Here is a 288,358-nt window from a genome sequence, read left to right as displayed (position 1 = left end):
TGCAATCTGGTCCAGCATTCACCATGTTCACGGCATTGTCTGTTGTAATACAGACTAGACGACTCTCATCTAGGCCCCAATCAGCTAGAGCTTATCTCATCCCTGTTGATGTACTCACTTGTATGATCCTCTGGGAAAATGCAATTTGCGAACAGGAACTTTTCAGGTGGAAGTCCTCATTTATAAAGTGTACGGTCAGAGTTATGTAGGGCTCCGTTGTCCGGCTGCACCACAAGTCTGTTGTTGCTGTATAATATTCCACTTGTGACAGCTCTGTTTCAACTTGTGACTTGCATTTCTCATACAGCTCTGGGATGGCAACTTGAGAAAAATAGTTGCATGACGGCATTACATACAGCGACTGGATAATGTTTTTAAAACCCTCTTTGGTAACCTTGTTAATTGATACCATGTCTTTGGCGACATTAAATGTTATTGAATCTGTGATTTCTCTCTACCTTTTGGAACCTTTCTCATATGGTGCAATACTGGCAAATGCATCTGAAATCGATTTTTGCTTTGGACAGGCATTGAGATGCTTTACACTCATCATAGGAAGATTTGTGGTGCGGCCTTAAATGATCGAACAAATTGGTTGTGTTGTGGCAACAAATGTAAGGCACTCTCGACAAAGTACCTGTTTTTGGTCAACATCATCCTGTCTGTAGCCGAAATATTTCCATTTAATTGACGATGCATTTCTTTTTGCAACCAACTTCTTAATTTCGAGTTTTTGCCCTGTTCCTCGTTCATCATTTCATCATGTGCAAGCAGAGCCTACATGTCAACTAAGTGCAGCAACGAACCGTGTTTAAAATAATAATAAACTGTGTATCCAATAACCCTTAAATCAGAGTAAATATCAGACAGATATAATGCTGGTTTTCCATTTGAAATAAAAAATATATTGTAGACTGATAAATGTTTACCTTACTAAATCGCACGTTCAGCGATATGACTATTGCGGATGCGTACATCACAATGTCATGCTGAAACGATATATCGTGCAGCCCTAACAGTAACTAGTATTTTGTTGTGAATGGATAGTTGGAAATTAGAAGAGGCACAGCATTTCTTATTTGCCATTGTTGTGTTGTCCTTTTTTGTTGCCACACTAACCTTTCCAGTCAAAGTATTGTGCCATGGAATCAGAGACCAGCCGGGCGTTTTATTGTGTCATTCTCTCTAATTCCCTGCGCTATATCTATGAAAAATAAATAATAAATACATCTAATTAATATTAGAATGAGGCACATTTCTACGTTAATCCTAATTCATTTGCCTTAATTGAGCCTGCATTTGCTCTGCCAATGACTGGCTGGCAGAAGTGTTAAGGAATAATCCATTGTGTAAATGCCATGAACCATTTAACAGAGTAAATCCTGATGTACTGTTGGTGTTACTTCACCTGCCTCGTCAACATGGACAAATCTCTTCAATCAATAAGTCATTGTATTTTGTGAATACTTTGTTACATCAGGAATGTTCACAAAGAATCTATTAGGACACCCAGCCTGAATCGAGATCCCCTGCAGCTCACTATGTAAACCATGTAGCTTGCAATGCCAGATGTGTTGGTTTGTTTTCCACTGGGGCAATAGGAAAACGTATACACATACTACTGATATTCTCTCTAGAAAATCAGCTAAATCACTAAAATGTAAAATCCCGTAGAGAAAGCAATGCAGATTTTGAAGCACAGTACCTAGGAAAAACTCCCTAGAAATGCAAGATAATCGAAGGAAACTTAAAGAGTCGCGGGGTGGCCATTGTTCTGAAGGCTTTGCCGGGTGAAGATTGTATGAGTTCAAACATTCAAAAAAAGTCACTGTAGTTATAAAGGGTGCAAAAAATCTGCTCATCTGGAGTAAAAGTCAGCTGACATAGGCGAGTGTTCAGAGGTTCAAACAAAAATATCAAGTTCTTGCTGTTCTTCATACAGATACATACACCAACTGTACAGACAGCTTATTTCAATATTTTTCACTATAAAGAACCCGCTACAACATTAATTAAAACTGTACCATGTAATCATACGAAAACTGTGCTGTTTATAATATGTTTTGATAATATTTCTTCACTTGTTTCATCTTTTTTTTTACACACCAAGCATGCTGTTGGCCTATTTGTCTGTGTTTTCCTCTTTTCTCTACCATTGCTCATTAGTGTCATGTGGTAAAAGGATCTCTCTCTGATGGGTCCTTTTAAACCCCCCTCCCTCCTTCCCCCTCATTCTTCTTAAATAGATTAAAAAAAATAGAAAATATATTCTTCACTAATGGCCGCTCTGCAAGGCTCTATGTTGGGGGATTTTAATTGCACGTTTTAAATAATTTTTTCAACCTTTTATTCCACTGTGCTCCAGCCTCACCCAATTGTCTACAAAAGAATATGGATCCATCCAGGCCTGAGATCTAATATTCACTCCATTTGGTCTTTATTTCATACATTTTCTCTTCATAACTCATGTCTCTGTTTGTCCTTCAAACGATGCCTTATCATATTTTCTATATGAATACAATTGGGCATTTTGTAGTGTACATGATAGTGGGCCATGTAATCTTTATGGCAGGTATGAGAGACAGTATTTTGGTTCTTGATTTGCCTCCTTCCACCTCCGTCCAGTTGGGAAATGAAGATTCTGTTTGGTATCATAGGGGATTTAGAGTGTGAAAGAGAGTGGAACAAGGGCTACACATACATTATACCTCAGTTTTTTATTTTCTGCCACCCAACTGCCACCACCACCCCCACACCCCCCACAGCAATATTCAAACCAGCGCAAGCAAGGTACATGGCCAACTGCAGTGTACTAGCAGGACATCAACACGTAACATATTATCCGCTTGTTGTCAAAAACCCGACGGCCACAACTTATCCATTATGACCGCTGTGGTAGATCTTATTGCGAGTGTCGTCTTTTTCCGTCTTCATACCTGTTGACGGCATGCATGTTTTCCCCCCCAGCTGATGTAGGCAGTCAATATTTAGTGGTGCATAATGTCTCTGGCGTTGTCGTCCTACTCGGCCTGAGGCGATGCATCTGTCCACATCTGCAGTGGTGCAGTATCCCCCATCGCCTCATTATCCGAGCTGGAGCTTCTTAGTGATTTATTTACCTGCTCACTGTATTGCGCTCAGACAGATCGGACAAAGAGAGAGAGAGAAATAATTAATTGAGAGAGAGAAGGAGAAAGAGGGGGGGATTGGACGAGTGAGGTGAGAATGACGGAGGGACAGAAAAAAGGGAGAATGAGGTGAGAAGGGGGTGATGAGAGAAAGAGAGGTGTTCAAGCGTTGATAATGCGCCGACAACGAGTCTAACAGATGGGAACATTATGTCTAGATTTACAGATCAAATTGAGTCAAATAGGGGAAAGGGATGGGAAATTGTCAACAGAGATTCCATGTGCTCATTTATATTTACATATTTTTTAGGTCTGGAACATTTAAGTGTACTGTACAGAGTTGGTGTCGTCTCCCGATATGATGGTGTCTAATTAATTTGTCCATAATGGTATGTGCCTTAATTCTACAGTAAACAGGGCAGCTCTTCCCCAAACGCTTGTAGAAAACAATAGCAAAAAAACGGTTTAATAGTAAATGTAATCTGAATGTAATTGTTTGTTGAAAAGACTGGTTCCAAATGATCAGTGATAGAGGCATTGTTTGGGATATAAATAAGGTGTATTATAAAACAGGTAAAAATGCAGGATAAATTGACGAGCGGCAGATTATGACAAAATTATTTGGGCAATTGGGATTTGTTAATGTCAGGAAAGGAGAAAGAGAGAGGAGTTGACTTTGATTAATAGGGAAATTGACCAACAATTGCTTTTGTGATAGTTGTTAACAAGGCAAAGCAGGAAATCCACCACATCTTACACAGGAAGAGGGACAAAACAAAAGCTGATATAGGCCTAGACAGCCATCTAATGTGAAGTTTTAACTGTTGGAGACCATTTTTAAGCTAATCTTTTATAGTTAAATTGAAAATGAAATGTCCCCTTCCTTGAAATGAAATGTAATATTGTTTTTATTACATTATTGATTGACCAGTTCTTTGAACAGCCATGAAAGTTGGGTCATTGTTCAGCTTCTAATTTGTACACAATATCACATTCTCATTTAATGAGATAGAAGTTATTCATAACTTGTTTGAATATGCAAGCTCATCTGTAGTTTCTACAGCACACAATGAGTATAACATATCAATATACTTCTTTCCTTTCAGCCTAGATCCTTATGTAATGATTACCCCAAAAAGCAGTGTCATTGATTTTTAAAGAGGTATATTCTGCAAGTTCTTTCTGATGCCTGGATTCTGTTCTTTGTAGAAACAAGCCCAAAAATTTGGCAGGCCCTGCTGTCATGGTGCCATCCTGTTCCTGATAGTACTTTTGAAGTGTATGTTTGGCCGTTTAGTAGCCTTCTGGAGTTTTATCCAGTAATCCAGGGTGAGCTGAGAAAGTGGCAAGGAATGGCTGGTTGGTGTCAGGTCTTTTCAACACTAATGCTATCATGCCGATGGGCCGGGTAGATGTGTATTAGGTATGATAGGCAAACTGCCAGGCATTTGGGCTTGGCCTGATGATCAGACGGTTCGACATTGGGAAAATCCATCTGGAGCCAAAAGGATGTCAACCCACATTACCCTGACTGACTTTTTCATATTATTTACCATTTAGCAGATGCTTTTATCCAAAGAGACTTATAGTCACGGTTGGATCCCTTTTATATTTAGAGGTGGTTCCAGCTGGAATCAAACTCGCTGCCTTTATCAATACAAGCACAATGCTCTACCTACTGAGCACCACAGCACCGCTTCAATACACAACAAAGCTCAGTGAACACTTCCTGGTAAACCAGAAAATGTAAATATTCCCGACTTATAACGTCTTCATAACAAGTTGACGGGGTGACAGCCTTCAGTACCTTGCCAAGGTCAACCCAGGGGGTATTTGGAGTTATCAGGGCCTTTGCGCCATTGCTTTTATACTCAGCCGGTGCCATGCGGATCCCAGAAGCACTCCCTATTTCCCCCAACCACTCTCTGGTTCCCCTCTGGATCTCTGGGCTTAGCTAAGTCATCCGTGTAAGCACATCTCTCCCGACTGTTGGAACCAGCCTCCGTGGGCACCCCGAGCTGGCTTTGCCACACCGCATATGACAAGGGGGTGGCACGCACCACCGATTTCGCTGGAAAGGAGACAGCCGCTTAAAGGAAATCCCCCAAGCGCCAGCAGCGCCATCACCCGCCTGTCTCTCTCTCTCTATCCTAGAGGTTTGGTGCCAGTCAGTTGGGTCGCAGCCAAGTCCTGCTGCAGTATGGAGGATTATGATCTCTCTAGATATCATCCCAAATGGCAGCGCACTTCCTACATACTGTCCTATTTTGACCAGAACCCTATGGGCGATGAGACCTAAAGTAAAAAAAGTGCACTATAGGAAATTGATGAACATTTAGGACACAGAATCTCTATCCAACACATTTTGACTGTGGTCTGTGTGGGAGTCCATATGGTTTTGGTCTGAAGGCCCTTGTTGAGAGCGATCAGGGTTGGAGTGCTAAATGACCCTCTTAATGTCACTGGAGAGAACAGCGAGCCATCTCTCAATTTGGCAGGAACCCGTCTGTGGCAGCCAAGCGTCATTTGATAGAGTGTGGCGATTCGAAATCGTCAGGAAACCCGCTGACCTTTCCCTGTTTGTGACGTACTGACTCGATTGCCCTTTAGAAAATGCTAATACTGAATGGTTTGCCATAAAGCAAGCCCTACAAAAGGCCCTTCCACAACTTAAAAAAGGTGCATAGGTACAGAAAGCGTTGAGTCAAGTTTAGGGTCATGGCTCTTACTGATCCAGGACAAATTCCAAATGTGTCCCAATTGTACCCTGTTCCCTTAAAATCGACCTACTTTTGACCAGGGCCCATAGGGCAACAACAATAAATGAAATGACTGCAATTCAACACCAATTCTTAAATGGCTGCCTGTCCCAGGCAATAGCTGGTCATCTACATAGATTTTAGCTAATGAACTGCTCTTTGAAATAAATGCTTGTTTAGTGAGTACATTCAAATCTGCACAAAGACAAGATAAAGGAGAGTAAGATTATTGTCATGGATCAACTACAGGGATCTGAGGGTCAACAAGCGAAATCTGAGGTTTTAAGATTGGTGTACAGAGATGCAATGTTGTATCTGTCGCATTATTGTGCTTGAGCACACGGGCAGTGCCAGTGAGGCAGATAAGGCTACACGGTTGTCTTCTCAACTACTCTCTAGGCTACAAAGGCGACAAAGATTAAGGAAGTGTATATAATATTCATTCTTATTTATTAATAACAACATACATTTTATAAATATTGATTACAGCTTCAAGACTATAAATCACCAACTACCCAGTTTAATTGGTAAAAGGTCTAGTTTCCAATTTTTGAAAAGCTGGCAAATGGACTGGCTTTTTCATCAATTGCGCTAGCTAAACTATCATATGCTTATGCTTACTTTTGTAATATCCAAACAGCACTCCATGAGTTCATCTGAATGTAAGGAGAAAAAACTTACATTTCTAGTTCAGCATTATCAGTTCAAAAAAAGGGGAACATGTCTGTTTCTAAGTGTTGTTTGTGTTTAGTAAAGCAAATAAACACCCTAGCTGTTAATTAATGATTTATGGAATATGACACAAGTATAACTTTTTTTCGTGTCAAGGCACGACAGGCCTGTCTTCCTCACTTGAAGCACGGACACCGGTTTATCATCATCCTCACCTATTTAACTTCCTTCTGCCCTCCTGTCGGTTGTTGGTCATTGTTTTGGATTTAGTTACCACTGTAATGTTTGTTGCAGTTTCATGTTTTTCAAATTTTTGTTATTTCAGTAAAATAACTGCTTGCCTCCCCCTTTAAATGTTACAAATTAAAATCAATAAGACTATGGCCAATATTTCACAATTTTACAACATAATGTCAAATGCTTCTTCACCCTGAAAGTAATCTATATCCCAGGAGAAACTGTAATCCGTGGTTACATTTTGACAGAATTTGCTAAACTATTTAATGGCTATGGCATGATGTCATCATGTTCCATTATAAATTGCTCTGTGTGTTTGTGCTAGACACTTCCTGTTTTGTTTCCTGCTGCTAGGGCACAGATATACCTGCCAAAGCCACCCGCCAAGCTCCCATTCTTTTCAAATGGAAATGTAGCATCAGCAAGCGATATATGCAGCGGGTGGCTACTATTTACACGCTTCAGATGAACGATTGAGAGTTAGGTTCAAAGCATCGAACTCAACCGAAGCTGGCAAATGAACATGCTCCTATACAATTTTCCCCTGCTATGCACTTTCTACATTTAAAAAAATATATATATATATATTACTTATATAACTTTTTTTTAAAGAGTAATTTTTTTTTATGTATTTTTTGTGTAACTGTAATTTATTTTTATTCTTGGTCCCATATTGATTATTAGTAAATATCAGCCATTGGCCCACAAAATTCTCTCCAATCGGTATCAGGATCAGCTCTAAAAAATCTGTATCAGTCAAGCCCTACCAATTATTTCTACAAAAAAACAACAACATTGGGACCAAAGTTTGGAGCTGCTATGTTAAAACCCCAAAGTCAGAAATACGCCAGCGTTCTTGGTTTTCTTCAATATGCTTGCCAAAGACATAGCCGGATGAAATTAACCTTGTAGTCTGATTGTTAGTAGTTTTATTCTTGTTTGATTAATAATATTTGATTAAAGCTATTAACACAATAGAAACTTTCAAATGGACAGATTGCTTGAAAATGGTTTGATACCATTCATAACTTTTTTATCATGGAAATATTCAACAGAGCTTGTAATGCATTTCAATGGGACAAAAGTTATCATAGAATTGAGTAGGGACAGAACCAAAAATTATAGTCAGACTTTATCTCCATCTATGCTGTTCAAGCAATCAACCACCTAACCAACTTTGAAATGTTCTGATGTGCCCAATTTAAGTTGGTTCCATTCAGAATTTAGATGTTTAATTTGAAGTTATCATGGGTTTAAATATGGATTCTATTAAAATGGTCATGCTTCTTGGCTAATCAGGTGATCATAAAAAGGTAAAGCTTTTTGCTAAATTGGAAATATAATGAACCTTATACACTGTGTAACAATTTTTTTTTGTTCATGGGTAGTAAGTGTTATTTCCTCATTGCTAATGCCTCAAAAGTATAGAAAATGGCTATTTTTCCACACAAACTTTGCTTTTGTGACCAGGAAATTGATATTTTGAACTTTACTTACTTTCAAGGGCCGGTCTCCCAATAGCGAAGCACTCACGATGGTTTAACAATGTAGCCTTAAGTTGGACTTAGTTACGACAGACCTACGCCTGTTTCCCAAACCACCACGTAGGTCGCTCTTTATAAAGTGCATCGTAAGTGCCATGTAACGGCCATTAGGAATGGAATTAGGCAATCTTTGGGGCTTGGAATAGAATTACGAATATGTTTTGAAATATAGCCTATTGGATTTCGATAGAGCTTACTTATCAGAAGCATTTAATATCGCTGGCAATGTATTCAACTTAAACTTTGGCATCAATAAGAAAATGTAAAACTCAAAGAAGTATGGACATTTATGGTGGAAACCATTATTTGCTGTTATTTTCATGGGGTGGACTTAAGCCAATCAAAATCATAGCTCCAGAAATCGATCACGTGACATCCAATTATCAATTTCTCCGGTAGCTAGCCTGAATATAATATAAGTCACATAGCAATCAACAAGTTTGGTTAACTGGGACTATGAAACATTCTAATTGTTTGGAATACAAATGGAACGTAAGGGAAAACCTGCATTCTGGTATGTTCTTCTTGCACCAGCACCTATCCATCAAATAATAGTTGAAGTGCGATGCAGGGTTTCAGACTTGTGAACAATAAAAATTGAACACTTTTTCTTAACTAGCCTATTTCTTGACTTACATACGTTTTTCTTTATCCTCATTTGACCAATTGCATTCAGTTACATTTACATGTAGTCATGCACTTACTATCAAATTTGTCTAAATAAATGTGTCTAAATCAAAACTGTTTTGATACGTTTTATTTGTTCTATTACTTTGATATTAACTGTTTGCGATCTCTTCTCATGTTGAGGGAGGCGCTATTTCACAAAAACAGTGGTCCCTGATAAGATCGGTTAAGATGGACTAACAAGTGGTCCCGAGCCCTCGTTAATTAACAAGCAATGTTACGTGCCACTTAAGTAACAATGCTTTCGGAAAACGCACTGATAAAATAACATGGCACTTATATGCATCTTACGGTCATCTTAGTGCTTTGTGAAACCGGGCCCAGATAGATTCAGTGTAGTAAACATGGAGTAACTTCTAGAACTTTCCAGTAATATAAATAGTAGCATAAATACAGGGGCCTTAAGCCAACCAATTCAGCTTAGTTCCAGCTACCAAAGCAAGCAAGCAAGTTTATTTATATAGCACAATTCTAGCACATACATGGAAGCAATGTGCTTTACAAAGAATAGAAAAATATACTAGCTACTAGCTGACCTCTGTTTGTGAATCAGTTTATATTCTTCAAACATATCAGAAATGAATTCAGGACCAAAACCATTCAGTGATTTATAAACTAAAAGCACCACTTTAAAATCTATTTTAAAGGAAGCCAGTGCAAAGATTTAAGAACCGTAGTGATGTGCCCTGTTCTCTTGGGTAGTGATGTGCCCTGTTCTCTTGGTCCTGGTTAACATTCTAGCAGCAGTATTCTGAATGAGCTGCAGCTGTTTTACAATCTTTTTGGGGAGTCCAGTTAAGAGGCCATTACAGTAGTCAACCCTACTACAGATAAAAGCATGGATGAGCTTCTCTTGTTCTTTTTGGGACCAAGCACATGATTCTGGCTATATTTTTAAGATGATAAAATGCTGTTTTGGTGACAGCTTTGATATAACCGTTAAATGTGAGGTCTATCAGAGCACCAAGATAATGCACTTGGTCCCTGTTTTTTAGGGCCTGGGAATCCAACTCTTTACAAATACTAGTTATTTTATTTTTGTTGCCAAACACAATAATCTCTGTTTTATCTTGGTTTAATTGTAGACAATTCTGGTTCATCCAGGTATTTATGTGGTCTATACAGTGACACGGTGCGTATATTGAGCTGTTGTCATACGGTTCGAGAGCCATATATATTTGAGTATCATCTGCATACATGAGGGAAAAAATTATTTGATCCCCTGCTGATTTTGTACGTTTGCCCACTGACAAAGAAATGATAAGTCTATTATTTTAATGGTAGGTTTATTTGAACAATGAGAGACAGAATAATAACAAATTTGAATTATAAATTGATTTGCATTTTAATGAGTGAAATAAGTATTTGATCCCCTCTCAATCAGAAGGATTTCTGGCTCCCAGGTGTCTTATATACAGGTAACGATCTTAGATTAGGAGCACTTTAGATTAGTAGCACACTCTTAAAGGAAGTGCTCCTAATCTCAGCTTGTTACCTGTATAAAAGACACCTGTCCACAGAAGCAATCAATCAGATTCCAAACTTGCCACCACAGCCAAGACCAAAGAGCTGTCCAAGGTTGTCAGGGACAAGATTGTAGACCTGCACAAGGCTGGAATGGGCTACAAGACCATCACAAAACAGCTTGGTGAGAAGGTGAGTCGGTCGAATATTCACAAATGGAAGAAACACAAAAGAACTGTCAATCTCCCTCGATCTGGGGCTCCATGCAAGATCTCACCTTGTGGAGTTGCGATGATCATGAGAACGGTGAGGAATCAGCCCAGAACTACAAAGGAGGATCTTGTCAATGACTGACCAGAGACGTCCATCGGCATCCATTTAAGGGCCAGTCTGGCATTACCTTATTTTGCCCAAAAAAAGTTGTTGTGTTTGGTACATATTTGGTATGTCCTGAACAACCTTGGTCTGGCCCAGAAATGGATGTCTGTAATTGGTCCATATTCGGTCTTTCCAGACCGGCCTTGATTTGATCCAAATATTGACGTCAATGATTGGTCCATTTTTAGTTAATCCGGACCGGTCTTGATCTGGCCCAAGAAATAGACGTCCATCATTGGTTCATATTAAGTTCGTCCAGACCAGCCTTGATCCGGCCCAAACTGTAGACGTCCATGATTGGTCCGTATTTAGTCCGTCCGGACCGGTCTTGATCTGACTCAAGATATAGATGGTGTATGCAACTGTATTATTGCCCCCTTTAGCATCAATGACAGCGTGCAGTCTTTTGGAATAGTTGTCTATGAAACCCTGAATTCTTGCAGGTGGTATAACTGCCCATTCGTCTTGGTAAAATGCCTCCATGTCATGCAAAGTCTTTGGTCGTCTTGCATTAACTGAAAGATACGTTGAGATCTCCCCAGAGTGGCTCGATGATTTTAAGGTCAGGATCGAGGCTGTGATGACCACTACAGAACCTTCACCTTTTTCTGCTGTAACCACTGGATGGTCAACCTGGCCTTTTGCTTAGGGTCATTGTTGTGCTGGAAGGTCCAAGAGTGTCCCATGCGCAGCTTTCATGCAGAAGAAAGCAAATTGTCTGCCAGTATTTTCTGATAACATGCTGCATTGATCTTGCCTTCAATTTTCACAAGATTCCCCGTGCCTTTAGAGCTCACACACCCAAAACATCAGTAAGTCACCACCATGCTTCTCAGTGGGGATGGTGTTCTGTTCACTATAGGCCTTGTTGACCCCTTTCCAAACATAGCGCTTATGGTTGTGACCATAAAGTAATTTTTTGGTCTAGTCACTCCAAATTACAGTGTGCCAGAGGCTGTGAGACGTGTCAAGGTGTTGTCGGGCATATTGTACCCGGGCTTTTTGTGGCATTGGCGCAGTAAAGGCTTCTTTCTGCCAACTCGACCATGCAGCTCATTTTTGTTCATGTATCGTCATATTGTGCTCCTTGAAACAACCACGCTGTTGTTTTCCAGAGCAGCCTGTATTTCTCCTGAGGTTACCTGTGGGTTTTTCTTTGTATCCCGAAAAATTCTTCTGGCAATTTTGGCTGAAATCTTTGTGGGCCAACTTGATCAGTCTTGGAATCAAGAGATCCCTGACTTTTACACTTAAGTGATTGAACAGTATACGGACTTGCATATACTAGGTTCTAGAATGTCTTTTTATATCCTTATCTTTATAAAGTTCCGTTACCTTGTTTTGCAGCTAGGTCTTTTGATGTTCTATTATGCTCCCCATGGCTCAGTATCTAGCCTGGTAAGACAGTTTTTTGCATGATCAGTCATTTTTTCTAAATCAAAGCCAAAATTCCACTATTTCTGCCAGTGTATGCAAACTTATTAGCACAATAGTCCATATTCAAGTCAGGTTTCAACAATACAAGTGTATGGTTGTATTTTTTACAGATACACTAATAAGGCAGTGACAATAATAGGCTGTGATAGACCATGACTGGATATCTAAACTCCAGCTGTAGAATATGCAGACACCATAGCTCGGACCAAGGGCCTTTTAAATGAAGCTCGTTGCAAACTACTACACATTTATTTAATATACTGCAACTAAATCTTGTTCAGTCTAAATTGGTTTAAATATTTTAACCAAGTCAAAGATCAAATACTACCAAATGAACCAAAGGTAACATATTACTGTATACATACACAAAAAAATCTAAATTCTAATTTAGAAACAATGTATGCAAGTTTTTTTATCCTTAGCAAAGAAAACAACATAGTTCCAGACATTTTTACCAAATTTGCTTAATTGTGGTGAAATGGATGCCTGATAGTCATACTTTCAAACATGATTTGCCACAGCATGACTGGTTTGCATCTTGGCCCCAATTGCTCCTTGCTGTGGGAGATTCACTGGTATATTTTCATGTATCATCATATCTAGAATTTTAACCGTTATAGTAGGTATAACTTGAGATTAAACTGTATTTTACCTGATGTAAAGTAAGATCAATTTGGCCAAGCATTGAATTACAATAAGCCCCATTTATAGAAATGCTTAACAAAATTATTTAAAAAATCAAATCTTTCCTGCCCTGGTGTGGAATCTTTCCTGCTCTGCTTATGAATGCCATACTTCCATATACTTTAGCTAAATCAAATGGCACTTCCCCATCACTCTGGAGTTTCTGGTACATTTGAACCTAATCATATTATTATTTTCTTAGATTCAGTTCCAATAATTATATTTATATCAGATTGGCAAAGATAGCATTGAAAAGTAGCATTGAAAAGTGGATAGACAGTACAGTACAATACCGAAAATCACTCACGTCTGCTCGATCAGCTTATTTCTCCAACCTGATTGAGGCGAACAAAAACAATCCAAAATTTCTCTTTGATACAGTTGCAAAGTTAACAAAAAAGCAAAGCTTAGCATGTGAAGTGGGTCTTCACTTTAGTTGTAATGAATACATGAACTACTTTGATGAAAAGATCGTCACCATTAGAAAACAAATAACTGAATCCTTAAATAGTTATGGTCCTAAAAATCTCAGTTGTCCAAAAAATTTCCGGAACCTCCCTGATCAGGTGTCAATGGGGACACTTGAGTTTTTTGATACCGTATCGCTCGACACATTTACAAAATTTGTAATGAGTTCTAAACCCATCAACTCTCAGCTAGACCCGATTCCTACAAAATTACTTAAGGAGTTATTTCCTGTGCTAGGTCAGCCAATGCTGAACATAATAAATTGCTCCCTTTCCTCCGGATGCGTACCAAACTCACTAAAAATTGCGGAAATTAAGCCTCTTCTAAAAAAATCTAATCTAGATCCCGACATATTAAACAATTATAGGCCAATATCGAACCTCCCGTTCCTCTCAAAAATCTTAGAAAAATGTGTTTCCCAACAACTGAATGCCTTCCTAAAGACAAAAAACATTTATGAAATATTCCAGTCTGGTTTTAGATGCCATCATAGTACTGAGACTGCACTCGTGAAGGTAACAAATGACCTTCTAATGGCCTCAGACAAAGGTTCCGCATCCGTCCTGTTGCTTCTTGATCTTAGTGCTGCTTTTGACACTATTGATCACTCCCTTCTCTTAGAGAGACTGGAAACCAATATTGGGCTACGTGGACATGTTCTAGCCTGGTTTAAATCTTATTTATCTGAAAGATATCAGTTTGTTAGTGTGGATGGCATATCCTCTGACAAGTCAAAGGTATGCTTTGGAGTTCCTCAAGGCTCGGTTCTGGGCCCATTACTTTTCTCACTATACATGCTCCCTCTGGGCGATGTAATCCGAAATCCCAATATTAACTTTCACTGTTATGCTGATGACACACAGTTATATATTTCAATGAAGCATGGAGAAGCCCCTAAATTAGCTATTTTGGAAGCATGCGTTTCAGATATTAGGAAGTGGATGACAGAGAATTTCTTGCTCTTAAACTCAAATAAAACAGAAATGCTCCTTTTAGGACCCAAAAAACAAAGAGCGTTGTTAGCAGATCTCACTGTGAACCTCGACGGCTTCATGGTCGTATCCCAAAAAACTGTAAAAAACCTTGGCGTTACCCTTGACCCTGACCTCTCCTTTGAAGAACATATAAAATATGTCTCAAGAGTTGCTTATTTTCATCTTCGAAACATCGCAAAAATTAGAAACTTTCTATCAAAAACTGATGCAGAAAAATTAATTCATGCTTTCGTTACTTCTAGATTAGATTACTGCAATGCTCTTCTCTCTGGTTATCCAGACAAATTAATAAATAAACTTCAATTAGTGCTGCACACAGCTGCTAGAATCCTAACTAGAACAAAAAAATTTGAACACATTACTCCTGTCCTGGCATCCTTACATTGGCTGCCTGTTAGGGTTAGGGCTGATTTTAAGGTTTTACTCTTAACCTATATATCAATACATGGACTTGCTCCTACTTACCTTGCTGAAATGATCCAGCCATACATACCTACACGTAACCTTAGATCGCAAGATGCAGGCCTTTTAATTGTACCTAGAATTTCTAAACAAACAGTTGGCGGCAGGGCCTTTTCTCATAGAGCTCCACTCCTGTGGAATGATCTGCCAATTAAGGTTAGAAATGCAAACTCAGTGCAAACTTTCAAGTGTCTACTAAAAACTCATCTCTACAGCACGGTTTATAATTAGGTGTAGCCTGGCCCGGGGGCGTGAAGGTGACCAGTAGGCTTGATACTGTCCACCAGGTGGGCTCTCGTCGCCACTGGGATACCCTCCCTCCAATGCCCTTCGGGGGAAGAGTCACTGGCTTGTTGTTGACTCTCTATTGCGCACTTGTGCAGTTGGGCTGTACGCTGCTAGCAATACTCGGCCCTCATTCAGGGGGGTTGCGGTTGGTGGGTGTCCCTTTGGTTGATGCCTGGCAATGTGGTTGGATTGATTTCCTGCCTGTTGGGCCCTGTCCGGGGCCTCCCCCGGGTAGGGCCACAGTGTCACCGGACCCCCCCGTCTCAGTTTCCAAGGTGTTACGCTGCTATATTATTGTGCTGGGGTACATGAGGGATGTACTACTAACTTTTCTCAGTTTCCTCCAATTTTAAATTTTAGAAGCAGATGAGGTCCTGGTCCACACCTGCGGATTACCTGGTTTGGGGGGACCGTTGCTGTTCCTGTCCTTGTCCACCTGGTCATACTTCTGACCTAGTCTAAAATCGAATATACTCTGGATTTAGCCAAGAGAAATGTATTTATTATTCCAATTGGACTTTTAATATCTCACCCGGCACAGCCAGAAGAGGACTGGTCACCCTTCTGAGCCTGGGTCCTCTCTAGGTTTCTTCCTAAAATTCGACCTTCTTAGGGAGTTTTTCCTAGCCACTGAAATTCAACACTACTGTTGTTTGCTCCTTGGGGTTTAAGGCCGGGTGTCTCTGTAAAGCACTTTGTGACAACTGCTGTTGTAAAAAGCGCTTTATAAATAAATTTTGATTGATTGATTGATTGAAAAGTGAGTTTAAAAAAAACTAGCATGTTATTGTGCTAATGGTCATGGTAAAGTCATGCATGCATACATGTTTTTAAAGTGTTAAATAAAATCCTGGAGGGCCAAATGTGTTCTGAAAGTTTGAAAAGATATAGCCATAATAAACGTTCTTTGTCATATATGTAAAGAAATGAATAACACTGTTAATAAATCATTTGCTGTTAATTTTGTTCTTAGGTTAGCCGTTATATAATCACATTTAGAAATTGGCACGGTTAGATAAGAGTTTCTAATTTTGCTGCAAAGACCCGGAACCTTTTTTGCAACCAAGATCCAGCCAAGCCAAATATTAGATAACACAAGGTCTCATATTGGCGCTCTTTTCTCTCAACGTGTCTTTCGGCTCAGCACATAATTTCTTACGGAGATAGATTGACGAGATAGAGCCAGAAAACCCACAGAACCCATCAAAGTTAAGTATTGACCCTTTTCTATTAGCTACGTAGAATATGATTACACATTTGTGTATGATATTTGTTTTACCTTGGCAACAGTAATAGGTAGATGTAGCTATCGGTGTTAGCTAGCTAGGTAGTTAGCTATTGCCCCATCGAAAATTATTTTAGTAATTATATCATGGGGATAAATGTGTAGAATACATTTTTCCTAGCATTTTCGGCAGTATTCCAGGTAGCATTTACATATAAATGAAATTTCATTTAAATTGAATACCTGAATCATTCAGCACTTGAATAAAACAGAATTGTGAATAAACTCAATGGAATAAAAAATCCAATTGCACTTATGCCAAATTATTAAGTGTCAACTAAAAACTTAAGCAAATACAGAAAAATTACTCCCTCTGTTGTGTTGTTTGTCTCAATAATCAGGTTAATCAGGTTAAAGTTATATCAACTTTTAACAACCCTCTCAACTACATGATCGCTCTCCCTTCACTCTCGCGATCCTCTCCTTTCCCAACCCCGTTCGATAGCACTACACTACAACCTCAAAAGAATACCTTAAACACTGGAGGAAGTGCAATAGCAAATAAAAAAACCTAGTTGAGTCTGACAGTGAAGATACGTCTGTTGTTATCAGTCATCAACAGACAACCAGAGAAAACACTCTTGAGCACGGTCAGTATGCAAGCAGCGCTAACACTGACTTTGAAGAGGATGTAAGCGCAGTGTCTTCTGACAATGAACCAGAAGTAATTGGTGCACGTAAATTAAGCCCTGAAGAGGAAGTAAACCCTACAGACCTAGCAGTTTACTTGGCTAGTTGGGCAACAACCACCAAACAAACTCATGCGTCAGTTAACAAGCTTCTTAGAGTACTTCGGAGACATGGAAATCAATTACCAAATAATGCACGGACACTGCTCTCAACACCAAGAGTAGTGGAATGCCAAACTAAATGCAATGGACAGTAAAGTATTATGGCTTGGAAGCTGGAATTTGCAGTATATTATCGCAGAACTCTGCGTTCACACATTCTGTTGAATTGTGCATTAACATTGACAAAGTTCCTGTTTTTAAGTCCAACAACACTCAATTATGGCCCATTTTGGCACAAATCCAGGGTTTTCCCCCATTCTTAGTTGGTCTGTTTTGTGGAAAGACAAAACCACATCCTCTTGAGGATTACATTGAAGAGTTGATGGAAGAGATCCAGAAGCTAATGGACAATGGCCTGGCATTTGAAGGTAAAATCTTCAGTGTTCATGTAAAAGCTTTCATATGTGATGCACCAGCCAGAGCATTCTTGAAGAACATTAAGGGTCACAATAGTTACTCGGGTTGTGAGAGATGTGAGCACCAGGCACATGGAATGGATGAGTGGTCTATAATGCCAAAGACACCTTTTCAACCAGAACCGACCAGGACTTCAGCCAAGTCTTCTACCACAGCCACCAGAATGGAGAGACACCACTCACCAAAGCAGGAGTGCTCTGTGTTAGTGCATTTGTTTTAGATTATATGCACCTTGTGTGTTTAGGAGTTGTCAAACGTTTGCTTTCTTTTTGATTCGTGGACCAAGTGTTTGTCGACTCGCACCAAGGCAGAGAAAATAAATCTCAGACTGGTTACAGATGCTGAATGGTGCTATGCCTAGTGAATTTGCAAGGCAACCAAGATCATTGCAAGAACTGGACAAGTGGATGGCCACAGAGTTCAGGCAGTTTCTGCTGTACACAGGACCAGTGGTTTTACGTGGGGTGGTGTCTGAGGATGTCTACAACCATTTCCTGTCACTGTCTGTTAGCATTGCAATCCTGTTGGACTCCAGCGATGACAGAAGAAGAGCATACCTAGGGTATGCAAGAGACCTGCTGAACCACTTTGCAGGACACAGCCTTGAGGAGAAAAGCTGTCTGTCTCCCCCATGCTGATGGGTTTGCCATTTTCCCCCTTCTCCATGGAATGGAAAACTTGTTTCCACTTTTTCTTTATTAGACATATTTAATATAAAGGGTCTAATGTATGCAGATTCTCACACCTCCATTGATCAAATGCCCAGTCCTGTCTCTGCGTCTCAACAAGACTGCAGGGAGGATGCCAGAGAGGGTAAGGAAGGTTGACAACATTTTTACATGGACCTAAATTGTTAGGTTAACTTTCAATAAAAACTCTACGTCTTTATAATGACGTATCAGATGTATCAGATGTTGCTTGCTTATTGGTGTTCTGTGAAGGTGAAGTGACAATGTATATACTTCCTTTGATTTGATCTACAAACTCGATTCCTAAAAAGTTGGGATACTGTACAATTGTGAATAAAAACAGAATGCAATGATATGGATGTTTCAAATTTCAATATTTTATTCAGAATACAACACAGATGACATATCAAATGTTTAAACTGAGAAAGTGTATCACTTTAAGGGAAAAATACGTTGATTTTAAATTTCATGGCATCAACACATCTCAAAAAAGTTGGTACAAGGCCATGTTTACCACTGTGTGGCATCCCCTCTTCTTTTTATAACAGACTGCAAATATCTGGGGACTGAGGAGACAAGTTGCTCAAGTTTATGAATAGGAATGTTGTCCCATTCTTGTCTAATACAGGCTTCTAGTTGCTCAACTGTCTTAGGTCTTCTTTGTCGCACCTTCCTCTTTATGATGCGCCAAATGTTTTCTATGGGTGAAAGATCTGGACTGCAGGCTGGCCATTTCAGTACCCGGATCCTTCTTCTATGCAGCCATGACATTGTGATTGATCGAGTATGTGGTCTGGCATTGTCATGTTGGAAAATGCAAGGTCTTCCCTGAAAGAGACGACGTCTGGATGGGAGCATATGTTGTTCTAGAACTTGGATATAACTGTCAGCATTGATGGTGCCTTTCCAGATGTGTAGGCTGCCCATGCCACACGCACTCAAGCAACCCCATACCATCAGAGATGCAGGCTTCTGAACTGAGCGCTGATAACAACTTGGGCTGTCCTTGTCCTCTTTAGTCCAAATGACATGGCTTCCCAGTTTTCCAAAATGAACTTCAAATTTTGATTAGTCTGACCACAGAACACTTTTCCACTTTGCCACAGTCCATTTTAAATTATCCTTGGCCCAGAGAAAACGCCTGCGCTTCTGGATCCTGTTTAGATGCGGCTTCTTTTTTGACCTATAGAGTTTTAGCCGGCAACGGCGAATGACACAGTGGATTGTGTTCACCGACAATGTTTTCTGGAAGTTTTCCTGAGCCCATGTTGTGATTTCCATTACAGTATCATTCCTGTATGTGATGCAGTGCCGTCTGAGGGCCCGAAGATCACGGGCATCCAGTATGGTTTTCTGGCCTTGACCCTTGCGCACAGAGATTGTTCCAGATTCTCTGAATCTTTGGATTATATTATGCACTGTATATGATGATTCTTTGCAATTTTTCTCTGAGAAACTCTTTTCTGATATTGCTCCACTATTTTTCGCCGCAGCATTGGGGGAATTGGTGATCCTCTGCCCATCTTGACTTCTGAGAGACACTGCCACTCTGAGAGGCTGTTTTTATACCCAATCATGTTGCCAATTGACATAATAAGTTGCAAATTGGTCCTCCAGCTGTTCCTTATCTGTACATTTAACTTTTCCGGCCTCTTATTTCTACATGTCCCAACTATTTTGGAATGTGTAGCTCTCATGAAATCCAAAATGAGCCAATATTTGGCATGACATCACAAAATGTCTCACTTTCAACATTCAATATGTTATCTATATTCTATTGTGAATTAAATATAAGTTTGAGATTTGTAAATTATTCCATTCCTTTTTTACTCACAATTTGTACAGTGTCCCAACTTTTTTGGAATCGGGTTTGTACACTGTCCTTACATATATTTCAGAAATATCCTGTCAATGTCCAGTCAAGGGGCATTGACGCTCGCCTGTCTCGTCACAGGGCGTCCCTGGCCAGGAGGATGCCACAGGTGGTAAGAGATTTATTTAGTGACCCAAAACACATGGCCAAGGCAACAAAGGAGTGGCTCAAGAAGAAGCACATTAAGGTCCTGGAGTGGCCTAGCCAAGTCTCCAGACTTTAATCACACAGAAAATCTGTGGAGGGAGCTGAAGGTTCGAGTTGCCAAACATCAGCCTCGAAATACTTGAAAGATCTGCAAAGAGGAGTGGGACAAAATCCCTCCGGAGATGTGTGCAAAACTGGTGGGCAACTACAAAAAACGTCTGACCTCTGTGATTGCCAACAAGGTTTTTGCCGGTATTAAATACTAGGTCATGTTTTGTAGAGGGGTCAAATACTTAAATCACTAATTAAAATGCAAATCAATTTATAACATTTTTGACATGAGTTTTACTGTTTATTTTTGTTATTATTCTGTCTCTAACTGTTCAAATAAACATAACATAAAAATTATACACTGATCATTTCTTTGTCAGTGGGAAAACGTACAAAATCAGCAGGGGATCAAATATATTTTTCCCTCACTGTAGCGAATCTATGGTAGTTAATGTTTTTGTTCTGTAGAATTTGGCCCAGAGGTAGCATATAGAGATTGAACGGAAGTGGTCCGAGAACTGATCCCTGGGGAACGCCGCATGTCATTGCCACCCTATCAGATTCATCATTACCATTGGTGACAAAGTAACTCCGGCCATCTAGATAAGATCTGAACCAATTAAGGACTGTCCCAGAGAGTCCTACCCAATATTCCATCTAGAAGTGTTCTGTAATCTACAGTGTCAAATGTTGCACTGAGATCTAATATAACCAGAACTGTTATTTTATCTGAATCAGTATTCAGCCATATATAAAAACTTTAATCAGGGCCGTTTCAGTACTGTGGTGAGGTCGGTGAGGTCTCTCATATATTGTTCACAAATCTGTTTAAATCTGTTTTAGTGAGCACTTCTCCTTTGCCGAGATAATCCATCCACCTCACAGGTGTGGCATATCAAGATGCTTATCAGACAGCATGATTATTGCACAGGTGTGCCTTAGGCTGGTCACAATAAAAGGCAGTTCCATCACACAGCACAATGCCACAGATGTCGCAAGTTTTGAGGGAGTGTGCAATTGGCATGCTGACTGCAGGAATGTCCACCAGAACTGTTGCCCGTGAATTGAATGTTAATTTCTCTACCATAAGCCCTCTCCAAAGGCGTTTCAGAGAATTTGGCAGTACATCCAACCGGCCTCACAACCGCAGACCACATGTAACCACACCAGCCCAGGATCTCCACATCCAGCATCTTCACCTCCAAGGTTGTCTGAGACCAGCCACCCGGGCAGCTGCTGCAACAATCGGTTTGCAGAACCAAAGCATTTGTGCACTAACTGTCAGAAACCGTCTCAAGGAAGCTAATCTGCATTCTCGTCTTCATCGCGGTCTCAACCTGACTGCAGTTCGTCATCGTAACCGACTTTAGTGGGCAAATGCTCACATTCGAAGGCGTCTGGCACTTTGGAGAGGTGTTCTCTTCACGGACGAATCCCAGTTTTCACTGTACAGGGCAGATGGCAGACAGTGTGTATGGCGTCGTGTGGGTGAGCCGTTTGCTGATGTCAACGTTGTGGATTGAGTGGCCACACCTGTGCAATAATCATGCTGTCTAATCAGCATCTTGATATGCCACACCTGTGAAGTGGATGGATTATCTCGGCAAAGGAGAAGTGCTCACTAACACAGATTTAGACAAATTTGTGAACAATATTTGAGAGAAATTTTGTGTACATACTTTGAGTTCAGCTCATGATAAATGGGGGCAAAAACAAAAGTGTTGCGTTTATAGGTGTGGTTGTATCCAGTGTTCTCTTTTTTAATAGGGGCTTAATGGCAGCTGTTTTTAGAGATGTTGGGAAAATGCCTGATTGCAGAGAGCTATTAACTATTTGCGGTAGATCCATTGTTATAGAGTTAAACATTGTTTTAAAAAAGTCTGATGGCAGTGTGTCGAGACATGTGGAAGCTCTAAGATGTCAAGATTTTTAATCAATTGTATTAAATTCGTTTAATACTTTACATTTTTTCACAAATGAAACACAAATCGAGTGGATACATATGATGAGTATGGCTGGGAGTTCATATGAGTCTTCAAAATGATGGGTCTCCAAGGTGGTTTTACCAAGTTTCCCTGCTATATTTCCCTTTTGGACAGCAGGGACACCAAGGCCCACTACCACAAGCGGGACTGGCCACAGCGGACTGAGTTCTCTGTGGGGAGGAACAACGTAAAGTGGGTGCCACTGGTGGATCTAATAGCCTACACAGAAATAAATTATATTTATTTATAGCATCTAATGGCAATTCACTAATTGACTTTAAAACAGTCATTAGGCAATAGGCTACTGTATACTCTCCTAATTGGTCAGACTACCTTTCAATTTCACATCCTTTTTTTTTCGTCCAACAAGGCTGAATAAAGCTTAGAAATGGTAGTTAGTTTGTTACAAAATGTGAAACAAAATGATTATAACCTTATTAGGACTGGCTATTCTCTGTTGACTTGGGCAAACTATAAAACCAAGCACAAACTATAAAACCAAAATATGATACTGTATTTTCTGCTTCAGCACCTAAACTATATTTTACTAAAAATGATTTCATCATAATACCAAATACAGGATTTACACTAGTCTAGAACCACCAGGCATGTCAGAACCCCAGTATCCATGTGGTTGTGGTTTAGCCTCATTGCATTCAATAGTCTAAAAAATAATGAAATACAGGATTTGTTTGTTTTAAATGTCAAATAAAGTTGAGGAATACAATGATGTGTTTGTCTTTCATGTTTTACGATAGAAATGTGAATAATCAATAACTCCAAAGAACGCACACTATAGCATATTTATTAGGCTCTAAAAACAAAACATTTTAAATACACCACACTTATATTCTTAAGAATAATTCCAATAGTTTTGTTTTTATTTTGGACTGATTTTGATGATGTTCAAGAGGCGCTAAGGGGGTGATATCATGATGCATGAAGCTGCTGACATGAATGGCTTTAACAAGCGCTGACACAACTGTTGCTACTACTATAGGAGAAAAAACTAAAGATTTTACAATCTCAAACATCTAGGCCTAATACTCAAGGACTCATGGACAAAATCAGCACCATTGACAGAAAATGCGGTTAAACGGCTTATCCGCACTTAATTGCACTCCAGTTGACCCCTATATACAGTTGTGCTCATAAGTTTACATACCCTGGCAGAAATGGTGACATTTTCTAATTGATTTTGAAAATATGACTGATCATGCAAAAAAAAGTATTTTATTTAAGGATAGTGATCATATGAAGCCATTTATTATCACATAGTTTTTTGGCTCCTTATTAAATCATAATGATTACAGAAATCACCCAAATAGCCCTCATCAAAAGTTTATCAAAATGTTTGGCCTTGTTACAGACACACAAGGTGACACACACAGGTGAAAATGGCAATTAACGGTAAATTTCAAACACCTGTGGCATTTTAAATTGCTATTAGTGCCTGTGTTTAAACAGTTGTTAGCCCACACGTGGATGCACTGAGGCTAGATACTGAGCCATGGGTGCAGAAAAGAACACTCAAAAGACCTGCGTAACAAGGTAATGGAACTTGATTATGATGGAAAAGGATATAAAAAGATATTCAAAGCCTTGGAAAAGCCAGTCAGTTCTGTTCAATCACTTATTAAGAAGTGGAATATTCGGGGATCTCTTGATACCAAGCCAAGGTCAGGTAGACCAAGAAAGATTTCAGCCAAAACTGCCAGATGAATTGTTCAGGATACAAAGAAAAATCCACAGGTAACCTCAGGAGAAATACAGGCTGCTCTGGAAAAAGATGGTGTGATTGTTTTAAGGAGCACACTATGACAATACTTGGACGATAATAAGCTGCATGGTCGAGTTGTCAGAAAGAAGCCTTTACTGCGCCAATGCCACATAAAACCTGATAACACCTTGACACCAGTGGGGATTTCTTTAAATCTGCAAGGGAAGCTCGGCTTCCCCTATAATGTCAAAAATAAATTATGGTCAAATATGTACTATTGTGTAAGCATTATTGACTAAAAATGCGTTAGAATACGTTCATCTCTAAAACTACTTAGTTCAGAATCAGCTACAGGTCGGCTGACTTGATTTTCTTCTCGTACAATCCCACAGCGTCACAGTGCATTTCCATGTTAAAGCCGAGCGTCCATTGACTTCAATGGGGCTGCTTAGAACAGTTTTTTTCAGTGCTCCGAAAGTAGATAGTGATTGGATAAATGCTGCGATTATGTCCCGCCCACGGACGCTCAGTGTCTCTGGGGGTGAATGAGGAGTGGGCTGGCCCGGACTCCGGGCTTCCGCGTGATGTTTGCAGGATCTGACGATCTGTCAAACTGCATCTCCTTTTGACTGAGAGCGGTCTGTACTATAAGAAGTCACTGAAGCTATTTTGCACTCAGTCCCATCGCGGATTTCTCAATTGTATTCGAAAGACAAACTGCTGCAATATTTCTTGATATTTGTTTGGCGAAATTGCTAGTCGATTTGCATCATACATTTCACACAATTATAGGCTACACCACAATCTTTGTTTCGGTTTTACAAAGTTTAATATATATTTTTTAGATAGTTCTTTCATTCATTCATTCATTCATATACAGTAGTAGGCTAGGCTAGCGTCGTACACCGGTGAAACTGCGCACGATAGCAGACAGTGCAAATATTGTCAACCTGATTTTAGCGAAGCCATTATTAAACTGAGTAAAATTATATTTGTAAAAAAATTAATAAATGTGTGTGTGTGTGTGTATGTGTGTATATATATATATATATATATATATATATATATATATATATATATATATATATATATAGTTATATATATATATATATATAGTTCTGTTACAAAATTAAATGTTATTGTCTGGGGTCCAAAAGACCCCGAGTGTCACTACAAATGAAGACCATCAGAGGGTTCTAATGTAGGCTGAAAATGAGCTTCCCCTCTTTGAAAGACCAGCAGCCGCCACTGATTGACACGTCTCACAGCTTCTGGCACACTGTAATTTGGAGTGACGAGACCAAAATAGAGCTTTATGGTCACAACCACAGAAAATACTGGCAGACAATTTGCATTCTTCTGCACGAACGCTGCTCATGGGACACTCTTGGAATTTCCAGCACGACAATGTCCCTAAACACAAGGCCAAGTTGACCCTCCTGTGGTTACAGCAGAAAAAGGTGAAGGTTTTGGAGTGGCCATCACAGTCTCCTGACCTTAATATCATCGAGCCACTTTGGGTAGATCTCAAATGTGCGGTTCATGCAAGACGACCAAAGACTTTGCATGACTTGGAGGCATTTTGCAAAGATGAAAGCGCAGCTATATCACCTGTAAGAATTCGGGCCTCATAGACAATTATTACAAAAGACTGCATGTTGTCGTTGATGCTAAAAGGGGCAATATACAGTATTAAGAACTACGGGTATGCAGATTTTTTTTTTGCCATGTTCTGTGATTGTGCCATTCTGTTATAACCTACAGTTTAATGTGAATTCCATAAGAAATAAAATGTTTTACCTGCTCATGTTTTATTTATAAATGGTACGTATATTACCAGTTCTCAAAGGGAATGCAGATTTTTGAGGCCAACTGTAATCTATTTCATTAAGAGAATTATGAATGAAAGTTTTATATCTCAGGAATTTTGCAATACGTCATGTAGAGTTTTTTTTAGGCTTTAGGTCAAATTGGCCAATACATTTCTTTGAATAAAGGTCTGATAGTCATAAATCACTGCCTTTTGTTTTTGGTACTCTGTTTTTGTACAACACTCGAATGGTTAAACAACATAGTAGTATATGGAGTCCAGATTGTAGGCCTATATAAAGTAGAGAGATTTTCAACAACAACAAATAGTCTAGGCCTATAACTTTTTATTTGTAATTAGGCTACTTTCCAAAATATCCGACATCTAATTAATGATTGAGTAATGTCAGAGGTTGTGTGACAGTTTGGTATTTATGGAATCAAACACAGCAACATAGCAATACATGAATAGGATTATAGTAGACAATATTCCGCCAATTTGAATGTTTTATTTCAGCCTTTTAAAAACAAACACAGGCTTAATTTAAAAGCAGTAAACATTTTAATAACCACAGTTTCAGCCAGGTGTCGACTCTCTCACAGATGCCCCCTGGTGGCCATACTTTTTTTTACATTTTATGTTTTTGTCCATGGCACATGGCACCATAACGTGCCGCAGTATACCGCAGAATAAAGAGGTATGCCCCGTCATGGACTGCTCCCTTGGTGCTGGAATGAGCGACATCTGTACATCAAATTGGGCCTTATGAAACAATTTGTCAGAGTTCTAGATAAGAAGTCGGCAGCCTTCAAGTACCTTCAAGACTTCTTCCCTAAGCTGTCTGAGGCAAAGGTCAAAGCCGGTGTCTTTATCAGTCCACAGATTAAAAAAAAGATCCTGGTGTGCAATGAATTCCCCCAAAAAGCTCACAATTAAGGAGAAAACGGCTTGGAACAGCTTTGTCGCAGTGGTTCAGGGCTTCCTTGACATTCACAAGGCCGAAAACTATGTGGTGCTGGTTAAGACTCTGGTGAAAAACAACGGCACTATGTGCTGTAGGATGTCCCTGAAAGTCCATATCCTTCATGTTCATCTTAATAAATACAAGAAAAACAAGTGAATGTACGCGGAGGAGCAAGGCAAGTCCATTCACCAGGATATACTGGACTTTGAACGCCACTACCAAGATAAGTATAATGAGTACTTGATGGGAGACTATATTTGGGGGCAGATTCATGAGTGATTTACAGTATAATTGTAAATCTCAAAAAACTACTCACTTCTAAATCTTTTGTAGTCAATGTAGTATTACTTTAGTATAAATACATGTTAATTTGAAATCATATATTTTTTTTCTGACTTCATGTGAATGAAAAGACACAAATTCACCCATTTTCTAATTGGAAATACGTCTGACGTAACAAAGTCCCACTTAAGGCTACATGTATCGTTAAACCATGGTGAGTGCTACACTATCGGGAGACCGGGCCCTAGACTGTTCTAGAAAGTAGGTAAAGTTCAAAATATCATTGTCTTGGTCACAAAAGCAAAGTTTGTGGGGAATAATAGCCATTTTCTATACTTTTTAGGCATAAGCAATTACGAAATTACACTTACTATCCTATAACAAAAATGGTGTTACAATGTTATTTTAACTAGCCTTATTTGCATTGTGTTCATTCCTAAATCTGTATGTCTTAAAATTTTAAAGCTAGAAAGACCAAATCAAATAGATTTTACATGTTTTTACCATACCAACCTAAAATATATTAAATAACAATTTGCATAATTACCATTAATTAAACCTTTAATAGTATCTCTTGAATCGTTCAAGCTAGACAAGCAAACAATTTTTGCTTAACATGTTTTGGCTTTCCTAACTTAAGAAAACCATAAGATAAATGTCATCTGTGACCAACTTCAAATAATTCCACATTTTGACTGTGTATATATTTCAGATTAAGGGCAACAAATGTAGTTTTTGAAGGAAACTGCAACAGGGTTTACAGATTATCTTGGTCAATAGACTACTTTTAGTTATATGCAACCATCTAACATCAAGTGTTAAAGGTAGTTAAATTCTCCTTTAAGACTGTGTTCTTTCTACAGGCTGAGAAATTATTTATTTCTCCATTACCATCTTGAAGGCCCTGAGCACATACAATAGTTGCTTAACAGCTTTTCCAGCTGTCTCAGCATAAAAAACAACATAAAAGCTACTTAATTATCAGCAATTTTACTAATTCAAGCGACCACATGGGTGTTTAGAATGCGATATAGCGTAATTATCCTAATGGAAGACTGCAATGTGGCCTTTGTAACACAAAGTCCTTTCAACAGGCAAATCAGTAGTACATGCCACGCTGTATAGTGTTCAGAAGTGGATCACCTCCATCTCAACTATTAAGTGCTGATGATGGTAATAAGCTGCTTTGGTTGGATTCACAACACCTTGAATAATGAGAAAATGAATTCAACTATTTATCTTTTAGAATACTAAAACCAGTATATTGTATTTCCTATACAATAACTCCTAGAAATAGCTATTTCGTCCTACATCTTCCAATATTTTTGTTTCTGTATCATTTTCCCTTTGTCTCTGACTCTTTCACCATCCCTTCTTTCAAAACCTTAATTAGCATTAGCAAACTCATCACATTATAAGCAACTCAATTTGGCACAATGATAAAGCGAAAAAGAACAATGCAGTCTGAAGAGCTTTACTGTATTAAGTGCTGCTCTTGCAGATATTAGTTCTTACAGACGAGGTCATGCTCACCCAAGATGGCTGTCATCGCTTTAAGTTTATGGGCATGTCCCAAATGGCACCCTATTTCCTTCATATTGCTCACTTTGGTACACAAAGCTACAGGGTGCAATTTGGGACGATTCCTTTTTTCCATCTCTGCAGATGTTTCAGCTCTTCAGAGGAATTGTCTTAAATGTTGTGCCTGATAATGCTTAATAGCCATGTCAGTGGCGCAGCCCCACATACCGAGTAACCCAATTTCAATACACCATTGGACTACAGCCTAATGATGCTTCACTGAGGCCCTACACTTGTCCCTTTAGGAGTACTTACAGTTTAGAGGTCCCTGCCCCTTGCCTAAAATCACTCAGTCTGTCCTCACTGCTGCTCACCTTGACCAGCACAATGGATGAGCACGGGAAAAGTGGTTCTGGAGGTGGGAGATGAAAGGAGTTTAAATAGAGGTTGATAATGTACTGATTCTTCCAGCCGGTGGGTTGGCCACCCAGACAGTCAATAGTGTCAATATCTCTGTCCGTTGGGAAAGGCTGGGGGAGTCATCTACTCACTAGACTGGGAGCATACTGACCAGTAAGCAGCATAAACATGAGACCTAATTACAGTGGACCAGTTTTGGCACATCTGTCTGTCTGTGTCCGCTCATCGACCAGTTGTCTGGCCAACGAGCAAGACTGAGAGGGTCTGGGCTGTTGAACTCCTCATATCCGTCAGGCCATCGACCACCTTATCTTCGACTGCCAAGCGTCCCTCTCCCACCCAGTCAGACTTCACACTGGCCTGTAAGCAATTATTCAGACAGTTAATTAGGTCACCCAGCTCCTTCAGCCCCACAGGAGGAACAATGTGTAAGACTACCGAGACTGACCTACTGACTCTCCTCCAGTGGTGTCTGGACATCACCGGCTGTGATTGGTCCAACGCCAAGGGGCGGTTGACCTTACCATCAGTTGAATTCATGATTAAACTCCAGAGCCCGCACTGTTTTCTAGGCCTCGCTAGCCTCCCTTGTCAGCCGCTCTGTGATGTTTCCATGCATATGAGGAGCTGTGTAACCAAGGGTGAAGTGAAGGATTGGGCTACTGTCTTCTCTGATAGCATGCACTCAACCTATTGAGTGAAATGGATGGGTCTGGGATGGGTTTTAATAAATGCTACAGATTCCACAGGTGTGCTGGAATTTGAAAACATACCTAATCACCAACATATATCTACTAACTTATTTTAAGTTACATCTTACATACCAGTGATAACTGTATCATATCTTGAATATGAAATCTGATTAACAGCTCTGATAAGGTTAATGTGCTAAGTTGAGATGAAAGTGAACTACCGCCCTACCAGACATGCCTAGTCAAACCGTGACTCAGTGGTTGGACCTAAAACCTGCTGTGTCATGTTCTCCTGTAATCAGGCCCTATTTTCTCTCTCACAGCATGGGTACGTAGTCTGGAAGTGGGAGATGAAAGGGGTTTAAATAGAGGTAGACATTGCACTGTGGCTTTCAGCCCACAAGCTGTTTCTTTTCCTAATGTGAGGCCACAATTCCGGCAGCTCTCTCCATCCTAAAGCACACAAGGAAAGGTTGATGTCCATGCCAAGCCCCTCGTCTGATAGTGATTGTGACATTTACTCTCCTCCCTGAGGGCCTCACCGTGCCTCACCCCCTCCAACATCCAAAATGCTCCAATTCCTAAGGAGCAATATCTCCTCACAGAGAAAAAGGTCACATGTTCCATTACTTCAAACATAACTTTTGACCTAACATTTACAGAAAGGAAACCAAAAAAAATGTGTTCTCGAAGTGACACCCTGGTGTTTAGTCAGCATATTGCTGTTTGATCGAGTGCTACAGGAATGTCATTATTTGATGGTGGACTGAGGATGAATACAAGTTGAGAATGGATGACGAAATGATGTCGGACTATTTAGAGACAGTGATCAACATTTTGGAGTCCTCTGCTTTTCTGTCTTATTGGTTTTGTGCTGATGTCGTATCCTTTTTGATCAACGTCAGTGTGCTAGGGAACAGACCAGGTTTCAGATGCGCCCTGAAGTTGTGATGGTATGGACTTAGACTAGCATTGCCTTTGACTCTGATTCACTCTGCCAGCTTAGTTTTTATGTCAGAGATCTTGAATTCATAAATTGTACTGTACAGTACCATTGAAAAACTTAATGCTGGTACTGATAGATAGGTGTCAGAACACACAGTGCATTGCGGTTTGTTGCATATGGGGCTGCGTAGCCGCAGACCAGTCAGGTTGCCCACGCTGACCCCTGTCCACTGCCGAAACGTGTACCACCTACCTGAGCATTGTTGCAGACCACGTGTTCTCTGTGATGGCAACGGTATTCCCTGATGACATTGGCCTCTTTCAGCAGGATAATGCACCCTCCCACAAAGCAAAAATGGTTCATGAATGGTTTGAGGAACACAACAACTAGTTCAAGGTGTTGACTTGGCTTCCAAATTCCCCAGATCTCGATCCAATCACGCATCTGTGGGATGTGCTGGACAAACAGATCCGATCCATGGAGGCCCCACCTCGCAACTTACAGGACTTAAACGATCTGCTGCTAACATCTTGGTGCCAGATACCACAGCATAATTTCAGAGGCCTGTTGGAGTCCATGCCTCGACAGGTCAGGGCTGTTTTGGTGGCAAAAGGGCGACCTACACAATATTAGGCAGGTGGTCATAAAGTTATGGCTGATCGGTGTATAGTATAGTGAATAGAATCGCAATTATTCAGGTATACATACACATTATATGAAAAATGCAGTACATTCAGAACTTAATATTATGCCTTATGCTGAAACGATTGCCAAGCAAGTAAACATGGACGTGGGTAGTTATACAAAGTAACAATTTAAAGCAGGAACTTCATTATTATTCTTCAGTTATTTGAAAACTTTAGTTGTCATTGAAAATGGAGAAAGTCGTGGATATTTAAATATTGGCTGCCTTGTGCCACAAAGGCTTGCTCTGTGTTCTTTGCCTCAGGCTGCATGCTGTTTTTTTAATTTATAATATTGTCACCCATGAATCTATTTCAATTTAATCTGGTCTTTACCAATATCTGTATGTCAGATTTGTCTAGATTTAGAACAGGATATTATCAGTTAGGCAGGAACAGAGAGATGGGGAAAAGGATGTAATCATTATACATTTCAATAGCACTTTTACAATATCGTCTGTTAGGTGACAGGTGTTTATACAGAGGATGTCAGCACTGGTAGGAACCCAAACGCAGACCGGACCAGTGAGGTGCAACAAAACGTATTTGTTGAGAGCAGGGAAGGCTTGGAAAGTAGTGGGGTTGATTTGACTAGGCGTTAACTGAGCAGAGTTTAGCAGTAGACTGGGGCAAACGTAACATGTACGACTGTGGATCAACGATCCGGCAGGGACAGGCCGTCAGGGCTCCTCAGATACAGCTGGTGATGAGCCAAGCGGGAACAGGTGAGTGATAGCCGATTGGGGATAGCTGGTGCCGGCTCTACTCCAAGGAGTGACGCCACGCCCCCTAAGTCGTTGCCCCGACAACAGGGAGAAGCACAACAAGGCACCTCAAGGGCGTGAGGACGTGATAGATGAGGAATGTGACTAATATTAACATTAATAAAATAGGCTTGTAGCAGCAGCATCAATTAAAATGCTGCCTTTCCACTGGAATGTGTAAAGAAATGTCTGGGTTTATAAATACACTTACTTCCCCAGACAAATCCATCAAATGTTTGTTCAAATTCTGTATGCTTCATTTGAAGATGGACAATAGCCAAAACTTCAAAAACCAACAGAAAATGTCAATAAAATCAATATTAACAATAGTTAACAAATAGTTTCATGAAATTTAATTGAGCATCACTCTCCTGCGTGCTCCATAAAGGGATGAAAGACATAGGAGATCAAAATGCACAGCTGTGAGACAATGTGTTCTTAACCACACAAGTCTATCATCACAAGGGAGTGATTGAATTTGGTTGTAAAATTATGTGCTGCCTGATTCTGTTATGTTTGCGCTACTGGGTTTACAGAATCTTGCAAACCAGATAAATAACATAACAAAAAGGGCTTTTTTCTGGGAACTAGTCATTTACAGCTGTTCTGCAGTAATGGACGTAAATGAAGCCTTGAAAGTTATGGCTAATAATTCCAGCAGATGTCAACTTTTGTTGATTACCTAAAAATCTTCTATCTTTATAAAAGCAGTGCTGTGCAAAAAAAAGCAATTAACAAAGGAAGGCAGACAGACCATTATAACCCTTAAAAGTTTAAGGGTTAAGAAAAGAGAAATTGCAAAGAAAGCCAAAGTGTCAGTGAGTACACTTTCCTATACCACTGAAAGGCACTGGGAATCTGGAGGAAACTTTCATACGAAGAGGTCTGGCAGCCCCAAAGCCATCAGAAGACACGTTGCATGCATGACAGACGATTTACAGTTTCAACCACAGCTTAACACTGGTCGAATAAAAATCTCAGTTTCAACTGTGAAAAGAAGACTTCAAGCTGCAGATTTGACCGGTTGAGTGGCAATAAGAAAGTACTGAAGACTGGACTACTGAAGACTGGAAGAAGCTTTTATGGACCAATTAATAAAATGTTGAAATCTTCAGTTCATCCCGCAAGGCTTTTGTCCACTGTTGAGTATGCAAAATGATGGTTTCTCACTGTGTGACAACAACTGTCAAACATGAAGGAGGAAGCTTGATGGTCTGGGACACTTTTGCTGGATCCAGAGTCGTCAACTTGCATAAAGTGAGCGGCAACCTGAACCAAACCATTTTATTTGAAATCCATCTGTAAAAGCAAGTCAATTCAGTGACTGTTAGCACTACTGTAGCTAGCTAGCCGCATATGTCTGGGTGCTACTTTGAGTACAGATTAATTATGGCAGGCCACATGTTCCATTCAAAACCATTAGTAACATTACAGTGGAATCAAAAAACACTCTTGTAGTAGTAGCAACGACTGTGGAATGAACTGTGGGAACCGCACATCTAACCTAAGTTGTCCTGAAACACAACATTTCTATAACCTCAATGCCAACATGACACAGAGTTAAACACAGACTACCTGCTCGCACATCAGCCAAAATATACAATATGTTTTGCCATGACTGTTTCAATTTAGTAGATTTAGTACCAGTACATTCTTAAAGGAACTTTGTGTTTTAGTGAAAAAGTTTGTATCCTTGTAAGTTGCAGAATTGTAGCTCACTAAACTAATGTTTAGTGAGGAAAACTGTTTTCTTTGGATGTTTATGTTTTTTGACATCTTTTGAGATTACTTGTCCACCACGTCTGGGTAGCTAAGGAAATCTTGAAGAAGTAAAAGACTAATTCAGACAGGGCAGCATTCATAAAGAAAACACACAAAGAATTTGGAATAATTGTATGTCTGATTCTGGGAAAACTGTGGCCCTAGTGGAAGACAATATTGTTTCAAAGCTAATTGTAACTTTTACTCCACATCAATCTCTATCCTTTTTAGGAAAGTTAAACCATAGCTCATTGGAAAGTCCATTTCAAGACCAGACAAAGACTACGGATGAGAAATGGATTATTTTTTATTTTATTAAGTTTACCGTTCCTGAACCAATTCTTATTTACATGAATGCCCATTGGAGGAATGTTATGGGGGGGTGCAATTATGATTAATTTCTATATTTTTCTTCTTAATTCTCCAAATCCTTCTTTCAGCAGCAACCTCAGGGGTAATGTTACAGGGGGAGGAGGAGCAATTAGAGTTAAGTGTGTTGCTCAGGGACAGAACAACATAGCTTTCACCTTTTGATCACTAGTCAGGTACTCTAGTTAGAATGCTCAAAAGTTTTTACTAATGCATTTTGGCAACAAGTCATTTGACCTGAGCATATGCTCCGATAATAATGAGGTGAAATGACTGAAAGCACAAAATACATTTTAAATTTTATTGATCCTGAGTATGAGATGAAAATAAGCATATAATTGAATAATGGGTTGATTTGAGCTTCTGTACATAATTGCATTTCCTGACACATCCCAGTAATATATATCCTGTCTAAATATAGGATTAGATCAAAATGGGCACGAACCTTGCCTGCTGGACATTCTATGGCTAGTTTGATTTGTAATGTATTTGGATAAAAACGGACTACTATTCCCAGGGCCAGTAAGCGTTGCATTGCATAACGGTGCAATTAAAGCAACATCACCAGCCCTAATTTACATGAATGTTTAAATTATTCTGAAATTAGGCTAGACATTAGCAATAAAGAAACATTCATGTTTGAAAGCTATGTTTGGAAAGCTGGTCAATCTGTCCACAATATACTTTAATGCCACTAGCCTGCAAATGTTGGCAACAGACTTCATAATTTGTCTTTCATCATTTGTCATAGACTTTGTTTATGTTTTTTTGTTTCAACTTGTGTTTATCTGTTCTGTTGGAATCCTGCTAAAAAAAGCCTTGACATCTTTTTAGAGAGAGATGCACCTGTCAGACTCTGACTTTGTCTTCACATTACAACACCTCTTTTGAAGGTGGGCTTCAAAGATTTGGCATACGCCACTTAAGAAGGTAGCAGGACTACCAAGTGATTGCTACAGGTTTACATTACAAAATATTGTAGCAGCTAGATAATTTTTCAACGATCACCTTTCTTAAAGTATATTGTAATCTAAACAAAATGTTGCCTCTCAGGGGTGACTAGGCTGGTCAAGGGCATGTTCAGTGTGATGACATTGTAGGACAAGAGTGTCGGTTCCCCAGGGCACTGGCCAGTACATTTATTCAAGGTTATAGTAAACTTGAAACAAAAGCAGTAGAGCACAACGAGGGAGATTACTGTGATTCCATCAACACGTCACGCAAAATGTGGTTATGGTTTGTGGTGAGCCTTCTTATTAGTCTCTCATACCTGGATGAAGGGAGTGCAGCACTAGTTAATGTTCAGGACACTGGAGAGCGCTCACTGGTATGAATGTTCTGGAACAGGGAGACTGTGCTTTAAGGGAATGCGAAAGGGTTCTGGAACATTCTAGGGGCAGCTAGTAGAGCCAGTGCCACCCCACCACACCTGCCTTTCGTGAAGGCTTAACAGGGTGATAATAAAAAGAGGCACAGGAAACCTGCTGGGGTAAGCAGGATATCCAAATAACTAACAGATTGTTCTTTTTGCATATGACTCCACCTAGCAAACCTATGAAGCATCCCAAGTTTATATCTGTTCCTTTACAATGTTTTTCTGTTTTTTGTTCATTAAATCACTCAGGGCATCACCCACACTACTTGTCTCCATGTCCTTGCTCTGCGTCCCAACCTGAGAACATCAGCAACGCAGGAACGGCCATGTTCTTAGTTTTCCCCTATATCCCAGTGTTCTGGGCTTAACTACTATTTAGTGCTCCATGATGCTAGCAACCTGCATGTCAAAGAGCCAACACCCAGCTAGGAAACACCTGTGATGTGGCAGTGCAGAGGTTGGAGATCCAGTGAGATGTCCGAAGCCTCGTTAGGGATACGGATGATCCAAATTGAAAATCACTGATTTTAATATAATTGAGTCTGTCTGGGATTACATGAAAAGAGAGAAGCAACTGAAGCTGCCTAAATCCACTGAAGAACTGTGCTTAGTGCTCGAAGATGTTTGGGGCAACCTACCTGCCGAGTTCCTTCAAAAACTGTGTGAACATGTACATAGAAGAATTGTTGCTGTTTTGAAAGCAAATGGTGGTCACACCAAATATTTATTTGATTTCGATTTTTCTTCTGCTCACTCACTTGCACAATACTGTATGTTGAGATAAACACCAAACATGAGCAGTTTCACTTTTGCATCAATTGTCCAGACTTTCGCAAATGAAAATAGGTGACCTAATTTAAACTTTTTAAATGAAATGAACTTGAGCTGCATAATCATATCTTATTAAATACATATAAACTGCATATTTGCATAGAATTGAAAGACCCCAGCTGATGATGGTAGACCATGCATAATTTCTGAGGACCAAGAACTAGCCATTTTGACCATAATTATATTGAGTCCAAGAAGAATAATTCAAGACAATGGCGTCTTATTAGGTATAGAGAAAATATAGTCTGAGATGTAGGAGAAAATCTCTGTCCCAGGTCAAACAGGATGCTGAGGCAGAATAAACATTTATTTGACTATAACTATAGATCTGTGTTAAAACACTTCATTATTGACTTACTTTTCCCCTTAATGACTAATTTTCAAATGTTGGTAAGTTACAGTGCAAAACCCATGACAAAAATGAACAATTATGGTGTTATTGTTAAATAGCTTAGTGGTTAGAGAAGCAGCAGTGTTCGTATCTCCTCGCCAGCGAAGCGGAATTGAATTATGAATTATTCTGTATAGACGAGAACTTCACTGGCTAAAGCCTTCAGTATCTACATAATCGTAAACCTGAAATAAAAAAGTTTACGGTTATATTGCGACTGTTTCTGGTGGATTTTCGAAGTATGCATCTGGGCATGCGTTTTGGGTTAGGATAGACAAACTCATTTGCTGGCTACAACATACAGTAGTTACGTTATAACTTAAACTCTATGCGGTTATAATGCGACTGTTTCTGGCACGGAAAAGTTCGTTTTCAGTCTCGTTAGCAATTGCTCAATTCTTAAGATTATTCCTAGGAAGTTAGTAGATATTTGTAAGCCTATTACCCAGAGGTGGGGGACTCGAGTCACATGACTTGACTCGAGTCTGACTCGAGTGACAATTTTCAGGACTTGTGACTTGCTTGATTAAAGTATGAAAATGACTTGACTTGACTTTGACTTGAGAACAAGTTACTTGAGACTTGACTTGAAGTGGAAGACTCGACAATGACTTGAACTTGTAATAAACGAACAGCAATAAAATTATTTTATATGTTGTGACATCAGCACCACTAATCAGCGTATGTGCGTTTAACGCTGCACAATTCAAACCGCGCCAAACATGGCAGACAGTAACGTTAGTTGAGCTCCACAAAGTCTCGTTTGGATACAAGGACTTTGAACTGGACCGTGTGAATAAAAAAAGATTTGCCAGATGCAAAATATGCAACAACGTCAAATTCCATTCGTTATTTTAAGAACCACAAGGAAAGGTAAGAAAGTAATCTCTTTATATTCAGTTTCACTAAGATCTACAACGATTAAGTTACTAATGTAATGAATTAATGTTTTGTTTGTCATAATTTGGCCTTGGTTGCATATTATATATATATTTTTTTCTTGTTAGAAATGTGACCATTATCATTACTAAATACGTCTGGTAAATAGATGTAAGGGAATTTGACTATAACAGTCTCAGATATCACACTGTTAGCGGTCCGCTGGCTATTGAAGAGCGGCACGCCTCCAGTCGTTTTGTTACGAGCGGTCCTCCAGCGGGACACGGGCGGCAAAACAACTCTCATGATACAGCTATCGGTCCAGCTGCGGACTGCGAGCTGAAAGCTCTTAAACAGCTTGGTATAACCTGAATTTTAATGTTGATGGGCATCTTAAAATGAGCGGGCATGTATATTATTACACGTAGGCTATAATGTCTGTATTAAATGTGGGCATTTTCAAGTGTTTGTGGACTGCATGTGGAAACTAAAAAGCATTGTGCTTACACCATAACAGTTATTTACTGCATGAAAGGCTAACATGGAGGCGCCGATGTGATTACTAGCATCTAAACATTTCGAAGAGTTTTTTTTTTTTTACTCATACAGACAAGAATAATTTTTTTCAGTCACAATAATTAGTTTATAAGGTTGTTATTATTAGCCCTTATTACATGGATTGGCTGAATTCCAGTGCAGAATGCGTGTTATTTCTTGATAACTATTTTCTTTAGAGGAAGCAATACAATCGTTTTTAAATCAATAAATTAATTTTGAAATCAATATTTTGTGTCAAATTATACATTTATTTGGTAGGTAGCATATAATAACCGGGATAAGATATAGCGAGGCGGTTGTTATAGCGAATACAACCCCTTCAGGCTGATTCAAGATCCCCCCGCTTCGTCCCCCCCAAAAATTGTACAGCGGAGGAGAAAAATATTTGATTTTGAAATCGAGCTTTGCACCGAGCGCACGTCAGAAACAGAGGACAGTGTGTGTGTGTGTTCATCTCTTTAGTACTGTGACTTGACTTGAAACTTATAATGACTCGACTTGACTTGCTTAGGATGAACCCTTGACTTGACTTGCTTGATTTATCTGAACTGTGACTTGAGACTTGACTCGAGACCTGATGGTTAAGACTTGAGACTTGCTTGGACTTGACCATGTGTGACTTGTCCCCATCTCTGCTAGCACCTAAACATTTCGAATAGTTTTTTTTTTTTACTCATACAGACAAGAATAATTACAGCGTAATTACATATTAGGCAGTTTTTCAGTCACAATAATTAGTTTATAAGGTTGTTATTATTAGCCCTTATTACATGGATTGGCTGAATTCCAGTGCAGAATGCGTGTTATTTCTTGATAACAGACCGTTGCCATGAAAAACAGCGCGTTGCTATGGACGCAGCAGGATTCTAACCAGAGACGGAACGGACTATTTTCTTTAGAGGAAGCAATACAATAATTTTTATATCAATAAATTCCTTTTGAAATCAATATTTTGTGTCAAATTATAGATTTATTTGGTAGGTAGCCATGTAATAAGCGGGATAAGGTATAGCGAGGCGGTTGTTATAGCGAATACAACCCCTTCAGGCTGATTAAAGATCCCTCCGCTTCGTCCCCCCAAAAAATTGTACCGCAGAGGAGAAAAATATTTGATTTTGAAATCGAGCTTTGCACCAAGCGCACGTCAGAAACAGAGGACAGTGTGTGTGTGTGTGTTCATCTCTTTAGTACTGTGACTTGACTTGACTTGAAACTTATAAGGACTCGACTTGACTTGCTTAGGGTGAACCCTTGACTTGACTTGAGCTGTGACTTGAGACTTGACTCGAGACTTGATGGTTAAGACTTGAGGCTTGCTTGGACTTGACCATGTGTGACTTGTCCCCATCTCTGCTATTACCAGCTAATAAGCTGTTAAAACGGCCCGAGGCAAAAGCAATACAGACACGCGATGGTGGAGATTTAACTTAATAAGAAACATTAGTCAGTGTAACACAATCTAGCGACTAGCGAGTCTAGCGACTGCTGAAACATGTAATGCCATGGCGTAGTGGTTAAATACAGTGCCTCTCATGTGGAAGACCTAAGTTTGAATCTATTGAGAGCAAAAACATTTATTAATTATTTCTGGTAGATTCCACAATTCTCTTGTCTTTTCACTTGATGAAAAAGTTAGTTATCGTCGCCTGTGTTGATAGTTATGGTATAAATGTCATTCACGAATGAAAGGAAAAAGTATGTTGTTTTGCCATGAAAGAAAAAAATACTTTCTTAATCTTATGCCATGACATGATATAGCTTTTGCAGACTCACTAGCAATTGCTCAATTCTTATGACTTTTCCAGTATTACCGTTAAAGCTTATTTTTGGGTAATAGGCTGTTAAAACGGCCAGAGGGAAATGCCATACATAGCCGCTATTTGTGGTGGAAGTACACTTAGTAAGAAACGTTAACCAGTTTAACTGTATCAATGTCATTCACGAATGGCCAATTCACTATTAAAACGGCCAGTGGCACAAGAGGATTTGTTCAGGATATACAGATGCCGGGTGTCAGTATAGACATGAGGCTATACTGACACCCAGCAAATGCACAGCTCCGTGATGTAGTGGTTAATTACACAGCCTTTCCGGGTTCAAATCGCGAGATGGCAACTCTTTCTATTGCGGGCCGGCTGAACTAGGCTTCTCTGGTTTTTGTTTTCTGTGCATTTCAGCATACTTTCTACATATAATGTACTGTAATGTTTTGCAAAGTTACATTCTGGGACACTGTGGTTATTGATTCAATAATACCTTTTAATAATAGAGATTTAAATTCCTCCCAGCATTGTTCTTTGATATTTAGTAGTGTCATTCTATTTGATGCTTTTTTGTGGCGTCTGAGGACAACGTTTAATTTCTATTTTTCTTTTATAATACATATATGGTTTTCAGGGTAATGTTTAATTTTATGTAAGACGTCAGGGTTTTAATTAATCGATTGTGTATTTTAGTTCATTTCAAAGTTTCATGTAACTACAGAAAACATTCACAAAATGTGTTAGCCACTGTGAAAAACTGTAACAGGGGAATCCCTTTGAGCCTACGGTCTTACCATTCTTTATGATTCCTCTTGATTAAGAAAAGGGAGATTACTTTACACCAGAATGATCTGCATGTTTAAAGGATTAGCATTGAGTTGAGACTGAATCTGTCATTAATTTCTCTGAAAGATAATAGTACTTCCCTTGTTATAGACATAACACTCTTAATTTTAAGCAGTGGTCTTGGCAATCATGTGTGTGGTTAGTTGCAAAAGTATGTTTTATTTGTGTAGCGAAAGGATTTCCTTTTATAGCTGAAAGAATCAGATTATGTATTTTTTACTTTTTACTTCATAGTTGGATTCTCTCTATCCAGTAAGTTAATTTATCTTTTTAGTTCAGCGATTTCTGTCCTGATCCATTTCTTTCACAAGCCCCTCAGATAAGTCAAACAAGTTTTTTGCAATAAAGATGTGGAAAGTATCAGCTTTTTCTTTAATTAAGACTTTCAAATATTCACAGAACGGCAGGTCTGTGAGGAGCTTAGGCATGAATCTCCATGCCTTCTCACATTATATTATTTGTATAAGGTAGTAATTTGGCATTAATCAGGAAGTGGTTGAGACATTGCTAATCTTTAAGTGAAAGGAATGCTCCCTCACTTTGGAGTTAGAGATCATTCCTACATTAAATACATTTAATTAGTGCTACGTAAATATTCAATAACCCCCTTGAATTAAAGATAGGGGCTTGGCTGATAATAGATCTATTGAAGTACTGGTTCAGCACACAATAAACATCCCATCAAATGATTAGATTTCTCCAAGATATCTGGCATCAGGGCTGTGCTGAAAAGGTAGGTTTATTGATGTTTGTTCCATAGTAATAGTTTGACGGGATCTCATTGTCTATAATCTGATAGAAACTATTTCTATCAGCAAAAATGCACACAAAAGCTAAAATGTTTTCTCTCTGGTTTTCTTTCCTTCCAGAGAGAGTAATGAAATTGTCACTTCTATCTAGACTTACGTATACTTGGTAGTTATTCTTCAGACAACAATATTTTACAGGATAGTGATATAAAGTGGGCTAATGCCTCAAACATTCACATTCCAGGAATGGAAAATAAGTGCCACCCTCCTCTCCTTAGAACATTTAGATTTTTATTCATAACTGAGTATTAATAAGAATCATATCATCAAGAGTTATCTGAGCAGTCAAAAGACCCAAGCAATACCGATGCTCTACAACAAAGTATATGGTGGATGAAGTCATGATTTCAGCACTGACTTGGAAGAGTCCTGAATTTCCAACATAGCCATGAATGCATCAACATAAAAAACCTAATAACAGACTTTCAACCCATCTGGAAAATGTCAGTATCGGTTTTAGTGATTTGGGGGCCATAGGCAGAGACTGGTTGAGGCCCCAACTTCATCTATGTTTTATTTTACCTTATTGTGCTTATCAAAGCCATACTGGCAACATTAAAAACATACCTTCTTTTTTCATTGTAGAATGGAAATGCCACTTGCAAAGACACTTGCATTGCTCCCTCTTTCAGTAGAGTAAATCAATTAGTTTAAAAATAATTATCTGAAGGGAACATACTGTCTTATAAGCTATGACTACAGTGAAGCATGAAGCACTTTGTTCAAGTGTACAGTTTCTTAATCATGATCAATCAAGTGCATTCATATAGGCCTACCTTCCTTTTCTCACTATGCTGCACATTTCCTGGTCTGTCACCTAGGTGGGCCACAGGTATCTGGATGGGACATATTTCTGTGTCACTACACAGTCAGAGTTTCCTTGGGGAGGCAGGGTAGGGTGAACATCAACATCGCTTTTTTGTGATCAGCAGCAATGTCGCTCTGAGAAACGATATGGGGCAGACCATTTGAGTAATAGAGGTGGGTTCGGTCTCAAACATAAATAATGTATTAGAAGGCATGATTTAATTTGAGAATCATTTTAAGTAACACAATCAAGACAAAAAATAAATATAAAACAATGCACTAATACATTTTTTCATTTAAATGTTCACAGGGCCCTAGACCTTCTGGGGCCATAGGTGGCTGCCTACCATGTAGTGTAATTAGAAATGTCTGTTGAGGAAGAGTGGAAGTATATTCGACAAAGAAACGTGTCTGGCCCCACCAAGTCTCCAACACACCCTTGGTGATGTTAATCAGGGGTCCTGCATAACATTTGCTTCTCTAAAGATCTGGAACACCAGGTGTGGGCCATCAGCCCCACCCTCCTGAGCTCACCTGAAGAGGTGTGAAACTGAGCAAACTGGAATCAACATTGGTAGTTTAGAAATAAAATAGACTTTGACTATTGCACTATTGCTTGTGTAAAGGACCTTTGTGTTATGTTTTGGTAATGGCGGACTCAAAAACAGGCTCAGGCAACGGAAGTAGAAATACGAAAATAAGGATTTAATGATAAAGGCAATCCCAGTTCTGGGAGGATGATGACGAGGAAGTAGTGGTCTTCGGCTGTGGTGTGGCATGCAGGTGAGTAGGCAGTGCAGAGTCTGATGTATCCAATTGGGAACACGAGAGTAATATCAAGGTAAGTAACAAACATGGATCTCAGAGCATTACAACCCAACGCTGTCGCACACGAGGTTTACCACGGGAGGACGAAGAACAATCTGGCGCAGGCAGGCTGGATCAGGAAGTTCTTATACAGCAGCTGCGCCGAACAAAGGAAAAAACCCTGCACAGCCACGCCCACCTGCACCTACCAAGCACACACACACAAGCACAGAGGAAAACAGCCAGAACTCTCCAACCAAATAGTATTGTTTCCAAAACTCACAGGAACATGACACTTTGTGTAGACATGTACAGTAAACACATCTCACCATTGCTTACCATAATATATTCCCAAACCAATGGCCATTTTCCACTGCATGGTACCGGCTCAACTACTCGTCTATAGCCTCAGCATTAATGCTTCATGGGGGAGAGTTCTTTACTGTGTTTAAACACAGCCGTGTCCGTAGATGGCACTATAGCGAATTGCACATCGCCACATCGCAAGACAATCACCATTTGGATCCCACGCTGTAGTACCGTGAAAACTAGAAGGAACATTCATTTTAGCGACTTGGTTCTCTCGTCAACTCTTGTTCAAAGGGTGTAAGGTATAAGCTATATGCTCTGAATTGGACAATACAACATGTGGATTATCACATTGTTTTACTACAATTTGATGAACTCCCGAAACAGTCGAAGATCAAGGATCAGACCGAAAATTGTTGAACTCCGAGTCACCTACATAGCTGGTGAGTTCTGTTCTGCGCTATTATAAATGTGTTGTTAGGTTACTGAGTAAGAATGTAATGACTGTTTTGTATTAAACAATGACTGTTTGCAATATTATATTAACATTCAAATTCTTTAGTCAAGTTACTGGTAGCTGAACACATGTTCTAAACCATTGGTGGGAAAAAAAGTTATAGAAACTGAGCTTGAAAAAAACAGCGTTGGCCTGAGATGAAATACCTACAGTAACCCTTGTTTCTTTGTGTGCCCACAAGTTTGGTTGCTTACTATTTTTTGTTTCTTTGTTTATCCTCAAGTTCTGATGTTTTGTGCTTTGTCGCATATCAACAGTTGAACATGTATGGTAACATTGTTAGCTAACTTGTCTAAATTGTGTCTCTTAGGGTATCAACAAGTTAGAATTTTGTAATATGTGCTTCTCCTTGTAACTTTTATCAACTGATACGTAACGTTGGCAAAATTGTGTTTCTTTGTGTAACGTTACCCACATCATGTGAACTACGTTACTCTTGGTAGTAAATTTAGATAGACTAGCTAAACCTGGACTGAGGTGTCTTTGTGCATCCACATTGTTCTTAGCTAGCCTGTGTGTGTCTTATGCTGCCGGTTTTTAAACCTCTTTTCTAAACATTGCTTTCAGGTGATTACATTATCTGTAGTTCTGTTCCCGGAGGAGGATGACTGTGAGGCAGTAGTTCCACGCCTGTGGCTCAAAGGAGGACTTTGCTACTGGCCACCAAACAGCATCACCAGCAGGAAGTCCTTCAGCCACGTTTGCCAGAACTTGTTCACCACCTGAAGACACCTGGGAGGCTGTCCATTATAAGCTCATCAAGCATGCAGGTGAATTTGAAAACATAACAATTTGAAACTTGGAATGAAAATATGTTTTGCAGGGTAAATGCTTAAAAAACATTTACTTTTCCTGGACACGTGAGAGACCGGACATGTATATCGCCAGAGGAGTGAAAATCGTTCCAGCGCGGGCCCCTACTACCCCAAGGTCGCACATCTACACCACAACACCCTGTGGATTGCAGCCCTGGAGGTATGTGAATTACATGTTGATCTCATAATTGCTGCAATATTTACTTGGTTTCACCATATTTACCTGTTCACCAACTTTTATGTTTATTTTTAGGATGGAGCAAGCACAGTACTCCAAGGCACCAGAGAGGTACTCCACGCCACCATGTAGAGGATGGCTACATAGGTAAGTGTGGGTTAATTCACTTAACCCAGATGCTTAACTTGTTATTAAAGCATGTTGCTTCCAATTTTATTGGTCAATTTCAATTTATTTTTAAGGGCAAGAAGGCAGAGGTAGGGGGAAGTTTTAGCTCAGCATATGAAGGTAAGAATTAACATTTTGGTGGACACTGCGATTTGAGTTCTGATTGTAAAATAACCAGATATTTAGGACTGAATAATTAACTGTTTGTCTTTACTCTCAGAACATTTGGAGAAGATCAAGTGGCTGACTGAAGAGAAGGTCGAGCTGAGGGCACAGCTGGCTCTACAATCAGGTAAAAACAAGACTATAGTTACGCTAGCATCTTGTCTTAATGAAACTGCATTTGTCAGAACGTGTGCCCTTTACTAAAATGCAATACTGTACAGCCTTTCTGAAATTACATGTATATGGCAGTTTTGTTTATTACACTATTAAGCTATTGACGTTTCATTGTGCTTTTTAAGTTCTGATAAACGTCTGATAAACGTCTGACTGAAAAGAATGTCAAGCCGAGGGCACAGCTGGCTCTACAATCAGTTGCGCTAGCATGTTGTCTTCATGAAACATGTCATTTGTCTTGAATGTCATGCAATTCTCAAAATCATGTTAGACCATTCAAGTAAAATATCTGATTACTGTATTACAGGAGCCATAAGGAAGAATCCTTCCAACCGGGATGCCACTGATGAGGCTGTCCAGAACCAGGTACCAGAAAGGGGCAGCTGACCGTGCAGGTGGGAGATGTCGCGGCGGTACAAGGGACTATGAATGACCAGCACAACCAATATTGCTACTAAGCTGCAGTACTGTATTTCTTTATTTCTTTCTTTACTGCTGCTATGTACAGTGTTATATATATGATTGCATTATCCTCTTAATATATTTATAGCTCTGTGTGAATGTTCTTAATTCTGACTGTAGTTGTAGTGTTATGCCACCATTCATAAGCTTATTGCACTGATGTATCTATGATATTCAATAACTATTGATTGCTGCTAGGTCATACTTATGTACACTCATAAGAAAATGCCTTGTTGATGCTAGAGGTCAGAGGAGAATGGGCCGACTGATTCAAGCTGATACAAGAGCAACTTTGACTGAAATAACCACTCATTACAACCGAGGTATGCAGCAAAGCATTTGTGAAGCCACAACACGCACAACCTTGAGGCGGATGGGCTACAACAGCAGAAGACCCCATCGGGTACCACTCATCTCCACTACAAACAGGAAAAAGAGGCTACAATTTGCACGAGCTGACCAAAATTGGACAGTTGAAGACTGGAATAATGTTGCCTGGTCTGATGAGTCTCGATTTCTGTTGAGACATTCAGATGGTAGAGTCAGAATTTGGCGTAAACAGAATGAGAACATGTATCCATCATGCCTTGTTACCACTGTGCAGGCTGCTGGTGGTGGTGTAATGGTGTGGGGGATGTTTTCTTGGCACACTTTAGGCCCCTTAGTGCCAATTGGGCATCGTTTAAATGCCACGGCCTACCTGAGCATTGTTTCTGACCATGTCCATCCCTTTATGACCACCATGTACCCATCCTCTGATGGCTACTTCTAGCAGGATAATGCACCATGTCACAAAGCTCGAATCATTTCAAATTGGTTTCTTGAACATGACAATGAGTTCACTGTACTGAAATGGCCCCCACAGTCACCAGATCTCAACCCAATAGAGCTTCGTGCCCTGGATGTGCATCCCACAAATCTCCATCAACTGCAAGATGCTATCCTATCAATATGGGCCAACATTTCTAAAGAATGCTTTCAGCACCTTGTTGAATCAATGCCACGTAGAATTAAGGCAGTTCTGAAGGCGAAAGGGGGTCAAACACAGTATTAGTATGGTGTTCCTAATAATCTTTTAGGTGAGTGTATATTACTGCCATTCTAGCCTTTGTTTATTTTGTATTGTACTATGTTTATTTTGTATTTTCACATTCAAATACTGTAATCTTACTATATCTGTTGCTGGACATGTTTTCTTGCACTATTTGATTTTGTAAATGTTTTATTTCAAATAATTTGTACATGTTTATTTTGTATGCTTGCTGTATAATGCATGTTTTTGTGTATGCATCTTGCACAATTTGAAATACATTTTTAGATGTTATTCAGTTCATTGTCATTTGTGATATGACCAAAATTATTATAAGGGATTATTATAAATAAAACCTAATATTGGGGCGTGAGGCATCCCGCTGGGTTTAGTGCATAAAAGCTGGTGAGCCACTGATCAGGGTATTGTTAGAAGGCATTGTCATGAAAGTGGCCCACCGGCGGCATTACTGCGTTATAAAAAAAAGTGGCTGCTGCATGTGGCTTGCCGGCGGACGCTTTGCAGAAACGATCGGCGGCCGCAGCGGCAAAAAGCTAGTGGGCCTTCAGTCTTCCAAGTAGTAAGTAGATTCTAGTAGGCTAATATTATTATTACTGGCTAATAAGCTGTTAAAACGGATAGTGGCAGAAACCATACAGATAGATGCTATTTGTGGTGGAATTAAACTTAATAAGAAACGTTGGTCAGTTTAACACAATGCTTAATTTTGTCTAGCGAAATATTCAAACTTGGTGTGACAAAATCTAATGTCGAGATGCTGTAATGACACATGGAGCACATATAGCTTAGTGGCGTAGTCATTAAGGACACAACCAGTCACATAGCAGAACCCGGTTCCAATACAGCGAGGGCAACAACGATCATTCCTTCTAATCAAGGGCTGGCTGAACTAGCCTTGCCAGGTTCCTTTTCTTGTTATTTGGCATCGCATCAACGGCTTTCATACTGCCACTCCTGTTAAACCTGCAGCTTTAAATCTTCTCTTCACAGTTGAAACTGAGACTTGCTTACTTTGACAGCTGTTAAAAGTATTTTACAATTGCTAACAAGTGTTTACCTACACTTAAGATACTTTTTCTGAACTCCTAACCAGGCTTGGAATTTCGTCATTTTAGGGGCAAGGCCATTCGGCCGTTGGTTTCACAAAAATGTTTAGGGCACAAAGGCCACATGCCAGGGCACAAAGGCCATTGAGTGAAATAAGAGGATTTGGAGCTTACAAATTAACAACTTGAATTGCTGATAAGAAATAAAACATGGTTGACAAAAAAACATACATTATTAACTTTTTTAATATCATATATTTAATAATAACATTCTCAAAGCTTTAGGTGCATTTGTCAAAACAGCTTATATGGTACAGCACCACACCTGTAAAAGGTCATAACTCACCCAAAACAGTTATTGTCTCACAAAAAGTAAATGCCCTAAAAATGAAAAGTTCCTTTGTCTTTGTGTGGTGGTCAAAATGTTTAGATGTTTTGTCAGTATGGCAGTGGGCCTTGGAAATGTTCCTTATATCCATTTTGCAGTCTTGTCCTATTTTTTCATTGACAGTGAATGTTTTCTGTACTAGAATGTTCTTTTTGTCTAACTAACTGAATGCTATTGTGTATCAAACTGAATTCAGATGTTTTACCACCCTGTTTCCATAAAAGTTGGGACGCTGTGTAAAATGTAAATAAAAACTGGAGGAACTGGATTCTGACCCATTTTAGATTAATTAATTGACTATTTGGAATTAATGTAACAAATTAATTTCTTATATATAAAAAGAGTATTACAATTACAGTACAAATATCAAAGATACAAGTTGTCAGGAAATTCAAGATGTTTGCAAGAGCAAAGATGCAGGCAGAAGGGAGGAAAATGCAATAGAGTGCTTTCCCAATCTGCACTCTTATTTATGCAGTTTTGCTCAAAATTGTGCATTCCCTCGGAGAATTGATATTATACAGCTCCGTAAAAAATTAAGAGACCACTGCACCTTTTTCTTTCCTTTCTAAAAAAGTTGAAAAGCAAAGTGTCTGTTCCCACATAGTTACACTGTAGTTACAAGGAATGAGGGCTGTAATTTGAAGCTGTGTCTGTTCCCACATAAATACACTGTAGTTACAAGGAAAGAGGGCTGTAATTCGAAGCAGTGTCCGTTCCCACATAAATACATTGTAGTTACAAGGAAAGAGGGCTGTGATTTGAAGCAGTGTCTGTTCCCACATAGTTACACTGTAGTTACAAGGAATGAGGGCTGTAATTTGAAGCTGTGTCTGTTCCCACATAAATACACTGTAGTTACAAGGAAAGAGAGCTGTAATTCGAAGCAGTGTCTGTTCCCACATAGTTACAGTGTAGTTACATGGAAAGAGGGCTGTAATTTGAAGCGGTGTCCGTTCCCACATACATACATTGTAGTTACAAGGAAAGAGGGCTGTAATTTGAAGCGGTGTATGTTCCCACGTAGTTACAGTGTAGTTACAAGGAAAGAGGGCTGTAATTTGAAGCAGTGTCTGTTCCCACATATTTACAGTGTAGTTACAAGGAAAGAGGGCTGTAATTTAAAGCAGTGTCTGTTCCCACATAGTTACTTTGTAGTTACAAGGAGAGAGGGCTGTAATTTGGAGCAGTGTTCCCCAGACCTGAATCAAATTGTGAACCTCTGGGATGTTATGTATCGGTGCATCTGACGCCGCCAAGTAGCACCACAGATTGTCCAGAAGCTCACTAATGCCCTGATTCAGGTCTGGGAAGAGATCCCCCAGGACAACTTCCGCTGTCTCATCAGGAGCATGCCCAGACGTTGCCAGGAGCGCATACCGGCACCTGGGGGCCATACACACTCTTGAGTCAGAGTGTTCTTTAAAACATTTGTACACACTGGTGACATCATAATGGGATGTGTAAAATGTAATTTCAGTAAAATTTGAGCAGACAATGGTAAATTATAAAAAATGTAATGCTCACAGTTGTTTTGTTATTGTCAGTGACAAGTCCAGTAATTGTATGGGAAACAATTATTTTTTACTGAACTTCTCTATATAGGGCGAGATCTCTTCTAAGAGGGAAGACTTTGGGACTTTCTATTGGGTTCAGGTCTGGAGACTGGCTAGGCCACTCCAAGACCTTGAGATGCTTCTTATGGAGCCACTCCTTAGTTGCCCTGGCTATGTGTTTTCGTTGTCATGCTGGAAGACCCAGCCACGACCCATCTTCAGTGCTCTTACTGAGGGAAGATCTCGCGATACATGGCCCCATCCATCCTCCCCTCAATACGGTGCAGTCGTCCTGTCCCCTTTGCAGAAAAGCATCCCCAAAGAATGATGTTTCCATCTCCATGCTTTACGGTTGGGATGGTGTTCTTGGGGTTGTACTCATCCTTCTTCTTCCTCCAAAAACGTAGAGTGGAGTTTAGACCAAAAAGCTCTATTTTTGTCTCATCAGAACACATGACCTTCTGCAATTCCTCCTCTGGATCATCCAGATGGTCATTGGCAAACTTCAGACGGGCCTGGACATGCGCTGGCTTGGAGAACAGGAGGGCTTCTTAAAGAAAAACTAACAGGTCTGTGAGAGCCGGAATTCTTACTGGTTGGTAGGTGATCAAATACTTATGTCATGTAATAAAATGCAAATGAATTATTTAAAAATCATACAATGTGATTTTCTGGATTTTTGTTTTAGATTCTGTCTCTCACAGTTGAAGCGTACATATGATAAAAATTACAGACCTCTACATGCTTTGTAAGTAGGAAAACCTGCAAAATCTGCAGTGTATTGAATACTTGTTCTCCTCATTGTATCACTGTCCAAATGGTGCAGATCTAGATTTAGTTTTTGATCAATTTCCATCTCTCCAGCTATTGTGACTCTGCTTCATTTGACTACACCAAAATGTACTTTCTTAGTATGTGTAACTACTGTGTATGTAGGAACATATACCGCTTCAAATTACAGTCCTCTTTCCTTGTAACTACACTGTAACTATGTGGGAAGTGACACTGCTTCAAATTACAGCCCTCTTTCCTTGTAACTACACTGTAACTATGTGGGAACATACACCATTTCAAATTACAGCGCTCTTTCCTTATAACTACACTGTAACTACGTGGGAACATACACCATTTCAAATTACAGCCCTCTTTCCTTGTAACTATACTGTAACTACGTGGGAACATACACCATTTCAAATTACAGCCCTCTTTCCTTGTAACTATACTGTAACTATGTGGGAAGTGACACTGCTTCAAATGACAGCCCTCTTTCCTTGTAACTACACCGTAACTATATGGGAAATGACACTGCTTCAAATTAAAGCCCTCTTTCCTAGTACTTACACTGTAAGTGTTTTGGTACTGTACAAGAACTAGTTAAAGATGAACTAACTAGGAACTTACATGGTAAGTAAGGGTGAAGTTCACAAGGTATAGGAAAGAAGGTATGTTATGGAGTATTAACTGAAAACAAATGATAATTTACCACATTTATTTTCTTTTTATCAGGTTTTATTACAAAATAGACTAGTTTTAATGTGTATTTCCACCACAAGCTAATAGATCTTATTTGTATCTACATTTGGAAACAACACAACATTTAGGAGATTTGCATAGTGAGCCAGGCACCTTTGATTATCCATTAAAATATGCCTTCTAATGTTAGAGTTTAATAGTCCTCAACAACAATAAAATCGGACAAACTCTTAGTTGTTAAGCCTAGCCGTTTCATTCGTCAGCTTCTTGCTTTCAATGCGACAAAATAACAGTCTACATTGGAGTGCTTTCGATCTGACATTTTGGAGAATACAAATTTAATGTGGCCACCTATTATGAGGAGAAGCAGTGGGGGCTGTAGGACACCAAACAGATAAGTGCTTTCTGTGTCTTGATTCGTAACACGCATCTAAAATCAATTTGTGAATGATGTCATTACAGCTTTTGGTTTGGCCAGAACCGATTGCCCAAAGCGTGTGTTGGCAGTAAAATGTTGCGCAAAGTGGAGAAATGCGCATCATCATTCTTTTCTCTTAAATCCTTAATTCTGCGAGCGACCTTACAATAAAATAATTTAATGTGAATTAAAAGTCACATTTAAATGGTAAATTCATAAGCACGAATAAGAATGACAATTACATACTTTCAAAATTGCATTTTTATCACCTGTCTGTTTACTAAGTAGTTTTGGAGTAGTATCGTTCTTCGTTCATATAAGTACACGTAACACCTACATTGTTCCTACATAACTTCCCATTCTTACCACGTACTTATATTCTTGTTACTACGTAGTTACGTGGGAACTACCCTGTAAGTATTGGGCTGTAATTTGAAGGGTTACCATAATATCATTAAAAGAATCCAGAGAAACATCTATAAGTTATAACTCTACCATACAAAGAAGAAACCAGATATAAGCAAGATCCAGAACCACTGCCGACTTCTCTGGGCCTGAACTCATTTAAGATGGACAGAGGTGAAGTGGAAAACTGTCCTGTGGTCTGATTAATGAAAATGTGAAATTATGTTTGGGAATCATGGATGCTGCGTCCTCTAGACTAAAGGAGAGGGACCATCTGGCTTGTTATCAGAGCACATTTCAAAAGCCAACATCCGTGATGGTGTGGGGGTGCATTAGTGAACATAGCATGGGTGACTTGCACATCTGTGATGGCACCATTCATGTTTAACAAAATATACAGCTTTTGGACATCCAGCTGTCTTTTTCAGGTTGGGCCGTGCTTATTTCAGCAAACCACATTATGCACGTATTACAACAGCATGTCTCTGTAGTCAAAGACTCTGGGGGCTAAACTGGCCTGCATGCAGTCCAGACCTGTCCCCTATTGAAAACATTTGGCGCATTATGAAACAGAAAATGTGACAAAGGAGATGCCGAACTGTTGGAAGAGGTGATCCAACACAGTGGTAAACATGCCCCTGTCCCAACTTTTTTTACATGTGTTACTGGCATCAAATTCAAAATGGGCATGTATTTTTTTTAAAACAAAACAATTTCTCAGTTTCAACTTTTCACATGTTGACTTTGTACTATTTTCAATTAAATATAGGGATAAATGGTTTGCACATCATTGCATTCTGTTTTTTTTGTGATTGGAAAAAAAAAAATAAGCGGTGCTTGAAGCTGTCGTGCCTGCCACACAAGCTGTGGACTCTCAGAAACTTTTGTTCCCATTCTGTTGTGGCTTTGGGTCTGTCCGATCTCTTCCTGTCAATTTCCTCCAGTTTCCAAGTGCCTTTTGAAACTGTACTGGATTACACCTTGGCTTTCTTTGCAACTCCTCTGAGGGAAAGATCTGTACCTGGCTCAGTGTTCTACATTACCTAAAACATGGTTGTCTGTTTGAATACCACTAAGGTCACATAAAAATATGGGGCATTTTGGTGTTGATTATTTACTTGTCAATCTGAAAACAGTACGCAAACAATGTGAAATATATATACAAGGAAAGGAAAGAAAAAAGTGCAGTGGTCTCTTCATTTTTTCAGGAGTATATATGTACAGTAAAGGCCAAAAGTTTGGACACACCTTCTCATTCAATGCATTTTCTTTATTTTCATGACTATTTACATTGTAAATTCTCACTGAATGCATCAAAACTATGAATGAACACATGGAATTATGTACTTAACAAATAAGTGTGAAATAACTGAAAACATGTCTTATATTTTAGATTCCTCAAAGTAGCCACCCTTTGCTTTTTTGATAGCGCTGCAAACCCTTGGTGTTCTCTCAATGAGCTTCATGAGGTAGTCACCTGAAATGGTTTTCACTTCAAAAGGTGTGCCTTGTCAGGGTTAATTAGTGGATTTTTTTCCTTTATTAATGGGTTTTTTTCCTTTATTTAATTAATCAGTTGTGTTGATACACAGCCGACAGCCCTATTGGACAACTGTTAGAATTCATATTATGGCAAGAACCAATCAGCTAAGTAAAGAGAAACGAGTGGCCATCATTACTTTAACAAATGAAGGTCAGTCTGGAAAATTGCGAAAACTTTGAATGTGTCCCCAAGTGCAGTAGCAAAAACCATCAAGCGCTACAACGAAACTGGCTCACATGAGGACCTCCCCAGGAAAAGAGGAGTCACCAGCCTCAGAAATCACAGGTTAACAGCAGCTCAGATTAGAGACCAGCTGAATGCCACACAGAGTTCTAGCAGCAGACATCTCTAGAACAACTGTTAAGAGGAGACTTTCATAACAATATTTGATTTCCAACTGCAAAAGGCAGCTACTTTGAAGAAGACATTTCAACAAAAGCTATACAAATTTAGGTGTTCTAAAACGTTTTACTGGTAGTGTATATCATGTGTTTTTCTGTATGTCTTTATTACAAATTTTGTGTTTAGATAAGGATTTTATAAAAAATATATTGAGCACCAGTATGGTTCACAAATGTTGAAGCAGCTCTGTAGACACTAACAGGGATAAACACAGGGAACAGATCCAGAGGGTGTATTCAGTGCCCTGGAGGGTGTTTTATTAAGAAAAAGAGGAGGGTGAGGAGGAGAGGGGTGGTGAGGGAGAAATCAAAACCAAATGTCAAACCCTGTTTTTGGGGCGTCAGCGTTGATTCTGGAGCGGCCTTGGAGAAATGGTTGCTGGCAGTCATATCTTTGGTAGCCCCTGCACCCACCATCTCCTGGCCATCTTCCTCTACCTCTATTTTGCAACCTTCTCTGATACATTGTCCTTGCTTCTGTCCTCCACCCGAGCTGCTCCCTGTGAGCCCTTAAATGCCTCTCCTGATGAGGTTCCAGGGGGAGGCAGGTGTGTAGGGGCGGGGCTGACCCAGCTTGAAGCTTCCGGCCAGGCTCTGGGCTGCTCAGTTGGTGCTGCTGTGGCTCTGGGATGCTAATTTCATGCTGCCTGGGCTCTGGGTGGCTCTTTGGCTGCTTCCAGGGCTGTGGAAGGCTCCTTGGGTGCAGATGGGGCTCTGAAGGTAACCTTGAGCTTCTCCAGCCTTGACAATCTGCCCAGTCCTCGCTGTTGCACTTAAGTTGGGCATTGAGCTCCAATATTCGGGCACTGTCTTCCCGCAGTCCCTAGACCCCATCGGTGGGAGAGAAGAGACCACCAGAAAAGTTTATTCCGTGGGTCTTCAGCCCAGGGCTATCTTTTACCAGTGTAACGAGGAGAGACACAGGGAATGGACACAGAGGGTGTCTTCAGGGTCCTGGTTGGCATTTTATTAACAAAAAGAGAAGGGTGAGGGAGAAATGTCAAACCCTGTTTTTGGGGAGGCAGCGTTGACTCTGGGGCAGCCTCCTGGTGGGTATTTTGCAGGAAATGTTGCTGGCGGTCGTATCTTTGGAGGCCCCTGCCCCCTCATTCTCCTTGGTTATTTACCTCCACCTTTTCTTATCCATCTTTCATGTTTCTAGCCTCCGTCCCCAACTGCTCCATGGGAGCCCTTAAATGACTCCTCTGACAATGTCCCAAACAATGTATAGCTGTATAGGAATGCTAATAAACCCTGTCTTTTGTATTTGACCACAAGTTCTCATCCACATTAAATCCTCTCTTGCATAACATCTGGGAAATAATTTATTTGCATGCCTGATCATTCACTGGCAATATTTTGCAGATATTTCCATGCATCAAGCATTCATTTGATCCAGGAAGTGGATATGCCTTTTATGTTTATTTTTATATGTTCACGTAAATAAAACATTTAAAAAAATCTGCCTTTTGTATAGATGCTAATCCAATTCAAAATAATAAATGGGAACCAGCTGTGCTTGGTCAAATACATTTTATTTAGAATATATTTTAACATGTTATTACTCTAAAAAAGCTAATTACTATCAAATTTTTTCGTGTTGTGTTTTGAACATAAATTGAGCAGTTTAGAAAATAATATGTAAACGTGCAACATTTTAGAGTTTTTAATGTTTTGCTTGTCATTGCGTTTTAGTTATTTTCAAGAGAAAATAATTTACAGTAAAACATTTGAATTTTGTTTCTTTTTCCTTTTTGCCTCTCTTTTATGCACTCATCACACCTTGTCAATTACTAAATTTCCTATTAATTTCTTTGTACTTCTTATTCAAACTAATTTCATTTATATCCACAGAAAACAAGGAATTTTCCAAGTTACCCCAAACCAGGGCCGGCGCCAGGATGACATGACTGAGGATGCATATTGTAATAACATACAGTTTGGGGCATTTTGTATAAATCGGACTGGTTTATATGGGGAAACATAACCTAGGGGGCACTACTTGCAACCTGAGGGGGCAATGTCCCCTTTCGTCCCCCCATGGAACCAGACCTGCCTCAAACTGTATGTTACTGTATGTTTTTTTCCATACAGTGTGGTATTGCATTGTATGACTAATAGATTTCTTGAATATTCTTACTATTGTTGTCATAGTTGAGCAAAGGAAATTGGGCAGGACCATCTGTCCAGCTTTTCTCATGGAAAGGCCATGATTGACAACATGGCTACTCCACCACCAATCATTTGAATCCTCTTCCCTTGCCTTTGCTTGGTCCATTCTTGCAAATATCAACTCGCAGGTGGGCTCTTTTATGCATGAATACAAACTGATTGCTAATTTAATTCAAGGAAGTAGGTTCTGTAAGCGGTGACCACATTTTTGTAATTTTCCTTAACATGACCTACTGAACTGAGTTTAACATTTTCTGAAGATATTTGTGTTTACTCTTTCACAAAAATGTATTTTATACTGACATTGTGTCTGAAACCAGTGAGAAATGACTAATTGTTTAGCAAACAATGAACACTTCTGTGCTCATTAGGTTAAAACGTTGATTAACCTGAGGCCATTTTCTATAAAAGTATTTTAGTAATTGAGTAAAAATGTATCACAACATAGCCAGTATTCTTCATCCCTAAAATGATTTGTCCAAAGATGACCAATGCAGAAATAATGTCAAAAGCCTAAAGAATTCACTGCCTTAAATGAGGCCTCTTCTCCTGGCTATACTAGTGATCATATCCCTCGTGCATCCCGAAAAGGAGGGGGTGTCGCTAATATTTATGACAGTAAATATAAACTTACTCTCAAACATATCACAGAGTAGTGTTGTCAAAAATATCGATATTTCGATAAATATCGATACTGAAATTTCTGAACGGTACCAATACTAATTTCCCGAAGTATCGATACTAGCCGCGCTTTCACTTTCACTTTTCTCCAAAGGCGCGTTGACAACCACCACACGCGCACGCGCACTCCCACTCGTCTCATTCGCTCTGGTTAGCAAAGGTGAAGTGAATGGAAAGATGGCGAGTGAAGCGCCCGTGCGACCGGCTTTGGTTGATAAGGAACACAGCAGGAGTGCTATCTGGAAATATTTTGCATATGAGGCAAATGAACATGGAAAGCCGAAGGACACAAGCAAGCCAATATGCAAGAGATGCTACAGAACAGTGCTAACAAAAGGCGCTAACACCACTAATATAGCAAAGCACTTGAGAGACCGACACCCGGATCTGTATAAAGAATTTCTCAAGGTTGGTATTATTATTATACATTACTGACACTCTATCCTCCAATTTGATACTGTTAAGAGCTTTGACACAATCTGTATTGTTAAAAGCACTATATAAATAAAGGTGACTTGACGACTTCATGTCGATCCAGTGAGCACTGTTTTCGCGTGTGATGCACGCACGTTTGCGTTTAAATCTGTTAATCAAATAACGTTAATGTGTTAACCAGCTTTTATGACCGATGAGCAATGCATTTGTTACAGTATATTTTAATCTTTGATAACAGTAGGTATTAGGTAATAAAAATATAACGGATCATGTTAGCTCTGGTCCAATGAAAAAATATTAACAAATAGAACTTTGGATTTTAATCAGTACATGTATTAGTGAATGTTAGTTTAAATCAACTTTTAACTTTGATTAACAAATGTTTGGTAAGTATTTTTCATTGCTTATTCATGTTAACAAATATCTATTACCATTAACCTAAGTTCTTAGATTAGTTCATTCAGTTCATTTTAAAAGTGTATGAAGCAAACTCAAATGAAGCCAAGAAGTTGAACAGGGCTGTAGCAGTGTACATCTGCATGGATCAGGTTCCTGTGTATATTGTTGAGAAACCTGGCTTCAAACAACTTCTTGAACATTTGAACAACAGGTATGCCCTTCCTTCACGCAACTTTTTCATGCACACTGAAATCCCAGCCCTATATAACGAAACAAAATAAATAGTCATGAACCATCTTGGAAGGAAAACCTTTTTTTCATGCACCACTGATCTGTGGACAAGCAGAGCCACTTCCACGTTCATGGCAGTAACTCTGCTATTTGTCACTGAAACCTGGGACATGCAGAGCTGGTGTTTGGGCTGTGTTGGGCTCAACACTGAGCACACTTCTTGGCATACTTTATTGGTTTTTGAATGTAATGCAATCTGAGAGGCTTTTGAACAAGTGCACTACCTCAGGACATTTTTGTTAATGTAAAATATATGTTCTAGACTTGTTATATTTAGCTTTAAATAAAAAAATAACCCCTTAATATTGTGGCAGTTTTTTTCTCTGTGGTATCGAAAATGGTATCGAATATCGATATTTTTCAAGGTATCGTATCGAAGCTAGAAATTCTAGTATCGTGACAACACTATCACAGAGTTTCATTCTTTCGAAGTTTTACTCATGAAAGTTAACCAGGCCGATAAATCATTTTACATAGCTACTATTTATAGGCCCCCCGAGCCATACACATTGTTCCTCAATGAGTTTCCAGAATTCTTGTCTAACCTTGTAGTCATGGCAGATAGTATTCTAATTTTTGGCGATTTCAATATCCATATGGAAAACCCCCATGATCCTCTTCAAAAAGCCTTTCAAGCCATAATCGACTCAATGGGTTTCATCCAACATGTCTCAGGTCCAACACATTGCCACAATCATACCTTAGATTTAGTCCTGTCACGAGAAATAGATATTGTAGATCTAATAATTTACCCCCAAAATCCTGGATTATCGGATCACTGTCTAATTACATTTACCGTTAAAACAAGAAATTCACTTGCCCCCCAAACAATGAGTTTCAAAAGCCGTACTATAAATTCTCGGATTACAAATAAATTCCTTGATATTCTTACTAGTTCGCTCTTAAATGACAGAGTAAATAAATCTGTAAACGATCAAATCGAGGATCTAAACTCAATACTGCGAAATACATTAGACATAGTTTCACCACTAAAAACTAAAGAAATACGCAACAAGAAACTTGCTCCTTGGTACACCGACAATACTAGAGCACTTAAGCAAGCCTCCAGAAAATTGGAGCGAAAGTGGCGCTCCACCAAGTTGGAAGTATTTAGACTAGCCTGGATAGACAGTACAGTACAATACCGAAAATCACTCACGTCTGCTCGATCAGCTTATTTCTCCAACCTGATTGAGGCGAACAAAAACAATCCAAAATTTCTCTTTGATACAGTTGCAAAGTTAACAAAAAAGCAAAGCTTAGCATGTGAAGTGGGTCTTCACTTTAGTTGTAATGAATACATGAACTACTTTGATGAAAAGATCGTCACCATTAGAAAACAAATAACTGAATCCCTAAATAGTTATGGTCCTAAAAATCTCGGTTGTCCGGAAAATTTCCGGAGCCTCCCTGATCAGGTGTCAATGGGGACACTTGAGTTTTTTGATACCGTATCGCTCGACACATTTACAAAATTTGTAATGAGTTCTAAACCCACAAACTCTCAGCTAGACCCGATTCCTACAAAATTACTTAAGGAGTTATTTCCTGTGCTAGGTCAGCCAATGCTGAACATAATAAATTGCTCCCTTTCCTCCGGATGCGTACCAAACTCACTAAAAATTGCGGAAATTAAGCCTCTTCTAAAAAAATCTAATCTAGATCCCGACATATTAAACAATTATAGGCCAATATCGAACCTCCCGTTCCTCTCAAAAATCTTAGAAAAATGTGTTTCCCAACAACTGAATGCCTTCCTAAAGACAAAAAACATTTATGAAATATTCCAGTCTGGTTTTAGATCCCATCATAGTACTGAGACTGCACTCGTGAAGGTAACATATGACCTTCTAATGGCCTCAGACAAAGGTTCCGCATCCGTCCTGTTGCTTCTTGATCTTAGTGCTGCTTTTGACACTATTGATCACTCCCTTCTCTTAGAGAGACTGGAAACCAATATTGGGCTACGTGGACATGTTCTAGCCTGGTTTAAATCTTATTTATCTGAAAGATATCAGTTCGTTAGTGTGGATGGCATATCCTCTGACAAGTCAAAGGTATGCTTTGGAGTTCCTCAAGGCTCGGTTCTGGGCCCATTACTTTTCTCACTATACATGCTCCCTCTGGGCGATGTAATCCGAAATCACAATATTAACTTTCACTGTTATGCTGATGACACACAGTTATATATTTCAATGAAGCATGGAGAAGCCCCTAAATTAGCTATTTTGGAAGCATGCGTTTCAGATATTAGGAAGTGGATGACAGAGAATTTCTTGCTCTTAAACTCTTAAATAAAACAGAAATGCTCCTTTTAGGACCCAAAAAACAAATAGCGTTGTTAGCAGATCTCACTGTGAACCTCGACGGCTGCATGGTCGTATCCCAAAAAACTGTAAAAAACCTTGGCGTTACCCTTGACCCTGACCTCTCCTTTGAAGAACATATAAAATATGTCTCAAGAGTTGCTTATTTTCATCTTCGAAACATCGCAAAAATTAGAAACTTCCTATCAAAAACTGATGCAGAAAAATTAATCCATGCTTTCGTTACTTCTAGATTAGATTACTGCAATGCTCTTATCTCTGGTTATCCAGACAAATTAATAAATAAACTTCAATTAGTGCTGCACACAGCTGCTAGAATCCTAACTAGAACAAAAAAATTTGAACACATTACTCCTGTCCTGGCATCCTTACATTGGCTGCCTGTTAGGGTTAGGGCTGATTTTAAGGTTTTACTCTTAACCTATAAATCAATACATGGACTTGCTCCTACTTACCTTGCTGAAATGATCCAGCCATACATACCTACACGTAACCTTAGATCGCAAGACGCAGGCCTTGTAATTGTACCTAGAATTTCTAAACAAACATTTGGCGGCAGGGCCTTTTCTCATAGAGCTCCACTCCTGTGGAATGATCTGCCAATTAAGGTTAGAAATGCAACCTCAGTGCAAACTTTCAAGTGTCTACTAAAAACTCATCTCTACAGCACGGTTTATAATTAGGTGTAGCCTGGCCCGGGGGCGTGAAGGTGACCAGTAGGCTTGATACTGTCCACCCTTGCTGTCTTGCCAGGTGGGCTCTCGTCGCCACTGGGATGCCCTCCCTCCAATGCCCTTCGGGGGAAGAGTCACTGGCTTGTTGTTGACTCTCTATTGCGCACTTGTGCAGTTGGGCTGTACGCTACTAGCAATACTCGGCCCTCATTCAGGGGGGTTGCGGTTGGTGGGTGTCCCTTTGGTTGATGCCTGGCAATGTGGTTGGATTGATTTCCTGCCTGTTGGGCCCTGTCCGGGGCCTCCCCCGGGTAGGGCCACAGTGTCACCGGACCCCCCCGTCTCAGTTTCCAAGGTGTTACGCTGCTATATTATTGTGCTGGGGGACATGAGGGATGTACTACTAACTTTTCTCAGTTTCCTCCAATTTTAAATTTTAGAAGGAGATGAGGTCCTGGTCCACACCTGCGGATTACCTGGTTTGGGGGGACCGTTGCTGTTCCTGTCCTTGTCCACCTGGTCATACTTCTGACCTAGTCTAAAATCAAATATACTCTGGATTTAGCCAAGAGAAATTTATTTATTATTCCAATTGGACTCTTAATATCTCACCCGGCACAGCCAGAAGAGGACTGGTCACCCCTCTGAGCCTGGGTCCTCTCTAGGTTTCTTCCTAAAATTCGACCTTCTTAGGGTGTTTTTCCTAGCCACTGAAATTCAACACTACTGTTGTTTGCTCCTTGGGGTTTAAGGCCGGGTGTCTCTGTAAAGCACTTTGTGACAACTGCTGTTGTAAAAAGCGCTTTATAAATAAATTTTGATTGATTGATTGAAAAGTTAGATTTTATCTTTTATTTAAAAAATGTTTTTATCTTATATTCTGTCTTTTACACATTCACATTCAATAGAATAAATAAAATATACACCAGGCTAACAAATCACTGCAAAAACAAAGTATGTATTTTACACCTAATGGATTGCATACAGTAGAGTAATACTGAAATACAGTGTGGTATGAGCTTTCTCCGCAGGGTGGCTGGGCGATCCCTTAGAGATAGGGTGAGAAGCTCGGTCACCCGGGAGGAGCTCAGAGTAGAGCCGCTGCTCCTCCACATCGAGAGGGGTCAGCTGAGGTGGCTTGGGCATCTGTTTCGGATGCCTCCGCAACGCCTTCCTGGGAAGGTGTTCCGGTCCCGTCCCACCGGGAAGAGACCCCGGGGAAGACCTAGGACACGCTGGAGGGACTATGTCTCCCGGCTGGCCTGGGAACGCCTCGGTGTCCCCCCGGAAGAGCTGCTTAGACTGCTGCCCCCGCGACCCGGCCCCGGATAAGCGGAAGATGATGCGATGCGATGCAGTGTGGTATATCATTATAACTTACCTATTGTCACTTTTGAATATTCTTACTATTGATGCTACAATTGATCAACAGACTTTGGGGAGGATCTCTTGCCGAGCCTCTCTCATGGAGAGGGCATGATTGACAACATTGGCAATAATTGTGAGCTGAATTTAATCTAAAACTATAGTTCTTTGTAGTCCCTTTTGAGCTACTCCACAACCATGCATCTTAACCCCTCTGATTCTTTGGAGCCATTCTACCTCTCCTTTGTCCTTGCACTTTACCTAACTTGTTCCTTTTTTACAACTCAAAGTTGACCTCTGTCATGGATGAATAAGGACTAATTGCTGATTGAACAATTGTGCAAAGTTGTTCCCACACGCAGAACAGGTTAACAACAAATGTTTTCATTTTTGTTTTACATGATTTACTCAACTGAGTTTTGCCTGTTTTGTACAGACTTTTGTTTACGGTTCTGCAAATGTGCAAATGTGCATTTGCATTGTGTGAAAGCCATGAGAAATTACTTTCTGTTTTGCAAAAATAATACGCTGGTGCACGTTAGGTTATGATGGAGATCAACTGGGCTGCAGTTTCATTAGAAATGTCTTAGCAATGGAGAAAAACGTAACAATAAATAAATGGCCATGCAGAAATGCAATATAATGTATGCATATACTGTAAAACATTCACCTATTTCATTAAATAGAGAATTACAAAAGAGAGAGAGAGAGAAATTGTGAAGAGAAAGACAGAGAAAGAGAAAGCAAGAGGTTAGAAGAGAAACATCTATGGATTCATTGAGCATCCTACTTAATTGCTTCCGTAATCGATTGCCGTCCTGTGGCTTAGGTTGTATTCCAAATGCTACCCTTACACTTAATAGTGCAAAATAACAAGGATTTAGAGCTATTTGGGATGCAGCCTCAGTCAGTTGAGACTGCTGATTTGGGACTGCTGGATATTGACACTGTGGTTTATAGTGCAATTGCTTTGTTGTACAAAACCAATCCTCAGAGGCTCAATAAGAGAGGTGCACTGTAAAAAAAATGCATGCTCGGCTCCACCGTGTACTTGATGTACAATGTCGTCAACTATCATCTGTTGTCGTTAGTTGTTTTGCTTACCCCACTGTTTTCTGAAGCAGAAGTTATAGCTTCCAGGCTATGCCCTGTCGTCAGGAGTGTCAATACTTCTTCCTGTACCTGTCAAGGGTTTTTGTACATAGCTTATGTAGGCAATAATGTCCATGTCAGCTTAACACTAATGTCAAGCCTCATTGAATTTTCAAAGTACTGCTCCAATACACATTCCATGTAACAATGAGATGTATTATTTCTATTGATTTCTAGTCAGTGGTAAGGGAACACTACATGTTCCACAATATACATCCCTCTACTAACGCTTCCCTGCTTTCTTCTCCTGTAATACCACATGCGTCACTCATGCTAATAACTGCACTTCTCTTTTTGTCTTCTCATCAGACACTTGCTGCTCTGGCATCCCTTGTTTTCTCCTGTCCTCTCTTCAATATTTCATGCTGTTGAAAGTGCATCTATTCTCGGCATTTCCCCATGCCCTGCCACCTCCTGACTGTCAAAACATAATTTGCTATCGTTTGACATCCCTGACTCTTTACCCCCTACTCGCTTCTCAATCATTTCCATTGAGACCATCTTATATTGGTAAGACCCTTGCTACACTTTTTTGCTTTCCTTTATTTCTGATTGTCCTTTAGTTTGTAGACTATTTCTCCATTATTGTTGCTGTTCCAATTCTTCACACACTCACACATACACATAGACATGCAAGCATTCAAACATCTGCACGCAAACCCAGGGAAGCACACACATATACTACAGTTCATAAGTTTGGAGTCACTTAGAAATGTACTTGTTTTTTAAAGAAAAACAACATTTTTGTCCATTAAAATCACATAAAACGTATCCAAAATACGGTGTAGACATTGTTAATGTTGTAAATGACTGATGTAAATGCCTTCTTGGCAGAGTTGCAAAGAAAAAGTCATATCTCTGAGATGCCAATGAAAAGAAAGGATTGAGTTGGACAAGAGAACACTGGGCAGATGAAGAACTTTCTAAGTGAGCCAAAACTTTTGAGCGGTAGTGTATACCCGCACAAACATCAGCACGCACATACACAAAAACACACAAATATACCCACACGTATGCATAAACACACACACGCACGCACCCAACCTGATCACTTACTGAACACATGTCCTGAGTCTGTGCAATGCATAGTCTCTTCACTCCTAATACCTGTATTCCCTTTCTCCACTCTTTTTGAAACCTCTAAGTGTCATTTGGCACAATCGTTTACCAATACACATTTGCAAGTTCACCCCTCATCCACTCATTCACAGTCCCTCACTTTTCATCATGCCCTGACGTTGTGTAACATTGTTCTTGATTGCTTGGCAGATGCCATTATCCCAGGCCTGTATCTTTACAATTACATTAGCCATTGGCACAACAGGGTACTTGCTGAAGCGAATCAGGTTAAGCACCACGCTCAAGGGTACAAACAGTGGTAAGGCCCACCTGGAGTTCAGACTTGCTGTCCTCCTGATCATCAATAACCATAACGGCCATGCTTTATAGTCCTTTATCTTTCTCCCTCCCCCTACCTTAAATGTATCTTCTCTCATGGTTTCTCCCTTGAACTCTCTTTCTTTCTCTGTCGCCATAGTCTCCCAGGCTCTCACTTGGTTGCTCTTGCCATCTCACTTGTTTTTGGCACAGTGAGGTTAGGTAAACAGAGGAATTGAAAATTCATGTCAGACAGTAAGGGTGAGAAACTGAGAGGACGGGGTTGGACTAGGGCGGGTATGGTGGTCATGTAAGCGCGGTTTAGTAACACAACACTGAACATGGGATATGAGACTAGACAACATTTTGTCACTGTACAAATATTTGTCAAACACTTCTTGGTGACCAAATATTCTTATTGTAAAATTTTTTTTATGCATTTATTTGGGTTCACACTGATTCATAGAATTCCTAGTGGTTTGTTCTTCAAGCTAGGTCTTTGGTGTTTGGTTTTTGTTTTGTTTAGACTTTATCATAGGAATCTGCTTGAAGCAATTCTGCCTGTTTCCATACTGCACATCCAACAAGGAAGTCAGATCAGCAAGTGTGAGGACATGCTCACTCGACTGTCGACCTTCTTCAGCTTTTGTATTTGCCCAAACAGCTTGAAGGAGATGCAAGAGCAGGACGAGAGTAGGAAATTCCTCCTGTTGATGTCGCACCCACCTTGGGGACTTCATAGCCAATAGGCATCACACCTTGAGCTACCAGCCTCACATCAGGCTTGGACCTAGACTATGTGAATGTTATTAAATGAAATAAGAAATGAAAGAAACAATAACAGAAAATAAAGTTGTTGCCAAATTCCCCTGTCTATAAGACATATTACTTTTCAGATTTTAATCTGCGAATCCCCCAGTGGTGCGGGAAAGACACTGGATCTTTAACTGGCTCCCCAAAATGACAATGACCTCTGCTTTCAGGCCATTGATAGGTTGTTAGGGAGATTGCTGAGCAGGTTTCTAGGGGGCTAGACATCTAGCAATCCTCTGGACTTTGCAGGTCACAAGTTAATTCTTGATTCTGCAAAACTGGATGCATTTTTTTGGAGTTGTGGGGCAGTGTGCATGCTCAAAGTAAGTTGTGTCCCATGCCTATATTGTTTTTTTTACTTCGTTCTTTTTTACTAGCTGTTGTGTAATATATGCATGTCAAGACATTTTATTGCCATTACCATTACTGCTCTCATTGTACTATCAGCTTTTTATTGTAGGCTATATTACGTTAATTGCCTATAATTTCTTCCATTACCAATTCACTACATCCTATTTCCATTGTGTGTGTGCTTGTGATTGTCGATAACGTATTGTTGTGTGTAACTGTGAAGTTGCCTCATTCCTCTCTGGGGGCGGTGCTAAGGGGTCACAGATCAGCCATACACATAGAGCCAGATCTATACCTCTCTTTCAAGAATGCTAAAATACAGATGGGACTGGAAGGATAATGAATAAGAGGTAACAAAAGACATAAATAAATCTCACTTTGTCTTTAAATGAATTCTGTTAGGAAATCAATAATAAGCCAACAAGGATATATGAACATGAAGAGGTAGATTGATGATAATATGGTCTAATAAACAATGTGTCCATACCGGTAACATTAATCAATGCATCAAGAGTAAATAAGGTTTATAACATACTCTGGTGTAAGGCAACAAATGTCAGCCACACAGTGCCTAGCAATGCTAAAACAAGATCTACAACACGTCCCAGCACATCAAATTCAAACACATTTGATTATTGATGACATCGACAATCCTCTGGAGATCAGGATCCTCTAACATACAGTACGTACAAAGCTTGTGTTGAAGTCTCATAGCATTGCTTCTAAGCCCAGATCATTTTCTCAAATAGGAATATATTTATATTTAATATTCGAATACATTCAAATCTTCATTGACAGTGAATATGATATACAAAAGAAAGAAGTTTTGGAAAGATTGAAAGAAACATGTGTACAATGGAGATGTAGTCCTCATGAGTGAGGGGTGACAAATGGATGACAAATGCTGGTAGCAAGTGATCTGGCATAGTAAGAACCGAAAGGCAAGGGCAGAGGAGAGGGAGAGTCGGGGAAAAGTGTAGGTAGCCTACTCTCTTTTTTGCTTTCATCCCCCTTTCCCAGTCACCACGGCAACATGCCTGGAGGGCACTCAAGAGAGGCGTCATCATCACTGACAAAAACAACACAGAGGAAGAGAGTGAGTGAAGGGAAACTAAAGCAAAATAGACAGTGTGTGCGTGTATGTGTTTGTGTGAGAATGGTTGAGAGGAGGGAAGAATAGGGCTGTAGACCTAATGTGCTTTTGGCAGGATGTACTATTTGTTGCAATGAAGTATTCTGAACTTCAACTTCAAATTATAACTAATAATAAGATCCCTGGAAAATGTGTTTAGAACAGATTATAGACACTTTGAGATTTCTTCATCATGTGGCTACATGACTAAAACCCACTTTTAGGAAAATTACACAGATAATAATAACAGTTATAACAAGCCTATCTAATTAGCATAATTAATCAAACACAGTAATGCCTGAAACACTGAATTTAATAGTGTCATTACTTCACTGGCCGAAAGCATGGTTTAAAACCCGCCATCGAAATTAAACAGGTTAATTAAAATATTCTTGATTTTGGGAAATTAAACCTACGCGCACATCACACACGCGCCTATCGCTCACAAAAACCCTCTCTCTCTCTCTCACACACACACACACACACACACACACACACACGCAGTAGTGACGGGGCGGGGCTACTAGATGGACAAGGCGAGCATCATCTTGTCTATCAGAAGGCGGGATTGTAGAGGCAACGGGTGCGCATCGCGTGGCAGGTCTGGAAGACGCGGCAGGTGAAAACGTCAAAGTCTCAGCGGACTGTCAGAGGTGATGCAAATTTTAAATGGCTAAGTAGACTAATACATGTACCGTCGAGACAAAACAGAGATCCACTAGTCTACCAAAAGGATGATGATGGAAAACATTTTTGAGAAACTTTGATATCATTTCAATGCCAGCTGTGTGAGATGAGTTAGCTAGACAACGAGAGGTGACTTGCAGCATCTTCTCTACCCGGGACATCAGTTGGTAGTAACATATTTAATTGTCTAATGTCGTAGCATGATTTGCTAATATTCCTTCTGAACAAACGATTGTTATCGGGCTGCGGAGAGGATTAGGGAAAAGAAACAATACGGTGACTTGAGTGCGCTAAATTAAAGTATAAATATAGCGTTGGGGAGGATGCCGAAATGTGGTTATTCGACGCAATGGAATTAGAGTTGAAGAACACGTAAACGAAGCCAAGTACTAGTAATCTTCCTTCTCCAAGGTTGCTGGAAAGTATTCAACTGCATCGTGTTGACCGCTGGGATGTTGTGAGCGACCCGCTATTTGGGACGGATGGACTGAGTGCAAAGAAGGTAGAGAGAACGAAGGGGGAGAACGAGGAACAGTGGGATTATGGCTTTTGCAACGGTTACTCTTTGTGTAATAGTGCTCGCCTTTACAAACTTGCACCTCACGAGAGCCAACGACCGACATGCAGTCTATTGGAACAGCTCAAATTTACAGTAAGTAGTCTACAAATGTAATTCCGTATCTTTCCTTTTTTCCCCTTTCATCATTCCTTTTTGTTGCTGTGCACCTAACCTGACGACAGATGTCAGTGTGATGAATTGATCATCCTAACCCAGTATAGAAAATTATGATACTGCAATATAATAAAAGTTGAACTCACACGAGGTCACTATGTTATGGGTAAAGGCTCATACTATCCTTAATCAGAATGTCCAGTCAAATTTGTGATGACTGCATGCTATGCCTTATTAACCTATGCATGTATATATTCCATTGAAACTTTATTACCTCACCAACCAAACATGATCAATATTCCCCCAGTGTATTACAGAATGTGCATATTGCCAATAACACACCACACACACACACACACACACACACACACACACACACACACACACACACACACACACACAAACATGCACACTAGCCAAATTCAGTCAGCTGTGTTGCTGTAATGTTCCTTTCCATCCTGTAAGTAGGTACCTAGTGTTCTATATGAATATTTAATATGACCAACTCAGTTTTGTCCATCTCTTCCCTCACCATGACTCATATCTGTCATCTATGACCCCCCACACTTAATACTTATCATCTGACTGCAATCCATTCTGAAATTGTCTGCCATCTGTGTCCCTCCCCACTCTCATTGAAACCTGCCCCCCCTTCTCCTCGTATTCCATCTTTCCCTATAGTCGTGGTACTATGGTAAGTTAGTCTACTGTAAGTAAGCATCTCCATACCTCTTTAACTCAATAGCCTACCTCTGCGGAAGAGATTGATGGGGTACCTGGCGCCTATTGTCCTCTCATTAGTTTACAGCAAATGCATCATTCTAACCTTTTTATCTTCCCTCACATCCTCTTTTTTCGCTTTCTTGAGAACTCTCTCTTTACATTCTTTTGCCTATTTGCATTAATCTCAGGCACTGGCCTCTCTCCTGTTTCATGTCTATATGCCCAGCCTGCCCCCTCTCAATTCCTCTTTTTGTGTGCATCTCATTACACCCCTTCCTTCTCACTCACCTCCAAATCTCAGGTTGTGTACCTAATGGCAACCTATTATCTTTATGGTGTGCTAGTGTAAACCATGGCCCATAGGGCAGCCTTGGAAAGCTGTGCACTTAATAGGGCAGAGGGTGCCATTTGGGACAAGTTGAAAGGTACACAAAGATAACTACGTAGGATAAAGTTGTTTGAATGTGTCTCTATGAGAATTCGGAAATATTTATCACCTCCTGTGTACACAACAAACAGTGCAATCGAACGCCAAGTCAAATTCCAACCAGCTCTGGTCGCAATAGCAATTATGCATGTCAGTGTGAATCTCAAAAGAGGACAGGCATATTAGAGGAGACCTATTAGCATTGCTAGAGCAAAGTGCTCTGAGGATTTTGCAGGTTTGTGCTTGTCACATTCTGTATTAGTATTATCTATCATTGTTAATTATTCATTTGGTGTATGTTCTATGCAGAATGACTTGCACAGTGTGAGGAGTATGCCCAGGCATTATACGGTGTAATCATTCATAAAGTGTTGGCACATCGGCACCTCAATATACATTTATATGAACAGGGTGTGTGCGCGTGTGTGTGAGAAATATTCCCCTCTTCCATACTGAGATAAGGAATCTGTCAAATAATGCAAAAATTGACCCAGTTTGCAGGTAGCAGACAACTCCATAGAGGATAGGGCAGGAATACTGATAAGCGATCAAGCCTTGTAGGCCATTGGCTTTAGGCCTCTCCAGCATTGTTTGTCCATCCCAAAGAGCACCCTGTTCTCTATATAGGGCACATCTTTTGAATTGCCTGTGAATTCTGGTCAGCAGTAGTACACCAAATAGGGAGTCAGGAGCCAGTTAAGAAGTAGACTGTCCACAGCGCTGAAGGCCCACCACCCAGCTTTAAATACAACCTCAGGGGACGAGCAATGAGCCAATGCCAGGGCAGAGGACTGGGGACCAGGGGATTTCACAGCTGAACCCTGGGTGAGCCCTTGCTGTTCGCCTTACCCTTGAGCTAAGCATTTAGTCCAAATGGCTAAAGACAATGTCCAGCTGTGAAAAATGGGCTCACATGAAAACCAATATGTTTACACTAAGGTATTGAAGACTTCTTCTTAAGGGTTTTAACCCATGGAAAAGTTAAAAAATAATGACAAGGATGATAGATCTTTCTATGCACGGCCCAATAAAAGTCAAAGAGAGATTCACGACTATAAGATCGTTTACACACTTTTTTTTTCATGGGGATTTGTTTCAAAAGAGAACTTGGAAACGTAAATCAAAGTTGGAGATACTCTGTACACCTCGACGACTGCTATTTGGGGTACTTCTTTAGAGTCGCCGCACCATTACCTACCTCCATCTCCATTAAAGTGTTGCCCCCACCTTCAGCCCGTAACTGCATGCCCAAGCCAACTTGTTACAGATGTCCCTGCTAATGGCTGACTGAAGCAGGAAAAAACACACATGCAGGCCATTAAATCATCCCGCATCTGAGGCCATCTGCCAATTAGAGAGGGGCGATGTGGAACATCTTGAGGAGTGCTTGGGAGCGGTGGGAGCACAGACTGAAAAGAAGTCGCCTCTCTTCTGCTTCCTCTCATCAGGTGTTGGCCTTGCCAGGGACACAGCCTGAGTTCCAAATGGCAACTATTTCCTATTTTTTGCCCTGCTGATACTGCGCTGCGTGCTAAAAAATAGTGCAATATGTGACTACCATTTGGGACCAATGCACATACCATAGTCTTTTAATTGGACATTCTGTGTCAACATGATCAAAACAATAGTATGACTTTTACTCAGTCAATGTCGCTGCTAAGGATCATAGCTAAGGCTTTCGGTCCTTTGCACAGACACGGAGGGGAATAGCAAGGTACCTGCAGTGTGATAATGTCCCCCACCTTACTCAAAATCCATCTACCATTGGATGGAAGCTCCGAGTTATTGCTTTATGTGTGTTCATACCACCCTGTGACCCTGATTTGAAGCCTGAAATTGAGTCTGTCAGGCCCAAACCAAATGAAGAAATAAAGCACTGCTCCATACATCCCTGCCCGGTTGGCTCACAATATCCGGTGTTACAAAATAAATTATCACCTTGACAAATGGGTTCCCTGAGAGTAAGAGGCAAGGGGGATGGGTGGGGGGTCGGGGAACTGTCTTACTCAACCGCCTCATTAACCACTGAGTTTGTGTGGGTGGAGGATGACCAGCAACTTGGAAATGGCACTGTGTGGCGGTGAAGAGGTGAGGCCTAAAACCCCTGGGGTAGAGAGGTTTTCTGAGTTTCACTGTGATATGCAGTCATGTGAAAACGTATACACTCTTTCAGCTTAATTCCAACCACATTCATTGATGAAAGGCAACCCATTTGAACTAATTACACAAAACCAACTTAGAAAGCATTTACAATATGCTATTTAAATAAACAGAAATGCAATCTCCTCATGCAGAAAACATTTTAAACCCCTAGCTTTATCCTCACAGAATCAATGAGTCCAGTGTTATTTTTTTTTTTACATCAGCAGTCACATAACCGGCCTGATAAGCCCAATGAGCCAGCAAAACATCGAGTTGATTCATATTGTCTAGGAAAAACTATATTATTTAGTAACCAAACAAGAAAAGGAACCAGGCAAGCCTAGTTCAGATGCAATTAGAAGGGATGAGTTGTTGCCCTAACTGGATTCAAACCTTGGTCTTCCATGTGACGGCTGTGTCTTTAACCACTACACCACAAAGATATACATATGCCAAGTGTTGGTATAGTGACTCAACATTAGATCATTTTGTCACGCATTAACATCATGCCAAGTTTAAATATTTTGCTAGACACTATTAAGCATTGTGTTAAACTGACTAACCTTTCTTACAAAGTTTACTTCCACCACAAATAACATCTATGAATTGTATGCCTTTTGCCACTGGCCGTTTTAACAACTTATTAGCCGATAATAGGCTTACTAGTATCTACTAACTTAGTACTTGGTATAGTCATAAGAATTCAGCAATTTCTAGCAAGACTGAAGGTGAACTTTACACTGCCAAAGCCATTTCATTTCATGGCACAACAACGCTTGTTTTTCTTTCATTCATGAATGACATAATGACATTGATACAATTACTGTCAATATAGGTGATGATAACTGACTTTTTCGTTGAATGAAAAGATGAGAGAATTGTGGAAACTCCTTCTCATTTACCGCCCAAGGGGTTGTGATTTACTGTATATTAGGCTACCCCAAAAAGCATGCACGGATGGGTACTTCGAAAATCCACCAGAAATTGTCGGAATACAATTTTATTTTAGGCTTACTATAACGTGGCTTCTGAAGGTTGTGGACAGTTTCTGTCTATCCTGAACAATTCCTAATGCATAATTTGCTTTGACTGTGGAAAGGCTCGAACACTGGTCCACTGCATCCACTACGCTATTTTACAAGGGTTACGGTGGTCAGTCAGTCAGTCAGTAAGAGACATTCGCACTTCTTGCCTGGCTCCGCTTACGCAGTCCGGCAAAATGTGTTAACAAATAAAAATATATTTGTGTTTTAGATTCTTCAAGTAGCGTTGATGACAGCTCTGCACACTCTTGGCATTCTTTCCAGTAGTCAGCTGGAATGCATGTCCAACTGTCTTGATGGAGACAGTTGGACATGCCACATATACTGAGCGCTTGTTGTCTGCTTTTCCTTTACTCTGTGGCCTTTACTCATCCCAAACCATCTCAATTGGGTTGAGGTTGGGTGATTGTGGAGTCCAGATCATTTGATCCAAAAACATCAGAACCTCTTGTAGCTGCTTTTTTAATCATTGTCCTGTTGAAAAACAAATGATAGTCCCACTAAGCACAAACAAAATGGAATGGTGTATCGCTGCTGAATGCTGTGGTAGCCATGCTCGTTGAATGTGACTTGAATTCCACATAAATTACAGACAGTGCCACCAGCAACCACACCATTGTACCTCCTCCATGCTGCACAATGGGAACTACACTTGCAGAGATCATCTATTCATCCACTCTGTGTCTCACAAAGACATGGCAGTTAGAATGAAAAATCGCACATTTGGACTCATCAAACTAAAGGACAGATTTTCACCGGTCTATTGTCCATTTCTGATGTTTCTTGGCCCAAGCAAGTCTCTTCTTATTGATGTCCTTCATTGTTTTTTTTTGCGCAATTTAACCATAAAGGCCTGATTCACAGTCTGCTCTGTATATCTGGCCTTATCTCAACAGTTTATGTTGAGATATCTGTTACTTGCATTGGAATCTGAGCTTTAGTTAATTGGTGATTTCTGAGGCCGGTAACTCCACTGAACTGATCCTCTGCATCAGAGGTAACTCTGTGTCTTCCCTACCTGTGGAGGTCCTCACGACAGACAGTTTCATCATAATGCTTGATGGGTTTTGTGACTGCACTTGAAGTGTTCCAGATTGACTGACCTTCATGCCTTTAAGTTATGATGGACTGTCGTTTTTTTTTATTATTTAAGCTGTTCTTGCCATAATATGGGCTACTACAGTACAGTATGTATATGTAATGATGGTGTTCTGTTTATCAACTATACCTTGTCGACCCAACTGATTGGCTGAAACACATTAAGAAAATGTACTTTTATCAAGGCACACCTGTTAATAGTTCAAAAGCCAGCACCCGTGATGGTATGGGGGTGAATTAGTACACATGGCATGAGTGAAGGCACCATTAACGCTGAACAGGTTTTGCTGCCATCCAGATTATGTATTTTTCAGGAAAGGCCTTGCTTATTTCAGCAAGATGCCAAAACACATTCTGCACGTATTACAACAGCATGACTCCATAATAAAATTCTGGGTGCTAATCTGGCCTGCCTGCAGTCCAGATCTGTCTCCCACTGAAAACATTTGGTGCATTATCAAACGAAAACTATGACAAAGGAGACCCAGAACTGTTGAGCAGGTGATATTCTATATCAAGCAAGAATGGGAAAACATTCCACTTTCAAAACTACAGCAATTGGTCTCCTCAGTTCCCAAATGCTTACAGAGTTTTGTTAAAAGAAGGGGTGATGCAATCCAGTGGTAAATATGACACTGTCCTAACTTTTTAAAAACATGTTGCTGGCATCAGATTCAACATGGGCATGTATTTTTCCAAAAACAATAACATTTCTCAGTTTCAACATTCAACATGTTGTCTTAGTACTATTTTCAGTGAAATAGAGGGATACAGAATTTGCACATCATTGCATTTTACGCGGCATCCCAACTTTTTTTTAAACAGTGTTGTATTTATTCTTTAAATATTTTTTAAATATGAACTGCTTGGCTGTTTTACTAAGCCCCAAATCACGTTGTGGAGCCATTGCTTTTAGCATCCAGAACATATCATTCCCTCTTCATTATGTCTGAGCCACCAAAAAACATTTAGCCTTTGAGCATCAAAACCAATGTTTATTTGAAAATCACTTATCAGCTTTATAATTAATCATAGTCGAAACAGTGCTGTATATTTTACTCCTTGTAGTGTTGTTTTTTCTCCATCCTTGCCTTGCCGCCCCATCATTCATCTTCCTCTCTCACTCCCTTCAGCTTTACTTGGCTTTGCTGGTGGGGTTCATCCAGCATCTTCACTTTCGTATATTTGTATTCAGTGACTTAAATATGTTAATTGTATATTTTTTACACTGCATATTGTATATATAATGGGAATTATATATTTCCAATGGGAATATTGTTTTGGGAATACTACGTATCCTAATCAGATCTTCTATTCTCTGATGTTCTTTGTTTGTCTCGCAAGCTCTCTTTAAAAATAAATCACTAATTCTACAAGATGTCATTGGGAATGTTAAAACAATGCGGATAGGTTGTAATTTCGACATTATTACGTTTTATTGAAATATTTTTACTTGCTTTGGTGTAAAAGAAAACTAGGATCCACCTGTGTGCAGGGTTACAAGATTTCATTGACAGCGAATCCCCCGCGGACTCCGGGTAAAAAAAACAAAACACCCAAACGACCATTTTTTCAATACAACAATCTGTAAATCAACCCAAGTCGCTTTTTGCCTGCTCACTGTCAATAGCATAATTTTGCAGGAAACCTTCCCATCTAGCAACACTGCCAATATAGAAAATTGAGCTCTACCTGTCACTGTCAGATTTGCTGGGCAAAACAATGTTTTATCATGCCGACACACAGAGGTGGTTCAAGATTTTGGGAAGGTGGTCAAGATTTTGTGGAGATGGTTCAAGATTTTTGGAAGGCAGTTTGAGATTTTGGGAATGCAGTCGCTTTTGAGTTTTATATGCAGACCAAACCCTGTAATGCAGTGTTTCTCAACGGGGCGGTACCGCCCCCCCAGGGGGCTTTCGGAGGACGACAGGTGGCGTTGGAAGCAATATTTTGTGTGAGGTGCCCTGTGTTGAGGTGCCCTTGGGGGTCGTTTGTTTTAAGGCAAGTTTACACCGAAGGTTCATAACATTACAAGTTTAGAGTTTTGACTACTACTTGCAAAAAACTGTGGTCTGCAACATTAAAACCTGCCAGTTTATGCCACTGCGACTGGACAAGACGGTTTATCGTAAATCTTCCGGGAACGGGACTTCAGAGTGTCATCTATAACTTTTCACCCACATGGCGTTTACGGTGTAAACTCTGGAAAAGGGACACTCTCTTTCTTGGTATTACCTATGGAAGAATTTCTTTCTCTTTGAAGTGTTAATTTCTCTGTTGGCCTTGTTATCGCAGGGGTTACACATTTACAAGAGGGATATTCCACTCTCAGACTTCCCCTGAAAGCAACTTAGTGTCCAGCATCCAGATGCACATTCAAACACCTTTCAATACCAAGTTGCTTTGTTGACATGACTGCAATACAACCAGGCGCAGGGCTCGTACTAACTTTCAATGGTTTTTAACTTATTTCCTTTGAAAGTTAATTAATCTGCTTGTATCCCTTGATAAGTGCCAGCTTGTTTTCCGTTGGAACAATTCATAAGAATGATTATTGTTTAGCATTTCTGACTGGCTGTTGTTTAATTAAGATTTGAATGTTAAACTGATAGCTGTTTCTGACTGGCTGCTGTTTGTTTCCCTGGGAAACTAATAAATCTGTTGTTTGTCATTCAATTATGTGCTTTTTTGATGATTTTCAATGATAACAATAGTAACAGCAATAATAATAACAACAATAATAATAATCATAACAATCATAACAATAATAATAATATAGGGGACCTGGATAATGGATGGGGGCCTGACTCAAAAAAGGTTGAGAACCACTGCAGTGTAATGCAGATTTTATTTTGCAAATGAGTATGAGCAACCTTTATTCCATCTGTCTAACATATCATTTACAAATAGAGAAATGTCCAGACCACTGACACAATCTATGGCCCAAGAGCTGACCAAAAGCTGTTGATAAAACCCAAGGTGTCTACAAACCTCTCTTGCCACTATTAATGTTGAAGTGTAATAGTGAGAAAGAGACTGCACAAACTTGGCCTACATGGGAAGTCAGGATGTATATCAACACATGACTGATGTTTGCCAAACAACACTTGAGTAAAGATCAAAACTACTGGAAAACTGTGCTTTGGAGTAGTAAGGCCTGAATGCCAGGCGCCTTGTTTGGCAAAAACAAAACGCTGCCTTTAAACAGGAGAATCTCCTTTAAAAGGCAGAACCAACCGTACAGTATGGCAGTGAGTGCATTTTGGTTTGGGGCTACTTTGCTGCCTCAGGACCTGGCCAACTTGCCTTAATTGAGTCACCAATGAATTACGTATTGCACCAGAGAATTATTGAGGAGATTGTGAGCTCATCTATCAGAAAGCTGAACTGTACCGAACATCGATCTTGCAACAGAACAATGATCCAAAACATACAAGAAAAGCTACAAGAAATGGAGCATTACAGACTGGCAGAGTCGAAGCCCAGATGTCAATCCTATTGAAATGCTGTGGATGACTTGAAGCTGGCTGCGCATGCAAGAAAGCTCTCAAACATGACACATTTTGAAGCAACACTGTATAGAGGGGGCAGAAATGTAAGAGACTAATAGACAGTTAAAAGAAATGGTTACATTGAGTTATTTTAGCCAAAGGGGAACACCAGCTAGTGGTGTATTTATTTTTCCACACCATGAAAATGCATTTCTGGTGATTTTTCATTAAATAGGTTAAGATTGTGAAGATTACATATCTATATGTCCAATTGTTTCCTGGGGATGGACCTTTCTATATGACTATATTTACTGAAGATAGAGAGGTATAGATACATAGAAACCCAAATAAAAATGAAATAAGATTGAGGAGAGTAAATGTATGGAGACCAGTATTGCGAAAAAGGGGTGGGGTAAAGTGATGGAGATTACAGAGTGCCGGTGAAATGATGGAAAGTGTGCCTAGAAGGTTGAGGAAGAGGCTTTTATTTAGATATAGGGAATGATTGAGAGACCCCTTAAAGACAGAGAGGATAAAAGAGGGAGTGAACTATTGAAATAAACTGTTGAATGCGCTACGGATACTTTTTCTGTTGAGCGAATGCTTATGGGAGACAACCCCGTACAAATGTGGACACAGGCAGTGATACCCATGGAACAGTGCAGAGACAATAGCTGCTGTCTGGGCCTACGCATCACAGTGCAGTGGGGTGGGCGTGCGAGACAAAAGCGGATTTGCTAGCTGATTACATGCAAGGCTGTCTGCCTGGCTCGATCTCCCAGCAGTCTCGCCAATTTCGCATACAAATGCATCTTACTCACTGGCATTGAATTTGTTGTTTTCCACATTTGTTGCACCACGTGCCACGCAACCAACTTAAACCGCATTAGATACATTTCAAGCTTTTCATTATTATCTGGCTTGCAGACAATGGTTGTAGTACTCAATGGAAATCTGTGAGAAATGCTGACTGGAGAGTGTGCAGAATGTCCTTCAATGCTGAAAGAGGTTCTGTGGAAGTAGTTGTGAATTAATGTAGCATGACTATGCAAATTGAAAACATCTATATTTTCACATTCAGTTGACTTTCTAAAGTCAGTTTATACCCACAGAACTGTTACTTAAGTGTTTCTTATTTATTCCTATTCTTTGTGCAATAAGTTGGCATAAGTGACAAAACACAAATGTGACCACAGGAGTAGCACCCTGGGATTGCAAGGCTATTTTCTATGGTATGGTGTGCTGGCATAAGTCATGCAGGATGTCTGGAGTAAAGCAATCTGAAAATATATTTAGGCTTTGCCACAAATTTCATCTTATTGTTGAGTGCATCTCATTTGACCACAAGGTTCTGGTCAAAAGTAGTGCTCTACAGTATAAAGGGTATAGTTCCATTTAGAACATAACCATGCACTCAGGAACTGTGTGTGGTAGTTGAGGCTAAACAATCAATTCGTAAGCACGATTTTGAAAGTCAATACCTGATCTGAAGCTTTCCACGTACACATCAGAATACTTTATGGCAATTTACTGACACCCTCAAATAAAATTAAAAATGCATTTGAACATTGATTATCTTATGGTCTGGGCATTGATTGTTTTACAGAGTGCATCCTTTCTGTGCTTTCAGACGAGGGCCAGCAGTACAGCTTTTCTGACCTATAGAATTGGATTGATTCACACATCTAACCCTCACAATCCATATGGATCATTCCAAATTGCAGCCTAATACCTACATAGAGTACTGCTTTTGACCAGAGCCCTATGGGAACCTGATCAAACATTGTGTACTAAGTAGGGAATAGGGTGTCTAGGAAGGCCTTTGTTGAAGTACATGCTTTGTTTAACAAGGCTTTGACAAACTATTGTGGCTGGAGGGAAGTGAAAGCAAAATATTGTGGGATACTGATAAAAAGTATAGCAAGAATTCTGAAGGCGATGCACAACAATGAGATTTTTAATGCTTGTTATTGAACGTCTCTCCAGCACTGTAAAACATGTCCATTATTTGTAAGCAAAATAAGACCATTAAAAAAAGATACAAACGCACAAGAAATCTGTCAATATTGTAGTCAAGCACTCTAAACATATAACTATAAAGAAATTACTGTATTATAATGATGAAACTTCATGCACCATGATCCACCTACAAATTCATGAGAAGACTAGGCATATCGTAAGATATAAAGAGCCAAATCATTTCATAACACCGCAACAGCCTCCCGGCACAAGGACAGCGCACTCAAGCTCATATTATTGACTAGAATCTGTATGGCAGGGATTGTGTGCGTTCAAAATGGCACCTATTTTCAATACAGTTAACTACAAGCATTGGTCAAAAGTGGTGCACTACATTATATTGTATTGGGAATAGGGTGCCATTTGGGATGCAGGAATAGTGTAGTTACTCTCTCTTCATATCTAGAGCCCTACTGGGTAGGTGTCATGGGACTAATCCCAGAGTTAGGTCATGCCTTCTTCAGATGAACACAGAGAGAAAACACAAGGCCCCTTCACATGCCATCAAGAGCCATTAGTATTCCAGGCGCTCCAAGGTTATAGAGACTGCACTTAGCCTGCTCTGTAAACCCACAGGAGATAGCCCTGATCCAGACAGGTAGAACCAATTTCAGACTCAATGATTTGAATGCAAATGCTCCTAGAGAGCAAGCCTTACAACTCGCCTGAGCTTCCTCTTCTGAGTTTGACTAGTTTGCTGTATATAGTGCATTAGTATAGCGTTGTAAGCAGGGACAGATTAGGACCAGAAATTGGCCCTGACACTTGTAACATATTAGCCCAAGTTTTTCTTCAAGGCCCCCAAACAGGCCCATTATTCAGGGTCCTGAATATAACCATTTTACATCCAAATAATTATAGTTCTGTGCTAAATCCTCAATTTAAACTTGCACAAATGGGCTTAAGATGGACCAGCCCCGGCATTTTTCCTAATTGCCCTGTGGCCATTCTGTCTCTGCAGTACAATTAGGCTAGCATTGTTGTGACTTAGCAGCCAGGAATTTGAATTGCTGTTGTGATGCGAAATGTTCCCATGTAGAAAAAGTTCAAAGCCACTGAAACAAGGATGGTCAGAAACCATAGCGCCTTGAAAGGGACCTTGCTTCATGGCCTGGAAAACATGTTATAGTATTTCAATAAGAAATGCTCTCAGGTGTGAAGATTGAGTTTGTAGTTATTGTTGGCCAGTACCTCTTCAATAGATCACTGTACTTGTCATTGAGCATTTTCAGTGGGAAAAAGCACATACTCACATGGCTGTGCTCTGTCATATCTTGTCGTCTTAACATCCCTCTCCAGGTCGTAATCCCTGCCATGTCTTGCTGTAATACTCTTGAGTATTTTACAACAATACTGTCACATGAAAAGGCAGTAAAACGCAAGCCCTCCTCTGAGTTCTGTGTATGGGATTGCTTTTTCTGTCTGTCTATCAGGAGGGCCAATTTTGAATCTGGATGTAATAATTAAGTATTCTGTTATAATTGAGAATTTGCCTATTGAAGCTGTAATTATAGGAAGGTCTGAGACCCTTTGGCTGCCTACGTCTCTGTAATGAGAACATCTAAAGAAAATTGAAATATCTCTCCAGTGCCTTGCACATTCAAAATTACCAAATGTAATTTGACCCCCTTCAATGGCAGCAGGCAGCCAATGCTGTCTCCAGAATTTAATGGGTCCAGTTATAATGTTGAGAGGGGACGTTTAAATCAGGAGAACTTCAAGCGAAACAGTTCTATTACAAATATGATAGTGGCTGTCTTTAGCGCTTGAAAGTCAGAAATAAGTGAAATGGGCAGAAGGCCACTACCTGAAAGCATGGTTGGAAGGAGAATTCATAATAGGGGTGGGAAGCCATAATGGAAGTGGTGCTGCTCTTCAAAGCAAATAGAATAGCCTAACTGTCAAAAAAGGTAGAATAGCCTAACTGTCAAAAAAGGTAGAATAGCCTAACTGTCAAAAAAGGTAGAATAGCCTAACTGTCAAAAACATTAATAAGTAAAATCATATGTGGTTAGTTGGTTTTGTCTAGAACCTTTTATGTAGGGTTCTTCTTAGAAACTTTTTGTATTTGAAGGAACCTTCTTCCCAGAACCTTCTTTAAACAGGTATATCAGCCTTATTATCCTTCGAGGTCCTGCAGCAGGATGCTTACTAGTTTGAACCAAGGGTCCGAAAATGTGGGTAGATTTTACGTTTGCGTATATTAAATCTGAGAAAGCTATCCACCACACTGTCGGATATCACACAACTAATTAGGTCAATTCATGAACAGTTTTAGAGAATGTTTAATTGAGGGGAAGGTTATTAGGGAATTATGTTATTTAAGTATTGTCAAATAATGTTGAGAAAGGTAACAAGGAAGAGAGACTAGTGTAAAGGGATGACGTTATTGCAATACATAAAAAACATGTTTGTAGCATCACATAAAATAAGAACATTGCAATGTAATGTACTGAAATTAATGTATACCTGACACAAAAAGGCAATTTATTATTTTGGCTGGTAAAAAATATGCATGGCTGGTGGATTTTTTTATCTACCAGTCGCCTTGGCAGGTGAGGCCAAAAAAATATTTCAGACACTGTGTGAACCATTCACAAACTTTCACAGCCTAGCTTCTTGGTTAAATAAAATAATCTCTTAACATTTTAGCTTTGGGGTCAGGCTGTTTACCAGCTGTACTAATTTCTCCTCTTGCTTCCTTCAGAAAATAATGGTTATCACCGTATTTTCTAGTAACACATGCTTCATTTAAGCCCAGAAGTATTTTATAGATACTTAAACAGATGTTTCATAGACTGAAATATCCAATGTGTCATAATCCACATAAAACCTAGTGGCAAAATGTGATATTTATTTCACCATTCATGTTTCCCATAAGGAATTTTAGAAATCACTACAAATAAGATTTGTTTTGTTCAGGATTATCCGCAGGCTTGGTTTTTCAACATTTTTACTACTCTATTTTCCTTATTTTTAGTGAATATTTATAAATGTTATCTTGTCCTATAGATATTTCCAGATCGAAGCAGTGAGGTGGTGTAAGCTTAACAAAGAGCTGTTTATGAGTTTTGATGCAAGGTTTTATGGGGATTATGTCTCATACTATTTCAGTCAATACCAATGAGTTTATTTAGACTTTTATTCCTAACAAGATCTAGCCGTCCTCATGTAGATTTTTTTACAGGTTTTGATGTATGGCCTGCAGACAGCTGGTAATGTATGACTTTGTGGCTGATGTCAGAGAGACTGATAAATATCTGAAATGGTGATTTGGCTTGCTGAGGAACAGTAAAAATATTTATATTTTCATCTTTGTTATGTTGAATTAATGTTTCATAATGATACATTTAAAGAAATAAAGTTTGGTATAGGATTACTGCATTTTGGGGGTATGTTGGGGAATACTGGGGAATCACTAGTAAAACCCTACAGTCATGTATCATAATATTATTTTTGGCAATATTAAAATTGATTCTCAAATTTAGAAATATATTTTTTGCATTTAAGGTAGGTGATCCAGATTGCTAAATCAGCAAGTAGCTGGTATGGACAAACATGTCTATAACATATCCCACCATTATAGTTTTGTTTACATTTATAATTTACCAGTAGACACTGCATCGTGTGCTGTCAGAATAATATATTTCCAAGTAGTTTTCACTGTCTACTTGCTTCAGACAGATACTTTTGGGGAGATGGGACACCTCATTAACACATTCATTGTTGTTAACATTTGCTTAGCAACCGCTTGATACGGCACAACATCTTGAATGTGATTGATTGGGCTGCAGGAGCATTCATCGTTCATTCGTTGCCCAAGACTTTCAAATCTCTTTTTTTTTTATATCTGTTTCAGACTTCAAACTAGAAAACACTCTATACCAAGTTGAACATGGTACATTTTTAACTCTTAAATTGATTGCAGTTTAAGGGATTTTACAATTATATAAGTATTTTGCATGCTAATATTGGCTTTGTTTTATTACGTTTGCTATTTAAGGTAAAATATGTTTAGCCAGCCATAGTTAAAGTGTGGGTTTTTTAGGAAACATTGAGTCACAACAAATTTCTTTAAACAATTTGATGTTTGTTGCTAACTTATTGTTACGCATGCAGGTACCCTGCCAGGTGTCCTTTATGTTCCTGATTGCGCTCATTAGTGTTTCCCACCTGGCAGTCATGAGTGCATCGCCTGACTGCTGAGGTGGACCAATCAGTGGACACCCCTCCTAATTGCACCACCTGTTCCTTTTTCCATTACCCAACCAAATCACACATCCCTGGTATAAAAACACAGTCAGTTGGTTCTCCCGGAGAGACTCTTTTGCTTTGGACATAGACACTCTGGAGAGGCATAGTCTTTTTGATAGATAGACACTTTGTTCATTCATTCATTCATTCATACATACATCACTTAGTTTAGCTGTTTAGTCCTTGTTCAACCTGGTTTGTCCCTGGGAAAATATTTTTTTAGCAAGTCGCCCTTGGACATACACAACCCGTAGCAAAACTTTGTATAAAAACACTAGTTAGAACTGAGTGGACCACCCACTGTACTTTTGTATTGGTTAGTAGTTCGCTAAGCAGTTCTTGAGGTAGGCAAGTTCAGTTTAGGGGTGTTTGACCATATAATTTAATTTCTTGGCTCCAGCTCAGCCCATTCTCCCTACCCCCTTTACTGTGTGTTTACAATAAACGTTTTATGTTTGACGGTAGCTTTGGTTGTCTGTGTCGTTTGTTCCCACTGTTCATGTACACTACTACACCACTTTGCATGAGTTTTATGTTACAGGTCTCTTTACCATCCAAACAGAATTCAATGATGTGCAAATCATTTTAACCCTATATTCAATAGCACATAGTACAAAGACAACATATTAAATGTTGAAACTGAGACATTTGATGGTTTCTTGAAAAATATATGCCCAATTTGAAGCCAGCAACACATTTCTAAAAAGTTGGGACAGAGGCAACAAAAGACTGGAAGAGTTGTGTAATGCTAAAAAAACTAAACCTGGTGGAATATCACACAACTAATTAGGTCAATTGGCAACAGGTCAGTAAACATGACTGGGTATTAAAAGATCATTCCAGAGAAATGGCATCTGGATGGCATCAAATTCAAAATAAGCATGTATTTTTTCAAAAACAATAACATTTCTCAGTTACAACATTTCATGAATTGTCTTTGTACTATTTTCAATTAAATGTAGGGATAAAGGATTTGCACATCATTGCATTCTGTTTTTATTTGCATTTTACACAGTGTCCCAACTTTTTTGGAAACAGGGAATTCAATGATTATTCAGAATATTGTCTTTTAGTATAAATGACAGAATTCAGGAATGGGGTGTTATGCATGTCACTACTTTTCAGGAGAGCTATTTGTAAGATGATAAACATGGTCTGGGCCATATTGTCTTTTCTGCCAAGTCACCGGCTTCCGTCATAACACTCATACTTGTTCAGTAGAATTGCAACCCCAGGTTTTTCAAAAACGGACAACTGTGATTGTGTTGCCAAAGATGTGAACCACATTGCTGCCAAATCTCAAGTTGTGAGATACTGCTTTTTGGAGTACACTGTTGCCATGACTCAGAAGATTAATCAGATGTTGATGAGGAAATCTCAGACTTTGATACTGTTCAAAATGTTCAGGCAAAATTGAGGCATTTCATTGCAATGCCAGTGGTCGATAAGAAAATGCTGGCTCGCCTTGTATAAAACAACTGTTTACAGATTACATTGCCAAGCAAAGGACAACTATGGCAGTTTTGATAGAATGAAAGATGCACAGATTCATGGAGTATTGAACACCTTGAGTGTGAATGGTGGCGAAAAGACACAACATTGTAAACAAAGTCAACAGACTAAATGCAAACAACAAAGAACTTTGTATGTAATCAGAGAAAATTCAGTCTGCCGCAAAACAGTCCAACATGTATACCGGTAAGTCCAACGTTTGCTAACTAGCTACAGATAATACCTTTTCAGAAAGTTGTCAAAGTAATTTGCATCGCTAGTTATCTAGCAATAGCTACTGACATTACTGTTAATGTTAGCTAGATAGGTAACAACGTTAACTTACCAGCTAACAAACTTTTTCTGGTTTCTGGCTTATGTGTTGGGTAGCTAGCGTTGCCTGATGATTAGCTCTATTTTAGTTAATAACACTGTAACATTTCTTGTATTTTGGCTTTTTAGCTGAACCATCAATGCAGACAGTTAAATAAGTTTCAGGGGAGGGGTGATTATGCCAAACTATTGTAATGTTTACATTGTCTTCACAAAAGTCACTTATTTCGGTAAAAAAAGTTTTATTTCATTTATTTTAGCAACTAGCTAACTCATAGACCAGTCATTCATCCAAGTGTGTGTTTGATTATGACCAGCTATTATGGGTAGACCAGAAAAAGTGATGTGGACAACCCAGTCCATCAGTACAGTAAGACTGCTAAATGGCTCAGTGGCTGGCAAAGATCAGATAGTTTGGCTGGCAAACTATCTGATCTTACCATGGCTGCAACTTTTTATTATGAATCCTCCTGCCAAACCACTTTACCTTTCACTGTACTGTTTATACCTGATGTATCAAGTGCATGTGGGGAAAAAAATTGTTTTATGTAGGGGTGGGCGATTAGTTGAAAAGTAACCAAAACCGAAATTCAGAACCACTAACCAATGACATTTTTTTGTTTTTTCAATCCTGTTAATACTTTCCCCTTAAAAACATACTATGGCATGTGTAATCAAGTGACTCCACCCCATCCGGTCAGCGGCATGGAGGAGAACTCAAATGCCAACATGGAGGAGAACTCAAAGTCAACTGAGCAACAGGAGGAGCTTGTACCAAAACAAAACACAGTGTCCGTCGCTTGGACACATTTTGGCTTCAGTAAAGACGACACCGGAAAAAATGAAGTCAAATGTAATCTAACACTGCTGACAAACAGTTTCAGCAACCAAACGTAATACCACTAATCTGTTTTGGAGCACAAACATGTTACCGAATATGAACAGTGCATGGCTCAAACAAAAGAACAGCAACAAGTGCCTCCACAAAGCAGGTGTTGATAACACAAGCATTTTGCAATGCTTTTTATATTGCTACACGTTATAAAAAGGATTCACAATGATGGAAAGACATAACTGATGCCATTTGTTACTACATCACAAAGGATATGACCCCAATAGCTAAAGAAGCAAAAGTGGACCGCAGTGGGTTTAAACCTCGCTAAAACTCTTGACAGAAGATACACTGTGCCATTGCGATCATATTTTTCCCAAACTGCTCTGGCCAACATGTACAAAATATGTTTTAAAAAGGTAGCTGCTGAACTGAATTATCTTATTGGGGATGTCTGGGTGGTGTCTGGCTGCTATATTCATTCAAGAGATACATGTGACACATGACAGTATTTAAAATGTATTTTGTTTGCAAGAGATGCTGGTTATTTTCTACCTTGGCAATATTTAAAATAATTCATTTTGTTTTATTTATTTTTTAACTTTTTTAGGAAACTTGCTTTTTACATTAAAACTAAAATGTGACTTTGTTCCTAAGGGATTTTCATTTCAAGCAATGTGTGCTTTGATTTCAATTGTTCTGAATATTCAATAAATAACCGTAAATAGTTCATTGGTGTGTGTTTCCTTCAATTCTTTTAAAATAACAAAGATAAGATATGCACTCCTTCATTAGAAAGAAATATCCAGAATTTAATAGTTGAGCATATTTACAGTACAAACTTTATCAATCAACTATAAGGTCAAAAAATCTAAGCAAAAATAAAACAAAATCTCTCTCATCTTCATCCGCTTATCCGGTATCGGGTCGCGGGGGCAGCAGCTCCAGCAGGGGACCCCAAACTTCCCTTTCCCGAGCCACAGTTGCCAGCTCTGACTGGGGGATCCCGAGGCGTTCCCAGGCCAGTGTCGAAATATAATCTCTCCACCTAGTCCTGGGCCTACCCCGAGGTCTCCTCCCAGCTGGACGTGCCTGGAACACCTCCCTAGGGAGACGTCCTGGGGGCATCCTTACCAGATGCCCGAACCACCTCAACTGGCTCCTTTCGACGCAAAGAAGCAGCGGCTCTACTCCGAGTTCCTCATGGATGGCTGAGCTTCTCACCCTATCCCTAAGGGAGAAGCCAGCCACCCTTCTGAGAAAACCCATTTCAGCCACTTGTACTCGCGATCTTGTTCTTTCGGTCATGACCCAACCTTCATGACCATAGGTGAGGTTAGGAACGAAAATTGACCGGTATATCGAGAGCTTTGTCTTCCGGCTCAGCTCTCTTTTCGTCACAACGGTGCGGTTAAACGAATGCAATACCGCCCCCGCTGCTCCGATTCTCCGGCCAATCTCCCGCTCCATTGTCCCCTCACTCGCGAACAAGACGCAGAGATACTTGAACTCCTTTACTTGGGGTAACGCCTCATTCCCTACCCGGAGGAGGCACTCCATCGGTTTCCTGCTGAGAACCATGACCTCAGATTTAGAGGTGCTAATCCTCATCCCAACCGCTTCGCACTCGGCTGCGAACCAGTCCAGTGAGTGCTGAAGGTCACAGACCAATGATGCCATCAGGACCACATCATCCCCAAAAAGCAGCTATGAGATCCCCAGCCCACCGAAATGCAACCCCTCCCCACCCCGACTACGCCTCGATATCCTGTCTATAAAAGTTACAAACAGGATTGATGACAAAGCGCAGCCCTGGCGGAGGCCAACCCCCACCTGGAACGAGTCCGACTTACTACAGAGGACCCGAACACAGCTCTCAAAATAATTAATCATAATTGAGGGAAAATGTTCAATGAATCTTGATTTTAGGTCATATCATCCAGCCTTAGTTTGATATAGTATGTGTTTATTAGAGACCAACCAGACCAGAGGCCTATTATACGAAGATGGATTTGGGGTTAGCGACCTAACTTCAGGTTGAACCCTGGGTTGTCAGTGTCACAACAGTGATGTACTTGTTACTGGGTTACATGGGTTCATGGTAACTTATGCTCCAGAGCAGGTTATATTTGAGATAACAGATTAACACATGTAAAAGCACCGTCTACCGACCAATCAATTCTTGACTGAAAATGGCAACACCATTCTAAGAAGATCCCGTGGAGTTCAGTGTGTGGATAGTGGGAGGGTCTCTTAGAAAAGCAAGAATATTTAGAGACCAACAATATCGGTTGACTTTCTCTAATGAGTATCTTTATGAAAGATACATTGAAGTCATGCACTTACAGTTCCACAGACTGTATGCATAGCGTTGTGTTTTTTTGCTACAGGTAATTTTATGTATTCTGTGGGTGATGCATAGAACATAAGCAAAAACACGATCTGCCGTGCAATTTGCAAAGTGGTTCTTGCTCTTACAGAGCTACTTGATACATTTGTTGTGTTCCCAGGCAGGGGTGTAGAATTGGGGTGGCGGGGGGTCATATCCCTCCCAATATTACAGACAGGTCAATGTGACCTCCCTGGAAAAGAGTGAAAATCCTGGGATCCATTCACCCTGACCTTCCCAATAAACAATACAAACTTACACCGTTGTTCCCAGGCCACTTTCCCACACTGTCTATTAAAGAGTGCTTTCATGAAATAGCAGGTAGACAGTAACTTACGTTGACTACTTCATCTATAAATAATGTTGACCCTATGACGTTTACGGTTGTATATTAAATGCAGCATGCTCCTTTCATAGGGTTTTACAGAGTGATCAGTGAATAAATTGCATCCATATTCTGTTAACAGCATTGCTGGGTGAGAGTGAAAGCGATTTTGTTAATCGCAAGTCATTCCAAAAGCATTAACATTCTCCCCACCATGGAGTCCTTTCAAATGCACATTGATGTTTCAGTTATTCACTTGTTATCTTTATATATATATTCTTCATATTTCTCTAAAATGATCGTTTGCTTCTTTTGAATGAAATATGCGGCTCTGCGATTGGTCATATGTGTCAGGTCCTGGCAGGGGTGCCTCTAGGCATCACTGTGCCTGGAGGCTACAGTCAGGGCCTGACTGCAGAGGTGCCTCTTGGGATCTCTATGTGCACTGTTTCATTATCCCCAATCAGAGCCAGCTGTTCCCTATTGCCTCCGATTGGGGATCCTATTTAAGTTGCCCTGTTTTTGTCGGACCGCGAAAGCGGAGAGAGCGACTGACTGACTGACTGGGCATAACTTACCAACTGTAAGATGCAGTCTATGGCCAAAGCACTGCAATCTGGTCCACTTGTTCAGGTGCAGCCTTCACCATGTTCATGACATTGTCTGTTGTAATACAGACTAGACGACTCACATCTAGGCCCCAATCAGCTAGAGCGTCTCTCATCCCTGTTGCGATGTTCTCAATTGCATGATCCTCTGGGGAAAATGTAGTTTTCAAACAGTGAATTTTCAGGTGGAAGTCCTCATTTATAAAGTGTACGGTCAGACTTATGTAGGGCTCTGTTCTCTGGCTGGACCACAAGTCTGTTGTTGCTGTATGATATTCCACTTGTGACAGCTCTGTTTCAACTTGTGTCTTGCCTTTCTCGTAAAGCTCTGGAATAGCAACTTGAGAAAAATAGTTGCGTGATCAAGCAAACGGATGATGTTTTTAAAACCCGCTTTGGTAACACTGTTAATTGGTACCATGTGTTTGGCGACATTAAATGTTATTGAGTCTGTGATTTCTCTCTGCCGTTTGAAACCTTTCTTGTATGGTGTTTTTGCTTTGGACGGCATTGAGATGCTTTGCACTCATCATAGGAGGATTTGTGGTGCGGCCTTAAATGATCAAACAAATTGGTCGTGTTGCCTCGTGTTGTGGCAACAATTGCACTCTCAACAAAGTACCCGTTTTTGGTCAACATCATCCTGCGTGTAGCTGAAATATTTCCATATAATTGACGATGCATTTATTTTTGCAAACAAATTCTCAATTTCTGCCTTTTTTGCCTGTTCCTTGCTCATCATTTAGTCACGCGCAAGCAGAGCCTGCATGTCAACCACGTGCAGCCACGAACTCCGTGTTTAAAATAATAATTATTATTATTATAATTAACTGTGTATCCAATAACCCATAAATCGGAGTAAATAGCATTATATCAGGCAGATATAATGCGCGTTTTCCATTTGAATTATTTTATATTGTAGACTGATAAATATTTAACTTAATAAATTGCACGTTCTGCAATGTGACTATAGGGGATGCGTACATTGCAATGTCGATGCTGAAACGATATATTGTGCAGCCCTAACGAAAACTTCACTGGCTAAAACAGTAACTACAATATTGTAAATCTGAAAGAAAAGTTTACGGTTATATTGCGACTGTTTCTTATGGACTTTCGAAGTATGCATCCGTGCATGCATTTTGGGTCAGGATAGACAAACACTTTTGCTGGTTACAACATACAGTAGTTACATGGTACGCATCCGCAATAGGATGCCTTAACTGAAACTGTGTACCATTATATTGCGACTGTTTCTGGCATGGAAAAGTTAATCTTCAGTCTCACTAGCAATTGCTCAATTCTTATGATTATTCCTAGTTGCAATATCGAATCGAAAAGCATATAGAATCGCAACAATTGACAAATTTGAATTTTCATACATGTTGTATCGGATAGTAAGTATTGTTATAATATTGTGTTGCATGGTCCCTTGCAATTCCCAGCACTAATCACTAGAGGGGAATATTAACCAACTGATCATTTCTAAATAGTTAACTCAGGGTCCAAAATGTTTTTTAAATTATGTTTATGGAGGATTCAAACTTAAAATAATGAACTTCATCTCTAAGTGGCACTGTTGAGCAGAAAACTGGTCTTGGAAAAATGTGTATTATATAATGTATGTGCGGTTATGTGCCCCATGTCATCAAAGCAATGTGCTTTCAATCTTGGAATTTCATGGCTAAATCAGGTATGATAGTTATGGTATGTCTAGTATATTTACATTCATCAAAGGTCCCCATCCAACTTGACAGAGCTTGAGCAAATTTGCAAAGAAGAACTGGTTGTGTCCAGATGTGCAATGCTGGTAGAGACTTATCCAAATAGACTCTTGGCTGTAATTGCTTGCAAAGGTGCCTCTACCAATTTGTTGGGCTATACTTACACAATCAACTGTTTTTGGTTTTGTATTTGTTTTTAATTTAAAACCATTTGTAGATCTTGTGTTATCACTTTGACATTATTGACTTTTTGTGTTCAGAGGGACAAAAACCCCTGATTAAACCCATTTTGATTTAACAATGTAAAACATCACAATTTGGAAAGGTCCAAGGGGGTCAAAACGTTTGAGTGACACAAATTATTTGGTGCAGCAAAGAATTAAGCAGAGGAGGAGTAGCTCAAACAGGCTACAAGCCGTTCATTTTAGGTCTATGTTTTGAGCAGGTAACGGGCGGGGGGGGGGGGCGGACATGTGACGCACAAAGGTTCTGCTTGTTATTTATTAGCTGTTTGAACCAAAGAACAGCCGATATTGGATTGCCAATATATTGGCTATTAGCACTGTTCTGTCTGGCTCTTCAGTAGTATCTCTACACACTAAAGAGCCAAAACATTATGACCACCTGCCTAATATTCTGTTGGTCCTCCACGTGAAGCACAAACAGCGGCGACCCACCGTGGCACCTTCGACAGTGGACAAGGGTCATCATGGCCAGTCTGTGGCTGTGCAGCAGGGTGCGATGCACTGTGCGTTGACACATTCCCCCGTAACCATCATTAACATTTTCTGTAACTTGTGTCAGGGATAGCCTTCAATGCCCTCTCGTATTGATGATTCTTGTGCGCCCAACATCCTGTCACCGGTTTGGGGTTTTTCCTTCCTCGGACCTCTGTTGGCAGGTACTCACCACTACTAACTGGGAGCACCCCACAAGCCTTTAGGTTTCAGAGATGCTCTGACCCAGTCATCTGGCCGTAGCAATTTGGCCCTTGTCAATGTCGCTCAGGACTTAATTCCTGCCCATTTCTCTTGCATTCAACGCATTGTCTATGAAAACTGATTGTTCGTTACCATCTAATCTAACTAGACCTTGAGATCTTCCCTTGTTAGATGAACAACATTATACTTCACCTGTGAGTGGCCATAATGTTTTGGCTGTGTATATCAAATCACAGTACACCCTCTATTGTTGACTCAGAAAACTGATGTGCTTTTGCAAGTAAAAGCAATCAGGTCGCGTCTATGCTAGCTGTGAAAACAAGCAGCCACCAAGCTCGTTCTCTACTCCCCCACAGTAAGTTAACATTACTGTATTGAGAAATGGATGTTACCTCTGTGACCAAAACAAATGTTTTAACTTTTGTTTTATTGTATTTATTAATAACGTGACCGGACATTCAGGCAATAAGTACACTATATTGTAGCTAAGTAGGTAGATAGTTTGTGGTTATTTGACCACATTAGTTGATTGGGAACCAATTCTCATTACCTGATAGGAAATATAAGTTACAATAACTAACCCACCTCTGAATATTTGTTTTTAACTTGCTGGCTTAGCTAGTTGAAGAATGGACCTTTGTGAAGTTGGCCCCCCACCCAATGCAAAACTTCTGCAAAATAGGCTCAATCGTTTGTGCTCCATTTCTGCTGGTATCATTTTATACATATTAAAGAGTATTTCATAGGTCATTTTGAAGTCAATCAGCCCCCAACATGCTCCAAAGTCACCCAAAATAGTGTAATTTGTTTGTGCTTCATTTGTTCCAGTTTGTGCCGTTAAACATTTTGTTTGTGCTGCATCTGTAATTTTAATATTAGACATTTGATTATAGGTGAAGATGTCACCAGCCACCCAACATGCTCCAAATTGAAAATATGCTCAATTGCTTGTGCTCAATTTGTGCAGATTTTTCCTGTTAAAATTTTTTTTTTTGCTGCTATCATTTTTAAGATACAGAAAATTTAATTGGTCATTCTGAGGTCACTCAGCCACCCCAGCATACTCCAAATTCACCCAAAATAGTCTATTTTGTTTGTGCTTCTTTGTGCCGTTAAAAGTTTTGTTTGTGCTGCTGCAGTGTTTTATCTATTAGACATTTTATTATCGTTGATGGCGTCAGCAGCCCCCCAACCTGCTCCAAATTGAGTCAAAATAGGCTCAGTCATTTGTGCTCCATTTGTGCTGGTTTTTGCCGGTAAAAGTTTTGTTTGAGTTGCTACAGTTTTTGGTGCATAACCTACTTTTCTACTTGATAGCGCTTTGGCTTTACTCTATCCACTATAGCTCTGACATTACTTCAACTGTATCGGTAAGAAAGACAGTTGCAAAAACAAAACATTAACCAGCACAAACGGAACACAAATTGAACCTATTTTGAGTGAATTTGGAGCATGTTGGGGGGCTGAGTGACATCATCGCCTATAATTAAATGTCTAAAATTAAAAACACTGATGCAGCACAAATAAAACTTTTAACGGCACAAACTGGCACAAACGAAGCACAAACCATACATTTTGGTTGAATTTGGAGCATGTTGGGGAACTGAGTGACCTCCGAAATAGTTATACAATTTTAATGGGGGACCCAGTAATGGGGCATCACATTTCCTGCCACATTTTCCTCTCATACATTGTGTCAAGCTATATTAAATTACTTTTCATGCCCAATATCTATTAGCCCTGATCAAAAGTATACATACCCTTGAATGGTTGGCCTTGTTTTAGACACACAAGGTGACCCACACAGGTGAAAATGGCAATTAAAGGTGAATTTCCCACACCTATGGCATTTTAAATTGCAATTAGTGTCAGTGTATAAATAGTCAATGTGTTTGTTAGCGCTCACATTGATGCACTGAGCAGGCTAGATATTGAACCATGGGGAGCAGAAAAGAACTGTCAAAAGAGCTGCGTAACATGGAAATGCACCTTGATAAAGATGGAAAAGGACATAAAAAGATACCAAAGCCTTGCAAATTCCCGTCAGTACTGTTCAATCACTTATTAAGAAGTAGAAAATTCAGGGATCTCTTGATACCAAGCCAAGATCAGATAGACCAAGAAAGATTTCTGCTAAAACTAATTGTTCGGGATACAAAGAAAACCTCAAAGGTAACCTCAGGAGAAATACAGGCTGCTCTGGAAAAAGACGGTGTGGTTGTTTCAAGGAGCACAATACAATGATAGTTGAACAAAAATGAGCTACATGGTCGAGTTGCCTGAAAGAAGCCTTTACTGCTCCAATGCCACAAAAAAGCCTGGTTACAATATGCCCGACAACACCTTGACACGCCTCACAGCTTCTGGCACACTGTAATTTGGAGTGACGAGACCAAAATGGTGACAACCATAAGTGCTATTGTGCAGCATGGTGGTGGCTCACTGATGTTTTGGGGTGTGAGCTCTAAAGGCACTGGGAATCTTGTGAAAACTGATGGCAAGATGAATGCAGTATGTTATCAGAAAATACTGGCAGACAATTTGCATTCTTCTGCACAAAAGCTGCGCATGGGACGCTCTTGGACTTTCCAGCACGACAATGACCATAAGCACAAGGCCACATTGACCCTCCAGTGGTTACAGCAGAAAAAGGTGAAGGTTCTGGAGTGGCCATCACAGTCTCCTGACCTTAATATCATTGAGCCACACTGGGTAGATCTCAAACGTGCGGTTCATGCAAGACGACCAAAGACTTTGCTTGACCTGGAGGCATTTTGCCAAGACGAATGGGCATCTATACCACTTGCAAGAATTTAGGGCCTTGATGCTGAATGGGGCAATACACAGTATTACGAACTAAGGGTATGCACCCATGTTTTGTTTTATGATAGTGCCATTCTTTTATGACCTACAGTTGAATGTGAATCCCATAGGAAATAAAAAACGTGTTTTGCCTGCTCACTCATGTTTTCTTTACAAATGGTACATATCTTACCAATTCTCCAAAAGTATGCAAACTTTTCAGCACAACTGTATCTATAAAGTGATAGCAGCACAAATCAGCATAAACGGAGCGCAAAACAATGTAAGTTTTTTCGTTTGGTGGGGGGCCAACTTCACGCTGGTGAAGAAAGGTTGTGCTATATCAGAGAGCTTAATAGCCAGGTGTCTGAATATCATTTTGCATGGTCATTATTTAGGCAACAAGCCATTAGATTTGCGGCGTGCTTAACATCTGCTGATCTGACCAGTCAAAGTTTGACTGGACTTGTGTGCATGTTCCAATTCTCACTATTTAGTCAGTTGGACAGAACAAGTGCTGCTGTTACCTATTTAGCTGTGTAAAGGTGGTACTAAGATATTAGAGATCTAAACAGCCATCTATCATCTTTTCATCATAATTTTGTTCACAAGCCATTTCATTTGCAGAGCATCTACGGGTGTCTGTTGATCTGACCAGCTGCAATTGTGTATGTGAATTTACATTTGATAAGATGATTGTTGTAATATGGAAAATAAGCCAGTATTGTTAAATGCCTGAAGTGTGGACTAGCTGGTTTACTTTGTAATTAGCAAACTGAAAGACTCCTGGCTATCCAGCAAAAAAATCTATACAAATTCACAACTAGTTCCTTGACTTTTCGACAGACAGACCTTTAAGGTATTTAAGGTAGACAACATCACCTCCACTGCACTGACTCTCAACAAGCGTCCCCCTAAAGGTCCCGGCTCAGTCCCTGCATATACTCCTGTTTAATCTGTAAGTAAATGCCTACATAACATGTTCTTCAGGAGATGGAACAAAGGAGATCATGCTCCTATACATGCCATGGGTTCGCTGTAGAAAGGCTAAAGAGCTTCCAAATTCCTAGGCCTGTACATCACAGACATCACAGAGGAACTGCAATGGTCCCATCAGCCCAACACTGTGAGGTAAAAAGCAAAACAGTGCCTTTTCAACCCTAGGCGGCTGAATAAATTCTGTATGTCCGTAAGTACCCCTATCACAAACTTCTGCAAATGTGCATTCTCTCCAGCTATATCAATGCCTGGTATTGTCCATGATCATATACAGAAGGTGTCAAGGTCAGTTTACTACTCCCAGTTATCTGCCTTGCGCTTCAATTTGCACTGTTACTTTTGCACTTGCGCGCACACACAACAGCTCATTCTTGTCCACTTGGATACATAATCTCAATAAATGTACCGTACACATACACGGATCTAATTCATGCTGATGTACCAAGTACAAAATGAAAAGTGCTGATGAAACCGGTCACTTTCCTTTTATATTCGTATCTTGTTACTTGATTACTGTATTTGCATAGTCCTAATGACATTATTGACAGTTATTGCCACAGTTATTATCAATTCCTAATTAATCGATTGGATGGGTTTACAAAATGTAAGTCATTTATCTTTGTAGGATAACATTAATGAACCAATCAAATTATTGCAAAAATCTATTTACAGAAACAACCATTCCTAAAACAAACTTACAATAGAGCCTGCTGGGAAATATGGTAGTGCTGGGAGTGGGTATCTGTATAAGGACTTGGTGACTGTAAAAAATGATTAAAACTAAATCTTTATTGACTTAATTGTAAAACTGGACAAAATCATTCCTCACACCTATCTTCTTACTATTTCCTCTAATTAAATCACAGAAAATACTAATTTAAAAGACATTGTAGCAAATATATAAACTATCAGGACATCAGTACTAATTATTTATGATTGAATTCAGACCACACACAGCCATGTGGAACAATTCTCCCATTCAAAATACGCAAAGCAGACAATATCGACAATGATCACATTTGTATTACATTATTTCATGATAAATAGGTTATTAGATGTTACTTACCAGACTGTTCTTGCGTTAGCATTCGTCCTTTGTTGTCCGGTAACTCAGCTATCCAGCATTTGATAACCGGACTATGGCTACATTTAATAAAACTGTTTTTACGTTTTGCCATTTTATACTAATAATAATACTTATAAAACTGTTGAAAACACATATCCTTTCTTTGTCTTTTCGACATGTTAGCGTTATGCAAGTACACAATGCTAAAACGTTCGCTAATGCTAAGTTAGCATGCTAGCTAAGCTGACATACTGCTACAACCTCTTCTACAGTCAGATTGAGCAAATGAAGAAAACAAAACTTATGTCCCACCCAGCAATCTTTTGATTTGATCAAATACATAACAGATACCTTCCCCTGATTGGGTAAAATAAACTATAAACTGCCTAGCAACAGCCGAATTCCATTAGATGCTGTCACCCAACAGCCCATCCATTGGTCAGGTGCACAAGGGTTTGGTTGCATTTAGATAGGATGACGACAACAAGCGCGTCTGCTTTTTCAGTGGAATATCTCGGAAACAGCAAAGAAAACAGAATCTCTCTATCACAAACCGTTTTGAAAATATGTAATACTATGTTTATGCAAATACGCCCCAGGCGTGGCCGGTATCGCCTAGTCCGTCCTCAGGGTGTTAAAATCATTGTTTAAATAATACCAGAAACATGAGCAAGTAGTGCCATATAGAGTTTTAAACATTCTCATCAGTTTACTGTACTAAATTCCTGGATGTTAAGATTTAAATATAACAAATCACATTCAATCATACAAGTTATCTCTCTAAATTAGTTTTTTGTGTTTTATTATTAAAATATGACAATAATTCTGATAATTGAAAATGTATAAATTATATAATAAATATAAATAAATATACTTGCTCAATTGTGCACCCACTTCTTTTTCCTTTCTGGTTAGAGCCAGTTTGTGCTGTTCTTTGGAGGGATTAGTTCACTGCGTTGTACAAGATCTTCAGTTTATTGGGCATTTCTCACATGGAATTGCCTTCATTTCTCAGGATATGTATAGCAGGGTGTCCGCAAGTTTTTCATTCATCTAAATAAGTCCTTGAAAATTCTTAAATTGGCGTATTTTGTCTTTTTAATTGTCTTTAAAAAGTATTAAGTTCTGTTAGCATTATGAGGTGATTCAAAAAGTAATGTGAGGTTTGTGAATGCATTTTAGCTCTGGTCGCATGCAGAGAGGAACCGTGATTTCAGTCAGAATGTTAGATGTCAAAAAGACACTGGTGAAAATTGGGTGCTTTTCTTTAAACAAGATTTGTCCGTGTTGGTTTTTCATTGCTCAATTTCTTTGGGTTGTATCACAGAAGACATTCTCACAGTTTACAACTAGTAACATTATTTTTAGCAACAGGCTTACTGCTCCAACAACGGTGGGTACTTTTTGGTTTCCTTATTTTGCGTGGGGTGTTGTTGTGAATGTGTTCTTAAATTGAATTCGAAGTGGCATTAAAAAAGCCTAAAAAAGTCTTATATTTTGCTTGCTGAACGCTGCAGATACCCTGTATAGACTGACGAATTTCAGAAGAACGTTCATTGTTTTTGCCCATTTTTGAAATGGTTTTTGGACAGGACGTAACACGCATAGAGCTATAGGACAAGGATGGATTTAATAACGAAACTTGGACAGGCATAAAACAACAAAACAGGAACACAAGAACAAAGCAGGCAGGCAGGCAGAAACACACACAATGGCAGGGAAGACATACAATAACTCAACAAGAGCTGAACAGAACTCTGCAGACTAAATAGGCAGCTAACGATTGCAAATTACAAACAGGAGAAAGCAATCAGAACAAAAAGGGCAGGCTACATTCAGAAACAAAAGGCACAAACAAAACAGAACAAAACAGAACCACCCATTTTCAGCCTGTAATAAACCCACAATTGCTGATGCTCCAGATACTCAACTAGTTCAAAGAAGGACAGTTTTATTGCTTCTATTATCAGCACAAAAGCTTTCTATGCAAACATTATTGCAAAATGGTTTTCTAATGATCAATTACCATTTTAAAATGATGAACTTGGATTAGCAAACACAACGTGCCATTGGAACATTAGAGTGATGGTTGCTGATAATAGGCCTCTGTATGCCTATGTAGATATTCCATAAAAAATCTGCCGTTTCCAGCTACAATAGTAATTTTCAACATGATCAATGGCTACACTGTATTTCTGATCAATTTGATGTTATTTTAATTTATCTTTTTTTACCTTTTCAAAAACAAGGACATTTCTAAGTGTCCCCAAAGTTTTTAACAGTAATGCAAATGTATTTAGTAATGTATTAGAATTAATCAGCAAAGCTGCAACAGAGAAGAACTATTACGATAAAAATGATTGGAGCATATTTGACAAAACAATCAGTCTGAAATAATCAGAGAAAATTCAGGCAATCTGCCTATAATTGCTGGCCGATATATCCCTACTTTGAACTTTTTGACTTTCTGCAATAATGAGCATTTTAATAAAGAAAAATGTACAGAACAGGTACAGATAGTTATCTCACTGATTACAAAATTACTTGAGGAAATGATACTTTGTTTTGGTAAGAAACAGAGAATTTCCTAGATGTGTGTTTTAAATAGATTTCAAAACCACTTTCCTAATTCCTCTCTACACTGAGATTCAAAGACAAATACAAATCGGTATGAAACCCTGACATTGACACAAGCCTATTCCTGCTATCAGTGTTTCCATCTCTTCAAGCTCATCCTTTAATCCTGTCTCGTGTTGGCCTGCATCAAAAATCTATTTGGAATTCATTTGCCGCCTTGATGTGTAAATTTGGTTATGGTTAATGTATGAGCTACGGCACATGCATAATCATGCCTTTTCTATTCACACACGTGCACATGTTTTAATCTGTGTTATTTTCATTGATCTAGACAGGAATATGTGACTCAACTTTCACTCAGTCTCCTGTATCAATGAATGTGCTCTATCTGGGTCCCTAGTGTGTGTAATAGTAATATATAACAGGGTAATGTTTGTGTATTTGATAACGAGTGCAGGTACGTTGGAAATGGTACAGTAGTGATATGTGTAAAAGTATCTGTTAAGTCCTTTACCATCTAATAGTTTTGCGGTTTGCTAGGGTTTTGCAGATAAGTATTGAGAAAAGGGAGTTACAAGGTTTGCAAGTTCAGTCCCTATGCTCTTTTTTATATTTGTGGGATTGTAACCTTATCCAAAAGCTTAACTCTTACCATAACCAATCAGAATATATGCCTTAACATAACCTCACCCCCCTGAGAGGAATGTAAAAGGTTGAAGTGAGATTGTGAGATCTTGTTGGTCTAGTGATGGTGCTGAACAGAACAGTGCAGTATGTAAACTGGTAGACGCACAGAAAGATGAGCCCACATCCCAGATCCTCACCACGCTGTGTGTGGGTGTGATGAATATCAATGTCCTGCTGTGCTCTTGCTCTCTCTCACACACTGTTTTAATGTGTTTGTGCATTTGTGTGTGTTTGGGTGTGTGTAACTTTACATGAAAGAGACAATGTCTATGATTGGGTGGCAGTATGTCAAGGTTTGTGTGTATGTAAGTGTGGGTGGATATCTGGCCTATCCGTGTGTCTGAGATTGATTGTCTGGAAGTGCAGAATACTGATTCTGCTGGATTTCTCTGTCTGTCTGTCTGTCTCTCTCTCTCATTCTCTTACCTTCTAATGTGTGTGATTCTCTCTGACTGAGTACACAGCAGATTGTTTTTCTCCTGTGTGGGAATGTTCCTGCATGGAGAACAGCCCTTGTCCGTCTACTCGTCTGTGACGTGTTTGAAGTAACCCAATGCAACAGGCGTAAAAAGACACGTCTGATCAGGGTCCCCACATCCGGGTCACAGAAAAGGAAGCTAGGTTTGAAGATACTGTATCCCTGACAACCCAATGTTTCCAGTTTCAGCCAATGCGGCTAAGGGTGGGTTGAAGTGGTTCTGCCCAGCCGTCTGTTTCTGCTCTGTTCTCACCTTGTGTCGAGTCAATGGGAAGTCCCAGAAGACCACACTCAACCGCATTGCCGTGCGTGGGAGGAGCGCGGACACTGCCGCACATTGCCTCGCTTTCATTTACTGTGCTACGTTAATGTGCATATGTGTGTGTGCACAAGGCTCCATGTGTGTGTTGGTTTGGCAGTCTTTTTGCTGGCTGCAGGCTGCAGGCTGTGTGTCATTTTTTGTGTGCATTTCTGTTAGCACAGGTAGGCGAATACATGGCTATGATAAATAGATTTGCTTTTACAGCAGTTAAAGGATTCTGTGCCACTTCCCAAGAGAGAGGGAGCAACAAAAAAAGGTACGGCAGAAATAACCAAAAACGAGCTAATGAAAGTTCTACTGTAAGAAGGTGAGAATGGGAGGAAGAGAGGCAGAGGAGGTAGATAAGAGCCAAGGCAGAGATGTATAAAGAGATAGGAAACAGGCAGAGGAGAGGGAGCTGGGAGAGAGTGCTGGCAGAGAGAGTTGGCATAGAGAATATTAATGTTGTTTCAGGTAGTGGAGTTTCTACACATACCAGCACCTTCTTTCCCTTTCTCTTCTCTCTGTCTCTCACTCACACACACACACACCATAATCCATGGAGTCTTTGTTCATACAAACAAAAACCTGCACATTTCGGCAGACAATTCTTGTGTACTTGGATCAAACTAATTCATCCCAAACAATACACAATTATTTCAGAAAGACCATGAATAGGTAGCAACTTGTTAAAACCCAAATCTAGCATTAAACAATATTTTTAACTTGCTACTTTTCCAGGATTCCCCACTGCACTCGACAAAGCTAGCATGCAAACAGCCACTAATTCTACAAATGAATGATCAAATTAAATGGTGACCCGTTCCTAACTCTCCAACTTTCATTGATCCACCCGGAAACAGCTGTGGCCTTGAAAATCTGCTCAGTTGGCCAGCATCAAGACAGCAAACATTAACTCACTCCTACACACACACACAAACAACACTGTTTGAGTTACCGTTGTGTCAGGACTCGGAAATCCCTGCCGGCACCTGTCACTGGCTGTATCTACAATAAGTCTCTGGAAGAGAGGGAGCTGCAGGTGTAGAGAGTTGTGTGTGTGTGTGTGTGGCGGGGGGGGGGGGGGAGATGATGCTCATTTAGGATGTGAACGGGGAGAGAGATACACCCTCTTTCAAGGCAGAAGGTGTCACAGATGACAGCCAAATGACAGGGCCAAGCACACCGCTGTCTACAAAGGGAGGGAAAGAAAGAATGTGAAAATAGAATGTATATGGTTAGAGAATGTACGGTAAACTCCAAAACCATACCATACCATACCCATACCATCTTCTTCCGCTTATCCGGGGCCGGGTCGCGGGGGCAGCAGTCTAAGCAGGGATGCCCAGACTTCCCTCTCCCCAGACACTTCCTCCAGCTCTTCCGGGGGGACACCGAGGCGTTCCCAGGCCAGCCGGGAGACATAGTCCCTCCAGCGTGTCCTAGGTCTTCCCCGGGGTCTCCTCCCGGTGGGACGGGACCGGAACACCTTCCCAGGAAGGCGTTCCGGAGGCATCCGAAACAGATGCCCAAGCCACCTCAGCTGACCCCTCTCGATGTGGAGGAGCAGCGGCTCTACTCTGAGCTCCTCCCGGGTGACCGAGCTTCTCACCCTATCTCTAAGGGATCGCCCAGCCACCCTGCGGAGAAAGCTCATTTCGGCCGCCTGTATCCGGGATCTTGTCCTTTCAGTCATGACCCAAAGCTCATGACCATAGGTGAGAGTAGGAACGTAGATTGACCGGTAAATCGAGAGCTTCGCCTTGCGGCTCAGCTCTTTCTTCACCACGACAGACCGATACATCAACCGCATTACTGCAGAAGCTGCACCGAAAACACTCCAAAACACTTCTGGTTTTCATCATCTCCTTATCAGGGACTGATTCCAATTTGGGGCACCAGGTGAGTGCAATTAACTACTAGCTTGAAACACAAAACAACTGTTTTGGCCCTCCAGAGTTTAATAGCTCTGCTGTTTGTTTGCTGTTGATGTTAAGAATATGTGAGGATATATTCTGTTAAATGATGGGGGGGCATGTCTAAGGTGGTTGTTGGTGATGGGAAAGCAAGTGTAGCATACTAAACAATTCGTTCTTTTCCTGAGAAAATTGGTCAAGCATGATGTCAAAAATTAAGAGACCACCGCAACTTGTTCTTTTCTTTCCAAAAAAGTTGAAAAGGAAAGTTTGAGTGAGGAACAGAAGCATTACATTTGCAGTGGGCCCTTAATTTTTACCCTTCAGTTCTTCACTCAAAACCTTCCTTTTCAACTTTTTTGGAAAGGAAAGAATAAGCTGCAGTGGTCTCTTAATTTTTCCAGAGCTGTATATACAGTGGGGAGAACAAGTATTTGATACACTGCCGGTTTTCCTACTTACAAAGCATGTAAAGGTCTGTCATTTCTATCATAGGTACACTTCAACTGTGAGAGACGGAATCAAAAAATAATACAGAAAATCACATTGTATGATTTTAAAATAATTAATTTGCATTATATTGCATGACATAAGTATTTGATCACCTACCAACCAGTAAGAATTTCCGGCTCTCACATACCTGTTAGTTTTTCTTTAAGAAGCCCTCCTGTTCTCAACTCATTGCCTGTATTAACTGCACCTGTTTGAACTCGTTACCTGTATAAAAGACACCTGTCCACACACTCAATCAAACAGTCTCCAACCTCTCCACAATGGCCAAGACCAGAGAGCTGTGTAAGGACATCAGGGATAAAAGTGTAGACCTGCACAAGGCTGGGATGGGCTACAGGACAATAGGCAAGCAGCTTGGTGAGAAGGCAACAACTTTTGGCGCAATTGTTAGAAAATGGAAGAAGTTAAAGATGACGGTCAATCTCCCTCAGTCTGGGGCTCCATGCAAGATCTCACCTCGTGGGGCATCAATGATCATGAGGAAGGTGAGGGATCAGCCCAGAACTACATGGCAGGACCTGGTCAATGACCTGAAGAGAGTCACAGTCTCAAAGAAAACCATTAGTAACACACTACACCGTCATGGATTAAAATCCTGCAGTGCACGCAAGGTCCCCCTACTCAAGCCAGCGCATGTCCAGGCCCGTCTGAAATTTGCCAATGACCATCTGGATGATCCAGAGGGGGAATGGGAGAAGGTCATGTGGTCCGATGAGACAGAAATATAACTTTTTCTAAAACTCTACTCGCCATGTTTGGAGGAAGAAGAAGGATGAGTACAACCCCAAGAACCCCATCCCAACCGTGAAGCATGGAGGTGGAAACATAATTCTTTGGGGATGCTTTTCTGCAAAGGGGACGACTGCACCGTATTGAGGGGAGGATGGATGGGGCCATGTATCACGAGATCTTGGCCAACAACCTCCTTCCCTCATTAAGAGCATTGAAGATTTGTCGTGGCTGAGTCTTCCAGCATGACAACGACCCGAAACACACAGCCAGGGCAAATAAGGAGTGGCTCCGTAAGAAGCATCTCAAGGTCCTGGAGTGGCCTAGCCAGTCTCCAGACCTGAACCCAATAGAACATTTTTGGAGGGAGATGAAAGTCTGTATTGCCCAGCGACAGCCCTGAAACCTGAAGGATCTGGAGAAGGTCTGTATGGAGGAGTGGGCCAAAATCCCTGCTGCAGTGTGTGCAAAACTGGTCAAGAACTACAGGAAACATATGATCTCTGTAATTGCAAACAAAGGTTTCTGTACCAAATTTTAAGTTCTGCTTTTCTGATGTATCAAATACTCAAATAAAATGCAAATTAATTACTTAAAAATCATACAATGTGATTTTCTGGATTTTTGAAAATTTCACACTTCTACATGCTTTGTAAGTGGGAAAACCTGCAATATCTGCAGTGTATCAAATCCTTGTTCTCCCCACTGTACCACCAGGCCCTTTGTACCCAGGAGGGCAATGTAGTATTTGCCCCAAAAGCCATCAATGAGCATTGAGGAGAAACTGCTTGAAACAAATGATAATTTGATTGTCGTTGTTAGATATTGAATCTAGTGGACTGGAAAACAAGCCCCGCTTCCAAATCAAGTACCTTTTAAAAATATTGCTGGATTTGCAAAAGCAAAAAACTGGAAAGATCGTTAAGAGTTGCCAATATCCATAAATCAGTGCTTGAACTGTATCTTCCCACCTGACGCTCGTGATGTGGGGTATCATACACTAAGGAAAGGTACACGCAACAAGCATCAATTTCAAAGATTTTATTGGGTTACACGTAAATTAAATAAATCAGTCAAACTCAAAAAGACTCATTACACCCTAATCTATGGATTTCACATGACTGGAAATACAGATATGCATCTGTTGGTCACAGATACCTTGAAATAAAGTAGAGGCATGGGTCACAAACCCGTCAGTATTTGGCTTGACTGCCATTACCATCATTCAGTGCAACACTGAATGAGGCCAATAGCCATTGTTAAAATGTAATTATGTTTGTTTTTCACATCTTATGCCTCCCAATACCATAACCATACTGCCACTGTGGGGCTCTCTGATCACAACGTTAACATCAACAAACAACTCTCCCACCCAATGCCATACACGCTGTCTGCCATCTGTCCAGGATAGTTCAAACCAGGATTAATCAGTGTAGAGCACTCATTTGCAGTGTGCCAGTAGCCATCAAAGGTGAGCATTTTCCCACTGTAGTCAGTTACAAAGACTACACAATGAGATGAGGTTTGACAGTATGTATACATTCTTTGGTTGTGCAAACCCACAACTTCTTCAGCTGTCTGGATATCTGGTCTCAGACAGGGAGGTCTTGGGCTGGCATTGTAACGCATGGTCGGAAGTTTTGAGGTCGATTGAACATACTGCTTGATTCTCAAAAACCACATTGGAGACAGTTTATGGTAGAGAAATAACATTCAGTTCTCTGGCAACAACTGCACTGGACTCTGCAGTCAGCATGATGTTTGCAGGCTCCCTCATAACCTTCATCTGTGGCGTTGTGTTCTGTGGCAAAACTGTACAGTAGATTGTCCTTTTATTGTCCTCAGCACAAGGTGCACCTGTGTAATAATAATACTTTTTAATAATTAGTAACCTTCTTGATATGCCACATATGTCAGGTGAATTTATTATTTTGGCAAAGGAGAAATTTTCAGGATGTATGCAAACATTTAGGGAAATACAATTTGTAGGGAACATTTCTGTGAATCAACACATTGTATTTACACCAATACTTTGCATCTAGGAAACAAATGTTTCATTTATATTTTAGTTTGGAGTAAAAATGTTAACATAGAGTACGGTTTGCATTTGCTATATTTATTGTGTTGTCTTTATTTGGTATTCATTCAGACAATAGAAATGTATCTTTTGATGTGTTCCATACGATGTGGCACAAGGAATTATTGGCTTTGGAGAAATAGCTGATATGAAAAAGAATGAAAGCATGATGCAACTAAAAGGTACCAAAACTGATGCTTGGGAGGGAAAACATGTTTCAGCAGGACAATGATCCCAACCACAATGCCAAAGCTACATTGGAGTGGCTCAAAGCTACATTGGAGTGATCTCATGCATCATCCAACCAACCTGAAAAACCTGGAGAAAATCTTATAAGAATTATTAGCTGAAATCACTCTGACAATGTAAAAAGTTACACAATTAGCAAAAGACTTCAAGCTGTTATTACAGAAAAGGTGGGTTAACTAAATAATAATGTGTAGGTGTTGAATGTTTATGCCACTTTCCTACTTACATGGCTAAAATGAAGTCTTTAATCCTATATTGCATGGAGAAATAAATGCAACATGGTTTTGGAATTAATATTTATGTTTATGGATGCATAGGTTGGCCATTGTATTGACTCTCACAGTTATATGTTGACTCCCAAGTCATTTCTCTGCATGCCATAAAGTATGATGCTGTATGTGTGCTTCTAGTTCTCAGGAAATAAAATGTATCCACGATGGCACTAGGAAGATAACAGCCTCATTATAAAATGCCAACACCATTAGCATCCCTGCTTTGTGCTGCGCGTGCAAGGTTTCCGTTTTCAAATCTATAAAAAAAGATGAAATTGGAGTTTGTCAGCAACGAGCCACCACCCCCAACTCATTAGACAGCTCATCAGCAAGTTATTAGCATATATTATTTATGAGCAGAAACCTGTTCATTTAATCCACCCTGCAGCTTCCTTATTTTGTTTTTAATATGTGAGTCTTGGTGTCACATTATTGTTTAAAGGAGTGCTCAGAGCCTAAGGAAAAAAAATATTTTACCAACCTATTATGTAAGGGACTCATTCAAACAGTACTGCTGTCAGGCGCTCAATAGCCTTTTATGCAAATGTCAATTTTTTTCAATCAACCTTGTGTTCATTCACATTCACTCGATAACTTCAGCCTGCTGATTTGTAATTGACCCAGGTTCCTTTGACCTCCAAGGTAGAATCACACCTTTAATCACTCAACTCTAGGTTCATGTGTGGACTCGGTGGCATGATAGAGGAACATGTTAGCTCATTGTTATAATATAGCAAAATGCACTATTTAATAACTTTTTGCAGTGTGTTTACTTTTATCCAAAACATTTTTCAGTTAACCACTTGGATTTAGAGAAACTGACCTTGATTTATCTGGTCTATATAAAAACTGAAAATGGTAGCATAAAGAAAGAAGCATGCAGCATTGCAACAGGACTTATCTTTCTGCTTCCCTTTGCTGATTGCTTGAATTAGATGTGTCTGTAGGAGGTACTAGTCTGTAGCTGATCGCCTCCCAGACCTAGCACCTAGTAATCACATCCGAGTCCCTCTTTCCACACAGCATCCAGCCACAATCACTGAAGCAATTTAGTGGGAGTCAGTCCAATAAATATTAAGCTGTTTACCCCAAGACTCCACACCACACTCTACGGTGCCAGCTATGTCTGATTTTATATATTTATATATATATATATATATATATATATCTAATCCTCCTATTCAATAGTAATGCACTATAAAGGGTATAGTGTGTAATGTGGGACACAACTGTAAATGCCTGTTTCCTCTGATTCTAATAATCCAGACCCTATAATTCCCAGCACCTACCTGCAAGTGTGGTCCTCACCTCAAGTACAGCTGAGTATTAGCATCCGCTATCATTGGTATTCATTTCTTGCTCTTAATTCCCCTATAGCATTTTTCCCCTTTTGCTTGACAGAGAGGACTGTGGGTTAAATGCCTGGGGGAACGCTCCATCACGACTAGATTTGATCCAATTAAATACAGATTTAATCAGACCGGCAGTCGGGCCGTGAATGCAGAATACAATCCGCTTGGTAACTGAAGGCTCATCGTGTTTGGGTTTGGTAGCTGGATTGCTGTGCCTTTCCAGCTTGTTACCAGAGGATAGGCCTTGTGGGCGAACCAGAGCTGCGTCAAATGGGCTGGGGTCATTCAGAATTTTCCTGGACCCCATGCTCTTTCATTTATCTGTTTTAAATGAGCTATTAAACTTCAGTCTTGTTTTTTCTACATTTTCTGTTTTCTTCCCCCATGCTAAGACACTATATCCCCTTCAAACATCCCCTGACCCCCTAATTTAGTGTGTTAAGTGCTGAGGAGGCCTGAGACACAAATGGTCCTTTGGGTGAGTGGCGTGATTTACTGTTGATGTAAACACTTGATTAATTAATGATTTAGTGATTGGATTATTTGTGCAGCAGGGCTGAAACGATCTTGATGAGTTTCATCTTTCATTTACTGGCATGCAACTCGAGCCTCTCTGCTTTAGGATGTGGAATAGACAGAAAACACCCGTTCTTGGCCCGAAAGAGACCCGTCCGTAAAGGTTGTGGGTTGTGGCTGATTGTGAAAGCATCCTCCACTGTGGAGAAGCACTTATGTGATATGAAATACAGCTCCCCAGTGGCCGATCAAAGTCTGCTGAAAGTGCTGTGTCACCTCTAGAGTTTCTGGGAAGAATTGCTCCAGCTAGATGCTGCCAGGCCTATTAATGAGTGGTTGTTGGAGTCACTGTATTTCAACATTCACCAGGGATGTTTAAATTATGAGCATTAGCATTGATTACAAATGTTGCAATTTAATATGGTGAAGTAAGCTATGTGTCATTGCAGTGAAAATGCCAATATGCCAGTGTCTCAACTTTGGTTATTTTAAAATCCCATGAATGACCCACATAGGTGATGTTTGTGTGCTTGATATTTTTGATAATGGCAATATGGCCATTTACTGACTGTTCTGTGCTCTAAATACCACCTTGATTACCTACATCTCATACAATGTAAACATTTGGCAGCATTTCGTCTTAACTGGCTGCCGCTTGCTGCCTGTAATTTTTCAACAAGCTGTTGATCTGTTTCTCATCCAAAATGTCAGTCATTTCATGTAAACACGTTTTGCCTCAACAGTCTCTTTCATGTTGACTGTGATGAATTTGGTTTTGCTATTAGATTGGTCTTTTGAATAATTTCTCCATATTTTACCATTGTGATTCAGGGCATAGCCATGGCTTCGAAATAAAGCTACAGAAACTAACAGCATTTGATGTAGTATAAAGATAATTCAGCTCCGCAAATATGAAATATATCCCACAGACATACTGTATTACTGTATCTAACCCTGTAAGAAGCGAATACTTGATGAAACCAGCGCTTCCATCTTCTTCACTTGGGATAGTCCCGAGCATTTTTTTCAACTCATTTTGGTTGTCATATAATTTCATTCTGTTTGGATTTTGTCTTTGGAGGATTGTTTGAAAAGTCACCTCACCTGTTATTTCCAGGTGTTAATAAGTTGAGCAGAGAAAGGTTACTCCGAACCCCACAGGTCTCTGTGGTCTTCCAGGATGAGTGCTGCTCACCCCCTGCCCCAGCCTGATATCTCAAATAGGGCTGTGTTTGAAGTGCTCGGTTGGGTGCCTGCGTTCTGCACTCTGCGAGTCGTGGCATCGGCTGGCAGCCCCCTGTAAGTTTCTTCTTGTTTGGCATTTGCATACCGAACAAACAGGAAATTGTGTTCATTTGTATGCAAATGTGTTTGTCCCCAAGGCTGGGATTTTGAATTAAAAGTTTTACCGTCCCATTAATTCCAAATTACACACAGGCACTGACATGGGCCTCTTTTTCTGGTGGGTGGGGGGGGGGGGTTCTTACTGCCACCCGAAAGAAGCCCTCAGTTTAGTCTGTTTAGTTTGCCATCTGTGAAACAGTCAGAATTTGGATTTAATCTGGTCTGCTGATTCGCAGATTGATTGTGCCACGTCGCAATCTTCTCTTAATTATCAAGCAAAAATATGCAAAGATTTGGGCTGATTGATATTCTGGGATACTATGCGAGACAGATGCGCAAAGGCCTTGGAGTTGTTGACTGACAGGTTGTGAGGAAAATGGTAAATGAGAGGGGGAGTGTTGAAGGCCGTCCTCTGTGCTTTGGCACTACTACCTCATCCGCCTCTCTCATTAAAATACACATATTACTTGTGAAAAATGCATGACCTGTCAATGATGGGTTACATGCATAGACTGATACTGACAATCAGAAAATGCCTGTCTTGTTAATGTTTTGGACTAGTGTCTTCTGTTTAACTACTAGAAAGTATACACTTTGCTCTGAAAAAGTTTCAGTCTTTATTACATTTTGGAGTGTCAGTACCTCAGTTTCATGCATTTAAATAAGGATTTTTTTCTTCTCTTTCTATGCAGTATACTGAACTTTTTAGGGGATCTGTATTTTTTTTGTAAAATAATTTATTTTAATTACAAAGTCATCACCTCCCAGGATGTAATACTTCAGCTGTTAGAGTTGGGAGTGTTGATGAACAGCAATTTTCAAGACATCCTACAAAGTTGCTACACATTTAAATTGGATTTAGGACTTGGTTCTAATGGGCCGCTCAAAGAATTGCCCTTTTTTATTTCTTAGCAACTACAAGGTGGCTTTGTCTGTGTGTTTCAGTTACCAGTTATCGTGCTGAAACATGAACTTCTGACCAAGTTTCAGCATTCATTTCCAGAGAACCAAAGGTTTTCCTTAAGGACGGATTAGGCGGTAGTGCCCACGCCTGGGGCGTAATTGCATAACAATTACATAGTATTACATATTTTCAAAACAGTTTGTGATAGAGCGATTCTGTTTTCTTTGCTGTTTCCACGAGATTCCGATGAAAACGCAGATGCGCTTTGTGTTTACATGGCACATTTCCTTGTTGTCGTCATCGTGTCTAAATGCAACCAAAGTCTTGTGCACCTGACCAATGGATGGGCTGCTGGGTGACAGCATCCAATGGAAGGCTGTTGCTATGCAGAATAGTTTATTCTACCCAATCAGAGGAAGGTATCTGTTGTTTATTTGATCCAATCATAAGTTTTGTTTTCTTCATTTGCTCAATCTGACTGTAGAAGAGGTTTTAGCAGTATGTCAGCTTAGCTAGCATGCTAACTTAGCATTAGCGAAAGTTTTAGCATTGTGTCCTTGCGTAACGCTAACTTGTCGAAAAGACAAAGAAAGGATATGTGTTTTCAGCAGTTTTAGAAGCATTATTATTACTTTAAAATGGCAAAACGTAAAAAAACATTTACTAAATGTAGCCATAGTCCATTACGGTAATCAAATGCTGGATAGCTGAGTTACGGAAAACAAAGGACGAATGCTAACAACAGGCTAATGCTAACGCAAGAACAGTATGGTAAGTAACATCTAATAACCTGTTTATCATGAAATAATGTAATATAAATGTGATCATTATATATATTGTCTGCTTTGTGTATTTGGAATGGGAGAAGAGTTCCACAAGGCTGTTTGTGGTCTGATTTCAAGGATAAATAGTGACATAATTATGGCTGTCGTAAACATATTGGACGGCTTGCACAAAAGGTGACTCATTTCATTGTTCTGTTCACATTATTGTGATACAATGCATTTTTGTGCAAGAAAAAAGTGTTGGTGTAATGGCAGAACAGTTCCAAAAGGGTTTTTGGGCTGATGTAAATGAAAAATGGTGTCAAAAACGTATTGGACAAAAGGCTAATTATTTCATTTTTCTGTTTACATTCATTGTGAAGCCTTTTCTTACACAAATGTGCATTGTGTTTGCACATAACATTTATATTGGGAGTATCACTCCATATGGGTGTGTTATGGTCAGAGTTCAATGATATATAGAAAAAATCTGATTTTGCTTATGAAATAATTTACTTTATTGTGCATTTTTCCCTAAAACACTACCTTATAAGAACATTAACATGCATGTTTATATTAGCTGAGATACTTTGGAATAATTTGATGCAAAATACACAATGATTGATTTACATTACATATTGCTTATAAGCCCAAATATAAAAGTAGTGACACCCAAACATTTTAAGCTTAATACTCAAGAGAGTACTTTTGGAGAGACAGCATTATCTAGACAGCTTATTGGTGGTTCTAGATACCTTCCAATTCTTAATTATCATTGGTGATCTTAATCTTGAATTGATTTTGAAGGGATATTCAAGGCCTTTAAAACCCCCTGATCTGTCTTTTCACAACATTGTTCCTTAGTTATTTTTGAAGATTTGCTTGGCAATGTACTACCCAACTATGGGAATCTACCGAAACTGGTGAATTTATTCTGAAACCTAGTCAGTTATTACAATTTAACACTGATGAATTCCAGTTTTCTTTTTGAAGGGTGCAAAGGGGTGAAAAAAGTGTTTTTGTCACTAACATCTCAAAACAAGTTAACCAAGTCAAATGCATAGCTTGGGAGGGGCATATATTGATGCTCACGAGAATAATGTGATCAGTGCAGCAGTAGCTAGTTAAGTGATGATGGCAGCAAAATCGCTAAATAAAACCCCATCAAAATCTCTGGATGTATGTTGCGTTTGTGGTGAACCATATCAGTCTTTGAGAAACAAACATGACCTTTTCCTAGATAAATCATCGTTACTGTGACCGGACTACACACTTGCGTTAGAAGATAGTCACTGGAATTTCAACATGGCACCTCATGGCAAAAAACTCTCTGAGGATCTGAAAAAAAGAATTGTTGCTTTACATAAAGATGGCCTAGGCTATTAGAAGATTGCCAAGTCCCTGAAACTGAGCTGCAGCACGGTGGCCTAGACCAAACAGCGGTTTAAAAGGACTGGTTCCACTCAGAACAGACCACGCCATGGTCGACCAAAGACGTTGAGTGCATGTGCTCAGCGTCATATCCAGAGGTTGTCTTTGGGAAATAGATGTATGAGTTCTGCCAGCATTGCTGCAGAGGTTGAATGGGTGGGGGGTCAGCCTGTCAGTGCTCGGATCATACGCAGCACACTGCATCAAATTGGTCTGCATGGCTGTCATCCCAGAAGGAAGCCTCTTCTAAAGATGATGCACAAGAAAGCCCGCAAACAGTTTGCTGAAGACAAGCAGACTAAGGACATGGATTACTGGAACCATAAATGTATTTGGTTCAGATGGTGTCAAGCGTGTGTGGCGGCAACCTGGTGAGGAGTACAAATACAAGTGTGTCTTGCCTATAGTCCAGCATGGTGGTGGGAGTGTCATGGTCTGGGGCTGCATGATTTCTGTCAGCACTTCATTGAGGCAACCATGAATACTGAAGAAGAGAATGATCCCCTCCTTTCAGAGACTGGGCCGCAGGCAGTATTCCAACATGATAAGGACCCCAAACACACCTCCAAGATTACCACTGCCTTGCTAAAGAAGCTGAGGGTAAAGGTGATGGAATGGCCAAGCATGTCTCCAGATCTAAACCCTATTGAGCATCTGTGGGGCATCCTCAAATGGTAGGCAACATCCACCAGCTCTGTGATTTTGTCATGGAGGAGTGGAAGAGGACTCAAGTGGCAACCTGTGAAGCTCTGGTGAACTCCATGCCCAAGAGGGTTAAGGCAGTGCTGGAAAATGATGTTGGCCACAGAAGATATTGACACTTAGGGCCCAATTTGGACATTTTAACTTAGGGGTGTATTCACTTTTGTTGCCAGTGGTTTAGACATTAATGACTGTGTGTTGTGTTATTTTGAGGGGACAGCAAATGTACACTGTTATACAAGCTGTACACTCACTACTTTACATTGTAGCAAAGTGTCATTTCTTCAGTGTTGTCACATGAAAAGATATACTCAAATATTTACAAAAATGTGTGGCGTGTACTCACTTTTGTGAGATACTGTAAATACAGCTTCCATAATAAAATGGCAAATGGAGACAGCTGTAATTTGTAGAAGATCAGGAGATTTCCTTGACCAGGACCCCACCCCTAAAAGCATTGAAGCAACTGCCATGTGATTGGTTGATTAGATAAATGCATTAATGAGAAATTGAACAGGTGTTCCTAATAATCCTTTAGGTGAGTGTATTTCACCATGGGTGTTGGAGGTAATTGATCATGCCAATGTGGTATTCTGTGCCTGTTTCTATTAATTACAAGTCAACACAGAAAAATTCTGTTTTGCGCTTTGTTTTCTTGGTGCCACTGCCAGTCAAGCACCCATAAGTGACTACAGATCTAACTGGTAAACACAACGTTCTGTTTTGCCTCACTTACAAAACATACCAAGGAACAATAACATGAACATATATTCACCAAGAAATATTAATGTTTCCACTGATAATTTGCTTTTGACAAGCTAATTCTGTACCTTTGCGGTTACTTGGCAAAAATGCAAACATACATAAACACAGGTTTACCAGTCGAAATAGCTAAGAATTAATGCTTTTTAAATTCTCTACAAAATCTTGTCATTCTGTGAAGGACGTCACCGTTTGTTGTACTAAGTGTTCAGACAGTAGCTTGAATATAACCTAAGTAATTCCATTCTTGTTTATTAATACAGTATACTGCTGGTTGCAGATCTCAATAGTTAATTCCAAGGGCATGGTTTTATAATAAGCAAGGCTCAAAAAATCTGCTTTTATAACGACAGTAACTCACCATATGCAAAAATAGCAGGTGTTACATTTTACTGTTGGCCAGCCACAGTTTTCAATAGTTTTCTTATTAATCTAGGTAAAATAAGCATTAATTTTCCAATGTTTGTTTAGCTAGAAAGGAGGCACAAATCAGTAGAAATAAGTTATTTGACGTGTTGATCTTGTAAAACTGCTGTAGTCCAAATGCAATTAGTAAATACATTCTTCGATACGTATTGAATGCATTTTAACTGGCAGGAAACAAATCCCATTATATCCAGTTACCACTGTCTTTCAAACCCGTTGTACAGATGCCTACTCCGATCTTACATGATGTAAGATCACTTTCAAAAATGTATCTTTCAAATAATGACAACAAGCTATTGTGCTGTGTTTTGTAAAGTTAACTAGCTAGCAGTATACAGTTACTGCAGATTTAAAGAACCCACTGAGTGGAGAGGATGGGGGTGCTATGGCAGAGTGGGAAGTTACTACTTTAAAGTTGTAGTCATTTAGAAAGAGGAAAAATTTTGACGCCTTGTGCATTTAACAGTACATCTGCTGATAGGAACATCTCTGAAAGACATCCTATGGCTCAAATAATGAAGGACAACCACGACTACATAGAAAATTGGCTTGTAGTGCAATCGGTACATGTCTTGAGTCTTAGCAAAATGAAACAAAGCATGACTACATTCATTTTCAGATCTCGCTCATCCTTCAATACTCCCAGTGTTGTAAAAGTATGTGCTTTTTGGTCCGCAATAAAGAAACCTCGCTCCTCCTTGCCAGTTATGTGTGAAATAGATATCATTGTTTTAGAAATTTCACAAACATGAAACACACCACCTAAGGTCCCCCAGGGTAAAGTGCCCTTTTAAGTCTGACTCAGGAACAGAAAGTGTCCAATTCATAATGGAGCACTCATAAATGTACATGTTACTCATTTAGCAGATGCTTTTATCCAGAGGAATGTATAGTGGTGATTTCATCCCTTTTTCATACTGGCCACCAGTGGGAATCAAACCAATTACCCTGGCGTTGCAAACACCATACTGTACCAACTAAGATACAGGGGACCATAGCAACCTAAAAGTAGCACATGCTACAGTACAAACCAGCCTGGAATTAATCCAGCAAGTGTCAAAACTCAAGAAACAAGAGAATGTGAGAAAAGATTCATTAAAAAGCGAAAAAGTCAGATCAATAGATATTTTCATCCACAATACAGTCCTGCCATCCTTCCAAGCTGCACAGATGTCAAGATGCTGAAAAAGTGATTCATGTCAGTGGAATTGAGGCTGTAACCATCACTCCTACAGCATCCTGTAATGATGGGGCACTGAAACAGGGACGCCACAATAGAGGCCTAATGGAAATCGCATTAAGCTGCTATCATAGAATTTGTCCTAAAAGGCACCCTATTCCCTATTGCTGAAGTAAATTGCTCTATGTTTGACCAGAGCCCTATGGACCTTGGTCAGTAGTAGTAAACTAAGTAGGGAATTGGGTGCTGTTTAAGCCTCAGATATCCAATATGGAGGGCTAATACCGCTGTCACTGTGCCTTACTGTGCCTGAGGCCAGTCACTCTCTCTCTCTAATAACGGAGCTGAACAGCACTATGAAATATGAAGCATGGCACCGGCCAGCAGCCAGGTCTACAGGAGAGTAATCACAGATATCACTCACGTGTGACTGGGCTCTAGTCCATCACAACTGAGGAGGATATAGAGATCTGTATAGAAGACTGTTAGGGGTGAATTGAATGAGGGATGGATTAAGGGTGGTTTACTGAGGATGAAGGGAATAGTGGGGGATGAGAAGAGATGCTGAAGGATAGACAAGGTAAGTTTGGGATGACATAAAGCTGTTATTCCAAGAAAATAAATTGGTAAGAACATACTGTGGGTAGATAACAGGTTGAAAAGAGAGCAGGGTTATGAAATAATATTATTAGTAATATTATTGGGTTTATCCTACTTTTGTGTAAATTCAGATTAACATTACCACTCATACATACCAGTTTCATCATAAGGATGACATTTCCTAATGTATATACTGTGTGGACCAGACAAGATGGTTTGAGACAAACCATGACTTGTCTAACTCTGTGGTCAGAGCCAAAGTTAGGTAGAGAGAACTTTTTAATCACACATACCTTTTGAATTTTAAAAAGGAGTTCAACCGAACCATTCCTGGACTGCTGTTGCACTTTCATTTGGCTGACTCTGGCATAACAACATCCTCCCCTTATTACCTAATGAAACATGTCTGATAGCACAGGCGATATAAATGATGTAATGGCACAGCAGATTTTGCAGAGGTTCCTAAATATTTCCTTTCCATTCCATGTCTGGGTGACTGGGCCAATTGTGACTGTTCAGAAAGTCTGTGAGGAAAAGGCTCTGCGTGGGAGGCCAGAGGACTGAGAGGAGGTTAAGAGGACGAAAAGGTTGTGGGTGGCAAAATAAATGTGCCACAGTTTCTGCCAAGGCCATTATCACATACCTTAAGCGCCCTGTCCCCTTGGCCATGCTGCCCCCTGCTTATTAGCAGTGAATATAACGTAATTGAATTCGGCAGGTCTGACATATCTTATAAGCACCTGGACCTAGGATGCCGCTGCCATGCTAATAAAGACCATTCTGTGAGGCGAACTGATGTGACCGGTGGGGCAGCAGCGTTCTAACGGGAGTGAGCAGGAACTCTGCCACCATTCAAAAGTGCACAGGAGGGCGAGAGTAGAGTGGGATGCCTCAACACAACAGCAGAGTGGAGACCTCGCCCTGCAGACACCATTGGAGGCTGGTAAGGCCGTAATGGCGGGGGTCATTATTATTCACCCTGCCCACCCCCTCCCCCCATGGGTGTTGGAGGTAATTTCTTGGGCCAGGGCAAATTCTCTATATACAAGTAATTGCATTTCTCTACCCCTCTCAAAATGCTGTGCGATAGGAAGTAGAAAGTAGAAAAAACACAGAAGTGTTTCAGACTTCCCATGTGGTTCTGCCAATTATTTAGCTGGAAACCTTAATAGGAATATAGATTTGTCCTGGTCGGTAATTACTGTAAACCTGGGTTGTCGGCCTATTCCATCTTTACGTGGTTCTGGAATGTACTTATATAGTCAACCACAGAGGTGGAAATAATACTGAAATATTCTACGGAAGTAGAAGGACTGCTGAAGGGTGCTGCCATCTGCTCCAGCCAGCGGTTAGTACACCGGCAAGGTGAAACGCCAGAGAGGGAGAGAACACACAGCGCCACGTGGAGCAGCCATCACATAAATGGGTAATCTTCCCCCAGAAACACAAAATATGAAATTCCTATGTGGTTTTTTCACCATGATTTAAGTTGTGGTTTGTTTGAAATCAGAATTTAGGCGATAAAGCAATGTACTGTAGCTATATATTGTTAGAAATCTGTATGGGGGATACAACTCAAACTGAATAATGCTTTTAAAACAGCACACCGTATTACCAAATCAGTCAGTAGAATGTATGTGTTTGTCTGACAATGTATATATTTTTTTATTAATATACTTAAAACAAATATAAACTCAATATTTAAATTCTCATGTTAAATACATATTAAGAGACCACTGTACCTTTTTCTTTCCTTTCCAAAAAAGGTTGCAAAGGAAAGTTTTGAGAGAGGAACAGAAGGGTTAAAATGAGACCACTGCAAATTGAATGCTTCTGTTCCTGACTCAAAACTTTCCTCTTCAACTTTTTTGGAAAGGAAATAAAAAAGTGCAGTGGTCTCTTAATTTTTTCCGGCGCTGTATGTGAAATTTAAGATCCCTGATATTTTCAATATGGACAAATTGCATTGTTCTTCACAAATGTTTTTACAACATGTTAGGGATCATTACCGATTTCCATATATGCTTTTATATTTTAGTCCACACTATGCTGTCACATGAATACACTTTCTTCCTTCAACTACCATGATACAAAACAGTTAAGATGCTTTCCTTTCTTTTTCCTGCTTCCAAACAGAGATACCTTTGTTGGGATGGGAAACCTAACTGGAATTTTCTAACATGTATTGGTCTCATCACCTGGATGTTTTCAATAGTCCATGCAATGCATTATGGATAATATTAGCATAGCAAATAAAAATTGCAACCTGAATTTAATCAACAATCTGCTGGGTGGGGGCATTAAACATCCCTCCATTCACTGACCACCACATTTAAAATATCCTTACTTAAATATCTCTGTTTCAGAATTGCGGGGGAAAAAAACTAGTAATTTAAGCCAGAAATGCAATCTTTACTAAGTTGAATCGCCAAGTTATAGTGTCACAAAATGAGATTCAAACCCGAATTAGATGTTCTGATAAAAAAATATTTCATGGTGAACACACAAAATCAAAAATTTCACAAGGGTTTGTGTCCTCGGAATGTGGAATGTCTATTGCAAATTTCATGCAGTCAGACATAATTCCCATTACATAAGTCAAGCATAATTTTTTGTGTATCCTATAAAATACGAAGTTATAGCAATCTTACCTAAGACTGACCTTTAGTCCTCTTATTACTGTACTGCTCGCACATGGCCTGAAATAGTGGTTAGTGAGACTCAAATCCCTGAGCATATATGCCCAGTTTATATCCATCTGAGTCAAACATCTTATTTGCTTGTTATACCACACCCATCAAGCCAATCAACATCATTTTTAAAATGCTGGGAAATGTTTCATTGAAAGACATATCATTCCTATGTTTTGTCAAAGTCGGGCCAGAGTTGTCTGGGATAATGCATATGACTTTATCAATTGGTAGAAAATCAGCATTAACTACCATTTTGGAATTCACCCAAATGATGATGAAGTGTCATAAAAAATAACTAAGTTGTCATGGATGAGGGAGTGAAAAAAGTGCATGTCTCCCTGAATCCTCAAGAGAATAGGCCCAAAACAAAACATTACTCAAAAAGACAATAGATTCAGAGAAAGAAAGTGCGCCAACTGTGAAATATATCCTATTGAGTGCCTCTTGACTGATCAAAGAGATGTTAGTTAAATCGTTGGGGGAGCTGATCATCTAGATGCACGCTCACGCAGGGAGAAAAGGCAACCAGCTGGCAAGAAGGGGGATCAGTGGAGTACTAGCATAAAGGAGTTCCTCACTTAATCCACACACGACTGCAGACACACAGCGCAACACCACATGTGCAAAAAAAAAAGACAAATCAATTGACCAAAGCAATTCCTTTAATGAAACAACCACATCCAAACTCTGCCTGACAAATGCCAAGGCAATTGGCTACAACTGTACTTTTTTGCCTGTTTGCTTTTTTCTTCCTTTTCCTACAGTAAGCTTATATAGAGATATATGCCTTGTTAGCAGCGAGTGACTAGTTGACGATGTTGTTCGGGTGAGTCTATTACTAGCCTGTGAAACAGCTTGCAAAATTGCATATGACTCAAAATGCCCATCTGGTATCGTCTTTGTGTCTGTGTTTGTTGCTTGTTTCAGCATTATGCTCACATCATCGTCCCTTTATGTGACAGTTGTAGTTTCTTATTCCACAGTATCCACAGAGACTGTGTGTGTATGTGTGCATGTTTGTCTGTGGATTTGTGTTTATAGAAGTCATGTGGAGGTGGGGTTGCATTGACTTCATGGACTCATGGATTTATTTGTCCCTATCTATCAGGGTCACAAAGAGGATGATTTGCTCTATGCCAGAGAACACTGACTGTGCATAAACTGTGTTTAAATGGAACACGCACTTAGCGATAATTCCAGAAAACTCAGGAGAAGAGGCACAGAGGTGTGCTGGGATGGCAGCTGAGCCTGCCACCACCTGTCACGACCTGAGAAAAAAAACAGCAGGTACCTTGAAAACAACCGACCGGGACGTTTTTCCATTCTAATTATCCAATACCTCATTCATTGGATTAGAGTTTTAATTGGGCCTCATAATTACCCATTATTGTTTCCAAGCTCAATTTGTTTGTTTCTGTTCACGCTTTGGAAATGCAAAATGTTCCTTTGTCATGCCAATGAACCACTTTGTGTTCAGTGCAATTTAATTTAATTGAATTTAAGGAAAGCACATGAAGACAAATCAGGAGAGTAAGACGAAAATAGGAAGCGAGCTTTGAAGAGGCACCTGCAGACACGGGGGAGGATTTTTGGAATTAAATTGAACTTTTAATCAATCTCTCTCTGTTTGAAAGGGCCACTAGTTCTAACCAGTGGACATATACCTGCAAAGAGAATAATGGATTATTAATTGAAAATAGTGTATTGTTTCTGAACTAGATACATTTTAATGAGCTATTTCATCAGGTCATTTGTAAGAGTCTTATCTACAGCAGATGTGTATAATCTATCTGTATGTGATGATCTATCTGAATAGTGCATAGAATAAATAAACTGTAAGCATAAACAATAACTATTCTCCTGTGTGCCATTAAGTAAAGAGATTATCTTCAGTTCTCTAGGTCACCCCCTCCCTGTTATTATATTTAGATTAAATGTTGTCCACAATCCAGTAATCCTAGATAGGATCTGTGATTCATTACAATTGCATTAACCTCGGATTATCTATCAAACTTTTTTTTCAACAGTGATTGAGAGAACACAGTGTGTGTACACCAACAATGCTGTGATGTAACAGAGATTGATTGAATTAATTTACAGGCATGAAACTAATTGTTCCATGTTTATCTCAGGTATCCATAGGTAAAATGACTTCACAAAATATAGTTCCTATTTCACTTCTTTAGGGTAATGTTTGAGAGAATCAAAAGTTATGCTGGTGTCTATTGGTTGACTGATCTGTAAATCACCTTGCATCATAAAAAACAACATTGTTATTTGTAGATCAGTTAGTCAGTCAAATTCTACTAATGATTCATTTGGGTTTTTATCCTCTTAAACATGGCCATTAACCTTTGTGATTACAAATGTGCAAAGAAAGTATGCAAGTCTTCTCCCTTCCCCAAAAAAAATCAGCTATTTTCACCTGTGTTTATAATGATCAAAAAGCACAATCTTTATATTTTTTATTTAACCAATTTTTACTTTGTGACTGAGACATTAATAGAATCTGTCTCACGCACACACAGGTTAAAGCATTGCCTTCTCCCATATGATGACCACCCAAAACCAGGAATTACTGCTGTTTGTTAATCACATCATTCACAGTACATGACATATTTTAAACTTTGATATGTGTAAGAGATTAGTTTTCAGTTATTCTTATAATGTTAACCTACTTGTATTTCAGTATTATATTTCACTACAATACATAGATCCCAAGTGACGTCACACAGCATTATGTAGCCATCTTTAGGACCATTAAGTTCCGTTCCAAATAATATGTCTGTAAATGAGAAAAAAATTATCTTTCTTCAATAAGCAAGTCTTAGTGATGACATTGTAAAACAAGTTATGGTGTTTTGTGCATCCGTGATCAGTGTTTAGGTGAGTATTTAGATTTGACAATGTCACAAAGGACTGCATGATTTGGTTAGTTTGATACTAATGAATAGTGAGTCTTAGCTATTTCATATGAAATGGAGGGGATGATGATACCCAGTGAAGCACAAACCAAGTAAAATATCTTCCAGCAAAGCTAGCTAGCTCTGTTGATAAGTTGCTGATATTATGACATTAAAGGAAGCCGGCTGTCCTGTTGTAATGCTACAGTAGACTCCTGTGTCAGCTTCTGCTGTGCAAAGCTGATTAAAAGTTGTCAAAGCATTATGCTAAATTAAGCAAGGTGTTTGTGTCAGTGTAGATTAAACAAGCTTTTTTACCTTAGTAACTTGCCTAGCTCAGTAGCTAACATATGCTGAAAACTAGCTAGCTAGGGAGGGTTTGTTTACTAATTTACTTGCAATGAAAAGCTTGCAAGGAGCAAGAACTGCATACTACATGCTGTAGTGTTTGCTGTAGTGTTTGCTTTCTTGTTTATTAGGAAGCATGTATTACTTATTACTTTGCCTTTTGGATAGTATTCAGACTCTTTCACCGCCTCCAAATTTTCTCCACAATCTCCAAGACTTAATAAAGAATGTATTAAATATATTTATTGTCATCAATCTACTGTATCCACACAATGCCTGATAATTTATTTGTAATTTTTATCTGTACCAATGTAATGAAAATGAAAAACTTAAATGTCATGTACATAAGTATATAGACCCTTTGCTATGACACTCAAATTGAATTCAGATGCAATCTGTGTTCTTTGATCATCCTCAACATCTGGATTTAATCCTCTAAAACAGTGGTTATCAAATTTTTTACACTGCATACCACTTAAGAACATATTTCACTGAATATACTGTATATCCACTAAAGGGAACACCACGTACCACCAGTGATTTCCTTACCATTGTTTGAGAATCAGTGCTCTAGAACTTGATTTGCGTCCACCTGTGGCAAATCCAATGGATTGATTTGGAAAGGCACAAACCTATCTATAGGCTCCACATGCCACAGAACATGTCAGAGTAAAAACCAAGCCTTGAAGTCAAAGGAAATGTCCATAGACCTCTGAGATTTTATCGAAAAAAAGAGCTGGGGAAGGTTAAACAAACTGCAAATGCATTGAAAGTTCTCAGAACTATAGCAGGCTTTATCATTGTGAAATGGAAGGCATTTTAAACCACCAAGACTCATAGTAGATCTGGCCATCCGGCCAAATTAAGTAACCAGGCAAGAAGGGACTTGGTCAGGGAGGTGACCAAGAACCCAGTGGAAACTCAAAAAGAACATGAAACTTTCTCTGCAGAGATGAGAGCATCTGCCAGAAGTACAACCATCTCTGTAGCACTTCATAAATCAGGCATATGTGGTAGAGTGGCTAGATGGATGCCACAACTGAGTAAAACCCAAGTGGCTTGACATGCCACTTGAAGGACTATGAGAGCACTAGGAAAAAGATCCTGGGCAGGATTTTGGGCAGGATGAACAGATCGAAATACAGAAAGGTCTTTGAAGAAAACATGATTCCGAGTGCACTAGAAGTTTTTATTTAGAAAAACAAACAAATCTAACATATTTGCACTTTGTCATTATGGGCAAAAAATATAATTTAATGTAATTTAATTAAAGTTAATGTATCACAACAAAATGTAGAGAAAGTGAATTGGTCTGAATACTTGCCGAAGGTACAGTACATCACTGATCTTGATGAGACTTTAAGTGAACCCTGTTGAGCCCTATAAAGCTTAATTGCTGCACAAGAATGCTGTGTTAGCTTTCAAGGTCTGCATTTTCAATATATAGATACTCAAATTTTTTTTTGCTTTTTGTCAACTCTGAAACTTTAGCAGATGAACTGTTGTGAAATCGGCCACACAACTGACATTATAAACATAATTTGGACACTTAGCCTATCTTACTTCATCATCTCTCACCCTCTGTGGTTCTCTGTTTTCCTCTTCTATAGACACACATTTGATTAACTATTCAAGAATTTAGTTGTTTCTGTTTTAATCGCACTACTGCTGCTTGTACCAGTTTGGTTTCGGGTTTATGCTTAATAACATCTATGTAATACTTTAGCCGTAGACTTTTGCATACAAAATAAACATTTTGCCACACTGATATTTTTTTGGGAATCGTCTGCTACACACAAACAGTCTCATCCTACACTGCCCTAGATGAGCAGAGAGAGTGTTGGCTTTGGTGAATGGATGCCATGAAATTACATGCCATAGTTAATACACCCACACAAATTTTGTATTATTATTGGTGTAAAACACAGCATTCTCAGGAAACGCCTGAGCAAATAAATTGCTCTAATTTGAGCTTAATATATGCTATTCCTTAAATCCCAAAATCTAAATTTAGATGTTCTGAACCTCATTACCCTATTTTATTTTAGTAATTGTTCTGTCTTCAGATATCTTGGAATTAGGTTTGATTAGATCTTTTTTTTTTAACAAACATCGCTGAGTTGGTGAAGAAGCTGAAGATTAGAATGGTCTTTTATAGAAACATTGTGTCTGTCTTCTCAGAATAGAAATGTAATTGTGCACTCCACCGTTTTGTTAGTACTATAGTATGGTGATGTGCTATATATGCTATCTTCTGTGTCTGTACTGAAACCTCTAGATATTTAGGTCCATCATTCAGCTTTGTATTTTATTACTGGTGCAAACTTTTGCACACATCACTGTCTTTTATACACTTTAGTTGGTTGGGACTCCCTTATTTCCATAAGGGTAAGAGAGTGGTTGCTTTTTACATACAGGTGCTGGTCATATAATTAGAATATCATCAAAAAGTTGATTTATTTCAGTAATTCCATTCAAAAGGTGAAACTTGTATATTATATTCATTCATTACACACAGACTGATATATTTCAAATGTTTATTTCTTTTAATTGTGATGATTATAACTGACAACTAATGAAAATCCCAAATTCAGTATCTCCGAAGACCAATACCAAAAAAAATATTTTTAGAAATGTTGGCCAACTGAAAAGTATGAACATGAAAAGTATGAGCATGTACAGGACTCAATACTTAGTTGGGGCTCCTTTTTCCTGAATTACTGCAGCAATGCGGCATGGCATGGAGTCGATCAGTCTGTGGCACTGCTCAGGTGTTATGGGAGCCCAGGTTGCTCTGGTAGTGGCCTTCAGCTCTTCTGCATTGTTTGGTCTGGCGTATCGCATCTTCCTCTTCACAATACCCCATAGATTTTCTATAGGGTTAAGGTCAGGCGAGTTTGCTGGCCAATTAAGAACAGGGATACCATGGTCCTTAAACCCAGTACTGGTAGCTTTGGTATTGTGTGCAGGTGCCAAGTCCTGTTGGAAAATGAAATCTGCATCTCCATAAAGTTGGTCAGCAGCAGGAAGCATGAAGTGCTCTAAAACTTCCTGGTAGACGGTTGCGTTGACCTTGGACCTCAGAAAACACAGTGGACCAACACCCGCAGATGACATGGTACCCCAAACCATCACTGACTGTGGAAACTTTACACTGGACTTCAAGCAACGTGGATTCTGTGCCTCTCCTCTCTTCCTCCAGACTCTGGGACCTTGATTTCCAAAGGAAATGCAAAATGTACTTTCATCAGAGAACATAACTTTGGACCACTCAGCAGCAGTCCATTCCTTTTTGTCTTTAGCCCAGACAAGACGCTTCTGACGCTGTGTCTAGTTCAAGAGTGGCTTGACACAAGGAATGCGACAGCTGAAATCCATGTCTTGCATATGTCTGTGCGTGGTGGTTCTTGAAGCACTGACTCCAGCTGCAGTCTCCCTCACATTTTTGAATGGGTTTTGTTTCACAATCCTCTCCAGGGTGCGGTTATCCCTATTGCTTGTACACTTTTATCTACCACATCTTTTCCTTCCCTTCGCCTCTCTATTAATGTGCTTGGACACAGAGCTCTGTGAACAGCCAGCCTCTTTAGCTATGACCTTTTGTGTCTTGCCCTCCTTGTGCAAGGTGTCAATGGTCGTCTTTTGGACAGCTGTCAAGTCAGCAGTCTTCCCTATGATTGTGTTGCCTACAGAACTAAACTGAGAGACAATTTAAAGGCCTTTGCAGGTGTTTTGAGTTAATTAGCTGATTACAGTGTGGCATCAGGTGTCTTCAATATTGAACCTATTCACAATATTCTAATTTTCTGAGATACTGAATTTGGGGTTTTCATTCGTTTTCCGTTATAATAATCAAAATCTAAAGAAATAAACACTCAAAATACATCAGTCTGTGTGGAATGAATGTATACATTATACAAGTTTAACTTTTTGAATGGAATTACTGAAATAAATCAACTTTTTGATGATATTCTAATTATATGACCAACACCTGTATATGGCTATATTGCAGAAACATTTGTATATGCTTTTTTATTTTTGCTGTGACAAAAGGTTGAGCTGTAAATTCTAGATCAGGCTGAATTGTGTAAATACAATTTAAAAATAAATACGGCAGCTGTACATCCGTATCTCATTCAAAATACATCACACTGAGCAAGACCAACTCCTGTTCATGCTTGAGATTCATGGTTCCTCTTTTATAGTCACTAAGCTTTGTCTAACATATACCTTTAGATACCAAGCTGCTGCCCAGAGGCAGCTGGAGCCTGATAGAACTGGTTTTACGCTGAGGGCTCTAAACTTTAACAGAAATCAATACTGGTCTGAACTGTGTCCAACCATCTGAAACTGGCTGCAATTTCCCCTACCGAATCAAACAGAGCCCCTAGTCATCATAATGACTGGTCAGTAAACACTACAATCCACACCCAGACCAACAAATCCTTGTCAAGTCCCTCCCATCTGTTGACCAGCCAGACCTGAGTTGGTGTATATCCTACAAAATGCTACATTTTGACCATCTAGTGCACTATTCTCTATAGGCCCTGGTCAAAAATAGTACACTACATAGTAAATAATGTGCTTTTTGAGATGGAATACAAACAAACCTGCTGGACCCGTTCAGGCCTGATTTGGACACTTCCCATGTATTCATCTTTTAATCAGTGGGTCTTGTCAAAAGCAATTCACGGTATACATAGTAGGGTGCGATTTGTGACTCAGACGACAGATGACTCATGTTGTTTGTGATCATTAAACACATTAATAATGCATTATTACAGGTTGCACCTTGTAATTAACTCGGACGACCATGTGTTACGAACTACAATATGGCAGTGTGCAAACTGCCGAAAAGATGTCGTCACCTGTCGTCACAAAAAATGACTGGCTTCTAACGAGTAGTAATCAGCTAACACTTTATCTGTTGTGTGGCGCAACACTCCGTGATTTTTCTCCCCTGCTGGATACATTCATGCGTGCATTCAGCCTGTCAATCAGAATCAAAGTGCACTTCACAACGTTTGGTGAGTAGCTTGTGGAAGTTAATCAGAACTGGAGAAAACAAGTCAGAGCTACCGCACTACAATGTATCCATTTCCTATTTGTTTGTCCAGGAAACACTCTTGAAATATCTTATATTTGAGAAACAAAATGAAAAGAAAAGAAAAAAATGTTGGAGCTAGACAGCATCCATTTCAATGACATCCATTTGTTTTCTCCAGTCTAATTTCCACTCTCTTCTGGCCACTTTGTCGTTCTGGTCTGCTGCCCTCTCCCCTGCCTCTATCTTCCTGGTTCCTTATTGATGGTGGAGTGTAAGGCGCTGTTAAACCAGCATCGATGTAATAGTGGGCATTAGCCCTATGAACTGCCCTTAATCTGACTTTAATAAACTCACCCATGTTCTTCTGATGAGGTGGCTGCACACACGCATGCACTAACACAGAAACACAACTGGGTTTTGGAGACGCGTATTTGTGGAAGGAGTGTGTAGGTCTATGTGTGCACGTGCATACCGCTGTGTGTGTGTGTCTGTGTGTGTGTGTGTGGTATGTGCATTCGTGGGTTTCTGTTTGTCTTTGCACAGTGGTGTGTATTTATGAGTGCACAGCAGCATATCCACATGAAGACTGTCAAAAGCCCTTCTGCCGAAGCGTTATACTAGAGCAGCGCTCAAGAGAGAGAGAGACGCGACTTTAATTGGAATGTAATTGGAGAAGCACCATTGATCATAAATCACATTCAGCTCCCTCTCCTCCCTCATGGCAGTCAGCCCTCTTCTGTTTCCAACGATATGGCTCTCTCCCTCCTCTCCCACGTCTCCATCCTTCCTTTTCCCCTTCCTGCTCCTCGTCTCCCTCCTTCATTGCCTCCTCCCTCCATCCTGTTCCTTCCTCTGTCCCTCCCTTACAGAGTACGTCAGTCATGTGCAGTGGGGCGACGCAAAGGAACAAGGCCCCCCTACCGAGCTCCCAGATCCAGGGTCAATGTGTGTCTGGGGTGCACCACTGGAAACGGGAGAGGGAGGGGCGAGAAGGGGACTGGAACGGAAAGGGAGAACAAGAAATCATTTGTAATAAAGCCCCGGGCCCCATTGTGTGATTCCTTCCAGCACTTAGTTAAGAGAGAATTGTTTAGGGCTGTTTTGTCGTTTTACAAACGCTTCGAAGAAGTCAATTTGTCGCCTCATTTGTCAGCCACTGAAATGAGTCAGCGGCACGACGGCTGCAAGAACCGCTTTCTTACTTAGTCACGAGTTGCCAATCCAGACCAGAGGTTTGCGACATTTTGGAATGCTGATCGTGCTGCGACTAGGGAAAGGCCAGAGAGGTTGAGTCTCAAAGTGATCCTGAAGTAGGAAACACGAGAGGAGGAGGTGGGGGTTAGTGGCAAACGGCTGACACAGGGTCCACAGGCTACAGGGTCTGTTTTCTGAGATCGGAAATACATTTCTCAGAATAATCAACTAACAGCAACATAATTCAGGGACACGTGCGAGGAAGGATTGGATACGAGGGAGAATGACGGCATCATTTCGGGGTATGGAACAGGGGCTTGGAGAGAAAACATGGGAGGCCTGTAAACAGGGGAAATAGCAGGGCAGCAGTCGAACTGACAAAGGAGAGGGACAAAAAGGAGAGAAGGAAAGGAGGATTAAGTGAAGGATGATGGAGACAGAGAGAGAGTGAAAGAGCCATGTAGAAAGAGAGAGGGAGATTGGTTGTGAGTCCGGGACAAGAGAGGTAAAGAGATGAGGAAGGGAGAGAGGGGGGAGGAGAGAGTGAGTTTAAGGGAGAGAGTGAGACAGAGGGAAGGCTGTTGTTTTAAGATCAGTACGGTTGAGTGCATTTCCCCTCTCTAGGGAGGGGGCCCGTTGGCTCTCTCTGTCTGTCATTTCACTCGTTTATGCTTCGCTCCGAGGGAGAGGTAAAGGGCACTGTGTTTGTCTGGGGGCTGGGCGAAGGAGGAGGGGTGTGCGGTAATGCTCTTTTCGTCATTGATTGCACCTTTTCTAGTTTTCTAGTTCTCCATCTTCTGCGCATTATAGCTGGGTGCTTGGTTTTCACTTAAACAAGCTTGTGGTTGCAGTTTCGTAAAACTCAGAAAAAGCTTTTTCAAGGCAGAGCGTTGTGTGGAGAAAAAACATTCGGGTTCTGTTATCTGCCACTTCAATAGAACGTAAACATTTGGATGGCCACCAATGTTTACACTACCATTCATTCACTAGGCTTATTTAGCCTGTAAAGGTTACAGGTAGTAGATGGCATTATTTGATACAGGCAGTTTTTTGGTTTTTAAACGGTTTAAACAACAAATCTTTTATGCAATCAGAACCACAGACTAAATAGGCACTTTAAGCTAAAATAATATTATTTAAGACAGTAGGCTACAATATTAGAAATAATATTACTACAAATCTTTATGCAGCTCAGTTCGAAGAGCTTTGATTCCCACTAGGGGCATGTGCAAAAACCACATGCCCCCAAACCTTTTAACACCCTAGAATTGAATCCACTGTCCTGCCATTCTAAGTTCCATGCTTTACCGAGCCACACAGTACCTTAAATCACCACTATAAGTATGTTTATTAAAAGGCATAGACCCTACTTCTAGTTCAGTTGTGTTTATTTACCCATGTAACTCCACTCCACTGCAGTCACAGTTTTTGGGACCCATGTACTAGTCTTGAGAAGCCGCCTGATCCTGCAAGCTTCCATTAAACAGCGTTTAATTTTAAATGTAAGCTCAAGGGATCAGGCAGCCTTCCAGGGCTTGGTATATACTGCACAAGGTCAGGTAGTTAAACAACCCAATATGCGGTAGTTAATCTACTATATGGCTGATTGGGACAAAGGCACCAGGAATAGCTGAAGTGTGCTGTCTGCAAACATGTGCTTTAATTAATAGTGTGCATGTGCACATCCATGTGTGAATGTGTGCTGGCACACATGTTTGTGCTCTCTCACAGCGGGCGCAGCCAAAGCGTTGCACTGATGTTGTCCTGTGGCTGTCCTCCAGAATGCCAGGAGCAGTCTCCTCTACACGTCCCTCAATGTCACCTACACTTTTATTTCCTCTTCTCGTGTCTGTCTCTCTTCTCCCTGTCACTGTGTGTGTCTCTCTGTCTCTCTCTCTCTCTCTCAGTTTGTCATTTTTCATCATCTGTCTGTGTTTCCTAATCTCCCCTTTCTCCTGTCTCCGTCTCAATTCATCATCTCAACTCTGGTCTTGTGCTGAAGGTTACTGAGCTACTGATAGAGGGAACTGGAGGAATAGATGATCACAGACACTGACAGAGGAGGTGTGGGGGGGGTCACTCCCTCCCTCCATGCCTCCTCCGTCCCTCTCTTTACCCTCCTCCACGTTTCCTCTCGGCTTATCTTTGTCCTTCCATCGGGCTCCCCCCCAGTTCCTTTCATCAGCTCTGACACCTCTCCCCCAGTCCTTCCCTTCTCCTCCTCCTCTTCTTCCGTGTTTTCTGTGGTTTGACAGCTGTCAATCACACGCTGGCCGATACGCATGTGCACACATGGCCGTTGGTAGTGGTGGTAGGGTTTCGCTGTAACCCGTGTCTGTGATCCTAGTTTTACTACACCTGTGGTGTCCAGAGTCACCACAAAGATAAACCCGTTAGCTCATTCCACTCAAGAATAAATCTGCTTCCGACTTAGATGTTAGGGTAAATCTTACTTTTTGGGTTAGCGTTAGAATTAGGGTAAACATTAAGTTTATGCAATAAGGATTGGCTTCAGGAGTTAAGTTTAGGCGTAAAGGTTAGGTTGTTTAGGTTATGGTTATTGAGGTTAGTGTTGGGGGTTAGGAAAGTGTGTATTTTTATTAGTATTTCATTGCAGGTTGTCATCTTTATAGTAAAACTTACATTAGTGTGTATATGTGTGTGTGGGATACCTATTATGCTTTATCCCAGGGTCCTTCACAAAACTAAAAAGACACTAGAAACGATTACAGTTTACATGAAAACATTACAAATAAACCCACAGACATTACAGACAATTAAACTACCTAATAGGTAATACATTTAATATTCAGTGCACTCTCTGGGATTAGTATCTGTATCGGCAAACGGTAGATCTCATTTGCCTCAAATATCTGTGAGGGTACATAATGATAATTGGATGGTTGATAATTTTACGTTTTTTAAACACCTGAAACAGCATTTTCCTGCAATCAAGAGCCATAGTCATTATGCTTAATTTCTATGTCAAATTTCTTCAGTTTTTCTGCATTTAAGCATGCCTCTTGAGCTGTCATTATCCTCTTGACTGATGATAATTTTTTAAAGGAAAGAAAATATTCTTGTCTTCGTCTCACATCTTGGTAAAAGATTGTAAGGAATGTTTTTTTCTTAGCACATTTAGTAATTGCTTGCTTTTCTGAAGTCTACCAAAATTGACTGCATGCAAGCTAGCTAAGATAAAGTAGTTAGACAAGTGAAATGCTCAAACATGATTGATAGTCAGAAATGGCTTCTTTGTTATCAAATTCATGTTCAAACATGTGTGCTGTTCTGTTCTGCCCATCACCAGCAGCTACTGTACGCTCTGTGTCACTTTGCACTAAACTTGGTGGATACTCTGGGAAGATAGTTGACTCAGGCTGTTTACCATTGATAAAAATGGTCAGCTCCCTACTGGTTACCCCCATATAGTGCGATAGCAGCTGGGTCTGGTCTACTTAGCTCGTTGACTTCCACTGAAGCATAAAACATGAAAAATGAGGGAGCCAGAGGTCCCAGTTCCTCAGCTTTACACTCTCCTCTACTGATAGGATCCATGCTCCTTGGAAGGAACCGTTTATTACCTGGGGGGATATTTGCAACCCACACATATTTATATGAACAGTTATGATGAAATGCTGTTTAGTCTTTTATTTAACCCATTTAATATATAATTTTGAATTATTGTTATTATTTTATTTCTGTGGGCACCTCATCTGGTCTCTTAAGATGATGTTGTCTTAAAGGTAGATTCAATATATTGGACTTTGCAATGTGGGTTGGTAAGATATTCCATTCAATATTGACTTATAAAACTATAAAAGCTGCATAAAACTGTAGAATTAAGGAGATTGGTTCTTAGCTTGTGGTACGTTGCCCTGAATTGCAATAAACACAACTTTGGTTTATTGAAGATATTACATTCTAGATGAAAAACAACACTGGATTTCTTTTCAACAGGGAGCCATAAGGGATTATAATGCAATTATAAAGAGCTGATCTGTTTTGAGCGACAGGACCATACACCTACATTAAGATTGAATCACCTTAATCAAAGTGCTCGCAAAATCGTATCAGCTGATTCAGAGTGCTCCCAAGATTGTGTTACCTAATTCAGAGTGCAACATGCTACTTGTTGAGAAATATTTTCTTGTTACGTATGTAACCTGCACTTCTGTGGATAACTAATTCTGGTCGCTACAGCCTAAAGGCTACTTAATTCTGTCAACGCTCATTTCACTTTGTTGCTGCCAATGACTAACAAATTGCAAAATACCCTTAAGCTTGAAACTTTCATTATTACCTCACTCTTTCAAAAATCAACTAAATAAGCTGTCGTCTGATCAAGGCTGCTGCTGAATCTGTCAAACCTATCTGTATATGTTAGCGGTGAAACGATACGTGTATTCGGATTGAACCATTCTGTACATGGTCCACGGTGCACAGTTCGGTAGGCACTCCGAAACGAACAATAAATGAATCATATACTAAATTATATTATATTGTAAAAAATATATATATATTATTGCATAAACCAATTGCATAGAAATTCACGTGGGGAAAATATCCACATGATAATGAAGTTGTTTCGTCTCGTAGCTGTGTGCAGCTCCGCTCATTAGATATTTCAGTCCAGCAAGAACGGAGCGATTGCGGTAACAGCAATTTTCTTATGAAGGAATAAGCAGTTAGCTAATGCAAAGGAGCAACATGGCAAGCATTGACACGCCAGAACTAGAAAACGCCCCAGTATTATTTAGGTTTGCCATCTGGGAACATTTCGGTTTCCCTGTAAACTACACGTATAACAGCGATTGTCAACAGGTGGTGGATAAAGCTTTTACAGTAGGTTCTGTTCATTGACGATAGCCTATTCGAGTGGCATAAGGAGTAACATGAATACTCATTTACAGTAATTCCCCATTTATATTCTGCACCGTAAACCGTACCACTTATTTTATATCTTTGTGTTTACAAACCCAAGTATTAACTGCACCCATATATATTAACCGCATTTGCCCGGAGAATTATGACTCATACATACATTCTACATTAATATTAAACATCTGTCATAGGGTGTTACCAAAATGTATTTGTTAAAGAATAAAATATGTTTTTGAAAACCCTGTAACACCAATTGTATTCTTATTTGCTACATGAGTTTCTGAGACCTCTATGTCGTCATAGCGGTTTTAAAAATTCTAACCTGTGTATTAGCCGCATTCATGTATTTACTGCTGTGGTTGAAAATATTTTCAAAATCTGTGTATAAGCCGCGGTTTATAAACGGTTAATGACGGTATTTATTGTTATACATAGAAAATTTGCAGTTCTCAAATTATAATAATTTTTGTTTAGAAGTAACATGTTTCAAGTGGTCCTGTTTTGTGGCGCTGCTATGTAACTTAATTTTGATATGTGCTGCTGGACTATGCACTCTTGTTGAAGTTCTGATTTAAATTACGATTTTTTTCATGTTGTAAGGCAGACACTGCTGTTTTTTGTTTTCTCAACAGGGCTTCGGGGACATGTAGCAATGTTATATTGTTATAATTGTTATATTCAAAAATGTTCTTGGCACTCGCTAAGGTGCCTTTGATGTGCAAATGTTTGTGACAAAGAGCAATAGTCGTTTTCAGACTATTAATCAGCTATGCTTACTGATCTGCTAGTTTGTTTGCTGTTGCTCGATGTGCAGTTCGGTTTGTTGTTAAGCAGCTCTTCGACAAGATGATAGCCCTCTTATCGTCCAGCAGATTTGACATGAGGCAATGGGCCAGTAACGACCCAACGGTTATCTCCCACCTGCCCAAGGAAGCAAGGTCAGAAGGATGTGAGCTATGGTTAACTATGAACAGAGAAGACACAAATGAATCAACACTAGGCCTCAGCTGGCACTGCTCTTCTGACACACTGAGCTACAAACACCAAACAGTTTCTCATGCTGAACATACCATGCAAAATGTCTACAGGATCAGTATGATCCACTGGGATACATCAACCCCTTCACAACAAGAGGTAAAATCCCTGGTCCAAGCTCTGTGGCGGAAGGAGAGGGGATGGGACGAGATGATATCTGATGAGCTCCTACCAGTGTGGCAGTCCTGGGAGCGTGAACTCCCTAACCTAAACATTTTTTTCCCTTTCCAGATGCTATCTGCCTGACCATGTAGCATTCGTCAGTACCAAGGTTGACTTATACATCTTTTGCGATGCTTCTGAGAAGGCTTGATTGGCCTATCTGCAAGCTGAAGATTCAGATGGGCAGGCTCAGGTGGCATTCGTCATGGCTCGATCCCGCGTTGGACCAAAGAAACAGCTGTCCATGCCTCGTCTACAGCTGAGTGCTGAACTAACTGGAGCTCAACTGTCCGATGTGCTACATTCTGAGCTCACTTTGCTCATCAGACAGACCACTATGTGGACAGACTCTACTACTGTGTTGGCTTAGATCCTGTCCGAATCCTGTCAATAAAAAGTATTTGTTAGAACTCGGACGCCCGAGGTACAGGAGCTGACTGGTGTAGAGAATTGGAGGTTTATAGATTTTGAAAATAACCCTGCAGATGACATCATCCACAGGAAGACACTTTGTGAGTTGTCACAACCTAATAGATGGAGTCAGGGTACTCAGTCACCATCTCACTGGCCAGTGAAACCTGCTTGTCATACTGACACATCAGAAGAGCTATGGAAACCTATAGTCTGTGGGAATATCACTGTTACTCCTACCCCAAACCATGCCCAGTACAAGACATGGAATTAACTCATCTTGGCTACCTACCAGTCCATCCCCGGTCGGCAGCTGCACCCGTGTCAGACGCAGATCACCTTGATACTGAAGTTACACTCTTGAAGGGCGCACAGCAAGACAGTTTCAAGGATGAGGTCAGTTTAAAACAAGTCAGTAAACATGTGGGTCCCAGTAGCCGACTCAGCCCACTCTCTCCAGAATACGATCAGCACATAGGTCAGAGTAGGAGGAAGCCTCCGCAAAGGCTCAAGATCTGGATCAAGATATACGACATCCCATCGTACTAGCCCCTGACCATCCTATCACAATGCTATTGGTGCAGGATTATGACAACCAGCTACTACATCCTCATCCTGAAAGAGCTTTTGCTAAAATTAGAAGAACAAACTGGATACTTTGTGAGCGGAAAGTCATTACAAAAACAACGCCAGTGCCTGGACTGTCACAGGTGGGTCAGCAAGCCTATAATCCCCAAACTGGCAGACCTGCATGCAGCAAGACTACTATTCAATCAACCACCATTCTGCTCAGCAGGGGTGGGCTGCTTCAGACCTTACCAAGTCAAGATCGGAAGACAGCAAGAGAAGAGATGGGGCATTATATTTACATGTCTCACCAACAGCTATGTACATCTTGACCTACTCTGCAGTATGGATACAGATTTTCATCGTCGGTTTTTGCCTAGAAGAGGAAAACAAAAACAAACTAATATCCGAGGAGGAGCTAAAAGATGCTTTCGCTACCCTTAAACCAACTCTTAAAGAACTGTTGGCAGAACAAAGGATCCACTTCAGATCCACTTCAATCCCCTGCTTTCTCCTCACTTCGGTGGAACATGGGAGAGAGAGATAAAGTCTGTGAAGACCTTGCTGCAAGTTGTCCTCAACGTCCAACCACTCCAAGAGGATGTCCTGATGACAGTACTCCTCAAGGTGGAGGTAATCATTCATTCCAAACCTCTGGGCTACATATAGTCTGACATCGTACCCCATAACTCTAAATCTTCTGTCGATGGGTCGGCGGGACCAAGCGGTTTATGGCTCCCATGACCAGCTAGGGCATTGTCGGTGGAGACACAGTCAGGTTATTGTTGACCATTTCTGGAGTCAGTTTACCAAACAAAACTTACCAAATACACAGCTCCGAAAGAAGTGGCGGAATTCTAACCCAGTTCTTGCCATAGGAAAGGAGGTGATGATCATTGATTCACAGCTACCCTGAGCTCTGTGGCCAGTCGGCAGAATCATCATCCCTAGTGATGATGGCAGGATCCGAGCTGCTGATATCAACATTAAGGGTAACATCCACACTAGCTCCTGATCATGCAGCAGGTGCATTTTGTATGTTTAACGAATACGTGGGGCAGCTGTGAAAAATCCTACTGAATAGGTGTCACGTCATCACTTTAGGACATGCACGTATCATTTAGATTATGCAGTACTATTGTCATTATCAGTGAATCGGTTGATGTTCACGCATATGATTTAGCTAGTAAATTGTACACAGAACCAGCGTGCATCAAGAAAAGTAAGCTATTTGTTGCGGTTAAGCATTATTGATGTTTACTAAAGTTAAGTGAATTACTTTTAGAATGTGACTGAGTTTGCTAGCCTCACGTATGCACGGGTTAGTCCAAGGAAAGCGTTTAGGCTACCATCAGCTCGGTCTAAAGAAGATTGTTATTGTTTACAATTGTTATTGTTGTTATACTCCGATATTACACATCCGTTGTAATAGTTATGTGGGGGAAATAGTGTCATATGCACGTCTCCTTTCTCTGTAAACTCTATAGTTGTTTATGCAAATGTTATAATGCCATTTCAAAATATACATGTATGGTAAAATCTGAACATTGGTCGGACTATAATAACATTATATTTCTTTATTCCTTTAATCATTTTTAATGGTAAATATTGTGTACCAATTGAAACCTTTTAAATATTTTAAATTGGAACCTGGAGTGCATTCTTTTTAAGGAGGATTGAGACCAGCATTGTACAGCCAGCAATACCAATGTTACTTCACAAGACCTACTGGATATGCCGCATGTCCAAACAGTTTGAATCCCAGCTTGAACAGACTGATATCCGTGTAGCGTTTAAATTTAAGCTGGGATCAGGCGGCTGTGCTAGGCTAGCAAACGGTAGCAGTGGTTGTCAAATCTCTTGTAGGGACATTTCAAAATGTTAGTGTCGCCGTCAACAAGCACAGTGGAGTCACTAAAAATGGGCTTGATGATTATTGGCTGACTTATGGAAGGTCTGCTTTCTCTGAGATAGATGGAGTTCCATGAGGAGAAGTTTGAGAACCACTCTGGAAGACAAATACCTAACTCTGCAGCCTATTCTGCATGAACGCGTCAGGTACTACCTCACAACAGTGTCCTGCATAAACACTGCTGTGTAAAAGCATAGCGCAGATCAAACCAATCTTAAACCAATCTTAAACACTTGACTCTCTAGGCGTTCGGTGCTGCCAGGCAAATCACTAGCTGCGTACGGAGTATTCGGTAGATAACCCTACCTTGTACAAACTCCCCTTTCCCGATCATGCTCCAACTGCACATGCTGTAAATACACCTGCCCACACCTGCCATGCTCACAAGAGAAACACATTAGTTTACGGTGTTTGCTATCTTTTAAGAACATAAAGTCACATTCAGAGTTGCTGCATGCTCCACTACACAAACTAGTTGCATTACAGCATAGCATTACAGCCAGAGCCGCGCAGACAGACTCTATCTGAAATTCTAATCGCCAAACACAAGCATTACCATTCCAACTGAGCGACCCGGTATACCTGCCAAGCAGGGAGCTAAGCTGCCTACCAAGTTTTGGTTCAGCGGCGAAGGCCAAAGCCATTTCTTTCACCAGAACAGTATTACATTAGGATAAACACTCTGTACTTATTGACTTTCTCCCCTCACTTCTCCCTGTCTCTCTCCGGCTGCCTTTCTCCATTTCGCTCCGAGTTCAACTTTAACAGTTTTTGCTAACCCTCACGCAATCCTTTTTGCACTCCGTTGCCTTTGTCGTGATTTTCCCTATCTTTTATATATATATATATATATATATATATATATATATATATATATATATATATATATATATATATATATATATATATTTAATCTCCCTCTCTAATCTTTCAATTTTCCTCCCTTTGCCTCCCTCCGTCTCGGCCTCCCTTTCTTCTCTTCCTAGTAAAGCACGTAACCTCTCCTCCAGCTCCGATTTTGGTGCGCCGTTCGCCCCCCCACCCTTCCCCCTTATTTCTATCCCTTCATCTTTCTCCCTCCTCTCTATCTCTCCGCCTGGCTCTATCTGCATTCCATACCCCCTTGCTCCCCTCTCCTGCTGTCCGCTCTCACCCCTCACTGAAATTCAAACCTGACGGCGTTGGCTTGGCCTGTCCACCTCTCTCCCGCCACTGCCTGGCCATATGGGCCCAAGAAACAGAACCTTGGAAAAAGCAGATAAAGTACATCAAAACTGCCACAGGCTTCACAGCTCTGTGGGCACTGTATATTTTTAGATACCATTTTCCATTTTTACTAGCTGTTTCTGTGCCTCTATTCTCCTCTCTGTCTGTATCTATCTCTCATTCTCTCTCTGTCTCTCTCCATCTCTTTGTTATTGTCAGACAGACTGGTCTCAGTTTGACAGTGAGGCAGGAGTCTGCAGTGATTAACACTGATTAAAGTAGTTAACAAGGCTCTCTCATTCACTGTGTTTTAATGTGTGCATGATTGTGAGTGTGTGTGTGTGTGTGTTTGTGTGTGTATGTGTGCGTGTTTGTGTGTGTGAGAGAGAGAGTAGCTGGGTGTTTGTTTGACTTTAAACTATCAGTCATTTGTCCAGGGTGTCAGAGTAGGAAGAGGCACAGCTGTGAGATCCTGGGAGTTTAGCACATTCCTGTGTGCATTCGTGCATTCGTAACGCATGCATGCTCAGTCACACACTTGAACTTGCATGTCCATTTTCCCCTCATTCTCACCCACCTAATTCCCTAGTTTCCCCCATATTTCCAATATCAACCATCTGCATTCTGAAAACATTCTTCATAATTTTTCTCTCCAATGCTATTTGTCTCCCAAAATACGAATGCTCCCATATATGTTTGCAATGGTGTTTGTTCTGTCCACTGAAGGTGTTGATGTAGTCCCACTGCTTGTGTTCTAATGGCACCCTATTCCCATTCACAGTGCTTGTCTCCTGTGACCAGAGCCCTAGGGAATAGGATGCCATTTAGGACACATACACTGTATGGTGGATTGAGCACAATGCCCCCAGCCACAGCAAGCCACCGACTTGGGTGCTTTTGGCTGAGTGAGTCTTTCAGTTGCACTGATTCAGATCTGACATGGCTGCCTAAGCCATAAGAACAACTCAATGAATTATAAAAGGGCACAAGCACATCGAGCATTACCCACCGTTCTGAGGGAGGGACGGTGTGTGTGTGGGTGGGTGAAGCCATATATGAAGAATTTTAAGATCAGAAAGTGTAGTTGTGATGTTTGGCAGTCTTGGAAGAGCTTTTGGAAACATTACATGATTTAGACGAGGAAGTATGGTGCAGGTTGTCTCTGTGCCACCTCCCAATTCATTAAGTATCTCCTGTTGAAACCAACTGTTCTGCAGGCTATTAGCTGCTTAATCATGCTTATAACTTTGTCTGTTTGTGACTTTATAGCAGTATCAGCTCCAGGACATAAGTTTGAGGCCAATTAGACATGTTCAAAAGAAAAGACAATTTCTTGTCCATTAAAATAACATAAAATTAATCAGAAATACAGTGTAGATATTGTTAATGTTGACTATAGTAGCTGGAAACAGCTGACTTTTAATGGAATATCTACATTGGCGTATAGGGGCCCATTATCAGCAACCATCAGTCCTGTGTTTCAGTGGCTCTTTGTGTTTGCTAATCCAAGTTCATAATTTTAAAAGGCTATGCAATCTTTAGAAAACCTTTTTGCAATAATGTTAGCACAGCTGAATACTGTTTTGCTGATTAAAGAAGCAATAAAACTGGCCTTTTTAGACTAGTTGAATATCTGGACCATCTGCAATTGTCAGTTGGATTTCAGGATCAGAGAGGCCAAAAAATATGAACTTTCTAGTCTATTTTTCTGAGAATTGAAGGCTATTCCATGCAAGAAATTAAAAAGAAACTGAAGATCCCGTACAACACTGTATACTACTCCCTTCACAGAACAGTCTCAACATCAACATTAATGAGGGGACTCTGGGATGTTGGCCTTCTAGGGAGAGTTGCAAAGAAAAAGCCATATCTCAAACTTGCCAATGAAAAGAAAAGATTAAGATTGGCAAAAGCACACAGACACGGGACAGAGGAAGGTTGGAAAAAAGTGTTATGGACAGACAAAAAACTTTGAGGATTAAAAGAAGAACATTTGTGAGACGCAGACCACATGAAAAGACGTTGGAGGAGTGAAAAGATGCTGGAGGAGTGGTGATAAAGTGGAGAATTTGTACAGGGAAAAGGGATCTTGAAGGAGGGCTATCACTCAATTTTGCAATGCCATGCTATACTCTGTGGTATATTGAATGGAGCCAATGCCTTCCTACAACAGGGCAATGACCCAAAACACAGCCCTAAACTATGCAAAACTATTTAGGGAAGAAGCAGTCAGCTGGTATTCTGTCTAATGGAGTGGTCAGTACAGTCACCAGATCTCAACCCTATTGAATTGTTGTGGTAGCAGCTTGACTGTATGGTACATAAGAAGTGCCCATCAAGCCAATCCAACTTGTGGGAGGAGCTCACATAGTGACAACTGGAATGCCAAAGTTCTGCAAGGCTGTAATTGCTGCACATTGAGGATTCTTTGACAAATGGAAAGTTTGAAGGGAACAATTATTATTTCAATAAAAAAACATTATTTTTAACCTTGTCTATGACAGTGGGCCGGTTTTGCAGACACAGATTAGTTCAACTTTCAACTAAAATGATCTTGCAGCTCTTGACGTGCGCTGTTGGTCAGTCAAGAGTTGATCAGTGATGTGACACATGAGTCACTCAAGTGAAGAAGGCAGCAAATGATAACTACAAGTTCAAACGAAAGCAAACATTTTTACATAATTTACCTGTTTCGTCTTCGATAGAAATCAGATGCACTGTGTTGTCTGTCGTAAGTTCCCAAACAGAGCGTGGGTCGTAAGTTCCCAACAAATATGTTTTTTTTTTTACAAAGGCATTGACAAACAGTTCCCTGACTAGCCGTGCCAATAGCAGCAGCACCTGGTCATGACAGCCCTTCACCGTGCTAGTAAGGATTTTAAATGCAGGTTTCCATTGGGTGATTGCACTACTTATAACAACCACATACCTAGTAACTAAGACGGACCAGCGACTCACCTTGTTGAGTTAGTGTTTTTTGAGTTAATGAGTAAGTGTTTTGTTTTGAAGTCAAATGTTTTGTTGACTTATCTTTTTATTCATTTTTATAATTACAAATGTAATGAAAGAACTATAAAATATGTTTTATATTTTATATATCCAGAATGCATTTCATATAGGATTAAACATGTTAAGTGACAAAACTAATTGGTTATATGTTGTAATGCTGATAAATTCCAACTTTTGGAAGGAGGGACAGTAAAATAGTTTTCGGGGCCAGTAAGTTTCAAACCCACTGGCCCCACTAAAATGTTAACATTAAGCCCTGTATAGTACAGTACCAAGCAAAAATAACCAATTTAGTGTTAAACCAATTTTTCATTCTCTCAACCAACTTCATGATGTAGTCACCTGGAAGGCTTTTCCAACTGAATTGAACATGTTCCAGCATATGCTGTACGCCTCTTGGCTGCTTCGGGTGATTGTGAAGGCCAGGTCATTTGATGTAGCACCCTATCACTTTCCTTCTTGGTCAAATAGCTCTTACACAGCCTGTAGGTGTGTTTTGGGTCATTGTGCTGTTAAATTCCCGGGCATAGTCCCGCTAAGCGCAAACCAGATCTGATGGTGTATCGCTGCAGAATGCTGTGGTAGCCATGCTGGTTAAGTATGCCTTGAGTTTTAAATAAGTCACAGACACCATTGCCAGGAAAGCATCCCCAAACCATTTGCACCTCCTCCTCCATGCTTCACGGTGGAAATCATGCATTCGGTGATCATCTGTTCACCCAGGAAGGTGGAACCAAATATCTCAAATTCGGACTCATCAGACCAAAGGACAGATTCCACAAGTCTACTGTGGCAGCAGTTGAGCGTGAATGCGTGATTCATGCAGTCACCTCCATGCAGTTGAGATGTGTCTGTTATTTGAACTCTGTTTAGCATTTATTTGGGCTTCAATCTGAGGTGTAGTTAATTTCTGATTTCTGAGGCTGGTAACTATAATGAACTTATCTTCTGCAGCATATGTTACACACAGTCACCAACAATATCCAAGTAAGAATAAAATTCTAAAAAAGTTTCCAAATTAATTCAAATTAAAAGAGTAAAATACCTTATTTGAATAAGTGAATACCACCCTGAGTTAATACCAGGTTGAATTACAGCCATGAGTCTCTTTGACAATGTCTCTAATACATTTGCACGCATACTGTAGACTGATCAATATTTGCCCATGCCTCCTTGCAGAATTGTTCAAGTACAGTCAAATTGCATGGTGACTGCTAAGGACTGAACTCTTCAAGTCATTCCACAGATTCTAGATGGGATTTAGGTCGAGGCTCTGACTAGGCCAATCAAGGACATTCACCTTTTTGTACTTCAGCCACCTACATTTGCTTTGGCTGTGTGCTTTGGGTCATGGTCTTGTTGAAACGTGAACTATCTTCCCAGTTTAACTTCCTGGTCGATGTATACAGGTTCTCCTCAAGAATCTGTCAGTATTTTGCACTGTCCATTTTCCCTTCTATTCTGGTGCTCCCAGTCCCTGCTGATGAGAAACACCCCCACACCAGGATGCTGCCACAATAATGCTTTACTTTAGGGCTGGTGTTCTTTGGGTGAAAAGATGTATTGGGTTTTCACCTGACATATCATTTTGCGTAAAATGTTGGTCTCATCTGATCACAGCATTTTTTGCCACTTGGCCTGAAAAAATGTTATGTGCTTTTTGGTGAAGCTAAACCTAAACAGGATGTTGCTTTCTTTGAAGAATGTTTTTCTTCTTGCCACCCTCGCATAGAGGCAATATTTATGGAGCACTTGTGATATTATGGTCCCCTGTACACATTGACATTGTTTTGGCATGAAGGCCTGAAGTTACCATTTGCTTCTTGGTATACTCTCTGATCAGTCCCCTCCTTGCATAGTCATCCATTTTGGAGGGAAGGCCTGATCTTTGCAAGGTCTGGGTAGGGTCATACGCCTTCCACTTCTTATTAATGGTCTTCACTGTGCTCCAAGAGATATACAAAACCTTTGAAATCTTTTTATATACATCCCTGTCTTTTCCACAAGTTTATTTCACAAGTTTACCTTTCTGCCCATAGTGGATTCTTTGCCTTGAAAAGCTCTACTAAGTAGTGGAGTCCTACTGTACATGAACAACTGCTTTTATTCTGAACTAATCAAAATCACTACAATAGACCACAGATAGAAGCCAATTTTTTATCTGAAAGGTGGTTGGTATTACCTCAGCAAGTTTGCAATTGCAATTCTACTTATCCAACTAGGATATTTTACTGTTTAAGTAATACAAAATGTAAAGAAATTCACAAGGAAATGCTGGATCTAAGGATGGTAATGATAAGGAATTATAATGAAGTGAGGTTCTTAAAATGAAAATGGGGTATACTATTCTTATGTACAATAAGTTTCTAGTCACACCATATTGACACATTGAAGGATGGAGGCAGGACACAAGCGCAGGGAGAACGGAGGACATTTAATGAAGTAACTAAGACAAGACGAAACCAAACTAAATTACAAGACAGAAACAATCAAAACACTGTAACATATGGGTGGAACCAAAACAAAGACAGACAGAATACAATAGGGAAGCAGGAACTGAAATAGGGTCCGTGATGAGGGAAAACAGGTGCGTGAAATAATCAACAAAAACAGGTGTCCGTGATGAAGTGAGGGAGAGAGGGCGTTGGATTCACTGCCGTGCCAGAACGTGACACATATGGCATTTTTAGGCACTAATACAACTAATTGGTGAATAAATTCAGATTCCAATACATAATCTTAATGACCACATATATTTTTGGAAATCTAAGTGTATAACAGTATAACATAAGTCAATAGTTTTCAAGCCTAATATTTGAAGAAAAAAAATGTATATGTAATTAATAATACATAGTATACTGTGTAAGCAAGCACTTCAGTAACACCAATGTTCTATGTTATTTTTGAAAAATTAGCCGGCGCAATGGGACAAGGCAGTTTTCCATGGTAATGTACAGAACGGAGGCGTTTATCCCACTTATAACATAGTATATAAAACACAAAATAAGCAGCCTTTACCAGTAGAAATGACTGGTTTTCATTTATGTTCAAGTTTAATTAAGCACTTACCGTACATGTTGTATCACTGAGGAACATCACTGTGCATCCTCTATGTAAGATCATAGAGGATGAAAATGACACTTCAATATTGCAGGTCTTGTTTATTCCAAGCCAGTGGTAGAGCTTTACTGAAATCATCACTCGGTTGGTTGCCAAAACAATTCTGCTATGCAATCTGTAAAACGTTTCAGATTGAAGTTAAGTTGCTGGTGACTGACAGACATTTTTTAATATTATTATTCCTGTAGTAAAAAGTTGAAATGTATCTAGCTCTTTTTTTTGGGTGCCAGATGAGTAAAATGTAAGTAAATCTTAATGCTCCCTGATAGGTAGTTTTGAGTTATTTTAGTTACTATTTCATAGTTTAGGTTTTTTGGGTCCTGTTTTGGGGTGTTATTTGGCTAATGTTTTATGGTTGTATGTTTTTGTACGGTTAATTACAGTAGTACAATTGTGCACAAACTTCCCACCACCATTTTGAGCTATTCAGAGTCCCTCTTCAAAACAATAAGACAGAGAGAGAGGCCGGGTGAAAAAGAGGAAGAGAGGGTTTTTACACCAATTGTCTAATGTGTGATCTTGGGGGCAGATCTCCCAACTGGCTCGCTGGGCTTTTGTCGTGTTCATAATTTTTAATCTTATCTGTAATCTGCTGGACTCAGCTGTCATTGTTCAATCCATATATATGGGAACCATGCAAATGGTATATAATGCACAGTAAAACGATAAACATTAGATACACAAGCATTAGAACTATACAGATCAGAACAATAAACTTTAGAACAATGCATTAGAAACCCAACACAGTACAAACAAACATTAGAAACCCTACACAAAAGAACCATTAACACTAGAAACTATACACATTATAGGAATGCAGATTACAACCATACACATTAGAACCATACACAACAAAACCATACACATTTGAAACATGCACATTAGAACCATATACAATAGAAAATGAAAGAATAGAATGATGCACATTAGAACCGTACAAAATAGAGCCATACACGTGAGCACAAATATCAGAAACCATTCGCATAAGAATTATCGACATCAGAACAATAGAACCATGTACATATTAGAAACCATGCACATGACCCATACGCAAAAGTAATATATTTTTACCAAATGTATGTGCATGTATTTACAACTATTTAAATGACAGATATCAAAATATATATGACTTAAATGTCCATTTATTTAAATAGATATGTAAATCTATTTAGATTTACGTTTGGCCACATTCATATATTTCCAAATATATGTTTAAATATTTAAATGTATGGGAAGGAAATGCATTTTAATAAGATGATTTACCCTATGTGCCCTGTTCAGACTTTCTATAGCCTACAGGGCTTACACTGCATGCACAATTATTAGGCAAGTGAGTATTCTGATAGTATTTTCAGGTAATATGTGTTTGTGTAATGAGGGAGGGTGTGGCAACAGTGAATAACTCCTCATATCAAGATGTGCAGAATTATTAGGCAGCTTCATGACCTCATGTAAAATGGGCCAAAAAAGAGATTTAACTGACATTTTACAATTTATGAAAAGTCTTAAATTGTAAAATGCCTTTCAGATGGATGCAACACTCTTGAAATAGCTAAACTATTGAGGCGTGACCACCGGACACTCAAAGGTTTTGTATCAAATTGTCAACTGGGGTGCAAAACATTTATGGAGAAGAAAAGATGCAAATTAACTGCAAAACACTTCAGAATAATTAAACTTGAAGCTACCAGGAACCCATTATCCTCCAGTGCCACCATATTCCAGAACTGCAACCAACCTGGAGTGTCCGGAAGTACAAGGTGTCAAGTTCTCAGAGACATGGCCATGGTCAAGAAGGCTGAAAGAAGACCACCACTGAATAAGATTCAAATGTTGAAGCGTATAGATTGGGCAAAGAAATACCTGAAGACAGATTTTTCTAAGGTTTTATGGACAGATTAAATGAGGGTGACTCTGGATGGACCAGATGGATGGGCCTGTGGCCATCACTATTGGTACTTGTATGGGCTGCTATCATTAAGGATGAGGTAGTTGGTTTCGGGTTGAAGATGGACTGAAACTTAACTCCCATACCTACTGCCAGTTTCAGGAAGATACTTTCTTCTAAGAGTGGTACAGGAATAAGTTCTCAGCATTCAAGAAGGCCATATTCTTTATGCAGGACAATGCTCCATCACATGCATCCAAGTACTCCACTGCTTGGCTAGCAAGCAAGGGCCTCAAAGATGCCCAAATAATGACCTGGCCCCCTTCCTTCCTTTCCTTACAGAAATGTTATTTAATTTTCATTGTGTGTTACTTTTTTGTTGCACTTACTCTAAACATTGAGTGAGTTGGAGAAATTATTTTAGTAATTTAGTTGCTTATTAATTGTACACACAGATTGTTGCCTAATAATTATGCATACTTATGTATTCCCCTGAATATTCCCTGAATATTCCCCTGAATTCCCCCAAACTCATTTTTCCTTTGTTAAACAGGCAGTTTTGGGGAATCAATTATATTTTGGATTGACTGACAGCATTGTGTTTGTTCAACAATAAAATAAATCTTGAGGAATATGATTTACCTATGATTCATTGACATATGTCAATAAAGTGAGGACTTGACATGACAATCTGTAGAGAGAAGATTGTGGGGTGTATTTTATAAATATATTTAACCAATATATATTTCAATCTTTTATTGAAATATATTCCAATGTTATTTTTGATAAGACAAATTAAGTGTCCTGTATTGCATCGTATTATCATTATTTGATAACAGTGTAGCACTCTGCCTCTCACTCCTGGCTTGCCTCTGAAGCTAAGCAGAATTAAGCTAAGCAGGCACTGATTGTATGAGTTGGGGTGTTAGCTGGCACTCATATCATCATGTCCACCTAATCTTACCCAGCTTCCAATTGGCCTATTGATCCCCTCTCTCAAAAAAGCAATAATCGTAATGTACTGTAGGTACTAAATGTAGGCAATCACTAATAATCACTAGTAAGTGGCTTTGAATAAGAACGTCCGCTTAATGAGTAAAATGTAAATGACCAGAGTTCCGTTTGGGTCGTAGACGTTCATAAATGTGACAGGGCTCCACAGGGCAACATTTTTGGTGATGAATGTTTTGTTAAGTTTAGCTAATCTGCAGCCTCAGAGAACTATTTGTCATGCTTCTACATTTCTTTGCATGCTCCTAAAGCTCTCAACATGGGAGCACACACGCTCTTTTTAAACAACAGCCACTTGCAACTCACAACAACATGTATCTGTCAGTTAGGAATTAGATTTCCAATAATACAGTATAACAAACTGTGCCCTGTGACAGAGCTCTGCTGATAGATTTCAAGGACAGGGAGGTTTGTGAATTTGGTGAGCATGAGATTTGGTTTCACATTTGTTGAGAATGAAGTTGTTGTTACTGCCGCATTTACTGACTACTTACAGTTGTGCTGAAAAGCTTGCATACCCTTGGATAATTGATAATATATGTACCATTTGTAAAGAAAACACGAGTAAGCAGGCAAAAATTTATTTTATTTCTTATGGGATTCACATTCAACTGTAGGTCATAACAGAATGGCACAATCATAAAACAAAACATTGCAACAAAGAAAAATATGAACAGACTCCTGTTCAAAAGTCTGCATAGCCTTAGTTCTTAATACTGTGTATTGCCCCCTTTAGCATCAAAAATAGCATGCAGTCTTTTGTAATAGTTGTATATGAGGCCCCGAATTCTAGCAGGTGGTATAGCTGCCCATTCGTCTTGGCAAAATGCCTCCAGGTCAAGCAAAGTCTTTGGTCGTCTTCCATGAACCACACGTTTGAGATCTACCCAGAGTGACTTGATGATATTAAGGTCAGGAGACTGCGATGGCCACTCCAGAACCTTCAACTTTTTCTGCTGTAACCACGGGAGGGTCAACTTGGCCTTGTGCTTAGGGTCAATGTCATGCTGGAAAGTCCAAGAGTGTCCCATGCGCAGCTTTTGTGCAGAAGAATACAAATTGTCTGCCAGTATTTTCTGGTAACATGCTGCATTCATCTTGCAATCAATTTTCACAAGAGTCCCAGAGCTCACACACCCCCAAAACATCAGTGAGCCACGACCATGCTTCACAAGGGATGAAATTCTGTTCACTATAGGCCTTGTTGACCCCTCTCCAAACATGGCGCTTATGGTTCTGACCATAAAGCTCTATTTTGGTCCCATCACTCCAATTTACATTGTGCCAGAAGCTGTGAGGATTGTCAAGGTGTTGTCGGGCATGTTGTAACCAGGCTTTTTTGTGGCATTGGCGCAGTAAAGGCTTCTTTCTGGCAACTTGACCATGCAGCATGTCTGTAAAAAGGCCAAACTTTTGATCAGGCCCATTTGGGTGATTTCTGTCATCGTTATGATTTGAAAAAGGAGCCAAACAACTATGTGATTATAACTGGCTTCATATGATTACTATCCTTAAATAAAAGGCAAGATCAGTCATATTTTCAACATCAATGCTAAAATGTCACAATTTCTGACAGCGTATGCAAACTTATGAGAACAACTGTAACCCTGTCTCTACCATGCATGTTAAATCCAGATAATGCCTGTCTTAATTTGGTGAATGTGGTTGCCAGACTTGAATCAATATTAGAAATGTTATTCCCCTTTTCAATATGCCTACATCATGCGTACATTCTTATCCGTCATTCCTTGGGAATAATATGGGCCATATAATATGGGCACTAACTCTTGCCTTGAAGTGACCCCAAATTCAAACATTTGGGGTGACTAAGAAATGTTGTTTTTTTCCATGCAAACATACATGAAATGAGTTTGAATATGAAATATAGCAAAACATGTAGACATTGACAATGTTAGAAATAATATTTTTTATTGAAATAATTGTGTCCTTCAAATTTCCTTTATGTCAATGAATCCTCAATGTGCAGCAATTACTGCCTTGCAGACCTTTGGGGATTTTACCCCATGCATTCCTGGAGCTCCTCCCACAAGCTGTATTGGCTTGATGGGCTCTTCTTATGTACCATACAGTCAAGCTGCTCACACAACAGTTCAGTTGAGATCGGGTGACTGTACTGGCCACTCCATTAGACAGAATACCAGCTGACTGTTTGAGGTATCTGTTTTCTCGAGGTGTCTGTTTCTCACTGCTTGAGGCATCTGTGAGGCGTCTGTTTCTCTAACTAGACAGTCTAATGTATTTGTCGTCTTACTCGGTTGTGCACCGGGCCTCCCACTCTTTCTATTCTGGTTAGAGCCAGCTTGCGTTGTTCGGTGAAGGGAGTAGTACACAGCGTTGAACCAGATCTTCAGTTTCTTGTTATTTCTCAGATCAAGAATAGACAGATGAGTTTTGAAAGAAAGTTATTTGTTTCTGGCCATTTTGAGCTTGTAATCGAACCCACAATTGCTGATGCTACGGATACTCAACTAGTCTAAAGAAGGCCAGTTTTATTGCTTCTTTAATCGGCAAAACAGCTATGCTAACATAATTACAAAAGGGTACAAAAGGATTTTCTAATGATCACATAACCTTTAAAATAATTATCTTGGATTAGCAAACACAACGTGCCATTGGAACAAAGAACTGATGCTTACTAATAATGGGCCTCTGCACACCTATGTAGATATTCCATTGAAAATCAGCCATCATTTACAACATTAACAATGTCTACATTGTTTTCTGATCAATTTGATGTTATTTTAATGGACCAAAAATTTGCTTTTCGTTCGAAAACAAGCAATCCCAAACTGTACTGTATATGGGTTTAACCAATTAGATGCTTTATTACAGAAAATAACTTTACAATACAAGTTTATACTCTGGTTAGAGATGATTATATGTACCTCCTGGGGGAATTCATGGCCTTGTGAGATAGGAAGAGAAATATTTAGAAAGGTCATGCCAATGAAGCAAATTTAATTTGAAATTGAAATTAGTAAAAGAAAAATTTGAGAGAAAATAGAGAGATGCTACAAAGAAGGAGAGGACTTGTGGTGGGGGGGTATAGAGAAGAGAGAGAGAAGAGAGGGACTATAGAGAGAAAAAATAGGGAAAATGGAGAGAGGAAAGGGAGAGGCAAAATGGAAAATAGAGAGATGCCATAAACACAGAGGAATAAATAGGGGGGGGGGGGGTAGGAGACATAATATAGAGACCAAAGAGAGATATAAGGGCTAGAAAGACAAAGAGCAAGAGAAACAATGATATATGCCAATAGCAGACTCTTTTATCCAAAGCAATGCATCAACAATGAAGAGAAAAAAGCGAGTGAGAGACAAAGAACAGAGAATAAGAAAGAGAAGCGAGGGAAAAAAATTGTTTTAGTGCCAGTCAATTATTCAGTAAGCGAAATATGGTCCATCTTCCACCAATATGCCCCAGCTGCTGTAAACCCACATGGCTTTGACACACCTTTCGCCAAGATACAGATTTACTACCTAAGCGGCTCTCCTCAGCATTGTTCACATGTGGTGGATTGTGTAGAGTTGAACATTTGTCTGTACTCCTGTGTTATTTGTCAATATTTACCTTGGGCATCTCCAGCAATGGCTGTGCAAGCTGTAGGTTGTTTGAACAGATATTTCGAAGGGACAGGTTATTTTCAGAAGAGATCAAATATTAATTGAGGCAGAGAGAAAGGCCCGCTCTGGAGGGGCTTTACTTTTTGATGCCCGTCCATAGTTTCTTCATGTCCAGAAGTATCTTTGGCCATGTCTTGTGTCAACTTTTTCATAGGCATCAGCACCAAGCTGTTCAGGCTTTTCCCTAACACTTCATCTGACCAAAAAGTCACGTAGGTCCCTTACCCCCCCCCCCCCACCGTGGGAGGGCATGCCCGCTCACCTGCCGACCCCAGTTAACTTTGCACTTTACTGGTTAATGGTGACGGTTAGGAAGAGGATCTTGGTGTTAAGTTTACGGTTAGGATTTTATTAAGATTAAGGAAGACAGGGTTTTTATTTGAATCCCTACGCGGATAGAGATACAATGTGTATTGTGTGTATTGTTTGTGTGTTTGTGTGTGTTGGTGTTCTTTTTGATAGTGTGCTGTATGGGTTTTATGGATTTCTGAATGTGTACAGTGCGTGTAAGAACCATAAAACTTAATTAATGATCCTTCTGTTCTTTTAATTCAACCACTGAACACAGCTACCTGCATTTAAAGAATGGGCTTCAGTTCAAACAAGGCGTCTATGTTCTTATACCTGAGATATATCTCAAGATGAATGCATAAGCTGCTCTGGATAAGAGTGGCTGCTAAATTACTAAAATGTCAAATTTAAATGTCAAAGTGATACTGCTAGACTTTTTAGAGAATTTGGTGTTTGTTCTACTTGCGTAGAGTCAGATAAATGTATGGATAGCATTTAAACATTTCTGCATGCTGTTTGAAAATCATTGAAGTTTTCATATCATTAGCTACCACTATAACAATTCAAAAGTCATAAAACCGTAATCATTATGCCTAATATATCCAAAATGCATGTTTCTTCATACTGTATGTAATATCTAAGCGGTTCCATTTTTATTAATTATTAATGATTGACATTGACTTTTCTTCCCTTTATTTAAAAACATTAACAATATACAGCTCTGGAAACAAGACAAACCTAGTTCAGCCAAACCACTATAGAATGTTTTGCCCTCACAAGATTTGAACCCAAGTCACCCATGTGAAAGGCTGGGTTGTTAATTGCTACACCATAGAGCTGTACTTTTGTCCGGTGTCAGTATAGCCTCTTGTCTCTATCCTGAACAAATCCTCTTTTGCCACTGGCTGTTTTAATGGTTAATTGGCCATTCGTGAATGACATTGATACAGTTAAACTGACTAATGTTTCTTACTAAGTTTACCTCCACCACAAATATCTATGTATTGTGTTTCCCATCCTGAAAATAAAATTATTTTAAATATATTTTTGAATACATTTGGAAAATGTATTTCCGAACACATTTGGAAAATATATTCCTGAATACATTTGGTAAATATATGTCAAAATGTTTGAAATTGGCAGCTACATTTTTTTATATATATTTTTTTAATGCATGTCAGTGTTTTGAAACTGCAACCTTATGGTCCACAGTCAGGTGCACCAACCACTACTCCAAACAGGATTATATCATTGGAAGAGGCAAGTAGTGGTCTTACCAAGTTTGCCTTAGTACGTTAGACTATATTTGTGATTACAAGATGAAATGTATTTTGGTAATTTATATCTATAAAATGTGTTAATCTAAATGTGATATAATCAATACGTTGGTAATTACATTTCATCTTTTTACTTTCACAGGATCTAAAACATTTATTTTAATATGGGCTTCAAAATACATTTTGTAATGTATTTTCTATAAACTTTACAATTGTAATGAGAGCATTGTTGACGGTGAAATACATTTGGACAAAACTGAAATGTATTTATACATTTTCAAATAAATTTCGGAATGAAAGCTGAAATATATTTTGATTGCTGAAATGTATTTTGAATAAAGTTAAATGTATCTATACATTTTTAAATAAATTTCAGAATAAAAGGTGAAATACATTTTGATACCTGAAATGTATTTTGAATAAAGATAAATGTATCTATACATTTTTAAATACATTTCAGAATAAAAGGTGAAATACATGTTGATACCTGAAAAGTATTTTGAATTAAGTTAAATGTATTCAACATATATTCATATATTCTACATACATTCTGCATTGCAAAAATATATTTATTTTCCATATGGGTTCCCACTGGCCGTTTAAACAGCGTATTAGCCAGTAATAAGCTTTACCAGTATCTACTAACTCAAATAGTCATAAGAATTGAGCAATTGCTAGCGAGTCTGCCAAAGCTATTTCATTTCATTGCAAAATAACGTTGTTTTTTTTCTTTCATGGCAAAACAACATATTTTTGTCTTTCATTCATGAATGACATTGATACAGTAACTATCAATAAAGGTGACGCTAACTAATGTCGTTACTCTCAATAGATTTGAACTTAGGTCTTTCACATGAGAGGCACTGTCTTTAACCACTACGCCATGGTATAACACGTTTCAGCAGTCGCTAGACTGCAGTGAGGATTGTGTAAAACTGACTACTGTTTCTTATTAAAAACCTCTTCAACTCTAAAGAGGTCTTACAGCATCCGGACGAGTAACCCTATATTCTGCCTATACCAGTCAATGATGCCCCCTAGGCAAATACCAGATCTCCCTCTCCTACATTCCTAAGGAACAAAGGACAGATACCCTTTTTGGTCTATGCAGATGAAAACTTGGTCAGAGTACCTAGTGGTGCTCTGATATTATACAGACGTGTGTCACAACCAAAGACCAGAGTTACATACCAGGTAATAGAAAAGCAGACATTTCTCTAATGTACTTTAGTTCAAGAATTTCCATGACAGCTATTTAACAAAGGTCAGTTAGTCAGTCAGTCACTCAGTAAAAGACATTCACTCTTCTTGGCCGGCTCCGCTTACACGGTCCGGCAAAAATTAGGAGACCACTCCTAATTTTTCTTAAATCAGCATCTCTACATGTATGGCAGCCATTCCATTCCAGTGTCTGTTAAATTCCAACACAGGCACACCTCATTTTACATAATGAGGTACTGATTAGGTGATTACCTGCACCAAATTTTATTTAACAAGGAAAAGTATAAACACCATTGCTGTGGTCATCAATATCCTCTTGCAATAGGACCAGCTGGATGGCAAAAACCGTGCAAGTAGTACCTCAAAGGTAATTTGAATAAAAAACTACAAAAATAACTATTTAGCATGACAAAATAGTTGAAAAGCTTTGAGTGAGGAAAAGAAGGGTTCAACTGGCAGAGGGATACAGTGAGCGTCAGGTTGCTTCCATCCTGAAAATTTCAAAGACAGCGGTTCATAAGAACAAGTTCAAGCAACAGATATTGGGGACAACAAATCTACAGACTGACAGAGGGCGAAAACGACTGTCCACTGACCGAGATGACCGTCAACTCATTAGAATGTCACTCAACAACCGTAGAATGACATCAAGTGATCTTCAAAAATAATGGCAGCAGCTGGGGTGAAGTGCACGGCGAGAACGGTTTGAAACAGGCTCCTAGGGGCAGGGCTGAAGTCATGCAATGCTAGAATTTTTTTTTTTATCAATGAGAAGCAAAGAAGAGCCAGGTTGAAGTTTGCAAAAGACCATAAGGATTGGACCGTAGAGGAATGGAGTAAGGTCATCTTCTCTGACGAGTAAAATGTTCAGCTTTGCCCAACACCTGGTTATCTAATGGTTAGACGGAGACCTGGAGAGTGTCTCAGTGAGTGCCACAGTGTCTCACACCCACTCTGAAATTTGGTGGTGGATCGGTGATGATCTGGGGATGCTTCAGCAAGGCTGGAATCGGGCAAATGTCTCTTTGTGAAGGATGCATGAATCAAGCCAAGTACAAGGTTATCCTGGAAGAACACCTGCTTCCTTCTGCTCTGACAATGTTCCCCAACTAGTGAGAATTGGTTTTTCGAGCAGGACAATGCTCCATGCAACAGAGCCAGGTGAATCAAGGTGTGGATTGAGGACCACCAGATCAAGACCCTGTCTGGAGACAAAACCCTGTCCAGACCTGAACCCCATTGAAATCCTCTGGAATTTGATCAAGAGTAAGATTGGTGGACACAAGCCATCAAACAAAGCTGAGCTACTTGAATTTTTATGCCAGGAGTGGCATAAAGTCACCCAACAGCAATGTGACTGGTGGAGAGCATGCCAAGACGCATGAAAGCTGTGATTAAAAATCAGGGATATTCCACCAAATATTGATTTCTGAACTCTTCCTAAGTTAAAACATTAGTACTTTGTTGTTGAAAATTAATATTATGATATTTGATGTCTGAAAACAATGCATATTTTTTTGGTTATTTTGACCAACTGTTATTTTCTACGGATAAATAATTTAAAAGACAATATTTTTATTTGGAATTTGGGATTAATGTTGTCAGTAGTTTATAGAATTAAACTTCATTTTACTGAAACACATACCAATGAACCGTAAAACCAGGGAAACTGATTATTTTCCAGTGGTCTTTAAAAAAAAATCCAGAGCTGTAGTTTGTTGTATATATTTTTTCCACTTTCTAAGTTCTGCATTTTTATGCCCAGTTTGGTTTTTCATTTGGTTTGATAACTTTCACCTGCTGCTTGTTAGCGCCCCCTATTTATTCAATGCGTTTGTTCAGTTTCATTGTGAGGAATTATTTTGTGTCTACAGAACATACAGTACTAAACCTTTGATTCCCCATATTTTTATAGACTCTCTGTGTTTTGACCTTCTAGCCTGTTTTGACCTACCTGTGCCTGTACCTTTGCTTTGTTTCTTGAGTATTTTTTGGCCTTGATTACCAGCTTCACCACGACTCAGATTTTTGCCTTGCTCTTGTGCACTTTTGCCTTTTGATGTCTTGGTTCTGACCTCTGCCTGTCTGACATCCGAGTTTGGTGTCCTCTGCTTTCGGTCCTCTGCTAAATATAGAACGCGTTCTGCGTAAGGAACCATTCTCCTGCCTAGACGTGTTGTGTTCTGACCAATATATGGGATTGTAATACATCATCAGGCACATATCATCAAAATGATTACACTTTTTCCTGAAATGATCACAGAGTCCCAGGTTTTTTTTTGCTTGTCTAAGAATACCTATTGAGCTGTCTATCCTCCTGACATAATTCCCTTTGTAAAGGAACTTTTGAAGCTTCTGGCATGTTTGTAAAAAATGTGGCAAAAAATGTTGAGTGTCATGATAGTCTTATGAGAGATTGACACAACATTGTGGGCTTCAGCACCATTCTCTTATTTGTTGCACCTTGCATCCCCTGTGGAATCTATGATAGGTATGTCACAGTACGTTATTTTCTTTTATGTAATCTTGATGATACTCATGGAAGGTTAGATGTATTGGCGTTTATTTGAAACAGACATTTAGTAGCTGAAATGTGTGCCAGTGCAAAGCTATTAAAAAGGGCTTGCAGCTATTTGAGACTATGCGTTTAATTGAAGTTTTAGATATGTACTGTTTGTAGAGGACCCAGGAGGGTGTTTGTATTCACACAAGCAGAAGTTTACACACTGTGTGTATGTGTGTGTGAGTCTCTCTGTGTGTGTGTATTTGGGAATTTGCGTAAATCTGTGCAGTTTTTCTGGCTCTGACTTAAAAGGCCACGTTACTCTATTGGGTTTCCAGAGGTTGGCACTGTGTTAAAGGCTCAGACTAAATATGGGGGTATCAATTATTTGTCTCCCACCTCTCTCCCATTTCAAATTTTTCTTAAATAATGTCCTCTTCCTTTTTCTTATGTTCCATCTTCCTTTCCATCTCCGTAATTATTTCAGTCTCACCTTGCTCTCTCCCACGTTCTCCCTCTTTATTTCTCCCTTTTTTTCTCCCTGTGCCAATCCAAAGGAGAGGCTTAAGGAGTTAGGTTTTTAGAAATAAACACCCCACTGTGTCTGACTTCCGACGAGAGCTTCTGAGGCTCTCCCACTTCTCACTTCAAAGCGCATACTGTACACTGCTCTTTGAAACCCTGGAAGTAGGACTGTTTCTGTTGTTTTATGACTTTGCACATTTCTTCCTGGGTTTATTTTAATGCAAGTGCAGGGCTTATTTTGTCTGTTAATTTCTCGGGCTATTCATTGGAAGTGTTTGTGCTTCGTTTCATGTGTTGACCGTTTTCTGCGTGTTTTTGTGGGTGGGGGTGGCTGGGTTGGTGGGTGTGTGATAAAGAGGGTGTATTAGAGCTGCTTTTCATCTGGAGCTTTTCATCTTTTTTTTTAGAATAAATAAAGGTGAGGCAAAACCCATTAATATGCATTTCAAATTTGTTAAAAATGACAAAAGTAGTGCACTGTATGGTGGTAAGATAACAACTGGAACGTACACACCACTCCCTTCACTTAAAATGATATAGGCTAGTTCTTAAAAAGCAGCCGAAACTGCAAGAAAATGCTATATACAAAAAGGTATATATTTGTTTTTTTGGTTTATGACTAAAGGATCACCTGGTGGTCTTTTACTATCAGCTTTCACCCAATCAGAAAGCAACATTTGTTCTCACCTGCCAAATGGCCGCTGCATATTTGAGAGAATCTGTCCCACTTTGGCATCCCTGCGATCATTAGATATTGTTCATTCAGTGGTTCCAAATTGCAGCCAACACTTACTCCACGTCTTTCGGGACCTGTCTCTAAAATGTGTTCAGTCAAGACGGAGTTACAGAGGCTATTTCTGTGTGTATGTGTGTGTGTCCACTACACCCTGAGTCTTCTCTGAATCATCACTATACTCCAGCAAGATCCCTGGATAATCCCAGACCCTAAAAAGGCTGCAGTGTATAGCTCTTTTTCTTCCCCCACTTCTTAATACTTGTTTTCAGCCTCCATTTTGGATCGAACCGCTGTAAATCACACGCTAATTGCGATGCTAACTCAATCTGCAGAGGGAGGATTTGCTGGAGACCGCATGTACTGTATGTGTAATGACTTTGGTGCTGTGTTAGGAGGAAAAGCAACAGACCTTGTCCCTTTCTCGTCCCACAGCAAGGGGTGCTGAGAGGAGCCTGTTGGCATTATATTAGTTAGGAGATATGAATACATTGTTTACACATCACCATGTTAATGGTATATCTATCACATGATGGCATCTGGGATTTTTTCTGGTACATTTATGACAGAGGTGGACCTGTAAATCCTATATATTGACCTTGAGAGAGATGACTGATGATGTTTACGATGATTTCATTGAGATTGAATGAAGGATGTTTGGTGGTCACACTTTAAAAAAAAATGTGAGCAACATGCTGTGTAGATTACACTACCAACACTCACCGGTTATGCTGTCAGCAGTGACATTCATGTAACGGTAATGAATCATGTAACTAATGACCCGTAAAGTAATGAATGATGTAACAGCAATGACATTTTTGTACGCTTCAAACGGTTCAGTTATATATTGTAACAAGCGTAACAGATTTCGACTGTGATGGAACGGTAATTAACTTTTTTGCTTATGCCTGATAATAGTGGAGGTTGGTTTTATTGAAAATGGGATTTGATTTACAGTATAACCTTCCACTGTAGAAGACTGTTTCTGGCCACTGGGGCCTGTTTGCTGTCTTTCACAGTGTCTTTGTCGGTATTCTCAAAAGACTTGTTTTAGTGGAGACAGTGGTGCAAAGTACTAACATTGGTGCTATCTTCTTCCCTCTCAACCTCACTCCTTTTCTCTTTACATACCTCTCTATCGTTCTCTCTCTCTCTCCCGCACTCACTAGGCTGTCTTCACCAGTTTGTGCTGGCTGTACTAACGAGCAGTGGTCTCCCACTCACAGGAAAATGATGATGAGACAGCAGAAACGACAGACAATGCACAACGGGGAGAGAGAAAAAGAGTGAGAGAGTGACAGAGAAATGGAGAAAAAGAGGAATAGGGCAATAGGGAACAAGAGAAATAGGAATTATGTGAGAGGGCGGAGAAACCGAAATAAAGAGAGCAAACCAGACAGAGAGATACAGAGAGATAAAGAGAGGGAGTGTGAAAGAGGAAGGACGGGAAAGAGAGGCACCATCAGTCTTTCCACCCTCCACTTTACAACATGTATGTGCATCCCTGGGGTGCCGTAAATCTCTTCCTCTCCCCCTGCCTACCTTTTCTCTCCATTTGTTAGTCATGTTTGGCATCTTTACCCGTAGCCCCGTTTTTCCCCTGTTAAGATTACCTCCCCCACCTCCTCTCCCCTTTTTATTAAATCTTTCAACCCCCACCGCCTGACCACCTCATGTGTCACTAAGTGGACTGCTTATGTAAGTCCAGATTTCCCTGCGTGTATAGAGAGCGTCCTCTTCCACCCACCTCCCATCTCTTTCTGGGCAGAGAGAAAAGGTTAGGGCGCTGTTGAACGGGAGGGGGGGGGTTTGGGGCTTGTCTAGCATTCACCCCTTGGATTTATAATAACTGTCAAGTGCTTTGTTAACAATAGTGAACTGCTTACTTGCGGCCCCCTGAAATGTAAATAGAATAAAATGAAATATCGGCAGGTACGAAATAGGGGCCTACAGGTGGTCCAAGATGTGTCATTTGCAGTTGGTTGTTGCAATAGGTGGACGTCGGAGTGGGCTGCCTTGTCTTGCCACATTCTAGTTACTCCTTGTGGATCGTCAGGAGCCCAAAGCTTCAGCTTCTGGTTATTAGATGGTGAATGTGTTCATCTCTAGCTTGTGTGAACTTGCAGAAGTGTCCCCTTTGAGCAAGCAGTGTAGTAGGAAGAAAAGTGGTTTAGAGGACCCACATTTTAACCCAACACCTGCTGTGGAATTTTTTCAGGGAAGCCAGATCATAATTGCAAATTGGACAAAATCACAAAATTCTGAGGAAAGGAAAATGGGGTAATAAATTTATACATCCATCCATCCATCTTCTTCCGCTTATCCGGGGCTAGGTCGCGGGGGCAGCAGTCTAAGCAGAGATGCCCAGACTTCCCTCTCTCTAGACACTTCCTCTAGCTCTTTTGGGGGGACACCGAGGCGTTCCCAGGCCAGCCTGGAGACATAGTCCCTCCAGCGTGTCCTAGGTCTTCCTCACGGTGGGACGGGCCCGGAACACGTTCTCGGGAAGGCTTTCAGGAGGCATCCGGAACAGATGCCCAATCCACCTCAGCTGACCCCTCTCGATGAGGAGGAGCAGCGGCTCTACTCTGAGCTCCTCCCGGGTGACCGAGCTTCTCACCCTATCTCTAAGGGATCGCCCAGCCACCCTGTGGAGAAAGCTCATTTCGGCCGCCTGGATCCGGGATCTTGTCATTTCGGTCATGACCCAAAGCTCATGACCATAGGTGAGAGTAGGAACGTAGATTGACCGGTAAATTGAGAGCTTCGCCTTGCGGCTCAGCTCTTTCTTCACCACGACAGACCAATACATCGACCGCATTACTGCAGAAGCTGCACCGATCCGTCTGTCAATCTCCCGTTCCATCCTTCCCTGAACAAGACCCCTAGATACTTAAACTTCTCCACTTGAGGCAAGAACTCTCCACCAACCTGAAGTGGGCAAGCCACCCTTTTCCGACTGAGGACCATGGCCTCGGATTTGGAGGTACTGATTCTCATCCCAACCGCTTCACACTCGGCTGCAAACCCTCCCAGTGCATGCTGAAGGTCCTGGTTTGAAGGGGCCAACACGACAACATCATCCACAAAGAGCAGAGACGAAATCGTGTGGTCCCAAAACCTGACACCCTCCGGCCCCTGGCAGCGCCTAGAAATTCTGTCCATAAAAATTACGAACAGAACCGGCGACAATGGGCAGTCCTGCCGGAGTCCAACATGCACTGGGAAGTCTGACTTACTGCCGGCAATGCGAATCAAGCTCCTGCTTCGGTCGTACAGGGACCTGACAGCCCTTAGCAAAGGACCCAGGACCTCATATTCCCGAAGCACCCTCCACACGATGCCGTGAGGGACACAGTCGAATGCCTTCTCCAAATCCACAGAAGACATTTGGATTGGTTGGGCAAACTCCCATGAACTCTCCACCACCCTGTAGAGGGTATAGAGCTGGTCCAGTGTTCCACGGCCCAGACGAAAACCACACTGTTCCTCCTGAATCCGAGGTTCTACTATCGGCCGTATTCTCCTCTCCAGTACCCTGGCATAGACTTTCCCCTATATATGTATATATAATAATTTATAATTACAAATATTTAAATAGTAATACAGTTTGTCACTAATGGTACTTGTACTACACATCACCAAACTTAGGACTCATTAGTATAATTGTCACCCTTGTATCAGGGGTGAAAACAAGTAGTCATTTTGACAAGGATGGCATTTATTGACAAGTTAATAACATTTTCAAAAGTGACAAAAAAATCTGTACTACCGATTGACTCAGTTGGTGGCAGTAATGACAGGTTATTTCTTATAGACTAAACAAATCTGGCTAACGGCCAAGTCCAGGAAATTATCACGGCTAGCGAAAGCTGGAATTATCACTGGAACTGGAACGCATCGGTTGGTTTGTTTGATGTAATGCAGACTGTAATGTATCTCTATAAGCCTATATATTCATTGTAGTTTCGTTTGGAAAGTACAGTTTTAAGGGACTGTATATAAAATTATAGCTGTCTAGATGGTCTAATACATTTTGTTGTTACAGCCAGAAAACATTGACAAAGACATTAGCTTATTGCTAGGCAATTCATACATATCTCTGTGCAAATTCATGGGAGACAGTGCAAATGTTTTGATAATGTTTATAGTTCATTTGCAATTGAAATTAATGGAAATGCTTTTAACTGTAATTTGAAATAATTCACTTGTTATAAAATTCTAACAACTTGACAGCCCTATGCATTAAGTTATTTGTTGCTTTTATGACATTTCTGAATCTGAATGTCTCCTGAGTAAAATTATATCTAGCCTAATTGTTTATACTAACATATAAACCACGTTATTGAGTTTTGTTTTTTTTACTTAGAATTTATTGCATAACATATTACAATTTTTATAATATTTTTTTCATTTAGTACCTCTCTTCTTGGCAAGAGTGGGTGGGGTCGACAATTCAACATCAAAAGCTGAGTAATTATCGACAGTGAAAATAATTGTCCTGCACATCCCTACCTTGTATACCCAGAAGCAAAAGCCAGTGGTCGATTAAAAAAAAAAAGTTCCCCCCATCCGCGGTGACTTACTGCCACCCTCATCCTCCACATATGGTTGATTTTTGGCTAGTCACATCCTGTTAAAGCAGTGGTTCTCAAAACCTCTCCTGGGGAACCCCAGCAGTTTCATGGAATCTACATCTCTACTAATTATTGAGGCCTGGACTAGATGTTTCATGCAAGCTTATTCAGGGCTACAACCAAACTGTGAGATGTCTGGGGCTCCTCAGGACAGGTTTAATAACCACTGTGCTAAGGGTCCCCGGGGCAGTTGCCTCCCTTGGCTGCTCCCCTTTTCAGTTCGCTGCAGCCAGCAATTTTAACAATTCAAGCCGAGTCATTATCAACACATTCATCTGGGGACGCGCTCACCGCCACCTGTAGCCGCTTCACGCTGCATGCACTTTGCCTCTGCCATCATGTCCTTCATCGCTGTCTTTCTCGCCCACTTTTATTTGGTTGTGCTGGGCTTGACGTGGCCCCGCTGTCATGCTGTGATGTCGCCTTGGCGCCGCTACGTCGAGACATCTCTCTTTATGCGGTGTGGTGGCGTGGTGACTTGCTGTTGTATTTTCTATTGCTGTGACCTCGTCTATGCTGTCCATTTGCCCGACATATGAAATGGTTTCATCCCGACACACGTCCCCCACAGGAGGCCTTTTTGCCTTATGTCAGGCTGTCACTGTAAATAGGACTTTGTTCTTAAGTGACTTGCTGGGTAGAATAAAGGAAAATAAACAATTTGTCATGGAACTGTGATTTAACATTCGGTCCTTATTAATGTGTGGAGTACGCTACTGAAGAAGCAGCTTTTAAACACACACGCAATCACACACAGTAACAAATACCCTCTAACCAACATTCGTACACACACTTGTGAATTCATGCAAACTCTTTTCCCTCCACTTTCCCCTTCCTTCACTAGCCTTTATGTTCCTCTCCCTACCCACTTTCCCCTTCCTTCACTAGCCTGATGTTCCTCTCCCTACCCACTTTCCCCTTCCTTCACTAGCCTTTATGTTCCTCTCCCTACCCACTTTCCCCTTCCTTCACTAGCCTGATGTTCCTCTCCCTACCCACTTTCCCCTTCCTTCACTAGCCTTTATGTTCCTCTCCCTACCCACTTTCCCCTTCCTTCACTAGCCTTTATGTTCCTCTCCCTACCCACTTTCCCCTTCCTTCACTAGCCTTTATGTTCCTCTCCCTACCCACTTTCCCCTTCCTTCACTAGCCTTTATGTTCTTCTCCCTACCCACTTTCCCCTTCCTTCACTAGCCTTTATGTTCCTCTCCCTACCCACTTTCCCCTTCCTTCACTAGCCTTTATGTTCCTCTCCCTACCCACTTTCCCCTTCCTTCACTAGCCTTTATGTTCCTCTCCCTACCCACTTTCCCCTTCCTTCACTAGCCTTTATGTTCCTCTCCCTACCCACTTTCCCCTTCCTTCACTAGCCTTTATGTTCCTCTCCCTACCCACTTTCCCCTTCCTTCACTAGCCTTTATGTTCCTCTCCCTACCCACTTTCCTCTTTTTATTTCCCCATTTCCTTCCCTCTATGTCTCTTTAGGTCCATCCCCCACTTTATTTTTCACTTGTCTCCCCCTCCATTTCTCTCGTTTTCCCTCGTTTTCTGTCTCTCTCCCCCATCCCTCCCTCTCTAAATTTAGTCCCTTTGAAGCATTGGCTGTGTTGTTTCTTCTCGCAACACATGCAAGACCGAAAATCTGTCATCCAACATCTGAGAAGGGAGCCGGGATAGGAGCGAGCAAGATAAGATTGATGGCAGGGGAAGAGCAGTGGTTAAGGGATATTATATTCATCCGTCTCGCCGCCCGTGTAACGGCCAAGCAGAATAAGGGGAAAAGATAAGGAGAGAGGGAGCGTAGAGGAGGAGGAAAAGATCCAGAAAGGGGAGCTACCATGATATAGTAAGGGGGGGCTGTGAGGGTATGGGGTGCCAGCGTTGTGACATTTCTGATCCTCATTTTGTAATTGAATAATAATCTCCCATGAGACCTGACCTAGTATTGTGTGTGTGTGCGCGATCCGTGCATGCGTGCGTGTGATCTCTTGTGCACGGTAGGTGTGTGTGGGTGTGCGTGTGTGCGTGCTCATTTACGTGTGCGGAGAGCGAGATGTTGTGAGAAAGAGAGAGTAATGGAGAGAGGAAACCCTGGAGCTGAATGCAACACGATTCTGCCGTCTACTGTCACATAGTGGTAATTGCAGCTCCATTTATTTCCGATTGATCCCACAGAGGTGAACAGAGGTCTGTCCTGTGTATGCGTGTCATTATAGCTTTGTTCATTAAGGTCATCACTCTTTTGAAGTAGTCCATTTTAGTAGAATTCATCGTTTGATCCCTCCTGATCACCCGTTTTGGAGTTCAGTTGACTAACCTGGTCAGCCATTGATGTTTTATTCATTAAAATGACAAACGCCTTCACTGGTTATATCAGACAGTCCAGAATCCAGAGCATCCCACTGAAAGACCCATCATCATCCAATCCATTATTTTTTTATCCGGCAACAAGCACAATGAATTAGCCCTCTCTTTTATTTTTTTTTACTATGGGATCATGTCCAGTTTCTGCATATCCCCATACTAAACAATCTTTTTTCCGTGTAATGTCCTCAAGCCATCTCTTTGATCATTCCTGACACAGACGCTCTCTTACAGCTCAGCTATGGATACATCACATCTCATCAATTTCCCTCTCCATCCCTTTAGGTTAAGCATAATGAGTTTGTGTAATAATAATGTGTACAATTACGATAATGAGTCCAGATAGTACGGTATGATAAACAGCCAAGTCAATCATGTCACTTCATCTCCTCGCCTTAGGCTGTAGTGATAACTGTTCAAACACACACACATTTCCTAACCCCTAAAATGACCTCCTGTACCTGCTATCACACTGGTCCGCTGTTTTCATTTGCCTGCGAGCGCTCAGACATATCACTACATTATGACTGTTACTTTTGACGTTTGTCTTGGCCCCACAAGCGTCAGATAATGAGTTTATTGGTGCTCTCAAAAAAGAAACTAAATTGACTGCCCACCTTTGGGATTACACCATCCCTGTCCTTAAGACAAGGCCAAACCGCCAGCCTATGCAAAACATTAACCTTAAAGCCAGACTCTGTAAGTGCAAAATTATATCATTGCCTTTTACATTTTTTATTTAATCTTTGAAATTACAAACTCTTATAACACAAATACAGAAATATTTAGCACTTTACAACTTTGGAAATGCAGGAGGTATTTTCAGATGATTTCTCACTAGCTAGGAATTGCCTGGGAAGAGGCCTGCAAAGCCTGCTATGAGAAAAATATGGTTCACAAGTAGCTGTTGTCACAGGAAAAATGTTTCAAAGATAATCTTGCTGTGTTTGTCTGATGTAACCATATTCCATTGATTTGTCCCTACATCACATAAAATTTCGCTTTTAAATATTTGTTATAGCCCTAGTCCAATCCTTACCAGTTTAACCAAAATTAGTGCAGCCAAAAAATATAAGTCAGAAATAGATTTATAGTTTTCAAATGTGAACGTGACATTGTGAGATGTATCCCTCTGCCTCGTGGTAGGAGAGCCACATGTCGCCCTTGAAAAAACATCCTTCCTCCCCACTGACCCAGACTTTCATGCTCATGGGATTGGAGGCTCGGAGGCTTGGCTGTTCTTGTGTCCAGCAACTCCATATCATTCCATGATAAGAGTTTTGTAGTTGGCTGTTACTCAACCTTGATTTTTTTTCTGTCTCTCTCTGGCCAGTCTACGGAGGGAGGGCTACACGGTGCAGGTGGCGGTAAACGACTACCTGGATATCTACTGCCCGCACTACAACACTACCACCACCAATCAGCGGGGGGCATTGGAGCGCACCATAGCCGAGCAGTACGTCCTCTACATGGTCAGCTACCGAGGCTATCGCACCTGTGATCCACAGATGGGCTTCAAGCGCTGGGAGTGCAACCGGCCCCACGCGCCCCATGCGCCCATCAAGTTCTCTGAGAAGTTCCAGCGCTACAGCGCATTCTCCCTGGGCTACGAGTTCAACGTGGGCCACGAGTATTACTACATCTGTGAGTGGAATATTGATGTACCAAGACTGTAGATGAAACCTGAAACGTTCCTATCAAATGGGAAATCTTTTGTGTACTTTTGTACAATTACTATTGTGCATGTCACGTGCTGGGGCGTGGAAGGACACAGGCGCAGAATCGAAAGAACTGAAATAATCCATGTTTAATAAAAGAAAGACTCAAACAAAACAAAAAGCCGCAACCGGTGACAAGGGATACTCCATACAGGAACAAAACCAAAATGAACCACACCAGCATGGCAAAAACAAGAAACTTAAATAGGGTCCCCAACTGGAGGCAACGACAGACACCTGCCTCCAATTGGGGAGACCAAAAGGATTGGAGGTGGCTAGATGAGCCACCTCCTGTCCTGTCCATGCCCCGAGCCCAGCGCAGAGATGTAGTTGACTTGTGTCCAGAGCAACTACTATTAACTGTAGTTGCTCTGGACACAAGTCTGTTAATTGCTGAAAGAAATTATTAAGATGGATTGTACTACTTCATCTGTGACTGGTAGATTAGAGACGTTCTCTAGTATAATAGTTGTGTAATGACAGTGGATTGCATAGCACCTTACTGTGTGTACCAAGTACACATCTACATTACACTTTGTAAGTGCGAACTGACTTCAGCCACTTAAGATTTGTTGCACCCACTTACATTGGCAGCCCACTTCAGAATTATTTTCTCAAAACAATTATTCAAAAGTGAACATGAACATGAACATCAGATGTGATTGGTCAAAAGCCCAGCTACTAGAGTTCTGTAATATTAGATTTTATGCCATTTGGGATCCTATTTAATCTCTTGCACAACCTCTGACCAGGGTCAGATTGCACAAATTTGCAGTATGGCTGAGTTTACACAGGTAGCCCAATTCTGATCATTCATCCAGAATTCTGATATTTCTTTGATGTCAACCAATTGCATCAACTCTAAAAAGTTTGGATGGGAAAATATCTGGCTCAAAAGACCAATTAATGGAATTCATGTCAGAGTTGGGATGCTGCATAATGTGACAGGTACAAGACAGGCAACCCTGTTCCTGGAGGTAGTGTAAGATTTTGTTACAACTAGGCTCTCCACCTGAACAACTGAGCTAACTGACACAATGGTTCAGTTCCTTAAAATTCAACACACCTGGTCTTCCAGGTTAAATCATCAAAACACACCTGGTCTTCCAGGTTAAATCATCAAAACACACCTGGTCTTCCAGGTTAAATCATCAAAACACACCTGGTCTTCCAGGTTAAATCATCAAACACACCTGGTCTTCCAGGTTAAATCATCAAAACATGAAATGCCTGCTGCTCTCCAGCCCCCGTGTTTCCTACTCCTGATTAAGGTTATAAGGTGTAGTTTGGAACACAGGCACATAGTCGGGAGGCTTTTTCTCACTTCTCACAGTACTTTCTCACAGTACCTACTCCTCACAAACCCTATTGAAGGAGGGGAAGGACCTCTGCCTCCTCATCCAATGGGTTTTTGAGGAGGTGAGGCAAGAGCGGTGAAGACGTGAGGATTGCAAGAGTGAGAAAAGGCCTGTGTTAATGTACTGGTTGGCCTGTAGATGGCGTAGTATGGCTGATGTGTATCTGTGTTCTCTTGAAGCCACGCCCACCCATCACCACGGCCACAACTGCCTGAGACTGAGAGTCTACGTCTGCTGCTCCACGGGTATGTCTCTTTCTCCCTCTCTTTTTCTCTCTCTCTTTGTCTCTTTCTTCTTTTCTTTGTCTCTCTTATATTCTGTTTTCTCTCTGTTTTTCTCAGTCCAACTTTGTCTTTCCTCTTATAATTTAAATAGCTTGATAAGCATGACATAACATATTGGTAAAGGGTACTTCATTTGCAATACAACATCATTGAAGAAATAGTAATAAGTCGTATTGTCAACCAGATAATTAGTAGGAGAAAAAAAGGAACAAATACAAGAAAAATAGCAAAGGCTGTCAGACACTGTCACTCATTTTATTGCAGGCACATGTAGTATGTTGCCAATCCACAGCTCTGAGTCCTCTTCCAAATGCATGGGTAGCTTCTTCTCATCAGAGAGGTCTTTGAAATTCTCAGTAATGGTCTCAAATTTGGGGAAATTACACTCTGTAATTGTTTTATATTTCTGACATTTTGTCAGGAAATGCAGCTCTGTTTCAGGTTCTGCTGCGGTGCAGGGATTGCACAGCCTTTCCTCTAGAGAGAGCCAGGTTTTCCTGCGTCTGCCCTTCTCAATGGTAGGGCTGTGCCCACCGAGCCTGTACTTTGTCAAGGTTTTTCTAAGGTTATGATCAGTCACCATGGTCATATAGTTTGCCAGAGTGCAATGTAAATTTAGGGCCAGATAGCACAGCATTTTGCTTTATACTTGTGTGTGATTCTCACTAGATATTGTAGATTTGTTTTGCCTGGGTTGAAATTTGTATTAAATGTAATAAACGTTTTTGTTGTAAGGCTTCAATGTGTTACTAGAAACAAGTTTGTGAACTCACCCTTGGACGAGCTGGGTGAAGGGACTCTACTCAGCTTTTGATCCTGTAGAGCGTGGTAATGATATGAGAGGGCGATTATTGTAATTTTTTCCAATATTGATTTGCTCTTTTTTATTTATATTTATTTTAATTATTACTATTTATTTTATTCATAACATATTGGCCTTATTCTGCCCTGAAATTGTTATTAGTTTTTTTCATTTAGACATGTAGTAGCCTTTTAGATGAAGGGTTTAGATGGAATGCTTGTCCCATTCAATTTAATCTTGTTTTGCAAGTGAACACCACACCTCATTGATTCAAAGACATTCTAATTTGTATTTTAATGGCATAGAATGCTCTGTGGGGTTTCTCTCAGTTTTTTCACTGCCTTATTTAGATGTCCAGTTGAACTTCATTCTATTAGATGTAGTGTGTGCATTAGTCTTTGTTTTTGTTATTCTCAAGAAAATTCTGATTTAAAAACGGCATACAATATAAGTTCTGTGATTTTTCTGTCTGCCTCTCACATTTTTGAGATATTTCTTATTTTTCTTTCTGTCACTTTCTGTGTTACTCTCATTCTGAAACTCTCCCTGCCCTTCACCTTTTTCTATCCCTTTTTCCCTACACACAAACACACACAGTTGACACATGGGAGACCCGAGGCTACAGCTTCTGTTAGTGTTCTCCCCGTGATGTCTGATAGTGAGGCTATTTTTTCAGAATCTCTCTTTGGGTTTTATTGACGTTCCACCTTCTGCTACTAAAAGGATTAACAGTGTGGACACAATTCAGGTGGTACGAGGGCTCAAGGGGGATGTCTGCACTCCGAGAGGCCGGGTTGGTTAGACGTTTGTACAGTAGTGCCAGACTGTGTACTGTACGGGGTCATTCTGTGTTGTTGTGTACAAGTAATGTGACTGCATGGAGGCTTGGAAGCTTGCACAGTGTTTTTATAGAGGGAGGGGGTGCTGTTTTATAACCTCAAGGGACTTTCGTTTTAAAATAGGGTTAAAAACGTATTTAAAAAGGTGGTGTTTTAAGCGTAATGAGGATGTCTAATTAAAGTAAGATGGAAGCTTCTCTCCTCACCTTTCATCTCGCTGAATCGGTTTCTCTTCTTCTGATGTCCCCTCTGCCTTCCCCCATCTCTGGCCTCCCCCTTCACTCCCCAATCTCTCCCTCTCTAGCTCTACCCCATCTATAAATACCTCCCTTTTCTCTCCATCTCTCCCCTCTCTTTACAGTTTTTGCTCTTCCCGTGCCCCCACCCACCCCATAGTTGATGCTGTGTCTGATAGGGATGGTCTGTGTTATTTTTGCTCCAGTAGCATCTCTCGCTCTCTCCCTGCAGGCCCTTTGATCAAAGGCCGGCACTGAAAGCTCCCCTCTACTTCCCTGACCTTGTCAGCTTTAATACATCGCCGCACTCAGGCCAGTGTTGGCTCCTGTGTACACAGCACCTTAACCCCCGCTCTGGGCGTCAGCGCTAATCTATAGAAGTGTCCACTTGGGTTGTTTGTGTGACTGTGTGTTTGTGTGTGTGTGGATGTGTGACTGTGTGTGTGTTGGGGGGGGTACGTTTGATTGCATGCGTGCGACTGTGTTTACTAACCACAACCTTTACTCTCCAAGGTTGGCTTAATAGCTCGCCATCTGAACACAATTTTCTCCTCGCTGTACTGTTTCCGCTGTATCTCTGGCCTTTTGTTTTGAAGACATGTCTTTTGCAGGTTTTCCTACTTACAAAGCATGTAGAGGTCTGTCATTTTTATCATTGGTACATTTCAACTGTGAGAGACGGAATCTAAAATAAAAATCCAGAAAATCACATTGTATGATTTTTAAGTAATTAATTTGCATTTTATTGCATGACATAAGTATTTGATTAATCAGAAAAGCAGAACTTAATATTTGGTACAGAAACCTTTGTTTGCAATTACAGAGATCATTAGTTTCCTGTAGTTCTTGTTTGCACACACTGCAGCAGGGATTCTGGCCCACTCCTCCATACAGACCTTCTCCAGATCCTTCAGGTTTCGGGGGACAGTCGCTGGGCAATACGGACTTTCAGCTCCCTCTAAAGATTTTCTATTGGGTTCAGGTCTGGAGAATGCCTAGGCCACTCCAGGACCTTGAGATGCTTCTTATCAAGCCACTCCTTAGTTGCCCTGTGTGTTTTGGGTAGTTGTCATGCTGGAAGACCCAGCCACGACCCATTTCAATGCTCTTACTGAGGGAAGGTGGTTGTTGGCCAAGATTTCGCGATACATGGCCCCATCCATCCTCCCCTCAATACAGTGCAGTCATCCTGTCCCCTTGCCAGAAAAGCATCCCCAAACAATGATGTTTCCACCTCCATGCTTTACGGTTGGGATGGTGTTCTTGGGGTTGTTCTCATCCTTCTTCTTCCTCTAAACACGGCGAGTGGAGTTTAGACCAAAAAGCTCTATTTTTGTCTCATCAGATCCTCCTCTGGATCATCCAGATGGTCATTGGCAAACTTCAGATGGGCCTGGATATGCGCTGGCTTGAGCAGGGGGACCTTTCGTGCGCTGCAGGATTTGAATCCATTAAGGCGTAGTGTGTTACTAATGGTTTTCTTTGAGGCTGTGGTCACAGCTCTCTTCAGGTCATTGACCAGGTCCTGCCGTGTAGTTCTGGGCTGATCCCTCACCTTCCTCATGATCATTGATGCCACACGAGGTGAGATCTTGCATGGAGCCCCAGACCGAGGGAGATTGACCGTCATCTTGAAATTCTTCCATTTTCTAATAATTGCGCCAACAGTTGTTGCCTTCTCCCCAAGCTGCTTGCCTATTGTCTTGTAGCCCATCCCAGCCTTGTGCAGGTCTACAATTTTATCCCTGATGTCCTTACACAGCTCTCTGGTCTTGGCCATTGTGGAGAGGTTGGAGTCCGTTTGATTGAGTGTGTGGACAGGTGTCTTTAATACAGGTAACGAGTTCAAACTGGTGCAGTAAATACAGGTAATGAGGGGAGAACAGGAGGGCTTCTTAAAGAAAAACTAACAGGTCTGTGAGAGCCGGAATTCTTACTGGTTGGTAGGTGATCAAATACTTATGTCATGCAATAAAATGAAAATTAATTATTAAAAAATCATACAATGTGATTTTCTGGATTTTTGTTTTAGATTCCGTCTCTCACAGTTGAAGTGTACCAATAATAAAAATGACAGACCCATGCTTTGCAAGTAGGAAAACCTGCAAAATCGGCAGTGTATCAAATACTTGTTCTTTCCACTGTACGAACACATTGGGCTGCAGATCAAAAAGTCAAGCGCTATGGTAGATTCCCTTCAATATTAAGGTCCTCCTACCGTACCCCCACTCTCTGTAGTGCAACATTGGTAAGCCATTTAAACTCTCACTTTGCCGATGTCCATGTTCAATTCAGGTCTAGACTGCCAGCGTGTGTAGGAAGTAATTCAACTTTCATCTTGTGTCCCATTGCTTCCCTCTGTATAATGTTTTTTGGACTTTCCCAGCTTGGGTTAAGTCCCAAATGGCACTTGACACCTATAAAGTGCGCTACTTTTCACCCCATAGGGCCCTGGTCAGACTAGGTGTACTATATTTTAGTGAATAAACTGCCATTGGGCATGCCTTGGCAGTGAATGTGTAAAAAATGCAGGGGGGCTTTTTAATGACATAGTGTTTCTCTCTCTCTCTCTCTCACTCTCTCCCTCTATTTGTTTCTCTTTGTCTCTCGCTCTCACTTTCTCCTTCTAAGTCTCCCAAACAGATGACGATTCCAGTCAGACACCTCCTGATGACAATGTCAGGCCCAATATCAAAATACATGACATCGGTGAGTTCTCTTCCTCTATAGCGATCTTGCTCTCCATCTCTTCCTTATTATTTCCCCCTTCTCTATATCCCTCTCTCTCATACTATCTTTTACCTTCTCTGTATCTCTCTATATCTGTCATTAATCCATACGGGTCAAGCATCACGTGGCATGATTTAATTTAGTTGTGTCGTTATTCCACCTGATTCTGTCACGTTTGTGCTAGCTGCACCAGTTTTCGTTTACTGTGTTCAGCAGAATCTCGCCATCCAGACAGTTGAAGCCATTACGGTAAATGTATTACCAGAATGCATAATTTACTGTCTTTTTGCAGAGGTGTGGTGCCTAACATAACAGACGTCACTAAAGTGTCTGTATATATTGAACCGTTTGTGACACAAATGCGTGCTATACATCATTTGAAAGGTCATCACCATTTTCCGCTCAGATACTGCCTTAAATGTTGCCAATTACATTTGGAGTCATTTTTGGCGATTTTAAGAATTGATGGGAGTTACAAACTCGTAAATCCATTTGAATCAGGAGAGTGTCTGGAACACCTGGATTAGTTTTGCTGTAATTTACCCAAATGCCAATGCTTTGAACCAAAAGCTAAGCTAAGGAGTCAGTAGAAAATCACCCTCATTGGGTGCACTTGCAAATAAATTCCTTCAAAATGCTTAGTTGGAGCTAAAGAATAAAAAATATTATCTATATTCAGCAGTCTCTGGAACAAGGGACTCCATATCAAAATACAAAATGATCTATGCAAAATGAATCTTAAAACAATTGTATATGCTAACGTTGCACTCACTTTGTTAACATTGGTCTCTTTCTAATGAATGAAAGATTCCTGTTTACCTACAGCCAGGTGAACAAGTCGATGGTGCAATTGAGTGGTTATGTAAACCCTATTGTTCTCTCTCAGACACACACAAAAGCCCCGGTTGCCGGCAACCATTTAGCTCTGGCTGCTTCAGGGAGCTTGTGGCCAGCCATGATGGGCCTAAAAGGGTGTGACCTGCATAAGATGGCGACTAGGACCTGGGTACCAAGAGCCATAAAACAAAGAGGCCATTTCGAGAGAGGCAGAGAGAGGTTCAGTGTAGATAGATAGATACAGTGGGGAGAACAAGTATTTGATACACTGCCGATTTTGCAGATTTTCCCACTTACAAAGCATGTAGAGGTCTGTCATTTTTGTCATAGGTACTCTTCAACTGTGAGTGACGGAATCTAAACATCTAAAAAAGAAATCCAGAAAATCACATTGTATGATTTTTAAGTAATTAATTTGCATTTTATTTAATGACATAAGTATTTGATACATCAGAAAAGCAGAACTTAATATTTGGTACAGAAACCTTTGTTTGCAATTACAGAGATCATACGTTTCCTGTAGTTCTTGACCAGGTTTGCACACACTGCAGCAGGGATTTTGGCCCACTTCTCCAGTTCGTTCAGGTTTCAGGGCTGTCGCTGGGCAATACGGACTTTCAGCTCCCTCCAAAGATTTTCTATTGGGTTCAGGTCTGGAGTCTGGTTAGGCCACTCCAGGACCTTGAGATGCTTCTTACCGAGCCACTCCTTTGTTGCCCTGGCTGTGTGTTTCGGGTCATTGTCATGCTGGAAGACCCAGCCACGACCCATCTTCAATGCTCTTACTGAGGGAAGGAGGTTGTTGGCCAAGATCTCGCGATACATGGCCCCATCCATCCTCCCCTCAATACGGTGCAGTCGTCCTGTCCCCTTTGCAGAACAGCATCCCCAAAGAATGATGTTTCCACCTCCATGCTTCACGGTTGGGATGGTGTTCTTGGGGTTGTTCTCATCCTTCTTCTTCCTCCAAACACGGCGAGTGAAGTTTAGACCAAAAAGCTCTGGACATGCGCTGGCTTGAACAGGGGGACCTTGCGTGCGCTGCAGGATTTTAATCCATGACGGCGTGGTGTGTTACTAATGGTTTTCTTTGAGACTGTGGTCCCAGCTCTCTTCAGGTCATTGACCAGGTCCTGCCGTGTAGTTGTAGGCTGATCCCTCACCTTCCTCATGATCATTGATGCCCCACGAGGTGAGATCTTTGCATGGAGCCCCAGACCGAGGGAGATTGACCGTCATCTTGAAATTCTTCCATTTTCTAATAATTGCCCCAACAGTTGTTGCCTTCTCCCCAAGCTGCTTGCCTATTGTCCTGTAGCCCATCCCAGCCTTGTGCAGGTCTACACTTTTATCCCTGATGTCCTTACACAGCTCTCTGGTCTTGGCCATTGTGGAGAGTTTGGAGTCTGTTTGATTGAGTGTGTGGACAGTTGTCTTTTATACAGGCAACGAGATCAAACAGGTGCAGTTAATACAGGTAATGAGTGGAGAACAGGAGGGCTTCTTAAAGAAAAACTAGAGGTCTGTGATAGACGGAATTCTTACTGGTTGGTAGGTGATCAAATACTTATGTCATGCAATAAAATGCAAATTAATTATTTAAAAATCATACAATGTGATTTTCTGGATTTTTGTTTTAGATTCCATCTCTCACAGTTGAAATGTACCTATGATAAAAATGACAGACCTCTACATGCTTTGTAAGTAGGAAAACCTGCAAAATCGGCAGTGTATCAAATACTTGTTCTCCCCACTGTAGATAGATGAACAGAGTGACAGAAAAAGGACATGTCAGGGAGAGAATGATAGCAAAAGGAAAAAAGAAAGAAAGTGAAAGAAAAAAGAGAGGAGCGAGAAAGTGAGAAAGCAAGAGAGTTTACGGTACCGGAGGGCTCCTCTGATCACAGTAATGTATGAGCTTATGGAAACGGAAAAGTCCAAACAACCAAGAATGCCTTGCAGCCTTCTAATGCATTATTTTGTACTGCATGCTTTAGTAGCATCAACAGAAAAATAACAGAGGAGCAGTTATCATGGCCCATAAACTTGTAAGTTGCGTAACCGTAATGGCCACACCGGACCCATTAACCGCCCACTCGCTCACCTTCAGGACCTTGCGTCGTCCTCTGATTAACTCCTCCCTTTTTCTTTTACTATATTTTAGTTTAATATTGTCTAGGCCCCTATTCCACTTGAATTGACCCATCATACACTGAGATTTTGAACACAGACAATGTCTCTCCAAGTTCCAGTTTGAGCTTGCTTGGGTATAGTATTAAGGAGTTTGCCAATCTGTATTTTCCAAATCACAAGACCTGATTCAGAGTTTAGCTAACACCTCTTACACAATCAGGAACACTATTCCTCAACATACTGACTTCATATTCTGGTTAAAAGTAACCATCCCTTCCTGTTTTTATGGTATAAACTTAATCATCATCCCTCCCTGTCTGAGATAACGTGACAATCAATACCTTGTTAGGTAATCTCCTAGGGGAAAACTGAGGTCTCAACTTGGCCACTGTGCATTTGTAACTTCATTGACAGCATGGGCTGTGCCAATAAGTTAGTCACCATTATAAAGTTGGCAATGTTCTGCTTTTGTTTTTGATATAAGTATGAAGTTGATAATGGTGTCTGATGTCAGGCACTTTCTTGTGTGTTCATTTATTGTGGCAACTAGAATGAACACAGTAGACTAATTTAAAATGTTAAAAAGTCCACAATGGCAATGCTAAAACCAGGTTGTATCCATCAAGTTGCCTCTACCTATCTTTTTGTAGTCAATTCCAACTCAGAGTTAGTTGTAGTCAATTCCATTTCCAGTAATTCTGGAAGTGCACTTAAATTACTTACATTTTCTGAGATAAAATTGTCTTCATTTACTTTAATTCCAATGTAATTCACCCCATTCCTTATCTCTATGGGTGATTTACATGTCAGCTAGATCAGTCAGAGTAAATCACAGTTACTCTGGTTACAATTCTTTGGCCCAATCTAATGGCGCAACTCCCAAAGAATTGGTGACCGTTGAAGTTTGTGGCAGTAATTTCCTCACAGGAACCCTTGACAAGCCATTCTGATTTTATTCCACAACGCTCTTCCAACCATGTCATGTAGGTCAAAGGGTATGAGGGCACCCTCACTCCTCCAATGACGTCATTTAGCTTTGCAGGCAGAGAGCCAACTGAGGGAGTCGCTAGAGCTCAATAAGACCGATGCTTCCAACGTTCCCCGGGGGATACTTGCCTGTTTGCTCCATTCGCTGCGAGTGGGGCTTCTGAGCCACTTGTTAGCTAATGTTTCTAACAAATGTTTTGACGTGGAAAGGCGCACTGACATAACTGGTCAACTTGCGTGTTTTTCCCTCTCTGAAAGTTGATAAAAGCAACATTCCGGACATTCCAGCTGAGCACAGAGTGACACGGGCACAGAGCGACATTTGCCGGTGTCTATACCCGGATACTTGTCATTTCAATCGAATCAGTATCATCCCTCTCAGTCTCTCAGGTTTGCTCTCTTTCCTCATGGTGGCTCAAAGGGAGCTGCTCACACATGCCCGGCTTACTTTAAGAGGGATCTTTTATTTTTTTTCAGTTCACTTGCTTTCTCTTGCCCTCCGGCTAATGTAGGATTCGGAATAATTAATAGGTCTGTTCAGTGGTAATTTTATTTAATTGCACATCCTGCAGGATGGAGACGAGTGGTTACAATAAAATGACGCATGTACATTAAAGAATGAATAACAACAACGTTTTTTTCTCTCCTTCCTGGAGAGAATAGAGCATCATTATTTTGACAATTGTTGGCTGGCATAATATTTCTGTTCGCTGCATAGTCATGTGCCTTATTTGTATACATTGCACCACATTCAGTATAGATTATTGTGTTATTGTGTGATTGATTTCTCTCCCTTTTTCTTTCTCTTACTTTCTTTATCTCAATCTCTGTCATGCTCTCCCCAGATGAATTTAACCCTGAAATTCCCAAACTGGAGAAGAGCGTGAGCGGCAGCAGCCCATCACGCGATCGCCTTCTGCTCACCGTGGCAACCTTGCTCATCTCCGCCCTCCTGGTCTCCTAGCGACTGTCTCATCGAGTGACATCCCAAGGATACCTAGACCTCTTGGGCTGACGGACTCTGCATCCACCAATTTAATTAGAAAGTGCAAGGGAGCAAAAGAAAGGACACAATTCTAAATCCAAAAGCCAGATTTCAAGTAAATTAGAAACGAGAACAAACACACAAAAAGAAAACAGGACTCTCGATGGGACTCGCTTAAGAAAAGGCCTTCTCCGACGATAACTCGCCACACCCACAATCACCTTTGACGCGCACAGTTTGTCGTTGGTTCATGCGTCTTCGGACATAGACTTTGGTGCATTACGTGGCACTGCATTTCATGACCTTGGTGTGTCAGCGTGATGACAAAGAGCCTAAATGGCATTTGGTTATAGACCGAATACTGACATGGTGCCTAGGTTGCCTCTGGCTACACACACGCACAGTTAAAGTAGGACATGGGCATTGGGATTTCTAACGGAGTATTGTTGCCTGTCCATCTGCTAAGGAACTAACACCGTTGTCTTCAGATGTTCCTGTCATGGCTGAACTTTGAACCCTGCGTAGTGTGATGGCCATGGTTAGACTGACCAAAGGATTGTGGGCCGTAGGCTTCCAATAAGCTTTGTTGGATGGGTTCCAGCTGGGCAGTTCCGTCGACGTGCTTGACTGTGGTGTACACTAGCCTCCATTTTTCTCCACTTCGCCCTTCCTTTTCCCGGCCCTTGGTTCTACCGTCATGGATACGAATTGGTCCCACACCGAAGGCACAGGCGTTTATGGTGTTGACTGGATCATAGAAATTAGTTGGCAGAATCCCTATGTGGCTTTTATGTGCAGCTATCGCTGACCTCCGGATATTATCCTATTGTGGCTTTGTGGTGTCCACAGCCTAAATGTCAATGACAATATAGCCAGTGCCCTCCAAGCACTGGTCCTATATCTGTTTTTTCATGTCTGCCTTCAACCCCTAATAACTGGAAAATACAGACTGGACCTTTGCTTTGAAGGCATATCCAGAAGAACACCTCCTGGATTTCTAGCCATGACATTTTTTTCTGGGAGTGAAATGGCAAACTTTCACCCATATCCATTCTAATGGTTTCTACTATCACAAATTACAATACTGAAGTGTAGACGTTAAGAAATTCCCCAGAAATCTTTTTTCCCATTCCAGTTCCCGTCACTTTCAAAGGTTCCTAAATTAGGGCTGGTCATTATTGCAATGACAGTCACCGTGGTAACGATCTGATACAGTGGCCACTGTGAGGCAGGTGCCTGAGGAGACTGATTAGTGTCACACGTTACTTTAGTCGCCATTTTGTAAAACATGCGTGAATGTGCAAACAGACTTACAGCAGTCCACTGTTTCACTGTTTTATACTATAATAAAGGAAAAAAAATTGTAGAATTGCATTATCAATGACAATGCTGTATGGGTTATACTGACACATTGGTTTACATTATTTATTGATTTGCTTGTTTATTTATGTACATTTCAAGTATTTTTTTTATTGAGCTATTGTGCCAAATAGTTTTTTTATGTGTTTATTTTTGCTGAAGCAATTGCTTCTGTTAAGTACATTAAATGGACGCGTGCCGTGATTTAATCTGACAAACACAGATGAATATGTGTTAAGGCATTTGAGGAGAGATGTAACTTTCTTCAGATGTTGTCGATACTGTAGTCCAGATTACGTTCCAGAAGAGAAACACATTTAACCAGAAAATGTGGCAGCAGCACGGGGAAACAAAGAGGAGAGACAATACCGAATAGACGACTTCACTCCTTAAGCGCTGCACTTAGAATTTCTTGACATCAGAAATCAGAGTGCATTGTAGTGTAACTTTATATACATGCTAGTAGGGACTGAAGTGTTTATGTGTGTGTGTGGGTGGGTGTGTGCATGTGCGAGCACGTGCGTGCGTGTGTCTGCTTGTCAGAATGTATGAAAGAGAAAAGGGATATGCGTGCACTTTCTGTGTACATTCTGTGTGTGTAAATTAGAAGTCTGTTTGTCCACGCTTTTGAGTTCGTGTGCATTTTAGACTTTTCGTATTCGTTGAGTGACTCATTTGTAGGATCTGAATATGCAAGCTAATAGGAGAATACCAGAGTGAGAGAAAGTATGTGTGCTTCAGTAATGTTAGTTTATGTTAGGGGCTAGGGGTGGGGGGTACAAAAAAGCATTTATTAATGTTGGAGACAACAAACATTGTGTTTACCTTTGACAAGAATGAATTTAGAAAAAAATGTTAATTGAACCAAGAATGACAACAATTAAAAATACAATGAATTTGAATGAATTTTTGCAAAGGTCTTTGTTTGCGTACATCTTAAATTGTTCCATTGTTTAGTTAGTAACTTGTTTAGTCAGGAACTTTATTTCAAAGAATTTAGCATGACCTTTCATTTTCTATTTACCTTTCTTTTCCTCTCGATGTTCTTCTGTCTTACCCCCACCCACCCTTGCCCTTTACTTTTTGTTTCAGTCAGTGTTTGTGTACTTTCTTTGTTTGGCCCTTGTCTGTTCCCGTTAAGATCTAGCCTCTCCATTCTCTCACTCTCACAGTCATTTGAACTATTTTCCTCCTTCATTCTGACACACGCAACCCGCTCATCCTTTCTAACCCTCTCAGCTTCAACACGATCACCGATATCACATGGCCAGTGTTTACAGGAATACATCTATCTCTCTACTTGAGAGAACAGCCACAGAGCACATAAAACATAATGACAGCATGGGGAAAACCAACCAATCGCTCTGTCTGTCTATCTCTCTCACCCATCCCCCATTTGCTCATTCTGCTCTACACAAAACACCTGCAAGCTATTCTTGTCCCTGCACATCTATCTCTCTCTCCGCCCCTCCGCCTCTACCCTCCTCGTTCTATGTGTCCCTGTCAATTTTCTTCTAATCTTTGTACACAAACCACAGATAAGTCTACAAAAGGGACTTTCAGATATGGCACTGTCCACGTCAAAGAGAGAAAAGGGCAGCAGTTAAACAGTTACACTCAACGCAAAAAGGCACACATGGGTATGGTATACAGCCATGGGCTGTTCTTAGACATGACCCAGCACAGAGTGCATGGCTACAGCCCTTTGTCATGGCATATTGGCCCCAAGGTGACTTACTCCTTAAATCTAATCTGCCTTGTTTTCTCTGGTATACAGTTCTGATTTTCCCAGAGATTTCAGCCAATCAACATTCGGGGCTCAAACCTCGCGAGTTTACTGTATTATTCTCATTAATGTTTTACAGCAGTGTTTCCTGGTCCTGAGGGCTTGGACGCAGTTCTTTCCCTAGTACTACAGAAACACCTGATTCGACTAAAGCTGGGGTAGAGCAAAAACCACAAAAAAACATTCCTAATGCATGTTAATATAGTTTGGCTATTAAACTGGCCAGGCCTTAGGACCATTCGGTCAACTGACTGAGAGGGTTTTTCGACTCTGGCTGACTCTGGCTGACTCTGGCTGACTCTGGCTCATCAAGGAAGCAACTTTGGACAGTGCATCTGTTCAGTTCAGAGGTGGAATATGGTGTAAGATGTAACTGCTGTTTGACTTCACATTACATTAATCTTGGTGAAAACCTAGTGTGGACAGTATAACAGCTAATTTGTGTATGACGTGTTTGTACAATGTTAGGTCCCCTGTTGACTGGTGAAAAACCTACAGACAGCAGGCAAAATAATGTCATTAATAAAATGTTAGAACAAACAGCACAATTCTATATAAAAGCATAAATATTTGTTTTGTAGATTTTTGTAACAATTTCAGTATTCGTTCCTTTTGCAGGACATTGTATTAGGTATTCTGTTGGGGCCTATCCAGAATCCTATCTGTTTGTCACATTTTATACTCTTAATCAGATATCCCGGAAGTGCGCTTCAATTGCTGGTAAAGCCTGTACCTCGTATGTGACCTGTCACTCAGTGCAGTTCTGATGTTCCTTCAATCACTCACATATTATTTATAGTTCTAAAATCTTGCCTGCTTAAATGGCTAATTCACATTACATATTTTTACTACATATTTTATTAACAAAACATGCAAATATATAATGCATGGCTGCTAGCTACTTTGAGTACTTTTTACTCTTGCTCCACAATTGACTCTTTCATTTTTGAGAGGAGCAAAATGTATATCTTTGTACAGATCTGCATTTTTACAATCTGCATTTTCTTTTACATTTGTCATTTTATCTTATAATAAACTTTTGTTCTGAAATGTTGGGATAACTAATTTTAGAATTTAATCATTGGCTTTACTCACTTGTCAGACGTCAGATGTCAGACCTTTAAAACTTCAAGTTGACAAAAAAACTTTATTGCAAAGATTTATCTGACTAATTCTGATTTTCACAGCATAGAGAAACAAATGGAGAGACTTTTTCACTGAGACAAGTGGATCAAAGTGTATTTTGGAGATGATAGGTGCATTTGTGAGCATTTCTCTGGGAAAACTAGAAGAAATCACAGCTTTAAAATCTAATCAGAGAAGCAGGCTCAACAAACACCTCACATTACTTTACTGATAGCTGAGCCAAATGCACGCTCAGCATTGGGCACCATATGATTGACTTAAGAATGTTTGGTTTTTAGCAACTTTCTCAGGTCACGGGAAAATAATCATATTAGTTTTCTGCAAATTCCTCAAATCTGTAAAGAGAATCATCTTGTCCGAGTGCTCGTCACACCCCAAGAATGCTGGTCAGTTAGAGCTGCCTTTGACACCAGAGACACACAAGTTATTTTCAAGAGATAATTGTCAACACAGACAATTTTCTTGCCTGGGTCAGATCTATCTATCGAAAATGTATCACTTTGTTCTGTTTTAGGAACAATTTTGGGGTATACGATTATGCCGCCTCTTGAAGATGTCATCCTGAAAGAAAATGTAAATTGCCATTGCTTTGCAGAAAACACTGTTGTATATTTCAATGAACCGATTCAATTCCAAACCTGTGTTTTAGACACATAAGAGTGGATGACAGAACATATTTTATCATTAAACGATAATTTTGCTTTCCAAGAAACATTCTGCTCAGATCTGCTGTTGGATCTGACAATGAACCTTGGCGGTTGTGCTGTCATGAAAACATTTATAATTGAAGCCTCGTTATTGTTCCTCGAATTCTGGATAAACAGATGGAGGCAGGGCTTTCTCCCATAGAGCATTGCTTTTGTGGAATGATCTGTCAACCGATGTAAGAGTCGCAGACTAAGTCTCAACATTTCTTCACTGACTAATCTATGATTGAGAGTAATCTGGCCCAGGGGCTTAAAGTTGAAAAACAAGACCCTAGGCTGATGAACCACACTTGCTCTCTGCCTGACAGGCTCCCCTCTCCCCACGAGGATATCCTTTCTCAAATGCTATAATGGGGGGGCTGGGTCACTGGCTTACTTGTGTAGCCACATGCTGTCTCTTTGGGGTTGTGTGATGTGAGAAAACTCTGTGGGTTATACTCGGCCTTGTCCCAGGGTGTTTTGCTGTCTGTTGATGTCCCTTTTGTTTGGAGTTATCTTCAGAATGGGCCACAGTATAATTGAATTAATGAATAATGGTGTATTTTAATCAAAAGTAGTAATCACTTTTGTAGCATTTGTAATACATGTTCACCAGATTCAATTGTCACTGGAATTTCACCAGCCATTGTGTCTGGTCCACTGTCTGGGACCTTGAATGTCAGATCCTGTGCTAATTTGATCTGTCTGCTATCTATCGCACTTGAAAGGGGCTTTTATTTCTTGTGCAGCTTCCAGTAACAAAGTTGCTGATCCCGGAATTAAAGGCTTGATTAATGTTGATTTGTTTAATCAAGTGTTTCACTTAATGCAAAAGATGGATTCGAAGGAAAGAAAATATTCACAGACAACCAAAGACAACCCAAAAATCTCAAAATGGAGAAAAAAATGGGGAATATCTTGCTTTCAGCTCTCTCTCTCACTGTCTCACTCTCCCTTTCACTCCTATTGAAAAGCTTTTAGCTGGAGTTAAAAGAGTTGCAGAGCGTACACTGGAGTCTTGTTGCAATTATAGATATTAAAACCTGATATATTCCTGACATTTATGGGTTTAATTGAAAGGTAGTTGCCACGTTGGCTCAAGGCATACACTTGTTTTTGAGATCTTTGTGAGTCACCTTTTAATCTCAGAGACACAGAAGTGAAATCTATCATACATTGGTCACATGCAGAATCTGCCCACTGAAGATTTGTCTCTGCTAGACTTCTACTTCTAATGATTACATTTAACATAACTTTTCTGGGTTTGTAGTCCAGATGTAGGCCTAGATATCAGGGTTGAGCTTGTTGTAAATCATGAAATATAACTTATAATTGATGTTATGCATACATTTGAATATAGCTGCTGTGTCGAAGTGGGATTATCAGAGCTCAGCTTCCTACACTGTCCGACAGACAAATAATGTACCTGAACTATTGGTCCTTGGCAACACACATTACCACCCTCCTTGACAATGTTCCAATCATTTGCATGCCCACAATTTCCACAGTATCCACGAGGATAGCCCTGAGTGATGTTACCTTTTGTTCATATACATTATTTTATGTTCTTTCTAAATCTTAACCCTCTCTAATAAATAACGGTGCACTTATACACGGTCTTGATTGGCTGGTGTGGTGGTAATATTCAGATCCAATTTTTAATATTCAGATCCTTTTTTTTCCTGCAGAAAAATTGCAATTTCTTTATTTTAAGTGTTATTTAGACCTCATAGCATGGCAATATTAAAGGAAGGGAAATCATAGTTCTATGTGAACTATCCCTTTAACTTAGATATGCCTGTTTTACCTTTAATGGTATAAAAGGGATAGCTTGACATTATCCTGAGGCTTTCCTTGTTTAGAGAACAATGGAAATGATCATAAATCTAGGTTTGTTTTTGAAAAGAGAGAAAAACAACTCTAACTGGCCAACCAAGTGCAATCATTCAATCAAATTAAAACTGCTGAATTTCTCCTCTATAAAATTAGGTATTTTTCTATAATTTTATTATTAAGGTAGACATTCAATTAGGGAAGGGAGATGACCTTTGAGTGATTTGGACTCGTATGAGTCATTTACAGTGATATCTACCATCTGCAGCCTAGCCCACTAGGTGCATGCTTAAGAATTCCCCAGACAACATGCACCGTCTGGTCCAGACAATGAAACAGATGCCGTCTTTAAAGTGTATGACATCAATGAAGACGCTTGCCAGCATGCTTCAGAATGGGAATGTTTTGATGGAAGGCTGGTTCCAGCTGTATGTAGGTCTGTTGTTTATTTGGCAACTGTAACAGGAAGAATTAGAACAATATGAAGAGGTGGCTATTTTAATAGGCTTATTGCTCTCTTGTTTATATGTTGTGAATTTAGGACAGGCCTTCTGTCTTTGATCAGACTAATTTGTCCCCCTTTTCACATTGGGCCTTTCTTGTCTGACAACTTAAATGGAATCCATTGGTTACTGGAACCAATCAGATGGTTTGTTATTTCCTATGACCAGGGACTCAACGGTGTTTAGATCCAGCCTACTGTACTTACGGAGAGGAATTTACAGTACTTACAGGACAGCCTTCTGTACTTGCTCAGGTCAAACACTCCACAGGAGGCTTTTTGTACCATTTTGCTGACCTCATAGACGAACCCTTTATTTGATCACTGTTTTAAAATAATAATTGTGTGTGAACATGTATGAACTTTACAAGTGGCAACTACTACTTTTTAGTTTTTAAAGTGCTTCTCAATTAAATCAAACCTTTTTCCATTAGTCAAATTGACTCACTGATTGGGGTATTTTATCCAAGATTTAGAAATCTGTGGTAACTGATTAAATATTGCAAAAAAGACACTGAGTTAACATTAATATGATGGGTTTGATTGAAATCCAGGCTCTAATGCAACCAAAACCAGGATAACATTATACATTTGAAATAGCGGGGACCTTTAACATTAACTAAAGGGCTCAAATTCCTCAAATTATTTTTGCCAATCAAAGAAGGGTCATTTTGGTCCTGTGTTGTTCAGTTTGTAGAGAATAGAATTAGCAAAAACAGGTTTGTGGGTTCGATTCCTGGGAGGTCTAATACAGGGAAAGTATAGAGTGTATCACTGTAAGTTGCTCTGGATAAAGGAATCTGCTAAATTACTTAACTGAACATTTTCTGAGTACCATCTTATGGCTTCTTACTGGAAAGTTCCTCTCACAGATGGCTCCAGTTCTCAGAAATCTAAGAATATGCATTGCTGTGACAGGCTTTATGGCATTCCAGCCTTAGTTGTTTTAAGGATTTTGATGTGTACAAAGAGTAAGCAAAAGCCTTGTGTGTATTTGACAATATCCTGAGATTGAATTGCAGGCTTATGTTTTATCGCTAATAAAATGTCAGGGCTTTATCTGTAGGAATAGGTTCTTAAAGGAAATGGTGCTGTAAAGGGTGTACAGTCCTGGAAGCTTGGAGCGGGGAAATGTCAATGTGTATCTTAATTAGAAAAGCGTTAAGCTCAATTCCTCAAGGGCTTTTGTGTGCATTAATTTTGGTTCCTGCCAATCCTCTCTGGATCAGCTGTGTCCAATGTGTTAAATAGTGGAAGACACTTATCACAGACAGAACCTCTGTCACCAACCACCAATTACAGTTTGGAATGATTAATTACATCCGAACATTTTCCAAATCAATATTTTAAATTAATCTCATTAAGTCTCTATCTTAATGAGAATGAGGGCTTGTCAAATTCACAACTCATCAAATCAGAATGTGTCTTCAGCTTTTAGAAAAACAGGGATAGTTGATCATAAGTGACTCTCACACGGATGTCCTCCTTTTCAGGATATAATCCATAATTTTTCTCCATTTATGGGGCCAAAGCGCCTTAGAAATTAAAGGCAAACCCACTGCTAAAAGCTCCCTACATCCTCTGCGTGACCCATGATAAGCAAATACTTTCCCTCTTGTGAATACATAAATGAAAGTAAGTATAAGATGATTTATCCACATTTTATTTCTGGCTATGGACAACTGTGCAATACAATATGCTGGCGTTACAGATTCTTCTTTTGGGGTAGGGATTATTTTTTTTTTAAATGTAGTTACTTTAAATATTTAATTAAGGACAGTTAAAATTAATAGGCCAACTTTTTTCAGATCATTATTTTCTATAATATACAGTTTATAACTTCCATAGACCTCCAAGATAGCATTGTGTTAAGGCATTGATCTGGGGAAGGTTATTACAAAATTGCTCAAGCACTGAAAGTTTCCATTGGCACAGTGTGCTCCATCATTGGGAAATGTAAGAAGTTTGGAACCACCAAGACTTTTCCTAGAGTTGGCCTTCCATCTAAAACAAGGTACAGCTTATTACCTGGCTAATACAATCCATATGGGGAAGCTTCAGGGTGGGAGGGTCATGCTATGGGGATGCTTCTCAGAGGCAGGGACTGGGAGATTGAAGGAAGGGTGAACAGAGCAAATCATTAAAGAAAGCCTGATAAACCTAAGTGTATAACAACAAAATGATTGGAAAGTAAAGCGGTCTAAATATTTTCATAATGCACTGAGTACTTTATGTCGCTTAATTCTTCTTCTCTAGCTGTCAAGCAATTATTAGAAGTCTGTCCATCTGTCACCTTGTGTGGCTCCCTCTCCTATTTTTCTGTCTCATCTTATTTATCGCACACACTGTTATTTTTGCCTATTGCTTCCTGTCAGTTTGTTGTTTACTAATTTATTTGTAATCTGAACTTCATCTAGTTGGTTTTACACTGTCTGCCCCTTCAATCCTGTCTCTGTACTTCCAGCCTGAATTTTCTTGTTTTTCAGAACGTACTTTTCCCCTTTCTCTGCATCCCTCCCTCAGTCTCCCTCTCAATCTCTATATTTAGTTTTAATCCCCTATTTCTGGTTGCAGCATCTGCCAACAACTCTACAGCTGGCGATACACACACACACAAACAGCCACACCCCGCTCTAACACACACACAGCTGGATCTCTGATCAACACTTTAGACTAGTGATATCTAATCCCTGTCTTCAAAAAACAGTTTATTTTATATAGGAGTGTTCATAGTCAGCCATACATAACAGCAAATCCATAAGAGAGTTAGTGATTTAGTGACTGCATTCATCTGTACACTCGAAACATATGAGATTATTGGAGATCGTTAAAGGGTTCTTCACTTTGAAATTGTGGTTCAGCTGTATGTTTTTCAAGAGTGTTATTGCTTGTTGATAAATTTTGCTTTACATAAACAGTTTAGTGTTTAGGTTTCAGCAAATAAAGGTTGAATGAAACCAAATGTTTGTGAAAACAGGTGAACTGTTTGGAGTAAGTGGTGTTTACAAAATGTTTTGTGTATATTGTTCAAAGAACTAGTATTAGTATGTTAGCGAGTGTGAAAAACTATAATTTCCGACTTCTTTATTTGTGCCATGAGTGAATGCTGAGCACTTTACAAACGAGCACTGTTTTTCTTTTTCCTGAGCCAGGCAAAATGAAGCATTAACATTATTATCATCATGAATACATCGAAGTAATGGCCAAATCGACTTTTGGTAGAATGGACAATCAATCAATCAATCAAATGTATTTGTAAAGCCCTTTTTACAACAGCAGTTGTCACAAAGTGCTTTTACAGAAACACAAGGCCTTAAACCCCAAGGAGCAAACAACAGTAGTGTTGAATTTGGGACAACCAGTCCTTCAAGGCTGAGAACTATTAAGAAGATGTCAACGACCAAAAGAATGGAGCCCAGGGCCCATATTCACAAAGCAGTCACAGATGGATAGGTGCTTGTGCCTCTACCTCGTCAAGAAGAACATTGATTTCTTCAGCTCCGAATGCTTGTTTTCTCTTGCGTTCCATTTTTATTTCAAACAATTTGAATGGATTTTTTCAACAATGCTTTATACTCCCAGTTAACCAATCATGTGTTGATTGATGTAACATATATTGTATATAACTACCGGAGGAACTGATCATTTGATGTAACATGATCGATTTCCAGAGATATGATTGGTTGGATATGATGTTTCGTCCACCCTAAATTTCACTATTTTTTCGAGTTTTACGTTGTCCTATTGATGCCTAAGTAGTAATAGAATACATTGCCAGCAATATTAAATGCCTCTGATAAGTAATCAAGCTCTATTTAAAAATGTATGCATGGCCTAATTCCATTCCAAATGGCCGTAACGTAACACTTACGATGCACTTAATAAAGAACGACATACGTGATGGTTTGGGAAACAGGTGTAAGGCAGTCGTAACAAAGTCCATCTTAAGGCTACGTGCATCTTTAAACTGTCATATGTGCCACGTTATCATGAAACCGGGCCTAGGTCAGGGCTGTGGCAACATAAAAAAAAAGTTGGGTTCTATCCAAACTTCTAGACATTGCTTATGGTATGTAAATGGGCCCCTACAAATATAATGAAATGTTGATACCACAATTAATGAGATTTGTTAGAAAAGACATTGAATCCAAATGAATCACACTGCTGCGGAATGTGATAAATTCCAGAAAATATCTCATTGTTAAGTAATTACTGCCTTTGTGGCCCAGTAAAAGTGGCAGTAAACAAAGCAAAGTATGAAAATATTCTGTGATTAAGGCAATTAAAGGGGTAATTCACGCCTAAAAATAGAAGTAATCAAACTGCTATTTATTTGGTACAAGTCTGTTTTATCAGTTGGTAAATTAGCTTAGCTTGCCTTCAGAATGTATTCAGACCCTTTCACGTTCTCCACATATTTTTGTGCCAGACTGAATATTTAATTGGTTAAAAAAATTAACATCAACCTACATGCAATAACCCATAACGACAAAACAAAAACATGTTTTTAGAAATTTGTGCCAAAGTATTGAAAATAAAAAACTTAAATATTTAATTAATTTAGGACCTTTATTCAGTAGTCAACATTATACACCAGGATTTGGATAGATACTTCCATTCTTCCTTGCAGATCCTGTCAAACTCAAGCTGTTGGTTGGGGACCATGGGTAAACTGTGAACCTCGGGTCTTCCCACAGATGTTCAATTGGGTTCAAGTCTAGGCTTTGGCTGGGCCACTCACATTCACAGACTTCTCCCAAAGCCACTCCAATGTTCTCATGGCTGTGTGCTTTGGCTCGTTGTTCTGCTGAAAGATGAATGTTCACCCCTGTTTGAGATCCTGTTCACTCTGGATCAGGTTTTCGTCGAGGACCGGTATTTTGCTCCATTCATCCTTCCCTCAATCCTGACCATTCTCCCAGTCCCTGCCGCTGAGACACCTTAGACTGGGGCAATAGGTTCACCTTCCAACAGGACAACAGCCCAAAGTACACAGGCAACATAACACAGGAGTGGCTTTGAGAGAAATCTGTGAATGTCCTTGAGTGAGTGGCACAGCTACTCCCCTGACATCAACCCAATTGCACATCTCTGGACTAATCTGAAAATGGCTGTGCTGTGACGTTCCTCGTCCAACCTGACAGAGCTTGAGAGGATCTGCAGTTATATTTTAAAACACTGATACTCAAAATCAATTATTGAAAGGTTTTTATGTTGGGAAATACTAAATTATGTTGCTTGCATAAATATTAAAATCAATAAATATTAAAAAAGCTATATCTTGTTATAATTTAACCACAAAACCGTTCCACATTCCACATGCATTCAGGTGATACTTTTTAAATAATGGCTTCTTTTTTGCCACCCTCCAATACAGGCAGGTTTTATGCAGAGCTCTTGATATGGTTGATGGGTACTTCATTACTACACTCTCAGTCAATGATCTCGTTAGCAGCTTCAAAATGATTTTTTGCCTCTTTGTCTTCTCTCACAACTCTCCTTATTGTTTGAGTGCTACTGTAGGTTTAGAGGGACAACCTTTTCTTGGCACTGCCTGGGTGGTGTGATGCAGCTTCCACTTCCTGATTATTGACCCAACAATCATCACTGGAACAGCCAAAAACGTGGGTAATGTGTTTTACCCTAATAATTCCTAATGTATACATTTGTATTATTTTATCAGATTCACAGCTTAACTAGAAACCAGAAAATGTAACAACAACTTTAAAGGTGCACCTGACACATGACCACCCTGTTGAAAGTACCAAGCTCCTTCTAAAAAATGTTCCTCAACTTGTGTCAGTCAGAACACCACCAAACACAATCAAGGTTCAGGTGTGGGGAGGGGAATGCTCTGCTCTCTCTGTTTTAATAGGCTTTAAGTAGTTTTCACTCTTATTTTGTCTTCTAAACCAATGGTTGGTTTGCGAGGGGGTACTTTTTGGCTAAAAAGAAATGCCAGATATATGATCATGTGATGTGAGTGCACCTTTAATGGTTAATTGATGGAGACCAATGGTAAAGTGTGTCCTTGTTAGGGCAGATTCCAGTAGTGAACCATAACTGTTGGACCTATGCCTTTGAAATTTTTGAAAATGTACTGAACCAAATAATGAAGAAAAACCACAGAATCACACTATCAATCATTTACCTGATGGGTATGACATCAAATATCTAAAGCAAGAGAATCAATGCTTTTTGATGACATCATGAATTAATCAAACTGACCTGAGCAAAAATATGAGCTGTGGAGGGTACGTTATTTGGTTAGAGTGGTTTAAAGAATTTCCTTTGTCACCTTTCTATATTTCGGCATAGCATACATCATGCAGTTAAAATGTTGAGTGCTTCTTCTCACTAGACACACCCACTGGTACATAAAGGACTCCCAAATATACAGTGACCAGATACACTCTATGTAGGCTAGGTACAGCAAGAAGTTTGCAAAAAACTGTTGTGACACTTACCAGATGACAATAATTTGAAACAAAACATCTTGTAGAAAATTCATTTTTCTAAAATTCAAATGTATAAATAATTAGCCAACATAATTGTGGAAAACATCTGCTGGAGCCACTTCAAAAGGCAGTCAATTACAAATCTTGTGCAAACAAGGCAAATATTAGTTGTTCGCCCTCAGTAAGTTACAGGTTTTTGGCCCTTCTAGAAAGTATAGCCCATTATTTGCCTCATCCAAAAAAGCTGTGATTGGTTGGTTTTACTGTCATTCCAATATGCTCCTATAATCAAATTGAATGACAAGTGCAATGACATGGCAGGTTACTTCTGTGCAAACTCTGATGGCTTAGTAAATTTTTTTCACCCATTGACAACCACAGAAAAAGTCTGACTGGTATTAACCCTTCTCTTTCCAACATGAACTGAAGACATTGAATAGAAAGATAAATCCACTGTAGACAAAAAATATTTTTAAGAAATTATATAATAGAAAATGCTCATATATAAAACGGATAAGCGTAAGAAAATTATGATGATGATGATATATAAAATATATGTATATTTGTATAAATCCTTAAGCCTTCTCTGAAGGCATAGAAGGCCTTGTCAGTTCCCCACAGGCAATTTCTTCCATCTGTGTTTACTGGAAGGGTCCACAACACAGGGGTTAAATATGAATGTGAGGTAATATATTTAAACTTTTTTTTCTTAAAATAATTTTCAAACATAAAACCAATGTCATCTTACCAACCTAGCCAGTCTGTCAGACTGGACACCATTGCAGTCTAGCTTTTTTATTGTACTTGAATCGATCATAATACTTTTCATTAACAAAATTGCTAAATGCAAAGTCTCAACATACTGTCATATATATGCATTATTTAACAATGGGCATTATATTATTACCTCTTCATACAATGAAACAGTTAAAGCTAACATCAAGGTTACATTTTATGACTTTTTGGTGCAGTCAATCTTTAAATAGCTTTATAGACTGTTTGTGACATGAAAAAAAAAACTTTTTAAATACATTATTTCTCTAAACTGTCCTATCCCAAGTTTTTTTTTTTATTTATAAAATAAAGGAGTAATTATTAATAAACTATTTACTAATCCTTTATACACTAACCTAAAGGATTATTAGGAACACCTGTTCAATTTCTCATTAATGTAATTATCTAATCAACCAATCACATGGCAGTTGCTTCAAATGCATTTAGGGGTGTGGTCCTGGTCAAGACAATCTCCTGAACTCCAAACTGAATGTCAGAATGGGAAAGAAAGGTGATTTAAGCAATTTTGAGCGTGGCATGGTTGTTGGTGACCGACGGGCCGGTCTGAGTATTTCACAATCTGCTCAGTTACTGGGATTTTCACGCACAACCATTTCTAGGGTTTACAAAGAATGGTGTGAAAAGGGAAAAACATCCAGTATGCGGCAGTCCTGTGGGCGAAAATGCCTTGTTGATGCTTGAGGTCAGAGGAGAATGGGCCGACTGATTCAAGCTGATAGAAGAGCAACTTTGACTGAAATAACCACTTGTTACAACCGAGGTATGCAGCAAAGCATTTGTGAAGCCACAACACACACAACCTTGAGGCGGATGGGCTACAACAGCAGAAGACCCCACCAGGTACCACTCATCTCCACTACAAATAGGAAAAAGAGGCTACAATTTGCACAAGCTCACCAAAATTGGACAGTTGAAGACTGGAAGAATGTTGCCTGGTCTGATGAGTCTCGATTTCTGTTGAGACATTCAGATTGTAGAGTCAGAATTTGGCGTAAACAGAATGAGAACATGTATCCATCATGCCTTGTTACCACTGTGCAGGCTGGTGGTGGTGGTGTAATGGTGTGGGGGATGTTTTCTTGGCACACTTTAGGCCCCTTAGTGCCAATTGGGCATCGTTTAAATGCCACAGCCTACCTGAGCATTGTTTCTGACCATGTCCATCCCTTTATGACCACCATGTACCCATCCTCTGATGGCTACTTCCAGCAGCATAATGCACCATGTCACAAAGCTTGAATCATTTGAAATGTGTTTCTTGAACATGACAATGAGTTCACTGTACTGAAATGGCCCCCACAGTCACCAGATCTCAACCCAATAGAGCATCTTTGGGATGTGGTGGAACGGGAGCTTCGTGCCCTGGATGTGCATCCCACAAATCTCCATCAATTGCAAGATGCTATCCTATCAATATGGGCCAACATTTCTAAAGAATGCTTTCAGCACCTTGTTGAATCAATGCCACGTAGAATTAAGGGAGTTCTGAAGGCGAAAGGGGGTCAAACACAGTATTAGTATGGTGTTCCTAATAATCCTTTAGGTGAGTGTAAATGCTTTATTACAAGCTGTAATTATTGTGCCAGTCTTTATCGTTCCAGTCTAATAAATACGTACTTGTATATCGTACATAATCATTTGATAGACATCCGTTAGTAAATAATTGACCCAATACATATATTGTATTTCCTTAAGCTCCACTGAGCACAATGTAATACCTGCTAATGTACTAGGTACATCGATTGACTAAACATGCTCAGGTTACTCACTCATGCATATATTCTTGGCGCATGCACACTTTCTAACTGTTGCTACCTGGCCTATTTTTACTATTTACCAATGCTTGGACTCAGTTATTATAAACAACTGCACAATTTAAACATCTGCATCCGTCTAATTTATACACAGGGTTGGGTAGGTTACTTTTTAAATGTAATCTGTTACAGTTACAGGTTACCTGTCCACATCTGTAATCAGTAACGTAACTTTTTGATTACTCAAACTCAGTAACATAATCTGATTACTTATTATTATTTATTTTAGATTACTTTCATTAAGAGGTTTGGAAAACAAATAGGAATAGCCTATAACCAATTGAACACCTTTTGCGGGATCAATCGATGTTAGATTTTACATAGTTAGCTGTTGTTTGCTCCCTGGGGTTTAAGGCCGGGTGTTTTTGTAAAAGCACTTTGTGACAACTGCTGTTGTAAAAAGGGCTTTATAAATAAATGTGATTGATTGATTGGCCAAAAACTGAATTCGCATTTTACCTTATGAGTTGTCTAGGCTACAGTGCCTTTGGAAATGGGTTTCTAAACCATTGCTTTTTACTTCAATATGATTGGACTACTACTCTGCATTACATGCTAAAGGTTGGTCACATATTCACCCAGCAAGCAACATGCCAGTGGCCCACTGGCGGCCCGCTAGCTTTCTGCTGCTGCGGCCGCTGGCCATTCGGGCCACCAGTGTGCCGCTTTCATTACAATGCCTTCCAACAACGCTGATCAGCGTGTTGTATTGTCTAATTCAGAGCATATAGTTTATACCTTACACACTTTGAACAAGAGTTGTTCCTGTTCCTGAACGAAAGAACCAAGTCACTAAAATGATCCTACTAGTTTTCACGAGGGATTCCTAGTTTTCAAATTGGCGATTGTCTTGCCTTACGATATTAAGATATCCGTATCTTTTCGCGCATAAACTAAATCTGCAGTAGTCTGATGATTTGCTCCACAACCAAAATGTTGCAGTAACCCCCAGCACGCGAATGTAGGTTTGCAATCGTGAGCACCCGCATAGAAATAAGATACCCGCGCAAACGTAACCTGCGATTATTATGGCCAGTGATGGATTTTCAAAACGCAAATGAAAGAAATAATAGCTTAAAGTAAATGACGTCAGCAGCCAATGATAACCAATAAACACTGTTTCCAGAGATGCAAAGCATGCAGAATCACATGGCCTACCTGTATGGACAGAGTTGATGTGGCCACGTCAAATGCAATTAATCATCCTTTGGCAGAGTGCTTCCCAACACACCTTTTCTCCTCAAATGTCGTGGTAAATTCCATATAATGTTTAATCATGAAGGCAGCGCCATGTCACAGCTATCTAACAAATAGTTGCCTAATCTAATAAACAATTCCTGTAAGTTATTCAATGCAACTCCTCCTGGCTGTGTTGTTAGATGCATTTGACAAATAAACCTTGAAACTTGAAAAAGATATAACACCAGGTAGGCCTATTGCCTATCATTGTTCTGAGAATTATGCGTCGAGTAGATAACTAAATAACATTTTATATGGCTTGTCTAATATTGTCGTAGATATCGTTTTTACCAGCCATCAAACCAATCAAAACCGGAGAAATTTTAACTAGCGCCTCCTCCGTCACTAAACTGGTTATGCGCGTTCAAATAATGACGTTTTTCATAGCATTAAATAATAAACTCAAACATATAACGTGTCATAATTATTTCGAGCACTAATTATTTTTCAATTCAAGTAATCCAAAAGTAATCATACATTTAACAAAAGTATCTGTAATTCGATTTCAATATTTGTTTTAGTAACGTAACTGATTACAGTTACAGTTTTCTTTTGTAATTCTGTTATTTCTTTTCATGTAATAGATTACTTGTAATCTGTTACTCCCCAACTGTGATTATACACATGTAAATAAAGCAAATACTGGCCAATCAGGGACTAAAATCTGCAACATTTAGGGTTCAGCTTCAAGATTTTTGCTGGAAATTATCTACTAAAATGTAAAAACACCAACTTTGGTTTTATTTCATAAGGCTCCACTTTCTAAACTTTATACAATGTGGCTTAATGGTTTATTAACATCCTTATTTTTCTCTTGGTATAAGCTTATGGATGTAGAATGTGCAATGAATAAGATAAATAAACATTTAACAATATTTAAATAATGTATCCTAAGCAATAAGCACTCGTATTTGCATTCTACATGGACAAAATAGAATAAATAAAATAAAATAGTTTCAACGATACGAAAATAACATGACAAATGTGTAGATCATCTATACCTAAACCAATGGCCCAAACCTCCTTGATCTCTCAATCTGTGAATATAATTGGATTTTTTTATGATTATAGGAATGTCAGGAGGATTGAATCAGTACATACGAGAAAAAAGTACTTTTTTGAGAAAGACCGCATTGAAGAATTTTGAATTTATTTTGACCTGAAGTATTTTACTATTTAGCAAGCAAACTTTCATGACTAAAGTGTCACCAGAAGCAGAGTGATCGCCTATGCTATAGCGGTCTCTTTAAGTAGCATTAATATCCAAGTCCTGGATTGTCTTTCTGTCCATTAGTAAACCGGGTGAAGGCAGGACAGAGGCCCCGCACTCTATCGCTTTTATATCCATTTTAGCAGCATATTCAAAAGAAGTTAAACAAATTCCCTTTGATACTATTAGTTTCAGAGCCTTACGCTTACTATGTTTGCGGTTCATTAATTCTATGGTCATAATAGGAGATTTTCCAACCCTGTATATTGACAGGATTTCTGTCCCCGCATAAATAGCTTATAGAAATGTCCAATTTTCTTTCCACAGTAACCAACTAGAAAGGGAAGAGAGAGAGAAAGCAGAAGAGGTCTGAATACTTTCCAAGGGTGCTGTACATTAAATAATATTTCACAGTTACTTATGTGGAAGGCTTATCAATTGTGTAACTCTAAAAAAGAAGAAATCATAAAAAAAAAAAATCACAAACACGTTCAAATAATTTATACCTGTTAGGCCAAATCATCTCATTAACATCAAAGTGTATTTTTTCTCGAGGCATGCACTGACTGAATAAAATGGTGTCAATGTTGTATCCATCCCTGGCATACATTTACTCTATACTGTATGTTCACAGGCTTCCTCCATGACCTGGAGAAGTGTTACACTTGTCATGTGGGTAGCAGTCATGCACCTTTCATCTCAATGAGGAAAATAACTGAAATAACAGAAGTAAAGAGTGTGGTGGAAGGAACAGCATCACAAATTACAGTTGGCTTTCAAATATCTCAAGTACCAGTGCTGAATGGTAAAATCGGACATTGTCCAAAACTGCATCTATTCTGGTTCTTCCAAGCCTTTTTTTTGTGTGGAATCAGGGTTTCATTGAGGGCATTCAAACAAATTGAGGAGTCTTGTATTGTATGGCCCCAAGACAACACTTTCCCATTCATTGAGATTGCAGCACATATGGTAATGTTGCCTTCAAGTTGAACAAGGTCATTGACCGTGGCATGAATGCTGACCAATTACATTCCTCCCTCTCCTGCTTTTCTTGGTGAGACTAAAGCCAGCTTCTCCAACATGTTTGCCATCTTACTTCACCATCCTTAAAAAAAAAAACATAATAGTTAGTTATGGAACTGTAAAGCAGATAAGCACATGAGCAGTCTGAGCTGTACTCCCTGCTAGGTGTAGGATTAAACACAGGGAGGCCTGTATTTTTGCTTTTTAACATCACTGTATCCATATTAGCGCAATACCCAAGGGAGCATGAATCCAGGTTCAGGGGCACCACTCTCTCCATTGGAAAACAATGGCTCCGCTGGCGCTGTGTTGTTTCCGGTGATCACGTGTTGTCAACTTCAAACATTGTTGTGGTTATTATTGCTATGTAATTTCATAGAACCCACAGACACTTCCTGTACTAAACTGGAATTGCTGATCCTTCACTCTATCTGAGTTCCTGTCAAAGGACGCTCATTCATGTGCTTCATGTAGATGGTGTTTCTCTTTAGGACAAGGTCAATTGTGGCCTGTCTGTATTGCTGAATGTTATAAAAGACTTGATTGTATTAGCTTTAATTGTATTACTTTGAGGAGGATGTTGTTGTTCTGTGTGACGATATCTGTCGTTGTTTCTCTGAGAGAAGCCATGTTCATATAAGTATACAGTTGTTCTCATAAGTTTGCATACCTTGGCCGAAATTGTGAAATGTTTGCATTGTTTTCGAAAATATGACTGATCATACATTAAAAACTGTGTTTTATTTAAGGATAGTGATCATATGAAGCCATTTCTTATTACATAGTGATTTGGCTCCTTTTAAAATCATAATCATAAAGAAATCACCCTAATGGCCCTGATCAAAAGTTTACATACCCTTGAATGTTTGGCTTGTTACAGGCACACAAGATGACACACACAGGTTAAAATGGCAATTAAAGGTGGCTTTTTAAATTACAATTAGTGTCTGTGTATAAACAGTCAATGAGTTTGTTAGTTCTCAGGTGGATGCACTGAGCAGGCTAGATACTGAGCCATGGGGAGCAGAAAAGAACTGTCAAAAGACCTGCATAACAAGGTAACAGTGGTTACAGCAGAAAAAGGTGAAGGTTCTGGAGTGGCCATCCCAGTCTCCTGACTTTAATATCATCGAGTCACTCTGTGGAGATGACAAACGTGCGGTTCATGCAAGACGACCAAAGAATTTGCATGACTTGGAGGCATTTTGCCAAGACAAATGGGTACCTATACAATCTGCAAGAATTCAGGGCATCATAGACAACTATTACAAAAGACTGCACGCTGTCATTGATGCTGAAGGGGGCAATACACGTTAAGAACTAAGGATATGCAGACTTTTGAACAGAGGTCAGTTCATTTTTTACTTTGTGGCCATGTTTTGTTTTATGATGGTGCCATTCTGTTATGACCTAAGGTTGAATGTGAATCCCATAAAAAATAAAAGATGTGTATTGCCTGCTCACTCATGTTTTTTTTGCAAATGTTACATGTATTACCAATTCTCCAAGGGTATGCAAACTTTTGAGCACAACTGTAGGTGCTCCATGTGGGAGAAATAGACATTTAGCCACAATAAGGTACTGTGTCTGTGTCAGATTCATCCTCATACAGTGGATATAAATAGTCTACACACCCCTGTTAAAATGCCAGGTTTTTGTGATGTAAAAGAATAAATAATGTCAGAACTTTGACCTAAAATAAAACCTTCCAATAACCTATTTGCATAAGTGTGCACATTCTCTTATAACTGGGGATGTGGCTATGTTAAGAATTAAGCAATAACATTCAAACTCATGTTAAATAGAAGTCATTACACACCTGCAATCATTTAAAGTGACTCTAAATAATCACAAATAAAGTTTAGCTGTTCTAGTAGGTTTTTCCTGACATTTTCGTAGTTGCATCTCAGAGCAAAAGCCATGGTCTGCAGAGAGCTTCCAAAGCATCAGAGGGATCTCATTGTTGAAAGATATCAGTCAGGAGAAGGGTAAAAATAATTTCCAAAGCATTAGATATACCATGGAACACAGTGAAGACAGTCATCATCAAGTGGAGAAAATATGGCACAACAGAGACATAACCAAGAACTGGACGTCCCTCCAAAATTGATGAAAAGACTAGAAGAAAACTGGTCAGGGAGGCTTCCAAGAGGCCTACAGCAACATTTAAGGAACTGCAGGAATTTCTGGCAAGTACTGGCAGTGTTCTACATGTGACAACCATCTCCCATATTCTTCATATGAATGGGCTATGGGGTAGGGTGGCAAGACGGAAGCCTTTTCTTACAAAGAAAAACATCCAAGCCTAGCTGAAGATTGCAAAAACAAACATCAAGTCTCCCAAAAGCACGTGGGAAAATGTGTTATGGTCAGATGAAACCAAGGTTGAACTTTTTGGCCATAATTCCAAAAGGTATGTTTGGCACAAAAACAACACTGCACATCACCCAAAGAACACCATACCCTCAGTGAAGCATGGTGGTGGCAGCATCATGCTTTGATGCTATTTTTCCTCAGCTAGAACCGGGGCCTTATTCAGGGTGGAGGGAATTATAAATAGTTCAAAATACCAGGTAATTTTGGCACAAAACCTACAAGCGTCCGTTAGAAAGCTGAAGATGAAGAGGAAGTTCACCTTTCAGCATGACAACGACCCAAAGCACACATCCAAATCCACAAACGCATGGCTTCACCAGAAGTAGATTAACATTTTGGAATGACCCAGCCAGGGACCAGACCTGATTCCAATCGAACATCTGTGAGGTGATCTGAAGAGGGCTGTGCACAGGAGATGTCCTCGCAATCTGACAGATTTGGAGCACTTTTGCAAAGAAGTGGGAAAAGAGTTGGCAAATATTGCCACGTCAAGATGTGCCATGCTAATAGACTCCTAACCAAAAAGACAGAGTGCTGTAATAAAATGAAAAGGTGCTTCAAAAGGTATTATTTTAAGTGTGTTTTTCAATGTAATTGTTCATTTTATGGTCACATTAAAGGTGGAAAAATTTCTACCATGATTTATCTTTGTGTCATTCTTTTACATCACAAGAACCTGGCATTTTGAGTGTCAATAAGTTAAGTGTCAGTAAGTGTCATATCAATAGAAAAAAACTGTTATTATGGCATAGAGGGAAACAAGCATCATATAGGAATGACACCAACTCAGATAGAAAAATATCTAACAGATGAGGCCAAAAGTGGCACGTGAATGAAAACTTACGGGGAGTGAACCAAAAAAAAGGAATTAGTCATGTTTTTTTGTAAAAACCAGTTTATGTGGGAGAAAATACACACATCTGCTGGATATTCGTATCCAGTGGGCTGACGGTCACTATCATCATAACGGAGTCCAAGAAAAGCCATTAACCTCTCCTTGACCTTTATAAAACCACACTGTAATGATCAGTAATGCCTTAATAATCCCGTAGTGGAAGCCCACATAATATATAACGTGTACTGAGTCACTATGAGTGCATAGTAAAGCAATAAGGCACGAGGGGGCTTTGAGGCCTGACACATCGCGGAATGCCTGGATACAGACTGTAGTCATATTGGCAATATACCACAAACTCACAAGGTGGCTTATTGTTATTAAAAACAGATTACCAACGCAGTTAGAATAACAAAATACAGTTTCACATATCATGGCTTTCAAAACACTGTCGTTATAGTGACCAATTTGCTAATGCAGGTGACTAAACATATAGATAATGTAAAATGTTGGGTTATCAATAAATGCTTTGCATCACTGATCTTGATGCAGGAGATTCAAGGTCATACATACACTACTGTTCACTTAGAAATGTCCTTGTTTTCCATGAAAACATACAGGAAATTAGTTTGAGTAGGAAATATAGCAAAATGAATAGGAAATATTGTCATTGACAAGGTTAGAAATAATGTTTTAATTGAAATAATAATTGTGTCCTTCAAACTTTGCTTTTGTCAAAGAATCCACCATTTGCAACAATTACAGTCTTGCAGAACTTTGGCATTCTACTTGTCAATGTGTTGAGGTAATCTGAAGAGATTTCACCTCCCACAAGCTGGATTGGCTTGATGGCACTTTTTATACCATACGGTCAAGCTGATCCCACAACTTCTCAATAGGGTAAAGATCCTGTCATGTTGCTGGCCACTCCATTATAGACAGAATACCAGCTGACTGGTAAAGAGTTCCCTAAATAGTTCTAGCATAGTTTGGACATGTGCTTTGGGTCATTGTCATGTTGAAGGAGGAAATTGGCTCCAATCAAATGCCGTCCACAGGGTATGGCATCGTGTTGCAAAATGGAATGAAAGCCTTCCTTCTGTCTAGAAGGATAGCGTCCCAGAGTCGCCTCTTCATTGTTGACATTGAGGCTGGTGTTTTGCGGGTGCTATTTAAGAAGCTGCCAATTCAGGAACTGTGAGGCGTCTATTTCGCAAACTAGAATAGACACTGTAATGTTTTTGTCCTCTTGCTCAGTTGTGCACAAGGGCCTCCCACTCCTCTTTCTGTTCTGGTTAGAGGCAGTTCTGTTCTGTGAAGGGAGTGGAACAAAGGTATGAGATCTTCAGTTTCTTGGGAATTTCTCACATGGAATAGCTTTCATTTCTCAGAACAAGAAGAGACAGATGAGTTTCAGAAGAAAGTTATTTGTTTCTGGCCATTTTGAGCCTGTAATCAAATCCACAATTGCTGATGCTCCAGATACTCAATTAGTTAAAAAAGTGTACATACGATCAGTCAATTTTAAAGGTGATCCAATAGCTCATCCATACCTAGACACACAAATAATTAAAGATTAGGATTTTAAATCTGTCTCAAAGGGCACCTGAAATAATTTATTGTAAAATAATCTTGTTGCCTATCCTTGGTGCAGGATGTCCAATCAGAAATATTTTCAAAGTATTTTAAAATGTAAATATATTATCCCATAAGAAAGCCAATTGTCCAAACTTCATATTTTGTTTTTTGAGTTTTTACATATTTTTACTTATAGTTAAGCCAAAATAGGATAACTACAGTTAATGAATGCAGGCCAGAAAAAACAACCTAACATTTATTTTGAGAATGACCCCAAAGAACAATTCAGAACATGAAGAATCATATTTCAAACATTGTTTTACTACATAAGAAAGCAACCTTTCATCAATTACTCTGAGCAGAGTGGTCGGCAACCTTGTATGTTTTTTTTAGGATGTATTAAAGTCTGTGTTCTGGATTGCCTTTCTGTCCATTAGTAAACCGGGTGAAGGCAGGACAGTGGCTGTGACCTCTATCGGTTTTATATCCAGCCTATTCAAAAGAACTCTAATATATTCCCCCTGATACTATTATTGTTTTTTTCTCCCTCACATACCCTCACTGTGGTCCATTAAATTCATGGTCATAATAGGAGATTTACCAAGCTGGATACTGATGACTGTCTGTCCCCATGTGCTCCTGAAATGACAGCAAAGAGGTCCCCAGAGTGGACTAGAGTGGCTTTGACAGTGCGATTGACTCAATTGAGTCAATTCCTTTTTCTGCCAGCGCAATACATACAAATGGTGTACGTGTATGAGTGTGTATTTGCATGCACATAACTGTGTAATATGGTAATGTGCCATCGTACTGTTAATGAATAGTGAGCCATTCCTCTCACTGTTGGAGATGAAGTCTAGCTGCTTGCTTAGGCAGTACTGCCTCTTTCTGATTCATGTCTTATCGAGACTGGAACCAGTGGCGTGTCTTGCAAAACACACACAAGAGCACTCCTGAAGCATCTTACTAAGTCACACCACTGAAAAGCTAGCTATTTTGCAGGTCATATGTAGACACTTCAGGCTGAGCAGTGAGCCAGATTGTCATCTGCTGCACTGAGATGAGAGCTCACTATTCCCAACTGCACCTCACATAACAAGGCTAAAACCTTCTGACTTAATGAATGAACACCTGGATGTAATGAGAACAATTAGAGGATCCCTTCTGGCTAGGGATCTCGTCAAACATATTGCAATATTCTGCCACTAGGGATGCAGAAAATACTTTTACAAGAATACCACCCACTGCGGAGTCTCCAACAAGAGTAAGTTGTGTTTTTTTTTGCTTACACTTTAAGAAATTAACAAAGCATCTCCCCGTGTTAACACGTCCAGTTTTACTGCATTGGTTGAACAGTGCAGAAAACAACCTCGGATAATAAATAATGAAGAAATGTCATTATCATCCAGACCGGTATGTGGAGAACCAAGTTTCAGCGTTTCTTCAACACCTGCCATGTTAGATGGTGGGGTCAGTGGCACTGCTCACTTCAGTACCATTTAATTGGGAATGAAATGACTATAGGGGTTAACATCTGTGCAATAGCTAGATGGTCTTATACATATATATAAAAAAACTAAAGGTGACAAAAGCTGGAATTATGGTACATAAAGAATTATACTGTACGTTGGATTGCGTGTGAGTATGTGTGTGTGTGTGTGTTAGCCGGCATGTGTCTTTGCATGCGTCTGTGTGTATTTGCATGTTTGTGTACATGTTATGCTCCGGTTGTGGTCTGTTGTCCAACTGCAGAGCACAAAGACACACGTCTCGACAAGGGTTACCTGACAATTCAGTTGCACAAGCCCATAACAAAACATAGACATTACTCACATATAAAGACAAAGAGATTTCCGAGTGATCCTACAACAAGAAAACACAATATTCAGCTGTTGAGATGATTACATAAGCAAATACACTGGCTGCTCCCAAAATGGCACTCCATCGCCTATACAGCACACTAAGTAATGGCGCACATAGTGAACAGAGCGTCATTTTGGCGCAGCCACAAATTCATTAATAGTGCAGGGGGTGAGCATGGGCTCTATTCAAAGTTAGCTTTGAGCTTAAGCAGTGAAATCCCCTTCCCAAAGACCTGTAGTGGCCTACTCCAGCATTGCAAAAACAGTGCCTCCAGAATACGCACCCCTTTTGTGTCCTTGGGAATTGGGTTGAAAAACACTGAAACAATGGAGAGGGAAGAGGGATGGGTGGAGAGGGATGCGCACCGGAGTGAACCCCAAGTTAAGTACAGGTGGAGAGGGAAGAACACCAGAGTGAACCCCAAGTTAAGTACAGGTGGAGAGGGAAGAACACCAGAGTGAACCCCAAGTTAAGTACAGGTGGAGAGGGAAGAACACCAGAGTGAACCCCAAGTTAAGTACAGGTGGAGAGGGAAGAACACCAGAGTGAACCCCAAGTTAAGTACAGGTGGAGAGGGAAGAACACCAGAGTGAACCCCAAGTTAAGTACAGGTGGAGAGGGAAGAACACCAGAGTGAACCCCAAGTTAAGTACAGGTGGAGAGGGAAGAACACCAGAGTGAACCCCAAGACGGTTTAAGTACAGGTGGAGAGGGAAGCACACCAGAGTGAACCCCAAGATGGCTCCATCTGGGCTGACTTTCGTTGGAAGTGGTCTAAGTTATGTCACCAGAGTGAGCACTCGCCGTAGCCTGCAGATGGGTCGGAGGGCAGAGCTAGTGGGCTGAATACCCAGCTGCTCTCCTAGTTGTGTGGTAAACACAGGCTGAGTTAGCACTCCCAGCACTCTTTAGCTCCGAGATAATGATTTCAAATGGAAGAGGGGTCAGAGGTTGATTGCTCATGCCCCATCCTATGGGCTACATGATACGTTCCCCTTTCTGGCCTACCCCATAAATACAGTTCCCTTCTGGGCTATGTGTGTTAGTGTATCCTGACACACAGCGTATCGCTCGCACACAGACACACACACTCAGTCACCCTTAATCACCTTAATGAAAGAATATTCACACTAGGTCTAAACAAGCGTAATGGAATGTGATAATCATTTTGTTTCAATAAAACATAACAACACTTGATTCTTTAGGGTCAGGTGAATATAAACTGGCCTCACCTCATATACATATATACAAACCTGATTCCAAAAAAGTTGTGACAATGTACAAATTGTGAGTAAAAAAGGAATGGAATAATTTACAAATCTCATTAACTTATATTTAATTCACAATAGAATATAGATAACATATCGAATGTTGAAAGTGAGACATTTTGTAATGTCATGCCAAATATTGGCTCATTTTGGATTTCATGAGAGCTACACATTCCAAAAAAGTTGGGACAGGTAGCAATAAGAGGCCGGAAAAGTTAAATGTATAGATAAGGAACAGCTGGAGGACCAATTTGCAACTTATTATGTCAATTGGCAACATGATTGGGTATAAAAAGAGCCTCTCAGAGTGGCAGTGTCTCTCAGAATTCAAGATGGGCAGAGGATCACCAATTCCCCCAATGCTGCAGCGAAAAAGAGTGGAGCAAGAGAAAAATTTTCTCAGAGTTTCTCAGAGAAAAATTGCAAAGAGTTTGAAGTTATCATCATCTACAGTGCATAATATCATCCAAAGATTCAGAGAATCTGGAACAATCTCTGTGCGTAAGGGTCAAGGCCGGAAAACCATACTGGACCATACTGGATGCCCGTGATCTTCGGGCCCTCAGACGGCACTGCATCACATACAGGAATGATACTGTAATGGAAATCACAACATGGGCTCAGGAATACTTCCAGAAAACAAATAATTCGCCGTTGCCGGCTAAAACTCTATAGGTCATAAAAGAAGCTGTATCTGAACAGGATCCAGAAGCGCAGGCGTTTTCTCTGGGCCAAGGATCATTTAAAATGGACTGTGACAAAGTGGAAAAGTGTTCTGTGGTCAGACGAATCAACATTTGAAGTTAATTTTGGAAAACTGGGACACCATGTCATCTGGACTAAAGAGGACAAGGACAGCCCAAGTTGTTATCAGCGCTCAGTTCAGAAGCCTGCATCTCTGATGGTATGGGGTTGCTTGAGTGCGTGTGGCATGGGCAGCCTACACATCTGGAAAGGCACCATCAATGCTGACAGTTATGTCCAAGTTCTAGAACAAATATGCTCCCAGCCAGACATTGTCTCTTTCAGGGAAGACCTTGCATTTTCCAACATGACAATGCCAGACCACATACTGCATCAATTACAATGTCATGGCTGCATAGAAGAAGGATCCAGGTACTGAAATGGCCAGCCTGCAGTCCAGATCTTTCACCCATAGAAAACATTTGGCGTATCATGAAGAGGAAGGTGCGACAAAGAAGACCTAAGACATTTGAGCAACTAGAAGCCTGTATTAGACAAGAATGGGACAACATTCCTATTCATGAACTTGAGCAACTTGTCTCCTCAGTCCTCAGACGTTTGCAGTCTGTTATAAAAAGAAGAGGGGATGCCACACAGTGGTGAACATGGCCTTGTCCCAACTTTTTTGAGATGTGTTGATGCCATGAAATTTAAAATCAACTTATATTTTCCTTCAAGTGATACATTTTCTCAGTTTAAACATTTGATATGTCATCTATGTTGTATTCTGAATAAAATATAGAATTTTGAAACTTCCACATCATTGCATTCTGTTTTTATTCACAATTGTACAGTGTCCAAACTTTTTTGGAATCGGGTTTGTATATATATATAACAGATTCAGTATGGTCTGAAGAAAAGGTGACAAAAGATAGACTTAGATCCCTCTTTTGTCAAACATTTTAAAGTAGAGTATACTTAGTATTTGTCATTTGTGTATTTGTCATGTAATTCCTCTGTGGGGATCACTGTAGCTTTTGATATCTGGGAATGAATGAGAATGAGGAATTTGTGAACAGATGGATCCTTTTGTCATGTTTCAAACACACACACACAGACACACACACACACACACACACACAAACAGACACAGTAATTGTCTCACACCAGTCACATGCTGCTTTCTGTGCTCAAACAAATTTGTTTTGAAGTGTTCACTTTCTTTCCCACTGCTAGGCATCCGCAAAGTCACAAAGCGTAACGTGCATATTCATGACTGTCACTTGCAATATCGCACATAAGAAAAGGCATTCCCGTATTCACTCAAACATCAGGCAAAGTGTGGTGGTATATGCACACACACAAGCAACAGTACGTAATGCATAATGGCACAAATGCAACAGAGAGATTGCAGTCAGACTATGGATTGAGACAAATAATGTATGTGGAGTGCCATCAGAAACTATCCAAGTATCTTTTTAAAAATGTAGGGGATGGCTGAAAGTGGAAGCCAATCCATTTTGGGAACAGTTTCTTCATTGTCAATTGAGCACCTGCTTACAGAGTCTTGTCATACAGTGTTACCCCCATACCCACATGCATGCACTCACACACACACACACACACACACACACACACAAAAACACAAGCAGTGTGTGTTCTACTGTGTAGTACATAATTCAGAGCAGGGTTCTGTTGGAGCTGTTGTGTGGTGATGTAAGGTGGAGAACTGAGAGAACGAGGCCTCTCCGGGGCCCAAGGTTTTTGTTCTCCATTCATGCACTCTGTTCTCCTCTGACGACGGGCCTATTCTACTGGCCTCCACTGGACCTGCACCATTCAGCCCCGCTGATAAAGCCCCTTTTCACACAGCAACCCATAGAGAGAAGGAGAGAGAGGGAGGGAGGGAGGGATCGAGGGAGGGAGGCAGAGTTTGGGAAAGAAAAGGTATGGTCGGGAAGGGAAGAAGAGATGGGAACAGGAAATACTGGAGAGAAGCAGAGATGGTTCCAGACAAAGGGAAAGGGTGACAGCCAAAAGAAGCGCTCTGGAAGAGTAAGACTAAGAGAGATAAAAGAGAATTATTTTGCAGGCGACCAAGATGAAGAGAAAGTATCTGGCACAGTGTGAGGAAGGTGAAAGGAGCCATTTAAAGACACAAGAAAAAGACAAAAAATCGGAAAGCTACTCTGTATTTAAACTATGTCAAAAATGTATCCAAGATCCACCCTCGGTAGAAACCTTTTACCTCCCTTCCCCAGCACTCACCGGTAGAATTATGCCAAACACATCAACTATACTGCCAAACCCAGTTAACTTGTCTGGTTCAAGAGACTGCCTCTGGCACTATTGAATATTTGACAGTCTTTTTTGCATAGAAGTGTTTTATGCAACCTTTACATGCTCTTTGGAAAGTCACACTGTATAAAACGCTGACAAAAAAGCTGAGATTTTTTAAACTTCCAAACTCTGGGAAAGCATTTTGCCCGGCCGTAATGAGCAATCGGGATCAGCCCTCTGACTCGTGAGGCTCCTGGCATTCACTGAACATAACACCGCTTATATAATCATGCAGATTATTTGTTTATCATGTGTAACCATGCGACTGCAACCAAACATGTATTTTTTTTCGGAGTGGAGGAAAAAAAAAAAAAAAAATGTGTGGTGTTTTGGTCTGGATAATATTGGGATCCTGAGGCGACTGTTGACAATGTCAACTAGGGTTTGATCATTCTCTCGCCACAGGATTAGGGGGTCCAGTGGTAAAGACTTGTAATGGTTCTGTTTCCTCAGCCTGACGCACACACACACACACACACACACACATGCGCACACACACACACAGCCTACACAAACACACAGTACACAGCGCATACTCATGCACGGCAGACAGGCATGCACACGCACATGCACAGTCACACAAAGTGGCTTCCACCGCTGAGGAAGCGATGGATTACCCAGGGACATACAGAAAGCGGAAAGGAAAGACCTACTACCATGAAGTAGGCTCTTGCCAAATAATTTTTGTAACTAAACCAAGGCCAGAAGTTGTTGTTTGCAATGGGATGCTGGTGAAGCTGAGTGGGCAGGACCTAGGATAGAAGGTGGTAAGAGTCAAGTATAAGCTAGAGAGATCTTATTGGGCAATATGGGCGCGTTCTAGCATGTATCTGTTAGGAAATGCCTACTTGTTAAGATGTGTGTTTGCAATATCTCAGTTTGCCCTCTACTCAATCAAAACAAAGTAATTATTTTAAACCTTTGTCAACTGGTAAACTCCCCATAAACTACCCCAATCTGTAACATATTCTACTTTTTGAGTAAAGTGAAAAGGAAAATAAATATATAAATAAATACCATCTTGCTCCACTGGATTCTACTCATCAGCCATTAGACTTCCTTTAAGTGGGGAGTGGGAATGATAACCTGATTTTCCAGATGTTTTGTATCTATGTTTATGAGTTGCACATTTTATACAGTAGCTATTAATTTAGCTGGACATCATAACTTACTTGCCTCTATATGTCTCCAACCCACCACTGTCAAATGTATGTGTCATGTGCTTTCATAGGCCATCAAGAGGTACTATCTGGCACATCTAGAAGGGAGTGAGCACTCCCTTGAGTGGAGAATGGTAAACCTCTGCAAGGTGTCTCAAATTCTTATTGGCAGTGTTCAATAGTTAAAGGCAAATATTGTTATATTTACTATTAAAATCTTTGTTCACATTCAAAGAATGTATCAAGGTGTTTGTGTCTCTCTTATGTCTAAGAGGTATACAAGAAAGTACAACTTTTATGACCATACTCCTATGTTCATGCTTTTATCAGTAATTGCACGTCTACATTGAAATAACCTAGGACATGTAGCAATGAAACCAACTGGGACATGTAGTACTGAAATGACCCAGGATCTGCCTACCTTCAAATTAATTGTGCCTAAGAATCCACTGACAGTAATTGAGATGATAGTTCATTTGTTGAAATGGTTTGATCATGACAGTTGGTTTTGTTAAAAATATAAATTTGGGAGGAAAGTCACAGGCATCCCATGACAAACTCTAATTGCGTCAACAATGTCATCTTGTAACCTACACTTCCTGCTTTCATACAGTGTTTACTTGTGAGTGAGAACTGTGTACTTGTAATCTAGAAACATATTTTTAGCTCACACGGTTGGGCTTTTACAAACAATTTTGTGAAGGTTGTCATAACAGAACTTCACTCTCTGATACGACACGATTTGCAGACTCCTTCAAAGCAATGCTTCATGCCAGCAGTTTATTTTGAGTGTGACGGTCATTGCGGAAATAAAGCCAGTACGTTTTTGTAATTAGCACTCAGAGCTACAACATAATTGACGACAAGGTCAATTTGACACATTCTCAGGGGGTTTCTATTGGAATGATTACCTAAACTCAATTAGTTGACTGGTTGACATGTTTCTGTTTTAACCCTATCCCAAACCATATCCTTAGATTAACCAGTTGGAATCAATGCTTTAATTTAATTGTCAAAACTTGACATTTATGGACAAATGATGAATATTGAAGTTAGATTGTTATACCAGGGGGAGAGTGCAGCTGGTCATTCAGAGGTATATTACTCATTACTTGCCAGTCGTCAGCAGTATGGAAAAGCAAGAGCAAAAACCTGACCTGAAATGGTTCATAAGAGGATATGTCTGCTAGGTGTAAAAATGAACTACCCTTTCCCACATCCATCATGTTATCCAAAAAATACAATTCAAATTCTTTGATTATGTCTCCCATATCTTAAAACAGAAATTCCCACCCACACCTTATCCTAAAAATGTTAATTAATTTCAGTCAAATATGATGTCCATATCGCTCAAAGAAACAAAATCTCCCTCAAACACATAGCCCCAACATTTTAAAAATACCAGTTTCTTTCCACGCTTAGATTTCTTGATTCTGTGTTCAAAATAACCTTGTTGATTTGGGACAAGTATACAGGAATTGTCCTTTTAATGTATTACTGTTTAGACTGGCGCATCACACATTACAGCTAATGTTTAGGGACAGATAAACTATTTATATACAACATTTAAAGTGGAGTACTTGAGGAGGTTAACAGATTTCTAAAATTATCTAAATAGAGGAGTGTTCATATTTAGTATAATGATTGTGGTCCTATTAAGTTCACTTTAGAAGTTAAGTATGCCATTAAATTAAGGACACAGACCAGGTCACTTAGCATTAAGACTTGTTTGGCTGCTATAAGGGGGAAATAATCAGTTCCAACAACAACAAAGTGGGTCAATCAGCACTGTTTTAGAGGTCAACAGCTCTGAGCTTCTTTCACAATTACGTTATTCAATTATTTACGCCATTCTTTTCAGACATTTTTCTGCATTTGTTGGGGGGAGGGGGGCAGAGGGGAGTCATTGAGCAGTGGGTTAGTTTATAACCTTGTCTTCAGGCTGTAGCTCACAGACCATATAAACCTGGGACAACTTCCCTGTATATGTATATGCTCACACAGCTGTTCTACATTAGATTAGATTAAACTTTATTGTCAATGAACAAGTACAAGTACAGTACAATGAAATGCATTTAGCATCTAAACAGAAGTGCAAAAAGATTTCAGAAAATGTACAAATGAAAAAATGTATTATAAGTGGGATGTATAGATGTGCAATGAAGGCAAATGCAAGTACAAATGGCAATTCTAAATGTGTTTCACTTGTAAATTCAGTAACATCAACGTTGTTGATGTAAACTACATAATAAACTACATAGAGACTGGTGCTTAGGTGTACAAAACAAGTGAGGTAACGTGTTAACATGTGAGAGGTGATTGGTGGATAGACTAAGCTGATCAAATCAATTTCTACATGTTATTGGATAAAGGTCGAAGTGTTCCACCAACCCTTCCTCGAATATGTGCTGAAATGTCTGGGAACAACATTTGTCAAAACCATGCTTTAGATGGAGATTGCTCGAACCCCCTAGTTCACACGACATGTATTAATGAATGTCTCTTAAATTGAGAGATGGAGAACATTTTAACTATTTAAATTATATGCTACATCACTGAAACAAAAATGATACTTCCTGAATAAAAAATGAAATATATGTATTTTGACTATGAATTAGAGGGTTGCATTATTCTAGGCCAGTCTTTCTAATTATTTAACCCATAAAAAATAAAAATGAAATTCATGACGTTTTGTTACTGTTTCAACCAAGCAAGAGTGCTCTCCTCTGTGTCAGAGACTCTTCGTACTGGCCAAGTTGACTATCCTCTGCTCTAGATCTAACCGCATCCCTTGACACAGTGAACCATCAAATTCACCTTTGAACCCTCTCAGGGCTGGGTGTTTTGCACTGTTGGATTGCAGGCCGGTCCTACTGGGTGACATGGAAAGGATTTGTGCCTTCACAGCAAGCTCATAGTACTGGTGTCTCTCAGGGCTCGATCCTAGGCCCTCTGCCCTTCTTTCTGAACACTAAGTGATTTGTCTCTAATATCCTGGTCTCTTATCATGTTTCTGTGCTTATGACACTCAGCTTTTCTTCTCGTTCCTCTCATCTGACTCCTAGGTGGCAACACTCATCCCTGCAGGCCTGGCTGACATATCTGCTTGGATGTTGGTCCACCACCTCAAGCTCAACCTCAGCAAAACAAAGCTGCATACACTACAAGACTACAGAGCAGCAAGAAGAACTGCGTCTCTCTACTTTCAGGCAATGCTCAAACTCTAGCTAAAGCTCTTTGTTTTGCCACCTACATGAGGGTTACTCCCAGTCAGTCCAGTCAAAGCTTCTCTTCGTCTTGGCATCCCAATGGTGGAATAGGTATCTACTTGAAACTAGAAGCCCACATCGAATGCTACATCTGTGTGGAGCATGTGAAATAAGGATTAAACGCAGAACACATTGAATTGGGATCCTTCTCTTATTTTAGTAAATTATGTTTCTTTGAAAGTGAATGCAACTATCCCCTACCACTTGGCTTCAAATGTCCATACAAAAATAGTACCCAACAAAAATATGGTAAGATAATACAGCAAAAATAAGGCAGTGAACTTAGAGTTCCCTAAAATGAAATGTAAAATAAAAAAGTACAGAATAAGTACATATCTACTGTCCCACATGTTCCCTTTCATACACGTAACAGTTCTCCAAAAATATAATAACTTAACAATTCTAAATGTATTAATAAATCAAAGAAAATGACATCTGGAAATGACATACAATTGTAGAATACAAACATAAGCTCTAAATCTTATCACATCGCTAACTACCTTTTTAACCAAGAGGTGATTAAGACCTTCTGTCCACCAGGTGAATTATGACTGCTTCCTTTATCGAGCGCAAAAACTAAAGGAAAGTGCTAGACTTAACATGAGCCACAACGTCATTTCAATATTAACAAACTTTTAACTAATGTATTCCCATTGCCTGAGAAATTCAAAATTCAAACTGTATTGAGTTGTATAACATGTTTTTATAAAACAATTAATTTAACTTCAATAAAGGGAAGTAATAACCTAGTAAATCCTAGTAAACCACCTGGCTAGATCTAAATGAACTCTTAGAAGAACCTCAGTGAAATTCAACATCCAAACAAATAATTCATCAGTTATAAATTTGTATTACTCACTTTAGGAGTACGCAGTATAAACACACAATTCAGACAAGCGAACACATACATATTTGGGAAGACATCATGTTTCCGAATGGCAACCAAAGAGCAGTGGAATATCCATACGTTATATGGCGATAATTATAGGAGGAAGAGGAGAGAGACAGGAAAGGCTGAAATGAGTAGAGCAAAGCCACAGAGAGGACATGTTTTTAAGGAGCCATGGCTGTTTTCATGAACCTCTAGAGCACAGAGCTACAGGCTTCAGGAAAAGAGAGAGAAGAAAGATGCAAAGAAGTACGTCAGAAAGAGTGGGAAATGGAGAAAGAGAAGCGCTGTTGATTGACATGCCAGGTTAAATCAAGGTAAAACAAAAAAAGCTGTGGTGAAAGGATGTAGATACAGTGAAAGGGAACAGAAGAATGTCTATTTGAGACAAGACGGGAGAGTAGGAAGTGAACATGGGAAGTATAGAATGAAAAAAGGAGGGAGGCAGATGGAGCCAAATGGTACAGGAGGGGTAGGTTAAGTACAAATTCTGAACCACACAAGCCAGCCACACTGAAAAGACTGTAATTTGGACTTTCCCAGAATAGAGAGTAGAGCGAGAAAGGAGAATAACATAAACTATTTAGCAGCACGAAATGCACATAACAACAACACACTCCCCTAGACATATACTCTATGAATGCATAACTCACACACGTGCACACAGGCATAAGTGTGAAGAACATGCTCTTTTTACAAGCCAGCTCACAAGCAGACACAGGCACACACAAAGTCAGGGACATTGGTAAAATTTTACTAAGGCCGTAGGAGTCTTCAAAACCACATTACAATACAGACTGTATAAATGTATAACGTATTTATCGTTTATATTCCATTCTGTGTCGTCAGCAAAGCACTGGGTGGTAATATTTTGCTTAACAAGCAAAAACAGCACCTATTCATTCGTGCATGGCGGTGTCCTCCTTGCTCAGCCGTTATATTTTGAGGGTTAAGCTTCCAGCTTTTTTATCCTGAAGGCAACAGGGGGATTTACTTGTTCAAGTCATTTTATCTTTGTTGACGGCCATTTAAATCTAATCGTAGGATTGGACTAAGCACCAAACCAGGACAGTTGCAGGTCCCAGAGGCATACGACCGTTGTTGTCAGTTGACTGTATCCTAAATGGTACTCTATTTCTTATGTAGCACACTACTTCTGACCGGGGCCAAGAAATGCACCAAAAAGGGAAGAGGAAATTTGAGACACAGTTGTCATCTGCAAGCATGGCATTCACATTGCTCTAGGTCATGCATAACAACCAGGTCAATAGTTCTTATGAATAGGGTCAGGCCTTGGGCTTCTTTAAGTGTGTGTTATTAAATGTTTCTTCACAATGATTATTAATATCTCATTTAATATGTATGGTATTGACACCCAAATAAACATTGTTAATGTACTGGCTTCAATCAATAAAATCAATCAATCCAAAGTACAGTTGTGCTCAAAGGTTTGCATATCCTTGCAGAATTGGTAATATACAGTGACGGGGCGACAACTGTGAACGTTTTCCCGGACCAAGGCCTGGGGTGGCGCCCATTTGGTTGGCTTAAATATAATTATTAATTTGTCAGTTAATGTTAGTATTCAGTACTATTGAGAAGGTTAAAAGTTATTAAACAGAAGAATTGCATTGATGAAGGGAATCATGTTTTTTACTCTGCTGTTTTTTTATACAGCATTATGATTAAACCTTTTTCTGTAAAAATAGATTGTTCTACCAACTGTCAGTAAATGATAACCTATGTGACGGTCATCTACCGCTTTTCCGTTTCATCCATGAACACATCCCGGTAATGTGTCTCGTTTTTGATTATTACTCACACCAGTTCCCAATTCGTGCAGTCTTTTGGAATAGTTGTCTATGAGGCCCCGAATTCTTGCAGGTGATATAGCTGCCCATTCGTCTTGGTAAAATGCTTCCAGGTCATGCAAAGTCTTTGGTCGTCTTGCATGAACCGCATGTTTGAGATCTACCCAGAGTGACTTGATGATATTAAGGTCAGGAGACTGTGATGGCCACTCCAGAACCTTCACATTTTTCTGCTGTAACCACTGAAGGGTCAACTTGGACTTGTGCTTAGGGTCATTGTCGTGCTGGAAAGTCCAAGAGCGTCCCATACGCAGCTTTCGTGCAGAAGAATTCAAATTGTCTGCCAGTTTTTTCTGATAACATACTGCATTCATCTTGCCATCAATTTTCACAAGATTCCCTGTGCCTTTAGAGCTCAACAATTTTTCACAACAATAAGCAATAGAAATACAGTATTTTACATTCTAAAAACCAATTACATTTATCATTATTTTCTGTATATCTGCGTTACTTGTATATACAAATTACATTCTAAATACAGATCGCTTTAGCTCAAATAAAGTTAAAAAACAGAATTCCAATCTCAATATACAGTCATGTTATCTTAATTATTTTTTTCTTTTTTTACTTTTAAATCTTTTAAAAACCCTTTAAAACTGAATCTTTTAAAAATCTGACCAAGGTAAGGGTACACTTTACTTAGATGTGATGAGCATTAACCGCACTAGCTAACTAACTAACTAGTAGGGTAAGCTTGTAGCACTAGCTTTGTTAGCTAGCTAAAGTTAGTTAGTTAGTTTGGTAATATGGTTTCCAAATATGCAGCTAACGTTTTTTTATGTATTGACGCGGTTAACATGACCAAATGTTTGAATTAACAAAGTATTTATTGAAACAACGTGATTTATGACAATGCTTCACGTTAGCTAACATAATGGTGAAGTGATCAACAAAATCGCTTGTTTAGATTGTAATGTCAACAGAAAATTGTGACACAGAGGCTTAAAGCTAAAAGTGCATTCATTGATTGCTAAAGATGACATGTAATGAGCATATTGGGATTCACATATTGTCTGTGCTTTCCTAACATACCTACAGAGGCTACAACACAGTATGCTTTTATGGCCCCCAGCATCCTTACTGTGTCAACAATCTTTATTGTTGACAGTGTGTATGCTGCTCTGGAGGCTTTCTAGAGGATGCTGGTATAACTGCGTTCCCAGGGTTTGATTGACTAAACATTTGGGTAAGTGGAGGTTATGGACACATTTATTGTAATTATATACTTCTCCACATTTCTTTCACATTTAAAATAACCTGATAACCTATTTTTAATAGTTTAGTCAATTTGCAGATATTCTGATCATGACGGATTTACAGTAGTGAGTATATATATAAAGGAACATTGTACTGTTACCCCATGGGTAGGAACCCTGGGCACAACTCTAGTGTTGCAAGAGTCATGCTCTATTAGTTCAGCTACTGAACACAGGACCACTAGTTTTAAAACGTGTAGATTAGAGTGGATGTCATCCACTTTTCAGCTGATTATATCTTCAAAACCCTATGTATGTTTACATTTTTACTTCTAATGCGTACTTCTTGTCAGATTGAGATAAATTGCTAACAGTTATAAATGTGCCTTTTCAGGTTGTCCAGAGATGTTCGTCATGATGGGATCTCATTTTGCTTGTGGAGCAAAGATGGATTCATGAGTTTAGTGAGTTTTTACTCTTCACATCATGCTTATATAAAGATTTAAGGTCTATCTATGGATTTTCCATATCACTTGTACAATTTTGTAAGTTATTGCATACGTCAGTGTTTTCAACATCTAGTCCTAAAGAGTAACTCTGGAGGATTTTGCTCCTGTCCATCAATAACACACAATCAACAAATCAGAATTCAGGAAAATTATTAGCTGAATTAGTTATTGCTAGCAGGAATTAATCTGCACAGCAAGTTACTCTACCAAGATCAGAGTTGGGGACCATTGACCTATCCCGCGGAGGAGCAGGAGACGGGAGAGCCGGTGGAGGAGTATGAGCCGGCGGAGGGACAGGAGGCGACGGAGGGACAGGAGACGGGAGAGCCGGCGGAGGGTCAGGAGCCGGGACTGGGGCAGGCCACGGGACAGGAGCCAGGACTGGGACAGGCCGCGGGACAGGAGCCAGGACTGGGGCAGGCCGCGGGAAAGGAGCCGGGACTGGGGCAGGCCGCGGAACTGAATTGAAGGCGGTGGAACTGGAACGGGGGCGGCGGAAAGGCCGCGGAACTGGAACGGGGGCGGCAGAACGTCACGGAACTAGAGCAGGGGCGGCGGAAGGCCGCGGCGCAGGAACGGGGGAGGCGGAAGGCCACGGAACTGGGACGGGGGCGACTGAAGGCCGCGGAACTGGAACGGGGGCGGCGGAAGGCCACGGAACTGGAACGGGAGCGGCGGAAGGCCACGGAACTGGAACGGGGGCGACGGAAGGCCACGGAACTGGAACAGGGGTGGCGGAAGGCAGCGGAACTGGAAGGGGGGCGGTGGAAGGCCGCGGAACTGGAACGGGGGCGGCGGAAGGTCACGGAACTGGAACGGGGGCGGCGGAAGGCCGCGGAGCAGGAACGGGGGAGGCGGAAGGCCGCGGAGGGAACAGGCGCGGCGGAAGGTCATGTAATCATGGAAGGTCAGGTCATGTAATCTTGAAGCATGTGTACTTGTGAGTGAGAGAAAAAGAAACAACAGTATAATTTGATCCAAACAGGACACCAAATAAGACAAGAAATGTCACCAGACACCGGAGAGGTACTCTGGCCCCTGGCACATACTAGTGCAGCAAATATGTTGTGGACCCATTCAAAAATACCTCTGTGAAGGGCCAACCAGGCAGGAAATAGCCCACCCACTTTGCCAAGTACAGCCCTAGACCCCCTTAGGGGACATCAACAGATCACTAACTAACTAACTTGAAACAAGGCCAAAGCATAATCCACTGGGTTATCACCACTGCACAAGCCTGAGGTACCACAAAAACCAGACCAAAAAATATTGTCAGTGACTCTGTTCACATGGAGTTTAGAGTAAAGCCAGGTATGACATGATGCACCCTCTTATGGTCAGCATTGACAGAACCCCTGTAAGCCAGTCCCAATCATAGGGTCAGAGGCAAAGTATTCTAGTGAATAGAGATGAGTCTGACAGGCAGAGACAACAAAGGTGGTTTGTCAGTTCATTGCCTTGCCATTCACCTTCACACCCATGGGCCGGGTCATAGGGTCAATACGACCTGTTGAAGAGATCAGTCTTCAGTAAAGTGTTAAAGGTTGAGACCAAGTTTGCATCTCTCCCATGGCTCGGTAGAGGTTTTTCCACAACAGTTTAGCTTCATAGTAGAAAGCACTGCTTCCAGCTGTATAGACGTTTCGGAAACAATAAGGCCTGTGTCTTGGGAGTGAAGAAATCTGGAGCAACAATTCAGTGATATAAGTTCTGCTTTTCATTGGAAAAGCAGAGACATTTTATGATAATAGTACATTTAAAGAAAGTTAAGAATAATCACTTTTACTGATTACAGTTAAAATCTTATAGTTTGAGATTTTGTGTGTAAAATTTGCCTTTCAGTTGTTCAGAAAAAATAGTAACATTAAAACAAAAATAGTAAGTAAAAGTGAAAATAACCAGACAATGACATTTGGAAGACCAGCTTGACAATTACATATTTCAAACCAAGCATTTTCTATTTACAGGTATTGTTTGAAATAATTACCACACTGTTAAATAAATAATTATTCTAATCTGCATCAACATTACATTAACTAATCACATCTCAAACCACCCCCCTGAATATATCCCCTTTGGTCGCGCCCAGAACCCATTTTTGCTGCGCACTGGCTCCCAGGAAATCTTTGCCCGAACACTGCTGAATTACTCTGGAGCAGAGGTGTCAGAACGGTTCCATGGAGGGCCAAGTGTCTGCAGGTTTTTGCCCCACCTTGTACTTGATTGATTAATTAGGTCACTAATTGGTTAGTTTCTACCCTCACATGATTGTTTAGGACTGAACTAGGAATCAATTTATAGGAAAAAACTAAAACCTGCAGACACTCTGCCCTCCATGGAACCGTTTTGACACCCCTGCTCTGGAGGATCAAAACTCATGGTAAGTATGTGTATTTAACAATTAGTCCACCCAACTATATTGGCACATCTAAACATCCGTTTGGCACATCTGCATAATGGGAATGCTATACATTACAATCTGGCACGACAACACTAATGGTACGTTGTTCTTGCAGGCCAATCTACCAACCAATGCAGACGCGGCCACACTGAAACACACCCTGCAATTCAATAAATGATCTAAATCCACTGTTGTTAGTCTGAACATTATTCATCGCTATTAGCTATCACTATATGCTATAAATATTAAGAATTAACTTGATGCATGTAACCTAACAGTATGCAAAATTAACCAGGGAGTCTAGGTAACAGAGAAGACCTCCGCTACATCCTCCAAAATTACGTCGGAAAGAGTACAATAAAAAAAAGTATAAATAACCAGCATCAAATGTCCAGCTCATGTAAGTTTGTCTACAGTGGGCTATTTCTCACCAAGAACTGGACAAAACGAGTAGTGGATCAAGGTATTTATCTATAATACTGAAGAGGTAAAAAGCCATAAAGGTCCCATTCTTATCAGGGGGAAGAAGCCTGGACAGTGCAGAATGGCCTGAAAGATGATGGGCCACGGAGATGATGAGCCTGGCGGGGAAGATGAATCACCTTTTGAAGGGTCCTCTGGGGTTCTGAATGGGATCTGGGCTTTTCACAACACAATCGTCGTACAAGCAGATTGAGAATACATTAGAATAAATAAATCTATTTCAGATGCTTTTGAGTTAAACATTTTCACTCAAATAAATTGTTTCATAAACATTTCAAACAAGTATTTCAATCTAACCAGACATTTGAACTATGTCTGCTAATCATTATGCTAGAATCAAAATCACAGGCAGGGTCATCTGTTTAAAGAGTTTGACAAGCGTGACAATACAATTCGTATCTGGCATACTGGCATCTGTCAATAATTTACTATACATGAAGCCAACAAGGATGGTGGCGATTACTATCATAAGTCCTAACCTGTGTAGTAGGATATTGCACCATTCTTCAAGATAAAAGTAACCAGTTCCTTTGGGGATGAATGAACTGGAAATCTGTACTTTTGGGGTATTAACTATCCTGTTTATTGTCCATCCATCCTTGTCGTTCTGCTTCAACTTGCAAACAGTTCTATTTGTCAATGCTCGGCATATGCTGTCATCATTTTTGAGAACATTGAAGAATTATGCTGTTTTTGTAACTTATTCAACTGCAATTCGGACAAAGACTATTTGACCTCTTCGGTACTCTGTTAGTTGCCTTGTGTTGCTTTGAAAACTTAAATATTCATATGCTAATTCTCAAAACCCCTTTTATAACTGATATGTATGTACTTCTTATTGGCCATCAATGTTTAAGTAATCTCTGTAGTTAAATTTATGTGATTAAGGTACTTATAATAACAGTTATTTTCCATGTTTCTGTTATTTTTCTATGTAATCTACCTTCAGCAGTTCACTTTCTTATCCATATACAATAGCAATAAAGCATTATCGCTAATGGCTGTCGGACCCTCTCACCTTCTCAAATGGATGCAAATAAAAACTAGACAGAGAAATAATAGTGTCAAAATGTTGAAATGTAATCACACTTCCAAGTAGAATAGCAGAAGAGAAGTAGCTAGCATCCAATTATTCATGATTTCCCATTAGCCGTTGCTTCTGTGTTTATAATTTCTAGAAAGGAATGTGAAGTTACCTCCTCAGTGTTGTCCCACCATTCTGCAGAAGGAATGACATCGTTAGCCACTGCTCTACGTTGAGTCACATTTTCCATTACTTTTATTACAACAACCTCGTTTTGTGTAGACCACAGGTGTCAAACCAGTTCCGTGGAGGGCAGTGTCTGCAGGTTTTCAATCTCACCTTGTACTTGATTATTTCAGTCACTAATTGGTTAGTTTCTACCCTCACCTGGTTGTTTAGGTCTGAACTGGGAATTTTTAAATTGCATACAGGACATCCAACATTTTTGTTGGATGTCCTGTATGTATTTTTTCATACTTGACCCACATGTTCCTTCACAAGGTATACGGATGGAAGCAGGGAGGAGTTTTGCAGTCTCTAGAGAACATGCTCTGTATGACTGAAGAGCATAGGGCCTATTGGGACTTCAACTCCAAAAATGCTGCCTGAAGCAGGATTGCTACTAGTTATATCTGCGCAGTTGAATGAGAGAGCCTGCTATAATTGTGGAAAACAGGTGCTGGGGATTCAGTTAAGTTAGAGCAGAATGGTTCACATTGTACAGTATTTGATACAATGCTAGCTAACATCAACATTCATCTATCTACTTAATTCTGTAGGCTACTGTAGGCTACACAAGGCCGCGTTTATACTGGTAGTAGCGAGGAAGCATGTGTGAGCAGTAACTTTGGTCTTAATACATTGCACACTGCAAAAATAGTTAGAAAGCTTGGTAGGCTGCTTCTGTTTGGCTTGACATTATTAATTTAACCAGTGCAATATATGCCAGTTAGCCTGTAGAAAAACCAAGAGGAAAAAGACAATGTACTTTTGTAGGTTACAAAAACAGCTCGTCTTGTGGGTCTCACAGGGATAACGAGTTGATTTCAACACCAGTGCATAGGTCCAAACCGAGAGGAGTTTTGGGAATATACGATCACTAAAATTACAAGTCTGGTCCTATGCATTGGCACTGAAATTAACCCATTTCAATGCAAGGACTCCTGGCACAGATGCGCAAAGAGGCGCCGTTCTCGTCTTAACCATTCTCTGAAACTGGACGACTAGCACGCTTTGAGTCACTCTTGTCCAATCAGAAGTTTTCTGTGTTTTCACATTACATTTTGGTATTGCCTCAGCTCGGTTGGAACCTCGACAAAGCAGGTACTAAAAAAAGTATCTAGTACCAGGTACTATCCCAACTTTTGGACAGTGGAAAACCAAAAGCCGAGTCGAGCTGGTACCATGCAGTGGAAAAGCTCCCAAAGCGAGTCGAGGCGAGGCGAGTTGAGTCGAGCCGGTACCATGCAGCGGACAAGTGTCATTAGTTTGTGTGTCTATATCTCATCAATGTTATTAAATCCCTATTGAAAAGGAACTTTTAATATTTGCTTGAGCAGTTGAGAATAAATTAGCGTGTTCTTGGCTTTGTTGAATACTGATTTTGTTTTTGACTTGAAATTGTTTTTGAAAAATTAAGGGAACTAATCATAGTATAACACCAAGTCAATTAAACTTCAGGGTTGTCAATCTGTCCATTTAGGAAGCATAAGGGATTGTGAATCAATGTCACCTGTTTGGGTGCAAATGAAAGTGATAGCAGGTTCACTGGAGAGGCAACAGTGAAACACCTCCCACATCAAGAAACCAGGCAAGCCTAGTTCAGCCGGTCGGCAATAGAAAGTATTGTCCTCTTCAGATTTGAACGCAGGTCACCCGCATGAAAGACTGCGTCGCTAACCACCACACCACAGAACTCTACATTCGACGTATGTCAGTATAGCATCTATCCTGAACAAATCCTCTTTTGCCACTGGCCGTTTTAACAGCTTATTAGCCAGTAATAAGCTTTACCAGTATCTACTAACTTACTGGAATAGTCATAGGAATTGTGCAATTGCTAGCCAGTCTGACAAAGCTATTTAATTTCATAGCATATGAACATATTTTTTTCTTTCATGGCATACCAACTTACTTTTTTTTCTATTTGTGAATGACATTGATACAATAACTACCAAGAAAGGTGACGATAACTAACTTTTTCATCAAGTGAAACGACGAGAGAATCGTGGAAATAAAATAAATAAACTGTGTTGTTCACAATACATTTGAGCCTTCCACGTGAGAGGCACTGTCTTTAACCATAACGCCACAGCATTACGCATTTCACCAGTCGCTAAACACTATTGAGCATTGTGTTAAACTGGCTAACGTTTCTTATTAAGTTTAGCTCCACTACAAAGAGGATCTATGAGCTGTTAGCTTTTTGTCCCTGGCCATTTGAACAGCTTATTAGCCAGTAATAGGCTTACTGGTATCTACTAACTTCCTAGGAATAATCATAAGAATTGGGTAATTGCTAACGAGACTGAAGATGAACTTTTCCTTGCCAGTATATAATTTCAGGTTGTTGCCAGCGAAGTTTTCATCAATAAAAAATAATTCACAATGCATACTTCACTTCGCCTGCGAGGAGATACGAACTCGGGACCTACAGTTCACAAGTCCACTCCTCTAAGCACTACACTATTTAATAAGGAGCAGTCAGTCAGTCAGTCAGTGACATTCGCACCTCTTAGCCAACTTTGCTTACACGGTTCAGCAAAACGGGAATGGTTTTGAAGGTGGTGGCCACTTATTGTTCTCCTTATCCTTCCTGACTGATTCTTCTCTAGTTTTGCTAGTGTCCTTGTCACTACTGGTAGCATGAGGTGGTACCTGCTGCGCAACAGCTGAACTTGGACATCAACTATCAAGTGGGCTGTGGACAGTGACACAGGCATCAGAAATGACAAAGGCACAGGAAATTTAAAGGTGGAAACTTGGAGGTCTGGAAACAAAAAGTTGCCACTGATTCTTAGCGGCAAGATTCCTGTTGGAAAATAAAAAACTCCACTCACAGGCTTGTTGACGGCGTGGTTTCACTATTTTTTGGAACTGGATAGAGCACATTTCCTGAAAGTTATTTATCTAGGTTGCAACATATCAGAAAAGAAGCAAAGATGGAGAAAAACATACTTCTGTTAAGAACTGTTCTCTATTCATAGGATTGAGTCAATAAAGCCATTACAACTTCTCTGTTTAAATGCTGTTCTGAGAAAAATAGATGTTTTGGCGTGCCTTCCTAAAGGCTATGGTAAACGTATAATTTATCAAGCATGGCCGACAGTCTGCGATTTACTAAAACTGAAAATGGACAGGTCAATGATACTAGTGATTATTCCTCTGATTTCAATAATCGAGGATCAAGTTTGTGTTCTGAACACAAAAGGAATTGCAGCAGCATACGCAGGCCAAAATGAGACAGAGGACGAAAAAATTAATTAGGCGAAAATATTTTGGTACATCTGGGGGTTGAGACTGCTACGCCACCTCTTTTCGTTACATTTAGAATTAGCCTTTTCCTTTCACACTAAGTGTTAATTATTTCTACCTCATCCACACTTCTTTTATATTATAGAAGATTATGACAGGAGCCACATACCGCTTTAGAAAACCCATCACTCAGTGTTACCGGGCCCAATATATCTTCTAACGCGAGTGCAGTCCCATCGCAATAACGACGATTTACCTAGGAAAAGGTCATTTGTAGCTGTAATAGTTCACCACAAACGCAACATACATCTACAGATTTCGATGGGGTTTATTTTGCGATTTTGCTGCTATTTTCACTAAGCTAGCTATTGTTGCACGGAAGGCATTCTCATGAGCACCAGTATAAGCCCCTCCCAAGCAATGCATTTGACTGGGTTAATGGAGAAATGTGTTTTGAGGTGTTAGCCCAAGCAATCATTTTGAGACGTTACTGACAAAAACATTTTTCCCACCCCTGTAGAGTTCTGTGGTGTGGTGGTTAGCGACGCAGTCTTTCATGCGGGTGACCTGCGTTCAAATCTGAAGAGGACAAAAATCTCTCTTAACAACAACTATTTCAGCATTAAAATTAGGGACTGAGTCCAACAATAACTGGGTTAATCATGAATGGTCCAATCAGGACCTCTGAAGAGGGTACTGTATGTCTAGGTATCTGTGATGAGTATGTTATTTTAAAATGTAAACAGTTTGGACTCTACATTACATTCTTATAAAAATTCAAAAAGCTATCAATGTCTCATCAACCCTCAAAAAAGGAAAAGAAACATGGATTTTGTTAATACTAGCACTGCATTGCAGATTGTTCAAGCTGTGAACTTGTGAAACTGAAACTGTTATATATATATAGTACCTCTGTGTATGTTAATCATAGAGATTACCTGATTTGTTTTATTTTTACAGTGACTGTTACACTTATGAACCAGCCATTATAAGGCATTTATACCTTGCTATTTCAGCCACAGCATTTTTCAAATGAATGTAACTTTGGACCACCCAGCAGCAGTCCAGTCCTTTTTGTCTTTAGCCCAGGCGAGACGCTTCTGACGCTGTGTCTTGTTCAAGAGTGGCTTGACACAAGGAATGCGACAGCTGAAACCCATGTCTTGCATATTTCTGTGCGTGGTGGTTCTTGAAGCACTGACTCCAGCTGCAGTCCACTCTTTGTGAATCTCCCCCACATTTTTGAATGGGTTTTGTTTCACAATCCTCTCCAGGGTGCGGTTATCCCTATTGCTTGTACACTTTTTTCTACCACTTTCCCTTCGCCTCTCTATTAATGTGCTTGGATACAGAGCTCTGTGAACAGCCAGCCTCTTTAGCTATGACCTTTTGTGTCTTGCCCTCCTTGTGCAAGGTGTCAATGGTCGTCTTTTGGACAGCTGTCAAGTCAGCAGTCTTCCCCATGATTGTGTTGCCTACAGAACTAGACTGAGAGACCATTTAAAGGCCTTTGCAGGTGTTTTGGGTTAATTAGCTGATTAGAATGTGGCACCAGTTGTCTTCAATATTGAACCTTTTCACAATATTCACATTTTCTGAGATACTGAATTTGGGGTTTTCATTATTTGTCAGTTATAATCATCATAATTAAAAGAAATAAACACTTGAAATATATCAGTCTGTGTGGAATGAATGTATACATTATACAAGTTTCACTTTTTGAATGGAATGATGATATTCTAATTATATGACCAGCACCTGTATATTGACATATATTTTGAATATATATATTTTTTGTATGTACCTATATTTTTGAAAAACACTTACTAATATATGTATTATATGTATTACGGCCATATATTTCATACATATATGTACATATTCGATATTGGTTGTTTTCAAATATGTTTTAATATGTCTTAAATACTTGTAAATATATTTACATAAATGACAAAATTATAGTTGGTAATATGCATTTGCATCTAACTGATATATTTCCTTATTTGTATTGTTTCCTGAAATGTTTTTATTATGTTATCTAGTCGTTTCTTTAAAGTACTTTTACAGAGTGGAATGGCATTCGTTATATTGTGTTAAAATGTATGCATATTGTTTTCAGAATGAGTCTTTTTGAAATGTAAACTTGGAGTACAAAGCGGTTCTTTATATTGAAACTGAAAAATGTGCTATATGCTGTCAAAACTTTGGTGTATTTACTAAGAATCTATCATTATATTGTGACACAATGGCAGTTGTATGATACTGTTGTGAAGTGCGAAGGTAGTGAGTGCGTAACAGATGAGGCAAAAACAAAAGTAACAAAACAACAACGAACAAAGAACATTGAGTGAAACCACACGGTCAGAAAAGGACACAATAACATGTGAGGTGCGGATTAAAATGAGAAACCTAAATAGACTTCATAATTACTAACTCAAACAGGTGTGTGTATGTATGGTGGGTGCGTTGCTGCCATCTGCTCCAGCTGGTGGTTAGTACACCGGCGAGGTGGAGCGCCGGAGAGGGAGAGAGCACACAGCACCACGTGGAGCAGCCATCACAACTGTGAATAAAGGAACTTATTAAATATAGACGACTGACTCTAACCAGTTGTTTCTTTACTTGCATTTACAATATATTTAATAGAAATTATGGTAAATGCATACTGTACAATTTACAAATCTTGTTAGTAAAAGATAATGATTGTCTTTTCACAGTAATTAATGTAATGCAATAAGGCCTAGACTGGTAGTTATGTTGGTTTGCTCCCCATTTTGCCAATGATAATTAGTTCAACTAAAATAATGTCTTGAAGGTTAATTCCATGATGTGTTCATGAGAAATGCTTAAAGTACTGCATATTCATATACCATACCATACCATCTTCTTCCGCTTATCCGGGGCCGGGTCGCGGGGGCAGCAGTCTAAGCAGGGATGCCCAGACTTCCCTCTCCCCAGACACTTCCTCCAGCTCTTCCGTGGGGACACTGAGGCTACCCAGGCCAGCCGGGAGACATAGTCCCTCCAGCGTGTCCTAGATCTTCCCCGGGGTCTCCTCCCGGTGGGACGGGACCAGAACACCTTCCCAGGAAGGAGGCATCCGGAGGCATCCGAAACAGATGCCCAAGCCACCTCAGCTGACCCCTCTCGATGTGGAGGAGCAGCGGCTCTACTCTGAGCTCCTCCCGGGTGACCGAGCTTCTCACCCTATCTCTAAGGGATCGCCCAGCCACCCTGCGGAGAAAGCTCATTTCGGCCGCCTGTATCCGGGATCTTGTCCTTTTGGTCATGACCCAAAGCTCATGACCATAGGTGAGAGTAGGAACGTAGATTGACCGGTAAATCGAGAGCTTTGCCTTGTGGCTCAGCTCTTTCTTCACCACGACAGACCGATACATCAACCGCATTACTGCAGAAGCTGCACCGATCCGTCTGTCAATCTCCCGTTCCTTCCTTCCCTCACTCGTGAACAGGACCCCTAGATACTTAAACTCCTCCACTTGAGGCAGGCACTCTCCACCAACCTGAAGTGGGCAAGCCACCCTTTTCCGACTGAGGACCATGGCCTCGGATTTGGAGGTATTGATTTTCATCCCCACCGCTTCACACTCGGCTGCAAACCGTCCAAGTGCATGCTGAAGGTCCTGGCTTGAAGGGGCCAACACAACAACATCATCCGCAAAGAGCAGAGACGAAATCGTGTGGTCCCCAAACCTGACACCCTCCGGCCCCTGGCTGCGCCTAGAAATTCTGTCCATAAAAATTACGAACAGAACCGGTGACAAAGGGCAGCCCTGCCGGAGTCCAACATGCACAGGGAACAAGTCTGACTTACTGCCGGCAATGTGGACCAAGCTCCTGCTTCGGTCGTACAGGGACCTGACAGCCCTTAGCAAGGGACCCAGGACCCCATATTCCCGAAGCACCCTCCACAGGATGCCGCGAGGGACACAGTCGAATGCCTTCTCCAAATCCACAAAACACATGTGGATTGGTTGGGCAAACCAGAGCTGGTCCAGTGTTCCACGGCCTGGACGAAAACCACACTGTTCCTCCTGAATCCGAGGTTCTACTATCGGCCGTATTCTCCTCTCCAGTACCCTGGCATAGACTTTCCCGGGGAGGCTGAGAAGTGTGATCCCCCTATAGTTGGAACACACCCTCCTGTCCCCCTTCTTAAAAAGAGGGACCACCACCCCGGTCTGCCATCCCAGAGGCACTGTCCCCGACTGCCACGCGATGTTGCACAGGCGTGTCAACCAAGACAGCCCCACAACATCCAGAGACTTGAGGTACTCAGGGCGGATCTCATCCACCCCCGGTGCCTTGCCACCGAGGAGTTTCTTAACCACCTCAGTGACTTCAGCCCGGGTGTTGGACGAGTCCACCTCTGAGCCCTCCTCCTCTGCTTCCTCAATGGAAGACGTGACGGCGGGATTGAGGAGATCCTCGAAGTACTCCTTCCACCGCCCGACGACATCCCCTGTTGAGGTCAACAGCTGCCCACCTCTACTGTAAACAGCGTTGGTAGGGCACTGTTTCCCTCTCCTGAGGCGCCGGATGGTTTGCCAGAATCTCTTCGAGGCCAGCCGATAGTCCTTCTCCATGGCCTCACCGAACTCCTCCCAGGCCCGAGTTTTTGCCTCCACAACCACCCGGGCTGCAGTCCGCTTGGCCTGTCGGTACCCGTCAGCTGCCTCAGGAGTCCCACAAGCCAACCAGGCCTGATAGGACTCCTTCTTCAGCTTGACGGCATCCCTTACTTCCGGTGTCCACCACCGGTTTCGGGGATTGCCGCCTCGACAGGCACCAGAGACCTTACGGCCACAGCTCCGAGCGGCCGCTTCGACAATGGCGGTGGAGAACATGGTCCACTCGGACTCAATATCTCCAGCCTCCCTCGGGATCCAGTCGAAGCTCTGCCGGAGGTGGGAGTTAAAGATCTCTCTGACAGGAGACTCGGCCATACGTTCCCAGCAGACCCTTACAGTACGCTTGGGCCTGCCGAGTCTGTCCAGCTTCCTCCCCCGCCATCGGATCTAACTCACAACCAGGTGGTGATCAGTTGACAGCTCCGCCCCTCTCTTCACCCGAGTGTCCAAGACATACGGCCGCAGGTCAGATGAAACGACAACAAAGTCGATCATCGACCTGCGGCCTAGGGTGTCTTGGTGCCACGTGCACTGATGGACACCCTTATGCTTGAACATGGTGTTCGTTATGGACAAACTGTGACTAGCACAGAAGTCCAAGAACTGAACACCGCTCGGGTTCAGATCAGGGGGGCCGTTCCTCCCAATCACACCCCTCCAGGTGTCACGGTCGTTGCCCACGTGGGCGTTGAAGTCCCCCAGTAGAACGATAGAGTCCCCAGTCGGAGCACTTTCCAGCACCCCTCCCAGAGATTCCAAGAAGGTCGGGTACTCTGCACTGCCGTTCGGCCCGTAGGCACAAACAACAGTGAGAGACCTATCCCCAACCCGTAGGCGCAGGGAAACGACCCTCTCGTTCACAGGGGTAAACTCCAACACATGGCGGCAGAGCTGGGGAGCTATAAGCAAACCCACACCAGCCCGCCGCCTCTCACCATGGGCAACTCCAGAGTGGTGAAGAGTCCATCCTCTCTCAAGGAGTGTGGTTCCGGAGCCCAAGCCGTGCGTAGAGGTGATCCCGACTACCTCTAATCGGAACCTCTCAACCTCACGCACGATCTCAGGCTCCTTCCCCGCCAGCGAGGTGACGTTCCACGTCCCTAGAGCTAGTTTCCGTGTCCAGGGATCGGGTTGCCTAGGCCCCCGCCTTCGACTGCCGCCCGATCCTCTCTGCACCGGCCCCTTATGGTCCCTCCTGTGGGTGGTGAGCCCACGGGAGGGCGGCCCCATGTCGCTCGTTCGGGCTGGGCCCGGCTGTGCCCCATGGGGAAAGGCCCGGCCACCAGCCGCTCGCGAACGAGCCCCAACCCCGGGCCTGGCTCCAGGGTGGGGCCCCGGCTGCGCCATGCCGACGTCACAGGACACAAAATCGTTTTCATATTCATATGTTTCATTATTTTAACACATCATATTTAGTGTTAAAATATATTACATGCACTGTATTATGATATTGTGAGGAGCGCAAGATATATTTCATTAACATATTCAGGGCACAAGTAAATATATGTTGAGAAATCCTCAACATATATGTGCATATATGTTTTGTTTTGGATCAAATCTTAAAATTTGCCTTACTGCCCACACGGAAAACTCATGCAAAAGTTTAACATTAGTGATTAGTTTATGAACTTAGTGATTAGTTTATACAGTGGGGAGAACAAGTACAAACCCGATTCTAAAAAAGTTGGAACACTGTACAATTGTGAATACAAAACAGAATGAAATGATGTGGAAGTTTCAAATTTCAATATGTTATTCAGAATACAACATACATGACATATCAAATGTTTAAACTGAGAAAATGTATCACTTGAAGGGAAAAATAAGTAGATTTTAAATTTCATGGCATCAACATCTCAAAAAAGTTGGGACAAGGCCATGTGTGGCATCCCCTCTTCTTTTTATAACAGACTGCAAACGTCTGGGGACTGAGGAGACAAGTTGCTCAAGTTTATGAATAGGAATGTTGTCCCATTCTTGTCTAATACAGGCTTCTAGTTGCTCAACTGTCTTTGGTCTTCTTTGTCGCACCTTCCTCTTTATGATGCGCCAAATGTTTTCTATGGGTGAAAGATCTGGACTGCAGGCTGGCCATTTCAGTACCCGGATCCTTCTTCTATGCAGCCATGACATTGTGATTGATGCAGTATGTGGTCTGGCATTGGCATGTTGGAAAATGCAAGGTCTTCCCTGAAAGAGACGACGTCTGGATGGGAGCATATGTTGTTCTAGAACTTGGATATAACTGTCAGCATTGATGGTGCCTTTCCAGATGTGTAGGCTGCCCATGCCACACGCACTCATGCAACCCAATACCATCAGAGATTCAGGCTTCTGAACTGAGCGCTGATAACAACTTGGGTTGTCCTTGTCGTCTTTAATCCGGATGACATGGCGTCCCAGTTTTCCAAAATGAACTTCAAATTTGATTCGTCTGACCACAGAACACTTTTCCACTTTGCCACAGTCCATTTTAAATGATCCTTGGCCCAGAGAAAACGCCTGCGCTTCTGGATCCTGTTTAAAAACAGCCTATAGAGTTTTAGCCGGCAACGGCAAATGGCACGGTGGATTGTGTTTTCTGGAAGTATTCCTGAGCCCATGTTGTGATTTCCATTACAGTATCATTCCTGTATGTGATGCAGTGCCGTCTGAGGGCCCGTCAAGGCCGAAAAACCATCCAGTATGGTTTTTCGGCCTTGACCCTTACGCACAGAGATTGTTCCAGATTATCTGAATCTTGATGATATTATGCACTGTAGATGATGATAACTTCAAACTCTTTGCAATTTTTCTCTGAGAAACTCCTTTCTGATATTGCTCCACTATTTTTTGCCGCAGCATTGGGGGAATTGGTGATCCTCTGCCCATCTTGAATTCTGAGAGACACTGCCACTCTGAGAGGCCCTTTTTATACCCATCATGTTGCCAATTGACATAATAAGTTGCAAATTGGTCCTACAGCTCTTCCCTATCTGTACATTTAACTTTTCTGACCTCTTATTGCTACCTGTCCCAACTTTTTTGGAATGTGTAGCACTCATGAAATCCAAAATGAGCAATATTTGGCATGACATTACAAAATGTCTCACTTTCAACATTCGATATGTTATGTATTCTATTGAGAATTAAATATAAGTTTATGAGATTTGTAAATTATTCCATTTCTTTTTTACTCACAATTTGTACAGTGTCCCAACTTTTTTGGAATTGGGTTTGTATTTGATACACTGCCGATTTTGCAGGTTTTCTCACATACAAAGCATGTAGAAGTCTATAATTTTTATCATAGGTACTCTTCAACAGAAATCCAGAAAATCACATTGTATTGGGTTCAGGTCTGGAGACTGGCTAGGTCACTCCAGGACCTTGAGATGCTTCTTATGGAGCCACTCCTTAGTAGCCCTGGCTGTGTGTTTCGGGTCGTTGCGATGCTGGAAGACCCAGCCACGACCCAGCCCCATCCATCCTCCCCTCAATACATGTCCCCTTTGCAGAAAAGCATCCCCAAAGAATGATGTTTCCACCTCCATGCTTCACGGTTGGGATGGTGTTCTTGAGGTTGTACTCATCCATCTTCTTCCTCCAAACACGGTGAGTGGAGTTTAGACCAAAAAGCTCTATTTTTGTCTCATCAGACCACATTACCTTCTCCCATTCCTCCTCTGGATCATCCAGATGGTCACTGGCAAACTTCAGATGGGCCTGGACATGCGTTGGCTTGAGCAGGGTGACCTTGTGTGCGCTGCAGGATTTTAATCCATGACGGCGTAGTGTGTTACTAATGGTTTTCTTTGAGACTGTGGTCCCAGCTCTCTTCAGGTAATTGACCAGGTCCTGCCGTGTAGTTCTGGGCTGATCCCTCACCTTCCTCATGATCATTGATGCCCCACGAGTTGAGATCTTGCATGGAGCCCCAGACCGAGGTAGATAGACCGTCATCTTGAACTTCTTCCATTTTCTAATAATGGCGCCAACAGTTGTTGCCTTCTCACCAAGCTGCTGGCCTATTGCCCTGTAGCCCATCCCAGCCTTGTGCAGGTCTACAAATCTATCCCTGATTTATCCCTTACACAGCTCTCTGGTCTTGGCCATTGTGGATAGGTTGGAGTCTGTTTGATTGAGTGTGTGGACAGGTGTCTTTTATACAGGTATCGAGTTCAAACAGGTGCAGTTAATACAGGTAATGAGTGGAGAACAGGAGGGCTTCTTAAAGAAAAACTAACAGGTCTGAGAGAGCCGGAATTCTTACTGGTTGCTAGGTGATCAAATACTTATGTCATGCAATAAAATGCAAATTAATTATTTAAAAAGCATACAATGTGATTTTCTTGATTTTTGTTTTAGATTCCGTCTCTCACAGTTGAAGAGTACCTATGATAAAAATGACAGACCTCTACATGCTTTGTAAGTAGGAAAACTTGAAAAATCAGCAGTGTATCAAATACTTTTTCTTCCCACTGTATGTGTTGTGTAATATTGTTCACACATGTTGGTGTTTTAAATAATAATATTTTTTTGAAAGCAGATCTGGGACCAGGGCAGAAATGTGGTTATTGGTTTCCTGAATGTTGAGGGTGAGGCTCAAACAGGTTGCATCCTCTGAGGGGACTTTTAACCAGGGTTAGTGATTGTCTCTACCTGAAACTCTAAGCCGAACATTGACCTCTATCCTTACCCTAATCATAACTTTTACCTAACCCTAGCTGTAACGCTTAACGGTATTATCTACTTAAGTAGTGACTTCCTCATTGGTATGTAAGTTGAGCCTTAATTTAATCAACCAAACATAAAGATTCTACTTCTACCTCTGAGATTCAGACAAAAAAACGCTAACCTGCTATTATCACAGTTTTTCCATTAATGACATAAATGGGGGAGATATTTATTCTGGTAAGATTCCCAACGCAGGCAGCACCAGTTTACATTATTATTACAGTAGATAACAGACTCCCATTAGTTGAAGAGAAAGCTCCTGTAGGAATACATTGCAGCTATGATTGTAGTTCAGAGAGGCTCATCTATTTATTCAATCCCCGAACATAACCATTTAAAACTTGGTCCTCTATTGATATGGTTTTAAATCTTTATTTGCTGTGTTTTCTTTTTAATTAATTTAGAATACAGAACAACACCATCTTATTATACAAGGATTATTGTTTCCTTACATTGGCCCATCTCTGACTATTCTCCAAAAGCCTCTGCTCCTTGTTATTCAACGGTATGTCATCTACACTGTTATTACATTTTCACGTTGATTAGTCAGCTGTGTAGAAACCATTACCCTCACCTTTGTCCTCTAACTGGTGGTTACAGTGGATCACAATACACAATGGAGTCTCTCACTCTCTCTGTCTGTCTCGGCCTCTGTCTGCATGGCTCATAATCTCAGACGGCATCTGGAGCATGTCCAAAACATCTGTGTGATTTATCCCTCATTAAGTTACACAAATAACCCAAGGTAGAACACCAGGCCCGGGCTGGCCTGCCTTTCCAACTGCCTAACTGCCTGACTGACTGGAGAAAGCCCGGTGTGCTCTCTCTTTCGCTCTCTCTCTCTCCCACTCCATCTGATTTCATTATATTAAAGATTCGCTAAAATAAATTAATGACCGTGAACCAGCCGAGGGGCACTGTTCATGAATAACAAGCCTCCTTGTCATAACGAGTCAGGCGGAGCGGAGTTGATGGCATAGTTTCTCGACTTGAGTGGGACAACAGCAGAAAATGTCTCGAAACGGAAACAATATACAGTGTTTGTCTGTTTTCAGTGATTGCTCTATTCCATTGTACTACATTGAGGAGGAAGACTGAATGGATCATAGTTACTGTCATTTGTTTGTTTCATGGATTTGATGCATCAGTTTTTCTCATAATTGTTTCATTTTATGACATCCTATCATTATGGTTGTTTTTGTGATGCTTGTTTTTTCTCCTCATTTTATATAAACCATAGAAAGTAGCTTAGTCTCCCTGAGATAACGTCTCTGTTCCGAAATCCCACCACATGCTTTAGGCTGAAGGGAAGTTTGCAATGTTGTGCCATTCAAGTTCTCTACACAAATACAAAATGATTATTAAAATGTCCATGGTTATTTAACTCTTTAATCCGCAAATGTCTTTGTCTTTGAGCTAGATAAAGGGCAGTAAATCATTTTGTTTTGACAGTGAAAGCCACTGAAACGTTTCATGTCTTTTTGAACTCATAAACAATGTGGGTCCAGGCCATATATGTTGTGAAATACTTTTTTATCTCAGTAGCATCAAACTCTTGTGGTGAGGTAGAGAAGGGCTGATGAAAGATGATTCCTTAGGTGTTTGTTCAGTCCTGAGCACCCAGGGGACAAATACACACACATACGCACACAAAAACATGCACACACACACACATAGAACACACACAATACACACACTTAGATATCACATTTCTTATGCATTAGATTGTATTTAAAAACACCACACAAGCAAGATATAAACACAAATGGATCGTCTTCATTTGGCTATCATCTTTTCTCACCCACACAATAGCATTCATGAGCAAAAACAAACCTTCACCTGAAACAAACCATCCATAACAGCAGTAGTAATAGGATTTGAGATTTGGTCAAAATTCTCATATTTCAACTTATTGTGCGGTCTGAAACTATTTAGACAGTAACACAAGTTTTGTTGTTTTGGTTCTGTACTCCAGCACATTGGATTTTTGCACACTATCCATTACAATTCAAGGATATTTACACCCATAATCTGTGAACCATGTAGGAATTTCAGTCCTTCTTATGCACAGTCTTGTCATATATGAAACTCATGGCCAATTGGATTCAAGTCAGGTGACTGACATTGTCAGTGAAGAAAAAAACCCCTTGGTTATTTTCGTTTGGTTATTTTTGCACAATTCTTCGGGTCATTTTCCTTCTTGAATTGGAAGTGTGGTTCAATAATTTTTTATCCTTCTGCTGCCATCAGGATTTACATTATCAATGAAGAGAAGTACCCAAAACATAACAACCCCTCCACATCATTTTACAGTTTGTTGGCAGGTCATTTGCTATTTTCCCTCCACTTTTTCATCTTGCCCTCATTGTGGTACATGTATTGGTACAATATTTGACTCATCTGTCCACAACTAATTTTTCCAGAACTCTGTAGACTGTTTTTGGTTTTTATTAGGCCATCCAGTTCTTGAGGCCAACTAGGCTTCTGCGAATGGGTGTGGCCAACACATCTTCACCTACTTCCCGGAGAGTGTCCCTGATCTGTCGGACATTACTTAGTTGTTCAAAATTATTTTGTCAACCACTTTCTTGGTTTACCAGGTCATTTGCCATTGTAGTGCTAACTAGCACTTTCTTCTTGTTAATTTACCAAATAGTTTTTTTGGCATGCCAAATGTATTGGCAATGTCTCTGATTGATTTCTTCAGATGTATCTGCATAACAGCGAGCTTGATTGGCACTGTCACTTATTTGGTCCTCATGTTGTCAGACACCAACCCCGAATGCAAAACCTAGAATCAAGATATTGACAGCTCTTTTTTGATGGACTGTTGTTGCATATACTTTCAAATACTTTCAGTCCCCATAAATTGGGGGACTATGTACAAAATGGTTAATCTGATATGGATGAATATACATTCATATTAAGGAGGACAGTTTTTACTTTAACCCTATTTTCATTAAATAATTTTTTGACTGAATACATTTTAGGGCAAATGTCAAGTTAGTAGTTTGGTTCCTGAGAGTGTCTCGACTCCAGCCTGCATCGGGGGCCCCGCATCCCTCTGTGTCCTGTGTCCTGTGATGAGGTCACAGCAACAGAGCGGTGCAAGTAACTGTTGGCCGGAATCACCACGCTCTTGGAAAAACACTATTGACCGACAAGTACAGTGCTGAGAGAGCATTTTCCCATTGATTTTCCATTTCGCACCAGTGCTAGCTCTCCGAACAGAGACTGTGGCTAAGCGTTTTATCCATTTAGTGAATTTCTTTTATTCCTCACAATGTCAATAGTTTAAGCGGTCTGACACCTATTTGTGTTTCCGGGTGCCTCAGAATGGAAAACAAAAGCATGAGATGGATGGAAATGTTACATTCTGGGAAATGCCTTTCATTGATACCATATGTCAATCGTTGGGGTCGCTAATCTGAAACTTATCGATCTATTTTTCCAAGAAAGGTCTGGATGAATTGTCATCTCCATTTGACTGTAGTGATGTGACATCAGAGAGGTGGTTTGGGGTTGGAGCTCCCCTGTGACCTCTATGTTCTTGTACATACAGAATAGACACCACAATTATGTCTAAACCCACGCTGTTATTTAAGTTGTTTTTCTTTTGTGTTAGTATCTCAGCGAGCTGTTTAGTTTTTGTATTTTGTCATGTGGTCAGCACTCGCACGAAAGGCATGTTGAAAAAAGACACTTGAAAAATGTGAACTTTCTTTTTTGAGAATGAATGAATGAATGTGACTATGTCGGTCTGTCTGCATAAATGTAGGTCTATAACCCATTATAGGAAGCAATCTCAACTATGGCATTTTTGTAAGTATTTTTGTGTGTGTGTGTGCGTGTGTGTGTGTGTGTGCGTGTGTGTATACAAACGCGTGTGTGTGTGAGAGAGAGAGTGCGTGTATGCGTGTTTGTATATTTATGTTGGGAGAGACCTGGACTGGGACTTGCCCAAGAGGTCTAGACTGACCAACAGACAGACGGACAGGATGGACAGACAGGAAGACATGCCGAGACCCAAACAAGGGAAAGAGTGCAGGAGGCCAGCACAAAATGAGGGCAGAGAAGAAAAGGAAAGACAGAGGGGAGTGGTGAGGAGAGAGAGGAAGAGAAAGGGGGAGAGGTGGAGAGCGAGTAAGGGAAAAAGAGGGAGAGTGACATGGAAACGGAGTGAGGGAGAAAGAAAAAGAGGAAGGGAGAGAGCAAAAGAGAAAAAGACAGGCAGGACGTTGACCTGACCACACTGACACTTGTTTCTCTCCTCACCAGCTGTGCACTGTGGTCAGGTCTAAGGGGACACATTCACACACACGTATACTTATCTACGCATGCTGCAGATGAGGACATACTTGGCATGTGCGTGTGAGTGTGTGCGCGAGTGTCCATGTCCAAGCCTAAAACGGACTCTGAATGAGAACCGATCTGCTAGCGTTTCTGTTTGTTTTCATTCCGGTGTCTATGTTTGTGTATATTACAGAACGAGCGTGCGACCGTTCGCATAGGTCTTTGAACATGTGTGTGTTTGTGTGTGTGTGTATTTACACATCTCCTGCTCGCGTGATCGCCATGTGTTTACATTCTCTGCGCCGCCAGACCGGGGTGGCGCATACATGGCACTTCATCATCCCTCGTGCTCCTTCCCCACATGGGTGACAGTCTGTGAGCCATTAGCGTGCTCTGCTCTAACCCGGATCATTATGGGTAAATGCTCTAAGGTGTGACAGTGGGACCTGCGATCCCCAAGGGCCCCACTCGACAAGCCCACGCCAGCCAGCCAGTAAGCCTCCTCAGCCGTCCCCGGCCTGGCTGTCTACACACGAAGCCCGACTGGGGCCCGGAAAGTACATCTCCGCAAATAGAACGGTCTGTGCTAACAGGCGCTGTGGGCACCCTGTGTTTTCAGAGCGGAGGCCTGCTGACTGGCTTTCCAAGGGGTTATTTTTACTGTGCGTGGAGTCCCACTCGACTGGCGAAGGAGTGAGGTGAAGATGAAAACCTAAATAGTCAATGAGTCAAGTAAAAGGAAAGTTCCCCACTGACACAGCAGTATCTACTGTACAGTAGTGTGTGTGTATACAGCAGTATCTACTGTACAGTAGTGTGTGTGTATACAGCAGTATCTACTGTACAGTAGTGTGTGTGTATACAGCAGTATCTACTGTACAGTAGTGTGTGTGCATACAGCAGTATCTACTGTACAGTAGTGTGTGTGTATACAGCAGTATCTACTGTACAGTAGTGTGTGTGTATACAGCAGTATCTACTGTACAGTAGTGTGTGTGCATACAGCAGTATCTACTGTACAGTAGTGTGTGTGTATACAGCAGTATCTACTGTACAGTAGTGTGTGTGTATACAGCAGTATCTACTGTACATTAGTGTGTGTGTATACAGCAGTATCTACTGTACAGTAGTGTGTGTGTACACAGCAGTATCTACTGTACAGTAGTGTGTGTGTATACAGCAGTATCTACTGTACAGTAGTGTGTGTGCATACAGCAGTATTTACTGTACAGTAGTGTGTGTGTGTGTGTGTACACAGCAGTATCTACTGTACAGTAGTGTGTGTGCATACAGCAGTATCTACTGTACAGTAGTGTGTGTGTATACAGCAGTATCTACTGTACAGTAGTGTGTGTGTATACAGCAGTATCTACTGTACAGTAGTGTGTGTGCATACAGCAGTATCTACTGTACAGTAGTGTGTGTGTATACAGCAGTATCTACTGTACAGTAGTGTGTGTGCATACAGCAGTATCTACTGTACAGTAGTGTGTGTGTATACAGCAGTATCTACTGTACAGTAGTGTGTGTGTATACAGCAGTATCTACTGTACAGTAGTGTGTGTGCATACAGCAGTATCTACTGTACAGTAGTGTGTGTGTATACAGCAGTATCTACTGTACAGTAGTGTGTGTGTATACAGCAGTATCTACTGTACAGTAGTGTGTGTGTATACAGCAGTATCTACTGTACAGTAGTGTGTGTGTATACAGCAGTATCTACTGTACAGTAGTGTGTGTGTGTGTGTGTGTACACAGCAGTATCTACTGTACAGTAGTGTGTGTGTGTGTGTACACAGCAGTATCTACTGTACAGTAGTGTGTGTGTATACAGCAGTATCTACTGTACAGTAGTGTGTGTGTATACAGCAGTATCTACTGTACAGTAGTGTGTGTGTGTGTGTGTGTGTACACAGCAGTATCTACTGTACAGTAGTGTGTGTGTATACAGCAGTATCTACTGTACAGTAGTGTGTGTGTATACAGCAGTATCTACTGTACAGTAGTGTGTGTGTATACAGCAGTATCTACTGTACAGTAGTGTGTGTGTGTGTACACAGCAGTATCTACTGTACAGTAGTGTGTATACAGCAGTATCTACTGTACAGTAGTGTGTGTGTGTGTGTGTGTGTCTGTGTACACAGCAGTATCTACTGTACAGTAGTGTGTGTGTGTGTACACAGCAGTATGTACTGTACAGTAGTGTGTGTGCGTGTGTGTGTGTGTATACAGCAGTATCTACTGTAAAGTAGTGTGTGTGTATACAGAAGTATCTACTGTACAGTAGTGTGTGTGTATACAGCAGTATCTACTGTACAGTAGTGTGTGTGTATACAGCAGTATCTACTGTACAGTAGTGTGTGTGTGTACACAGCAGTATGTACTGTACAGTAGTGTGTGTGCGTGTTTGTGTATACAGAAGTATCTACTGTACAGTAGTGTGTGTGTGTGTGTGTGTACACAGCAGTATCTACAATACAGTAGTGTGTGTGTGTGTGTGTGTATGTGTGTGTGTGTATATAGCAGTATCTACTTTACAGTAGTGTGTGTGTGTGTACACAGCAGTATCTACTGTACAGTAGTGTGTGTGTGTGTGTGTATACAAACGCGTGTGTTTGTATGTATGACTGCCTGTTCAAGTGTGGGTGGTATTTACATTTGAAGTACAATGTTTACACCAATGGAAACTATTTGTTTGTTTGCGCGTGTGTGTGTGTGTTTCCTCACACATGTGTCTTTTTGACAGAGTTTTCTTTCTCCATTTGTAGGAAAGTAGTGTGTGTGTATACAGCAGTATCTACTGTACATTAGTGTGTGTGTATACAGCAGTATCTACTGTACAGTAGTGTGTGTGTATACAGCAGTATCTACTGTACAGTAGTGTGTGTGTGTGTGTGTACACAGCAGTATCTACTGTACAGTAGTGTGTGTGTGTGTGTACACAGCAGTATCTACTGTACAGTAGTGTGTGTGTATACAGCAGTATCTACTGTACAGTAGTGTGTGTGTGTGTGTGTGTACACAGCAGTATCTACTGTACAGTAGTGTGTGTGTGTGTGTGTGTACACAGCAGTATCTACTGTACAGTAGTGTGTGTGTGTGTGTGTACACAGCAGTATGTACTGTACAGTAGTGTGTATACAGCAGTATCTACTGTACAGTAGTGTGTGTGTGTGTGTGTGTGTGTCTGTGTATACAGCAGTATCTACTGTACAGTAGTGTGTGTGTATACAGAAGTATCTACTGTACAGTAGTGTGTGTGTATACAGCAGTATCTACTGTACAGTAGTGTGTGTGTGTGTACACAGCAGTATGTACTGTACAGTAGTGTGTGTGCGTGTGTGTGTGTGTGTGTACACAGCAGTATCTACAATACAGTAGTGTGTGTGTGTGTGTGTGTATGTGTGTGTGTGTGTGTGTGTGTATATAGCAGTATCTACTTTACAGTAGTGTGTGTGTGTGTGTGTGTACACAGCAGTATCTACTGTACAGTAGTGTGTGTGTGTGTGTGTGTATACAAACGCGTGTGTTTGTATGTATGACTGCCTGTTCAAGTGTGGGTGGTATTTACATTTGAAGTACAATGTTTACACCAATGGAAACTATTTGTTTGTTTGCGCGTGTGTGTGTGTGTTTCCTCACACATGTGTCTTTTTGACAGAGTTTTCTTTCTCCATTTGTAGGAAAAAGCTTTTCCTTGGCAAATGAAACGGCCCTGCAATCTGTGAAACCTCTGCAACCTCCACCACACTGAAAGAGAAGAGCAACGCTGGGAATCGATACTCCACAATCTGGGAGAGTGAGTGTGCCAACATCCGTGAGAGTAGGTTTTTTGGACACGGAACCTCTGTTTTTTGCTCTTCACTCAGTGTAACAAACACACACACTGACCAAGGAAGACGCTCGCAAAGCCACACGCAAACACACACACAAAAACATACACGCCCTGTACATGCACATTCACGTCTGTGTGGCTGTGTGCATGGGGACTTCCCACACATACTCGTGACATCCTAATTCAGAGCACTGGGGAGGATAAAGACAGAGCAGAAAAACTCCAGCTCTTTGGCTGAGGTCTGCAGAACCTCATTGAGAATCCTCCAACCTCCCCCCCCAAACAATACGTGCGTTAATCTCTGTCTACATCACTCTCTGGGGAGATGTGCTTCTATCCAGTGAGATTCTTTTCCATCAAACCCGTATTGCAGTAGATTTTGTGTCTTAACAGGGTAGGCAGATGGCCTTGTGTCAGAGCATATGCACAGTAACTGACAGGTTCCTAGACTGATTCCCGAATCCAGTTCTGTCCCTGAGCAAGGCAGTTAAGTTTAATTGCTCCTCTGCGCCCAATGTGGCAGCCATTAGGGGTTGAGTTAAATGTCACATTTTTATTGGTCCTTGTGTGCAATTGATGACTAGGTAAATGAAATCGTAATCTTAATGGTTGCTCTTTTTCCCATGGTCAAATTAAAGCAAGGGCAAGTGTGTCTATTGAATATAAACCAGCCAGTATTATTCAGTGCATCGAAATGGGATTCAGACCCCTTCATGATTTCCACATTTTGTTACGTTACAGCTTTATTGGTGCCTTCTAAAGGACTCTCAGCAGTTGTCATGTGCCTTTTACTAAGGAATGACCTCCGCCTGGCCACTACCATCAAAGCCTGAATGGTGGTGCTGCAGAGATTTCTGGAAGGTTCTCCCATCTCTACCCAATAATTCTGGAGCTTACCTTCCTGACCAAGGCTCTTCTCCCCCAATTTCTCAGTTTAGCCGAGCTGCCGTTGCAACCTGCTCTCAGAAGGATTATGCAGACTATTTTATGTAAATCTTAACCAGCTGATTTCGTAAGATATATTATGTTAAGTAAAATAACAGAGTAATAATCCAGAGAAAAAAAACAGCAGGCCATGTTTCAAACCGGGGCCCTTCCACTCTCCAGAGAGGTGCACTGCCCACTGCTCCAGACAGGAGCGTGTGGGAAGAGGAGGCGAATAGTGATGTTGCACTGCATAGCACAGACACAACCTTATGGCTGGGTTTTCCCTCTGACATGCATTGTCAGTTGTGGGACCTTATAGAGACAGGTGTGTGCCTTTGAAAATCATGTCTTATCAAGTGAATGTATCACAGGTTGACTCCAAAGATGTAGAAACATCACAGGATGCTCAATGGAGACAGGTTCCACCTGAGCTCCGTTTTGAGTGTAGTAGCACTGAATACTATTTGCGTTTTCAATTTTTTTTATAGATTTGCTAAAATGTCTTTTGCTTAGTGATTATGAGGTATTGTGCATAGGTTGAGAAGGAATACATCTATTTCATCCATTTTTGAATAAGGCTGTAGCGTAAGAAAATCTGGAAAATGTGAGGGGTCTGAATAACCTGTATATGCTTTCACTTTTCATAAATAAAAATGTATGGGAACGGGGATGGAAACTGTACATTAACACAATGTTTTAACATTGCGGATTTGAAATGAATTTGAAATGAATGCCCGACTCAGAGTCAAGGATGAAGAACGAACAAATGCATCAGACTACACTCAAACACACATTAATGTGAAGGCATGAAATCTATAGTATACGCTTCTAATACAGAAACACAACGCACTAGGTATGAAATGTTAAATCAGTGGTACACACTTACAAATCTATCCTGGCATCCATGCACTAAATAGCACAGACACAGAGAACGGCACAGTTTGCCACCATAAATAAAAGTCAACCCATCTGGTAACACTAAGAGGTTGTTAATGAATAGTGCGCTTAAACAGTCGTCTCAAGGAGGGAGTGAGGAGAAGGAGAGGAGGGGCTGGTAAGCGACATCTGGGATGCAGATAAATGGTATGTGTAGCAATGCAGGAGGGCTCAGAACAAGTGTACTCCTGATGGAGGTGAGGCATTGTTTGAATACGTTACTTTAAAGTGCTTGATTTTCTAAAATCCCTGGGATGTGTTGAAATTTGCACTGAAAAGGCGGTTGATGTAAAATTGGTTCTCCATATAATCATGTCCATTATAATATAAAATGCCAAAGGGATGCTACATCAGTACTCTGTTAGATTTCATGAATACAGAACCAGTGGTGGTGTAGGTCAATCCTGACCCCATACCCCCGTAGCCTGGGGGGGGGGGGCTGCAACAGAAGGCCTAGTTATCTTAAGTGACCTTTTAATACCCTCAAGATGTCACAATGGCCCCCTCGGCATGGGTTCAAAATGGACACATGGGCATCACAGAACAGAAGTGTGCCTGGGTTTGGCAGTAGGGGGGGCACAAAGGCAACCACCTGTATGCTAATGAATAGAGGGGACCACCGAGGGGAGGGGGGCACAATTATGCTAACGAAAAAGAAGTGTGCCAGCCTTTCGAAAGCGCAGAAGGGGTCATAAACCGAACTGCGGAGCGGCGCATTGATTTTCCCCTCCTTTAAAGTTTAAAGACGAAAGGGTGCCGTAAAATTGATTTTCCCCTTTCTTAATAGTGTCAGGGTGTTAGACAAAGGAGCCTGTGCAGGGCTTGGCGGGGAGAGCGGAAGAAGAATGAGTAGGGGGTAATTCATTTCCGACCTTTCGTTTAAGTAATAACAAGAAGTTGCCACTTTGTAGTCAGAGGGATTGGGGATCAGGGCATTGAAATACATTTTCTCTCTTTCTTTTAAATCAACGAGGAAGCAGTAGAACGCAATGTACACTTCTTTGGACACAATCCCTTGTCAATAACCGTGGGGGGGGGTAATAAAATTCCTTTCTTCACCTGTACATTCCCTTATTTTCTTAAGAGGAGATGAAAAGGAGGTGGTGAAGTGTTACAGAGGGGCGCTGTTCATATGCAAACAAAATAAGAGAATTGGCCAGAGGTTGTAAAATTCAATTTGTCATTCTCTTAAGATAATGAGTGAGATGGACAGTGGCTGAATGGAGGTCGGGCTAATGGCTGTTGAGATTATTTTGAGTGCGACACACTCAAGGCAGTTCTGGGGCCAGAGTTCAATGGCTTTAACGGCGGCCCGGACCACACACACTTATAGACACACATTGTTTACTCACACGCAAACAAGTGTCAGTAAAGTGTGCAAACAAATATGCACATCATCTTTTATTTATTGGTTTTGTACTGTAGACTTTCTGGCATTACACAGTATCTAATTCCATTCATATTTCAATGTTGAAGACCTTTAGACAACAGGTTTAGTCAGAAAATGTCATTAAGTGGGATTTACTGAAAGAAATAAGAAATTCTGGGTTTTCTTTGGGGCTTACTTTTGTTTATGTAAACAGGTCACTTTTGGGGGGAAAACGGTGCTCCCAATGTGTTTCTCCCAGAATAAACCAAAGTACGATGACAAATGAAATTCTCTCTTGTTAACACTGGTGTCAGTCACTGTCTTCGTCCCTGTGACAGGCCAGATCACGCGGTGCTCTGAAAGTGCCTGTTTCGAACCTCTCCTTGTCCCAAAAGGTTCTGGGTGGACATCAATGTCATAGAGGTCCCCGTGCTTTTGACAGATCTACAGGTCTGCTGGGAGGGGAGATGCTGTGGCTTGTTTCAACATTTTCCTGAAGTAATGAGAGAATGCATGTGGGGTGGCTTGCATTCTAAATGGTACCTTATTCCCTTCCTTGGGCCCTAGTCAATACGTAGGGCACTCTATAGGACTAGGGTTCCATTTGAGCCATGCAGCAGGGCTGTTTAAGCAGCATCCTTGGGGCTGGCAGTGTGAAAAGCACCACCTGTCTTCTCTGAGTCTAACTGGCTTCTGTCAGAGCTACAGGTGCACATGTCAAACTTACCAGTTTAGGCTTTTGCAGAGCATAGAAAGTATCGCAATTACAACCCGGCTCATTTTCTCTACCTTCGCTTAAAGGTGTTTGGAAACATTTTGATGAAATGTTCAATTTTTCAGGCCTTTTGCTTGTCTTAGTTGACTGTTTTTGTGTAATTTGTAATGTGACAAGGGTGTTTACCTGTTGTTATCATCTGGTTTCCTTCACACTCGGGTTGGGATGGATAATGATGTAATTATGTTTGCTGCGACGGCATACTTGTAATCTGATGGGCAGGTTGTTTGAGTTTGGCCTTCTGCACTCAGAGCTTGTTGTTTTGTTGTGTCAGGGAAATGCTGGGGATTGCAAACAAGGCTTTTGGGTGGTCTCTTATTTCTGACTTAATCCCTCGGACATGCAGGATCGCAGAATCCCTCTACTCCGCTACTCTTTCCCTCTTTCTGCTACACTCTTTTTTTATCCCAGTCCCTGCTAGCAGGGAAATCTCTGTCATACATATTGAAGTACCTATTGAGGAGTACCGCCAGTGTGTTCTGGCAGTTTATTCACTATTTTTTGCTTTCCTTCCCTATTACTTTGTTTACTTGTTTTTATGCATTTCCCCCATTTATAATGGTCCTTTCCATTCCGTTTGTTTGCGCTCTATTTATGTCACAGTCTCTCTCCCTCCCTCTGTCTTCCAGGATACCTCTGTAGGTCTGTCGCCTTTACTTCGCAGCTCCTTCTGTATGTTTTTTTTTCTTTAAACCTCTTTACAGCTTTTCATTAGGCTTCTCTGTTCAAGCCTCTCTGTTGCCTGTGTTGCCTCAGAAGAAGCTCTGGTTACCCATTGCTGTGTTTGTGTTTGGCTTCAATCCTCCTCTCCTCCATCCTCTATATCCTCAGCTTTCTTCTCTTCCTCGTCTCATTCTCCTACTCTTTCCTCCTTTTCTCATTCTCCTACTCTTTCCTCCTTGTCTCATTCTCCTACTCTTTCCTCCTCGTCTCATTCTCCTACTCTTTCCTCCTCGTCTCATTCTCCTACTCTTTCCTCCTTGTCTCATTCTCCTACTCTTTCCTCCTCGTCTCATTCTCCTACTCTTTCCTCCTCATCTCATTCTCCTACTCTTTCCTCCTTGTCTCATTCTCCTACTCTTTCCTCCTCGTCTCATTCTCCTACTCTTTCCTCCTCATCTCATTCTCCTACTCTTTCCTCCTTGTCTCATTTTCCTACTCTTTTCTTCTCCTCTGCTACGCCTCCGCCAATCTCCTCCTCTACTTTCCTACTCATTTTGCTCCTCCTCTCCTCATTGTCCATTCTCCTATTTTTTCCCCCTTCTCTCATCCTCCTCCTGTATTCTCCTCCATCTTTCTCTACCTACCTTTTCCCTCCCATTAACCCATACATTTTTCTGATTCTCTCCTCCCCCTCTTTCCCTCCTCCCCTTATCTCCCATTCTCCTCCTCTCCCCAATAATCATCCTCATCTCCAGTTATTGATTCTCCTTCATTTTTCTGTCCACAGACTTTCTTTGGAGTGCTTTTCGGTGAGAGCACCTAGACTGCAGAGACAGCTGCATTGTCTAAATAGGTTTACCCTACCTTGTCAAAACACAACTGATTGGCTTAATTGATATGAATTCCAGGTGACTACACCACAACGCTGGTTGAGAGAATGCAATGAGTGTGTGAAGCTGTCATCGTTTTTATCAGTTTAACAGTACATGATTCCATATGTGTTTTTTCATGGTTTAAATGTATTCGGTATTATAAATAAAGAATATTACAAATAAAGACCTTTTAATGAGTAGGTATGTCCAAACTTTTGACTGGTTCTCTGTTTATGTATATATATTTAATATATATCAAATTCTGAATTATAGCCTATGTGAAGCTGACACTAACCCTAATATTAATGTTTTGATGCTTTCTACATCAACTGATTGTTGAGTTTGAGACCAAGTCAAGACAAACAATCGACCCCAAGTCAAGACAAACAAACAGAGATAGAAAAACTATATTTTTAAAACATTTTCAAAATGTTCCCTTATGATTTTTTTGCAATGTACAAATAATTATAATTATGTTCCAACCTTCTGACAATCTTTACTAAATGACTTACAGACTAACTTCAGCCTGTGGATCAGTTCAATAAAGAACTAATGGCCTTGCTACTAATCCAGATCCATTTGATACCAGACTTAAGAAGTTTTTGTCGTGAAGGTGATCCAGGGGTCATTCACACTGCTACCAGTTTCAAGGAGTAAATTTACAATATTCTTTCTGGACCATTGTGAGAGACATTATGTATGGCATTTGAGGATCTGGTCAAAAATAGTCAGCTATATAAAGAATAGGTTGCCATTTTAGAGTTTATATATATCTGGATCTGAAATGGCCTATATCTGAAATGGCATGGCATAATGGAGTAGGGTAAATTGAATTGTTGTTCTTTTGGGTTGGACTTGCATATTCGATTGCGCTCATCCGTGACGTAACATTGTAATTATTTCACTATCAGCATTGTAACATGTCATTCCATACACAGTAATTAAGATAAAATATGTTTGTGTATAAAATGGATTTAGAAATGGTTGGAAACATTTTTATTTTTACATACAATGGACTAAGGAATGGTTTGTCAACACAGACTATGTTCACATTGTACTTCATGTGTGTTTCTGATGACGAGAGAAGCTTTAGAATTAGTTTGTCAACCTTGATTCCATTCAGCGCTCAGTACAATTCACACCTCAGTGTTAGAAGGTTGACAAAAGCTCTCCCAGGTGTCTGAATAATTTTTTTGACAAAAGTGCTAAAAACACGTTAAAAGCTTCCCCATTGTAATTTACTACAGTTGCGATGTATAACACAATTACATTGACTCCCTGCCACTTATCTTCGTTAGTGAGACAAAGAACCAAGACGAAATGGGTTTCTGAAAAATGTTTAATGGAATGAAAGTGTTATTCTTATACAATAAAAACAAATTATATCTGTATTAGGTCTAGAATAGGATTTCTATAGATCTGGAAAGAACAATGTCCATGTGTATGTCAGAAGTGGTGCTGTATTTCATGTTCCCAATGGTTGAAATAAAAAAGGAGAATAAAAATGTATTGGTACCTAACTGTTAGACTCAGACACGACTTTGATACATATGGTGCGTTTGAAATGCAGGCTTAACACACACTAAGGTCTGCCAAAGGTGAATGAAATAAATGAACTCAAATAGCACCTACAGTGGGGTGAACAAGTATTTGATATACTGCCAATTTTGGAGGTTTTCCCACTTACAAAGCATGTAGAAGTCTGTAATTTTTATCATAGGTACACTTCAACTGTGAGTGACGGAATCTAAAACAATAATCCAGAAAATCACATTGTATGATTTTTAAGTAATTAATTTGCATTTTATTGCATGACATATGTATTTGATACATCAGAAAAGCAGAACTTTTGGGACAGAAACCTTTGTTTGCAATTACAGAGATCATACGTTTCCTGTAGTTCTTGACCAGGTTTGCACACACTGCAGAAGGGATTTTGGCCCACTCCTCCATACAGACCTTCTCTAGATCCTTCAGGTTTCGGGGCTGTCGCTGGGCAATACGGACTTTCAGCTCCCTCCAAAGATTTTCTGTTGGGTTCAGGTCTGGAGACTGGCTAGGCCACTCCAGGACCTTGAGATGCTTTTTATGGAGCCACTCCTTAGTTGTCCTGGCTGTGTGTTTCGGGTCGTTGTCATGCTGGAAGCCCCAGCCATGACCCATCTTCAATGCTCTTACTGAGGGAAGGAGGTTGTTGGCCAAGATCTTGCGATACATGGCCCCATCCATCCTCCCCTCAATACGGTGCAGTCATCCTGTCCCCTTTGCAAAAAAGCATCCCCAAAGAATGATGGTTGGGATGGTGTTCTTGGGGTTGTACTCATCCTTCTTCTTCCTCCAAACACGGCGAGTGGAGTTTAGACCAAAAAGCTCTATTTTTGTCTCATCAGACAACATGACCTTCTCCCAATCCTCCTCTGGATCATCCAGATGGTCACTGGCAAACTTCAGACGGGCCTGGACATGTGCTGGCTTGAGCAGGGGGATCTTGTGTGCGCTGCAGGATTTTAATCCATGACGGCGTAGTGTGTTACTAATGGTTTTCTTTGAGACTGTGGTCCCAGCTCTCTTCAGGTCATTGACCAGGTCCTGCCGTGTAGTTCTGGGCTGATCCCTCACCTTCCTCATTATCATTGATGCCCCACTAGGTGAGATCTTGCATGGAGCCCCAGACCGAGGGAGATTGACAGTCATCTTGAACTTCTTCCATTTTCTAATAATTGCGCCAATAGTTGTTGCCTTCTCACCAAGCTGCTTGCCTATTGTCCTGTAGCCCATCCCAGCCTTGTGCAGGTCTACACTTTTATCCCTGATGTCCTTACACAGCTCTCTGGTCTTGGCCATTGTGGAGAGGTTGGAATCTGTTTGATTGAATGTGTGGGCAGGTGTCTTTTATACAGGTAACGAGTTCAAACAGGTGCAATTAATACAGGTAATGAGTGGAGAACAGGAGGGCTTCTTAAAGAAAAACTAACAGGTCTGTGAGAGCTGGAATTCTTACTGGTTGGTAGGTGATCAAATACTTATGTCATGCAATAAAATGCAATTTTCTGGATTTTTGTTTTAGATTCCATCTCTCACAGTTGAAGTGTACTTATGATAAAAATGACAGACCTCTACATGCTTTGTAAGTAGGAAAACCTGCAAAATCGGCAGTGTATCAAATACTGGTTCTCCCCACTGTATGTTAACTCAATTAGCACCATGTTAATTAGATGATGTTTTTGCTATCTGAGCAAATGTAATGTTTGTTGCTGTATCTGTGATATGCTGTATGGCCTCATTAATTCATTAGATTTTATATTATAATTATATTGTTTGCTTCATATGCTCAAATGAATGTTCTTTCAAGATGTTATGCTTTCTTCAAAAGTTCCCCCTATAAAAATTAATCTAGGGCCGTCATAGAACAACAATAGAATGTCATATGCATTCCGAATGGCGAGGGTGTTAAAATGGTCTGTTAACTCAGTGTTTCCAAACTGGGCATAGTAGGACTATAGAACCAGAACAACAAAATACAAGTCATTTTTATATATAAATACTTCAGCTGCTTTCTCTTCATCTGAAGAGAAATTGCTTTCCCATAGACCAACAGTGTCTTGTTGTTGTGGTAGAGGTGGGGGTGGGGGTTGACTCATTTCTCTGAATTGGATATTCCCTCTCGCTCACCTGTCCTCTTTTGAATTCTGTGCTATCAAAATCACTCATCTATTGTCTACCAGGTGCTCATGGAGACCTTCTCATGAAGCTCGACATCTTGACAAGCTAATTTCCAAACAATGGCATATCATTCATATTACTGGGTGACTTCAACCTCCAGACATCTGCCTCCAATTCATTCCTTTTCACCTTTCTTTCCACTTCTTTCCTCTTCAGAGCTCACCCCTTCCCGGTACCTACCAGTCACAAGGCAGACAATGCGCTTGATCTCATCTTTACTAGACACTGTTCGTAACTAATCTTACCGCAGCACCCCTCCAGGTCCTGTATCACTACGTTGTCTCTTTTACTCTTAATCTCACCTCCATACCTATCCTCAGTCAATACCCAGATGATCCTGCCCCGTCCCACTCTTCAGTCTCTCTCCCCTATTATTTTCTTCCACATGATCCTATAAACTCTCTCATCTTCTCCCTTTTGTCTTACAATTCGGCAAACTTACTCACGTCCCTTTCCACATCCAGTGGTTCTCACTTTCCTCTCCTGTCCGTCATGGTGGCTCGGCCTTCCCCAAGGCCTAAGTGACTCACTGTGGGCTCCCAGAAAAGGGCTGTGGGCAACTGAGTGGAAATGAAGGAAAACTGAACTTCCAGATGACTTATAATCCTTCGACTATCCCCTTGCCACCTTCTCTTCGTCTATATTTTTGCAGCTTATTCCGCTCTCCATTATTCTGAATTTTGAAACCCAAGTTTTGGATGTTTCAGTCATGGCATCCAAACCTCATTCCCTAATCCTATTGAGTCTCTCTGGTCCCTCAATAAGCAAACATGTTTATGAATTAACATATTTTTCTCTGCTCTCTTCAGATAGAATCCTGCAAATAGGGATTTCAGGTGGCCCTATAACCTGCCCCCTTTGAACCACCTCCCTTGTCCAGCCTATTTCTGGAAATGTTCTCCTATTCCTCACTTCTCTCATTAACTCATTCCAGATCATTTCCTTCAAACAGGCCAGAATGACCCCCCCCACATGAAAACAACCCTTGATCCCTCTGACGTAAAAAAGGACCACAGACCGGTACACTTTCTGTATTTCCTTTCCAAAGCACTTGCACTTGCTGTTCCTGGCAAACTCTCTCTTCAAGATGGGTCACTCAGCCGATACTGCTCTCTGTGTCACATCAACTCTTTGCACTGCCAAAGCTGACTCTCTCCGTTGTTCTCATCCAATAGATCGATCCGCTGGCTTAGAAACAATTAATCTTCTGATTCTCTATTCCAACCTCTCTGGGCTGGGCATCTTGGATTGCGGCATACCTGGAAGGTTGCTCTTACCAGGTGACGTGGAAAGAATCAGTCTTCTCAGCAGGTTCTAACTACTAGTGTCCCACAGGGCTCATATGTAGCTCTGTCCTTTCTATACAATTACTTCAGTCTTGACCTAGCAGGGTCTCTCCTATCATTGCTATGCAGTTGACACTCAACAGGGCCTGGGATTGAGTTTCCATGTCTTTTGGCACAAAACATTGCTGTTCGGTTGTTGACCATTAGCAGAATATACTGATTCAACAGTGTCTGTCTGAAATGCTTTTAACGAAAGACAGAAATCACAAGGATATCTAGGTAATTTATGTGACAGATCACTTTCCTCTCACTATACACAGCACTCACATCAATCTGAGGGATGTGTCTGTCACAATAACATTTTAATGAAAATTGTGAATCTGTCCATGGGACCATTGACCAGAGGAACAAAACCAAATTATAGACCCCAGCTGAAACCAGGCTGCAGCAAGATGAACCTTTAGCATTCACCATATGGAGTAGAGGGATACCCTTTCATCTCTAGAACTGCTAAATGTTCTGTCTGCGCCATGAGAAAAACATTAAAATTCAACTCCAATAAAATGTTGTCAAACGCTGCTTTGACATCAGTTGTAGTATAACAGTGAAATGCTGGTATTTCCCAAAAAATGCAGATAGAAGTAAATAAAAACTAAGATTGAAAAGAGTCATACAACGAACATACTGTAGATACACAGTGATGGCTTTTGAGTGTAAGTATGTGTGAATGTATTTCATATGGGTGTGTGTATCCAGTCAAGGCTAGCAGAATATAAAAGGTTGACAGATGTGGATAGCTGGGTAGCCATTTGAAAATCATTTTGCACTCTAGTTTAATGGTGCTATGGTTTTGGGATAGTGCCGGGTACAGCCTATGCGCTAGCATAGAGAATAGTCTATGGCTTGGGTGGCTGAGGTCAATGAGAGTTTTAACGGCTTTTCTCGCATAGAGGTCTTAGATGACAGGGAGCTTGGCCCTGGGTTGTTTTTACCACCTTGGCACTGCAGTTGCCATGTCAAGCATTGATGCAGCCTGACACTATGTTCTCAATGGTGCAGCTGCATAACCTTTTGGGGATCTGAGCACAAATGTCAAATCTTTTCAACCTGTTAACGGGAACAAGCCTCTGACACACTTTTTCCACAACTCCCTGGGTGTGTGTGAACCGTGTTTGTTTGTCGGCGTCAACCCCAAGGAGACTAAAGCTCTCTACTCGCTGTACTTCAGCCCTGTCAATATCGTTAGGGGCATTATTTTATTTCTATATTATTTCTGGCATTTTTTTTATGATTCATAGGATGTGAATGTAGCAAAATACAGAGCCAAGAATTTCAGCTGAAGGAGCAGCAGGTCAAACACAAACCCAGGCTGAAGAAGTACATGAGGCATCGGCCCTTTCAGCTAGATCACCCCATTTTCACCCCTTTCTTTTCTATACACAACCATAAGCTCCTTTTTCTGGCTAAAGTTGTGTGAAAGATTTTCGTCCTGGGACCCTACTGCCACGCCCCTGACCTCCTCCACAGGCTGCCTCATCATCCTCTATGGTCAGGCCTACTGCCATTGTGTCTTCAGCAAACTTCCTGATGTGTTGGAGTCTTGAGCAGCTATGCAGAGGCAATTCCTCCACAATCTATCACTGTTTAAGATAGAAAGACCATTGTCCATTGACCATTGACCATTTTAACAAATTTAAGACTAGCAAGCACACCAGATTTACTTTGGTGAATATCCTTTCCCAAGTGTTATTAATAATAGTATTATTATTAATAATAATATGATGATGCTGTTCGCATAATTATCCTTATTATTATTACCATAATGCTGCTGCGGATTGCTATGATTGGTATGTATACAGATCGATCCTTTTTTAAATTTACATTTACTCCCGTTAACCACATAGAAGCACAGGCACTGTTTTTGCAGGCCTACTTGTATATATTTATTATATATTTCCATCTTGTATGTTTTAATTATAGGGTTACTTTTAAAACCACATTGTTGGGTAGGCGCTTGCAGATAATAATTTCAGTGTATTCGTACTGTACACGACAAACAAACTTTGAAACTTGAAAATTGGTACTATAAATTGTAATCGAAAAGCTGTTATATAACTAAATTCCTCACATTGATTCTTTTGTTTCTACGAAAATCATGATACATTTTTCGCACTGTGCATGTCACGAAAAAACTGTTAAACGTGTAACTTAAAAAAAACTGCCCAGTGGCCACTATAACAAAGTGGTTGTAATCGAAAAGTACTAACTTCCCTCATATGATTCATGTATTAATTAATCGACATATTCATATTGACGTTGTCCCTACTCTAAATCAGTCTGGGAAAAAACGTATATGGAATTGGTGTTTCTTAGAAATTCCCCGAAGATCGACCTACGACTAGGCGCTTTGTCCTACTATTGGTTCTGATTCGAATAGGGCGTGGTTAATCATAGTAGGCGTGACATAAAACTAGAAACCACGCAAGTTGTTCATTCACTACGGACTGCGCTTGATTGAATCAACACGGTGTATGTTTTACGATACTTCTCATTTATCGTTCTCTCTTTCAAAGCAATTGCTTGCATGAACATTATACCTCATCTAACCTACTCGTACACGGACGCATACGTCTTTTTTAAAGTTTGATTTGTCTGCAACACTCATCTAGCTGTCCTTTGCAAGCAAGCATCCTCTCCATTCCACAATGGATTTGGTCTGGAGCCTGTTCTTCGTTGGGAGTCTTTGCGCTTGGTTTGCATCTGCTGAAAGGCACAGTGTATATTGGAATAGCACAAACCCCAAGTAAGTCAAACTTTTTTGCGATCCTTCAGGTTTTTATTCTAGTAATTATTTTCCATTACTGTGAATTTGTAACTGTTTCGCGCAACCATCTAACACAAGTGTTAGATTTAATGTATGGGCAACTGGGGATGTTACTTGAGTGATTAGGTAATATGATTATACGCTATTCTCATCTAACAGTGCTACAATAGCCAGCCTGATTGTTTTATACCTGCGCATATCAGTTACTAAATTGAATAGCCCAATTGTTACTGAATTGTTATTTAATTATTGTAATTGTGCAGGTATTTAAATGCATCATTTTGTTGTAGTCTACTTCCTCAAGTGGTTGACATTCTGATTCTAATCTGACCGCATTGCATTAGGCTATAGGCAGCTGGCCACTGTTGTCATGATAATGCAAGGAGGGCAGTGGCGAAGTCTCTTAATTGGTCACTGCTACTGTTAGGGGGGAAACTTTTATCTGTCATTTTATGCGACCCTATCGTTCTACCCTCTTGGAGTAATCTGCAAGTTTGTAATCCCATTCGTCTGATTTATTTATGGGTTACCATGTAGGATACGTTTTACACGACGTCCTTTTATTGTTATTGATTGGCCTATGGATGTATGATTACCACCTTATTTTACACGAGGACTGGTATTTACTATTTATTACCTCGTATCAGTATAATCAGCTATAAAATGTAAGGTAATGTTTTTAACACTTAACGGCGAGTATATTGTTTGCCTACGTGTATTCTTAGCCAAAACATCATTTGTCACCCGGAGACGTGACAGATTGGCGGTAGATTCTAGAGAAGAGTAGTCGAATGTGTTGATTTAAAGATATGAGCCAGTGTGGTGTCTGAATATCCGTTGCAATATCAATCCCCCGTGATGGTGTCGATATCTCGTTCTTCCATTAATTAGGCGCGTCTTTCTGTCCGCTAAATCACTGACATTACGACGGATTGGACATGACAGTACAGTACAGGGGAAGCTATCGCTGTTCCTATTTCACGGGGTAGGTTTAGTAATAGAATGGGGAATACTGAAAAATATGATGACATGGGAGGTAACTCGAAGCCTGACCAGTAGGTCGTAGGTGCAAGTAAGAAATCGCTTGGAAATGAGAAATTTTAGCCTAAATTGTTGGGCTTAGAGTTATGGATAGTGTTTGGTTGGTGTGAGAAGTGGGGGACTTGTGGGGAGGAGAGAGTGAAACACAAAAACAGAGACATTAACTCTGTCAAGAACTCAGTCACATAAACAAACACCACATCTGTCACAACAAGATATACACTCTCACTAGTACGCTAACACATTTCCCACCTTGTAAACACAAACACACACACATTCAGATTTCCACTTTCTAAACTCCGCTCTTCCTGTTATCCATTGAGATTTCCCATAAGGCCTTTCAACCTCAGTGATAGGTCTCAGAAACTCATCGGCGTCATAATCTAAGAGAAAATCTGAATGAAGCTACCAGTCCCAGATGTGTGTTACGTCTATTCAGGGACAACACAGATCATAATTTCTGCATTTGCTATTTTTTGTGGATACCTGTGTTAAACCTCCCCCTTGGCTGCACTTAATCCCATATTCACAGAATTAAAGTAGACTTTTCCATGAACTCTTTTCTATGTTCTTTTTTTTTTTTTGTGGCCTTTTTGTGTTGAACTGTCTCCCAAGTATGTGTGGCCTATCAATCAATAGTCTTGCCTAGAAAGCTGTATCTTATCTAGTTGACAACAGACTGATCATCTCACCAGTAGCTAATTATCCTGTCTGCTACCCGGTGGAACAAAGTGTGTGCTCGTGAGAACCAGAAGTCCACACAATTACAGTAGGCCATGACAAACCAGGAAAAGTGAGGGCATTTTGCTGGTCCTCATTTGGCTTGGGGTTAAGGTTTAGGGTTATATTTTTACAGTTGTGTTGTGGTTATAATTAGGGTACATTTTAGAGTTCACTAAAACATATATATTTTTAATTGGAATATCTTTTGGTCCCATAAATATCAGCACAAATATACTAATATAAGTTTGTTTTTGTGTCTGTTGCTGATGCCCTTTGCATGTTAACAGCCTGTTGAAACAGCTACTGCTGTGTTTTACTCCATCAGAAGTGTCTGTGTCTCTATGCTTCTGCATGTTTCTTGTGTGTACACAGACAAGAAACATGCAAGCCAGTATCTAAAAAGGCTGTAATCATTCACACTGATTCCCTAACGTTGCTTCACCAGTATATTTTGCTGTGTACGTGTCTGCAAAGGGTGTGTCCCATGTGGGAGCCATTGTGTTGAAGCACAAGCTCCTAAATCACTGACTGGTTTTACTCACACACACACACACACACACACACACACACACACACACACACACACACACACACACACACACACACTAACTCAAATGTCCACTCTCACACACTGCTGGTCAGAAAGCGACATAAAGTGCATCAGAGTGATTCGATATCAGCATTGTCTCAAGTGCTCTGTAGACTTTATAAAGTGAAGAAACACTGTAACCCACTGATTCAGGTTGACAGGTCTGTTGTTTTTCTACGTTTTTCTTTTTTCCCTGACAGCATGAGTTAACTCCCCCCATACCTGCAGACTTATAGTGCCTCCCTTGTTTTGGCTTGGCTCCCTGTTCAAGCTGGTCCAGTAGCAGAAAGTCAGTGCTCAGTTTTAACCCTTTCCTTGCTTCCTCATCTTAGTAACATTTTTGCAGAACCGCGTAAGCAGAGCCAGCCAAGAAGAGCAAATGTCTCTTACTAACTGATTGAGTGACTGACTGACTATCCCTTGTTAAATATGGTAGTGGTTAGAGACACAGACTCTCATGCAGGGGGCCGGTCTTCGAGCTTTGAGGCAGTCAAAGCAAATTATGCATTAGGATTTGTCCAGGATAGCTTCTGAAGGTTGTGGCCAGTTTTTGTCTGTTATAGTAAGCCTAAAATAGAATTGTTTGCAGTTCTATTCCGACTGTTTCTGGTGGATATTTGAAAGTATGTATTCGTGCATGCTTTATGGGGTTATATAGACTAGATCACAACCCCTTGGGCAATAAGAGGAGGGGTTTCCATGATTGTCTTGTCTTTTCACTTGACGAAAAAGTCAGTTATCGTCACCTATATTGATAGTTATTCTATCAATGTCATTCACGAATGAAAGAAATACGAGCGTTGTTGTGCCATTAAATGAAATAGCTTTGGCAGTGTAAAGTTCACCTTCAGTCTTGCTAGAAATTGCTTGATTCTTATGATTATTCCAAGTAGTAAGTTAGTAGATAGGCCTACTAGTAAGCCTATTACTGGCTAATAAGCTGAGAAAACGGTCGGTGGCAAAATCCATTTAGTTCATAGATGCTATTTGTGGTGGAAGTAAACTTAATAAGAAACACAATGCTTAATGGTGTCCAACTAAATATTCAAACTTAGCGTGATGTTAATGCGTGACAAAATGATCTAATGTCGAGACGTTATACCGACCCACAGCATATGTATGTCTTTGTTGCATAGTGGTTAAAAACACAGCCGTCACATGGGAGAACCAGGTTCACCTCCAGTGAGGGCAAAAACATTTATCCCTTCTAATCGTGGGCTGGCTGAACTAGGCTTGCCTGGTTCCTTTTCTTGTTGTTCTCTCTAGCTTTTATTTCCATTTTATTTAGACCTCTTTTCCAACATAATCACCTTGTCTTTTTGCATATTTCCAACATTGTTTTTTCTTGCTGTACTTTTTAAGCTTATCTTTTGAAGGGGTATAGTATTTTCGTTAATGTTTTAGACCCAAGTGAGCATTGGGATATTTTTTTCTGAAGACTTAATGTGTCAGTGTAATTTATCCAAAGAAGGGATTTATATGGTGTATTTGCTAATTTATTTGAGTGATATTTGTATGGTAAGTTTCACCCGTATGACTGAATTCTGCATGCATTATACTGCCAATTGGCTGTTTTCTCTGGTGCTTCCCATACAAATTGGGGGAATTCTTTTCGAGGAGTGCCACAGCACAGAACATTAACTGGTGTGACTGATTGGGGGGGTCAGAGTGCACGCAGTGATGAAGTGCCATTGCCTCTATCTGTCTGTCAGTCATTCTGTCACTGCGGCGGTCTCTGAATGCAGAGCCGCCACTCAAGGCCTCCCCTCTTCACACAGCTTTAGAGCTGCCTCGGAGAGATTCATTCTTCCTCCTGTCTGGTCCCCCTCCTCTGCCTCCTCGACTTTTATCTCAACTTTACATGCTGCCCCTTTTCAGTCCATTATTTGGCCACCTCCCACTCTCTCTTTTAAAGGCAGGAAGGGGGAAATGAATGGTGAGCGGTGTGGAGGTATTTTATTATTATAAAAATTGGCACCCTTAGCCATTCGTCACTAGGCACTTTGCCCTCATTCTCTTCGTTTTACCTCTCCCTCAAGTTTCCCCCACCACGTCCTACTAGCCACCTGTTTTTTTTTTGTGTGTGGATAAATTCCAGTGACTTTGACCCCCCCCCCCCCCCCAGATGATTTGTCCTCGCTCTGTAATGTATGTTTAACGCCTTCGTTTTTGTTCATGAGGCAATCGAAGTGGTTGAGCCGGTCCGAGAACTCTGCCGCTGTGATGGGTCAAAATAAGAGCGGAAAAGCCAAGACAGGTTTGTGTGTTTGATTTGCTGTAGGTGGTGTGCAAGACGAGAGATTTCAACAGGGTTTCCGCGAAGCAATCAAATGTTTATCTCTGTCTCTTTTCCGTGAAAACATGCAGCCACCCACCCACCCTATTCCCTCTAATCCTATGTTCTTTCCCTTTTTTCCATTTACTTTCTAGTAACTTCTGGGAATGTCTTCCATCCCCACTCACTCTCTCGGTTTTTCAGTGTCCTGTCAAATCGCGTAATCTTCTTCCTAATCTCAGTCTACTGAATTGGAATCTGAAAACAAAATCATTATGATCATTGTGTTAAGATGGATAACATCATGTGAAGACCTTGTTTTCAATGGTAATCATCAGTAGGGCTCACTTTCCCTCTCAACCATAGTGGCAGGCCCACTCCGATTTCTTTCAATATCCCCTACCAGCCATCTCCCTCTCACTCACACCTCATGATGAAGTCTATTGCAGGTGCGTACAAAACAACCACTGATTTTAATTAGCTGATTTTTCTTTTCTTTCTCAAGTCTTTTGCTGTGTAGTCATTAGAACCTCCCCCCTACCTTGTGGGCATCAAAGCATAAACGGTGCAAGTGATATGGCAAAAATGACAGGAAAATCTAAAATTACTCCTTGGAGAGTGCGTTATCTTACACTGAAGCAGAGTGCGTTATCTTATACTGAAGCAGACTTGCCTCCTCTCCATATTCAAATTTAACCTCTCTCTTTTAAAGTCAACTTTTTTGCACAGTGTTGGTAAGTTCTGGGCGTCTGCAAATTGTGCATGTGGATGAGGTACTTTATTTTTCATCTTGTTTTCTTCCTGTCTGTCTGGGTGGGAGACAGAAGGTTGTTATGATTTATTGAGTACTGATGGTGAATCAGGCCAAAGGTTTTCACAAGAGGCAGTGTTACAAGAACGTGTATTTGCGCGTTTCCCCTGTGAGTGAGTTTCCTGGCCCAGACTTTTCCCGGGAAAACAGCATATCCTGTCTGCACAGTAAACAATACTGTTCTCACACGCTCGCACACGCAATCCTTTACTACTTACTTCTGACACAGTGAAGTGAGTTGATTACATTTTCTCAGGGTCCTTTTGGCAATGAACACAATGAGTCTACTGCCACTGGGAGTAATTAGATGAATAGTGAATGGTTGTTTGATAAGGTGTGCATGGGTATGTGTCTCCTGTAGTTAACATTTTTCCTTCTGATCATTTTCACCCCAATCAACCACATCAGTGTTTTTTCTGTCCTGTCTCTTCAGCCTTCTCATTATCTGCTTGCAAGACTTCCTTCTTGTCCTTGTCCTCGCTTGTACTGTCCCATACTAATTGTCAGCAATGTTTTAAACTTTCTATACTTCAAAACATTAATGATAAAAGCCTTTCCTGGTAAACATCCATACGAATGTGTACCTCTGTCCAGATATATAATCACTGCGTTCGCATGTATCCGCGGATTTGTAATGATGTGTGTACTTTGACAATGCGTGTTTATGTAACCGAATGGGGTCCACTATTGTCTACGAATAGGAGCCTGCACTTGTGTATTGTTGTGTAAATAGGGGTTCATTGTGTGTCTTTCTGTTTTGCTGTGTTGTTTGTCCTGTTGGTGAAATGGTTGTTCACTTGTTCCCTCAGCGATTGCACGCATACAGTATTCAATTTACTTATACTGCTTCTATTACAAGTGCCCCCTGGAGGTTAAGATCTGTTATGACATGTTTGCTTCCAGTGCAGCTCAGCTAAACTCTTGTAAATCTTCAAACGACGCTGGCAGACAATCGATGGTCCATACTCACAGAAAAGTTATACTTTCGGTGGACATACTCTCTGAGGAATTAATTAAGTGATTTCTTTTTGGGGGGGGGGTCCAGTTTATCAATTCTGCAAAAATCTCTTTTTTTTTTTCTCGCACATAAATTTGCCTCATGAGAAATGTAATGTTGGCGGTGACCTTTTTGGTGGGTTACAAATGTCCATATGACTGGGCTAGACGTTTGTAAAGAGCACGCGTACCATTTATCTCGTGTTCCTTTTAAAGATCAGGAAATTATGTTGCTGCTGGACTGGTTACTTTGCGGGAGAGGAGTTAAAATATTTGCTTGAACAATGACAGACGTACAAAGGTAAAGTGACAGATGTAGAAAATTCCTGAGATTGATGACCCAAGTAAACACAACCCAAGACTGAACCTGCCTCTGAATATTGTTATGAAGGAGGGCCTAGGTTACTGTGGTCCTTCACAAACTCACATATTTGGCATTCCAATAAGGCCAGCTCTGATTGGTTGGACAAGTGTTTGGGGCGGGGGGAAGGGTCAGGATGAACCAGGGATCTATTGAGGCATATTGAGTGATGAAAGACGTGAGAGGGGTGGGGATAACGGACAGAGATGGATGGATGGAGCCATAAAGCAAAAGATCTTCATGTAGCCATGCTGGGAAAAAAATGTGAACCAGTTCAGCTAGACTTTTACTTATTAAGTTGGGCTTCCTTCTCGAATGCTCCTTAAAAACTAAATATTTTATTTCTTATTGTTTCTGATTTTCCAGAGCAGAAATTCAGAAAGAAACACCTCCCCAATAACACAAGTCTTGTCTTTTTTTACACCTATCACAGTCTCCTCTCTCACACACACACTCACTCATTTTTGGAAGTCCAGAGTACAACCTTTTCTCTGTGTGGGAACAATGGATCCAGGACCCCACCCTGCCCCTCTCCCGTCCCCCCTCTCGGGGCCTCTTGGTCGGCTCTAAGCCCTTGTATTAGGCAGGGTCTGGTGCCGCTGAATGGACCCGCGCTCAGTCGCTGCACGGCCCGATAATCCGGGCTTGGACTAGACGATTAGGCGGCCCCTGGCATTCTGATCCACTCATCCGTAACGATGACCAGTCACCTCTTAGGCCATATTACTGTGGCATTATCATCCGATGGAGAAAAATTAATATTGGAGGTTTGCGTAATTGCTTGGAGCTAGAGTGACAGGGATCTGATGGCAACTTCTGCAGAGTGTGTCGCTTTGGTCAGGAGCTTGTCAGCTGTTTGACTTGCTTAGAGCTTTTTTACTTTCACCAAAACCTCAAAGCAGGTGACTCTCTATACAAAATCCATCCCTGGGATTTTTTAAATACAAGGGAGCTCCATAATGTTTGCTGACTGTGTGTCCAAAACCTGCTGGTGATGACTCCGCAATTGTCTGACCTTTGATCCTGATTTGAGCCCTCCGTCCCTTAGAGGTCCAACATTCCACAGGACGATAGAGTGCAGAGATGAGAAGGGGAGGGGGAGGGGGTGGAGGTGAAGAAGAAAGCAAAACGCTGGCCAGAGAGATTAAAGCAGAGAGATTAGGCTGCAGCTTCTGAAGAGACTAATAAATCAAGAATTTGCTCTGAAGGAGTGAAAGGGAAAGGCTCGAGCAGACTGGACTGGAGTGCATATTTCACTAGACACACACACACACACCCACTTGGCATTCACTAGCTGGCAGTCTGCATTCATCGTCGTTCATTATCCCTCCTTATCAACACACATTCCTCTGCAGACCCAGTACACACACACACACAAAGTTGCATATGTGACGGTTATAGTTCCAGCAATCATCCATAAGCAGGGAATGTAGCCTCCCCTCCCCGGAGATCTTCCTGCTCTAAATGATGCCATCATTCAGAACCAAGCGTCCTGGGCCAAACGCAGGCCATCAATCAGCTCGGCATCCATAATGTAAAGCAATGGAGGTGCCATTTTCAATATGGAGTCTGAAAGAAGGAGCGAGAGGGACATTTGGAGTGAAACGTTGAGACATATTTTGACATTGAAGACCCCCCCCCCTCTGGTTTAACTACTTATAATTAATAAAGCCAGCCCCACTGTGTGTAGTCAGCCCTGGTTCATTAGGGTTACTGAGTTAGTCCATCAAAGATGTATGAATGGAACCTCTGTATGGAATGGTGTCATTGATATGAAGCAACTGAAGCAATCCCACAAATATGCAGAAAGTTTCCCAAAGATCAAAAGCCAAGGGCCCCCAACCCTCTGTCACATGGCTTCCCCCTTGGCCTAAGGCGACAGGGTCGGGGGAGGGGACGCATGATAACAACCCACCCACCCCCACCCCGAGGTGACTTTAATACCCCTTTTTGTGTTTTAATTGCCTCCCCCCCCACAGTTGATCACATTGTGACCCTACAACAAACAGGGTTTAATCAGTGTGCGTGTGTGCGCGAAGAAGATGCTATCACTAGGTCAAGCATGGCTTACAAAAATGTAAGCTCAATAGTATCATTGATTGTATTTATTTTTGCCCGGAAATGTGAGTTGCAGAGAAAATGAATGCTCCTGCGTGTAACTCATGAACAGCGTGCCAAAAATAAGCCAGGCAAGCGGTAGACAAGCACAAAGCTGTTCTAGAATGCATTCAGCTGAACACTAAAATACCTGCCCAGTTGTACACTTCATATGCTACTAATATGAGGCCAGTCGCAAGTGGATGCGCTTCATTAGTATAGGTAAAGAGACTGCTCTTTTCAGCAGACCTAACAGTGCTCTTGTCACAGTGGGGGGGGTGGGTTGCTGAACAGGAGGGGTTAGCGAGCGTTAGGAGCCTGGAGCTTGGAGCCACAGCGTCTGTCCTCTAACTGAGAATGGATGGGGGCTGTCCCCCGGCAACAAACAACAACAGCAGCAGCTAATGAACGACATTGGGCCTCTCTGCATGTGCCCTTTTGATCGTTAGTTACTCACACATATGGACCCTGTCACACCGACACACACTCCGGAACACACCCGTAATGTCACTTGTTGCTTTCATGAGGTGAACTTGGAATTCGCCACAAAAAAAATACTACCCCAGAGCCAAAATGGGTCTAGTGTACCGTTTTCATTGGCAGATGTGTGAATACCCAACCCAAGGCTACAGAGCCACCACAGAGCTGTGTGGTGCGAAATGGGTTAAATATAACAAACCGCGCACAAAGCTGGCATTTGTTAATGGCCCCCTCCACCCCCAAAATTCAGTGTAAGGCATGTATTCATTTCAAATGCAATAAAAACTCAAGGCACACATTCGGGCGGAGAGGCCAATGTTGTGAAAACATTTAAACAGAGTGGGTTCACAGCATTTCTCTGCAATACCCGGGGCACCCCGGTGGTGCAGACTGCTCATGGCAGGAGGATCCGGTAATGGAGAAGCGCAGCTGGAGTAACCAAACGCAGAGGTGAGGTGGGGCGGGTAGATGACGCTCTCTCAGGTTGCTCGCTGATGGATGGGCACGGCAGTAGAATCCAAGAAGTGGACCCCCCTCCCCCACAAAGTGACAGGAACGAGAGAAAGTGACGGGAACAAAGTGCGTAAAGATGGGGAGAGAAAAGGTTCGGTGACTTTGCCTGGGTGGAACTAGGACTGTTGGGAGAGGGGGGAGGGATGAAGACTGACAGTCTCTGGTTCCAGTGTCTGTAATGAAAGGGGGAGTTTGGCAGGAGGCCGAGACAGGGCCAGATTTTTCTCTCAGTCTGTCCTTAATGAAAGGAGGAAATGCCCAGGGGAGCAAACTGACCTACTATTCATGCCTCACTCTCTCGGGTGGCGGTGTTTTGCAATTAAGCTTTCTGCACTCCTTGTCTTTGGCCTGCCCTGGTGCGTAGCTCTCGCTTCTGTCAGTCGTCGATACTCATCTTCAGGCCAGTTGTCCTGCCTGACTGCTAATGTTTCTCTGTAAACATCGCCGGGGTTCCAGAGGGAGCCAGGGATCAATGTGCACTCAAGTCTGGCTCCCAGCACGCGGCTCGACGCCCACGATCATCCATATTTATATGCATGTCCAGCCGGATCACGTTCCCACTCATTGTTGTCTCCCAGTCTGACACTTCGGTGATTTTGCCATCTTGGTGATTTCCCCCGTCAAATCCAGCACACCTGCCACTGGTCGATATGTAATCACGAATTTGCTATATGTATATGTATATGTATATATATATGTATGTGTATGTATGTGTGTGTGTGTGTGTTTTACTCCTGCTTCAAAGCATTGGCCTGTTTCCCAAAGCCACTTGTGACTTACCTTCCCTAAATCTCTTTCTCTTTTGTCCTCAGGTTCCTATGGGACGACTATGCGGTGGAGGTTCGGTTGAACGACTACCTCGACATTGTGTGCCCACACTACCCACTGGGTGAGGTGGCATCGCAGGACGCTGAGCGCTACGTTCTCTACATGGTGGAGCAGGCGGACTACAAAGATTGCAAGCCTCAGTCGTATGACCAGATGCGCTGGGAGTGCGGCCACCCCTTCGCCCCGCATGGAGCCGAGAAGTTCTCAGAGAAGTTCCAGCGTTTCACCCCCTTTACCCTCGGCAAGGAGTTCCGCCAGGGAGAGAGCTATTATTACATCTGTAAGTGTCTTGTTGACAGTCCGCTGTTTGTCCAATGTTTCTTTCCAGTTAATTATTAGGTGACTTGGGGGACGCGTCAACTAAAAATCAATGAAGAAAACCCCCACCATTATTATGTTTTTTTTAACAACTTAAAAGTACTTTGTCAAGTCGAGCAATCATTTAGGAAATATTTAAAGAAATACTAGAGATGATACAGCACACTGTTAAGTCTGACCTTTACAATGTTCAGCAAAGAACCAAGGCAAACAGGTTGCACACTCTTTAAGGCTTACTGATATTAAAGGCATGAAAATCTGCAAAACTCAATGTCTTTGTTTGTTGGGAAAAAGCGTTGTGCATTTGGTGGTTCGTTAAGAAGTTACACCCACTCTCCAGATACTGCTGGTGTATCCCGGATAGGGCAACCTGCTGCCCACTCACTCCTCCAGTATTGGTATAGATCAGTTTCCCAGAATAGTTTTTTTGGAAGCTTTAGAGGGTCACAACATTTGAGCAGTGCATTGATCAGTTATAGTTTAAAGCATATTGTTGTTTGTGTGTCTGCTAAATGACTAACATCACATGATGTAACTGTTGTTGGCATGCTTTATTATATTTTTTTAACTGTGTAGTTTAGGTCCTGAATGCTGATTGACTTAAAGCTGTGGTATTTCAGATCATATGATAAAATTCATTAGTTTTGCTATTCTAATAACTATGGTAACAGGTTTATAATGGCAGAAAGGCAATTCTGAGATTTGTGGTATATGGCCAATATACCACAGCTAAGGGCTGTATCCAGGCACTCTGTGTTGCATTTTGCATAAGAACAGCCTGTAGCAGTGGTATATTGGCAATATACCACTCCTCCTCAGGCCGTTTTGGTTAATTAGCACTTACATGCTAGCAGATAGCCGGTGGCTCATCCACCCGGAGAGAGAGACGCCGCCGTAACCCTGAGTGTGTTGTAATTAGATCAGCAACGGGATGGAACACACTTGGCCTCAAACACTCCGCCTGCTCACAGATGGCTGCAGGCTGTGCATGTCGGACTGAATTAAGGCGACACGGGCGGATAAGTGCATTAGTTTGTCTGTAATTAACGTTTGTCTTTGTTTCCTCCCTCCTTCAGCCAAACCTCTGCATCACCACGGACAGGAGTGCCTCAGACTCAGGGTGGACGTTGTAGCTGCTGACGGTAAATGCCGCCCCCCCCCCCCCGGTGGACGGGGAGGGCTACTGAGGGGACGGGTGGGGAGCACACCTTGGTCTGCCTCTCAGACCGTACCCAAATACCAATAGTGTAGTGCTTCTGACCATTCGGGACAGGGGCCTTTATCTGATTAATGAGGATGAGGCCTTTAGCGTCGCATAGGCATTGATTCGTTTTTTGTTATCCAGGTTCTCAAGAGGCCCGGGTTGCAACCGGAGGAGCAGCTCCAGCACCTGGAGCAGGGGGCGGAGCCCACAACCCTTCCAACAGACTGCCTGCAGGTATGTTAATTACCATTATGAAGTGTCCTCTAGGAGCCAGTTGTACTTGATACTACGACAGTTTCACAGCAGGACTATTCTGGTGTTTTGAAGCCTGTTTCATAGACAAAGATTATCCCCTGAAATATATTTCAACTGGGATTCTTCATAGATCCTGCTTTTTTTTTAATCCGGGTCTAGGATTAATGTGTCAAAGTAAACCAGCCTATGAAATTCAGATTTAAGTATCGGTTAGCATTGGCTAATGTACAGTCATCTCGTTTCTCCCTACAGATGACCCAGTGGTAATCCTGCCAGATGTCCAGAAAAGCGTGCGGACAAATTCAGCATCTTCAGCCTCATATTCCATCCTCTCCTTGATTCTCCCAGTCTTATTGTTAATGTTGTTACAGTGAGACTGTGAAAGAACTACAGATCCCATAATTTTCAGGGACTACAATGAAGGTGGCCTGTGAAAGAACAACGGACATGACAGTTCTCAAAGCCCAGTGCTGGTAACTGGGAAAGGGACCTTTTTTGTTTTTCTTTGTTTCTTTTGTGTGGATGGACACCAACGCACTACCACGTATGTGCTAAGTGTGACTGTAATCGGGGTTTGTGAGGCATCAATCTTTCCCTCCTTTTTTGAGACATCAGTATTTTCTGAAGAGATTTTGTTCTCTTTAATGTTAGTCTTTCATCAGAGAAGAATGGGCGGAGGAAAAAAAACTTTCTTTGTTTTGGATAAGGGCAAGGAGGGAAAACATTAGAAAAAAAGAATGGATGAAGAACAATCACTGAAGACGAAGCAAAATACCTTTCCTACTTAGACATCTATTTTGAGTTTCATATATTCGATCAGAATTTATATTCTGGGGGGGGGACAACATTTAGTTAATCAACTTTAACCTTTTGAGCCAAAGAATAGTGCTAATTTCTCCAACGGGTACACTACTAATATTCCAACTTGATTATTGTGAATAGTTTGTGGTATCGTTATTGTATTGGTATCGAGTGGCACTTCATGTCCAATTGATTATTTTTCAATGTAGCATCAACAAAAACAGGGGGGTGTGTTTGTTAAATAATCCATGTTGCCAGTCAGTGTGCTTTCACAGTACATTAAACACAGGATTCAGTTGTACACAGAGAGACTGACTGACATTACTATAGTCTTAGGTAGACACACACTACATGGAAAGGAAAGTGTTATATGTATGTTCTGTGAAAAATATTTATAAACATTTGCAGCTGAAAGGTTTACTGTATATACTGTATGTTTAACATGCTTTGTTTACTCTGTGCAAGTGAGCTCTCTGGGACTTGGGAGCGTTTGCTAAGTAGGAGAATGGATGCGTCCTTGAGAAAGTGAGACAAAGTGTGCGAGGGAGAGAGAAAGAGGTGAAATGTAAAATCTGCCAAAAGCAAACACTGATTTGTTGTGTTACAGTGGAAGGCGGGCCTTCTCTCTGTGTGTCAGACCATGCACCCTTAATGTTTACAATGACCATCAAAAGAATCTAGACTGAACTCAACTTTCCATAGTTCTTTCCAGAGCAGTTTCACTACGCAACACAGTTGGTTGCATCTAACCTTTTTCCCTCATAATCGCAAAAATGTGGCAGGAGCCTCTGACCAGTAACAAATGTTGCTAGATTTAAATCTCAAAAACTGGTCCTTAAGCAAGACCATTTACTCCTAATTGCTCTGATTACTTCCTCCAAATTGAAATTTTAAAACCCTCATTTCATTGTCAAAATATACAATTTGATCATTAATGCAATTTTAGAAAGTTTGACTAAATCAAAGGTCATGGTAGAGGCTGCTCTGGTCAGATAAAGGTATAACCAAATCAGTCAGGCGCACATACACTACATAGCCAAAAGAATGTGGACACCTTTTCGTCTAACATCTCTTTCCAAAATTACAGACATTGCTGCTATACAAGTCCCCAACATCCAGTAGATGTTGGGAAATTGCTGCAGGGATTTGCTTCCATTCAGCAAAAAATGCTCTAGTGAGCGTGGCACTGATGCGGGGGAGTTAGCCCTGACTCACTGTTGGCATTCCTGTTCATCCCAAAGATGTTTGACGGGTTGGAGGTCAGGGCCCTCTGTTAGCCAGTCAATTTCTTCCACACTGACAAACAATTTCTGTTTACTGGTGCCACATAGTTGGAAGCACAGAATTGTGTAGATTTTCCATGTGTGCAGTAGTGTTAAGATTTAGCTTCACTGGAATGAAGTGGCCAAGCCCAACCATGGAAAGCAGCCCCAGAGCATTATTCCTCCTCCACCAAACTTTATAGTTGGCACTATATATTCAGTAAGGTAGCGCTCTTCTGGCATCCACCAATCCGTCAGACTGACAGATTGTGAAGCGTGATTCCTCACCGCAGGGTGACAACCTATTCTATGATGACAATGTGACAAACTACTCAATGAGGATGTCACATTAAGTCAATGAGCTCTTCAGTATGAAGCCTTCTACTGCCAATGCTTGTCTATGAAGATTGCTTGGCTGAGTGTTCAATTTTATTTACTCATCAGGAAAGGCTCTGGCTGGAATAGCCAAATCCACTAAATTGAATGGGTGTCCACATACTTACATGTAGTGTAACTCACTGAAACCATTAAGACACAGAATTAAATGCAGCTGCCAAGCCCAATTTGACTTCATAGGGTAGTTTGAATGACAGACACAATGCTATGACTTAACACTGAGTCGATCATTTTTGTTTTCACAAAACTTGTTACCTTATTTTGTACATGTGTATTATATGTATATATAGATTATATAAAGAACCCATTTGATAAATATGATAAATGTGAAATTCTTATGTGAAATAAAAGATATTTTTTTGAAAATGAAAACAGAAATTGTTTCTTCCCTTTCTATAATTTGTCCACTAATCTGTTCAGTCAGTTCCATCCCCTCCTAAAATAACCAGATTCCCATTATATAGAGATCAGTGATAATAGAAGCTAAAACAATGGTCACTGATATTACTATTAAGTAAAAGAAATGTTCACGCCAGTTTTTTCAAGGCCATGACCTTAAACCCATGACAGGAAAGGATTACACTGGAGACGCGCTGTGTATGTCCTTTCACAATAGTGTGCTCTTTTAGGCAAAGACATCTAATATCACAGATGTGATCCTACACTTGACTTTCTGGGTCTCACATTTTACTGGACTCCACCCATATCTTCCTATTAGTCTTTTTTAGTCATTTAACAGACACTTATCCAGGGCGACTTTTACACAACGCCCCCCCCCCCCCCCCCCCCCCATGGGAATTGTACTCATAACCCTGTCTTTGTGAACAAACATTGTTTGCAACTGAGCTACACTCCCTGCTATCCACAAGTACTCTTCTGCTCCAATTTGTATATTCACCGTTCTCATTCTCTCTCCACCTTTTCCCAGAGGAGCTTTACTGCCGTGACAGTAAAAACAGCTGTGGCACCAGAATGGGGTGGAGATGGGGTGGTGCCGCTGCACTCTCCGGTGTTTTCAAAATGACTGTCATAAATTAGGTCCAGCAGACGGTTGACCCCTCAACATAACGGGAGTCTGTTGAGGAGATTAGCTCCTGTGTTGACTCTGGCCTCGCCCGTCCACTGCCCTGACATAAGTAAACGTGAGGAGGAACAAGTGTCAAATATTTATCACCCATACTAAGTGTAAGGCAGTCTAGACACTGAGCGAAAATCCAGGCATAGAACAATGTCTTCCCCAGTATAAAAGATTGTAACAATGGCAATAACCATAGACAGGGCACAGTAGATGACATTTTAGAGCAACAAGCAGCTTCTCAAACTGTGTTGTTAGACTGTAAGCCAACACATACCTGGCTAGGCATTATTAGAATTATTTAATTTCATTATTATTTTACCCGATAAGCCAATTGAAAGTTTTCAGTGATGCCATCGCCAAAGGTGTATGGTAGCAATCCAGAAAGACAGGTTAACACTCAAATAAATAAACACTATATACATGGACATAAACATAATGTTTTCATAATTTATTCATCAAATTCAATTATACAACGAGACCTATACAGATCTGGTATATTTGGAGCCCCATGAGCTTTTGCTGAAGTAACGGCTACATTTCATGGGAGCCACACTTAAAATACAACGCTTCAAATAAAAAAATATAGAAATAAAGGAACAAGTTACACTTAATTCAAACACTTGATCACAACCGTTTCCTAAACGTTGAACCAATTTTACGGGAAGGAAAAAAAATATCACTGTTTTTGTTGTCATCGACATAGCATAACAGAACACGCTGCAGTCACAACATAGAAGCAGGACTGAAGCCAGAGACGCAGTGAGGGGGACATCTTGGAGGACGACCGAGTTGGTTTGGCAAAGCCAGCTTGTCTAGCCCTGTGTCTTTGGATGAAGTCGACCGACCCAGTCAGCTGGACACAGCGTGGGGTTGTCGCCAGCATATGCTAAACCAATCACATTATAGTGACAATAAAAGCCTCTGGGGTTCAGAGACTAGGAGGGAGGTTATCCAAAGTTATCATAGTAGATTCTGTGTCCCAAATTGCAGCATATTCTCTTCATAGTGCACTACTCTTGACCAGAGCTCTAGTCCAAAGTCATACATTAATTGGAAAAATTGCATTTTGGATGCAGAAATGGAGCATCTGTAACCTAGGTGGGTGGTGCTATGGTGTCAGGAGCTAGCTACTATCTCATTGGAGGGCAGCCAGCGGCTTGGAACCTGGAACAGAGTGAACACAATGGGCTGACCCGTGGGTGACTCCATAATCTTGTTCTGGCTCTTTATTATGCAACAGTGTGTGCAGATTACATTTTCATCAACGTCAAATGAACACAAATAGAACGCGGCTCGCCGAAGTGTTAGGAAAGAGAAGTCCCTGAGCAACCGGAGCCTGTTGCCTAGGCTACTGGCAAAATATGACAGGGACCGAGTGCAGGGGTCAGGGACACAGCGAGCTTAGAGGAAGGAAGACATCCCAGTCACAGGCAATGGCCACCCTGCTCAGCTTTCTCTCATATCGGGGTGTATCCTGGCCCCCTGCCACTGCATGGCCTTCTGGGTGTGGTGTGCTCTTCCCAGTGTCCTGTCCATGCCGCTAACAGGGTTATCTATCTTGCTCTCCAGCTCTAGCATGGCTTCACTGACATTTCACCTGTCTTTTTCTCTCTTCACAATACGCCTCCTCCTTCTGTTCTTCATCATCTTGGTTCGTCATTCCTTTTCTTTCTGACTTTTTGTCCTCCTCCTACCTCTGTGGCTTCGCCGTCATCTTTTTTGAGATTCTGAGATTTATTGTGAAATGTGTAGGAGGGGAAAGGGTTTTTCTTTGTGATAGATGGATAACCTTTCATTTCTCAGAATTCAACCTATTGTGTTATGTTGGGGACTCAAATCTGTGTCTTCTTGATCCTGGTAAGACCGGTTAAGACACAAATGTCACCCTCTATCCTTCTTGCTCTGTCTCTGGCTTGTTTGTTCTTGTTTGTTTTGGTGCTCCTCTTTCAGTGCTGTATACCTCTCACCTACTCAGCTCAGCTGAGTAAGCGCAGAAAAAACAGGGAACATTCTGCGTATAGAAGTCATAACTCTCTCTGCCTTCTTGTCTGTCAGATCCTCCCATGCCAAATCTAGACCTCTTATGAAATTGTTGGCCAATATTTTTAAAGTTACTGAAACAAACAGGGAGAGAACAGACTACACAGCTAGGCACTGACTGCAACCAGAATAGTATCACTTTTAATGTTTTTTCTGAGGAATTTGACTTTGACAAAACTTATTCAAAATGAATAATTATTTTACTAGTTATGTAGAATGAATAGTTTCCTCTATTCAATCTTATTCTTGTAAATCTGTTACAAAATAAAAATGTATGAAAAGTATTCTTTGATCAGCAATCTAGACACAATGGACTGTCAACTCTAGTAAATCTAACACAAACATATAACACAACAGTTTCACTACAATTTATGAGGTGGTGTTATTCTCAGTGACCTTTGACTTTTAGGCCAACATCATGTGATTTCCAGAAAGAGGAGTATATTGATAGTTGGGTGTGTTTTAGTGACTAACTTGATAAAATAAATCTGTTTAGTTCTTGCTATCATATAAAGATCACACCTACTTATAACAAATGTTAATGTAAAACCACAAAAATGTATATTAAAAAGCACTTTTTTACAGAATATTCAACCATATTGAATTGGAATATTCTATTCAAATAATTAAATCAGTTAAAATCCTATATTCCAGATTTCTCATGTTGCTTAGGTACTCATTCCCACAGACAATAATTATAAAGAATGTAATGTTTTCATATGCTTTTCAGTTGAAATGTATAAATCTGTCATGAGTAGGTGTAGGTGTGTGTAGGTGCCAGTATATGATACCAATATATTAATTTGTGAAAAAATATAGCCACATTACTATATTATTCTAAAATACTGCATCCTTCTCCCCAAGGACAATGAGCAACTGTAACATTAACAACAACCTCATAAATGACCATAAATAAATGAATATACTGAACCTCAAAGCATTATTTCACCCAAGAAATCTTTGGATGGAGCTGAAATTTTGACATGTCTTTCTTAAAATGGACACTTGTAAATGAGAAGTAATCTCAATGTGACTTTGCTGTTACAATCTCTGATTAATGATTCTTTGTCAATATCGACTTCTTGGGAAATACGTTTCTTATTTGAACTCGATTCAGTTCAATTTCTTTTACTATCTGGCTAAACAGTTTTCAAACACACCTAACAAAGATCTAATGTTGAGCCCCAGAAGGCTTACAGCATATGATCTCAAGGTCTATCATAACTGCCATACTTTCAAACATCTTCTTGAGGTATAAACAGTCCTCAGTCGATATCGCAATATCTGTCAGTAGTACATTGAGATCCATACACTTCTTTTAGCTGTGTGAATCATAACTCTCACCTCTAAGCCCAGTCAGTGGGCCGGCAAGAAGAGACTTTGCATTATTATGCGATCATTATTATGGATTTGGCTGTGTTTGAAGTTACAGTACTGTATTAAATCAAAAGCTTCCCTCTTGTGAATAGCCTTTTGCTCAACGCACAGCAATAACACTTTTGGTAATCCTCTCACGTGCATTGTAAACAAAATGCAAGGAGATTTAATAAAGAGCTCTAGAAATGGAGAGGTCATTGCTAATAGTAAAGAGCTTTGTGTATAACTCACTGTTCATCACATTTCAGATTTATTGCTAAAACGCCCATGCTATCCTATTTGCCAATCTCGACTGTGGGATTAACATATTAAAATTTGTTTCCTAACCCCAAATTAACTGACAGAGAATTCTCAAGACACATTGGTTTAATAGACATATGCACTTCCCCTTTTCACTCACAGACAGTCCTTGCAACATTCCTGCTTGAAAAATATACATACACAATGCCTTGCAAAATTATTCAGACCCCTGACCCATTATCTGATTTTACTAAATTACAAATGGATATAAAAATGTTGTTCTATTTGACATGACATATTATAACACTGACAATCTAAGTCAATTATTGTAACCTGACATTGATTTCATTTTGGGAAATATTTCATCATCATCATCTTCTTCCGCTTATCCGGGGCCGGGTCGCGGGGGCAGCAGTCTAAGCAGGGATGCCCAGACCTCCCTCTCCCCAGACACTTCCTCTAGCTCTTCCGGGGGGACACCGAGGCGTTTCCAGGCCAGCCGGGAGACATAGTCCCTCCAGCGTGTCCTAGGTCTTCCCCGGGGTCTCCTCCCGGTGGGACGGGACCGGAACACCTTCCCAGGAAGGCGTTCCGGAGGCACCCGAAAAAGATGCCCAAGCCACCTCAGCTGACCCCTCTCGATGTGGAGGAGCAGCGGCTCTACTCTGAGCTCCTCCCGGGTGACCGAGCTTCTCACCCTATCTCTAAGGGATCGCCCGGCCACCCTGCGGAGAAAGCTCATTTCGGCCGCCTGTATCCGGGATATTGTCCTTTCGGTCATGACCCAAAGCTCATGACCATAGGTGAGAGTAGGAACGTAGATTGACTGGTAAATCGAGAGCTTCGCCTTGCGGCTCAGCTCTTTCTTCACCACGACAGACCGATACATCGACTGCATTACTGCAGAAGCTGCACCGATCCGTCTGTCAATCTCCCGTTCCATCCTTCCCTCACTCGTGAACAAGACCCCTAGATACTTAAACTCCTCCACTTGAGGCAGGCACTCTCCACCAACCTGAAGTGGGCAAGCCACCCTTTTCCGACTGAGGACCATGGCCTCGGATTTGGAGGTACTGATTTTCATCCCCACCGCTTCACACTCGGCTGCAAACCGTCCCAGTGCATGCTGAAGGTCCTGGTTAGAAGGGGCCAACACGACAACATCATCTGTAAAGAGCAGAGACGAAATTGTGTGGTCCCCAAACCTGACACCCTCCGGCCCCTGGCTGCGCCTAGAAATTCTGTCCATAACAATTACGAACAGAACCGGTGACAAAGGGCAGCCCTGCCGGAGTCCAACATGCACTGGGAACAAGTCTGACTTACTGCCGGCAATGCGGACCAAGCTCCTGCTTCGGTTGTACAGGGACCTGACAGCCCTTAGCAAAGGACCCAGGACCCCATATTCCCCAAGCACCCTCCACAAGATGCCGCGAGGGACACAGTCAAATGCCTTCTCCAAATCCACAAAACACATGTGGATTGGTTGGGCAAACTCCCATGAACCCTCCAACACCCCGTAGAGGGTATAGAGCTGGTCCAGTGTTCCACGGCCCGGACGAAAACCACACTGTTCCTCCTGAATCCGAGGTTCTACTATCGGCCGTATTCTCCTCTCCAGAACCCTGGCATAGACTTTCCCGGGGAGGCTGAGAAGTGTGATCCCCCTATAGTTGGAACACACCCTCCGGTCCCCCTTCTTAAAAAGAGGGACCACCACCCCGGTCTGCCATCCCAGAGGCACTGTCCCCGACCGCCACGCGATGTTGCACAGGCGTGTCAACCATGACAGCCCCACAACATCCAGAGACTTGAGGTACTCAGGGCGGATCTCATCCACCCCCGGTGCCTTGCCACCGAGGAGTTTCTTGACCACCTCAGTGACTTCAGCCCGGGTGTTGGACGAGTCCACCTCTGAGCCCTCATCCTCTGCTTCCTCAATGGAAGAAGTGACAGCGGGATTGAGGAGATCCTCGAAGTACTCCTTCCACCGCCCGACGACATCCTCAGTTGAGGTCAACAGCTGCCCACCTCTACTGTAAACAGCGTTGGTAGGGCACTGTTTCCCTCTCCTGAGGCGCCGGATGGTTTGCCAGAATCTCTTCGAGGCCAGCCGATAGTCCTTCTCCATGGCCTCACCGAACTCCTCCCAGGCCCAAGTTTTTGCTTCCACAACCACCCGGGCTGCAGCCCGCTTGGCCTGTCGGTACCCGTCAGCTGTGTCAGGAGTCCCACAAGCCAACCAGGCCTGATAGGACTCCTTCTTCAGCTTGACGGCATCCCTTACTTCCGGTGTCCACCACCGGGTTCGGGGATTGCCGCCTCGACAGGCACCGGAGACCTTACGGCCACAGCTCCGAGCGGCCGCTTTGACAATGGCGGTGGAGAACATGGTCCACTCGGACTCAATATCTCCAGCCTCCCTCGGGATCCAGTCGAAGCTCTGCCGGAGGTGGGAGTTAAAGATCTCTCTGACAGGAGACTCGGCCAGACGTTCCCAGCAGACCCTTACAGTACGCTTGGGCCTGCCGAGTCTGTCCAGCTTCCTCCCCCGCCATCGGATCCAACTCACCACCAGGTGGTGATCAGTTGACAGCTCCGCCCCTCTCTTCACCCGAGTGTCCAAGACATACGACCGCAGGTCAGATGAGACGACAACAAAGTCGATCATCGACCTGCGGCCTAGGGTGTCCTGGTGCCACGTGCACTGATGGACACCCTTATGCTTGAACATGGTGTTCGTTATGGACAAACTGTGACTAGCACAGAAGTCCAATAACTGAACACTACTCGGGTTCAGATCAGGGGGGCCGTTCCTCCCAATCACACCCCTCCAGGTGTCACTGTCGTTGCCCACGTGGGCGTTGAAGTCCCCCAGTAGAACAATAGAGTCCCCAGTCGGAGCACTTTCCAGCACCCCTCCCAGAGACTCCAAGAAGGTTGGGTACTCTGCACTGCCGTTCGGCCCGTAGGCACAAACAACAGTGAGAAACCTATCCCCGACCCGTAGGCGCAGGGAAACAACCCTCTCGTTCACAGGGGTAAACTCCAACACATGGCGGCAGAGCTGGGGAGCTATAAGCAAACCCACACCAGCCCGCCGCCTCTCACCATGGGCAACTCCAGAGTGGTGAAGAGTCCATCCTCTCTCAAGGAGTGTGGTTCCAGAGCCCAAGCCGTGCATAGAGGTGATCCCGACTACCTCTAATCGGAACCTCTCAACCTCACGCACTAACTCAGGCTCCTTCCCCGCCAGCGAGGTGACATTCCACGTCCCTAGAGCTAGTTTCCGTGTCCAGAGATCGGGTTGCCTAGGCCCCTGCCTTCGACTGCCGCCCGATCCTCTTCGCACCGGCCCCTTATGGTCCCTCCTGTGGGTGGTGAGCCCACGGGAGGGCGGAAATATTTGTAAGAAAAATAAGTCTGAAAAGTATTACTTCCGTAATTATTCAACCCCTGTGCTGTTGAAACTCCTAGATTACACAGATGAAAGAAAATGCGCTAACGAGGATACAATTGCATTATCATTGGCCTTCTCTTGTAAAACCACTAAAGTTGCTATCACTTTTTCTAATGATAAAACAAACAGCTATTGCCTGGCTGTGAATCTGAACGAAATAGGCTAAAGAGCATTCGACAGAACTAAACTTAGGGAAAAGGTATACTATCCAAATATTTAGCTCTCCCAGGTGACGAAAGGTAGATCAGTAATCGGGAGGATGAACCAGCATCAAACTACCCAGGCATTGCCAAAGAAAAGATTGTGCCTGAAAACATAATGCTCAAACAAGGAGACTTGTGAGATATACCTGACAGAGGACAGCAATCACTTTGAAGGAGCTGCAGAGTTTAATGTCTGGGAGAATAATCAGCTCAGCAAAACACTAGGAAATTTGATGAGAGGGCAAGAAAGAAGCTTTGCTCTGAAGGTACATCTGGAGTATGGCAGAAAGCATTACATTGACAGAAAAAGGAGAAGGTTCTGGAGTGATTTTAAGGTCAGTCTCCTGACCTTAAAATCAATCGAGCCACTCTGGGGAGATCTCAAACACGCGGTTCATGGAAGACAACCAAAGGTTTTGCGTGACCTGGAGGCATTTTGCCAAGACGAATGAGCAGGTATACCATCTGCAAGAATTTGCGGCCTCATAGACAGCTATTACAAAAGACTGCACACTGTCATTGATGCTAAAGGGGGATATACACAGTATTAAGAACTAAGTGTATGCAGACTTTTGAACAGGGGTCAGTTACTTTTTTCTTTGTTGCCATGTTTTGTTTTATGATTGCGCCATTCTGTTATGACATACAATTAAATGTGAAAAAAATAAATGTTTTGCCTGTTCACTCATGTTTTCTTTACAAATGGTACATATATTACTAATTCTCTAAGGGTATGCAAACTTTTGAGCACAACTTTATCTCCTCTATGGTCTTGAGACTGTACTAGGAGAACAAACTTTCTTGCAACGGCACGTATGAATGTGCCCTCCTGGAGGAGCTGCACTGCCTGTGCAACCTGAATGGGCTGCAGGTACCACCTCATGCTACCAGTAGTGACAAAGAAACTAGCAAAATGCAAAACTAGAGAAGAATCAGTCAGGAAGGATAAGGAGAAAGCGATTATCTGTGGCGACCACCTGCAAAACCATTTGTATATTGGGGGTCGTTTTGCTGTTGCCTCTCCGGTGCACCTGTTGTCACTTTAATTTCCACCAAAACAGGTGACATTGATTCACAATCCCTTTTGCTTCCTAACTGGACAGAATGATATCCCTGGAGTTTAATTAACTTGGTGTTATACTCTGAGGATTACGTGATGATTACGTGTTCCCATAACCTTTTTGAGCAGTGTAATTTTTGTTTTAAAAATATTTGCCAACATAAAAACCAATGTGAAACTTTGAGTTTAAGTGTTTTCAAATAAAATATCAAAGAACTACATTTCAATGTACCATTTGTAATACAGTCATTTGAGAGAATTGGTCAGGGGTCTGAATACTTTTTCACGGCACTGTATATTACAATTTCTTCGAGGGAGGACTTTCAAATCTCTTGCCACAATCGCCCCCCCTGCACCCAAATGTACAATCAATCACCTGCTCTCAACCCAATTAAGCCCGCATTTCACTTGCTGAATACAAAACATAAGGCAGAAAGACCCACAGACACATAACAACTGAAGACATTTGCAGTAAAGGCCAAAGGCCCATCATAAAGGAGGAAACCCAGTGTTTGGTGATGTCCATACGTTCCAGACTTCAAGCAGCCATTGCCTGCAAAGGATTCTCAACCCCCAGGCCCCCGGCTGATTTGGTCCCCCCCAATGTTGACTTCATGGCAACGGCCTTGTGACAAAAAATTAAAAATGAACATTTTATTCATGATTGTGTAAATTTGTCCAATTACATTTGAGCCCCTGAAATAAGGGGACTGTGTATGAAAATGGTTGCAATTCCTAAACATTTCATACAATATTTTTGTTCAACCCTTGAATTAAAGCTGAAAGTCTACACTTCAATTGAATCTTGGTTATTTGATTTCAAATCCACTGTGGTGGCATACAGAGCCAAAATTATTAATATTGTGTCAGTGTCCAAATATTTCCGTAACTAACTGTACATGAAATGAGTTTGAATAGGAAATATAGCTAAATGAATAGGAAATAATGAGTTTTCATTTAAATATTGTGTCCTTCAAACTTTAATCTGAAGAGATGTAACCCCATGCTTCCTGGAGAACCTCCCACAAGTTAGATTGTCTTGACAGTCATTTCTTACGTACCATACTGTTAAGCTGCTCCCACAACAAGTGATAGCCTTCCATCTTCAAGATCGATTTTACCCTGTACAAACCTCCCACTTTACCACCATCAAAGCACCCACAGACCATCACATGCTTGATACATGGCGTCAAGCAGTACTCCAGTATCTTTTCTTTTGGTCTGCATGAACGCACACTTAGATTTGTCTGTCCATAACACATTTTGCAGGACCGCGTGAGCGGAGCCAGCCAAGATGAGCAAATGTCTCTTACTGAGTGAGTGAGTGACTGACTGACCTTTTGCCTTTGCACAGCAGTCCAACACTACCAACGGTTTAAATAGCGTAATGGTTAAAGACACAGTCTGCCCCATTGAAAAGCCACGGATCGAAACCAGCATGGGACAACAACATTCATCCCTTCTAATTGCAAGCTGGCAGAACTAGGCTTGCCTGGTTCCTTTTCTGGTTTCTAATCTTCATCTGTCCAGTGACTGTGTTCTGTTACCCCTATCTTAATCTTTTCTTGTTATTGGCCAGTCTGAGAAATTGCTTTTTCTTCGCAACTCTGCTTAGAAGGTCAACATCTCAGAGTTGCCTCACTATTGATGTTGAGACTTGTGTTTTGCGGGTACTATTTAAAAAAGCTGCCAGCTGAAGACATATGAGGCGTCTGTTCCTCAATCTAGACAGTAATGTATTTGTCCTCTTGCTCAGTTGTGCACCAGGGCCTCCCACTCCTTTTCTATTCTGTTTAGAGCTAGTTTGCAATGTTCTGTGAAGGGTGTAGTACACAGAGTTGTATGAGTTTTTCAGTTTCTTGGCAATTTCTTACATAGAATGGCTTCCATTTTTCATAACAAGAATAGACTGATGAGTTTCAGAAGAAGGTTCTTTGTTTCTGGCCATTTTCTGCCTTTAATCAAACACAGATTTGCTTATGGGTTTGCTTATGCAATTAGCCTAAAGAACAGTTTTATTGCTTATTTGATACGAACAACAGTTTTCAGCTGTACTAACATAATTGAAAAAGTGTTTTGTAATGATCAGTTAGTCTTTAAAAATGATAAACTTGGATTAGTAAGCACAACATTCCATTGGAAGACAGGATTTATGGATGCTGATAATGGGCGTCTATGTAGATATTCCACTGAAAATCTGCCGTTCCAGCTATAATAGTCATTTACAACATTAAGTGTTTATATTTTATTTCTGGTCAATTTGATGTTAATTCAATGGACAAAAATTAGCTTTTCTTTCAAAAACAATGACCCCAAATTGTAGCGTATTTGGGGTCACTGTTTTTTTAAACTTAAACCGGCTTATTTTCTAAATAAAAAACATATTTGTATTTGTATAAGCTCAACAATATTCTCAAACTGCATTTAAATATATTTTAGTTGCTATACCTTGTGCTCTTTAATTGTTTATCAACTTTAATGACTTGGTGTTACGCTCTGTACTAAATGATCACAAAACAAAATTAACATAATTCTGTTTTTTTTTTTCTTTTATCCAATCTGTGATTAAACCCAGCTTATTGGAGCAACTCCCAGTGTACCCGGGGCAGTTGATTTCATGACGTCTTCCCAAGACACATCTGTTTTCCTTTTGGTTGTCATCACACTGTTCGCTCAACCAGGAAAGCACCCAAGCCGCCAAAAGGATTCGCTAAGGAATCATGACGCAACACAACCATATTTGATATATGTTTGCAAATTGCATCGCCCACAGGTGGGACCCCCAGGCAAACCCAAACCCAAAGTGAAAAGTATTTAAAACATGAATTTCAGAAAGACTGCCCATCTCTGTCGGGAGTCTTACAGGTCTGTCAGATATTGGTCTAATCTGTTTGTCCAAAGCCACATTTAATACAATACTGTATCAGCAAATAGGCTAACAATCAAAGCAGTTTCACACAGATTAAGGAAGAAAACAGGTAACAAGTTACAAATTAATGTTGTTATGAGTGGAAAGTGCAAATCTGCCAGACTAAAGAGGTCTGTCTTTTCTGTGGTATATCACAGGTTCCTTTTCATCATTGAGTCAGTCAGCACTCTGTCGAAGCAGCTTGCTACAGATCAACAGGGGGTAGGAAAAGGGAGCTTGATCCCACGCCAGTCAGGCACATGGACAGAGCTAACACTAGGTCTGGGGGAAAACATTTTTATTTTGCCTTTATTGTTAAGTTATGAGGGGTTTTAAATCCTGTAATGATGCCTTTGCCAGTGCTGTCCTTTGTTTAGTTCACAGCAGGGCTCACTGAAAATGAGCAAAGGCAGCCATTTTAGCCTGACTACAAAAGAAGAGAAGCTTGATGCCAAAAACATCAGATTTGTTCTGCGCTATACATTTTCTCCTATATAACTCAGCTGAAATCTAAAAGAGAAACATAACTGCTTCTGTTATGTTTCCAAATGCTGTATAAGAAAGTTTTTCTAACCAAAGAAAATGACTGTACATAGCCATTCATTTTGTGGTTTAAGTAAAAAAAAAAAAAATAAGCCGAGGCATATGTTGAGATAGAGATGTTCATCAAACACACATCCAGGGAAACACAGACAGAGTTTTGGGAAAAATAGCGACTCTTTATTAAGTTGCAACCGCCTCCGGACACAAGTCTGAAAAATTAGATTGGAATGTGCGCTTCTTGAACAAAAAATAGCCGACGCAATCAACAATTGAATCTCCACTCCATTGATAAATTAACTTCACAGCAAATGTTTGACATTTTGGTGGCAAAAACTAGTTTCTAGTGCAGATCTGTATCCATGTGACCCTTGGCTTTCATTAGACGACATTTCACAATGACCTGCACTTCATCAGAGAACAATAATGTGACTGTGTTACATTCCTAAAGGCTCTCGTCTATTTCCTAAACAGTGCACAAAGTGCCCTTTATATGGTTTTCATGAAACTACAAACATTTCATGTCTTTACCCAGGTTCCCTTGATGTTACTGGATTAAACCCAAAATAATTATTCGCAGCTATGTATACAAAATAAATTTCTATGAGCAGTTAATATTCAACCAGTTAAAATCAAAAGCCCTATTAGGCCTATTCATTTTTTTTTCTACTAGGAAACAAGATCACAGGAAAACAACATTTGAAGATGCAGACTTTCAAAATGGGTAATGGATAATGCTGTCAGTAATGGAGGATGGACAAGTCAGCAGAATGGTAATGCAGTCCATCTGTAAAGAGTGAATCCAAAAGACACTGCAGCATCCAAATGCCTATGTAACTCAGCAAGAACCTTCAGGGGTTTATAGACTTTCTGCACTCTTTGGACGTTGGAACTGAAATAAAATAACAACACGGTCCAGGATAAGAGCTTGTGTTAATGTATGTGTTGGATTCTGTCTTTTCGGTGTCTACCACAGTCATTCAATAATCATCTCTGGAATCTTTTCACAGCTTCAGCCCTTTTCTCCTCAGGTCCTCCTTGGCCTCCTGTATTTGAGCCTGTAGTTCTATGGATGCCTCCTCACAGTCATTAAAGGTGGCCACCCTGTATCCAACAGTGGCCAGCGAGTAGCAGCCAAACACCACCAGAAGGTACACGGGCATGGGCCAGGCCACCTGCCTGTAGGCCTCCGGGAGCCTTAAATCCAGAAGGTCAAAAGTCACAAGGGCCCATGCAGCCCCTACTATCATGATGCCGAACACCCACTCTAGTAGCTTGGTCATGGTGAGCGTGACGGCAGTAATCTTCAGGGCCAGGAGACCAGACGTTGAAAATCCTGACAAAGGAAAATACTTTAGCAATTTGCAAACAAAGGTATTAAATGTGATAAGGTCACGCCCCTATTAGTGAAAACATTACTTAATATTCAGTTTTGATCCTCCCTGACCCCTTAGATTTTCTGTTCTATATGTTCAGCAGCACTATCGCCAAAACAATTATTTACCCAACTGTGGCCAGTGAGGCTCAAACCACACCCATCTCAATATTAGGGCTGATTCCCTAAAGTAAAACCCACTTTATGTTTAGTTTCTTTCCTACAACACTAACAAGTATTGAAATATTGATTGTTTCAGCCCTAATTAGGCTGAATTTCAGAAGTGGTGAATCTGTCAACTAATTGCCCCCTCACAATTGATTTCCAATATAAACAGACACTATATTTATGATTACCTAGGCAAATCACTTTCTCCTGGACACAAAAAAAACAATGGGGGTTGAAATGGATGCAAGACAAAAAAGTGTTTATCATAGCTGGTATAGAGGATATCAGTTTGGATAAAACACACTGCTATGCAACTACATAAGACACATGGGAAAGAAGGCTGTCTACTTAGTGTACTCCATTGAATAGAAAACATTTGAAGTTTGTTGAGATTATCATTTACCAGGGCAATTTAAACTCACCAGTGACAAAATTAAACTGTTAAAAAATGAGGGTAAAAAACATTTCTATGTGTATTTAATATTCTAGGTGAAATCAATCAAACATGAATAATGTTGTATATATTGGGGGGGAGAAAGCATGAGTAAACAAGGGGGTAGTTTCAAACTGTCTTTGGGGGTCAAAGAGCTCATTGGACAGAGTAATTTCACACTGATTTATTACATTATTATGCCCATAATATATGCAAATTAATAACATTTTAACATATACATTAACTTGATAACAAAACATAAAGGCCATATGTGGTTTAAAAACGTTGACATATAATTTCAAAGAAAATAATTAGTGAATACCGTACCTAAAATGTACCACCAAAATGTCTGTACACTACTCTCTTCTTGACTTGCTATTTGGTGGTGTAAGGGCTATAGTTCATATTTGAAAATAGTTGCAAAGTATTATCAGAACTGTATTTTTGAAAAACGTTAATTATGTGTACGACGTGGCCCTGACTTGGGCAACTCTTGCAAGGATAACAAAAGCAGGATTTGCTAGCTACCGTTTCTGTGTAGCTCATTGCCAACGTCTATCAATAATAGGTTATTTATTCCACAGATAACTAGCGCGTTCGCTTTAAAAACTGGCGACATAATGTAGGTACGATGAACGTTATAGTTCTATGAAAACATGAACAGCTGCAACTTTATTAAGAATAACGGCAGGTCCTTAGTATACTAGTATATGACAACTACTAGCTAACAAGCTAACAAAGTTACGATTAGCGAGACAGCTAGGTATCTTAACGTTACCACTAGTTTAAGCCAGCAGCTAACGGTTGCTAGTTAGCTAGCTAGTTAACCAGTTTTAGATTCCAACGCGACAAGAGAAACTATTAATATGCTACTCAAATCAAATCGGAGACAGTTAAAGCAGATTACCCACATGAGCATTTGCACTAAATAGAAATTCACTTGGTTAAAATAGAGTAAGATGTCTTCTTACCTTCTTTTTTAAGTCAACTCACCACTAGGCGCAGAGAAATTACGTCAATAAAATAGTCGCTTATGGGATATGTAGTACTTCGTGTAAGGTGTCCGTGAATAACGGACTGACATTAAAAGCCAGTCTGTCTACCGGGATACTAGGTAATGTCAAAAACGCTGTTGTTGTTTTTCCACCCAAGAATGCGGATTTCGGTTACAGTAGACACAAAGTTTTTAAAATGAGAAACACACTTAAAACATATCTTTTGAATGTAGTTCAATGTTGCCCAGAGATCATTTTAAATTGGTTAAACCCATTGGACAAACAGTATCTAAAATGATTTATTGAAGCAAACATGTTCAGTGTCACATTAACCTGTCAAACAAGGCCTACTATGTTCAAACCAGACCAACACACCAACACACAGACAGCGTCATTAGTTCAGTATCTCTTTAATCGCCAAGGGTCACATCAGTACATTCACAGTGGTGAACTCAGTTGCAACCATGCAGTGGAGGGCACGGCCCTCTTAAGAGTATACTTAAAAGCCAGAGAGATTTAAACATAATTTACTAAGGGAGAGCAAGAAAGATTCTAAAGAGCTACTGAGATA

General features: G+C 40.7%; 3 protein-coding genes across 4 annotated transcripts; 2 read left to right on the top strand and 1 right to left on the bottom strand.

The window, feature by feature from the left end:
• The first annotated feature begins 68,269 nt into the window (after positions 1-68,269).
• efna3a (ephrin-A3a) lies at positions 68,270-181,257 on the top strand. The gene is made up of 5 exons (XM_010899093.4): positions 68,270-69,016; positions 167,443-167,753; positions 169,365-169,430; positions 173,978-174,055; positions 178,879-181,257. Exons 1-5 carry the CDS (start codon positions 68,907-68,909, stop codon positions 178,995-178,997), a joined length of 684 nt encoding a protein of 227 aa, XP_010897395.1. The 5' UTR covers positions 68,270-68,906; the 3' UTR covers positions 178,998-181,257.
• Positions 181,258-256,646: 75,389 nt separating this feature from the next.
• Positions 256,647-269,893, top strand: efna1a (ephrin-A1a). Its single transcript, XM_010899092.5, has 5 exons — positions 256,647-256,939; positions 267,659-267,954; positions 269,069-269,134; positions 269,338-269,430; positions 269,704-269,893. Exons 1-5 carry the CDS (start codon positions 256,842-256,844, stop codon positions 269,823-269,825), a joined length of 675 nt encoding a protein of 224 aa, XP_010897394.4. The 5' UTR covers positions 256,647-256,841; the 3' UTR covers positions 269,826-269,893.
• A 15,076-nt stretch (positions 269,894-284,969) lies between these two features.
• dpm3 (dolichyl-phosphate mannosyltransferase subunit 3, regulatory) lies at positions 284,970-287,829 on the bottom strand. 2 transcript variants are annotated; one of them, XM_010899091.5, is made up of 2 exons: positions 287,764-287,829; positions 284,970-286,152 (listed from the first exon to the last, which is right to left on the bottom strand). In XM_010899091.5, the coding sequence occupies exon 2, from the start codon at positions 286,097-286,099 to the stop codon at positions 285,821-285,823; it is 279 nt and encodes a 92-aa protein (XP_010897393.1). In that variant the 5' UTR covers positions 286,100-286,152; positions 287,764-287,829; the 3' UTR covers positions 284,970-285,820. The 2 variants fall into 2 exon arrangements, with proteins under 2 accessions (XP_010897393.1, XP_019905588.1); XM_020050029.3 differs by lacking the exon at positions 287,764-287,829 and adding an exon at positions 287,120-287,714.
• Positions 287,830-288,358: the final 529 nt, after the last annotated feature.

The sequence above is a fragment of the Esox lucius genome, chromosome 10, assembly GCF_011004845.1.
Source record: "Esox lucius isolate fEsoLuc1 chromosome 10, fEsoLuc1.pri, whole genome shotgun sequence".
Lineage (NCBI taxonomy): Eukaryota > Metazoa > Chordata > Actinopteri > Esociformes > Esocidae > Esox > Esox lucius.
The sequence above is the reverse complement of the archived record's forward strand: the minus strand, read 5'-3'. Positions and strand labels throughout refer to the sequence as shown.

Bases quoted from the DNA above. Each gene is read 5' to 3' on its own strand.
- efna1a (XM_010899092.5), top strand. From the start codon at position 256,842: ATGGATTTGGTCTGGAGCCTGTTCTTCGTTGGGAGTCTTTGCGCTTGG. The intron at 256,940-267,658 runs GTAAGTCAAACT...TTTTGTCCTCAG, and splicing joins TGGAATAGCACAAACCCCAA to GTTCCTATGGGACGACTATG. The intron at 269,431-269,703 runs GTATGTTAATTA...TTCTCCCTACAG, and splicing joins TTCCAACAGACTGCCTGCAG to ATGACCCAGTGGTAATCCTG.
- efna3a (XM_010899093.4), top strand. From the start codon at position 68,907: ATGGCTTTTGCAACGGTTACTCTTTGTGTAATAGTGCTCGCCTTTACA. The intron at 69,017-167,442 runs GTAAGTAGTCTA...CTCTCTGGCCAG, and splicing joins TGGAACAGCTCAAATTTACA to TCTACGGAGGGAGGGCTACA. The intron at 174,056-178,878 runs GTGAGTTCTCTT...TGCTCTCCCCAG, and splicing joins TATCAAAATACATGACATCG to ATGAATTTAACCCTGAAATT.
- dpm3 (XM_010899091.5), bottom strand. From the start codon at position 286,099: ATGACCAAGCTACTAGAGTGGGTGTTCGGCATCATGATAGTAGGGGCT.